General features: G+C 34.6%; 6 protein-coding genes and 14 non-coding genes across 24 annotated transcripts; 2 read left to right on the forward strand and 18 right to left on the reverse strand.

Moving 5' to 3' along the window:
- Positions 1-1,054: 1,054 nt before the first annotated feature.
- Positions 1,055-5,549, reverse strand: LOC123525389 (2'-5'-oligoadenylate synthase 1-like). Its single transcript, XM_045304405.2, has 6 exons — positions 5,426-5,549; positions 3,813-4,266; positions 3,377-3,638; positions 2,882-3,051; positions 1,953-2,191; positions 1,055-1,773 (listed from the first exon to the last, which is right to left on the reverse strand). The coding sequence occupies exons 2-6, from the start codon at positions 4,131-4,133 to the stop codon at positions 1,608-1,610; spliced, it is 1,158 nt and encodes a 385-aa protein (XP_045160340.2). The 5' UTR covers positions 4,134-4,266; positions 5,426-5,549; the 3' UTR covers positions 1,055-1,607.
- Positions 5,550-42,696: 37,147 nt separating this feature from the next.
- LOC123523644 (phospholipid phosphatase 2-like) lies at positions 42,697-55,967 on the reverse strand. 2 transcript variants are annotated; one of them, XM_045301302.2, is made up of 6 exons: positions 55,519-55,967; positions 47,561-47,712; positions 45,913-46,133; positions 45,572-45,692; positions 45,180-45,356; positions 42,697-45,038 (listed from the first exon to the last, which is right to left on the reverse strand). In XM_045301302.2, the coding sequence occupies exons 1-6, from the start codon at positions 55,607-55,609 to the stop codon at positions 44,766-44,768; spliced, it is 1,035 nt and encodes a 344-aa protein (XP_045157237.1). In that variant the 5' UTR covers positions 55,610-55,967; the 3' UTR covers positions 42,697-44,765. The 2 variants fall into 2 exon arrangements, with proteins under 2 accessions (XP_045157237.1, XP_053393876.1); XM_053537901.1 differs by lacking the exon at positions 55,519-55,967 and adding an exon at positions 51,517-52,132.
- A 9,926-nt stretch (positions 55,968-65,893) lies between these two features.
- Positions 65,894-92,571, forward strand: LOC123523643 (uncharacterized). 2 transcript variants are annotated; one of them, XM_053537904.1, is made up of 17 exons: positions 65,894-65,971; positions 68,840-68,966; positions 70,235-70,447; positions 71,040-71,185; positions 71,612-71,720; positions 72,458-72,606; positions 73,738-73,860; positions 74,684-74,795; positions 75,727-75,911; positions 76,268-76,375; positions 77,137-77,226; positions 79,926-80,049; positions 81,268-81,441; positions 82,816-82,925; positions 83,630-83,696; positions 87,591-87,680; positions 88,417-92,571. In XM_053537904.1, exons 1-17 carry the CDS (start codon positions 65,969-65,971, stop codon positions 88,545-88,547), a joined length of 2,061 nt encoding a protein of 686 aa, XP_053393879.1. In that variant the 5' UTR covers positions 65,894-65,968; the 3' UTR covers positions 88,548-92,571. The 2 variants fall into 2 exon arrangements, with proteins under 2 accessions (XP_053393879.1, XP_053393878.1); XM_053537903.1 differs by having other exon boundaries at positions 65,958-66,084.
- Positions 92,572-99,198: 6,627 nt separating this feature from the next.
- LOC123525908 (uncharacterized) lies at positions 99,199-103,317 on the reverse strand. The gene is made up of 4 exons (XM_053539608.1): positions 102,475-103,317; positions 101,749-102,358; positions 101,523-101,704; positions 99,199-99,831 (listed from the first exon to the last, which is right to left on the reverse strand). Exons 1-4 carry the CDS (start codon positions 103,315-103,317, stop codon positions 99,199-99,201), a joined length of 2,268 nt encoding a protein of 755 aa, XP_053395583.1.
- A 5,330-nt stretch (positions 103,318-108,647) lies between these two features.
- Positions 108,648-108,729, reverse strand: Trnas-uga (transfer RNA serine (anticodon UGA)). The gene has a single exon. It is a non-coding gene; the product is annotated as a tRNA-Ser (tRNA).
- A 2,316-nt stretch (positions 108,730-111,045) lies between these two features.
- Positions 111,046-111,118, reverse strand: Trnat-ugu (transfer RNA threonine (anticodon UGU)). Its single transcript has one exon. It is a non-coding gene; the product is annotated as a tRNA-Thr (tRNA).
- Positions 111,119-114,255: 3,137 nt separating this feature from the next.
- Trnaw-cca (transfer RNA tryptophan (anticodon CCA)) lies at positions 114,256-114,327 on the reverse strand. The gene has a single exon. It is a non-coding gene; the product is annotated as a tRNA-Trp (tRNA).
- A 739-nt stretch (positions 114,328-115,066) lies between these two features.
- Positions 115,067-115,148, reverse strand: Trnas-uga (transfer RNA serine (anticodon UGA)). Its single transcript has one exon. It is a non-coding gene; the product is annotated as a tRNA-Ser (tRNA).
- A 1,426-nt stretch (positions 115,149-116,574) lies between these two features.
- On the reverse strand, positions 116,575-116,647 carry Trnat-ugu (transfer RNA threonine (anticodon UGU)). The gene has a single exon. It is a non-coding gene; the product is annotated as a tRNA-Thr (tRNA).
- A 2,306-nt stretch (positions 116,648-118,953) lies between these two features.
- On the reverse strand, positions 118,954-119,026 carry Trnat-ugu (transfer RNA threonine (anticodon UGU)). Its single transcript has one exon. It is a non-coding gene; the product is annotated as a tRNA-Thr (tRNA).
- Positions 119,027-119,744: 718 nt separating this feature from the next.
- Positions 119,745-119,826, reverse strand: Trnas-uga (transfer RNA serine (anticodon UGA)). The gene has a single exon. It is a non-coding gene; the product is annotated as a tRNA-Ser (tRNA).
- Positions 119,827-120,191: 365 nt separating this feature from the next.
- On the reverse strand, positions 120,192-120,263 carry Trnaw-cca (transfer RNA tryptophan (anticodon CCA)). The gene has a single exon. It is a non-coding gene; the product is annotated as a tRNA-Trp (tRNA).
- Positions 120,264-121,263: 1,000 nt separating this feature from the next.
- Trnas-uga (transfer RNA serine (anticodon UGA)) lies at positions 121,264-121,345 on the reverse strand. The gene has a single exon. It is a non-coding gene; the product is annotated as a tRNA-Ser (tRNA).
- Positions 121,346-121,710: 365 nt separating this feature from the next.
- Positions 121,711-121,782, reverse strand: Trnaw-cca (transfer RNA tryptophan (anticodon CCA)). The gene has a single exon. It is a non-coding gene; the product is annotated as a tRNA-Trp (tRNA).
- An 8,247-nt stretch (positions 121,783-130,029) lies between these two features.
- Trnat-ugu (transfer RNA threonine (anticodon UGU)) lies at positions 130,030-130,102 on the reverse strand. Its single transcript has one exon. It is a non-coding gene; the product is annotated as a tRNA-Thr (tRNA).
- A 1,117-nt stretch (positions 130,103-131,219) lies between these two features.
- On the reverse strand, positions 131,220-131,301 carry Trnas-uga (transfer RNA serine (anticodon UGA)). Its single transcript has one exon. It is a non-coding gene; the product is annotated as a tRNA-Ser (tRNA).
- Positions 131,302-131,706: 405 nt separating this feature from the next.
- Positions 131,707-131,778, reverse strand: Trnaw-cca (transfer RNA tryptophan (anticodon CCA)). Its single transcript has one exon. It is a non-coding gene; the product is annotated as a tRNA-Trp (tRNA).
- A 1,068-nt stretch (positions 131,779-132,846) lies between these two features.
- Trnaw-cca (transfer RNA tryptophan (anticodon CCA)) lies at positions 132,847-132,918 on the forward strand. Its single transcript has one exon. It is a non-coding gene; the product is annotated as a tRNA-Trp (tRNA).
- A 4,972-nt stretch (positions 132,919-137,890) lies between these two features.
- LOC123525906 (uncharacterized) lies at positions 137,891-145,287 on the reverse strand. The gene is made up of 4 exons (XM_045305065.2): positions 145,223-145,287; positions 143,939-144,031; positions 138,933-139,132; positions 137,891-138,597 (listed from the first exon to the last, which is right to left on the reverse strand). Exons 1-4 carry the CDS (start codon positions 145,285-145,287, stop codon positions 138,116-138,118), a joined length of 840 nt encoding a protein of 279 aa, XP_045161000.2. The 3' UTR covers positions 137,891-138,115.
- A 1,894-nt stretch (positions 145,288-147,181) lies between these two features.
- On the reverse strand, positions 147,182-167,921 carry LOC123525388 (phospholipid phosphatase 1-like). Of its 3 annotated transcripts, none has more exons than XM_053537905.1 (6): positions 167,783-167,921; positions 150,569-150,720; positions 149,783-150,003; positions 149,348-149,462; positions 148,962-149,138; positions 147,182-148,007 (listed from the first exon to the last, which is right to left on the reverse strand). In XM_053537905.1, exons 1-6 carry the CDS (start codon positions 167,886-167,888, stop codon positions 147,732-147,734), a joined length of 1,047 nt encoding a protein of 348 aa, XP_053393880.1. In that variant the 5' UTR covers positions 167,889-167,921; the 3' UTR covers positions 147,182-147,731. The 3 variants fall into 3 exon arrangements, with proteins under 3 accessions (XP_053393880.1, XP_045160339.2, XP_045160338.2); XM_045304404.2 differs by lacking the exon at positions 167,783-167,921 and adding an exon at positions 163,056-163,696; XM_045304403.2 differs by lacking the exon at positions 167,783-167,921 and adding an exon at positions 153,074-153,444.
- Positions 167,922-216,630: the final 48,709 nt, after the last annotated feature.

The following is a 216,630-nucleotide window of genomic DNA, read 5'->3' on the forward strand; positions in this document are numbered from 1 at the left end:
ATTGTTGTTGTCGCAGTTAATAAAATTTATAAGATAAATGCAACTGCATGTAATTAACCTTTTAAAATTTATCGATTGCAGATCATGAACCCAGGGAGGTCGCAAAATGAAGAGGCAAGTGAAAAAACTCAGCAATTTGAATGCGGCATATGCGAGAAGAAATTTGCCAGAAAAAAAGTCTCTTAACAGATATTTAAAAGTCGGTTCGGATTTCTTTACATGTGCTGTTTGTGACAAACAATTCTACACAAAAGAGAATCTGAATGCACACATAGGTACACATATAAAGGTGACGAAACATTCACCTGGAATTTTTCGGCATGTAATAAATATTACATATCTCATGGCCTGCTTGCAGCTGGTAGAGCTATTTTTTGCCTTTTGCACCCTTATTAGCCCCAGCCGTATATCGTGGCAACAAATTTGTAACTGATTGTGTGGACGTGGGTTCCTTTTGGTTGGACAGGACACTAAAATCTGTAAAACAATGACCAAGATTTTACTTCAAAAGAAATATATTACAACAATGTGTATTGTAATCACTACGATATAGCGAAGACGAATGCAATGAATAATTATGATGAAAGTAGGCCTACATGTATATGATAATGAAACAATGATTCCTTTGAATATATTAATTACTGTTCAAGCTATGAAAACGTATTACTGTTACACATTTAGAATATAATGGATGAGCGAAATATCAAATTAATCTGTAAAACAAATCAAATTTCCAATAAATAACATATGCGTTCTTTCTTCATAATTTTTCGCATACACCTATGCTGGCTAGTTCAAACAGTACTATCACACCACTATCATTTTGAAATGTTTTGAAATTCAAATCTAAATTATAACTCCCTAGATACATAATTAATCGACATCATAAATCAAAATTCAAACAAATTATGGGGAATGCAGAAGAGTTTTCATTTAAGTGCAACAGCTGTACACTTTTTATCATTTAGTGTGACTAGTTAGTACTATATTCTTATTATTCTATCATCATTATTATTATTATTTGTAGTAGAAGTAGTAGTATTAAACATTTAGACACATTTTAAAGATTTTTTTATTATATGTTTCTTTTGATAATTTTTTTAAATCTACATATGTGTAAAATGGTACAACATATGTCAGCTTCGTCTGGAATTGCGAAGCCTATTTCTGTTTGAAAAAAATAAAATAAAATATTATAGTGTCAATCAAGCATAGATTCATATTCTTGCAAAGTAAATTTAAGTATGACAACTGCCAAAGGAATATACCCGCATTTGCTTATATACTTTTCAGTCAGTATGAATGGTAAAATGAAACATGTAATTGTTTTCTCCTTAGTTATATGAAATATAGAAAAATACATCTATAAAGATAGCAAAAAGTGTTTATGCTTACAATCAATTTAAAACAGTATTTACATTTCAGACTTCCAATAGTACATATAGTACTAACATCTTTGCGCATGTTTCAATTAAAAACAAAATATATGTGCACACGAAAATAGAAACTGCATAGAAAAACATTCTTCCGACCATTGGTAATCCAAAACACAAGTTATAAAAACTAGAATTACATTCTGGTTTAATTATACAGAATGTGGGGCTTTTCTATTTCCATCTATGCTTTGTGTTTGAAACGCCGTAAAAGAGCGGTCTATTGAGCCAAAGGCGAGCTTGTGGTACAACCATGTCCCAGTCAAATGCCTGACCATTCACAAGTCCGTGGTACATGTCGTTGTAAGGATTAGCAGGATCCATAATATACGGTGCCGGTCTGAAATATACAAAGATGTATCAACTTCCCATATGACTGTGAATGAGATATTTAATGTTCCGATTTTCTATCCAGGAACATTATTCAACATATTACATAAAAACATATTATTTTTATTTTGCTAGAACATAGGATAATTGAAAAAATGACATGTGAAAAAAACACAATTAACGCATTACCTTGAATGTACCAAAGACGTGCCGTATTTCATTTGTCGTCTAAGAATAATTTTGAGCTGTCTGTGGTTGACAAGAGATGTAAGAACAGCATGCAAAGCTCGAGTCATGTCAAAACTGACAGGTTCATTTGCTTCAGTCCAGGCATTCAGCACCACTAGTTCTAAGGCATACGAACTTGGCCAGTTTGGCTTCCTGTCTCGGTTTTCAGCAAAAATTGGCATTTCTGGCTCATCTTCTTTCTGAATTGTTACAATAAAATGATGTAAAGAATTCGATATGACACATGTGCAAACATATGAAAGTATTAAATGCTTTCTAACTGACAATCTGTTGAAGCAGTTATTGTAATAGCATTACTTATTACAGTAAATGCTATGCTTTACTCTAATCGAATTTCAGATAACTGTGTCTTCAAAATCATACCGAACTGTTGTATCTCTGGTTGTATTGGCGATGATCTAGACCTAAACAACACTGACACAAAGGGTATTTTCTGAATATCCTCTATATTCCTGTTAGACAGCCATATTAAATAAAGCACATGTGCGTTATCCCTTAGATATTAAAGAAGCAATGCAGCAGGTTGTATATATGAATATCTTACTTACAGTTTAATAAAAAATTATCTGGTACTCGACCTCTAGCGTATAATTATGTACTGGATAAGTGATCATTCTTTTTAAATATCGATATCAACCAAACATTGTATTGTCAATTAACTTTCATGGCCATGCTCCCGACGTACAGTGTTTGGTTCATATATACAATGACATGAATAAGGAAAGATGGACAGAAGTAAAAGACCATAAGCAACAGGTAAAACCAAAACGTATTTTAGTTTACTTTAATTTCCGTATCTGATGCATTGAATGGTTATGTTTGTAAGGGCTAGAACATTTATGATTTCGGTTTCAGTGTGCAGTACTTACCTTTAGCTTTTTGTCTTTCCAGTATTTAACAAGTTTGATTAGGCTTTTAACTTTGGTAGGCAAAGCAGAAATAATTTCTAATTGCAAAGGAGACAGACTAACGGAGTATTCGTGAATGGTACTGCTTGAAACGTCTCTCATTTTTCTATACACTTCCACTGGAGAGTAGCCTGAAAATAGAAGGACGGATGCTTGTATTTGTTTTTGATGATTTCTGCATTTAAAACAAAACTTTTTCTAATCTATCTCAAAGGAATCGAAATTATATTACACATTTTATATATGTTTTATTTTACCTTGTGGGCTGAGCTATATTTTAGATTTGAGGAAGTATACTTTTCTTACAGTCCCCATAACAATATTAAAATAAAATATAATTGCTAGAAATAGAAAAATGATATAAACAGCAACACATTCGCTACATTTGTAGTTATCCTACAATAGATCCACGTAGTATACCATACGGAAGCATTACTTAAGGAAATGTGTTCTTACCAAGTTCAAGCAGGTCAACAGCAGGAAGTATATCAACGTCATGTTTATGGCCTGAACGGCAGGTCAGCTCTACCTGTACTGAATATCGCGTCGTTCGTTGATGCTTTGCTGTAGTGTTAACCTTTAGATTTCTCTCTAGGCTCCTAAGAATATCACTCATGTCCATCATAAGGACGTCAACATCATCATACTTTGCAAGCATCAGTATGAGATCAATGTCAGACCTGTCTTTCACTGCTGTACCTTTTCCGAGGGAACCAGACTGCAGAGAAGTATATAGCATTGAGAAGTATATTGTAAATGTAGACTAGTCCTAGATAGAAAATAATTAAAATGTTCATGGACGTAAGCACTCTTCAAATAGATATGTTCTATGAATCAACAATGAGTATGCGCAAGGTCTTTATTTCCAGAAATATAGATAACATATAATTACCTTAATAATTCGTCTCGGGCGCAGTTTTGATGTCACCGAACTGGTGTCCTGTAATTTTCGAACTAGGCTATTAATGACATCTCCACAGCATCCCAGAAAAGATGAATCCGCTTGAATGTTTTCAGCGATAAAGATCTCTAAAGTGCCACCATTCAACGCGTATATGTCTGTTGATACAGTTGATACGCTTAAGCCTCCAAATGCGCCATATAATCCATTATGACCTGTATCTGCTTGATGCTGGGACAGGCTTTTATCTGCTAAGAAACGCCTTGAACAAACGGAGCACTGGTACTCTCCCGATTTGTACTTCCTATTCATATCTATGTGTTCATCTACAGGTTTTGTCTTCCCAAAGGGTATGCTGCACAAACATTCACAAACCAACGGGTCTTAATGGCCTCTTTTCAAGTTATCGGCAGAACACTTCTTCCTTTGCCTTGTTTTGTGTATTCTAAAAAGGTATCTATGGATTTTATCTGTACGTATTGTCCATGTATAAACAAAATGTAGGAAATCAAAATATATAAAAAAGTTAAATTATCTGTAAAATAATGTGTTACGAGCGCATGAATATTTATTTATATAGCCTGATCCTAAAGTAAAATTATCTTTGTTCGGGTTCATAATATATCTGCTATCACCCTCAAGAGCATGTGCTAATTTATATTGGCAATACAATTAAATCGATCACTTTCAGACCTTGAACAAGTTGTTTTAACCATTGAGCGGCATGCAATTCAATAAGCGTATACTAAAATGGTGAAAATTATACATGTGGTACATCTATAAACATGGTTCAGTTACCAAAACAATTAAACGATTCACTCGTTGTTCAATAATGTATAGTAAACTGTTTATTGATATGTTACGTGAGTGTGTGTGCGTGCGTGCGTGCGTGCGTGCGTGCGTGTGTGTGTGTGTGTGTGTGTTTAACGTCTTTCTCAACAATTTTTCAGTCATATGAACGACGGTGTCTACTTGTTAGCTATGAGAGTACAATTGCTAAATCAATATCGATCGTGAATTAAAATGTAATACAGAATTGAGGAAGTTGTAGTTGTTTTAATTTAAAATTGTAAAGACTATATTATCTTAAATTATATATGTATGTTATACGTACAAAAAAAATGTATATGATTAAGTTTCTACATTTATAAAACGTTAATGTTAGTTTTAGTGAATCAGTTAAGATTAGATGGTGTGTTTGTTTACGCATTTCTTTCTTGAAAATATCACGTATACCATAAAACATGTCGGTCAAGGGTCATCCTGAAGAAGGACGAATATCCAGTGCAATATGTCGGTCAAGCTAACGTCAATATAAGGACCAGGTCAATTTTAATCTTGCAATATATAGCTATAACAGTAGCTTGCGGTATATCTGACCTCACAGATTTATATCGGTATAATTCAATTTTGAATATAACATGTTCTATTCTACACTATTCTATTCTATTCGGTTTTATCTATCATGACAAAAAACACCTACATTTCTTTTACTGTCACGTTAATGAAGCACCTTATAACCACATAGAATGTTTATAACCTGTCACACTCTATACTTATTTCAAAATCAAATTATTTTGAAAATATATATAAAAGAACCTTACAATTTAGTTTTTGATAATTCCTTCTTTCGTTTTCGGAGTGCATATCAATGTAGTTAGTTGTGTGCATTATGCATGAGCTCAGCAACTGATATCGGTAACATGTGACATAAGTGATCAATTTTCCGAAAATCCATATATATTTACGGTAAAGAGAGGGTCGTTAAATAAATACCCTCACTCGTTCAACGGAGCATTTGTATATGTGTATGTTTTCAGTCGAAATATTTTTTAATGACCCGCTTTGTTTAGTTTGGATTTCAGTGATAATACAATTTAAATTTTACACAAACATGTTACGTGCTTTGTATGGGTTTAAAATTGGTAAAACATATAGGAGAAGTTGAAAGACGACGGATAAGCAAACCTACAACATTTTACCTGAGTATGTTAGGTCAGCAGTAGAACTGTAATAGAAGTATTGGGGAATGTGTTACGCAACATATCAGATAAGCGGACAAAGCCCGATCACAAATATGTGCGCCGTATGATTCAAGATCTAAGCTGTACTTTATAGCCTTTCACAATTCTTTTGACTGTATCATTTTCTGCATTATAGTACACGTTTATATAATATATAAAATCAAATACTTATTCGGAGTTATATATGCTAAATGAGCGACATAATATAACCGGCAAATTCATGAACTGCGCTGACGATTTATGCTTATTTTGACGGCCATTTTCTGTCATTCATTTTGCATGAATTCCCCAAAAAGATTCAATTTCTTATATCCTTTTCGCACCTGTAGCGCAAAAAAGTTGTAATAGCGAATGACGGCCCTTTCACGCTTCCGTAGAATCAACATTTATTACACGAAAGTCAGTTTGAACATATGGCTGAATTGTCTAGGTCAGCAGCTTCCAAATACAGAAAATCTTAGACCTGAGGAATATGCTGACACTTTTAAACAACACCAAAAGGGTCTTAAGAAAGAAAAATCTCAAAGCAGAAGCTCATTTTCAGTGTTGACAGAAAACATGCATATGCATTGCGCGAGTGTATAAAATGTATCCGGTGTCATTAGGATATTTATATCATATGTTCTTCCCTTTTGTTAACAAGTTCTTTTTTTCTAAATTGCACAAATTGTGTTGTATTTAAATCCGGTCATTCGGCTCACCAGACAGAGCAAATGTAATGTAAGTTAAGGAACGTTCTCCCTGACTACACGCGGGCGTAGTCAAAAATACGACACGTTATCATTAAGCGGCGTATCGTAACTTTGCACATTTTTGTTTCGTGCTAAATGAACTTCATAATTTTAATAAAATTGTTTTAGTGTGTTCGATGGTCGATATAAAAAGAAGAAGTGGAAACTCCACTTAACACGACGAAAATGAAAAGGTTGCAGGCTCGGTTTGATTGAGCCTGTTCATGGACGGTAGTTTAAATGCATGCTTTCGTCCACGCTCTCTAGCCCCGGGTTGAGCAGAACTCAACATTACACATGCTACAAGTACAAAAACAATCTAGAGACTTCCGCAGACGTGTTCATATGGCGGTGTACATGACTTAGATAATTGACTGCGACCTAGATGCTTCCATCTACTGTCCATTTAAATAAGTAAACCATAAGACTTTTATCTAGCAAAGTAATAGAATCAAACGTGTATAAAAACGTAACTCCTAATTTAATGGTCATCTTATTTATCAATACTTGTTCAGCAGACACAACACTTTATAATTATACAAAAAAAAAACATGGGGTCACCAGGCATCGAACACCTATTTGTAGATCGGATACCTTAAATAAAACATTGGATGTCCCTCGGCCGAAAAGACAATTCATGTTTGAATCTTTAACAAAAATCCATTTCTGAATTGGGGCATAAAAGATAAGAATTAAAACTGACGAAACTCACAGTGGACTTATTGATAGCACAAAAGATCCATTAACCTTCATATCTTTCAGCGTTATCTTTATGTTCTTAATAAAAAATTGTCAGCTTTCTGGAAAATGATAATGACAGTATCTCTAAATGGACCTGACGATGTCTGTTTTAACGTGAAGTTAGTTAATAATCTGAAGACACCAAAAACTGCAATGTAATTTGGTTTTTTGCATTTTACATAATTTTCTCTGAAAAATGTATATTTATCTCACCCATAACACTTAACTTATTGTAAAACCCACAGTGCTATGTTTATATCAGCTTTGTGGTATAAACGTTTTTTATGCGTGTGCGTGTGTGTTTGTGCATGCTTGCGGGCGTGTGTCAATGTACAAAGAACATAAGGTATTCGGTATTCAGTTCATAATAGAAAACCTCTTCAATTGCCATGCGAGTAGCATAGACCTTTTAATATCATTACCCTCCGTCCTCGTTTCTAAGGAATTTAGGAAATCGGTAAGTAGGAAATAAAATCTGCAAAAAGATCCTTTGGAAGCAAAGAATGCAACCAAGCAGAATAATAGCAGACCTTATGTTATGTTTTTTGTGAATGTATGATAAAAAAAGACAAAATTGGATCGGATGATGTCACAAGGTGTTGCAATGTGGACTAGCATTTAATTATTTTTTCTCTAAAGAAGAATGATTTTGACATATGACTTGTACATTCCCTTATCTACATTATATAGCAGTTTCATTGATTTTTGATGATATATGAAGCAAGAAAGCGACAGCACGTTTAAATCAAATTTTGATATTGGGTTTCGAATTATTGTTTGATGTTTGTCAATAAAACACGACGTTGTATTATGCACAGTTGCACTAGCAAGAAAGTGTGATTATTTATAAAATACCACACACGTGTAATTCTAATGCTGATGCAATGGATAGATATATACCTGGTAACATAAACAGTGCAACGAAATGTAAACTATAGTTACGTGCATTTAAATGTAACAAGATTTTTCCACTATGTGTTCATCAAACTGTTTTCAGTTAGTCTTAACACTGCAATAATTCTATAATGAAATCACGTAACTGGTAAAGATTCTTGCATTATGAGATGTTTGCATACATGTAGAGCAAATGTTGTCAATAAGTACTTTATTGTGATGAACATTTCGTACAGCTTAATTCTTGTAATACAATAATTCTAAGGAAGCAAGATGTAATGAATAGTATTATTATAAATAAGAAATTGTTCAAGGATGTACAAAATAGAGGATATTTGTTTGTCTTGGTGTAAGATCGAAATATATATTTTCAAACGGCAGTATGTCAATACAAAGAAGCTATGACAAATTATGTATATACGTCTACATCTTTCTGAAGTATATTTTGCAAGGAATTTACAATTATGTATAATTTATATTCATTCGCATTAAAGTGTAGTTCCGTAACAGTGAAAAATAAAAATGATATTTTCACGGTTTGAAGCAGTGAAAATATCAATTTTATTTCGCTGATAAATTTCCCTATTTCACTGAAAAGCATAAAATAAAAAAGCTTTTTCGCAGGAAATCGTAACAGGAAGGTTGCAACATATTTTCCAAATTTGAACCTCTATCGTTTGGCATTTCTCAAAAATAGTTTAACCCTTAGCCTGCTAAATTTCTTAAATGGACTGGTCTATCATTCAATTTGGGTAATACCATTTATTATTCCACGGCAGGCTAAAAGTTAATAAGTGGTGGCATACACTTGTTGCATAGAGCAACATAAAATTAAAAAACTTTACTGCGATAATCCACATTCCCAAAATTGCTGATAAAGAAATATTATGATTTCAATTACATTATATAGGTGATTACAGGAGCACCTTATCTGCATCCATTAAAATGCACCAATATTATGATAATTGCCATTTATCAGGCAGGTTTATATCTGAAATTCTTCAATACTGAAATTATAACGCGTTCTTATTTTCATTTTCTCAAATACAAACACAAATATCTTTATTTCACTCAGGTCAAGGTATTGACAACACATGAGGCAAACAGTTGTAAACAAGTTTCAAGGCCCATAGTGTACAAAGGCTTTTTGAACACAACTCCATACCAATAAAAAAAACAGACACGGGAGAGTACCGAAGAATCATATTCCAAAAAAATGAAACTTTACACATGGGCATACACACACATACACACATACATACATGCACATTAATACATGTACACATACATACACCTATACATCTAAAGGCATTTGGTCATTACATAAATTTCCTTAATAAACAAACATATTTTGTTATACTCTGGGATGGTGTGGCAGCTTTTGTTCATAACCATATCAATACAGTGAATATTTGGTTTTTTATAATATTTAGCTTTAAGATGTTTTTTTCCTTTGATGATCAGAAAACCTACATTTAAGAAGATACAGTCAACATCGTATTTGCGACCACCTCTATTAAGCGATTTTTTTATTAAACGACCGGTCAGAATCCCTCCCGAATGTTTTCAGTACATAAATTCATTCCATTAAACGACATTTTTATTAAACGACTAGCGACCACATTAATGTAGTCTCGACAGGTAAAATATTCGACAAAAGTATCTATTAAGCAACCGGGGACCAAATTCCTGCCGGGCATTTCTTCACCTGTGTACTAGGCGAGTACTTTTTGCACCTGACTGAATGCAATTAACATTGTTCACGACCTTAAAACAGATTTTGATATCATACATGCAGTTTTTCGCCAACATGGCATCCACATTGGCTAAACGCATAGTACATTAATTGTTTAAAATAACTTTTCTCTTCACCTGACTGAAATTCATTAAGAGACCATTCCATTAAGAGACCACTTTTTAGCAGTCCCTTGGGCGATCTCTTAATACTGTATTGAAATTCTCCGCCTTTTGAGGAACTACATAGCGTACATTTCTGAAACTAAGATCTACACCATGCTAAGATCAATTTATGGTATCGTGTTCTATACTTTATCATATATCTAAATAACTTGGACGGTGTGTTTATGATATACTTCTCAAACTCGAGTTTATGTTCAAACCATTTTTAATTCATACATTTCCTAGAAGTTTCTAAGCTTGAATACTATTGGTTTAAAACAGATCTGATAGTGTTTGCTTGACTGCTGCAATCAGCCATTTTTAATTTGAAAACATATGTGTATTTCAAACATTGTTCATTCCACATTTGAAAAGTATATCCTTAATACATTTGATCCATTGAAATATACTATATGGCTGTATCACTGCAAAGTTACAGCTATAAAATGCAAAATTATACATAACATGTGTCAATTTAAAACTCTTAGGTAACACTAAATCTACCCAAAATAAAATAAATCTTGTTTCAATGTCTAATGAGAGTGGCTTTACTCCAGTTTCATCATACACCATAGTTTTAGGAGATGTTTTTAATCCCAAAATTATTTCAAATATTTAAGCTGGACACTTTCAATTATATCTATGTTTCCATATACCCAAATTTCACACCCATATAAAAAAAGCTTTAGAGTTTTATTAAACAGATCTATCTGCATATCAATATGTAAATATAAAGACTTAGCCTTTTTAATTAAGGTAGACATTGCAATAATTCGTTGTTTGGCTATGTGCTTTTTTGCATTTAAAAAACCACTTATACTGAAAATTATACCAAGATATTTGTATTCATTTACAACTTCCAAATTTTCATTTTTAAAAGTTAAATTAAACTCTACATGTCTACCTTTTGCAAACACCATTATCTTTGTTTTTATAGAGTTTAATACTAATTTCCATTGATCACAATATGTTCCATATACATTTAAAGCTTCTTGTAAATCTTTGGCAAATTCAGCTAAAGTAACAGTATCATCTGCAATATTACAAAAGGTTTTTAAAAGTTCATATAATTTTTGTCAAGACCATCTAGGTTACAACTGATGTAGATCATTTAAAAACAGTGAAAATAGGAGAGGTGACATGTTTTCACATTGTCTTACACTGGCCGGCTGAACATTGGAAATAAATAGATTTACTACCATTTGTGCTTAAACAAGACTTCGCGTTTTCATAAATATTTTTCGCCCCTTGCCGGCGGGGGGATAGAAAATGCTGGCTGTATCTCCATGCAGAGGGGTACGACTCCCCCGAAAATGGAGCCACCTGTTTGCCGTGGGTGGCGGCCCGTAAGCCAGAGAGGAGGGTCCTGGATGTTGAGGTGCCCCATGGCATCCCGGGGAGATGATGCGTACTTGTTTGCATGTGCGCATCTTCTTCCCGGGATGTGGGTGCCAATACACATCTTTGGCCTCTAATTCGGTGTAGACGTTCTGGCGGTCGTATTGGCCCGATACGATCAATCGGCTAGTCATGCCAAGCCCTAGGAAATCTCACCTTTACGTTTACATTTTCTATTGCTTATTTCAAACTGCATCTTTATGTGATAATTTTTATATTTTCACAAACACAACTTTGGAACAAAATACGTTACACAAAACCTGTCTTTACTCTGCTGTATTGTCACATTTTACTGCGCTCAATAAACTTCATATTACGTTCACACAAATGTATTTAACAATATATTTTCATATGTACTTCAATCTATGTTTCCTAGAAGGCGGCGGCTTAGGGCCAATCGGTTGGGTAGAGTAACAATCCCTTGAATCCCATGTTTGCTTTTCTGCATTCAACTGGTGATATGAACAAGATTGAAAAATACCTGGCCGAGTATATCACTACAGTATCCCTAACATGTATGAGCTGGATATCCGCTCTGTTTTCATGTTCCCTTGTTGGACTCCGCGGCGGGTGGGGGCTGCGAGTGACGAATTTGAAACATTTAATATGGAAAACCAAAATAAAAAACGACCGCATACCGAAACAGATTCTGACGGCACGGAAGGTGAGAATCCTCACCGACCATACACTTCCAACATGGCATTTCCGCGATTTCTTTTGATCCAGTCAACAGACGAAACATTCAAAATGTCAAGCCTTTCGCCATTTATAATTGAAAAAACCATCGAAGGCATTGCTGGTGTACCGAAATCAGTCAAAAAACTGCGAACTGGTGATCTGCTTGTTGAAGTTGAGAAAGCCTCACATTCACGAAATTTACTTTCCGTAACTTCATTTTACAACCGGCCATGTAAGTGCATTGCACACCGTACTTTGAACACCTCAAGGGGGGTCATTCGTTGTCCTGACCTTGCGGGGGTTTCGGAGACGGAGATTGTGCAAGGCCTTTCAGATCAACATGTCACTGCTGCTAGACGTATAAAAATCAAGCGATTAGGAAAAGAAATTCACACAAATACTATTATTCTTACATCTGGCACTCCGTTTCTTCCTTCAGTCGTAAAAGTTGGATACCTCATCACAAAAGTTACAACATATATTCCTAATCCTCTTCAATGCTATTATTGCTTTAAGTTTGGGCACAATGAGAAAAACTGCAAAGGCGATTACACTTGCCCAAAATGGGGGACAGGATGGACATTCTCATGACCACGACACTTGTAGTCGTCCATTGCGTTGTGTGAACTGCAACGAGCCACATTCAGCCAAGTCTCGTGATTGCAAGACATGGAAAATCGAAAAGGAGGTTCTTCATGTCAAATTCACACAGGACATTGGATTTCCAGAAGTAAGACAAATTGCCAATGCCAAATTTACATCTCCAACACTCGTACAAACTTATTCATCAATAACTAAATCTGTCTCTAGCAAATCAACACAGTGCATTGATGCCTGTACTCAAACAGATTCAGTGACTGCTCAACAAAATCCAACTCAAACTTCTGTACCAAATGAAAAGCCTAAAGTACCAGCAAAACCTTCAGAGGCATCTCAACTTCAAAGGGCAGCTGCTAAACCAACACTGCCACCAGCTATACAAAATGTTCCTAAGTATTCAGGTACGCCGTCGTCACGACAAAACGTTTCATCAAACACTAATCAACGTGGGGTGAGTCAAACACCCAAACAAAAAATTGACTTGAGAACTGATGGGTTTGGAAAGGGATCAAATGATCCCATACAAACCCATAACCGGTTCCCTCATGATATGAACCGGTTAACAGGGGAAGATGATGACGATCCGCCATTATCTGCCCCGCCCAGTTTAACCAGCACAAAGGAGGGGAAAATCAAAAGGTTCCTCCTGAGTCAATGCAACACTAATAATTTAATTTTCCAGTCGTTTAATTTTTATTTGCCATTGTAAATGGAAAGTAAAATTATCCAGTGGAATTGCCGTGGACTTAAAGCAAATTATAATGAAATTCTCCTTCTCTTATCAAAATATAATCCTTCACTTATGTGCCTTAGTGAAACGTTTTTTAAAGGAAACGGACAAAATTAGCTTTCAAAAATTATTCAGTGTATAACTTCATAAACACTAACACTGATAGGGCGTCTGGGGGTACATCTATTATTATTAATAATGCATGTCCGCACAGACAAATTGTTCTAAATACAAGTATCCAATCAGTTGCAATAAACGTAACATTACATCGACCGATTACTATCTGTTCGATTTACATACCTCCCAAATATAAACTAAATCTTGAAGAACTTGATGATCTTATAAAACAATTACCACAACCATTTCTGCTTATGGGAGATTTTAATGATCATCATGAATTCTGGGGCTGTTCTGACAGCAACACTACAGGTCAAATTATTGAAACTTTTATTGAAAGAAATGCCCTCTGTTTATTAAATGATAAATCCAAAACGTATCTTCATCCTGCAACAGGTAACTTTTCTTCGCTTGATTTGACAATTTGTCAACCGAACATCTTTCTTGATTTTGAATGGAAAGTACTGGATGATTTGCATGGTAGTGACCATTTTCCAATTATTATTTCAAATACTTCTAATCTGCCATCAGACCACCCTTCATATTTCAAATTTAATAAAGCTGATTGGAAGCAATTTGAAACGCTATGTAAAAATGATTTGACTTTGGAGAATTTTACTAATTTTTATGATCCTATTGATCGGTTTTCAGTTCTTCTGTCCGATATTGCTGACAAGTCCATTCCTAAAACTTCAAGAAATGGTAAACATAAAAATAAGCCTTGGTATAATGATGATGTAAGACTGCTGTTCGAAAACGTAGAGCGGCCATTAAAAAGTTCAATATACGGCCGACGAAAGAAAACTTACAATCAGTTAGGATTCTGAGAGCAAAAGCTCGCAGAACTATAAAAACAAGCAAAGAAAAAATCATGGCATTCATACGTTTCAAAACTTAATTCTAGGTCATCGGTTAAAAAAGTCTGGGAAATGATTCGCAAAATAAGTGGAAAAGGAAAATCTTCAAATGTTTCCCATCTTACAAAGACAGACCAGTCTATTGCATCTAGCAAGGAGGACATTGCCAATACATTTGGTAAAACTTTTTCAAAAAACTCTTCATCAAACAATTATGATAAAAGGTTTCAAAACATAAAATCGACTAAAGAAAGCAAACCTTTAAATTTTGATTCAAATAATGATGAAGATTATAATAAATCTTTTTCACTCACAGAATTGCTTGACGCTTTAGATAAATGTCACGATACCGCAGCTGGTCCGGACCAAATTCATTATCAACTTTTAAAACATTTACCACAAGAATCATTAGACCTCCTAGTTGAAATTATATAATATTACATGGAAAACTGGCATTTTTCCAGATTCCTGGAGAGAAGCTATAGTTATCCAATACCAAAACCCGGGAAAGATAGCACTAACCCCAGTAATTATAGACCGATTGCACTTACCAGTTGTTTATGTAAAACGCTAGAACGTATGATCAACTCTAGACTAGTTTGGTATCTTGATTCAAGGCCTAATTACAAACTTTCAAAGCGGTTTTCGCAAGCAGCGCAGCACAACTGATCATCTTGTTCGGGCTGGAAAATTTTATTCGTGATGCATTTGTTAAAAAGAGCATTTAGTGTCTGTATTTTTCGATTTAGAAAAAGCCTATGACACTACATGGAAATATGGTATTATGAATGATCTTAACGACTTAGGTTTAAAAGGTCGTCTTCCAACATTTATATCGCAATTTTTATCAGATCGCAATTTTAAAGTACGTGTTGGTTCTACCTTTCTGACTCTTTTGAGCAAGAACAGGGAGTTCCACAAGGTTCTATTTTATCTGTCACACTTTTTAGCATCAAAATTAATAATATTGTGAAATGTTTGTCACCAGGGATAGATTGTTCATTATATGTTGATGACTTTCTAATATGTTATCGCTCAAAAAATATGCGTACGATTGAACGCCAATTACAGCAGTGTTTGAACAAAGTTCAAACTTGGGCCATGGAAAATGGTTTTAAATTTTCCCAATCAAAAACTCAGTGTGTCCACTTTTGTCAATTACGGAAACAACATTGTGACCCTGAGCTGTTTCTAAATGGTACAAAAATACCCGTTGTTGACGAAGCAAAATTTCTTGGTGTTATTTTTGATAAAAAGCTTTCTTTTATACCACACATAAATTACCTGAAAGCCAAATGTTTGAAATCGTTGAATCTTTTAAAGGTAATTTCAAATACTGATTGGGGAGCAGATCGCAAGGTTTTGTTAAGACTGTATAGAGCTTTGATTCGATCCAAGCTAGATTACGGTTTGGTTGTTTATGGTTCAGCCAGAAAATCGTATTTACAGATGCTGGATACTATTCATAATCAAGGTCTTCGTATTGCTCTTGGCGCATTTAGAACATCGCCTGTTGAAAGCTTGTATGTTGAAGCAAACGAACCCTCCCTTTATACGAGACGTGAAAAACTGTCATTGCAATATGCTCTGAGGGTAGCTGCCAACAAATCCAACCCTGCTCGTAAAATCATATTTAAACCCAAATACCACGATTCGTATGACAGAAAACCAAAACAAATTAAACCTTTTGGATTTCGCATTGATAATTCTATGAAGGAAACAGATTTTGAATTTCATGATGTAAAAGATAATTTAGTTCTGAATACACCACCATGGATTCTTAATTCTCCAACAGTTCTTTTTGATATGAAAACCGCATTGAAAAAGGCTGAAACAAACCCTGAAATATTCAAGTCCAAATATAACGAAATCAAATCGGCTTACAAAGATCATTTTCCTATTTATACAGATGGTTCAAAAGATGATTCAAAGGTTGGATGTGCCGCCGTTAGCCATCTGCATCAATCAAAATTACGTTTACCAAATAACGCTACAATTTTTTCAGCAGAAGCAAAAGCAATTGATTTGGCCCTTAATTTTATTTCAGAATATAATGAAGAAAAGTTTATCATCTTTTCCGACTCACTTTCTGTATTACAATCAATACACAACCGTAATACAGAAAATCCTCTCATTCAAAACATTCTTCTCAGGGTTCATGAACTATCTTTTAAAAAGTCCATCATATTCTGTTGGATTCCTAGTCATGTTGGTATTTATGGAAATGAAGATGCTGATACTGCAGCAAAGAAATCACTTTCATTAAATCAATCTAAATTGAAATTACCATATACTGATTTTAGGCCATAATCAACAAATACATTTTAACTAAATGGCAGTCCTCGTGGAACAATGCTTCGTTCAATAAACTTCGTGAAATTAAACCTACTTTAGGCGAATGGCACCAAGGAAATAGATCTGTTCGCAGGGAGGAAGTTGTTCTTTCTCGTTGTCGGATAGGTCATACTCGGTTGACTCATTCGTATTTGCTGAACAATGAAGATCAACCTGAATGTATACCATGTCAAACACCACTTACTATTAAACATATTTTAATCGACTGTATAGACTTCGATCCACAGCGCAACTCATACTTCAATGTTGAATCTCTAAAAGAGCTGTACGAGCAAATTTCAGCCGACAAAATTTTGCAGTTTTTGAAAGAAATAGGTATATATCATAAAATCTGAACCTTATTTGATTATTAATCACCGCTTTTATACTTTTTAATGTTTGCATTTGATTTTTTACACTATTTATGTATTTACGCTTTGACTTCAATGGTTTTATTTATGCTTTGCAATTAACGTAATCCATTTAACATTTTCTCGGCGATATATGACCTTTTTGTGTCGATTCGCCGTAAAACCCAACTCATTCATTCATTCATAAATATTTTTACAACATTCAAAATTTACCATTTATATTGTAAGCATATAATTTGCACCAAAGCTCTGACCGCCAGACGATGTCAAAAGTACTTTTGAGATCAATAAAGGCACAAAATAGTTTCTTTTTACTTTTACTCCACATCCCTTTTCTCTTTATATCTGCCTAAATTGCATGAGAAGTCACGGTTCTTAGACAGAAATATCTCTAAAAAATTGTGTCGAGATGACAAGCGTGTCCAACATCAATCGTTTGGAAGTAAACAACTTTTTTCGCATAATTCAATTATTATGCTGTTTTCTTGAGACGAATGTACGGAAATTTGAAGTTATACTAGACTGTTCGCAAATATTTACATTTAATTGGAGAAATCACTAAGGATTTAATGAAAAATAACAATAATCCTGATATTTATTTTTGATTAAAGAAATCACTATGGATTTAATGAAAAAAAATGACAACAATCCTGATATTTACTTCTTATAATGTGAACCGAATAGTACTATAAAATCACTTTATCCGGATCTATTTCAGTTACAAATCCTACACTTCATAAATAGGCTTTGTTCTAATTATAATATAATTCTATTTATCAGACAGCTCAAAATTTTCAAAGCTTTATTATCGGAATTATATCATGTGCTTATTTCTGTTTTATCCACACCCTTCTGTTTAACTGCGTAATTATTTGCTTAACTTACGTGAGAAATCACGGCATTTTACAAATGTAATATATTTATTGCATTTCAAAGCAAAGAAAAGTTATACAGTGTGAGATTCCAAACTGTTTTATAATCTCTACGATAATATGTGCCAAGATATAAAGCGGCTCTGAATACTGTTACTCAGGTTTTGTCTGAACACAATTATAAAGGTTCAGATACTCACCTGTATTATGATACGAAAAGCATATGCCACAAAAATATTGATGTTTAGTCATACTATATCATTCACATATGTTAGCATATCTCTGTATGAGGATGCTCTGTTTAAAATGTCGGGTGCCTAAGTGACTGAGTGGTTAAAACTTCGAATCACTTTTCACCTTACCAAATCCGATTTTGAAACCCGCAAGGGATGCTAAATACCTTCATGTGAGGACGCTGACCAGTGGAAAGTTGGTGGTTCTACATAAAATCTGCAACTGAATGAACAATGTCTAGATGGCCACAGATAGGATAGGACCTTAATTGTGTCGTTTAAGCAAACAAAAATCTAAAAAGTTATCTTGGCAGCATTCAGCACAACCAAGCCAAACTCTGTTTGATTGACGTTATGCACACGTGTTTTGATATCTATATACGTTGTATCAGGAAATCAAAAACGTCCTCCAAGAAAATACATATATAAGGAATTAGTGTCTGGAGCACAAAGACTTTGTATACGTGTCTTTATATGTGTAACGAAAAAAGTAACACGTCTTACAGGTGACAGATAGTCAATCTTTTTAACACTGTGAACGAAAAATAAACAGAAGTGAAACCCTTTTTTTCTTGATGAAATTAAGATAGAAATGTGGAAATCCATAGCTCGCCAAACACGACATAAATGAAATTGTTGCAGGGTCGGTTTGATTGAGCCTGTTCGTGGACGGTAGCGGAAATGCAAGCTTCCGTCCACGCCCTCTAATTAGGGTTGATCAGAACTCAACATATACACGTTTTCAGGAACGAAAGTGAAATTTAGAGTCGCCCACTGATGTACACGTCCTGCGGTGTACACAGAACCTTCAATGGTAAACAGAGTGCATTTTATGGAAAGCGGCATATGGTTCCCAGTTAAAATAATAGGTATGCTCAAAATAAGGAAACAATGGGCAGAACAAACCAAACTGGAATTTAGAGAGGTTATGGAGTCTACATATAACAGAAACTGCCAAAAGAAACAATTTAACAGCAGGGACCATATCCAAAGGGTGATTAAATACTACCCAAAGCTATAAACGCGGAAGTATTGGAACCAACCAAGCTGAAATGATCAAGTTGAAAACTTAAACAGTACTCTAACACAACATAAATGTCCTGCTGAATGATCCGAAGAGAGGTAAATATAACAGCTCTGATTAAAGAAACGGGGAGAGATTTAACGCCCGCAACACAGCACAAACAACAGTGCTGTGATAATAAAATGTAAAATGTGAGAACCCAGAGATCTCCCAACACGACATATCTGCTTTCTTTTATTGTGGCTTTTCGTTTTAAAAAACAGGCACCATATCCTGAAATACCGAAATCTATCAAAACGGGAGTACTGAAACCACCAAAACCGAAAACTTTAACAGTACACTAATACAACGTAAATATCCAGCTGAAGGATCTGAAGAAATCGAAATATAACATTTAAGATTGTAAGTCTCGTTCCCTCATATACATTTATATAGACAGTCCTATTTATACTGTAATAGTAATATGCACAGCCATTAGATACAATTATAGGATAATATCGCAATAAAACCCTGTAACATTTACAACAACGCTGCAGAATAAAACTAAAGTTTTTTTCTGAACACACGTGGCTTCTCACATTTTACATTTTATTATCATCACAGCACTCGATCTATTCTTGCTAACTCTGACTTAAATTAGCTTTAAATATGCCATAAGAGAAGTAGATATCTTAGGCAATATCAGCATGAAAAACTGAATGAACATATTTCATCTTTTTTTAAATCAATATAGATACTTTTGAGACAGAGGCACAATTCTTAACTAACTTGATTTAACATACATTGCTAGCCAATGCAGGTTGAATTCCAGTTACGTACATGTATAAAAAGTTCTATTATAGGGAGTGCCATGCAAGAGTCATAGACAAAATTCAACTGAAACACACAAAAATGAAACATAACGTCCTAAGGCTATTATAAGTTTGCCATAACAAATTTTCGTGTCTACATCTAAATTATTAGTCTAACACTACATATGTATACTTGTTCCACTTTACATTTGCTATTTACTTTCTATGCCAGTAGTTTATAGTTTATGCAGTCCAATATATCTGATATATAACGAAAATACTGTAAAGTAATTTTGGAGATTGCCTTGTGAACCACAACATTTCTTTTATGTACTTATAGAATTGACTTGCTTTGCACCTAGTACCTATGTATTGCATCAAATAAATGGTATAAAAGATGAACACCTAGATGTGCAATGCAACGTTATGATTAAGTTTTTTTTTGTTGTTGTTTATATATGAACGAATACCGCAGAAATCCTTGAATCGTTATCACATACTATCGACTAAAGTCAGTCACGATGTTTACCTAGAATGAAAACATTTCATAGAATAGTAATTCCACAGATGCCGAGGCAAGTGGGTTCACATTCTCGGCAAAAATTCTTAACTACTTCAAAAAGCAATAAGTCGTATTATTCATGTTAGATTATCAAAATTTATTATGGTTTCTCTGAATTTTTAAAATATTCTTATCATATCATATAGGAACTTATGAATATGCAAAAAGCAGTAAGTAAAATTGTAATAGCGACAACACTAGACAACATTCTTGTCGATAAATGTTTAAAAAGCAACACATGTATGACCTGAAACACCGAAGCCACGTACGCCATTGTTGGAGAAATGTTGCGATTGCGATCTTTTTTTTTTTCAAAATTTATGTAAACCCTTGGAAGGCGTGCATCACTCCGTACTTTATTAATGTCCTACAAATACCACTATCAAAGTGTTATATTATCAGGAACATTTGTCACACGTCATTTTATCAACAAACCATATCACCATATCTCTCAAATAATCATTTTCTACACCAGATGGTTATGCGTCAGAGACTGCACGAAATGTGCACAATTTATTGTCTGCGTTGCATGCATTTGTCAATCAACGCTTCCAGGTTTTGCAGTAAATCATTCGCATTCAGCAGCTGGTATGCACATGAATCGTTGTTTTATTGATAATTTATTCTCTGGCGGGTTTGTTTGTTAAGACTGAAGACCGTTTCTCCTGTTCGTGTTTGACATTTCTGGTGATATAAAATATATGCAAATAGAGTGCTTGTTAAAACAGACATTGATTATCACACTCATCATATTGTAGCTCTGTAGATAAAGGGTGTAAAGAAAGTTGAGATGTTATAGACACTACGATCCATACTATTCACTGAAAGACTACTTATGGTCTTGTTGTTGGTTTTATTATTGGATATTACCAGACGAATAAATGTTATTTTAAAAATGGCTTTTCTTTTAATTTCATGACAGTAGAGTGTGGAATGCAGCTTGCAGACTTAACAACAGAAACACATTGTAATATATTTAGAAGTCGTATGTTTACATTACGGCTGATTCTTTACATCGCACAAAAATACTAAAGAATTGTTTTAAGACTTTAGTGTAAGAATCAGAAAAGAAGTAGTGTATGTTGGTTGTCAAAAGAGCATATATTCCTGAAAATATTGTATTTTCTACAATAAGAATGTGTTAAATTAACAATTTTTCTGCAGAAGCAGGAACTTATTAGCATTCAATATGACTAAAATCTATACATGTTTTACTTTCCATGTTGCTGTTTTAGCATGAACACGAATCTTCTCTAAAACCATTCTTGTTACACAGTTACACATAAAAACTAATACAAAATGAAGTTGTGAAGAAGCAAATAATTCGATACATATCTTTGCTTTGATTTGATCCCATTTGCTTTTTCGAAACATTTCAAGTTTTTCATTATAGCTGAAATTGAGATAACTATTTGAGATATTTATGGTCATAGCACACGAACAGAGACAGACGACTACACATAGACAATGATGTTGAAGGATTTAATAAATTTAACAAACAAGTTTGAACGGTCGTCTCGTAATTTACCTTGCCAACAAAATTAAAACTGGATCTCATTCGAACTCATCAGGTTACGGTCTTTCTTAAGTTTATCCGACAAGTTGGAGAAAACATAATTATCCAGCGAGGTATATCTTATTCTTCTTATCTTGCAACCAATAAAACCTGCAATCACGAAAGTTACTGATAGAACAGGAGATGATAAAACGATACTGGTGTCTTTGTTGTAGACCCAAGGCAAACAGACAGTCTGATAGGGTTTCATGAATGTTTGAGAAAAACATTGCCTTTGTAGTGTGAGCAGGATTTTTATTCTTGTACAATCGATATTGTCAGTTGATATTTTGTATATATTTAGGGAAAATGATGTTAAAGAAATTTTTCATCTATTCATATAAACAATCATAATTGAAGTGTATTTGGTTCGAAAGAACATGGTGTTATTTCTTGGCAGTAGATTATGGTTCAAAACATTAAGCTAACTTTTCGTGTATGGATTCATCAGAACGGAAGTGCAAATCAATAGTATATTATTACTAAACATTCCGTTTTTATTGCTGTCTAATGTCAAAGTGATTTCATGGACCTACCCCAATCAAAATCCCGGGAAATATGCTGTTTAGTTAAGATAAAAGTCCATAACGAACATTAAAGAAACAAGATACACCGTAATGCGTTGCAATTGTACCCACCGCACACTGCGTTGGAGTCTTTTTTGGTCGATTATCTTATATGCCTGCAATGGAAATTCACCGATTACTAAGAAATAGTTTTTGCTTAACAGTGTCATACTTACGATTTGATGCAAACATGCTCAGGGGTCGCTTTGTTTAAGATTTTACCATTTCTGATGGAAATTCTACAAAAACGGCAGACCCTCGTCAAACTGTACAGAAATGTTTACATTAATGACAAAGAATTGCACCGAACTGGAATAGTACACATGTGGGCTCCTGTCTCACTGGTTGTTCTCATTCAAACGTGAAAAAGTATGTGGAAACTTATTAGAAAACTTACCGTAATGTTGTCAGCCGGCCATATTTATCCATCGCTTCTGCGACGAATCCTCCACCGCCGCGGCGTTGGAACCACCGCTTCTGCGAAAGCTATGGTCTGTGTGGGATATGCCTTCAAATACTACGTGTCATTCACATTTATATTGTATACAACGTAATGCTACTTATAATAGACATACCGGTCCTAAATATAAGAAATATGAGCTTATAAAATACATTTTTGTATAACAAAGTTCATCATAAAATTTGAATTCAATGTTTTCTGTTACAGTATATAATAATTATATACAATAATGATTATATTCAAAAAGTCCTGGTTCATAATACTGTACAATTTTGTTTCCGGAATTAAAAGACTAAGTTATAGTATGCTTAAATCAATATGTCTATCACATGTAGTGAGGGAGACAAATTGATTTAAGGCTGTCCGTCTCTTTGTCTGTCTGTCAATCAGTATGTCGTCCGTCCGTCCGTCCGTCCGTCTGTCTATAGAAAGTTTGGCCACGCAACTCCTCCAACACAACTAGACGGTATAACACTGAACTGCACATAGATGACCATTGCCAAGTCTAGTTTTGCATCAAACTACACAAAAGTGATAACTGTCAAGCCTAGTTGTGCATATTATAGGCATGTTCCGATGGTGCTTTTAACAGAGTTATGACCCTTGATTTGTCAAAGGGTATGATGTTTTAGCCACATCTCTTATATAACTGGTCGGATTCTATAAAATCTTACAGGAGTGATCAGTAACATGTCGTTATGCAAATTGCGGTTTACAGATTTTCAGGGAAGTTACGTTTCTTTTTTGTCAACTTTTATGATATTTTCACAACTTCCCTTACACCACTGCGTAGATTTCCACCAAACCTTAGAGGAGTTATCAGTGTCAAGTCTAGTTATACATATTGTCGGCATGTTCCGGTTCAGTGATTTTCAACAAAGTTAAGGCCTTTAATTTGTCATATTTTACAGTGTTTACACTACTTGCTGTATTCAGTCAAGCTGAATTTCACCAAACCTGTGAAGCGTAGTAGTGCATATTACGGTCATGGTCTGATTATTTTTTTCAGGAGGTCATGACCTTTGATTTGTCAACCTCTGGCTGTAATTCCATCAAACTTCACAAGAGCTACCACTGCAACGCCTTGTTATATAAATAGTTGAAATGGTTCAGTGATTTTCCCTGGTGTTATGGCCCTTAATTTGTGGAATTTTACAATTTCTGCGTGGTAAGATGTGAGAGACAAAAAACCGTGAACAACAAACTCTAGTGCTTGTATTAATGTTTACACAGACACCAGTTATTCATAGAAATAGTACAAAAATTAATTCGATAAAATATTTTGCTGATTTGCTCTTTATAAAGAGTATGACCGGTACAAGTATGTATTATGTGAAATTTTCACACCTACTTCTTTTTCAAGGTTCTCGCCTGACTTTATGCTTCCCTTTAAAACAAGTGACTGTACCGAGAAATTGGGATTGGTTGGTATCGGTTAGTCATTCCATTGCCACCAGCAGTGCTGAACAAAAATAAAAAAACAGCATAATTTTTCCAAATACTTTGGCTTGTTATAAATTTTGTTAAATGTCATTACATGTATATATTTCTGCGTAAAAATCACAAGTTAGTAAAGGCATTTTTTTTACAAAACACTAAACATATCAAACACATTTTAATTTACAGATATCGTATTTTCAACATTTGAATTAACATTCCTGAGAAACATTAAATCCTCTAAGCAACTGGAAAATGGTGATATGATACAAAATGCTCTAGCCTGGGGTTTAATTAGTTGAATCAATACAGATAAAAATAAACTTAATCTTTCCTTCTGGCGTTCAAATTTATTGACAACGTTGCGTTATTTCAAACGTTTATCGTTGTTGAGAATGTTAGCTTAATAGTTTCGTTTGGTCTTCTCACCCCTTGCCGGCGGGGGGATAGAAAATGCTGGCTGTATCTCCATGCAGAGGGGTACGACTCCCCCGAAAATGGAGCCACCTGTTTGCCGTGGGTGGCGGCCCGTAAGCCGGAGAGGAGGGTCCTGGATGTTGAGGTGCCCCATGGCATCCCGGGGAGATGATGCGTACTTGTTTGCATGTGCGCATCTTCTTCCCGGGATGTGGGTGCCAATACACATCTTTGGCCTCTAATTCGGTGTAGACGTTCTGGCGGTCGTATTGGCCCGATACGATCAATCGGCTAGGCATGCCAAGCCCTAGGAAATCTCACCTTTACGTTTACATTTACTATTGCTTATTTCAAACTGCATCTTTATGTGATAATTTTCATATTTTCACAAACACAACTTTGGAACAAAATACGTTACACAAAACCTGTTTTTACTCTGCTGTGTTGACACATTTTACTGCGCTCAATAAACTTCATATTACGTTCACACAAATGTATTTAACAATATATTTTCATATGTACTTCAATCTATGTTTCCTAGAAGGCGGTGGCTTAGGGCCAATCGGTTGGGTAGAGTAACAATCCCTTGAATCCCATGTTTGCTTTTCTGCATTCAACTGGTGATATGAACAAGATTGAAAAATACCTGGCCGAGTATATCACTACAGTATCCCTAACATGTATGAGCTGGATATCCGCTCTGTTTTCATGTTCCCTTGTTGGACTCCGCGGCGGGTGGGGGCTGCGAGTGACGAATTTTAAACATTTAATATGGAAAACCAAATAAAAAACGACCGCATACCGAAACAGATTCTGACGGCACGGAAGGTGAGAATCCTCACCGACCATACACTTCCAACATGGCATTTCCGCGATTTCTTTTGATCCAGTCAACAGACGAAACATTCAAAATGTCAAGCCTTTCGCCATTTATAATTGAAAAAAACCATCGAAGGTATTGCTGGTGTACCGAAATCAGTCAAAAAACTGCGAACTGGTGATCTGCTTGTTGAAGTTGAGAAAGCCTCACATTCACGAAATTTACTTTCCGTAACTTCATTTTACAACCGGCCATGTAAGTGCATTGCACACCGTACTTGAACACCTCAAGGGGGGTCATTCGTTGTCCTGACCTTGCAGGGGTTTCGGAGACGGAGATTGTGCAAGGCCTTTCAGATCAACATGTCACTGCTGCTAGACGTATAAAAATCAGCGATTAGGAAAAGAAATTCACACAAATACTATTAGTCTTACATTTGGCACTCCGTTTCTTCCTTCAGTCGTAAAGTTGGATACCTCATCACAAAAGTTACAACATATATTCCTAATCCTCTTCAATGCTATTATTGCTTTAAGTTTGGGCACAATGAGAAAAACTGCAAAGGCGATTACACTTGCCCAAAATGCGGACAGGATGGACATTCTCATGACCACGACACTTGTAGTCGTCCATTGCGTTGTGTGAACTGCAACGAGCCACATTCAGCCAAGTCTCGTGATTGCAAGACATGGAAAATCGAAAAGGAGGTTCTTCATGTCAAATTCACACAAGGCATTGGATTTCCAGTAAGCAAGACAAATTGCCAATGCCAAATTTACATCTCCAACACTGCACAAACTTTTCATCAATAACTAAATCTGTCTCTAGCAAATCAACACAGTGCATTGATGCCTGTACTCAAACAGATTCAGTGACTGCTCAACAAAATCCAACTCAAACACTCTGTACCAAATGAAAAGCCTAAAGTACCAGCAAACCTTCAGAGGCATCTCAACTTCAAAGGGCAGCTACTAAACCAACACTGCCACCAGCTATACAAAATGTTCCTAATTCAGGTACGCCGTCGTCACGACAAAACGTTTCATCAAACACTAATCAACGTGGGATGTCAAACACCCAACAAAAAATTGACTTGAGAACTGATTGGTTTGAAAGGGATCAAATGATCCCATACAAACCCATAACCGGTTCCCTCATGATATGAACCGGTTAACAGGGGAAGATGATGACGATCCGCCATTATCTGCCCCGCCCAGTTTAACCAGCACAAAGGAGGGGAAAATCAAAAGGTTCCCTCCTGAGTCAATGCAACACTAATATTTAATTTTCCAGTCGTTTTAATTTTTATTTGCCATTGTAAATGGAAAGTAAAAATATCCAGTGGAATTGCCGTGGACTTAAAGCAAATTATAATGAAATTCTCCTTCTCTTATCAAAATATAATCCTTCACTTATGTGCCTTAGTGAAACATTTTTAAAGGAAACGGACAAAATAGCTTTCAAAAATTATTCAGTGTATAACTTCATAAACACTAACACTGATAGGGCGTCTGGTGGTACATTCTATTATTATAATAATGCATGTCCGCACAGACAAATTGCTCTAAATACAAGTATCCAATCAGTTGCAATAAACGTAACATTACATCGACCGATTACTATCTGTTCGATTTACATACCTCCCAAATATAAACTAAATCTTGAAGAACTTGATGATCTTTATAAACAATTACCACAACCATTTTTGCTTATGGGAGATTTTAATGGTCATCATGAATTCTGGGGCTGTTCTGACAGCAACACTAGAGGTCAAATTATTGAAACTTTTATTGAAAGAATGCCCTCTGTTTATTAAATGATAAATCCAAAACTTATCTTCATCCTGCAACAGGTAACTTTTCTTCGCTTGATTTGACAATTTGTCAACCGAACATCTTTCTTGATTTTGAATGGAAAGTACTGGATGATTTGCATGGTAGTGACCATTTTCCAATTATTATTTCAAATACTTTTAATCTGCCCTCAGACCACCCTCATATTTCAATTTAATAAAGCTGATTGGAAGCAATTTGAAACGCTATGTAAAATGATTTGACTTTGGAGAATTTTACTAATTTTTATGATCCTATTGATCGGTTTTCAGTTCTTCTGTCCGATATTGCTGACAAGTCCATTCCTAAAACTTCAAGAAATGGTAAACATAAAAATAAGCCTTGGTATAATGATGATTGTAGACTGCTGTTCGAAAAACGTAGAGCGGCCATAAAAAGTTCAATATACGGCCGACGAAAGAAAACTTACAATCAGTTAGGATTCTGAGAGCAAAAGCTCGCAGAACTATAAAACAAGCAAAGAAAAATCATGGCATTCATACGTTTCAAAACTTAATTCTAGGTCATCGGTTAAAAAAGTCTGGGAAATGATTCGCAAAATAAGTGGAAAAGGAAAATCTTCAAATGTTTCCCATCTTACAAAGTCAGACCAGTCTATTGCATCTAGCAAGGAGGACATTTGCCATACACTTGGTAAAACTTTTTCAAAAAACTCTTCATCAAACAATTATGATAAAAAGGTTTCAAAACATAAAATCGACTAAAGAAAGCAAACCTTTAAATTTTGATTCAAATAATGATGAAGATTATAATAAATCTTTTTCACTCACAGAATTGCTTGACGCTTTAGATAATGTCACGATACCGCAGCTGGTCCGGACCAAATTCATTATCAAACTTTTAAAACATTTACCACAAGAATCATTAGACCTCCTACTTGAAATTTATAATATTACATGGAAAACTGGCATTTTTCCAGATTCCTGGAGAGAAGCTATAGTTATTCCAATACCAAAACCCGGGAAAGATAGCACTAACCCCAGTAATTATAGACCGATTGCACTTACCAGTTGTTTATGTAAAACGCTAGAGCGTATGATCAATTCTAGACTAGTTTGGTATCTTGAATCTCAAGGCCTAATTACAAACTTTCAAAGCGGTTTTCGCAAGCAGCGCAGCACAACTGATCATCTTGTTCGACTGGAAAATTTTATTCGTGATGCATTTGTTAAAAAAGAGCATTTAGTGTCTGTATTTTTCGATTTAGAAAAAGCCTATGACACTACATGGAAATATGGTATTATGAATGATCTTAACGACTTAGGTTTAAAAGGTCGTCTTCCAACATTTATATCGCAATTTTTATCAGATCGCAATTTTAAAGTACGTGTTGGTTCTACCCTTTCTGACTCTTTTGAGCAAGAACAGGGAGTTCCACAAGGTTCTATTTTATCTGTCACACTTTTTAGCATCAAAATTAATAATATTGTGAAATGTTTGTCACCAGGGATAGATTGTTCATTATACGTTGATGACTTTCTAATATGTTATCGTTCAAAAAATATGCGTACGATTGAACGCCAATTACAGCAGTGTTTGAACAAAGTTCAAACTTGGGCCATGGAAAATGGTTTTAAATTTTCCCAATCAAAAACTCAGTGTGTCCACTTTTGTCAATTACGGAAACAACATTGTGACCCTGAGCTGTTTCTAAATGGTACAAAAATACCCGTTGTTGACGAAGCAAAATTTCTTGGTGTTATTTTTGATAAAAAGCTTTCTTTTATACCACACATAAAATACCTGAAAGCAAAATGTTTGAAATCGTTGAATCTTTTAAAGGTAATTTCAAATACTGATTGGGGAGCAGATCGCAAGGTTTTGTTAAGACTGTATAGAGCTTTGATTCGATCCAAGCTAGATTACGGTTGTGTTGTTTATGGTTCAGCCAGAAAATCGTATTTACAGATGCTGGATACTATTCATAATCAAGGTCTTCGTATTGCTCTTGGCGCATTTAGAACATCGCCTGTTGAAAGCTTGTATGTTGAAGCAAACGAACCCTCCCTTTATACGAGACGTGAAAAACTGTCATTGCAATATGCTCTGAGGGTAGCTGCCAACAAATCCAACCCTGCTCATAAAATCATATTTAAACCCAAATACCACGATTCGTATGACAGAAAACCAAAACAAATTAAACCTTTTGGATTTCGCATTGATAATTCTATGAAGGAAACAGATTTTGAATTTCATGATGTAAAAGATAATTTAGTTCTGAATACACCACCATGGATTCTTAATTCTCCAACAGTTCTTTTTGATATGAAAACCGCATTGAAAAAGGCTGAAACAAACCCTGAAATATTCAAGTCCAAATATAACGAAATCAAATCGGCTTACAAAGATCATTTTGCTATTTATACAGATGGTTCAAAAGATGATTCAAAGGTTGGATGTGCCGCCGTTAACCATCTGCATCAATCAAAATTACGCTTACCAAATACGCTACAATTTTTTCAGCAGAAGCAAAAGCATTGATTTGGCCCTTAATTTTATTTCAGAATATAATGAAGAAAAGTTTATCATCTTTTCCGACTCACTTTCTGTATTACAATCAATACACAACCGTAATACAGAAAATCCTCTCATTCAAAACATTCTTTCTCAGGGTTCATGAACTATCTTTTAAAAGTCCATCATATTCTGTTGGATTCTAGTCATGTTGGTATTTATGGAAATGAAGATGCTGATACTGCAGCAAAGAAATCACTTTCATTAAATCAATCTAAATTGAAATTACCATATACTGATTTTAGGTCAAATATCAACAAATACATTTTAACTAAATGGCAGTCCTCGTGGAACAATGCTTCGTTCAATAAACTTCGTGAAATTAAACCTACTTTAGGTGAATGGCACCAAGGAAATAGATCTGTTCGCAGGGAGGAAGTTGTTCTTTCTCGTTGTCGAATAGGTCATACTCGGTTGACTCATTCGTATTTGCTCAACAATGAAGATCAACCTGAATGTATACCATGTCAAACACCACTTACTATTAAACATATTTTAATCGACTGTATAGACTTCGATCCACAGCGCAACTCATACTATAATGTTGAATCTCTAAAAGAGCTGTACGAGCAAATTTCAGCCGACAAAATTTTGCAGTTTTTGAAAGAAATAGGTATATATCATAAAATCTGAACCTTATTTGATTTTTATTCACCGCTTTTATACTTTTTAATGTTTGCATTTGATTTTTTACACTATTTATGTATTTACGCTTTTAATTCAATGGTTTTATTTATGCTTTGCAATTAACGTAATCTATTTAACATTTTCTCGGTGATATATGACCTTTTTGTGTCGATTCGCCGTAAAACCAAACTCATTCATTCATTCATTCGTTTGGTCTTCTGGATCCCAGTGTCCGCCTGTTTTTGTGCCATCAGTTTTATTCACTGCCCCCTCCCCCCCGCCCCACCCAGTCAATGACGCATCTGAGCAGATTATTAATGTCGGTGGCTCTCTTAATAATAACTTATAACTATGTGGAACATTGTCTATCCACCATTTAATCAATTCTTTTGTCACAAGTGTAATTCTCATGAATCTATCATAACTTCCTTTGTTTGTCTTCAAACAGTTTTCTTTTATCCTCGCTAATGGTTTATAATACAGTGGTGCATATTCAACTCCCGGTTCTGATGCCACCATTTTTCCTATTATACGTGAAAATTGTCTGATTGTGCATTTTGGTTTATCTATGATTGCTTGACAAAGTTCAATCAGTGCATTTTTCCTATCGAATGTTAATCGCACTGTCATTGTTTGGGAACACAGTAGAAATCCAAGAAATACTATTTGTTGTGTAGGGAATAACACTGATTTATCTGGATGAATTGTTAGACCTAGCGAATCCATCAGTGTAACAGTTTTGTTAATGTTTTGAAGGCATGAGGGGAATGTTTGACCTTGAATACAACTGTCATCAATGTAAGCTGTACTTACAAAACCTTGTGACCTGAGAGAGACATAGACTGGTTTTAGAAGTTTCGTGAAAACTCTAGGCGATGTTGTCAGACCCATAACTAAACATGTAAATTGGTATTTTTGGCCTCGGTGAAAAAAATCGAAAATATTTTCTGTCTTGTGGTCTAATTGATATAGAATAAAATGCTTCACTGAGATCAACCGAACTAAAATAGCAATCTTTCCTCATAGCTTCTACAGCTGATTTTAGTGTCTCCATCTTGAAGTGGATATGTTCTGTAAAGTGCTGATTAAATTTTTTCAGGTTTAGAATGACCCTCACTTTGTTGTCTTTCTTCGGTCTAATAAATATATTCGAAATATATTCAGAGTTATCAGTTGTATGCACGGGTTCTATAATTTCACACTCAATAAACCGATTTATTTCTTGGTCTATTTGTTCTTGTTCAGTTTTACTAAATTTCAATGGCTTTGGCACATGGAGCTGCACAGGGTTTTTAGTTAATTCTACCGCATAACCAGAGACTGTTTGTAATACCCATTTATCTTTTGTGATTTTGAACCAATTGTCAAAGTGATCTGCATTTTTTCCAGCTTTGAAATTATGTTTTGTGTTTTTCAATGTCAATGTGTTATAACTTACATTTATTTTCGAAACCCTGGGTTCTTGTGCCAAGGACCTTTCTTGAAGTGTGGTCGAGGGTTCTTTGGGTGCTGTCTCGGATGTTTTGTTTTGTTGTAGGGAGGCCCAATGTTCCCCCTCCCCACCTTCCGGCCTAAAAAAGGATTCCCGGGCTGGTATGATTTTGTTAGCGGCTGATCCTTGTCTGTGCGCTGTTTAATCTCCTCCTTAAGGTCTTTCCAAAGCAGCTTTGTAGCTGTTGTTGTTGCCTCACACAAATTCTTATATTTTTGAAGGAGTTCTTTTTTAATCCGTTCCTTTCTAGTTGTCTGTATCTCATTGATATACATGCATGTCAACTTGAAAGCACTAGCTATATGCTCCTTTGTTTTGCTGTGGGCTATTTTTGAGTCCTTTTCCTTTAGTGAGTCAAGCACCCTTATGATTGGCACTAGTACCATGTTGAGCTTTGATATCTGCTGCTGGCTCATGACATCTCTTACTTTGATGTCTCGTGGCAACTGCCGCCAAAGGTTTGGATCAATTGTTGGAATCTGTAGATTTTCGATATTTTCAGGACGCAAGTACTTCTCTTCAAGTTGTTTTAGTTTTTCGCCGTTGAAGTATGACCGAAGTCCTTCGTTGGCAACTCTTGCGAGATTTTCCGATGTCTTTTCTGACGTATCTGATTTCTTTTCGAAAAACTGACCTAATTCATCCAAGATATCATCTTCAGTTTCACAGTTATCTTCACTTTCGGTGTCATCATCGCCTTCCAGAAAACCGTCAACTAAAGTATTAGTATCTGTTCTACAAGAATTTGACGCCTGGTCCTTGCCATCAGCTGTATCCTCACTTTCTTTTTTCCGTTTCTTCGCATCTGACGATCCTTCTCCTTCCTCATCTGTATATTTCCTTTTTAGCCTTTGGAGCATTGTTTTTTCTCTTTCAGCCATCTTTTTACTTTGCTGTGACATAGAAGCCACCTGAGTCATTAAGCTTTGGAGCAGTTGCTCCCCTTTGTGCATAAAATCTTCCATTCTCTTTCCCCCCGTGGGCACCTCAAGGGAATTTTTTCCCAAAGATTCTGCACTTTTGCTCTGGTCACCTGCTGTGTTCTCATCAGCCATTTGGCTTATGTTTAATGAGTCTGTTTGACCAATTAGCCTGCAAAGGCAATAGTGTATTGATAAGTAAACTGATAATGACCAGTGTTTATTGATAAGAGATAATGCAAGTGCTAAATAAACATATGCTTGAAGATTATAAATAATACCAGGTTTCTCATCATGGGAACTTTATTAAGATTATATCCTGGCAAAAACATTGACTCCATGTAAGACCATATTATTGTCTACATATTGTAACATTTCATGAAATTTAGAGCATCTCATCCTTGTTGGATTACCATTTCGGCTTAAACAAAATTATATGATTAATACTTGCATTACATGCAATTGACTTCTTTATGCTGACCAAATTGCATTTTCCTCTATTTCAGTATAAACCTAAATTGCTGTTATGTAACCCTATTCAGTCAATGGCCGTGTAGGCAGTCGCCATGTCGGCAATGTCCTTTTTTGGAAACCCTGTCGGGATGTAAGCACCGTTCGCCATGTCAGCAACGTCCATTTTTGGACAACCCTGTCGGGCTGTAAGCACAGTTCGCCATGTCGGCAATGTCCATTTTTGGACAACCCTGTCGGGATTAAGCACAGTATTGCTAGCATGTCGCTTAAATATGTACAAGTGAATGCTTTTTCGGCAATTTTGATATTTCCCAACATTACCTGTCAGTGCAATGTCTGCATATTCCCATTAAAACTGATTAAGTTTCTAAGCAGCACAATGTATTAACATAATGAATGATGGTTTGAAACAAAATCTCTTACCTCTCTATATTCCTATTCCAATTTGAATTCTTTAATATTTCGTTTACAAGTTGGTTTTTAAAAGGTAATTATAACTGTTTGTTTCAATACTCTAATTATGCTGGCACTTCCTTGCTGTTCTTCCTCGCAATTGACTGGCATTTGCTGCTTCGCCACGCTATCTCTGTTGTAAGGCACCCAAGGAGGCTTCGATTAACGAAATCTCGATTGATTTCACCTTACCAAGGTAAAAAAACAAAGACAAATATCAAACAGGGAATGCCACGTACCAAAAACGCAGCCTCCCCAAAACGAAACCCACATTTAATCTCTCAATTAATCACACGTTTCGCTAGTGGCATACAATTGTGAACGCATATCTAGACGAGATGAAATTTCGCAGATTGTTGGACATATAATAATGCTATAATCTCCTCGTACTTGGACTCAGTGCTGTTATATTTTCTGATCCTTTTGGATCGTGAATAATATTATTCTTAAATGGCATATAAATATATATAGGGGGATAATTTGAACAATCTTGATAAAGGACTACTATACGATGCTACATACCAAATACCAAAGCTCTAGGACATGTTCTTTTGTACAAGAAGATGTTCAAAATTTTCCCTATAGAAGTCTATATAAACTATGTGACCCCCCAGGGCGGGCCCATATTTCATCATAGGGGGATAATTTGAACAAATTTGGTCAAAGACTATTTCACAATACTACATAAGAAATATCATAGCCCTAGGCTATGTGGTTTGTACGAGAAGATTTTCAACGTTTTCCCCATATAAGTCTGTATTAACCATGTGATACCCAGGGCGGGGCCATGTTTTACCCTAGTTTGAACAACCTTTGTAGAGGGCTTGCTGTGGGTTAATATTTACAGATACCCGCATGCGTTTGGTTTATAACCTATGAAAATATGACATAGCGCGACAGGTTGGAAGCCAGAAGATTGGAGTGATCGCGAATAAAAAGGTTCAGACCCAGCATATGCAAAAATGTAAAAAATACGATGACCATAGACCACCTTTTGAAATGATTTACAATTTATTTCTATATTAGAGCATGGTCTATGAAATACAAACATTCAGAATGAAAATGCACCTGTATGGATGCATCTGCACATCTTACTTGCATGTATTATAGTTAGAGATTAAAAGTATCCAATTAATGTGTTGTTTAAACTTTCAGTCGGTTTAAAATGTAATCATGTGTTACTGTTTTTGATATGCCTATAATTATGCGATAAATTCCAACATGGCACTAATGGTTTTTCTGATTTTTTTTTACCTTTATAAAGAATTATATTTGCATCATCGTATTTATTCACTGTGCACGGAGATAAAGTAAAGTATAGACAAACAATTTTATATTACTTTCAAATAACACTATGCATGTTCTCTGTAGTCATGCACATCTGTATTAACTATTCAAAGTACTCTCGAAATATTTCGAAACATGCACACCACAACCATTTGCTAAGAACAATAACATCACTACCGAACAAAGTAGATGGTTTTTCTTCCTTTATTTGTTTGTTTTGTCCTTGTGTGTTTACTTGGTGTGTGTGCGTGCGAGCATGTGAGTTGGTCGTGTGCGGGTCCACGTGCTGGGTTTACGTTTGGGGAAGCTGCGTTTAGAACGTGGCTTTCCCTGTTGGATAATCATCCTTGTTTAAATGCATTATTTATACAACAGTGATACAATACAGTTGTTTATCATTGCAATGTAAAAGTATAAGTTATGTTAATAAGGTATTAACGCTGGTGAAGAATATCCAGTTTTGATGACCGTAATAATTAGAATGTGTAGAATGCAACAAAGCAAACTAATAACAATCTCGGTTTGATTGCTCTTGTTCATGAGAGGTAATGGAAACTTCAACACCGCTCACGCGCTGGCTCAACGAACTCTTGGTAGGATGAACCAAAATATAACTGTATTACAAAAGATTATAACAAGATAAAAATATTGCATTTAAAGATAATAAGAGTACAAATGTCTGGCAAATATCTTATTCTTGCAATTTGTTTGCAAATATTTTGATATTCGTTAAATCTGATTCAATCTGGTGGTCCCTTTAAGTTATTTGAAGCCCGGTCATTGCCACATGTGGATTTGGAGCTTGTGTTGTCATTGGTATAGCATGAATTTATACATTCAAATGCTAATTACAGCATCCAACAATTCCTAAAAGGTGTTCGGCTTTTCATAAAGTTAACAGATATTTATCAAAATCGAATTTTATTTGATTCAAAACAGGAGTTTCTAAAAATGTTGAAGCGTTATCGCGTCACAACATCAATTACCATTCAATTATTTTGGAATGGTGGAGTCGCCGAAATTATACCAAGCATTCTGCGATATAGGAAACCTCGTATGACGTTTTTAGTTACAACAACTTCACATACGAAATTGTTTTGCAACATACAAATCAGTCTAAACGTTCCTGGTTAATTTATTTAACAAGTAATCAAGGCCTACGAGTGGTTTGTCGTCTTATTTATCAAGGTTCGGAGTTCAGTTGGGCAGGAATTGCGCCCAAGTGGTTAAATATTTAAGCATCCTGAAGATGAACCGTTGTAAATAAGTCGACAAAACCTCAAGATGACCTTGATTGTTTGTTTTCATTCTTACATGGTCATTGAAATTTTGCTGGGCTTCATTTATCCAAGTAGCAATATACTGGACGTCATGCGGCAATTTGACGTCATAATTCTCTTACCGGTCGGCGCGTCAACCCTTGTTTATTGCAGAATATGCAGAGCTTAAAATTCTTCTTTGTTTAAATGGCAATCAAATCCAGTTTTGCTAGAATTATCCTTCAACTATGTCGCGATTTTTATAGATATTCGATATTCCTTATCAACAATCGAATGTCTGTCTACTCGAACAAAACTAATTCGGATACTTGTTTCACAAGCGGAAGTAAAGCTTCTCCAAGTAGCACTGAAAAAAATTTCATTGATACCTACGTTTTTTTAAAAAGATGATACATATACACATTAGGAAAATCGTCTTTCAAAGATCCGATATAACATTTTAATGTTTCATGAGTTTATGCACATATTTTTAATATCGAAACTTAAAGTACTATTTTGACATGTTCGCCACAATCCCCAAACAAAAACATTATACATCCAACAGTGATGCTCTCTAAGAGATTTTGTTAATCAAGAAAATATTCAAGTAAAATGGAACAAAATAGAACGTCAATAAATTTGAATCTGTGCCATTTTATAAGGTATGTCAAAAGGTATGTCGAAATAAATATAAACAGGGTTGACCTACTTTAAAACGACATGTCCGTTACCTGCATTAACTACGACATGTGCATATTCATTGGGTGTTTACGGTTCTCAATACAACATCGACAGAAACGCTACAATTGAGTAAAGTAATGTAAACTTGAAAATTATCAACAAAATTACTGAATGATAAGAATCCGTTACTGAAACATTCGTTACCGAGTATTCACAACTAACACTCAAGCTTAAGATAGAAGTTTTAATCATTTTATTGTGTTTTTCGTTTTTGTTTTCATAAATAAACGTGCATTGAGAGCCATAAGACAAAAATGCGATGCAAATAGTTAGAAGGTAGAATGGCGCTTGTCATGGTTTATTAATAAGACTAAATGGATATGTAGAGTGTTAAAAAAGTAAAACACTGAAAACATCTAATGTACTTCTATGAACTGATATGTTGCGATAAATCTGAATCTCCTCCTTCAACAAGGTATACTACAGATGTGGACGCTTTTTTTCATTACCACTGAAAGCTTGCCTCTGCTAATCGTGTTTCAAACTCTAAAACCAAAAGAACTATACGAAAACATTGAGCTTAAATTAATTCATATGCAAGTCTTCAGCAAACATCCATTTCAAAGATGTAATATGAAGGTTAAGCCTTAGCACTGACAAACATATCAAAAATGCAAAACGATCCTATAATCATCACATCTTTCGACTTTATCTTGACCTTCTTAATAGAAATTTGACAATTTTCCGGAATATTATCACTATCTTCATCTAAAATTAGACTGAGATCTCTCAGTGTCATTACTTCGTAATGTTTGTTAACATTCCTTAGATATCCAAACACGAAATGTAATTATCTATATTTTTGCACAATTTATGCATTTTAGCTCTTAACTTTTGTCAGCAATAATAATGTTCTCAGAGAAAATTTATCGTATTATCTATTTCATTAAAGGGAAAGACAACAGTATTGCTGTCTGTGAGGTCTACTTAATTCATAAAAGGACGCGAAAAAAAAAAGATCAGATTTGCCTTCATTGTCAATCATTTCAATATTTGACTAAACAAAGGTAGGCATTTACTTTTCATAGCAACATAAAGCAACGTGGTGGTTCGTTTATTTTAGATGTTTATTTGAACTGTCATGATTATGTAAAATCGTTATTCTACCTTTTTCTAACTTGAAGGAAATTCAACAATATGTAAATGATGACATAAACACCTTTGAGATCAGCCATTAAATGCCATATCTATTTCAACAGCTGTCCGATTTTATAAATCATTTTAGCGTCAGCGTTATAAAAGGCTTGACGACGACTTGTATTTAAAATCAGCGTATAATTAGGCATAACTTCCCCTTTGATAACATTGATGTAACATCATCTGTGTCTTTAGTACTTTTATTTAAGAAAACCAACTTGTAAGTATCAAAACTTAGATATAGAATAATTGAGTGTAAATTGCATGTTGAGTGCAATCAGGTCATTCGTTGCCAATCTTACAAAACCAAGAAAGATTATAGTCTTTATTACCTGACACTGCATATGTCTTTATACTATTCTTAAGGGAAACAACAAACAAAGCAATATGGACCTGATCAGATTAAAGACACTCGTATCCGTTCAATGCAGCCTTTGTTGTCCGAATCCATCATTTTACAATCAGGGTTTTTGGTTTGATGTGCGTATTTAGGAATGTTGCTTTCCCTGTTGAATATTCATTCTTGCTCCACTTTCCTCCAGTACCCGACTCTTTTATGTACTCCTTACCTCCCCACTCCATCACACACTTTTTTCTGTATTTTGCATATAATTTTAAACAAGCAAATTTGATGAATTGGTATCCCCCGCCGAAAGGGTTTGTGGTGTGAGGAATGGCAAAAAAAAATATATCCGGCAAAAAGTCAAGGATGTTACTAAGAAGCAAATAATTTCCTTAGTCAAAATCAATTTAACAGAAAACAAATGTTTAATTTAACAGTACATAATAAATGTATGACACTTTGATCGTGACTAAAGAATTTATTTGGACGGAATATGCTTACTGTAATAAGCTCAGCTTTTAAAATTAAATGCAGTTAATTGAAATGTGAGCTTGAAGTTTGACTGGAACGAAATATTGTCTTTGAGTGGTTTGGTACCAAGTGTTTCTGTTTAACATGTACATTTGAACTTAAAGAACAGATGTCCTTAAGAGAACACAATCAAGTAAGATATCTTGAACATGGCTGGGGGCAAGGTTGGGGCAGTTACAACTTAACATGTTGAGGGTTTGAACATTTAACAAAAAACAGAAAGGAATGGAAATACATATATATGTATATATATAAATATATGTTTATATATTTTTAGGGGGACGGGGCTGTGTGAACAGGTGAGGAAACAAAAATTCACATGTTGATAATAAATATTGATGGAAAATCAAAAATGAAAAAAACAAAAAAAAATAAAGGGGGGGGGGGGAGGAAGGGGGGCAGGGGATGCATGATCGGTGGTTGGCATGACTGGGTGGAGGAGCGAGGTGGGGGAATGGTACAACTTGCATGTTGATAAATATTCATGAAAGGTTTGCAAAAGTCTCAAATAAGGAATTTCTTCTTTTTTTGGGGGGGGGGGGGGGGGGGGGGGGGGGGGGGGGGGGGGGGGTGACCAAGGCAAGGGGGTGACCAGGTGTGGGTGCACAACTTCACATGTTTATAATAAATGTTCATGGAAAAGAATGAAAGAAATTTAATGAAATTCCACATAAGGGTAAGTTTGTTATGTACAAATACGTGGATTTTTATACAATTAAAGGGCAATAACTTTAAAGTTACAAAAGAAATTTGAACGAAATTGTGTGTGCACAATTATATTATGATGATCTAAATTGTATTTAAGTTTCATAGTTCAAGGTCAATTATATCAAAAATTATGATGCAGAAATTGCCATATTTATAGTACTCTATAGAGTTACACTAGAAACTTCTAAGGGCCATAACTCTGGTGTTACTTGGGCAATCTGACTGAAACTTGACGGGCCCCATAACCTCATAGTGGTGGACATTTGTGAAGTTTGTTTGAAAAAAATCTAAAATAATTTTTTTTTCGTGGGGGGGGGGGGGGGGGGGGGGGGGGGATGGGGTGTGATCAAGGTAAGGGGTGACCAGGTGTGGGTACACAACTTCACATGTTTATAATAAATGTTCATGGAAAAGAATGAAAGGAATATAATGAAATTCTACCAAATGGTAAGTTTGTTATGTACAAATATGTGGATTTTTATACAATTAAAGGGCAATAACTCTGAAGTTACAAAAGAAATCTGAACGAAACTGTGTGTGCACAACCACATTATGGTGATCTAAATTCTGTTTAAGTTTCATAGTTCTAGGTCAAATATATCAAAAGTTATGATGCAGAAATTGCCATATTTATAGTACATGTACCTTATATAGTTAATACTAGAAAATTCAAAGGGCCATAACTCTGGTGTTACTTGGGCAATCTGACTGACACTTGACGGTCCGCATACTCATTGTGGTGAACATGTATATTGAGTTTAAGAAAAATATTCCCAACCACTTCCTAGATATGGCTCCAGACGGACGGACGGACGGACGGAAGGACGGACGGACAACGCCAAAACTATATCCCTCCGACTTTCATCGGGGGATAAAAATGTAGGTTGTTGGATTTTTAAAGCAACTCATCTACACTATTTCTTCCTTTACAGCTTCTTTTTGTTGCGGGCTTATTTTGCGATGCATGGCTCTATGCCTGTGTTTGTAGTGCTCTGTGCTTCCGGAAAATGTACCCTTACTTTTTATTAATTGCATACTTAGTCGTAAAAGCTACGTACTCACATTGACTGCAACTGGAATTTTGAATCTTTATCTCTTTTGATGTGATTGCTAAAAGCCCAAATTGGATTTTCCAAAACGAACTAATATATTGAAGTCATACCAGACATTTAACATTTATTCATCTATGATTGAATGCAGTTTTTCTACTCAACTGGTTGTGGATCTCTTAAGCCGAGTGATTAAGGCGTCAATGGTCCCTCGCTGCTGTATTTTTGGCCCCCGCAGAATTCCTTCTGGTAAAATTCGTTCTACTAAGATGCTCAAGGTCATACCTGATAATGTTCGGAGAATCATGCGTAACTTTCTTGACTTTCAACGCTAGGAAGTCTCCATAATACCTATATGGTGTTGGAATGACTTTCAAAATGCTGGGAAAACACCGGAATAAGCCACTGACGTTAATAAAATATGTGATTATCGTAAGTGAATAAAGTACGTTCAAATGCGAATAGAAGCGTTATTAAAAAGCATCAGCGTAGATGTATCAGTAACTTGGAGCTTAGTACATTTGTGACATTGCTGTTTTATCCTCTCATCATCTTTAATATGATTCAAGTACGTGGAACAAATTACAAAAAAAAGATATGTCCATCTTACGTATACATTCAAAAGTTAATATTTATGACAGCTGTTGACATTTGATAAAATTAAGGAGTCGATGAACTTCAGCTCCGTTTCACAAAGTGTATTTTGGAGTTTAAACTTTGCACAAGTAGCATGATACATAATGTTCATGTATTTTATCCGGTGACAAAATGACCATTTTAAAGTCAAGATATATGGTAATCGTTTATGGCCATTCAGTCGGTCCAAGGATTTTGTCCTACATGTTGGCAGTGCCAACACACTTATGATGAGACATTTGGTGTTAAAAAACCATTGTCATAATTCAGCAGTATTCTTTTGTCTGACGCATCTTTCATTGTTGTCAGAGCGCGCGACATCTTAACTTGAGAGCACGACACATTGTATTTTGTGCCCGACAAATTATCTCATGCGTGTGACATATTTGATTGTGGGTATGACCTTAATTAAAACATGGGACATACTACCTCAAGAGCGCGACATATTATTTCCAGTGTTCTACCTTTAATTTCGTACGCACTAATTCTTGATCGCACGACATATTATCTCTAGCGGTCGGCATTTTATCTTGAACATACGATATATTATCTCAAGCTTACGACATCTTTACTTAAGAGCATATTATCTGGTGCACAAGACGTCTATCTCGAGCGCTCAAAATAATTTGTTTTGAAAAAAAGTACGTGTCCTAAAGACACCATCGTTATGTTATAATAATAAAGTTTCATTTAATACAAGAAATTATAATTAATAAAATGGACGATAATAACATGAAAAATCAGTTATTCATACATGTATATACAAATGCAAATTATGGCACCATATATGTTATGTACAACCATTATATTAATTATCTTTTGAGAGAAACACGAGATGTTATCATTACAATTTGTGAGTCGACAACATGAAAACAATCTGATTATTAGACGTATGAAGCATAGTATAAGACGCAGTTTCTGGTCGGATGTTTTTACATATTCAATGCATCTTTACAAACTCTTTAACGTTTCGTTAGTCAGACACTGTCATTGACGGTCACAGTGACTTAAATTGTAACAAATGACTCACGAACTATTCTCAAGAAAATTTGTTGATTCACATGGTATTGTACGGTGGTATGTTTAGGACATGCATTTATATTTTTAAAGATTAAATTTTCTCGTGCGCACGACATCTTTTCTCGACTTAACCCCTGCGCTCGACATCTTATCTCGAGCTCTCGACATCTTATTTTGAGCGCTCGACATCTTATCTCGAGTGATCGACATTTTATCTCGTGCGCACGACATCTTATCTCGAGCGCTCGACATCTTATCCTTATCTCGAGCGTTCGACATCTTATCTCAAGCGATCGACATCTTATCTCGTGCGCACGACATCTTATCTCGAGCGCTTGACATATGAACTCGTGCGCACGACATCTTATCTCGTGAGCACGACATCTTATCTCGAGCGCACGACTTATAAAGCCCTTTGTGTGAATTCAGATCATCAGTAAAAACATACGACTGCCACCGTTTTTGCTTTCGTTTCGATTACACTTATAACTGTTTCACGTGTTTGCAGGGTTGTAATTTAAATATACAAACTGATAAAAAAAAGGCAGCAAAAATTCAGTGATAACGTGAAGGAATAAATTCAAGTCCTTTAAAAAAAGATTAAGTATGTAGACTTCACCCATATATCAAAGAATATCCCCGTTTCCCCTTAATTCATGCATGCAATTTTATAACTTTTCTGATAATGCGCGAATTTATATCAGTCGAACTGCGATTTGTTGCTTCTTTAACATGCAGTAAGCATCATTGATTATGTTCGTTTAATTTTGAAGATAGGATGACCAATTATGTGCACTGCTGTCCCAAATAATATGATACACTTGTACTTGTGGGAAGTTTAAATAACATTTGAATAGGCGGGACCCTAATTATCTACTTGTCCACATGTTTTACTGATTACCTAAAAACACACAAAGGGCCTTAATATATATAGATATGATGTCATGCGCTAGAGATAAGATGCCGTGCGCACGAGATAATATGTCCTGCGCACGAGTTAAGATGTCGTGCGATCGAGATAAGATGTCAAACGATCGAGATAAGATGTCGAGCGATCGAGATAAGATGTCGTGCGCACTAGATAATATGTCGAGCGCTCGAGATAAGGTGTTGTGCGCTCGAAATAAGATGTCTTCCGCACGAGATAATATGTCGAGCGCTCGAGATATGAAGCCGAGCGATCGAGATAAGATGTCGTGCACATGAGATAAGATGTCGTGCGATTGAGATAAGATGTCGTGCGCACGAGATAAGATGTCGAGCGCTCGAGATTAGATGTCGAGCGCTCGAGATAAGATGTCGTGCTCACGATATAATTTAATCTAAAAAAATAAATGCATGTCCTAAACATACCACTGTAGTATTGTGTTTTATTTACCCTAAACATTTTCTAAATCATAAAATACAATTTCACATAGGTATGACTGATCCATGTTTACAATGTTTCTTCAAACACACATACACCCTTTGATACATGACATTTAGAGACTAAACGCCTACTGGCATCTATTCTAAAGAGAAAATTTATAATTCATCTATTTACATGTACATAGACACTTGCAAAATATTCAAAATTTCACAGAACAAATCTTGTTTGCTTTTACCAAAATGTTTATGTTTGGTAACATAATCATTTTTTCATCCAGTAAGCAAATTATCCACCTATTTACAATAAAACCTAAGTCGCTCTTTAATAACGACATATGTCATAGTCTACTTCAATCTATGTTGTATATCTATAACAACATACTTTTGAATAATAATTCAATAACCATTATACTCAAGTGTTTCACACACCTTCAAATTGTCCGATAGGCTTCACTGGAATGGTCAAAGTCCTGGTGTTTTTATTTCGAACTGGCTTAAGTGTAGGTACAGATGTTTGTAATCCATCACTAACTTGGTGGAAATATTCATTTGGTAAGAGCGGAGATGGTGTCTGCGGCTCCCTGTCAGGTATCTGCCCGACAGAGCAACAACAATCACGTGGCTTGTTAGTGGTATTTGTAGAAAGAATGTCTACAGTCGGTGATTTAAATATATTCTGTCCAATGGTTTTGCACTGTAAAGGAAAACAAGCTTTCATTACAATGGTGTACGTATTAAATTAAGCAAAGGCTTCAAGAGTAAAGAGGATGTACTAAGTTGGCTTTGGACAGTTACTAATTTCCTACTGTTGCAAACGAATGACTACAATACTTACCACGAATATAGCGACAGTGATGCCTAAAATATTTCCTGCTATGACGTCAGAAGGATGATGCATGTTATCTTTTACGCGTCCTATGCCGCAGAGTATTGCAAGGAATAATAGTCCAGATTGCAGATAGAACTTCAGTATCCGTGAAAATTTTATTTGTAGCCGTTTTTGGATATATATCTGAAAATAATTAATACATTCAATTTCTTAAAGGTAATGGGTTCAAACACTACTCATCATATGTCAGATTTAAGCACGAACTATTCTCCCCATTACTTAATTTCATAGCGAAATGTTCGATTCATTTTCATTCATAAGATTTGTAAAATTTAATCTGCATGAACTATTGCCACATTTATTGACAAAAAAAAAACAACACAAAGATAAATACATACACAAAAGAAAGCTGCAATGTACATAGAGAATGCAGCATGACCGGAAGGGAATGATTTCCGACTTTCTCCTACGGTGTGTCCTCCATAGTCACTTCCTGTGCATGTATATTCAGCTATGTATCTACAATATAATACTATGATTCAAGTCGTAAAAATTTGAATTGGAAAATTAAGTCAAAACATCTAAAGATTTTCATCGAACCATACAAGTAAAATTAATCTTGCTTAAAAAAAGACTTACAACGGCGACAACATTGCTTTAAACTTTATATCATAACTAACCAATCATATGTTTCTCGTAAGACTGAAATCTATGAATGTAGCACACAAATGAAACCTACCCAGGACACAAAGTCCTGTTGAAGCTTGGCTTGCAAACATCAAAAAAGTTTGGTCGAAGCACTCCCATCTTATTTTTGACCACCTCTACAACTAGTTCCTGTATGACGAAGCCAACAAGAAATACGCAACAACTCTTTACACAAAATATAGTATCGCCGACAGGTTGACATGGTCGTCGGCATTTGCTGTCTACACTGTTCAGAACTTCCGTCAGCATGAACTGTATGGAAAATAATGAATGATATAGAGCGAATAAATTTATTTCATTATGTAAATGATAATACTGAAAGAAAAAATAGTGCTTTAATGGTATTTTCAACAGGCATCTTCAGGTATATTTGAACTGCTATGATTAAGGGTAACTGTTTATATCTAGAGAATTCATATTATCATTCTTTCCTGATTGCATTGTATGTTATTGCTATTGTTCATATTTCATCATTATTATATTTTATATATCTTCAGAATATCTACTTGATGCTTCTTGTTATTTTATTCTAATTATCTTAAATATAAGATAATCTTTTATTATAGTGACATGTGTATGGCATCGATATATACATATAAAATAATACAAATTCTAAACACCCGGCCCAACGGGCCTATATGTCACCTTTCATAAATATTTAACAATATTTCACGGATACACACACTAAAAGAATACAACAGTGAACATGGACATTTTAAATTTAAAGTGCTTAAATAAATGTTAAGCTATTTCGTTATTCATATATATTTGATATAATAATGTAATGATATCAGTTAAAGAAAGCATGGTACAAATGTTGTTGTTTGTATGTCTTTACATATGATTTACATAAAAATATTTAAGTATTTAGATCTAGTAACATGATATCATGCTATATCATCTTCTTAATATATAAAATAATAAACAAGGCAACACAAACAAGAATATGTAAATGCATTGCATAATTCTGTTAACTGAAATTTGTTGCGCTAATTTTACAGAATAAGCCTTATGTATATATCAAGGTAAGTTTGCACTACTAAAGGTTAATTGTTATTTCGTAAAATTCAGGTTAAAATTACAAGTATACAGTTGGTTATATACAAAACAGTTGTCCAATTAAGCGTCATTCATATTTAATTTTGTTAGATGTGACAACATCACTAACAATAAAGATAATTGTTATCACAGAGATATCATGTTAAAACGTTTCTATGGTTTCATTATTTATTTATTTATTTTGTTGGGTTTAACGTCGCACCGACACAATTATAAGCCATAATGTATGGCGACTTTCCAGCTTTTTTTATGGTGGAGGAAGACACCAGGTGCCCCTCCGTGCATTATTTCATCATGAGCGGGCACCTTGGTAGAACCACCGACCTTCCGTAAGCCAGCTGGATGGCTTCCTCACATGAAGAATTCAACGCCCCGAGTGAGGCTTGAATGCACATCGATGAGGGGCAAGTGATTTAAAGTCAGCGACTTCAACCACTCGGCCGCGGAGGCCCCCTTCTATGGTTTCATGTCACGGTATAAATAGTTATAGATGTACGTATTAACTTCTTTTATAACTGCTATGCTGTATGTTAAAATAAAATGAACATACTTTAAGATGATGTGTAAAATACAAGGTGTGTACTAATACACTTATAAAACTTGTAAATATTTGTACTTACTATCCCAAGGGAAATAACACAGCCTGCTACTATCAACACGGTTGTGGACACGGTATCTGGTTTGTAAGGATAGCTCAGACTTTTGTCGTCACAGAAAAATCCTGTCTTGTATGGTGTACCTTGTAGAAACAGGAACAGCGTGGGTAGTGCAACTGAAATTATATCAAACTTGCACTAATCAATTCCTGAAATAAACATAAACAAGAAACGCAAATATAGAAGCCACCACCATACTATACTGTTCTGATTTGCTAAACGTTAATGTGAGATTCTAGATCATAATACAATTTAAGTTTAAGGAACTATTTGTGATGTAGCAGCTACGCAATAAAACAATGTGTTTACAACTAAACTGTGGCGTTAAACAGAAACAGAATTTGAAATCTTTCCAAGGTATGCAACAAATACGAAAAATAGTTTATGGTATTGAAAAGTGACTGTACACGCTGTATTTTCAGACTGATTTTTCCATATATTTTACCACAGCAGGAAAGATGTATTTAGCTTTCAGTCTTGGTTGTAACCGTCTGATATTGTTCCTAACACGGCTTAGAGATTGTTTTGTAGCTCATTCGGTGCAAGTGCAATTACTTATAACACAGGGTTAAAACTTATGTCTTCAAAACTACCAAGCATAATGCAGAAACAATATTGCGAAGATATAGATCATTTCTAATAAAACACATTTTGAAATGCAAAGGAGAATCCCGATCCATTTCGCTATTTGATTGACTGATTAATTCATTCATTAAGTAAGTAAAAGTAATCTATTAAAATAAAACCAATATTATTTGCACTCTGACTCGGTGCAATTTCAGAATTATTGTCCGTATCAATATTCACTTTCTTTTGAAACGATGAAATGTTGATTACAAATACCATCCCAGCCATAAAACATTTAAATTATGTTTGAGGCAAACAAAAGGACTTAACCTGGTTAAGTTTAATGATACTATAATATTTAAATATTAAATTTAAAAAAGAAGTTCTGTGCAACAGCTTATGAAATGACAAATTAATCGATTTCGAAAATATACTACTCTCCATACAAATATTAAAAATAAGCAAAACTTGCACACAAGCGATCTCAACAGTGTTTAGGATTTATTTTCGGAAGCTATTAATTATCACACTAAATGATAGCTTTAAGCTATATTATTTATTTTATTTACTTTCATTAAACTATTCTTTCATTATAATATTATAGCCTTTTCTGTATATCACTTTGAAATTATTCTACAAAATTAACTGACTGTTTATTGTGTGTATTCTGTGATGACACACATAGATATAATTTCCTTATGTATCATATGTTTTAGTTTGTATTGACATTGACAAAGACCATTATGAAGGTAAAAGATAATGTCGTGTACATGATAGTCGTGTACATACATAAAAGGACAAATTAGGGACGAGCATCTTTAGAGTAAAAAGGTTCAACATCGTTCGATGCGATTCTCTGGCCTGGCCGTGTTTCTTATGTTCTGTAATTCCGGGGAATCTACCTTTGTCTTTCAATTTTTGCTAAGTCTAATGTAGTTGTAAGGAATAAGTAAACCATACGTTAGAGTTAAGGTGTTCTACGTAGGAGCTATTACGTAGTATGTATGAGTTAAATTACTATTTAGTGCTCAGGAGTTACTAAAGGACTACTTATCGCTCCGCTTCTCTATAAAAGGACTTTAAAATGCAAATGAAAAGTCATATTATGGGGGAAATGCAATATATACTGTTTACTATAAAATATGCGAATTATACAAACAGTTTACATTGAAACGTGCTACAGAAATTTTATTTATAATTAGCTAATCTACATTCTGAGTTAACTTTGAGGAAACTTCGGCATTTGATTTTTCATATTTATAATATAGTTATAGTATTAATAATATTAAATATTAATATATTTCATGCTGAAGGAAATAGATATTTCACTGTTAATGTAATAAATATTAAATGACAATATAAATCATTGTTAGGTTGAGTTAAAACGAGATAAAGCAATAAAAATGTCAAACCTTTAAACTTACCATTTGTTCAAATTACATTGACAATAGAATATCCTTCAAACATTGGCATACATTTTGTAGATCTGTCATTTAATTAAGTTATGTGTAACATTAGATTAGCAAATTTGATCATTATTTATCATTACAAGATGCTTTAGATTGACATTTCAGTAATTGAAGGGCTGGATGTCAACGTGATGGTGAACTTGTCAACATTTGTATCAAAGTGGCACACAACATTGACACTGTTCTACAATTTAAGTAGGTTTCATAGCTTTTAGTAAAGTATAGCTAGGTATTTCTGACACTCAAGTAGGTATATATGTAATATCGTGTATACTATTCTGTTTATAAACCAGTTTCTAGCATCTATTTATACAGCACAATCAAATGATAAGACTAGATATATCCTTGACTTCTACTTGTTTTTAAACAGCGTAATTTAACAGAGATTCATCTATTTTCGTTGTTGTTCGTATAAATGTGAACTTTTTTGCTTTGACAAGACTGTATATAAAATCAGACCCTCTATTTTGTCGGGCACCACCGTATCACAAGCGATTCTGAATATTCTAGGAGTTTTTGACACAACAATGTAATGATTATATTTACTTGGCGGAAACATTTTTTATGTACATTCGCTGTGTTTCTTTCGGACATGGTTGGAATTGACAGTGAGGTTTGTTGCACTTTTGAACGAGACCTTTCCTTTATTTTAGTTACGAAAGAAGCAACTCGTTCAACTGAGGCAAATCATGAATATTGCAGGTTATTTTTATAGGATATTAAAAATGCTTGATGACATATTGCATACATTATTTTATTACCCTTTTCATGTCTGAACGCTAATTAAAATCATTAAATATCACTAAAATACTCTTTTTTTTTTTGCAAATCTAGTACAGTGAAGCGCAACAACAGGTAATCAAACATTGTATAATTAATAGTAAAGAAGCCAGCAACTTGTCAGCAAGAGATATAATCATGACAATAATTATTCAGTTTTTTGTCGAATCATTTAACGGCAGACAGTTAAAAAGTCTGAGAGCTGCCAGGTGTTTATTGCGAATGACGGTATGTCAGGTTTGCACAAAATTACCTCCCCATTCTGCTGTAAATAAACAGAACTTCTTTCTTTCATTATGTTGCATCTAATGTGGTTGTTGTTTTACCTTCGTGTACATTGTATTTCTCACCGTTGCCAGCAATTAGTTCTATGGTTATACAAAAAAGTGGAATTGCATGACCGTTTTAATGTTAATCTATTAAATGCATTAGTTTATAACATTGGTAGCCGAACTATGCGAAGGTAATAGCATTATCCATATGTCTTAATGACAAGAACTGAATTTCATACAATATTTTATAGCGATTTTTCGGTAAGCTTGAAATGTTATCTACGAACATTTTGGACACATCAATCCTCTTTTAAATATATTTCTACATGTTAATTCATGACAGAATCATACAGTGATAAATAAGCCTTTTGAATAAAAGAAAAAAAATGAAAGCAGTTTAAGCTATCATCAAATGATGCTTTTTATATTTATTAAGCATGACAAAAGTTATATATTCAACAAATAATATGCCGTATGACTATTGTGTATCTCTGAAATTAATAAAATTCTAAAAGTAATGAAACATAATTGAAATTGTTCGGTCAATAATTTGTTATGAAAGAATGCTGTAGAAATAGAAAGATTTGGTTAGTTTTGATACTTTAAGTTTTGATATAAAAATACACAAAATTAGAACGCTTTAAGTCAAATAAAGAGGATGTCTTTACAAATTTAATGATATTCAAGATTTACGGCCTAATATGACTTGTAATTTTATTTCAATTATTTATGTATTATTTTGTTATGTAGCACTATATTACTACTTGATGACACTAAAATATGAATGAAGATAAGGCGGAAAAAAAGCAAATAAATAAAACAATAAAGTCACCTGAAAGCCATATAATTGTATCCAGTATTACTTGTGCTGCTATTTGGTGCCGTGTTGGCTGTACATCCTCAGAATTCTTTTCCATGTTAAATATCCGCTTGTTTTTTAACCACACTGTTTGGACGAACTCGTGTTTATAAATATTACAGAGCACAAATTCCTAACGCTCAGTTTACTTATAGCCTGAACGAATGAATAGATATATTTTACGTGTCGGTTAGAAGACACCAACCTACATTATTTCAAGCTGTGATACGTTTTATTCATACAAAACTCGAAGCAATAAACTGACAAGAGGAAGACTAATTTGATAACAATGAAAGCAATGTTTCCGATTGTTTGGAGAAAATTTCTACAGTTATTTAAATGTCTTTTAGCGAGAAAGATATTTAGAATTTAAAAACATTTTCACCTGAATTAATTTCCTGACATTTCAATTATTGTAACGTAGGAAATTATTTCAAAGTGTAATAAATCCTGTATTATTAAAATAAAATAGTAATATCCATAGCTTTCGTGTCAACAGACATGTTCACTTTTTTATAATGTGGTATTCAAATAGGTTACTAACTTCCTTATGAACATAGTCTGTATTATTTTTGAACAAACACAATAATTCTATGATAACCGATACACTTGTTCATAAAATGAAAAGAACACGCTAAGATCAACGTTTTGATAACAGTGATCGCCAGAGATACTTACAACAGATTAACTAACGGATGAGTGTCCTTAGTATGCCCTTTACCCTAGCAGGTCTATCAATGCTACATTTGTAAAGGTATTACGGTAAGTGGTCATCATGAAATATTATTAAAAGTTCAGCTATCGTAAGCAGTTCAGTCCTCGTGTTTCCTGCTTAATATCAACAATTTTCCTTCCGCATTACATTTACCTCTTGTATTAAACCCACAATAAGTTAAATCCCCTTCATTATTTTTCATTATTTCATCACTTACAGCTGCCCAAGTTGTTTTGCATTACGTTGAACTCCTATATCTCGGCATTGCATCAAACCATTTCCTTTTTTAATACATTCAACACTCCTCCTTCCTGCTTGAATTACTTTGTTTTATCAATAGACATGAGAGTTAATAGTTGTAATATATTATGATGAAACAACTACCTTATCGTAAAACAAGAAATATCTTTAAAAATGATGGTCGGCGAATTATAATAAGGAAAGAAGTTTGTGAATTTTTCATCTAACATTCATCTTTCATCTAACATTTTTCAAATTGCAAAACTAAACACCGCACTTTAACAATTTAAATGGTTCTCTTTTAATTTTTCGCAAAGGTTTCGTAGGGTTGCAATTTTGTTCCGTTTATCCTTAGACGAATAATTATAGCAGTAGTTTGATGAACATACATGAAGCGGTTCATGAGAAGAGGTCATTAAACGTGTTTATATTTTTAGCTAAATTGGTCCCTATCCCCATTTGTAACAAAATAGCAGGAGACCTTACGATATTGTTACACATCGAGTTTGATAAAAATCCATTACATTTTAGTGGTTAATGCGAAGAAAGGCATATCTACTTTTAGCTATAGTGGTCCCTAATAGGGCCCAAGTTCCTATAAAAATAAATTTGGAAGAGGACCTTATAATGATGCTCCAGACCAAGTATGACAAAGATCCACCAAGCTGTTCATGAGACGCTGTATTAAGGCATTTCTAGTTTTAGCTTTAGCAGGGGTCAAATGTCCCAGCTAAACAAAGTTGGTTGCGGACCTAATAAAGATGCTACAAATCAAGTTTGATTAGAATACATGAGAAAAAATCAATTAAAGGATTTTTTCATTTATTATTTTTATTTATTTCTAAAATAGGCCAACTGATCCCGTTTAACAAATGCATATTCGCTATTCATGAATCTTTGGACAATAACGTCACTCCTATAAAAAAGTGAAGGTCAAGCAAAACATACAATTGTAATTATTTCAATATTTTTGTTTCATAAGCAAAGTTTGACCATAGTCATATCACATAGATAAACTGTATGAAGCGTACCTTCATTTCAGTGTAATGAGATTCGATCATTATATAGCATATATCAGTTTAATAATTTATAACAAATATATTAAAGCAAACAAGTACTCATTTTAATATGCAATCTGAATAAGTCACAAAAGCAAGAAACCTTTTTATATACAGACGACAATTGTTACAAGGAAAATCTTTTAAAAAGCACTTCTCTACATAAAAGACTCTTATCACACCCTTATTCATGTGATACGCAGACCGTATCCAGCTCTTTCTTTAATTTGATATATGTTGGTATTTGAACAGGTTTTTATCATATTTATTAAACTTACTTATCATTTTGAGATATATCAATATTCTTGCTAAATATACTGAACCAAAGTTAGCTTTAAAACTGTGAACAGCGTCGTTTAGGATAAACGCTTTGTCTACATTTCACTCAGCGTAGCACAATCAACAGAGTGAAAGAAATTGACACTCTCGTCCAATCAGGCAAAGGGTTACATAAATCTTCCATTTTGATAAATTATCTATAATGCGTTATCAAGTAGTTTGATTTGCAAACTGAAGTCACGTGGCATAGGTAACGAAAACCAATTTAGACGGCGTTCGCCGAAAAATAAAGCAAGAATTTTTTTCAACCATGGATTTATTTGTAGTAGACATAACTTGTTTACTATTTGACTATACATTTTATTATGTATTTTATATATTAGCATTTAAGCTTTGCATGTTCCTTTAAAGGTAGTTCACTTAAAGTCTTGGTATTCAGTTCATACACAATACATACGATCAGTTGTATAGTGATTTTAAAAAAACATATTTACTTGACATTTTACACTTCAAATACATTTATTCAAATTTGGTGCACCAAATGACATTAGTATCTCTTGATTTATAGTATTTTCCCAGGGCCCACATAAAAAGCACGTGCTATAAAGCATTACAGCTGAGATATGGACGTAATTAAAGCCACAAGCTATTGACATCACGTTCAGTTTCACAGCTGCCTTACCAGTGGTGATTGAATTCAGTATAATTTGGTGAAAGGGCTTTTTCTCCTTTAAGAAGGTGTTTAATTGGTTTGAGTTCATGACTTAAATTCACACAGAATAATGTATCTTTTTCAAACAGACGGCGCATATTTTTTTGTGTATTTTTTTGTGTATAAGTGCAATACATTTCACCGTATGCACAAGAGTCAGTCATTTGTGTAATAGCAACACTGAAACTTCCATCTGGATACGAAATATATGGACGTGTTCAAAATATGCGAAGACCAGTTGTCTCTACCTATCCTAATTGTTCTGAACCGCGATTTATATTTAATATTTTCATATCTTCTCTTTCGTACACAATGTCATATTTTATTCAATGTTGCATACTTCTGAATTTATTGATCACTGAGAGAAAAACAAAACCGTCAACTAATAACGACAGGCGCAATAGCAAACGTTCTAACATCACATCATAACGCACGCTTTGAATGATGCCAGTATCTGATATGACGGTGTGTCGTACAATAAAGTATGTTAAAGATTACAGCTAATCCCTGAAGGAGGTAGGTTACCTTAATATTTGTATGTGCGCATGCCCAACCGGAAGCTAACGTAACGATTTACGACGACGTTTACGACAAACTAAATGTGTTTATATATCCATTCTACTGAAACAAATCATGAACCTGTCTCCGATCTGATGCTTCGTAGTTTAATAATGCAGAAATAATGAATAGATTGCCGGAGAAACGCTTCAAAACATTGTTCCAAGGTAACCTACCTCCTTTATCACTTAACTTGACGTCATAGCCATTTAGTTCCTAAGAAATTTGAAATAAAATGTTTCGCTTTTGCTACACTATATATTTACTGGATATCATTGATGCTTGTGTTTGATAATGTTGCGCCTGGCTAAAAACGAATTTTTATTTTTGTTATTTGGGTTATAAATGGGAGGAAGCTTGTGAAAAATGAAATTATCATAAATTATCAATCTAATTAGATGTTTAACGTTTACCTGAAATCCATAGGGCGACGTCAATTATTACTTGCACTGTTACCAGTTGCATCCTTGACCGCGACTGTCTGCTTTTAGAAGCACTATCCATATTTTACAGTGCCTTGAAATACTGTAGTGCAAAAATGCACAACTGTTTTATTTAATTAATTATGTCCTTTCTAAAATTGATAAACCATGAACCCTCCACACAACTGATAATATTGTTTCTCCCTCTTTAATTTAATCCGTGAGATTTTATAAATTATCAAGTGTCTAAACTTAATATCAAAGTTTGTTAAAACTTATAAATCATATCAAAATAACTATTAAAAATTAAGATGGTTAATGCTAGCTATATCAACACAGCAAACTATTTTTTTTTTCATAACGCACTATGTTACCTCCACTTTAAGTATTGAAAAGTTCATGACATTTTTAGTGATCAATCCCCAAAACACGGCAACTTTAAATGATAGTGATTAAAGATTCACATGCTCTTATGACTTTTTAATCATCAGCAATGTGTCAGGCTGCTAGAGATAAATCACTGTGTTAAAGTATGTGCTCTATTTCAAGAGTATACACTTCAATTAACTATCAGTTCAAAAGAGTGTGTTTCCGGTTACTCATTGTCTCACTAAAGACATCTTTCTCTAAGCTTTAACACTGCTGCTCCAATACAAGTTTTTCTTTGATGTCTTTTTATGAATTTTAGATATCTTTGATATTATACACCAGTCTAAAGAAATCCAATGTTGGTACATGTAAAGGGACTTGCTGTGTTTAGAAAGATCTCGTATAGTTTTGAAAATTATCCTCTTAACAATTTTAGTTAGGTATTTTAGTTACTTTGGGTCATTTGATTTCGAAAACTGATAATTTGTCGTGTTGGCGCCCGCGTCAGTACGACAGTATGAGGACACGACAGCACAAGAACACGATCTAAATATGACGACGACACGACAATGTTTTCTTCTGCCGTGTTTGTGCCCGATTGTGCGTCGCATTTACTTGGTAATGTTTCCAACAGTATCGGTCTAGACTGGATGCTGGGGAGATAAATATGACGCCTGCCGTGGGCTTGGCTGAAAATGGGCGTTACATTCTGCACCAAGGGTGCGTTTATTTCTGTACCAAAATACAAAAAAAAAATCTAAAATTTTGAAAAAGAACTATGTTGTTCTATACTGCCAAAAAATGTCAAGTAAGTATTTACGCTAGTTATTTAACATAAATTGTTAAATCCAACAACAAAGTAAATCCGTTACCACTTTCAGTTGAGTAAATACGGCAATAAGACATTGACCTGGTCAATCCTGTAAGTATTCCAAGGTCAAGGGGTTTGATTGAACAGCTTGAAATATTACATCAGCTTTCTATTGTAATATTACATCAGGTTTCTAGGTCAGCTGCTAAGTCAAGTGTAACTTACCAAATTAAAGAGTTCCTTCTCAAGAGAAGGAATAATAAGGATGGTATTTAGGCGTGCATGTCAACTGAAAGGCGAAACAACAACGTGATAATTTGTCGTGCCTCGAATTGAGTCTAATGCCCTAGCCTGCAAGACAGTAGGAAAACACAACAGGGCCCAGTTGTTCGAAACTTTAACAGACTGTTAAACTAATCGCCTGTTAAATTTTGATTCAAAATACTAGTCTTGGTGGGAAACACTAGTATGATGTTTTAATTTTACTGTAAAGACGTTTTATTGTTCATAATCCTTAAGTCATACATTTGTTTTTCTAAGTTTTCTAAAATGTTGAAATATTACTTTAAAAGTTATCCGACTGTTAGCTTAATCAACTGTTAAAGTTTCGAACAACTGGGCCTAGAATGCTACTTTGTCTGGTTCTCGTGTTGTTGCGTAGCGTTGCTGCTAATTTGAGGACACAATTGCTAGCGCAACAACTAGACAAAAATGTTTCGTTTTGTCGCCTTACTTTTTTCGTGTTCTCGTACTGGCGGGGCCACCAACACAACAAATTGATCTATTGCTGACTTGTTGTCGTTCTTGCTGGGACGCAAACACGATAGCACGGCATGGCAGACACGGGCCATCATAAAAAGCAGTCATTAAGTCTACGTTTGGATGGTATTGCAGAATATCATCAGAAAGGAAAAGTCGTCATTATATCAGTATATCTATTCCACATGTACTAGAGTGTCTATAAATAAATACTGCAAAGGATAGACTGAAGACAAAATCATCGTTAAAGTCGAGAAAACACTAAATGTGACTCGTTAACTGATAACAAAAAAGGAAAATTGCCAATTAGATAAGTTTATTTTAAAGAGTAACATAGTGCCTTATTCTTTATTCAAAAAGGATACTTTCTTCGAAGGAAAAGTTGTTTGGGTTGACCTGTTGGATAGTTTAACAATTCAATAGCATTACAAAGAAAAACAAAAGACAACATCGAATAGAACTGGGTTTTTTGTGTTGTTTTTTTCAAAACACAAATCTAGATGTGGGACATAAGTAGTCGTCCAGGACCCTCTAACGATGCTAGTTGTTACGCTTAGAGCGATCTTCAAAGCAGTGCGGTGGATTTTCCGATGCCGTCGTTAAATCCTGGAAGTTTTGCTGGAAATCAAACAGCAGACTGTGGCTCATCGTATTCATGCTATATGTTATAACTTGTGCATTAACGGATCAGACAAAATGCCTTTACCTTAATTATTGGAGCACGTTTTACGTTACTGTAATTCTCAAGCGACCCGACGTGAAGATTTGTGCCACTTGCTTCAACTCTAACAGGAATAGAAATTACATTGAAAAGGTTTAAACACAACTCTAGTCCAGTTAAATTGTTCATTCCAAACAACACGGAGAATACGATCTTATGTCCTGTTCATACGTTACGCATTTTCTTTTTTCAGTATTTCAAAACACTGAATGCCCACAGCGGAAAGATAGCAACATATGCCTTTTAAACAGGAGCTTGACTATTGTTATCAGATTTCTTGGATATGATTCCTCTAACTACAAAACACATTCTTTTAGACATACACTTCTGTTAGAGGTTTCTCTGATGATGCAATCATGAAAATGAGTCGTTGGAAATCGCACGCTGTTAAAAAGATATATACGAGTGCCGAAAATCGCCCTTGCGAGATGTTGACATTTATCTAGGTTGTAAATACTGTTTTTAAAAGCTTCTATGTTTTAAACTAATTATTCCAGTTTTTAAATTTTAGTCCACCGATTTAACTTATTTTGGGAGTTTCAGTAAATTTGTTGGTCAGTACAGGGCTGCAACATTAAAAATCAAAGCCTTGCGATGTCTGGTGGTTGCGGGTTTTGCTAGAGTTATTTTCATTTTAAATGCCAATCTATAAATATACATGTATAGGAAACAAATACTAATGTGCCTCATATCTAAGATAAACTCTGCCTGACCTTACATGAACAGCTGGAAGTCAGTGATGTAACCATGGACTGGAATACCTAATCATTGACAGATCTTATATAATCTAAATGGCCAGTGTGAATGGATAGAGAATGAATAAGAACTGCTTGATCATTGATAATTCATCCGCAATTTTCATGAATGGGACTACTTTGTGTAGCACATGAACAAATTCCTTTGGATGTGATTTGGAATCAAATAAAGATGCTACATGATTGTCAGAAATACACTTAACTTTGGTAGCGGGATAAACCCTCAACCAATAATCTGGTTCTTTGTAGTACTGCATGTTTATCAATAAAACAAATTGGACCATAGTTTAAAGTAGGTCAGCAAAAGGCTGCTACATCATTAATATGTTTGTAGATGTATTTTGTTTCTTTTCTCTTAGTCAGTTTTTGTGTTATTTAGACATTGTCTTGCTGTTAAACTATTTTTGCTGTTCTGTATTTCAGTGTCCTATTTAACTACCTTGTATGCTATATCAAACTTACAGTAGTTCAGCAAAAGGATGCTACATTATTAATAATAATAATAATTAATAATAGACAGTTCAGCATAAGACTGCTGTCTACTCTGTTGATCATGAATTTTAAGTGTTTGTATACATTTATTAGTTTTATTGCTCTAGTCATTTGTAAATTGTCACGTTAATCGTTTTTATAAAAGACAGTTCAGCATAAGACTGCTGTCTACTCTTTTGATTATGATTTCTATGTGTTGGTATATAACGATTAGTTTTATTGCTCTAGTCATTTGTAAGACTGCTGTCTACTCTGTTGATCATGAATTCTAAGTGTTGGTATACATTTATTTGTTTTATTGCTCTAGTCATTTGTAATGTGTCACGTTAATCATTATCCTAATAGACAGTTCAGCATAAGACTGCTGTCTACTCTGTTGATTATGAATTCTAAATAATGGTATATATCAAATTGTATTAGTTTTATTGCTCTATTCATTTGAAAATTGTGTGCCATTTAGTTTAACTAGTGTTGAATAGAATTTGAATTCCCTAGTCGTTCATGCTGCAAGGAGTCTGAGTGGGTCGATGCAATAATGTTGCATCTTTGGTGGTTTTTATTTACCCACCTTTGCTTTTAATTAATTTGCATTAGATAGACATCATTTAACTGTGAAAATTTGAATAACAGCTTCTTTTGTTGTCCGATATTAATGCACGTCATTTTAAGAAATTAAAAATGACAGTTTTCACTCACATTGTGTTACTCTGTTTTACTGCATCCAAAAAGCAAATGAACATACTCCTTGCAGCCATTGTTAGTAACTGCATATTGTTTTTGTTGAGAATATTTTATAAATATCTTGGTAATGCCCTGTCCAACTGGCTCAATTCAAAGGGTACTTTCTTCGAAGAAAAAGTTGTTTGGGTTGACCTGTTGGACAGTTTAAACATTCAGTCTACCCTCATGTGTCGTACTTGCTGAACATTCCTTTTAGTCGGGTGCTATTAATCACGGTGTGAAGATTGTATGGAACCGCTACGTGACCAGTGCATGATTCCTTTGATAAGTGACCTAATTACGGCGCGTGATAGGGCAGTAAAAGCTTGATTGTGTCAGTAACCATTTTGGATCTTAAGTGAACGGAGAAGTTACAAAGTGAAGCATAATAGTTATAGTTATACATGATAATAGTTATACATGATAGAAGAAAAAAAATGCGGAGCATTCAGTAACCAATACCTAGACATATAAGACCACATGGGTAGATATTAGAAGGCTTTTTTACCTTTTTACCTGACAGAAATCGCAAACATGAATTATAAAATTATTCAAGTCTCAAATAAGGAACCGGAACTTACGTGGAACAATCAAATAATGAATATATAGCGGACGAGCAAAATAATGAACCGGTCCTCCATTTCTTATTAAAAAGTTGAACAAGTCGAAAGATTTACTGCGGCCAGAAGTTATACAGACCAGAAATTGTTCTTGATGTTTGTGTGACCACTCAGTCTAAAAAGTAACTTATGGGTGAATAGCGTGCTTGTATTTTTATCATACCATTACGCTTTAATGTAGAAAATAGTACTCAATTCTACATGTTTTACAAATAGATCTATGAAATATGTATTTCCAAAGAGGTATAAAATATACAGAATCGCAACAGGAGATAATCTATTTTTAATCTAATCTAAATTTATTTTTATAGCTCTTTGGTTTTTCTTTATTCTGAAAGTCGTTGTTTTGAACAAAATAATTATATTTCTCTTTCATGTATAACACAGCTTTTAACTCAACTGGTCAAATTCCTTGACTATTGAAACACTTTACTAGAGCTATCACAAATGTGATTCATGCCTTCGACATATAGAGCAAAACAACACAGGACCATAATCTAGGAAATTAAAGAGCATTTTAATCCCTTACGCACAACTTTGATCATTGCTAAAAGTTTGAATGAATTATATGAAATCATGAATGAGGAATTCAGGTTATTTTTCTATATATCATATAGATTGCCAGGTATATTGCAAAAACGGCGTTCAATAAATGCGATGAGCCAATCATATAATCATCGGTAAAAAATCACGTGATATCGCCCATTCCCCGTGTGCTACACTTCTTGTTGCATTCCAATATACCTGCGGCCTCCAGGTATTAAAGAGAGAAGAGCTGGCTCCCCGTTCATTTCACAAATGTATAGTTAAAAACTAACAAACACAACATTGAAAATAGTTATTTTTAATGATTTTTAAAAAGTCTCAAATAGAAATATTTCTGTGACGGTATAAAGTTATTTAAAAGTAGAATTCGCTTGTTAAGGCTTGAATGCTGTTTTGTTCGTTCCATATTGAGACTTCTGGTAAATCCATGAATTGTGTTGTACCCGCCTGAACTTACAAAAAAGAATTTTCATCTACAAAAAATGTAGTTTCTTTCCACGAGTGTCAGAAAATTATAATAAACAGAACAGAAGAACATAGATTTATTTTTACTCAAGCATGTGCAGCTTATCATCAATAATACCTACAGATTACAATATTACACAAGTATGCAAATGGCAGGAATTGCATATTAATGAAAGGTGATATCTGCATGAGAGGATAGTCTTTATACCCTAATATATAACAAAGAAACGTAAATAATAAATGTTAGACTGTTGACATCTAGAAGCACCGAAAGGTTATATAGGTATATGTTAGGTATCAAGTATAAATACTGCGGAAAAAAACCCATGCATATTTCCATTAAAACACGCCCTTGGGAAATTACTCCGCAAGCGTATAACATAATCGTATTATTTCATATGTTTAAACATTAGAGAGTCTGCTATATATGTAATTTAAATATTGCATCAGATAGGTATCATAACCTGTGAATTAAAACAATAACCCATATATTTTAGGTAACAGTCTAAGGGAAATCAGTATTTGCAACTTCACCGATTTTGTCATAATATCAGTTATCTGTCACAAATCATACTTCACTGAGCTTATTTCCTGAAAAATAAAGCATCTAAAAACTTCAAAAATGAAATGACATATCACTCGGTTAGCCATGTAAACATGTCATTATTGCTTTGATCAAAATGCCAAATTCATAAACATCACATATAGTTTATCACTGGATGGATTAGAAAAGGTGTAATTATTTTGATCTGTTGTACTCTGTATAATAATACATCTATTTAGCTCTGTCTAAAGTTGCTATCAAAGGGTGCTCATAACTGCGAAAATAAAACTACGAAAAAAAAAACCTCTGATTTTGCCATATTTTATTGGTTTAAATTTACGAGAATGACTAGTTTTTTGGTGTTTTTTTATCTGAGTGTTTTTTCTTTCTTTCATTTTTTTGATAATTAGCTGTGAAACGTTTACAGTAACCCACACTGATGAAGAATACTCAATAATTCATTCTTTAGAATAAAAAGTAAGTTTTTTAAGTGTCTAAAAATCAATAGAATCTATAACATTTCATTCGCAAATCTTAGTAAGCATTTCACCTTGAAGCATGCCATGTAGTTCAATGCACTTTTCCAGATACCCGGTGTAACTAAACCATGTATAAATGTTACTATGCAAGGCTTTTATTTACCTACAGAGGAGTTTTGTTGCTTGTGTTCGGCCTTACAATGATTCTGGGTATATTTACACACGAATAAGTGGTAACTTGCACAACTCCCTAACTCCCCATTGTTACTCTATATTGATTTTAAGATGAAAAAAGGAAAGGTTAAAGGGGATATAACGTGTGTTTGTTCATAATATTTTGGCCAATGATGTATTTCAAATACCTGTGTCGAAGATGAGTACTTTATGATAAAATGACACTCGACCATGCCACTCCTGGAGTGGACGTTTAGACACATCCCATCAATACTGATCTTGTCTTACTTTGTCAATACTTATCATTTAAAAATTTACAACTTGACATTATTATCAGATACGACAGACCTATTTTATCTTCATTTTTCTCGGGGAGAATATTTGACCATGTTAACTCGTATCTAATAAAGGCTTTGCTTGTTTTTTGTTTCATGTTAAGTTCAGTGATTAAGAATGAATCGTTTTCGGAGTTCATGGGAAATGAACGACAAAATAGAATCGGCAAATCCATGAATCGCGCTAGATGATAATGGTATTATTGTATCTAAAATCAGCTTCCCGGCCATTCTGTTCACCAGGCGGAACAACTGCAACGTTCTCCCTGACTATGTGCGACAGCTGTCCGTTATCACTATAAGCAACGCTTTTTCTTTTACTGTTCACACAAAATGAACGTTATAATTTTCAATGGAAAAGAATAGGGCGAGTGTAAATGTTACTCCATGTTTAATCTTTTTACACAATAACATATTAAGTAAAACTACTTTGCCTAAACAATGATAGGGATAAAAACATGTCAATAACACTTCAGTACTGAGACAAATGACACTGCATGAGCATCTATTCACACCTCTCTCTTTGAGTAGCTCTATGTCATTCTTGTGAAAAGATAGCATGAAATCAAACGAAAGTTACGATTACTCACCCCACCCCCTCCCAATACACTTCTTGTCTTTCTATATGGAAAATGAGAGATCTATAGATATGTCAGTCCTAAAAATCCTTACAATCAAACAAAAATCTAATCTGAAACGAGGAATTATATTGAAACAAAAATACCCAGCATCACCACAAAGGAAGATAATTACAAAACTGATACGGTAAGATTAAATATTGATTTCTACCAAGGATCTAGCTGTGTGTCAACATACCTTTTCGTTCCTTAAACGTTGTTCGAATGCGCAGTATTTGCAATGGATTATATGCACTAACATACACCAGTGCGAAAATTGCGTAGAGCATATTCTCTACGTCCGGCTAACAAACAATAAAGAATTGACGGGAATATTCTCATTTTTTTTATTGTATGCATAAGATTTTAGAAAAAAATATATACATAGGAAAAAACGTGAATGTTAGAAATTTTAAAGACTAGTACACAATAATTGCTATTCTGAAGAAAAATTATTCTTCTGATACCTCGGTCTTGTGCAGTTCCAATACTAAGATCCATTTTATGACAATAAAACTTTTTTTCTAATTTTTAGTTTGATCAATTTATAACTAATGAATTTTATAAATCAAATCACTGGAGTATTATTTTTACATCAGGAAATATTTGAACATACGCAAATATTGTGCGGGTGCCAGTTTTATACACGACTAGAGATATTTCGTTTTCAAAAGTAACTTTAACACCTAACTAATTTCTCCTACATTTATTTAACAAATAATCAAGGCCTTCGAGTTGTTTATCGTCTGATTTACCACGGTTCAGAGATCAGATGCGTAGGAATTGAATAAATTGGTTAAATACTGAAGCATCTGAACGATGAACCGTGGTAAATTAGACGATAAATCACAAGAAGGCCTTGATTGTTTTCATTCTGACATGCTCATTGTACTATATTAATAAATATTATACTGGACTTCATTTACGCGAGGAATAATGTATCGCATGTCATGCGGCAATTTGACGTCATAATTGACGTCATAATGCTCTCTTACCGGTCCGCGCGTCAACCGTTGTTTATCGCAGAATATACAGAGCTTGATTTTCTTCTTTGTTTAACTGGAAATCAAATCGAGCCATGTTAGAAATATATTTAACATCTCAAAGAGTTGAAATCTTCCCGTTATGTATTTAATGTAGGATCTTCCCATGTATCAAAGGTGGAGGTGGGATCGAGATCAGTCTTAGACTTCAATTGTATTCAGTCAATCATCTCTGAAAACATATGATGAACTTCTTTCGGTTATCGTAGCCACGACCTTTAGTTTCGTTGCCCTGCCTACTAGTCTATGAGCTTATTGGGCGGATTATGAAGACTTGAAACACTGATTTTTATATTTTATTTAATTCGAAAAGATAAAATATAAGCATATCCAGCATACGCATAGATCATTAGCCACTAGAACAGAAATACGAAATGGTATAATTTACAAAATATGCGCATTATGCTTAATCACCTTGCTTTTAGCAGTTTATTTGCAATATTTATAACTGAAAAAATGCAGACATTTTACATTTGCAACAGTTTTTTAGAATGAATTTCAAAAAAGTAAATGACGTCTATATCCAAACCGGGACTAGGATATGACTGGTATGGACTATAACAGTGGTAAAATCGACTGTTCAGTATCTCACTTCAGAGACATTAAATATGTTGCGAGTACATGGCCGAAGTCGAAAAGAGTTAGTTAACGGTATGTGTGGAAATATTACATTAAGTCTAAACGAAATGTCATAAAGCTACGGTGGCATAGAGGTGATATTAATCATTTCTATTTTACTGCAGAAGCAATCGCGAAACTTACCAAAGTTGCTTCTGCATCTTTTTTTTGTTTTTCAAAAATAATATAAATTACATGCCACCTTTAGCCACCGTATAAAACCGTCAAAAGTTTGCTTTTCAATGTGACATTATCATTTCTTTCAAGTGCTGTCGAAGTATAATCATCATAGGCGCAGATAAAAACCACTTGCAGCCGCACTCATGCAACGTGTTTATCGTCGATTTTTATTCCTGTGTAAAATTGAAGCTGAATGGTACATTACTTTTTATATTCAGTACTGTTATTGGGAAAGTAAATTTTAAGTAAATTTTGTACAAGGCTCAAATAATGATGAATATAAAGCAATTTTTGTTCAGCGGAACTATGGTATGTCAAACGTTCATAATTCAATATTTAAAATATTTGCTAATTTGTATTTACAAAATTTTGATTAGCATTGTATATTGTTCATTTGAATTCAACATATTCTTATTTGTATTAAATAATTGGTTAATACTATGTGTTATCTGTTTATATTCCAGTTATAATATTTGAGATGTTGAGTTAACAAACTGAGCTGATCATCTTTTTTCAAATTTTCAAATTTTCGGTTTTTGTGGATTCTATTCTTTTTAAAAATATTATATTGTTTATTATCTCGCAGTAAGAACGAAATATGTATCTAATAAAGATAAATTATGACGCTAGTTGACAATTGTGTTTTAAGGTAATGGACCTGTTATAGTAATGTTAAAAATATTCTTATGCAAATAATTTCGTGTAAACTTAACAATGTAAGAAATTGCTCAATTAAATATAATTGCGTTCTGTTGGTCGCCCCGATTTTTTGGAAAATAAGTTTTAAATTTACCAGAAAAAGTCTCCATAAACAAATAAAATGTATACTCATCGACAAATTTAAACAGAGCTGGCACGAGTAACTTCACAGTCAAATAAGGGACATATTTACTCTAGCTTTAAAGAAATTCATCAGTTTGAGCCTTATTTTGTGAAACCGGAAGAAAAAGAATACACATATATTTTTGATTCCGAACCGCAAATCATTTGTTCCCAATTGAAACGGGAAGGTATGCTGGAACCCCAACTAATGAGAGAAAATGCTCTTTATGTAATAGAGATCAAATAGGTTCTTTAGAGAGATATACTAGATTGTGAATATTTCCAACGTGGAAGAGAAGAAATCTTAGAGCATGAAGCATTAAACAATACAAATCATAACTTAACGTTTAACAGTCTCATTTTTTAAGTATAGTACGGACCTCACTTTGGTCCCCGCTGCCTCTCCCTCCTCTCTGACAACATTAACCCCCACCTTGCATAATGAGTAACCTATTCTGTTGAGAATGACCTCCAATTTTTATTTATCATTTTAGTAAGAAGTGTCTGGGCGTTTATCAATTAACGGACTATGATATATAAAAGGCGTTCCGTGCAATAAAACCAATGTTTCCGTGTGAAGTCACGTGACTTCACGCTTCACTACAATAACGTTGAGACATTCGTTCTGCACTATACTGCGTAACGTGCAAAACTAGCAATTATAATTGCCGCCTTGTTTAAGTGGACCACCTTGCATGATAATGGATCCGTAATAGTGTACCTCCTTTTAAAGAGTATTCATTTCCTACCATAAAGCTACTTCGGCTAATTTTCCGGGAGGGCGTAGGTTCAAGCCGCACTACGACCAAACTTTTTTCTTTATATGTCTTCTATTTGTCTTTGAATGTAGAGAGCAAAATCTGAAACAGTCTCACCGGACTCGGCCATAAGTTTTCAATGTTGGAGTTAAATTTCTGTCCGATTAAATCCTTTCACTTCAGGCTCCCTAGAAAAAATGTTCTCAGCAGTCTTATTTTGTGTTTTATAATTGTTTACCAAAACTTTAAGGTTCCTTTTATCAAAATTATTGGCCTAATGAATTTTCTGGGAGCGTTTTTGTACAGTTTTGAAATTTCTCTCTATTTGGGCTTGAGGAAATAACATAAATTTTACAAAATTTAATTTAAAAAAAAACGACACAATAAAAGTTGTCTAAAACTTGTTACACAGTGCAAAACAATGTTAACTTTAAGACTGTATTAAGTTAATGCAATATACTTTACGTTGAAACTTTAACTCATCATGTTGAGCAAAACATTCAAAAATATATTAAATAAAATTATTACCTTTAACCGTCTGATCACGATACCGCATGCTTATAAAACAAGTTTGACCTAGTTTCTTGCAAATATTCCTTATCGGTACCGTATATTGTTTTGACAATACTCCCCGACAGAGATTGGATACTAGTATTTTAAGGCAAAATCGATGCAGTTGAAAGGTTTAGTAGAAAGGTTCTTTGAATAGAATTGTTATACATAAAATTTACTCTTTGAATACGTTAGAAAAATACTGTTCTTGGAATATGTTACCAAAAGTGTAGAGTTTATGTTGAGCGTAGAGCTAACAGGCATCTCTGAAATTCTAGAAGTCAACGCTCAATAAATATCAAACAATTGTTTTTATTTTATTACGAAATAAAGTCTGATGAAATGCAAATACATTTTGGTGGACATTATGCCGTTGGCAAGGGATAAAATTCACTTAATATTGTTTAGCAACAAACATCTTGTAGGCGATCAGGTACACGTGCAGTTGAACGAAAATGACGTCATTAAGTGGATATATCCATGACTTACGATATCTTGACTAACTAACAACACCTTAAGTTACGAGCATTTTACGAGCGTGTTAAGAAGTTAACGTGTACTATAAAATAATGAATTGTCTAAAATATATAAACTCATTAATATCATTGCAATTCTGGTAAGTATTCTTATGATAACCTTTTTCTGTAAAACGTTTCTTTCCCACGTGAAAATGCATGTGTGAGTTGTCATGTAAATAAGGGCTATTCGGTTGCATTTGTTGAAATTTAGATTTTTGAAGATTCTAAAAATACTGATTATTCTGTCTTTAAAAATAAATAGAGGTTAGCAAAAGTTTCCTAGAACTAATGAAATACGTATCCCAAAATGGTAAATCATGATAATACTGATATTAGTATGTCTTTATCAACGTGATGTAATCTAAGATAGACTGCAGTTTTTCACCAAGCAGCAATCCTAATATATATTTGCAGGCGTTGTCTGTTTGTATAGCGGTATCATGTCTGAGCGTTATTGTGTCTGTGCAAGGACAGACTCTACATCCATTTTGGTATCCATCAATCTGCGCACCACCGAACCAAACCATTCTCGATCCTGCCTGTAAGTATTTCTTCCTCCTTATAAGTCAAAATAAAGTGTACGTGTATCAGTACTTGATAAAAAGTAATACAAAGTCTAAGGTAGTACTTGTAAGATTTAAGGCTTTTGATCCGCTTCAAGTTAATAAACTAAACGCCATAGTCTGTTATATTTCGATCTTCTCAGATCGTTCAGCACGACCTTTATGTCGTGTTACTGGTACTGTTTAGTTTCTCACCATAAACATTTCGGCCTGGGTGGTTCCAATACTCCCGCTTTCATAGCTTTGGGTATTGTTTAATCACCCCTTGGATATGGTGCCTGCTTTTTAATTTTGTCTTTTGGCAGTTCCTGTGATATGCAGGCTCCATAACCTCAGATCCCCTTTCTAAATTCCAGTTTGTTTAGTTCTGCTCATTGTTTTCTCGTTTAGGGCAAAGCCATTATTTTAACTGGGGACCATACGCCGCTTTTCATGGAATTACACACTAGTGTAGCATTGAAGGTTCCATGTGCACCGCCGTATGAACACATCCGCGGATGTCTCTAAATTGTTTTTTTGTACTTTCAGCATGTGTAAATGTTGAGTTCTGCTCAACCCGGGGCTAGAGGGCGTGGACGGTAGCATGCATTTCCACTACCGTCCATGAACAGGCTCAATCAAACCGAGCCTACAACAGTTTCGTTTTTGTTGTGTTGAGCGACCTGTGGAGTTTCCACTTTTTCTATTTTAATTTCAGCAATAAGGTAATAGTAAAATCAAGAATTTGGCCCTGGAAGATACACTTCACAGTCTTTGGTTCTGAAAGTGGAGCTTGTCAGTAGACTAGGTAGAATAAGGCCAGTAACAAAAGTTATTTTTGAAAAACGGATCCGGCTAGCTGCCATGTTCAGTTCCGATTTTACATTTATGTATCGGTAATTGCAGATGCTGCAGGTGCTTTTTATACCGGACACGTTCCAGCTGCGTGTAGACGCCAACATCATTGACAAGCAAACAACATGGTCCGCGGAGGAATACTATGACGATATCAATAATCACTAAAAGTTTCAGAATTTCGACCGCTTCTAATTAATAAACAGCTACTATATACGTTATTGTCGGATTAGTTTTAGTAATAGTAAACGCCAGAATTTGGCTCTAGTAGCAATAATTCACACCTTTAGTTCTGACTGTGAATCTTGTCAGTAGACTAGATAGAATGGGGTGAATCACAAAAGTTATTTACCGAAGAACGGAACCCTCTGACTGCCATGTTCAGTTCTGTTCTGTTCTGTTTACATTTTAGTACCGGCAGCCACAAAAATGCCACAGTTACCCTATATACCAGACACGTTCCAACTGCGTGTAGAGGCCAACATCATTGACAAGCAGACGACATGGTCCGCGGAAGAATATTATGACGATAACAATAACCGCGCGGCATTAAGACTTTTAAGAAATAAATCTATGGACTACATGATATTCGACTACACTAACAATCAGATCATATACGATGTCAGTAAGTGTCTGTAAAGTCTGTTTTTATCGATGTTTTGTTAGGAATATACCTATTAATTATTTTGTAAATGACATTTGTATTGAAAATTACATTTCTCGCAAAACACACGAGCAGTCATTAGTGGCCTTTGTTTCTTAGGCTATATTGCCCTTAGCAGTAAAGTGTCCATTTGCAATAGGGCGGCTTTGATGTCCAAAGATATGAAATGAAGATTTAAACAACATCTAGATTACCTCACGTGCTCCCTCGACTATTTGACAGTAGACAATGTCTCTTAAGTTATTCGTGCTATACTTATTATTCACTTGGGGACGTTCAAATGTTACTTGTCAGTGCAGAGTACAACTAGGTACAGGTACAGAATTGCCACTGTTTAGCTTTAATTGGTCGCCATTACATAACTGAATTAGTATTGTTATATGGCAATAAAGCTAAAATAACCAAGCATTTAGATGTTGATTTCTTGTTTAAAAGAATTTCCTGAAATATGTAATTTTTGTATGTATCAAATAATTGGTTCACTACTGATCCATTTCCATAAATCAAAAATTGATTTAATGTGAAACAACACTGTGTTAAATGTGTTTTGCAGACGGCAACTGTTCTGTTACTACTTTGAATAGAGACCCGTATGGTAATGAGATTATCTCCGGTATGAAAGCTTCTGGAGGAGGCGGTGGGATACCCCATATATATACCACTAGTTCAGCGCTTCATTTTGCTAAGTCAAATGGTTTGGTAAGAAAATATACACAATTTTAGCTATTGGATTATTTCAAAGAACTAATAAATACTTGGCTGTATGACTTAAATTTGAGTCATTCTGTACCTTTCTCGGAATTTCTAGGCGGGTTATTTGACAGCAAACAACATGCCGGAGGCCATTCTGATTTTTATGCCGAAACATTCTGAAACTTTTAGAAAACATGTAAGTACTGGTACAGAATTCAGAAACACCTGTAAGTTTAACTGATTTACATTACATAACTTACATAACTTACATATAACCCTGAATACTGCTGAAAATGGCTATAAACTTAAGGCATAAATAGAATTTCTGTGATAGATTAGTAAATATATTTTGCAAACTGTGTGACATTATTCTTGCTCTTCCTGACATTTTCTTAGTGAATTACACTGCAAAATGTTTTTTCCTCCTTTCAGGTGTATAAGGGGACAAAAATTGTTCGAGGAATCAATTGTGACTGGTGGCAGTCATGTATGTACTGGCCTAACTTAGCGGCTAATTTTACCCTGGACTACTACTTTTCTGGTATGTACTGCCTAACATACCGTCAGTTTACGAATTTGACGTCAATCATTTAACTTGATTGTTTTTTTTTCTCTGCTATTAAGTTAGCATTTAATTTTAGATTGGAGTATTTTGTTTGATACGAGCGTTTAACTTTACTCGGGGCTACTGTTTTGTCTGGACTATATTGGTCTCCTTCGGCGTCTGACTTGATCCTTAATTACCATTTCTTGAATATATTTTTTTACTTATTTAACCTATTTGCTTAGCAACTAAAGGGTGTGAAGAAAGTTCCTTCTCATCAGGCAGAAGTCTATAATACCATTTTACTGAGACATAAAAGATAATATGAAAGGTCTATTTTATTCTTAGATCATGGTTTGGTTTTACTACTGGGTAAGTTCAGATGAATGTATGACACTCGGAGAAAATGCGCACTTATTATACATTTTTTGTAGAAAATGACATTTTTATATCTGTAATATGCATTGGTATAACATAATGTCTTATTTTACAATGGACTGCAATTTCAGTTATATGTATTAGCCTAATTTAGAGTCATATTTTATCTTGGACTGATATTTTGTTTTCTGTATAAACTTTGCACTTCATCTAACTTTTCTCCTCTGCTAAGTATTTCTTAGCGTCAAAGTTTTCCCAGAATATTCTTTTCAATGGGGATTGTTGGGAATGTAACATTACTAAAGGTTTCAAGGTATCAAATTTACTAATTACTAATGGTCTCACAAATCTTTCAGCATATAACTGGACAGCGCCTGATTTATCCAATCAAGTTCCCGTGTTAGCAGAAATACAGGGCGTTACATTAGGTGCTATACCTTTCCACCATACTTACGAGTATTTTGACTACAGAAGCCATATCTGGGACAGTGATTCCGTTTTCGATGTAAGTGTCACCAGAATTATTTTTTGAAATCAATTTTTTGTTTTCTATTGTTGATATTTGCTCAAATAAGTTTTTATGCCCCCGAAGGTGGGCATATTAAAATCGCACTGTCCGTGCGTGCGTGTGTCAGTGCGTCGGTGTGTCCGGTTAATTCTTGTCCGGGCTGTAACTCTTTCATCCATCAAGGGATTTTGAAATTACTTGGCATAAATGTTCACCATAATGAGACGACGTGTCATGCGCAAGACCCAGATCCGTAACTCCAAGGTCAAGGTCACACTTAGAGGTCAAAGGTTATCATGGTCTGTTTCGTGTCCGGTCTATAACTCTGCCATCCATGAAGGAATTTTCATATAACTTGGCAAAAATGTTTACCATAATAAGACGACGTGTCATGAGCAAGATCCAGACCCTCCCTTCAAGGTCAAGGTCACACTTAGAAGTCAAAAGTTAACAGGGTCTGTTTCGTGTCCGATCCATAACTCTGCCATTCATCAAGGGATTTTGAAATTACTTGGCATAATGTTCCTCATAATGAGACGACGTGTCATGCGCAAGATCCAGATCCATAGCTCTAAGGTCAAGGTCACACTTAGAGGTTAAAGGTTAACGGGGTCTGTTGCTTGTACGGTTCACAATTCTGCCATCGATGAAGGGATTCTGAAATTACTTGGCATAAATGTTCCCTATAATGAGATGAGATGGCATGCACAAGACCCAGACCACTAGCTCCAAGGTCAAGGTCACACTGAGAAGTCAACGGTTTTTCTTGTCTGGTTCATAACTCTGCCATTTATCAGGGGATTTGAAAATAATTTTAAATAAATGTTAACGATATTGAGAATGTCTGTCTCTTAGGTCAAGGTCAAGGTCACGAAATGATGTGTGATTTTTTACGCATACAGTTCTCGGGCATGCTTCGGGGGCATTTGTCACCAATAGTGACAGCTCTTGTTCTGTCTTTGTTTTTCTTTGCTTCTTTGCTTTTTCTGTTATTAATTGCTTCGATTTATCATTATATTATATTATATTCATTTCATCTAGACAACAACATTAGATTAAAATAATTTAATAATGTAAATGACATTCACAACTACCTGGATGTATATAGTTTCCCCCAATTTGATTCAGACTCCACAAGGTAAAGTGTGTCCAGACAGGAAGCAGACGAGAAAAGTTCCTGTTCTGTCAGGACAATATTCCTACAGAGAAGAAATTGTAGACACAATGAATCTTGCTGTATCGCAGGCGGCTGTAAGAATGTTTAAAACTTTGTATAAAGTTTCATTAGTATACATTTTCATACATAATACACCTTTCATTAATGTACCCACAAAATGCAACTGATTTTCGTTGTCAACTTGATACATGGCACAATGTTTAGTTTGCCCTGAATTTCTTCGATCCTTAATTTCTGTAATTTAGTTTCAAAAGTCCAATATTTCATATTATCAAAATACGAATACGTCTATGTTCAGACAATAGTCTGTAAGATATATAGAGGATATTTGTTTGTTTCAGTGAAATATCAATTTTACTTCACAAGTGAGCATCAGAAACTGATATTTTCACTAGTGGCGTAGCCACGAGTGAAAATGACTTTTTTTGGTGCTCACGAGTGAAATAAAATTGATATTTCACTGAAACTAACAAATTTTCTTTTTATTTCATGTGTTAAACTCTACTTTTGTTGCGTAATTTATAAAATGTCGAAAATCGCGGGAAAGATCAGCAGAAAGCAAAACACAAATGACGTCATTTTAACGACGTCATCGTCAATATGGTCCCCTGTATTGATAACGCTCGGTATACAATTTGACTTCAATCGCGACGGTGGACCGGAAACTAGTTCGGCAAAAACAGTGAAAAATAAAAAGTGATAATCTACTGTTTCAAAACTGTGGATTATCACTTTTATTTCACTGAGAAAACTCTTTAATTCACTGGAAAACATGAAATAAAACGTGTTATTATGAAACTGGAAATGAAGTTAATGATTAGAATTGAACAACATCACTTTTTGTATTTCCAATGATTCTATATGTCAACATAGTTTTTATATACATATACTTTCCAGGTTTACTATGATTATACATATAGTCTTGTAAGATTTGACTATACACCGCCTTTCTCAAGGTACCCGTACTATGCGACCAACCCTGTGAGCGAGATTCATGATTATTCCTCAGGTAAACTAATACAATTTTACACCATTCCATGGACACTCAGTAAATACCGGTCTCAGTACAGTACCATTGATCGTGTACGATTGACCAGCTCCTCTATTTAAACTTACCAAAATCCTTCAAGATAAGAGTTAAAGGAGAGGACAACCGTAAGCTGGTATAGCTTTCTGTCCAATTCCTAATGTTTTGTAAATGTTTTATGTATTACTGAAATAAAATATTTTTAAACTTAGATAAGAGTTTATTGATTGAAAGTTTCACATCTTTTACGCTATAGAAACGTCTAGAATTAGAGTAGCTTGCACTTTGATATTCCTAAACTTCTAAACAAGGTCTCATGTATAGTTTTCGCCGGCAATTATAAATAAACAGCTTCAGTGTCTTCTGTAACTCTTCTACACTTAGTCTAGCGGGTTTGAAAATCAGTCAGTAAATTTTCAGTGAACACCCCTTTGATAAACAAGTGGTACTGCCTAAATTTAATGATGGAACAATCCAGTTTAGAAATTTAGCAGGTTAAAGGTTAAATTAAAACCAAATGCACTGATAACAGTCGGTTCATTTTTACAGTTAAGTGAAAAAAATAATTAAAAAAACTTGAACACTCATATAATCGGTAAATAAAGTAATAAGTATGCGGTCTACCATGTTTATTTAGACGCCATTTGAAAATAAAAAGTGGTCCTGTTAATATGTGCTTGCATACTGTTTTCGATAAACGGTAAATGAGTATGGTCAACTTTAAAAACAGATAAATATACAGTTATGGTTTTATTCAGAAGGGATATTTAGTACAGGTTTATCTGTACTACGACTGGTGCCGACAAGTTACACTATGTCCCGATCTAACAGTTTTCAAAAAGAATTGATATCATGTTATTTCTCTACATTACATACCGAAGAAATGTCTTCTATAAATAATTTCATTAAACAGGTATTGCATACGCCATTGACAACTACCTTGGAAACTGCACCATGATTCCAATCCAAAATACGACATTCGATGGATCCATACAAATGTCTGTCAGTGCAAATCAAAGTGAACAGTTCTACGTCCACATGAAATCTCCTTCAAAGCTTTTCTACCTGGATAATACTACGTATTCTTATGAGGGAATGGTAAAAATAACTAAAACTATAGCTGTATTAAATGTGTTTTGGTTTCGATTGTTTTTAAATATGTGTTTAAAATCATTCATATAAAATATTGAAGCGCTTACACTGGCCAAATATTGTCCTAAGCCGTGACAGAAAATCAGCTTTGAAAACAATTGTCTTAAGGTAAGTTTGACATTTTAAATAAAGAATTCACGTTAAATCATAAATTGTCACAAAGGTTTAGAATAATTGTGCATAACTTTTATTTTTATTTTGATACAAAAAGTTCCCTGATCGGTGCTCGGCTACCTTACATTTGTTGTAAATCAAATTAAACAAAGCTATGTCTTACTGGCTGTAATCCCTTTCTTTTTTAGAGGGTGGTTAGAGGCATTCTTTGCGACGTTTTCATCTCCAAAAGAACTGATTTCCATCTACCAAATTACCCCAACTTCACATCAACATTTGAGTTTTACTTTATGAATGTAAGTTTGAAATGGACAGAAGTGTTTCTCTTCGCCGGCGAAAATGACTTAATTTCTTTCCAGTGTGATCATTTTGTGAAGAAGATATACTGCTGGCCAATGTCATTAATATTATATTTGTGCATGAAAAAATTCCGTTATCATTATCCTAACCAAACTTTTAACTGAATTTCGTCTTAATCTGTGAGAAACAGATGAAAGGTATACATAATTATACAAGTCTCTGAGGGTGATAGTGTGTACCCTTTGAGTTTTTTGAAATACAGTACAACCTGCATTAAGATGGGATGGGCAGAACGTAATCTCGTAACATAACTGAATACAACGCCTCTGTAATTTACTGCGCTTATCAACCGGAGAGTGAAACAACGACAAAATAGTTTGTCGTACCATCTTGCCGTCGCGTTGTGACTCCACTTGCACGACAGAACGACAGCATGATAGATCGTTATTTTGTTGCGCTCAGCCAGCATGAGGACGCAACAGAATAATTTGTCATGTTATCGCCGTTCTTTTATCGTCTGGTGAAGGCGCCATCACGACATGGCAGAGACGAATCATCAAAAAATGTCTTATGGTCACTTAGTAGTTAACAAAATGTCTTCCTTCAGTATATCGAAGTATTTATTTAGTTTTAGCTGATAAATGAGAATCTCCAGGAAAGACAGCATAATGAGGGTCAATTGTTACTGGAACCCGACAAAACCTTCGGATGGAACGGTCCAAGCCTCTTTGTTTCTCTTTTTTCTTTCTTTCTGCAGTCTGAATGGATAGCCAGCAACTCCCTTGGTGCTAAGTCAAAAGCAAACACTGATACTCCTGTTCAACTCAAAATTACAACTCCAAACTGGGTATGTATATGTTTATATTTTGAATAAGAACAATTAAAGGCTTAACTCTATTGTTTGCACAATGGGGAGCTGTTGTGTAAGCCCATCTATCATATATTTTGGTGGGGTTTCGTAATTCCAATGTAATATCAGTTGATATTTATTGCTTGCATTATAAATTATGACATCGAACAATTGGTTAAAACTGAATACACGCATACTTACGGTCTTATGTAAATATTGTCAAAGGAAGTCCATATACGCTCTGTTGTTCATTTTGCTAACAGATAGTCACTAGAAAATGTGGCAATGTTTTATTTAACAATGGCTTACTTCCTGTATAAATTGAGGGATGCCAAAATAACGTGTGAACCAGTGTTTTAATGTATGAAGCATTTAATAATAGCACGATATCCGTATAGCATTGAGTTGGTAATGGTTGGATCAATGAGAATAAACACGTACTTTTTCTGGTTGGATTTATTTTCTATTTTCATTTCTTCTACTTATTCACTATTTTTCTTGCTGTTACTAACACATGGTGTTTAGCTACGTTGATGATATTTCTAAATACATATACTTTACAGCGAGAACATATGAGCCGCACCATCAGAAAACCAACATAGTGCATTTGCGATCAGCATGGATCCAGACCAGCCTGCGCATCCGCACACGCTGGCCAGGATCCATGCTGTACGCTTTCAAAGCATATTGCAATCAGAGAAACCGTAAGCGAACAGCATAGATCCCGACCAGACTGCACGGATCATATATGCTTCCGTGTCTTTTTACAAATTTCAATTTTCGCTTTGAGCGACCTGTTGAGTTTCCACTTTTTCTATTTTATTATCACAGCAGCGTTGTTTGTGCCGTGTGGCGGCCGTAAAAAGTCTCCCCGTACATTTATCAAGGCTGTTATATTTCGATCTTCTCAGATCGGTCAGCACGACTTTTATGTCGTGTTATTGGTACTGTTTAGTTTCTCAGCTTGAACATTTCGGCCTGGGTGGTTCCAATACTCCCGCTTTCATAGCTTTGAGTATTGTATAATCACCCCTTGGATATGGTGCCTGCTTTTTAATTTTGTCTTTTGGCAGTTCCTATGATATGCAGATTCCATAACCTCAGATCCCCTTTCTAAATTCCTGTTTGTTTAGTTCTGTTCATTGTTTTTTCGTTAAAGGCAAACTCCTTACTTTAACTGGGGACCATACGCCGCTATTCATGGAATTACATGCAAGTGTATCATTGGAGGTTCCATGTGCACCGCCGTACAAACACATCTGCGGATGTCTCTAAATTACTTTTGTACTTGTAGCATGTGTGAATGTTGAGTTCTGCTAGAGGGCGTGGACGGTAGCATGCATTTCCACTACCGTCCATGAACAGGCTCAATTAAACCGAGCTTGCAACATTTTCGTTTCTGTCGTGTTTCCACTTTTTCTATTTTAATGAGAGTTTTCCAAAAATAGCTAATATTGATATACCCTTAGCATATCATATAGATTATTGTTTGTTGTTTTGTTCCCACATTGTACCTGCGGTGTATTCAAAGGGCATGTCACCCAAGATGTGCATAACAATATTAAAGACCTTGACACTGACGGTAGCAACGTTTATACAGTATAAAATTCGTGCATATCATTTCCGCCTGCCTAAAACGTCAAGATTGCATGGTTGACTAGTCGGATTTCGGCAAATGGCTTTGTTAATTAAAAGAGAAAAACAATGGTGGTCTCTTACATTGAGAATGACCTATTCTCTGACCAAATGGGGTGTATTTCAAGCCTAAATGGAGATCTAGTTTGAGATTTTATTAAAGTCAAGGTAACTAGTACTAAAGTATAAAAACTAAATCTGCTCAATGTCTTATAGTAAGTAAGAAACTTTATGTTGCAATAAAGCTTGCAATGTAGGTAGTTTACGAGTAGAAAATTGCTGGTGCAGCACTTAGTGCCCCCAAAGTAAAGGTCACTATATCTTAATTTGGAAGGTTGTTTTCCGACCAAACTTGTGCTTAGTAGGCTTCTCAAAGAGCATATTATCACCAAAGATGTTGTACAACAAGCATACAGTTATAAGAAAACTTACTGGATTGCTTTTGTGCCTCTTGGATCGAGGTTAAAGTTGTTCTTACTTAAAGTATAAAAGATGTAAGTTTCCTAAACTAAAACTGTTGTCTCCAATGAAAAACTGGTAAAAGATATTGGTATTGCAATGTTACTCGGTGTGTCGGTATTACAAATACAGAAAAGGTTTGTGGTTGCAAGGGATTGCACTACTTATAACTAAGAAAACACAGTTTTTACAATGCCTTAGAATTAAATCACCACCTTTCATGTATAGTTAGCATATAAGGAGACCTAGTCTGAATTCTGTTTCGAACCACTTGGCCAGGTCAATGAGGAAAAGCGATTCTATTCCAAAAATAGAACGGTGGTTTCCGAAGAACAACTAAAGTAAGAAATGAGGTTGTGATTGCAATTTTTTTTAAATTTGGATTAAATGGCACCGTTAATTACAAACACGTAAGTTTAAAACGACCGATTCTGACCATATTTGAGTAATGAAAAGATTTACGAAATCTGAAATAATAAGAGACACTTATTATTACAGACATTTCAACAGAAAATATATGTAGATGTAAGGAAATGCAAAGTCTTTACATTTTTATCTATTCATGTAAGTCTCCAATAATTATATGACTCGCTTTTGTTAAGGTTGGGTATCAGGCAATGTACAACATATACAGTTTTGATTCCGAAGACCAGTCGTACAACAGATTTTCAATTGCTCAATGCTTCAACGACTCTTCAAAGAAAACTTGTAAGATAGAGTTTCCAGGTACTTTACAATTCCTTTTTTGTTTTGACTCAGTTGAAATATACTCTGTTCATGAAATTAAATGTATTAATATCACATACTTTTGTTGGTTCAAAAGCTGCTTTAGTAGATATGAGTAAATGCCATCAGACTGGATTGCCGAAGATCTGCGGTTCTAGTCATTTGACCATCTGTGCTAGAAATAATGCCAGGTAGGGCACTTAGGGTCTTCTTCAACATTTATTCGCATAAGTTGCCACATGACCCAAGTGTATTTGAATTGCATAAATAACAAACTTTAACGTCCACTGTTACATTGGAAGTAAACCCGGAGGAGAAAATACCAAGGTTCCTATCAGGGATCAAAGCCTGGATCTCTAGATGCGTATGCGGACACTCTAGCTACGTTGCTAAAGGGTTAACCCAACAGCAAGGATATCTGAAGTGGTCTATAAATATGCTCTCACTACACCCTTCCCTTTTCAGAGCTCTCTAGCTCTCCAGAATGATCCTTTAAGCCAACCAAACGAGTCTGTTAAACAATTGTAACACCATTAAAGTTAACATGGAGGAGAAAATACCAAGATCCCTAACCAGAGATCGAACCCCGGACCTCGTTATCCGGAGACTGACACACTAAACACGTCAGTAAATGGTTAACCCAACAACAAGGCCGTTGAAAGTGGCCTTTAAACCTACTGTCACTACAACTATTGCACAACTGTAGTTTTTCAGTGTATGTCATATGACAAAATATTTTAGTAGCGTTTTCATTCACAATACATTAAGAGCTTGCGTGAAGATGAAAAAAGGATTCCGGATTACAAAGGTACGGTAAAAATAAGTCACACTGTACTGTCGATTCAGTTGTTTTGTTGTTTAAACCGTTTTTCAATAGTATTTCAGTTATGTAACGGCGGCAGTTGACCTAACCAGTGTTCCTGAAGTTCCAAACTTCCCCAGAGTTGGAATCCGAATGATTTTAGACCCAATGTCTTATATCAAATATAATACAATATGTTTGACAAAGCTGGTAGAGGGTCACCTAATAAACAATGCAGTGAAATTTAGTTTAAAATCGAAGTCTTGCCAATGGGTCAGACAAAGAACATTTGTTTGAAAAGTTTCAAACCTATAGTTTCTGATTAGAAAGAGAATATACGTTGGTACAATGGTATGCAGGTGTCATTATATTTTTAAACACCGCAAAGCAAAGTTTGTCATGTTTTTGTATTTAAGGGCAATCGAACGACAGTCTAGTAGGGTACCAAACACGATTTATCAGGCAGATAACTAACAGGATATCATCAATAGCTAATATTTCACATATACGTATTCAGAATGGACAGTTTCATGCAGATTTGGACAGGTTTCATTTTGTGGCTACGCTTCTAGAATTGCCGCCACCTATTGGTGAGTAAAAAGATCTTCCTGCTGTGATTTCCCTTCTTGAGATCATCAGTATAAAGTAATTTCAAATGAATAAAATTCATCCAATGTGCGAGCGAAAATGTTTCAGTTCTTAAACTTGTAAAGAAATGTTAATGTAATATTCATTAAGTTCAGCTTCTAACATGGCCATATTTTTCCAGTCGTGATACTGTAACCATCAAATTTAGTTTTTCTTTTGCGCGTGTAACGATCCACAGTGTAACAGTTTTGATTACTGTGCAAAGAAGAATCTATGTAGATAAAGTAAATGCCGAAGAGAAGATAGCTCTATTGTTGTCGATTGTAATGGATGGCGTGAACTGGCCACGAGCATGAAGATAAATAACTTAAAGGTGTTTCGTGGTTTCAGATGAAGGCACTGTATCCATTAAACTGAAAAGTAGGAAATGGTGATGTCAGAGGTTTTGTTTTAGTTAAGTTCATATGCTGAGATGTCCAAATTTATTTTGGTTATTATATTTTATCCATATTTTTCAGCCTTTGTTTTATACTAAGTCCCAGGTAGTTCAATATTGTTTCGAGTACTTCTCTGGAAAGTCTAAAATTAATCTTTGAATCTTCGTAGTAAGTTTCGTACTAAAGCCAATTTTGCACATTTTCGTTAAAGGGGGTTGCAGGGTTTTAATTTGTTGAATTGCATTATATTTTTTATAGGTTTTACAACTGAGTGATGTTTGGCGAACATATATACATAAGTAACTCCTGCGCAGACACCACACCTGAAATCTCTGAACACCAGCATTTCAATAATTTGAATGATATTTCATTAAATTGTGGTCCCTTAAATGCTAGTTTTTTAAGAAAGTGTGGCTTAATTACTTCTCCACTACTGATAGGACTTCAATGAAATTTCAAAGGAATTATCAGTACCCAATCTTATTTTGCTTATGTTATGAATGTCACATTTGAATGAATTTGGCACTAGAAGTACAGGGCCTTTGAAAAAACAAATTGATAAAGTAAGTTTTACGTACATTTCATCCTGCCGTCTTATCTGAAACTACTGAATACGTCAAACAAGACTAATCCTGACAGGTCAGTTTAAGTCTAGCTTCACAGTCAGTTTCGATTCGGAAAAATCGCGTCTTAACTTAGTCTCTGAAACTTATTTTGACCACACTGTGTATAAAGTTAGTATCTAGTCTACTTTAGCTTTACACTGATCCGAAATAGTCTAAATAATGTTAAAGGAATTAATGGTGATTCCATAAGAGACAGTTTGATACACTGTGATGAACCGGTAAAAAGTTGTAAAAAGTTGCATGTATCTTAAATCCTGATGTAGAATACATAGAGATATTAACAAACTCCTTTTACTGTTTCAATCACATTTAGGAACAAGACAGACAGCCAGTCTTGATCTTCCACTGGCTGATGCTTGGAAAAGTCTAAGAAAAGATGTCCAATCTGGAAATTTTAATATTACAGTCGTTATAAATGGAAAGGTATGTGATCATAAGTGGGTATTCCTATTTAATTTGCTATTGTTTTTATTGTTTGATGGTATCTTTCTATGCTTTTTTCGTATATGTTATTAAAAACAAAGGATATCAGGGACGCAAAATATTGTTTTTAAAAGTTATTAGAATTAGAGTTAGCACTCTCGTGTGTGTGGGAACAGAAATCACATAGCGGTTGGGATTTGTCCAAACATGAATCTATTTCATGACAGCAATATCTTCCTTCAGCTGAAAATGAATCTTTCTTATTTTCTATTTTTCTGGGCAGAAGAAAGATGTTAAGATTTGTTACTACATTTTAGGACAAGTTAGTTAACGGATGCTACGGTCGGTTATACAGTCCTTTCTGTCTGTCCCGTATTATCGCCACAAGATCGTAAGACAACAATTATGTTATCAGAAAAATATTACTTCATAATTCTATAGAAGGCATTTGAACTTAGTTACTGATAGATTATATGTTATGGAAACATGTGAGAATCAATTGGTGTTTTTATATAGCACTTTTTAAAATAGTTTGGAAACAAAAAACTCCTGTTTTAATGTTCATAATATGACCAAACTTCAATTTTAAAGGAAGACCATTTAAACAAAAATGGTCAGTCCTTTTCCACCTGATGTTTACAGATTGTTATTCGGATATTAAAGTACACATATTTGGTAATTAAAGTTCTTGAATTTCTTTGTAGCCAACTGCATTCAAGGCAGCGTCAATAGACGATTATGTCCTTCAGAATGCTGGATGCCCGACAACAGGTTTGTATAATATTTATGTTTACTTTGAATTCGTACCCGTTATGCTTAATACATGACTAATAACAAGTGAAATGATATTTGCCGAAGGCCTCCATGCATACTTTATACAGCACACTAAAATTTATGTCCAGATAATAAAGAACATTACCGCAATTTATTTCTTATATTTACTTTACATTTTCTTTAATGTAACAGTAAAAATAATTCCTTACAGATATTTAATAATGGTGTACATATTACGATCACTTGCTGCTCCTTCCTTTGACTGACGGAGACCGCCCGAAATGATATTTTTGTCGTGTCTAGTTAATTACTTCACGACCGTCAAAATCAGTTTCAAATGAAAACGCGTGTCTTGAAATGCAACCCTATGTTAACTAGATACTCAGACGAAGCATAAATTGGCTGGCATTCGTTTCGCTAAAAAGAAAATAATGATAGATGTTGAAACATGTAAAAAGATTGTGTCCCGACATAACTAATTTAGCTCGATTAGGTGTCACTGAGAAAGATAGAAAAGTTCATATTTTCAATAACTTTACTAAGTTTAAAAACATAAAAACTACATTGGACCGTTTCATGAGAAAACCTTTTTAGTAATATGATATATTTATTGCATAATGAATACATTTTGTACTTTCAAATACTGTAAAATCATTGTATTTCTTATGTTCCTGTAGAAAGTAGTATATGTTAATTCAGTAAATAAATTATAGGTTTTAAGTCAATTTAAAAAGAAACCATTGCGAAACCTCTTTAGGTGATGTTGATGTTTTTTTAACATTCACGTGATGTTATCAAAGTAGAGCCACAACATGTCTGGTGTAATGTCTGTGATATATCTAAATAACTGGATGGTGCTTGATATTGGCACTTTAAAAGGTATCAATAAGAGATTTTGACAAACACTAACTTTTAAGAAGAATAACAGTCTGTACAGATTTTAGATTTTTATGAATATATATTTAATTTAACACGACTTGCGAAGTTGTGCAAAAAGGGTTGATACGAGTTTCTTTTGAACTCAAACATTTGATTTTTGTAAATGCGGACAGTGAATTTTGTATTGCTATCGTATTACATTACGAGCTACACGAGCAAAGGTAACAACAGTTACGCTTCAGGTATCGCAAAATAAAACACCATATTGGATCACATTTAATGTGTGTATTTAAATACAAGTTGCCAGAATGAAATAATTGTCACATACGGATGAGACGTTTTTATAAGTCCTTTAGTTTATGTAGTACCGTTTTACTGTTAGTCACTATTTTGTGATTTCCTGAAGTTATTTGAGCCGCACCATGAGAAAACCAACATAGTGCGTTTGCGACCAGCATGGATCCAGACCAGCCTGCGCATCCGCGCAGTCTGGTCAGGATCCATGCTATTCGCTAATGGTTTCTCTAATTGCAAAAGGCTTTGAAAGCGAACAGCATAGATCCTGACCAGACTGTGCGGACGCACAGGCTGGTCTGGATCCATGCTGGTCGCAAACGCACTATGTTGGTTTTCCCATGGCGCGGCTCATTTATGGATATACTTAATTCATTTTCAGATATTCACTATTTATTATGTTCATGCAGAAACTAGAAATTATTATATTGCAATTCAGTTATCTTTAGTCAAATCTACGGTGGTATGTTTAGGACATGCAATTATTATTTTTAGGATTAAATTATCTTCAGCGATCAACATCTTCTCTCGTGCGCACGACATCTTATCTTCAGCGATCAACATCTTATCTCGAGCGATCAACATATTATCTTAAGCGATCAACATATTATCTCGAGCGATCAACATCTTATCTTGAGCGATCATTATCTTATCTTGAGCGATCAACATATTATCTTGAGCGATCAACATCTTATCTTGTGCGCACGACATCATTATCTCGAGCGATCAACATGTTATCTTGAGCGATCAACACCTTATCTCGAGCGATCAACATCTTATTTCGTGCGCACGACATCTTATCTTGAGCGATCAAAATCTTATCTCGAGCAATCAACATCTTATCTTGAGCGATCAACATCTTATCTTTAGCGATCAACATATTATCTTGAGTGATCAACATCTTGTCTCGAGCGATCAACATATTATCTAGAGCGATCAACATATTATCTTGAGCGATCAACATCTTATCTTGAGCGCTCAACATATTATCTTGAGCGATCAACATCTTATCTCGAGCGGTCAACATCTTATTTCGTGCGCACGACATCTTATCTTGAGCGATCAACATCTTATTTCGTGCGCACGACATCTTATCTTGAGAGATCAACATCTTATCTCGAGTGATCAACATATTATCTCGAGCGATCAAAATATTATCTTGAGCGATCAACATCTTATCTCGAGCGATCAACATATTATCTCGAGCGATCAACATATTATCTTGAGCGATCAACATCTTATCTCGAGCGATCAACATCTTATTTTGTGCGCACGACATCATTATCTCGAGCGATCAACATATTATCTTGAGCGATCAACATCTTATCTCGAGCGATCAACATATTATCTTGAGCGATCAACATCTTATCTTGAGCGATCAACATCTTATCTCGAGCGATCAACATATAATCTCGTGCGCACGACATCTTGTCTTGAGCAATCAACATCTTGTCTCGAGCGATCAACATCTTATCTTGAGCGATCATCATATTATCTTGAGCGATCAACATATTATCTTGAGCGATCAACATCTTATCTCGAGCGATCTTATGTGAGATAAGATGTTGATCGCTCAAGATAAGATGTCGTGCGCACGAAATAAGATGTTGATCGCTCGAGATAAGATGTTGTTCTAAGGTAAATTACTTAAATAAGTTAGCGGATAAAAGGAACTATGGGCATCTTTTATGACTTGTAAGAATTTAGGACAAAGTTTTCTTTATCAACAAAGTTATTTTGTGCATAAAGTCACAGCCAAGGCCTCGCAACCCTTCTGAATTGTATTTATGCGTTTAATTTTATTGAATTACACTCTCTTTGATTTTATTCTTCCCCTTCAAGCGGAAACGTTTATCAACAGGTACATGTAAATACATTTTTGTACTACATTGGTGATGTTCGTAAGGTGCGCACCTGTATTGCTGAGAGCACTTGTTCCAGCCCAGCCCTTGTGGCCAGATTTCTGACCGTGAAACAATTTCGTGGGATGAATGCGAAAGAGGTCTAAGTGCATATAAATAAAGCCTGGTGCACTCGGATTTCTTTCGCATTAACCAATCTATTTATGATTTTTGATAAGGAAGTGGGTGCTGTTTTGATTTCAAGTTCTTAAGCCTCCAAAGGCTTTCTTTGTGATTTTACAACGTTTTTAATTGTTTCAAATGTGTTAGTTCTAATTGACTATTTTTCGAGAAGAAACTTTCTTTATATTTTTCAAAAGGTACAAAAAATGTTACATTTCTTTTTATATCATTCTGCATATAAAATCTATTATAATGAAATAAAACTTTTCTATATACTGGATTTTTGTATTAATAATAATATCTTAAATCAAGATTTTTCCACAATGATGTGCTAAATGCCCGAATTCCACAGCACTGGACTAATGGCCATATCGTTCACGGAACATACCTCAGTTTACCGATAGCTTTTGTTTAGTGTTGTTAATATCTCAGTGTGATCAAAGGACACGTAGCTACCAAGTTTCAAAGGTAAATTACTTGATTAAGTTAGTAGAAGAGAAGAACATTGTATTTCGTTTCTGACATGTCAAAATTTGAGACGGCATTTTCTTTATCATCGTAGATGTCTTGTAAATGTAGCAAAGTCGCATTTTACTGGATATCTGGTCAGTAAACGGCTTCGCTGCCCTTGTAAAACGTTGTAAATTATTCAATTTTGAGTTATTCGTTACACTCTCTTCGATTTTGTTTTTAGAGTTGACATCTTCCAGTCCAAGTCCTTGTATAAGTAAACCCTTAAAGTCTGAAAATCCTTCTCCTTCAAGTGACAAACGTTTATCAACAGGTAAATGCAGTTTTATATAATACTGGTTATGCTATTAAGGTGCGTATCTGTATCGACGAGAGTTCTTGTTCGAGCCCTTGTGAGCAGATTGTGATTGTGAAACCATTTCGTGTGGTAAATGCAAAAGAGGTCTAAAGACATATCAATAAAGACTGACCCACTAAGACTTCTTTCGCATTCATCCCTCGATTAGGAAGGGATGTGGTTTTGATTCCCAAATTCTAAAGTTAAAAGTTTTCATAGTCTCTTTTTTGAAAGTTTTTAATTTTTTATTGTTCTATTTCTAATAAGAAAACTTTCTTTTTATGCAAGATTTTATATTTTTAAAAAAGTAAAAGATGTTACCAAACTCTGAGCTTTTCGTTACTTTTAATGTCGTTTGGTATAATAAATCTATTACAATGAAATAAATCTTTTGTTTAGACAAGATACTTTTATTATTTTTATTATTTTTATTCGATATTTATTCACAACGTTATGCTTAAATGCCTGAATACCTCTAAACTAATGATAATATCCCTGCAGATGAAATCAGCAATCTGCTTACCATTGCCTTTTATACTAAGCAATAGACGTTTATTTTACGGAGGATACAGACACAGCCGATCTTCCACGATTAATGAACTCTACTTTTATTTACTGGGAACTTGTCTGTAGAGAAACTTGAACTGTTTAATTTTGTCTCAGTTGATCTTAAATTATCCTTAACCAGTACAAATCCGTGTTTTTATTCTAGGTCAAGTTGTGGGCGTGGCATTTGGTACATTTGTGATGGGAATCCTTATCACTATTTTTGCATATGCTGGATTTGCGAAAATTCAAAGAAAACTAAAAGTGACAAAGGTACAAGACATGAAGTTGCATTGAGTGAATTAAAAATTGATAATCTGTAACAACACTTCAGAGTTGGCTTTGACCGTGTGTTATGTGTGATTTCAGTGTTGCATTTTCTACCAAATATTTTCTATAGAATATGTTATGTAACTTTAACATAGAGTGGCGATTACATGTGACCTACTAGACATTTGCGAATTAAATCTACGTGAATTGCGGACACCTATGACGATCGATTTTTCAAGGGGATTGTCTCAACATAATTTGAATATATTATGTAGGAAAAATAGTTTATAACGGCAATAGGGTTTCGATTATATTATATCATCACTATGTGGCAGGTGATATAAATTTGGATGTGCCTGTTTTTAGCTCGCCTTTTCGAAGAAAAAGTAGAGCTATTGCACTCGCTCCTGCGTTGGTCTCGCCGTTAGTTGAAGTTTTTGATAAAGTCAAATATCCCTGTAACTATCAAAGCTATTGACTTGAAACTTAAAATACTTATTTATTATCAACATCTGCACCAGGAGAAACAATCCCTAAAACTCTGATTTGAATTTTGACAGAATAATACCCTCTTTTAAATTAGAATTGGTGGTTAAAGTTTTTGATCAAGTCAAATATCTCTGTTACTATGAAAAGCTGTTGACTTGAAACTTAAAATAGTTAATTACTATCGAAGTCTACACCAGGAAAAACAATCGCCATAACTCTGATTTGAATTTTGACAGAATTATGTCTCTTCTTAACTTAGAATTTTTGGTTATAGTTTTTGATAAAGTCAAACATCAGAGGACGGGAGCAAAATTTAAAGAACTTTATTGTTGAAGCCCTAAGGAAAAGGACAACAAAGGGAAGAAATTCCCCGAAAAACTCCAAGTCCACCTAAATCATTACCAGGTACAGATATGTCAAAATACACCTTAACTTTGCAGGTACCCTCCATGTTGTACCAAAGAAAAGTGGTCTCAGTTTTTACCTACGGCCAATAATAAACAAGAGGACCATGATGGTCCTTTATCGCTCACCTGTCCCCGCATGAACTAAGTATGACGTCGTTTATTCTGACCAATTTTCATCAAGACCCATTGAAAAATATGACCTCTAGAGAGGTCACAAGGTATTTCTATTATTTGACATAATGACCTGGTTTTTGAAGGCATGTAACCCAGTTTTGTACTTGACCTAGATATCATCAAGGTGAACATTCTCACCAATTTTCATGAAGATCTCATGAAAAATATGGCCTCCAGAGAGGTCACAAGGTTTTTCTATTTTCAGACTTACTGACCTAGTTTTTGACCGCACAGGACCCAGTTTTGAAGCTGACCTAAATATTATCAAAGTGAACATTCTCACCAGCTTTCATGAAGATCCATTGAAAAATATGCCCTCTAGAGTGGTCAAAAGGTTTTTCTATGTTTAGATTTAGTGACCTAGTTTTTGACTGCAGTTGACCCGGTTTCAAACTTGACCTAGATATCATCAAGATGAACATTCAGACCAACTTTCATACAGATCCCATGAAAAATATGGCCTCTAGAGTGGTCCCAAGGTTTTTCTATTATTTGACCTACTGACCTAGCTTTTGACTGCACGTGACCCACTTCTGAACTTGACTTAGATATCATCAAGGTGAACATTCTGACCAATTTTCATGCAGATCCCATGAAAAATATGGCCTCTACAGAGGTCACAAGGTTTTTCTATTATTTGACCTAGTGACCTAGTTTTGGACCGCACGTGACCCAGTTTCAAATTTAATCTAAATATCATCAAGGTGAACATTCTGACCAATTTTCATGCAGATCCCATGAAAAATATGGCCACTACAGAGGTCACAAGGTTTTTCTATTATTTGACCTACTGACCTAGTTTTTGACCGCATGTGACCCAGTTTCAAACTTGACCTAAATATCATCAAGATGAACATTCAGACCAATTTTCATAAAAATCCCATGAAAAATATGGCCTCTAGAGAGGTCACAAGGTTTTTCTATTTTTAGACCTACTGACCTAGTTTTGGACCGCACATGACCCAGTTTCGAATTTTAACTAGATATCATCAAGATAAACATTTTGACCAAATTTCATGAAACTCTCATGAAAAATATGGCCTCTAGCGAGGTAACAAGGTTTTTCCATTATTCAACCTACTGACCTACTTTTTGATGACACGTGTCCCACTTTCGAACTTGACCTAGATATCATCAAAGTAAACATTCTGACCAATTTTTATGAAGATCCATTCAAAAGTATGGCCTCTACAGAGGTCACAAGGTTTTTCTATTTTTAGACCTACTAACCTAGTTTTTGACCACACGTGACCCAGTTTCGAACTTGACCTAGATATCATCAAGATAATCATTCAGACCAACTTTCATACAGATCCCATGAAAAATATGGCCTTTAGAGAGGTCACAAGGTTTTTCTATTATTTGACCTACTGACCTAGTTTTTGATGGCACGTGACCCAGTTTCAAACTTGACCTAGATATCATCAAGGTGAACATACATTCTGACCAATTTTCATGAAGATCTTGTGAAATAAATGGCCTCTAGAGAGGTCACAAGGTTTTTCTATCTTTAGACCTACTGACTTAGTTTTTGACCGCACGTGACCCGGTTTCAAACTTGACCTAGATATCATCAAGGTGAACATTCTGACCAATTTTCATAAAGATCCCATGAAAAATGTGACCTCTAGAGTGGTCACAAGCAAAAGTTTACGCACGGACGGACGGACGGACGCACGGACGGACGACGGACGCTGCGCGATCACCAAAAAAAGTTCTAAAAAGTTACAAAATAACCTACTTATAGTAACATAAAAGGGAAGTTATTCAATAAAACTTTTTGTAAGTGAACAAAAAAGGAATCTGTCAAATAAAAACAATAGCATCGCAATGCAAAGCAACATAAACACAAAATTAAGTCACGTGACTTTTTACCTCTAAGTGTGACCTTTACCTTGAAGCGAGTCATTTGCTGTGCACGTCGTCTCAATGTGGTGAACATTTGTGCCAAGTTTTTTTTTTTGAAATCCTTCAAGCAGTTCAAGAGTTACAGATCGCACTCGAAACAAAGTTATATGACCTTTGACCCATAAGTGTGACATTGACCTTGTAGCCAGCCATCCAAAACATGCGCTTTGATGGACATTTGTGCAATATTTCTGTAAAATCCTTCAAACAGATCAAGAGTTACAGAGCGGACACGAAACAAAGTAACACGACCTCGACCCCTTAGTGTTACCTTTACCTTAACGCAAACCACCTGATACAAGCGCTCTGCACGTCGTCTTGATGCGGAGAACATTTGTATCAAGTTTGTTTAAAATCCTTCAAGGGGTTCATGAGTTACAGAGCGGAGTCGAAGTTGCTAACGGACAGACGGACACACAGGCAGACAGACGGTCAGATGAGCACCTGGGGTATCTCAAAATACGTTCTTTCGGGCGTATAATAACAACAGAGGAATGGAGACGCAAAATGTAATGTTTTCTACAGTTTTCACACTGTTTTACCTGCTGACCTAAATTTTGATCCCAGCTGACCCAGTTTAGATTTTTTTCATTTCGGATGACGACGACGATGCAATACGGATACATTGCGATCAGATTAGCTCATCTTTTCAACTTTGCCTCAGATGCGCAACTTGTTATATTAAAGAACATTTTAGGAATGTGTTATGACGCTAGATCAAATACTTTTTGCGATATGCATAACAAAACATTTCTCTGGAGAACAGACGGACGGACAGACATTATAGGTAAGTTTTCCTACTACACATAACTTAAAATTATCATGTTGAGACAGTCCCCTTGAAACATCGATCGCCTTAGGTGTTCACAGTCCACGTAGACTTAATTCGCAAATGTCTACTAGGACTCCATGAGTCTTGTTTTTGCAATGAGATATAACAATTTATATTATATCAGAAACAGGTGTTTACCAGATCAATTGCTGTATTTGTAAATTATTTATAAACATATCTTACATTGCACTTATGATTGTAATAATTAGAAATATGTAATAAAGAAATAGTTTGTAACACAGTAATTGTATGCATCTGAAAATATATTGCAATGTGGTAAATACGCGTTACCATTCTAGCTGCTGGTGTAGAATTAAATGGAATATTGTTACGCTCCTGCCCCTTGGAGAAGCCTTCAGAATTATTTCTGTGTTTATGTGTATATATAGCCTATATGCTATGACAGCGGTCAGTCGCTGCCTAGCAAATATGCTAATAAATGCTACCTGACTGTAGCCCTTGTGCGTGATTGAACCTTAGGGTCAGGTTTTGAACATATAAGTATATGACTGGTAGACGTGTGTGTGACCGTTTAAATGTTCTTCTGGAGTTGACCACGGTGTGCTACTTCCCCTGTAGACCGCAACAGGCCGCTTAACGTGACCGGACTACGTTGACTGCTCGACGTGTCCGTATTTCCGTAGACTGCTATGTGTGATAGGACTTCAGTTGACTGCTCAACGTGACCGCACTTCTGTAGGCTGCTAGGTGTGACAGGGCTCCAGTTGACTGCCCAACGTGACTGCTATAGGCTGCTAGGTATAACAGGACTTCAATTGATAGCTCAGCGTGGCTGTACTTCTGTAGTCTGCTCTACGTGACACGGTTTCAGAAGTCTGCTTGTGTCTGAAGGATCGAGTGGTTCTAACCTTGATGCTCCAACATAGATACTCTTGGGAATTTAATTATAAATGTGAAATAAAGTGCAAGTCTGTTAAACGTTTCTAGAATTTATTAAACAAAACAAGCATTTTCAATGCAGAATTCACAAAATCTATACTGTATGCATGTAATCACACACAAAAAAACACGGATACGGAGGTAACAGTCGCGAAGCCGCCACAAGAATTCCACGAACTGTCAGTTTCCCAAGATAAACATACAATAAATTAAAATATTGCAAGAAAAATCTATTTTTACACAGTAATAAACTTTAAAATGACTTTCTTAGAAATCTAAAGTAAACTAGAATGTGTCTGTAGGACACAGAGTGTGCCCCCCATTGGTACATTTGTCACAAATAAGTGGCAATAATTCAAATGGTTGCAGTCTTAATGGGGTATAGCCTCAACAAACATTTTATGAAAAGGATTCATTATTCTAGGCGCTATACTTTTTGAGCTATGGGCATCACAAACAAAACATCCGCTATTTTGGCTATTTCAATGGCCCTAACTCTGTAATAAGAGCTAAGATTCTCAAGAAGAATGCCAAGTGTGCAAGGTCACATCACGATAAAGACTCCAGCAAGGTTTCCTGAATTTATATCAAATACTCCTTGAGCTAGGTATACAATTAGGTGAAAAGGTGCATTTTTTTACTATTTCAGGGGCCATAACCTTAAAAATAAGGGGTGGAGCCAGCCAAAAAATTAGAGGTGTGCAAGTTTATATTATGATAAAGACTTATGCGAGTTTTCAACCATTTATATTAAGTACATTTTGAGCTAGGTGTGTCACAAGGTGAAAATGTACATTTTTGACTATTTCAGGGGCCATATCTCTAAAAATAGGGGGCGGACCCTAATGAAAAATAGGAGGTGCACATGTTCATATCATGATTAAGACTCAGGCAAGGTTTCATGAATCTATATCAAATACTTTTTGAGCTAGGCATGTCAGAAGGTGAAAATGTGCATTTTGACTAATTCAGGGGCCATACTTCTAAAAATTGGGGGCAGACCCAAATGAAAAATAGGAGGTGCACAAGTTCATATCATGATTAAGACTCATGCAAGGTTTCATGAATCTATATCAAATACTTTTTTAGCTAGGCGTGACACAAGGTGATATTTACTTGACAGAATCACTTTATGAAGGTCGCTCCACCAAATGAAATTGGAATTTATCATGCAACTACTATGCAAAGTGCCTGATATCACTTGCCTGATATTTTTGTTTTGATATCAGGTCATTGACCTGATATCAAAATTAAGCTCCTCCCATATTGACGGACTAGTTTTTACATCAGAGTCCAGTTTCGATGTTGCAAAACTTTTTTCTGAATAGATTCTGTAATCTCAACAAATTTCCTTGAATATGGTTGTCTCTACATTTATCACACAGACAATAGACTGAATGACGTCATTTTTGTAACGTTCATCATGACCTCACAATGTTTACATGGATCGATTCTTGGAAAGGTTTACAACACACTTGATAATGTAAATTACTACTCTTTCTTGAGTTATGCCTAATTTAAGACATGCACATTTTATTAAGAAAGTATTTGTGTTAATTATTATTCTTGGATCAGTTTATTATAATTCTTGGATCAGTGTACATTTAGTGATTAAACTTTAAAGTATCTCTGACCTGAGTCTGGAACTGAAAATGAAATTTTCAGCGCTTGGACATGTAGTTGTCTGAGTCAAATGTTTAATAATGTGGAAATAAAGCATGTTCTGGTTTATTCAAGAGGATGATTTTTTATTTTTACGCAGGTGAGAATTTATTTCATTGTTATTTTCACAAAAATATCAGAAAGTCAAAAAACATTGTCGAAGTTGAATTCTGCCGTATTGTTTCGTTCAGATGTTTCAGGGGCGGATGAACTTTCAAATCCGTAAAAAATAAATCTATTAATTGTTTGCTTCAGAAATCATTGTTTATGAACTAAGAGATGAGGACATATGTTGTTCTAGGCAGTTTGTATGAGTTTCATGATAAATAGAATAACAGGCTACTGTATTTTGATATCGATGTTCGGTTCCCTTACCCCTTCCAGCCCATATCAACCTCGACCTGATAACATTGAGATCAAAAGTCAGTAGATGCTATTCTCTATTTAACAACTGGAACTTTAAATGAAGGAATAAGAAATTGTTGACATGAGTCGTGAAGATTGGATACATTTACAAACTTTAAAAAGTTCTGTCATGGAAACGGCTTCAAAAGTGAAGGATAGATCAAAATGCTGGTACAATACGTAATGTCTGGTTGTTTTCTTGTGAATATAACCTAAGACAACAGTCAGCTTCAAGCGTTGTCGCCATTTAAAGCTGCAAAACGAAAGTAAACAACCCAAGTGAAAGAAAGAAGGATAAATAAAAGGTAATATTTCTGGAGCATTCCATTACCCGCCGGTTTTCCATGGCAAAACTCCTGTTGCCATAAATATTTAAATTTTACTCTTCCAGAACTAAAATTGGTAGCATGTGAGTAACCTACTTAAACAAAACATATATGGAATTAACCACCTTAAATTGAAACAAATTTTCATCAAATGCCTTAACAGTCATCAATAGCAAAATTTAAAGAGTGTGTTACTATAAAAATTCATTTAACAAGATGCATATATTAAATTTCTGCATTTAAATTTAAATTGCAAACCCAAAGAAAAGAGTATCGAATGCGTATTTACACGTTAAAACACTTAGACTTTCAGCCTTGCTTTAAATAACAACTAGAACATCATTAAGAAAAACAATACTTAACAATAATATGTTATTTAACCCTAAAGGTATTTATCTAATAATATTAAGCAGGATGATTAAATTAAATCAAATTCTCCTAGAATATGACTAGTTTAACATTTCTGCACAATTAATCCCGGTTTATAAAATTCAAATGTTCATCTCCTATTAGATTTCTTATTAACTACGGATTTAAGAGTGCGATTATTCTCCTTGTTTTCCTCTTCTCTGGCCCTCTTGGCTGGAACTGTTTCAGCTGATTCATGTCTTCGTCCATTACGCTTCAACTCATCAACAATGCGGTCAGCTGTCCTTATGGTAACTAGGGAGTCAGTCATTGAATCCAGGCAGTTCTGCAGGTGCCTGTTTGCCCTCGCCACTGACTCGAACGCAAACGTTACTTTTCCCAGAGAAACTTCGATGGTTTTCTCGAAGTGCCCCAACACGGCATCAACGGGTCAAAGTCCTTGCTCGCTCGCCTGGGTTCAGCTCTCGTCTGGGTCTCCCGCTCTCTGGTGTCCTTGACCGGCTCGTTCGTTTCATGGGACGGCACAGGTGAGAAGGTAATTTGCTCTTGGGTTGCTTTCCCATCAACTAAGGTATGATGTTCTTGACACTAAGATTGTTGTCAAGTGTCGAGTCCAGAGGGTCTAAACTCTTTAGTCCTTTTGATCTCCGGCGTATTCAGGGTGGATAATGCGGAATTCCCTGATATTGATGGGGTGCTCATTCTACTGGTACCAGGTACAGCGGGCATGTGCAAAATGGGACTTGCACCTGCGATGATCTTTAGTGGTGTTGACTCGTACCCGATCGTGCCTGTTGGAGTCACTGCCATCTGGAGGTTGGTTTTCGACAATGTTTCCGTGCTAGAATTAGGGTTGGCGGTAGACACAGCATCCCCGAAGGAGTTAACGTTAGAGGACCTTGTCAGTCCTGGCATGCTGGGATCGTATTGCAATGCCGGCGGCAATGTTGGCGGTGCAAATGCTGGTGGTGTTGGTGGCGCTTTTGATGATACTGATGCTAGAGGGCAGCTAGAACAGACGGAGGCAGCTGTACGGTGATAAGCTCCTCACTCGACTTCGTGATTGGTGCCTGTGGGGAAGGAATTGCAGTGTTGAGCTGGCCACTAGATCTTTCAGACATCTGCTCCAACTGGGTATCTTCTGGCACTGCTCGAAAGTCTATACCTTCCTGGCATTAGGGTTCTGCACCAGATACTTCTGGTTATCCATGGTCTCCCCCAACGTGCTGACCATTACCATATGCCTGTCTAACTGTTCACGATTGATGTACCGGAACATACAAAGGTTGCAGTAGAACGACACACTATCTAGCGCCAGTTGGTGCTTCAAAACATGGTTAACCATCCGGTACTTCTCCCCTACGTGCTGCGACCCATTCTTCTCGCAGTGAAAACAGGTGAAGTACTTGCGCTTTACGGCTTTACCTTCCATCATTTCCTGGAATGAAAAATTGTTCTCCACTGAATTGACATTTAAAGTTATGGGTAGCTGACAGTTTCGTAGAGTGTGCGGCGGAACACTTCAACGTCGCGGAACACGGTGACGTGACAGAAAATGACCGCTTGACTAAAAACGTCACCCTTCGTCGTAGACGTTTTGCTTGTTACAACCGGCAGTGCAATATCCGCTTGACCTTGAGTACTGTTTGACAGCTTCTAAAATACGTAACATGAAATGAAAATAGAGACCAAATTTTATAGTGACAAAATATATCACTAGCATTTATTCACAATCTTTTTGACCACTTTACTGGCCCATTTTGGTACTTTTGACCCATTATAATGTTTTAACTTGTCGTGGTGTATTAACACAGTACGCCCATCGCGATCAGTCTGAACAACAAAGTTCACAGGTGATGTCTTCTTGGTAACAACAAAAGAACCATCAAACTTCTTTTCGGAACGCTGTCATCTTCCCTCACACCATATACAAGGTCAGCTGGAAGTCTCACCTCACGCCCAAAGCACATCAGATTTGGTGTAAGTTTCGTAGACTCATTGGGAAAGGAACGGTATGCCCCAGCTATGCATCCTAGGAAAAGGTCCCACTCATCCTGGTCAATGAGGAAAGCTTGTATCATTTTCAGGAGACTTTTATTGTAGCGCTCTACTTGGCCATTCCCTTTTGGGTTTCTCGGGCTTGTTCTGCTCTTCCTTATCTGAAACAGGGTACATAACTCTTTGAAAATATTACTTTCAAATGTATGGCCCTGATCACTATGGATCTTCAAGGGCGTCCCCCACCTAGAGATAAATTCGTTTGCTATTCGCAAAGCACAGTCTTCTGCTTGCTGATTCGGCACAGCTATGACTTCAACGTACTAAGTGAAATGGTCAGTAAGCACGAGTATGTATTTGTTCCCATTGGCCGTCACTGAAAGAGGACCAAGATAATCTATGGCTACGGTATCCCATTGGGCACTACTCTGCAAATGATCAGTTGGACCTCTTGGGGTTTTCTGCGGCGCTTTATCAGATTCGCAGACGTCACACGTCTTGACATAAAGATTAACATCACCCTTCAAACCATACCAATAGAAGTTTGCCAGGATTCTGTTTTGTCTTCTTAGTTCCCAGGTGGCCTGTAAGTACGCTGTCATGCATGTGGCTTAAAATTTCCCTTTGCAGGCTACGTGGCACTATAACCTGATTATACTCATCAGTCCCATTCTTTTTTTCGAAATCTTCTGCAAGAAAATTTTCCTTCATATATAGTGAATCCCAGAAAACATAGTACTGCCTTGTTGCTTGACTTTCTGTCTCCACGGCAGTGCTGCTTGGTTTTATGTTCTCTGCCAGTGTATTGATGAGCGTCACAATCTCTGGATCAGACCTCTGTTTTTCGGCCATCTTCTCGGGAGAATGCAGTTAAAGTTAAGGATGGACAGCTTTACCCTCCATGTCTTTTGAGGTGCTGGGACCCGAGTAATCGGTGTCCTTATCACTTTTCTCAGTGGCGCCCCTAACTTTGTCGGCTCTGGTTCCCAGTTTTTTACTTGCGCGCATTACTACTTGGTTGCTTGGAGTAGTCGTACACCCCATGTCTTCTGCGCGTTTCCTGCATTTTTACACGGTCCACATTTCAAGGCCTCATTCATATCTACTTCACTACATTGACAGTCCCTAGGTTGCTCACATCTCGAATGGGCGTCACAATGTAATTGCTTCTTTCCGGGCCTGTACTCTATTGCCAAGTCGTATGGTGCTTAGATCTCGATCCATCTTGCTATCTTACCGCTGGGCTCTTTGAGGCTGAACAACCAGACCAATGCCTGATGGTCTGTTCGGACTAAGAAACGCCGTCTCAGAAGATATTGGCGATAATACTGGATGAAAAAGACCACTGCTAGCAGCTCTTGCGCAGTTATGCAGTAGTTTTGCTCTGCCTTGTTTAATCCTCTGCTTGCGTATGCGATCACTCTTTCACGTCCACCTTGCTCTTGGGCCAAAACGGAACCGATTCCTATTCCCAAAGCATCCGCATCAAGAATGAACATGCCGCCATCATTCAGAGGGTAACCCATGACATCAGGACTGGTAAGTGCTTCTTTCAGTGCACAGAATACCTTTTCGCAGTAGATGCTCCAAATAAATTCCTTGCCCTTTTTCGTTAATTCTATTAACGGCCTGGCGGTTGTAGCGAACCCTCTGACGAATTTTCTGTAGTATGAGCCTGTCGCCACGAACTGCTTCACTTGTTTTGGAGTCTCTGGCCTTGACCACTGGAGTATCTTGGATGTGTTCGTTGGGTCTGGTCGGACACCATCTTTCGAAACACTACCTCCGTCTGCAACAGATGACATTTGTCTGGACGCAACTTCAAACGGGCAGATTGAATTCTAAAAAAAAACTTCATCAACACATCCAATATGCTGGCTGAAGGTCGCTTCGTATACAATAACGTCGTCAATGTAAACTAAACAAATTTCCCATTGAAGACCCTGCAGAGCGCGCTCCATCATTCTCTGAAATGTGCTGCTGCTATTATTCAGGCCAAAAGGCATTCTAGTAATCTCAAACTGACCAAATTTGCGTATAAAAGCGCTCTTGGGAATATCCTCTTTTTTAACAGGTATCTGAAAGTACCCACCGCTGAAATCAAAGCTGCTAAACAGGCTAGCACCGGCGACCGCATCGAGGCAATCTTGAACTCTGGGAAGCCATCTTGTTTGACGAGAGCATTGACTCTGCGATAGTCAACACAGGGCCTGATAGCTCCTGACTTCTTTTTGACAAGAACAATAGGACTCGCCCATGGCGAGGTGCTTTTCTGGATGACGCCCTTCCTTAAAGAGAATTCCTATAGTTTTTTTCCTTTCATAGAATTTTTTTATATTCACATATATGATAGAAAAATTCGTGCTAAAAACAATGAACAAATAAAAACAAAAGGTCACCAGGCTTGTTTTTGTGAAAAATTTATTTGAACACACCCACTGTTGCTGAAACTGCAAGCGATTTTTCAACATTTTCATAATTTTCTGCTTTTTTATAAATACCAACTAAAATATACATCAAGAAAGCACAATACGGTTTTTTTTTCTTTTTACAGATTTTATTATATATTTATTTGATATCATAGTCATACTTGTAATACTCTATCCTTACAATAATGGATACAGATGAAAAAAAAAATATTGTTTCATATTTACTTTTGTGAACTTTTGCAATGAAAAATACCCATAGTGTAGAATATATTTTTAAATTTTGAAAAAACTCTTTCATAGAATTTTTTCCTGTTTTTCCTGTGTATAGATAATTGTATTGTGAGCATAAAAAATGGCTAAAAATGTATGGGTCACCAGGCTAAATTTTCTGTTAAGACCGCTAGAATACAACAGCTGTTCGGACGGAAATGGCGCGAACCTGGACAAATTGATTACATGTATGTCTGCTAAAAGTTAAAAAAAAGTTTTAAAAATTCTTTATTTTTCTATAATTGAATACTTAATAATCCGAAAGGTGACATTGTCGTATCAGAACTAAGTCAATTATCTTACATTATATGAACAACACTGTCTTTGTACTAAAATGCGATGCGAAAACACAACCAAAAAAAATAGCAAGATATCTGTCAGGCATGATGCTTGTCAATACAACATAAACCAGTATCAACATTTGATTACTGATAAAACTTATCAACAATGTTATTTCATTCAAGATTCATCATATTTAAGATTGTCTGTAACATGTTTCAACATATGTTGACTTCAGTTCAGTTTTCCATAGAAAGTGTCGGCTGCGCAGAAAGATGCGCATAAAAAACTATAGGAATTCCCTTTAAAAGATCTTCAATAGCCTTCTTCTCCTCGTCTGCATACGCTAGAGGTACTCTTCTTGGACGTTGCTTTGCCGGTGCAGCATCCTCTGTGTTAATCGGGTGTTCAACTAGATCTGTCATACCAAGGTCCCACTCATCTTTTGAAAATGTGTCTGAATGTTTCACTAGAAGACATGCAATAAGTTCAGCTTCCTGAGTTGTGCGACCCTTCACAGCTCAATTGAAAAGTTCCTTTAGATGGTCAGGTACCTCTTCTTTTGACCTTGGCAACTCGGGCATTGACTCCACTTGCTTCTTCTCTACAACATCAACTCGCCTTATCCTGTTCAGATTGTCTACCTCACTTTCATGTTCTTTCTCTGACACAATGCTCACTATCTTCTGTACCTTTTCGGCCTTGCCTATCACTGCATCCTGTCTGAGTTTAATATCTGTATGGAAAGGATTCAAAATCCGCACCTTTGAAGTCGCTGACCTGTTATATCAACCAACGTTGATGCTAACTCTAACTGGTATTTCTCTTTGAAACCCTCTGTAGGTTCCACTAGGTAATCTGCCTGCATATTACTACCATCAGTTTCACTTCTTTCTATAAATACATCTACCAATGTTTCTGTTCTTCCCGTAATCTCTACATCACCGGCAACTATGACTTTCCTTGTCTTTAAGTGACTCACTCTGCGGCGGCAAGGTTTCTCCTTACCCTCTAACATGATCATGTTTTTGGACAGCAGTAGATCAGCAGCATTCAATATATCGTAACCCAGTAGAGCATCATCCTCGATATCTGCGACAATGATCTCTCTGTTCAGATGTAGTTCACCTAACTTCATCCCGAATACCGCCTTTCCAAGTATCTTGATAGGGGTCCCTTCGGCACCCTTCAGGCGTGCTGAACTTTTTAAGGGTGGTCTCTCTGCGTCACCCAACTTGTGATACACCCTAGATGATAGGATATTTCTCGAGGCACTAGTGTCCGCCGTGAACACTACCGGCTTCCCTTCAACAGTGCCCTCAATATATACACCATCGATGGTCTCCCCTTCCCTACCAAATATTTCTTCTACTGTTCCCAGTCCGTTATCCTGTTTCTCATATAGTTCAGTGGCCTTGACATCAAATACTACTGGGACCCCCCTTTGGCCGCAAGGGTCGGTACGTTGAAGTTTAAAGAGTGACCATCATCCTTCCTTTGTCTAACCCTGGCATCTGTTCTTCTATCTTCAGTTTTCTTCAAAGGGTAGTTTCTTGCAAAGTGGCCATTTTTGCGGCAGTGAAAGCACTCCATGTTTTTTATGTCCGCCCTTTTATTCTGGTCTGTCTGTTTGTGAGGCTGAGGCTCATGTGCTTTCTCCAGTTTAGAAAGCCTTTCTAAAATCTGATCAAGTACCTTCATTTGATCATTTGTTTCTTCTTTCTTTTTCTTCTCGGCATTCTTCCACTCCGGTACTCTCTTAGCTCGCTCATATCTGGGGCTGTCATGATACAACCTATCATCAGTATCTTCTGCTCGGAATCGCCTTACTCCCTGTTTATTTCTTCTATCAGTTCTACCATAGCTTCTTGTTTGTATTAGGTTCACTACGTGAAACACTGCCTCGTCAATATTTGCCGGCTTTTTATGGTATTCTATTTCGAACCGTATTTCTTCATCCTTTAAACCATCTAAAAACCTCCTGACTAAGTCTTCATCACGTGTCCTTCTATCCCTATACCCGTGCGCTTTGTCATACAACCTCTTCAAGTCAGCTACATATTCCTCAGCAATCTCCCCTTGTCGTTGGGTCCTAGCACTGAACTTGGTCGCAAAGAAACGTGTTGTTTCAATCTTTCTATGTCTGTTATTCAGCTCAGTGATCAGATCACCATAGTTCTGTAAATTTGAAGGGGGAAGATGCGTGAAAACACACTCACTCGCTTGGCCCTCTATTCCTGGTAGCAGCTGATCAAGTCTCTCTTCTCGTCCCCTTCTATACCTACGAGCAACCGCTTCAAAGCGGGCTTTCCAAGTTGCCCAGTCTTCTTTACCTGTAAAAGAAGGCATTTTTACATTGAAAGACTTAAAATTCATGTGCTCAAAATTATTTTGGTTGACGTTAGCCGTATTATCACGTATGCCGTACCGGTGACTTTCAGTTACCCTTTATGGACTCATAGATGCACATTCAAAGTTGTTTTGGTTGACGTATGCCAAGTCATCCCGTATGCCGTACCCATGACTTTCAGCTACCCTTTGTGGTTGCATAGATACACCATACAATCCTCCCTGATCTTCATAATATCTTCTTGCATGGTCTACACCATTCATGCGTGGTGAAAAATTAACAGAATTTGATTGCCTAGCTGGGGTCTGCTTCAACTCCTTCAACTCTTTGACAACGTCCTTCAATACATCGGTCAAACCGTTCATCATTGCAGATATCTAAACGACTGCATTCTCATTTGTGTTGCCGCTGCTTGCGTCCTGTGTTAGTACAGCAGAGTGATCACTCATAATATAAGCCACCTCAGACATTTCATTGACTGTTTCAAAATCTGCAGACCTTGTGTGCAATTCATCCAGAGGTTGCTTACCACCCCATCACTGTCAAAAGGTGAAGTACTTCTCATAGTTGCTGCTGCTTATTTAAAGGGTATCTAAAATTCAGGTGTCTGTTAATTAAGAATCACTGGTCACCGGTAGCTTCAAGTTCAGGTTCGAATCTCTGGATCTACCTATGGAAAACAGTAGATCCCACCGCTGCCACCACAAAATGTTACGCTCCTGCCCCTTGGAGGAGCCTTCTGAATTATTTCTGTGTTTATGTGTATATATAGCCTATATGCTATGACAATGGTCAGTCGCTGCCTAGCAAATATGCTAATAACTGCTACCTGACAGTAGCCCTTGGGCGTGATATTGGGTATGGTTCTGGATTACGTTGACTTGGGCCGGATTGAACCTTAGGGTCAGGTTTTGAGCATATAAGTATATGACTGGTAGACGTGTGTGTGGCCGTTCAAATGTTCTTCTGGAGTTGACCACTGTGTGTTTCTTCCCCTGTAGGCCGCAACAGGCCGCTTAACTGACCGGACTACGTTGACTGCTCGACGTGTCCGTATTTCTGTAGGCTGCTAGGTATGATCTTTTTACACAGTAATAAACTTTAAAATGACTTTCTAAGAAATCTAAAGTAAAAAAAATAATGCACACCTTTCTAATTTTGAATCTGGTCAAATATTTTAAAAATTCTAAGCAAATGCCAAAATGCAGTGTGCAGCCGAAATTTTGGTGTTGGAACTCCAGAATGACGGTGAGCAGCCCTACATAGCTTTACATGATATCAGTTGTAATGTGTTCTTTATCGAATGTTTATCCTTATGAAACGATTTTTGAGTAAGCTTAAACTAATAGCAAGCGAGCGGCAGTTACTTTTGAATAACATTCCTTGCTTCCTCTTATTATTCTTTATAATGTTAGCTTATATCTGGCATTCAAGAGAAATATGAACGCGTATGGAAGGTGTTTAAAAGAAATATTTATTTTTTCCAAAACCGCCCATACGTTGGAGTCGTAATTGGTGCCGGCTATAATTCAATCCAGACGCACGCATGTTCATACACTATTGTATATTACAGTTCCATCGGTCGCTCTTTAGAACTTTTGTTAACGTATAAACGAATGTGATCATTCAGTATGTTGAAAACTAATGCTTATACGAGTGGTTGAGATTTCAAGAAGCTTACATGCATGCACCCCAATACGTTAACATTTTCAAAACGTTTCAAAGAGTTCCTCAGTATACTTACATATACACATTGAAAGATTTAGATCAGGTAAATTCTGGAGATTTACGGAAAAACTGAATGAAAATTCTAGCACTTAGTGCGCAATGATTAATAGACTGGACTCTTACACGAACCAATATACATAGAAGTATAAATCCTGTCTATAGGTAAACAAAACAGTTTATGCAAAAAGCCAAATTTCACCAGAAATGACTACAAATCATTGACAGATAAGGCATGTCTACGGTTTACGAACTCGTCTTTAAAGTCATTAATTTCTGTACAGTCGTTGGTCGCAGTATACATTGTACCCGAAATTTTCACTGGCAGTCATAGAAAATTGTTGTAGAATATCCTGTATAAATGGAACAAGTATTTCCCAGTGTAATATATGCTTTAAGAGTAAACTTTAAATTGATAAACTATTTCGTTGTAGCTATAGGTAAAATACTGTACATTATTAGCGAAACATTTCCACAACACTGTGCTGGGCCTTCTTTTTCTTAAAGAAAAATGTCTCAGGTTGGTCCTTCGACCATTATTCTCTTTAATGTATGTGAATCATAATACTGATGACTTACTGAATATAACTTGTCTCTTTGCTGGTGATAATTCATTAGCTGTCTCACCTTCAGACATAGATTTCATGCAACACATGTTAAATACTGATCTTCAGGAAAATAGTGACTGGTCTCGGCAATGGCTCGTTTAGTTCAATCCTAATAACATAGACGTAGTATTACACTGGGATCCGAACGTTAACCTACACTGACATTAAATAACGTTAGTCATCTACTTTTCAGATTATAATTGACTTTAGCAAAAATTAAAAATTAATCGTAAGTCTTTGAATCAGATATGTACAAATATAATATGTATAACTATAAAATGGCGAAATATTTAGACCTTGAGTAATAATCCTAATAACGATAAATAAACATTACTTGGTTTAGCAAAGATACTGTCCAAATAGCGAGGCTTTATCCTCAATGCCGTAAGTCCTCCATCTCTAGTTAAAATGATAAAGTATACAAGATGTTGATACTGGGAAGGAATCTAGAAACACCGGTTAAGTTGCATACCTTCATGTATCTCTGAAATAGTATTTAGGAATTTGTTCAGTCACCAATCAAAATACTTATGTATGTATACTTTTTAAGCGGCGAAACATTTAGACCTTGAATAATTATACTTAAAGCGATGAACAAACATCACTCGATTTATCAAAGATACTCTCCAGAGGTTCGAATCTTGAGCGAGGCTATATCCTCCATACCATTGGTACCCGCTCTCTGGTAAAAATGGTCAAGTATACAAGAGGTTGATTTTATATAAGGAATCTAGAAACACCGGTTAGGTTGTCTTACTTTCATGTATCACTGAAATAGTATTTAGAAACTCGTTCAGCTCAACAAACAAAGGCACATATAACAAATACTTATGTACTGACTAAAAAGAATATTTGTTGCGAGCAGGGTTCGAACCTACGCGGGTAATGCCCTTTGGATTTCAAGTTCAACGCCTTATAAAAAGTATTTATATGAGCCGTGTCATGAGAAAACTAACATAGTGGGTTTGCGACCAGCATGGATCCAGACCAGTCTGTGCATCCGCGCAGTCTAATAAGGATCTATGCTGTTCGCTTTCAAAGCCTATTGCAATTGGAGAAACTGTTAGCGAACAGCATGGATCCTGACCAGACTGCGCAAATGCGCAGGCTGGTCTGGATCCATGCTGGTCGCAAAGCCACTATGTTGATTTTCTCATGGCGCGGCTCATATATGTATATTTTTAAGCGGCGAAATATTTAGACCTTGAATAATTATACTTTAAACGATGTAAACCATTACTTGGTTAATCAAAGATACTCTTCAAATGCCAAGTGTTTGAATCTGCAGTGACGCTATATCCTACATTCAATAATTTTAATGGTTCTTCGTCCATCTGTGGTTAAAATGGTTTAAAATCTTGATATTGGAAAGGAATCTAGTACCATTAGTTATATTGTCTTACCTTTACATTTGATTGAAATACTATTTAGAAATATTCTTTCGATCCTACAATTAAAGGTCCACTATTAAAACCCGAACGAGTATTATATGAAAACCAGAGTTTGTAGCTGAGACTTCCTATTTACTTAAAATATGGCCCACTGCATCGGATCTGACCAAATAGTCATGAATATGTTCAAGAATAACTAACAAATAAACAAAACATGTTGCCTATGTCAAACTGAAAGTATGTTTTCCGACTGCTTACGAAAGAATCCTCCGAAACGAGGCTATAATTTATAAATAGATGCAAAATATATTATATGCCCAAACGATAACTTGATGTTTACAAACTTAGCACATGGAATTCAACAATTTTGTGACTCACAAAAACTTCATGAAAATCATTCTTATAATACAGGTAATAAACAGCTTACTACAAGTTTTCGGGAGGACAATTCAGGCCCTTCCCGAATAAAAGTGTTTTTACAACTTCGTCTGCAAACTTTTTCTCTTTTCAGTATAGTTTTATGAATAACTGTCTTACACTGCAGAAACAAAATGTGATTGAAATTTACCTAAATACACTGATTTATGTACATATGGCTACATTAATTTAATAAGATTTTAGACATTAAACACATTGTCTTGGCCTAATATATGTCACTGTCATTTTTAAACTTAAAACCCTGCTCCGCGGCTATTCAGATTTTATTGCGTGTATGCAACCTATGTTTACAATAGGTAGCAGTTAACGGCCACGCGCTGCACTTTAGCACGCAAAACCACAGGTTTTGTATACAGAATTTTATATAAAATAAACTCTATTTTGACAGGCGTCACTGTTCATAGTCAGAATTTTCATGCTTTTTCAGTGACATTTTAAGGTTAAAAAGTAGGACTGGAACAGGTCTTTAAATTTTGTACATTTCACATTTTTCGTGCAAGTCGTGTATAATTACCATTTTGGAAATACAGTTATTTTGTCGCGCGTTTTTAACGGATATTCGTTTGAAACAATTTTAAAATCACATGATCCCGAAGAATTTCCGACCGATTACGGAAAAACGATAAACATGAAAGTAGGACAAAATGACCACCCATGTATGTCTATGAAAATACAGAAACAATCGTGTGTTTCTCTGTATAGTAGTCGCAACTTGACCGCAATGGTTGACCTTTGCATTATAATACATAATAAGGCACATATATAAAGGAGTGTACTTAAAACACGAGCTGCACGAGAAAAAGGAAATATAAATTTGTGTAAATTGAAAAGTTTTAACTGATCAAATGTAAGTATATATACTTTGATACTGCACTGTATACAAACTAATTCCATATAGATGTACACGGCTACCCTACGCACCCTTTATTTCTACAAAGAAATAATCGATATGAATAATCAGCCGTAGGTTAACCATCGCGGTCAAGTTGCTACTACTATACATGTGTTGATTTCTAGGGAATATTGCACGGCTATCGTAATGTTTAGTACTATATTTCAAAATGTGTAGTCTTTTTTTAAGATTTATGTCTATTCATTTGTCTTTATTTTGCACCTTTAAAGGCACGTACGATAAGTACTTATATATCACTTATTAAAATGTATATTCGCTGCGAGCAGGGTTCGAAACTGCGAAGGCAATGCCCATTGGATTTCAAGTCCAACGCCTTAACCACTCGGCCATCACAGCTATGTCTATGTCTTTTTCTATTTGACTTAGAATAATATTATATACATGTTACTTTGTTTGTCCAACTCATGTTGGGATTATTCATTCTGTTTCGCCATTCCATGTCAATAAATCCATCATCCATCACCACATTATTCATTTAGTAAGCGGTTTGTAGTTCAAAAGTTGAAGATACAGAATACATTTGTTTAAAGACGATAATATGTACATAGCACAAATTATTATCGGTGTATCGGTATTGGAAAACAAACGTTTATTAACAAGTTTTTCATCAAAATGTTTATTCTGCAAGGAATTTCTATGAGCAAAAAATATTGTAAAATATATGACCTCGACGTGATTCGAACACGCAACCTTCTGATCTAGAGTCAGACGCGCTACCGTTGCGCCACGAAGCCTGTAGATATATAATCTACTTATTATATAAAATTTAGGTATAAATCATTTTTCATTGAACACATTTATAATCAGTACGCGCTACCAATTGCACCAGCGAGATAATCAAGTCCGTGTATCAACTTATTCTACAGAGATTTTTCAGCCGGGTGTTGTGGACGCAACTTGACCCCGATGGTTGACCTTTGTATTATAATACATAATTAGATACAACCTATTATTGAAAAGGAGGGTACGTTAAACGCTTCGGCTCTTTGCATTCATAAATTTAAAATTGACGGCTACTCTAAGTACCCCATATTTCTACAATGAAATAATCGATATGAATAATCAGCCTCAGGTCAACCATCGCGGTCAAGTTGCGACTACTATATGGACCGAATATCGATATAACCCGATTGAAAAAGCGTATCATTCCGTCACGGCTTTAAAACACGCGGCCGTACTGTATAAAAGTGGATGCAACTTGACCCCAATGGTGACCTTTGTATTGTAGTACATAATTAGATACAACCTATTATTGAAAAGGAGTGTACATAAAACTCTTCAGCTCTTTGCATTCATAAATTTAAAATTGACTGCCCCATATTTCTACAATGAAATAATCGATATGAATAATCAGCCTAAGGTCAACCATCGCGGTCAGGTTGCGACTAATATATAGTGGACGCAACTTGACCCCGATAGTTGACCTTTGCATTATAATACATAATGAGGCACGACCTATTATTGAAAAGGTGTGTACGTAAAAACGAGCTGCACGAGAAAAAAGAAATATAAGTTTGTGAATATAAATTAGTGTATTTGAAGGTTTTAACTGATCAAATGTAAGTATATATACTTTATACTGCACTGTATACGAACTAATTCCATATAAATATACACGACTAACCTAAGCACCCTTGATTTCTATAATGAAATAATCGATATGAATAATCAGCCTAAGGTCAACCATCGCGGTCAAGTTGCGACTACTAATAAGCTTTGATAATGTGGCAGTTGAGTCCAATAAGTCCAGGGGTGTTCAATGATAATCCGTCATAAACTATTGTAAAACAAATATTGGATTTACCTGTATTGGAAAATAAACGGTGTCGATTGTATTTAGGTCAACTGCCACATTATCGAAGTTTATTAGTACTACACGCCTCATAAAATAAACAAACGTGTTTGTAAACATGGCCGTTTCCAAACTAAATGGGGGTCCATGCTCAAAATAATGACAAAATATAATTCATATCGCATATCCGTAGCCTTGACCAACCTATAAACCGGGCCAGTCTATTTTGTTGACCCATTTAAACGAGGAGTATGTTAACTGACTTATGTCATTTTTTATTTAGATCAGAATAATGTATTTTATGTACTTGTTGAAAATTTGTCTGACACAATCGCATCCAAATGAATCGATCTCTCGTTTAGATTCATGAACAAATTAACATACCACACTGATAACCTTAGTATAATGATATCGGAATTTGAGAAAAGGTGAAACTTGAATTGTTTATAGAGTAATATATAAATTCTTTCCAACTATCATTAGCAATCAACTAAATTTCTTTTTTTTTTTGCTATAATTTATGATTGGCAGTAAATGTCTTTAGGTCATTTAATTATTGGACAGGTCATTCTTCTTGATCACAAATTTAAAATAAATTGTCTATAATTAAATAAAGACAGTACCTACTTTTTAACAAATATGTATGAAGTGAAAAAGAATTGAAATGCATGCATGTGTCCTCATATTTCTCAAAAAAGAGAAAAGAATATACGTAAATATTGTCATTAGACTTTCCAAGGTAAATAAAAACCAACTACTTAAAACTCTTTCAAAGTCAAATGCGTTTCAAGATTAGCGACCTCTCGTTGTTGTTCCTGTGGGGCCGATGTTATTATATATCACAATTATAAAACAAAAAAAGCCCCCAGTGAGGATCGAACTCACGACCCCTGGTTTACAAGACCAGTGCTCTAACCACTGAGCTATGGAGGCGGTCGATATTACTCGATAAATATACTACCGTTTCCTATTACAGTTAGGGAAGGTTACGACTCGTTGCCTTATCTCTGTGATCGTTCATACCAATATGTTACTGGTCAATTTACAAAAGTTCTGTTTACATTTAGATAAAAGTATATAAGCCGTGCCATGAGAAAACCAACATAGTGGGTGTGCGACCAGCATGGATCCAGACCAGCCTGCGCATCCGCGCAGTCTGGTCAGGATCCATGCTGTTCGCTAACAGTTTCTTTAATTCCAATAGGCTTTAAAAGCGAACAGCATGGAGCCTGACCAGACTGCGCGGATGCGCAGGCTGGTCTGGATCCATGCTGGTCGCAAACCCACTATGTTGATTTTCTCATGGCACGGCTCATATTATTATGTTTGATATCTTTTAAATTAAAAGCAGTGTGAGGGACAATAACGTAACGGTTATCGATTCCTTTTATCTTGGGTTTATTAAGAAAATGTCAAATTGAAACTAATAGAAATTAATAATATGTATAACTTTAAAGTGGCAAAATATTTAGACCTTGAGTATAAATCCTAATAACAATGAATAAACATTACTTGGTTTATAAGAGATACTGTCCAATTGCGAGGCTATATCCTCAATGCCGTAAGACCTCAATCTCTGGTTGAAATGATAAAGTATACGAGATGTTGATACTGGGAAGGAATCTAGAAACACCGGTTAAGTTCTCTTACGTTCATCTATCTCTGAAATAGTATTTAGGAATTCGTTCAGTCCAACCGAATCAAAGGCACTTACAAGTTAAAACATAGCAAAAGTTCCTTCTATTGCACATCTATATAAATATATAATGATCATCTGGTAAAAGTTTGGTTGCAATGTCTGTTTTGAATATTGGTCATCAGTGTGTAGAACCCCAGGATCGGACACAAGGATAAGACAATTCTACCTTATTGACATTCCATATCCCCTCGTCAGTGGCGCAGTGGTTAGCAGGTTGGACTACAACGCCAGCGATCCGAGTTCGATTTCCGGTTGCGGCTGATATCCCGACTAGTGTTCAATGCTGGGCGATTTACTTTAATTGGTACTGTTTCCAGCAGTATCGGTCTAGACTGGACTACCCACGTTAAACAAGAAACTTTACCTTTATTTTTAAGCGCCCCCGGGGGCGTTACATTTTGCACCAAAAGTTCGTTTATTTCTGTACCAAAATACAAAAAAAAACTATATAAATTTTGAAAAAGAACTATGTTGTTTTCTACTGGCTTAAACAGGTCAAGTAAGTATTTACACTAACATAAATTGTTAAATCCAACAACAAAGTAAATTCGTAATCACTTTCAGTTAAGTAAATACGGCAATTAAGAATACACTGGCTATACACATAGATCATTTCCACATGCAGTGTACCATTCCACGCGTGAATTTGTTGCTCATAATTAGAGGGTCACCACGTCGGTTTGTTTTACATATTGACCATGCATTCGAAGGTAATGACGTATGTAAACTTTTGTGACAAATAAGATGTTTGACATATTTCAACGAAGCCACTTTTCCATCCTCGGTTTTAGTATATGTAATCTGCAGAGCGCGTTAAATCAGAGAGACGCCTCAATTAGGAAAGAATAATTTTAACGTCAGAGGTTATTTTTAAGGTCACAGAGTTTGATTGGCCAGCTTATAATGACAACAGCTTTCAAATACAGTTGCTCAGTCAAGTGTGACTTACCAACCCGAAGTGTTCCTTCTCAGGATAAGTAACAATAAAAAGTACTTATATATGTATACTTTATAAGCGGCGAAACAATTATACTTAAAACGATAAACAAACATTACTCGATTTATACTCTCCAGAGGTTCGAATCCGGAACGAGGCTATATCCTCCATACCATTGGTCCCCACTCTGGTTAAAATGGTAAAGTATACAAGAGGTTGATATTATATAAGGAGTCTAGAAACTTCGGTTAGTTTGTCTTACCTTCATGTATCACTGAAAGAGTATTTAGAAAATCCTTCAACTCAACAATCAAATGCACGTATGTCAATGACTAAAATGAATATTTATTGCGAGAGGGTTCGAACCTGCGCGGGCAATGCCCTTTGGATTTCAAGTTCAACACCTTAATAAAAGTATTTATATATGTATACTTTTTAAGCGGCGAAATATTTAGACCTTGAATAATTATACTTTAAACGATGTAAAACATTACTTGGTTTATCAAAGTTCAAATCTGCAGCGACGCTATATCCTCCATTCCATAGTTTTAATGGTTCTCCGTCCATCTCTGGTTAAAATGGTTCAAAATCTTGATATTGTTAAGGAGTCTAGTAGCATTTGCTAGGTTGTCTTACCTTCACATTTCATTGAAATACTATTTAAAAATATTCTTTAGATCCGACAATTAAAGGCACGTACGATAAGTACTTACATGTCACTTATTAAAAAGTATTATTCGCTGCAAGCAGGGTCCAAATCATGTTGGGTTTATTCATTGCGTTTCACCATTCCATGTCAGTTAATCCATCATCCATCATCACATTATTTATTTAGCAAATGGTGTGTACTTCAAAAGTTCAAGATAAAGAATACAGAATACATTTTTGGTTGCGGGTTTATCCCGCTACCAAAGTTAAGTGTATTTCTGACAATCATGTAGCAATCTCTATTTGATCCCAAATCACATCCAAAGGAACTTGTTCATGTGCTACACAAAGTAGTTCCATTCATGAACAATGCGGATGAATTATCAATGATCAAGCAGCTCTTATTCATCCTCTTTCCATTCACACTGGCCATTTAGATTATATAAGATCTGTCAATGATTAGGTATTCCAGCCCGTGGTTACATCACTGACTTCAAGCTGTTCATGTAAGGTCAGGCAGAGTTTATCTTAGATATGAGGCACATTAGTATTTGTTTCTTATACATGTATATTTATAGATTGGCATTTAAAATGAAAATAACTCTAGCAAAACCCGCAACCACCAGACATCTCAAGGCTTTGATTTTAAAGACGGTAGTATGTACATAACACAAATCATAATCGGTGTATCGGTTTTTGAAAACAAAAGCTTTTTTAATAAGTTTTTCATTAAATATTCATTCTGTAAGGACTTTCCGTAAGCGCAAAAAATATTGTAAAAATATATGACCTCGACGTGATTCGAACACGCAACCTTCTGATCTGGAGTCAGACGCGCTACCGTTGCGCCACGAAGCCTGTTGATATAAACTTTACTTATTTACCTATATAACATTTAGATATAATTCGTTTATTGAACACATTTATAAAATAACCAGGATGTATGTTAACTGATTTATGTCATTTTCTTATTTAAATCAGATGTATTTTATGTACTTGATGAAAAAATGTCTGACGCAATCGCACCGAAATGAATCGATCTCTCATTTAGATTCATGGAAATGCTATCGAAATTGGGAAAAGGTGAAATTGAATTGTTTATAAAGAGATATGTAACATTCTTTTCAACTATCATTTGCAATCAACTAAACTTCAATTATTTCTATAATTTTCGATTGGCAATAAATGACGACTTTAGTTCATTTTATTGTTTGACAGGTCATTCTTTCTTGATCACAAATTTAAAGTACATTGTCTGTAATAAACTGAGACAGTACCTACGTTTTAAAAATATGTATGAAGTGAAATAGAATTGAAATGTACGAATGTGTCCTCGTATTTCTCAAAAAAGAAATATGTTAATAATATTTTAACCAAGAGTGCATACATAAGAGCATTCAGTATTTTTATATACAAGAAATTTTTGTGATAAAGGATTTTTTTTCAAGAATTGAATGCTATTTTATAAAATAAAAACCATCTACTTTGTTGTCTTACCTTCACATTTCATTTAATAGTATTTAGAAATATTCTTTCTATCCTACAATGAAAGGCACGCATGATAAGTACTTATATATCACTTATCAAAAAGTATATTCGCTGCGAGCAGGGTTCGAACCTGCGCGGGCAATGCCCATTGGATTTCAAGTCTAACGCCTTAACCACTCGGCCATCACAGCCTTGTCTACATTTCCGATAGTTTTCTTTCTAAATTTTATCTCTAAAATAGTATCTTTCAATATTGATTAACTTAGAAAAATATTATATACAATAATACATGTCACTTTATTTATCCCAGTCAGGTAGGGATAATTCTTTCCGTTTCTCCATTATCATCCATCATCACATTATTATTTTTAGTAGGTGGTTTGTATTTCAAAATTTCAAGATACAGAACACAGAATGTTTTTGTTGAAAGACGGTAATAATTATATTATATCGGTTTATCGCTATTGAAAAACAAATGCTAGATATTTGATCAAATGTTTATTCTGTTTAAATAATTTTCATAAGCAAAATTATTTAATTCTTTCACTAGACAAAATTTATAAAATATATGACCTCGACGTGATTCGAACAGGCAACCTTCTGGTCTGGAGTAAGACGCACGCGCTACCGTTGTGCCACGAAGCCTGTTGAATAATATTTATTTATTTATCTATATACAGTACAGATATAACTCATTTATTGAACACATTTATAAAATAACCAGGATCATGAGGATGTATGTCAACTGATTTATATACTTTCCTTATTTATATCAGATTTTTTTATGTACTTTATGAAAAATCTCTGAGGCAATTACATCGAAATGAATTGATCTTTCATTTAAACAAACTGACAAACTTAGCAAAAGGCTATTGGAATTTTGAAAAAAAAGTGAAAATTAATTGTTGCTAGAGAGATATTTATCTTTTTATCAGTCATCATTTGCAATCAACTAAACTGCTATTATTGCTATAAGTTTTAATTTGCAAAAAAAGCATATGATATTAAAGCGATAAACTGAGGATTTGATATCAAAACTCAATGAGAAATACAAATCTTTTGGTCGTTTTACTATTCGACACGTCATTCTACTTGATCACAAAAATTAATTATCTGTAATTAATTAGTGACAGTGCCTATATTGTACAAAATGTGTATGAAGTGAATATATATGGTGTGAAAAGGCTTTGAAATGCATGCATGTGTCAATAAAGGTAAATAAAACCAGCCACTTAAAAATCTTCTTAAGTCAAACGCGTTTCAAGATTAGCGACCGCCCATTGTTGTTCCTGTTGGACAGATGTTATTACATGTCACAATACAATTATAAAACACAAGGAACTTCCGTGGCCGTGTGGTTAAGGTCTCTGACTCAAAACACTTGCCCCGATGTGTGTCCGAGCCTCACTCGGGGCGTTGAATCCTTCATGTGAGGAAGCAATTCAGCTGGTTTACGGAAGGTCGGTGGTTCTACTAAAGCGCCTGCTCGTGATGAAATAATGCACGGAGATGCATCTGGGATCTTCCTCCTCCATCAAAGTTGGAAAGTCTCCATATGACCTATAATTGTGACGTTGAGACGAAAACCAAAAAGGAAAAACAATTATAAAACAAACCAGCCCCCAGTGAGGATCGAACTCACGACCCCTGGTTTACAAGACCAGTGCTCTAACCACTGAGCTATGGAGGCGGTTGATTCTACGCGGAACCATGTATTGGACTTATTTATATAAATATATATACATGTATAATTAGTGTACTTACTATCATTTCCTAATACAGTGGGGATAAGGTCACGACCCGTTATCTTATCTCTCTTGTCGTTCATAACAATATTATATTCCTGGTAAATTTGCAAGAGTTCTCATTTATGTTTAGATATGAGCGTAATGTGCGTGACACAATAAGGCTACGGTTATCAATGGGATATTTAACAGATGTTTCAAATAAACTCAAACTAACAGAAGTCGATAAAACATATAACATTTAAGCGGCGAAATATCTAGACCTTGAGTAATAATACTAATAACGATATACAAACATTACTAGGTTTATCAAAGTTACACTCCAAATGTTCAAATCCAGAGCGATGCTATAGTCTCCATGCTATATTGTAATGGTTCTCTGTCCATCTCTGGTTAAAGCAGCATGCCTCCAGATCGTTCGACAACAAAAAAATAATATTTTTTAGACATCTTGAAATAAATGCTATATTTCTTAAGAAGGCTTTAAAACTTAATTACTGACACACTTTCTGTTACGGAAACACTTGAGAATTTGCTGGTTTTTTTTTTTTTTTTTTTTTTTTTTTTTTCGTTAGTTTCGTTAGTCATTGATTTGACTTAAAATAATTTATTATATGCATGTCTCTTTGTTTGTCCAAGTCATGTTGGGATTATTCATTTCGTTCCGCCATTCCATGTCAATAAATCCATCATTCATCATCACGTTATTTATTTAGTAAGTGGTTTGTAGTTCAAAAGTTCAAGATACAGAGTACAGAATGTTTTTGTTTAAAGACGGCAATATTAGCACCAATCATTATCGGTGTATCATATTGGAAAACAAACGCCTATTAATAAGTTTTTCCTCAAATGTTTATTCTGTAAGGAATTTCCATAATCAAAGAATATTTTAACATATATGACGACCTCGACGTAACCGTCTGATCTGGAGTCAGTGCATACAATATTTTTATATATAAGAACTTTTTGTCATGAAGGAAATTTATTTAAGAATTGAACACACTATGTACCCGGATAATCCTAACTCTGTTCAGCGAACCTAACTCAGGGACAACATGGCTGACAGAAAGACCATTTATGTAGTTAATTTCCCTGTCTTTTTTCATGTTTTTATGTTGGTATGCAATGTTAGCGTAAAACTTTTGATAGCCATAATATCTTGTATTGATAACATGTTTTGTGTACTAAATATTTAATCGACAATGCACATTATGTGGCTGGAATTTATTAAAATGTACTCAAAGAAGTCTTCAAAATGAACATGTTTTATGTTTCTAACTGTTTTAAAGTACCAGAAATTGCAATAAGACCTTACTTATCAACTGTATTAGTTCAATAAACATCTCTTTGACAATGTTTAACAGTATCAACGTTTGAAATTCATTTTTCTAGCTTAAAAACTTGATTATGAGGTGGGTTTAGATTTGCGGATAATTCCTGACTGGTATATGAAACAGTGTTGGATAAATACGAACTTAGAATGGATAAACACCTAACCAACGAAAACCTAGCTGTTCGTCTGTGCTTTATGTATGAATTGTAGATGCTCATAGTTCTTTGACCCACCCATCCATGCAGGGAAGTGGATTTTTCATTCTGTGTGTCCACAGACAAGCAGAATTTGTCAGGTATAAAATGACTGTATATGTATCTGGTGTATATAATATTATATATATGTTTGTTTGTTTGTTTGTTTGTTTTGGGTTTAACGCCGTTTTTCAACAGTATTTCAGTTATATAACGGCGGGCAGTTAACCTAACCAGTGTTCCTGGATTCTGTACCAGTACAAACCTGTTCTCCGCAAGTAACTGCCAGCTTCCCCACATGAATCAGAGGTGGAGGACTAATGATTTCAGACACATTGTCGTTTATCAAATTGTCACGGAGAACATACGCCCCGCCCGAGGATCGAACTCGCGACCCCGCGATCCGTAGACCAACGCTCTTACCTACTGAGCTAAGCGGGCGGGCTATCTATATATATATATATATATATATATATATATATATATATATATATATATATATATATCACATTGAGACTTTGTTACAGGATGACGATATGTTTTAGATTTGTCATTTAACAAACAAAAAAACATTTTACGTAAATATTTTCATTAGACTTTCCAAGGTAAATAAAAACCAACTACTTAAACCTCTTTCAAAGTCAAATGCATTTCAAGATTAGCGACCTCCGGTTGTTGTTCCTGTGGGAAGATGTTATTATATGTCACAATTATAAAACAAACAAGCCCCCAGTGAGGATCGAACTCACGACCCCTGGTTTACAAGACCAGTGCTCTAACCACTGAGCTATGGAGGCGGGCGACAGTAGTCGATAAATATACTATCGTTTCCTATTTCAATTAGGAGACGGTTACGACTCGTTACCTTATCTCTATGATCGTTCATAACAATATGTTCCTGGTCAATTTGCGAAAGTTCTCATTTATATTTAGATAAAAGTATATTATGCTTGACATCTATTAATTTTAAAGAAGTGTGAGGGACAATAAAAGGTACTTATATATATATATATACTTTATAAGCGGCGAAACATTTAGACCTTGAATAATTATACTTCGTTCAGCTCAACAATCAAAGGTACGTATGAAAAATACTTATTATGTCAATGTCTAAAAAGAATATTTGTTGCGAGCAGGAATCGAACCTGGGCGGGCAATGCCCTTTGGATTTCAAGTTTAACGCTTCATTAAAAGTATTTATATATGTAAACTTTTTAAGCGGCGAAATTTTTAGACCTTGAATAATTATACTTTAAACGATGTAAAACATTACTTGGTTTATCAAAGATACTCTTCAAATGTTCGAATCTGCAGCGACGCTATATTCTCCATTTCATAGTTTAAACGGTTCTCTGTCTATCGCTGGTTAAAATGGTACAAAATGTTGATATTGGTAAGGAATCTAGTAGCAGTGGTCAGGTTGTCTTAACTTCACATTTCATTTAATAGTATTTAAAAATATTCTTTCAATCACGTATGATAAGTACTTATATATCACTTATTGAAAAGTATATTCGCTGCGAGCAGGGTTCGAACCTGCGCGGGCAATGCCCATTGGATTTCAAGTCCAACGCCTTAACCACTCGGCCATCACAGCTATATCTTAAAATTCGATAGTTTTCTTTCTAAATTTATCTATAAAATAGTATATTTCGATTTTGATTTAACTTAGAAAAATATTATACACACGTCCCTATGTTTATGGATAATTATTCCGTTTCGTCATTATCATCCATCATCACATTATTTATTTAGTAAGTGGTTTGCACTTCAAAAGTTAAAGATACAGAACACAGAATGCTTTTGTTGAAAGACGATTATATGTATATTTCAGAAATCTTATCGGTTTATCGCTATTGAAAAAACAAATGCAAGATATTTAATCAAATGTTTATTCTGTTTAAATAGTTTCCATAAGCAAAATTATTTAATTTTTCTACTAGACAAAGTTCATAAAATATATGACCTCGACGTGATTCGAACACGCAACCTTCTGATCTGGAGTCAGACGCGCTACCGTTGCGCCACGAAGCCTGTTAATATACACTCTTCTTATTTATTTATATACAATAAAGATAACTGATTAATTTAACACTTTCATAAAATCATAAAATAACCAGGATGTATGTTAACTGATATATGCTCTTTCTTATTTAGATCAGATGTATTTTATGTACTTAATGAAAAAAATGTCTGACACAATCGCATCGAAATAAATCGATCTCTCATTTAGATACATTGACAAATAATTACATTGATAAGGCTATCGGAATTTGGAAAAAAGGTGAAAGTTAAATTGTATATATAGAGATATTTGACGTTCTTTCCAACAATCATTTGCAATCAACTAAACTTCAATTATTTCGATAATTTTCAATTTGCAATATATAGCTTTACGTCGTTTTATTATTCGACAGGTCATTCTTCTTGATAACATATCTAAAGTAAATTGTTTATAATTAAATAGAGATTAACAAGTTGACTTGCACCCCATGTCTATAATACTCGAGAGAGGAGTTCAAAGATGGATGAATGCATTGATGGATGGATGGGATGGGATGGGATGGATAGATAGATAGATAGATAGATAATCAAAGGTACGTATGAAAAATACTTATTATGTCAATGTCTAAAAAGAATATTTGTTGCGAGCAGGAATCGAACCTGGGCGGGCAATGCCCTTGGGATTTCAAGTTTAACGCTTCATTAAAAGTATTTATATATGTAAACTTTTTAAGCGGCGAAATTTTTAGACCTTGAATAATTATACTTTAAACGATGTAAAACATTACTTGGTTTATCAAAGATACTCTTCAAATGTTCGAATCTGCAGCGACGCTATATTCTCCATTTCATAGTTTAAACGGTTCTCTGTCTATCGCTGGTTAAAATGGTACAAAATGTTGATATTGGTAAGGAATCTAGTAGCAGTGGTCAGGTTGTCTTAACTTCACATTTCATTTAATAGTATTTAAAAATATTCTTTCAATCACGTATGATAAGTACTTATATATCACTTATTGAAAAGTATAGTCGCTGCGAGCAGGGTTCGAACCTGCTCGGGCAATGCCCATTGGATTTCAAGTCCAACGCCTTAACCACTCGGCCATCACAGCTATATCTTGATATTCGATAGTTTTCTTTCTAAATTTATCTCTAAAATAGTATATTTCGATTTTGATTTAACTTAGAAAAATATTATACACACGTCCCTATGTTTATGGATAATTATTCCGTTTCGTCATTAACATCCATCATCACATTATTTATTTAGTAAGTGGTTTGCACTTCAAAAGTTAAAGATACAGAACACAGAATGCTTTTGTTGAAAGACGATTATATGTATATTTCAGAAATCTTATCGGTTTATCCTATTGAAAAAACAAATGCAAGATATTTGATCAAATGTTTATTCTGTTTAAATAGTTTCCATAAGCAAAATTATTTAATTTTTCTACTAGACAAAGTTCATAAAAATATATGACCTCGACGTGATTCGAACACGCAACCTTCTGATCTGGAGTCAGACGCGCTACCGTTGCGCCACGAAGCCTGTTAATATACACTCTTCTTATTTATTTATATACAATAAAGATAACTGATTAATTTAACACTTTCATAAAATCATAAAATAACCAGAATGTATGTTAACTGATTTATGCTCTTTCTTATTTAGATCAGATGTATTTTATGTACTTAATGAAAAAAATGTCTGACACAATCGCATCGAAATAAATCGATCTCTCATTTAGATACATTGACAAATAATTACATTGATAAGGCTATCGGAATTTGGAAAAAAGGTGAAAGTTAAATTGTTCATAGAGAGATATTTAACGTTCTTTCCAACAATCATTTGCAATCAACTAAACTTCAATTATTTCGATAATTTTCAATTTGCAATATATAGCTTTACGTCGTTTTATTATTCGACAGGTCATTCTTCTTGATAACATATCTAAAGTAAATTGTTTATAATTAAATAGAGACTAACAAGTTGACTTGCACCCCATGTCTATAATACTCGAGAGAGGAGTTCAAAGATGGATGAATGCATTGATGGAGGGATGGGATGGGATGGATAGATAGATAGATAGATAGATAGATAGGTAGGTAGGGTAGGTAGGTAGATAGATAGATAGATAGATATGTATGAAGTTAAACAACTTTGAAATGCATGCATTTTTCCTTATATTTCTCAAATCGAAATATGTTTATAATATTTAACCAAACTTGCATACATATGTGCATTCAATATTTTTATATAGATAGATAGATAGTTTATTAACAAAAGGTTACAAACCCATGAGTTCACATATAACATATAATCATATAACATTTAAATAGTAATGTCAATGGCGGTGTGAAAATTAGTGATTTTACAAATACACATAAGATCAGATGTATACCTATGCAATTTGACATATCTTTAAGCAATTGTCTTGGTCATAAACAGTTCTGTCAATTAACACCAATTCCTGGACATATTAACTACATACTAAACTCGTTATAATTAAGTTGGAATCTACTACTTAAACCTGTAATTATCTAGATATACTATCATTTGTCTTGATCATAAACATTTCTGTCAGTTAACACAAATCTCTGAACATATTAACTACATACTAAACTCGTTATAATTAAATGAGAACCTACATAAACATGTAATTATCTGCATATAATATCAGAGAGGAGAAAAGTGTGTTAAGGGTAATAGATAGTTTTACGAATTTCAAAAGCCCTGTATACAAAAGTGGACAATTTTTTCAGGGTAGAAATGTTTTCAGTTGATAACAGTTCTGTAAATTTAGGTATGTTTGGGTTTTTCCAGTAATATTTATGTATATACTTCGCTCTGAGGTCTTTATATAGTTTACATTCTAGTAAAAAGTGAAATTCGTCCGCTAGGTTATTACATATCACACATTTCCTTTCATTTCTTTCGATTTTGTTCGGCTTGTGCCATCTGCCTGTTTCTATCAATAATTTATGTGCTGACAATCTCAGTCGTGTTAATGCTATTCTAAATTTCATTACATAAACATTATCTAAGTAAGACTTAAAACCGAAGGTTGAAAACAGTTTGTAAGAAGAAGCCCTTGAAGAATTCTCTAAAGATTCATTCCAATGTTGCATGAAATTGTCTCTTATTCTTTGTTTGAAGATAAATAAGAATAAAGTTTCATTTCCTACTCCTTGATTTAACCAAACATAGTGAAATCCCAATTGTTCTAATAATGATTTGACTGATTTTGCCCAACAATTATTATTTGGTTTAAGCTCCAACTGATGTATCATCATGTCATAAACTTTTCTAATATATCGGTTTCTTTCTGATTTCAATATTTTAAACCAAAATTTTATTATCTGATACAGTCTATTATTTATTAAAGGTTCTCGTCCTAACTCTCCATATATAAACGAATTTTGTGTTTGTAACCGTACGCCTAATAAATTTTTGCAAAACTGCAAATGAATATTTTCTAACTTCTTTGATTCTTTAAAGCCCCATACCTCACAACCATAGTTTAAAATTGGTATAATTAGCTTATCGAAAAGATCTAGTGTGTGTGTTACTGAAAAATTGTTGAAATTTTGTATATACATTTTAAGTTTGAAAATTGCCTTTAGTGCCTGACCTGCTAGAGCTTCATAAGTTTTTGAAAATGACCCGCCTGTGGTAAAAACTACTCCTAAATATGTGAATTTACTAACTATTTCAATTTCTGCATCTCCATATACAAATCTAAGATTTCTTCTATTTCTTCCCCCTTTTCTAAAAACCATTACTTTTGTTTTATTTGCATTTACGGTAAGTTTCCATTTGTCGCAATATTCCTTTAATACCTCTAGCCCATATTGAAGTTCCTCTGCTGTTTCGGAAATAATAGCGATATCATCGGCGTACAATAGTAAAAATAGTTTGAGCATTCCTAAATCGATGCCATGAAAACCTTTGAGCATAAAAGTATCTTCTAGATCGTTTATGTACATAGAAAAAAGAAAAGGCGACAGACAGTCCCCTTGACGAACCCCTAGCATACATATAAAGCTTTCGCTCAGCGAATTTTGTACCTTAATTCTTGACTTAACGGCTGAATACATAGATTTTAGAACTGACATTATTTTCCCTCTTACGCCTATTTGGATTAGTTTCAGCCAAAGATTATCCCTCACAATAAAATCGAAAGCCTTCGTGTAATCTACAAAGCAGACAAACAAATGTTTATTTTCGTTAAGTATGTGATTTATTACACTTTGCAGGACAAAAATGTTGTCAACTGTTCCCATTTGCGATCTAAACCCTGCTTGCGCTTCAATATATACGTGATAGTATTCAGCCCATTTATTTAGTCGTGTATTCAAGATCCTGGTAAAAAGTTTTCCTAGTGTGCTTAACAATGTGACCCCCCTATAATTTTCTGGTGAGGCTGGATCTCCTTTTTTAAATATAGGTATTATAAAACCTTCTGCCCATGTATATGGAAAGTACCCTTCATTCAATAGCTTATTAAAAAGTTTATGCAGATACGGTAGTAAAGATGTTGTACCATATTTGAAAAACTCATTTATAAAAAAATCTGGCCCTCCGGATTTCCCGTTACTCAGCTCTGTACACGAGCGTAAAATTTCGCTTTCGCTTATTTCTAGATCTAGTTCCTCAAACATACTTTGAAATTCCCCTTTTACAAACCGCTCGTTAAAATAAATTGCATCTTCATCTGGTTGAAAAAATACTGAATCCGGATTGTTAATGGCTTTAAAATACTGGGCAAAAGTTTTATTCGATACGTTCTGTTTGTTATCACGTACACTTGTATTTTTTAACAATTTCCAGTATTCTTTTGCGTTTTTGTACCGTAAGTCTTCTAACTTTTTAGTTTGCTTACCATCATAATCTGTTTTCTTTTTTCTCAAAATTGTTTTATATTCAGTTCTAGACTGGACCATATTTTTTCTGTTTTCGGAGCTTTTATCTTCTCTGTATATATTCAAATTTGTATAAAAATCTTTCTGCTTTGTTTTGCATTCAGTATCATACCAAGGCTTTTTATTTTTTTCAGGCTTTGAGAAATGAGTATTTCTTTTGAAAAGTGGGTCACAGACGCCTGTCAAAAAGTCGTTAAATTGTTGTAAATTTTCCTCAATGCCCTGTTCATCTGTAATAGATTCTAGCTCTAAAATTAAAGGTTCTAGTTTTATATATGCATTTGTATTTAACGACTCTAAAAATGCTTGTTTTTTGTCTTGGTTCCAGATATATTTATAATTTACATATTCCATATTCTCATCGGCCATATTTTCATCATTGTTTTGCTTACCTACGTTATTACCTTGAATAGAAAAAAATATTGTGCAATGATCTGACAAAATATTTGGGTCCTCAACATCGAAAGAAGTTAATACTGACATAATATCTGGCTTACAAAGAACATAATCTACAGTGCTACTGCCCGCATTCTTAACACAAGTAAATTTGCCCGTATATTTGTCGTTACCCACCCTTCCATTCATAATTCTTAGACCTGTCATTTTACAGAAATCTATCAATAATCTTCCATTTTCGTTAACGACCGTGTCCTGGTAATTTCGAGGCAAAACTAAATCCTCTAAATATTCTTCTGGCATAAGGTCAACATTAAAAAGATACTCATTTTCAACATAATCACTTAAATGTCCTACTCTACTATTTAGGTCGCCTGTTACCAAAAACTGGCAATTTTCGCCATATATATTTATAAAATCTAACATATCTTCCGCTATAAAATCAAAAATACATTTATCATTTAGTACCTCTCTAGAACTGCCTCTCGGTATATTGTAACATAAGCAACATATAATATCTGAAGTATGATTTAACAAATGCTTATCTAATTTGATCCATATAATACAGTCATCTGTCGTTTTCAGAAATTCAACATGATTTTTTATTTGGTCTTTAATATATATAATAATGCCTCCACTATCTCTCCGTGCATTTTTGTGAGTTAAACCGCGATCAAGTTTATAGTAAATGAAGCCGTCCATATGGCAATCAAATTTGTCACTGAGCCATGTCTCGGTCAGTAAAATAATTTCACTATTCATAAATAGTTTTGAAAGTTCCGGAGATTCAAGTTTGTTGTATCGTTTTCCTCTCAAACCCTGAATATTTAATAAAGAAAAACGCAATTCACTTTTCTCCTCATTTTCCTATGTTGTAGCGTTTCCCCTTTGGTGCCCCTCCTCGTCTGATTTTGAGTTCAATAGTGGGTTTTTACTGATTCTATTTTTAGACGCCGACCTACTTCTCTGTGCTCGTGCAGTGGACAATGTCCGCGTTGTGTTTTTCACTTTCTGTGGATTTTCAGTTTTGTTTGTGGTTTTATTCTGGATTTGTGGGACAGAATTTATTGTTTGTGACTTCGTAGTACTTCTGCTACGATGTGGAGTTTTAAACACTTCCTTACGCGTCGTCTCGTTACTTTCAGGTAAGTTATTTTCACTTTCATTGATGCATGTATTGATGTCACGTGGGGGAGATTTATATTTAGCTGAACTTGACATTGACCTACACCTGTCATTTTTGTTTACATTTTTGGGGTAGGTGAGATCACTCTGATTTCTTGGTCTTGTTTTGTCGTTTCTTTTGATTATATTGTCAAATTCGAAAACTTCATCACGAACCAAGTGTTGGGGAGTCTGGCTGCTTTCGTGTTCACGTACGTGATGATCTGTCTGTTTGTCCTGTTGATAATCGGATGGCTCAAAACAGTCAACCCGTGATTCATTCAGGATATCAAACCAGTTGGGGAACTTATCGTCACATAAGCGATCGTTTATGTATAGCTTGGCTGGATACTTTATGACTACTTTCTCTCGTTTAGTTCGAGCTATTCTTGCTTCTTTGGAGTTATATAATGCTCTCCGGGCGTTAACTATCTCCCGAGGGTAGTCTCTATCAATACTGAAGGGAGTTCCCTTTAATCTATATGCATTATCTAAGATGATATCTGTGTCGACATAGTCCCGAAATTTGACGATCAGAGGCCTCTTGAGGTCTTCCATATCTCTATACTTTGGATTGCGCAGCGAGCCAAGCCGATGTGCCCTTTCTATAACCACATTTTGATGGTCTTTTGGTGGGTCAAGGTTGAGTTCATCTTTGAGAAAATTTATTATCATTTCAGTATGTGGGATGTTTAGATTTTCTGTCAAGCCCCAAAATATCAGATTATTTCGACGACTTCTTGCTTCTATATCTAGCGATCTGTAAGACAACATCTTTAGTTTTTTGTTTTGCACATCGATGCATCTTTCTACCCATGAAACTCTTTCATGTGCAAGGGACACTTTTTCATTCACCTGTGTAATGCTTTCAATATATTTTGATTGTTTCATGTCTAAGGACTCTAACTTGTCAAAGTTTCTGTTCATACCTTCAAATAGTGCATTTAGTTTATCATCTGTGGAAAGTCTCAAAAAATCATCACAATCTACACTACTGTTCTTTTTCTTTCTCTTTCTGTCCTGTGTCTTCCACGTATCGTCTCCCCACCCATCAGTGCTCAATGACCGCTCAAACCGGTTCTTTGTGCTGACCATTATCTCTTCATGAACGCTTGTATCGTTACTCATATCTCACTCTATCAATTTCCAATACTTTACCAATGTCAGAAACAATATTATGTTTTTAATCGTGTTCGTACTTTTACGATTTCTTATTTTTTCATCTCTCTCTTTGTTTACACGACTGACCGCCATTGACCGGAAGTCCGATTATATACAAGAAATGTTTGTGATGAAGGAAATTTATTTAAGTATTGAATGTTATATTTGCGCGTGTATATGGGTATAAACCACATTTGGACATTTTTTGCAGGATGAAGATGTGTTTTTAGATTTGCCATTTAACAAACAAAAAGATTTTTTTCCAATAAACTCAAATATTACCCATTCTTTCAATTTTTTTACCGTTTCAATTGTGATAAACAGTGTATTTTGCCAAAGTATGTCATTTTACGGACAAAAACATTGATCAAACTTGATGAAATGAGGTATTTCAATTTAAATTTGTAAGGAATTGGCAAATATATGGGGTTTTGTAAAACTGCAAAAGTGTATGGCCAATTCAGTGTTCATCTTAAATTTCTCGTAGGGCACCATGATTTTAGACTATCAACCTCGAGTTATATAACCACCTACTCAATTATTAAAAAATGTATTAGGGGACCTCTCATGCACACAGAACCACCCGCCCCATCCCGCAAATATATTATTTAACTACATAGGGGCATACGTGTTTTACAAACAGCTAATGTTTCAATCAATTCTGTAATTATCCCCCGCCGATGAAATCGGGAGGGGGTATTAAAATGGCGTTGTCGGTCCGTGCGTCCGTCCGCAGCCATTTCTCAGTAACTAGCAGCTAGAATTTCCTTAAACTTGAAATAAACATGAATCAGCATACTGCGATGATGCCCGTCAAGTTTTTATCTGGGTCCGCCCCTTTTTTGCAGAGTTATGGCCCCTCAAATAGTCAAAAAATGCACATTTTCGTCCATCCGCAGTCATTTCTCAGTAAGTAGCAGGTAGAATTTCATAAAACTTGAAATAAACATGAACCAACATACTGCGATGAATTTACATGAAGTAACAGGGTTTGCGGCATTTATTAACCTCTGACATTGTAAGTATTGACCTGGTAGTTGTGAACATTCCATGTTTCTTAAAAAAAATAATTTAGGTGACCGAACCTAAATAATGATATAACTATTGCAAGACAAATTATATACAATTCTTAATTAACATCATCATGTCGTATGTGCAGAAACAGCTTTCAGCTATAAATCTCGGGGTTGCGGGTTTGAGTCATCTGTCTGGCCATATCATTATTTTCATTACAACTGTAAACTTAACAGACGGGTATTTTGTCACAGTTTTCATGATTTATCCTTCATATCTTGAAAGAAATACTTTGCTTTTCAGCATTCTTCTACATACATGTCATTAAACTGTTCTACCAAATGTAGATTAAAATCTTCAGGATGAGATAAGTGATCGTTCATTCGACGGGCATTTGAAGAAACTGGTGACAGTACACGAGTAAAATGATATTTGTTACATAAAATAATGTAAGACAAAGTGTAATATCGATTTAGTTGCATTACAGTGAAGTAAGAAAAATGGACTGACCTGAATTCGAATCCATGGCAACGTGCGCAGAAATTGGAGGAATACCACTGAGGCACCGTGCCATATGTTTACATCCGTTATTTTAATTAATGTAGATATTTTCACGATACAAATATCGCTAAAAAAAAACGAAACCGCCCGCAAATGTTGGCGAAGATTAATGAGTATCAGGTCAATACTATGTCTGTAAATAATTTCATTACGTAAATATTTCCATTAGACTTACCAAGGTAAATAAAAACCAGCCACTTAAAAATATTCTTAAGTCAAATGCGTTTCAAGATTAGCGACCGCCCATTGTTGTTCCTGTGGAACAGATGTTATTACATATCTAATTATAAAACAAAAGGGGCCCCCGTGGCCGAGTGGTTAAGGTCTCTGACTCAAAACACTTGCCCCTCACAGATGTGGGTCGAGCCTCACTCGGGGCGTTGAATTCTTCATGTGAGATACCCATCCAGCTGGCTTACGGAAGGTAGGTCGTTCTACCCAGGTGTCTGCTCGAGATGAAATAATGCACGGAGAGGCATCTGAGGTCTTCCTCCACCACCTAAGCTGGACAGTCCCCATATGACCTATAACGTTAAACCCAGCAAAAAAACCCAAAACAATTATAAAACAAAAAAGCCCCCAGTGAGGATCGAACTCACGACCCCTGGTTTACAAGACCAGTGCTCTAACCACTGAGCTATGGAGGCGGGTGAGTACAGGCGGAACAATGTATCGGACATATTTATATAAATATATAAATATATAAACACACGTGTGTAAAATCGTTTCCTATTACAGTGAGGATAAGGTTACATAAAATTATTCACGTTTTTCATCGTTTGCTAACCCTTGCTTTTTGTGTTCCTTTCTTTATACGCTCCTGTATAATTTTTTTACCGCCTTAAATTCTTCTTTTCACGGTAATTTCGTGCTTTTCAGTGTTTTATTTAAGCTGTGTTTTGTGTATATTGTCACTCGAGGTTCTACATTTGACAGCACAAGATTGAAATTATTTAGTTTAGATATATCCCACCCACCCGGCCTTTTGAAGAAGGAAGGCGTATATAGGTCCAAGTAAGCGGACAATAATATTATTTTCTCTTTTCAGCAGCTGGTATTTTTTTAGAAAAAGACAGTAAGATTCTAACATAATGTATTTTATAACATTCGCTTTCAATACGAACAGTATTTTTCAGGAAGAGCATTTAACTCTGACGATCCTCGCTGGACTACAATACAGATACATACTGAGCAATACGACAGATGACGCTAACAATAAAAGAAATTTATACGATTTTACTGTTCATTGAAATGCTGTCAAATAGTAAAAACCTATATCCTATATTATTCTTTGTCTTTTCTGTAGTTAGGAACATGGAATTAGTGAATAATTGATTTACTCACGACTTAAGAGTGAGTAAGACCCGTTTTCTTATCTCTGTGTATCTCTGAAATAGTATTTAGAAATTCGTTCAAAACAACAATCAAAGGCACGTATGAAAATTAATTATATATGTAGAAAATTTAGACATTAAATAATGATACGATGAACATACATTATTTAGTTTATCAAAGATACTCGTCAAATGTTTGATCCAGGGCGATGCTGTATTTTCCATGCCATAACTTTAACGGTCCTCCGTCCATCTCTGGTTAAAATGGAAAAATTGTTGATAATTTGCATACAAGATGTCGATACTGGTAAAACATCTAGAAGCACAGTTCTTGTTGTTCTACTTTCATTGAAATAGTATTTAGAAATCATTCAATTCGACCATCGGGCATGTATGAAAAATATTAAATATCACTTACTAAAATAATATTCGCTGCGAGCAGGGTTCGAACCTGCGCGGGCAATGCCCATTGGATTTCAAGTCCAACGCCTTAACCACTCGGCCATCACAGCTATGTGTTATCACAGCTATGTGTTAAATTCCATAGTATTCTTACTTAATTTTATCTCTAAAATAGTATCGTTAAATTACACACTGATTTGACATAAGAAATTAATATCACTACCAATAAATTATATGAATGTCACTTTGTTTGTTCAAGTCACGTTGTGATATCTTATTCCGTTTAACCATGTCATGTCAATTTATTTATCATCCATCATCACATTATTAATTATGTAAATGGTTTGTACTTTAAAATTTCAACAAAATACAGAATACAGAATACATTTGTTTGAAGACAGTAATGCATACATCGGTGTATTGGTATTAGAAAACTAAAGCTAAGTCTTTTAGTAAATGTTATATCTTTTAAGTAATTTCATAAGCAAAAATATTGAAAAGGTATATAAAATATATGACCTCGACGTGATTCGAACACGCAACCTTCTGATCTGGAGTCAGACGCGCTACCGTTGCGCCACGAAGCCTATTACACACTAACCTATATAACATTTAAATATAACTGATTTACTGAACACATTTATAAAATAACCAGGATGTATGTTAATTGATTTATTTTGTTTTTTATTTAGATCAGATGTATTTTATGTACTTTATGAAAAATGTCTGACGCAATCGCATCGAAATGAATCGATCTCTCATTAAATTAGAGAGATATTATTTAACATTTTTTACAACTATCAACTATGCAATCAACTAAACTTCAATTATTTTTATAATTTTCAATTTGCAATAGATATCTTTATTGTCCTTTTTATCATTCGACAGGTCATTCTTCTTTTTCACAAATTTAAATTAAAGTTTCTGTAATTAAATGGAGACAAAACCAAAGTATGTGTGAAGTGAAAAGGCTTTGAAATGCATGCATTTGTCCTTATATTTCTCACAGCGGAATGTCATTTTAGTACGTTTCTAAAGCCGTAAAATAGCTCGTGTTTACGTATGATTTACTTTTGTGGTCACATAGAATGACTACGAACTGAAGAAATGTATTTCTCTTTAATTTTAGATCAATATCAAATCATGAATTTATTGTTTGATATTAAATGTTTTCTTGCATTTCCATAATGACAAATATGAAAAAATATCCATCACCAGAAAACACTTTAAAGAATAATTATGTACACACAAAATAACAATTAAATGACATGATTTAACTTGTGAAAACGAGAGATCTTATTTAACTAACATTATTAATTTGGCCTTCCTGGCAGTTAAAAACAAGAAATTAATTATACAGTTATGAAAATACAATACGTGCCTTGGAATTGGATGAAGAATTATATATGTCAAGGCTATTATTATTAATATAAGTCTGGAATGAAGCACATGATCGTGCTACTGTTTGGCCACACAAAATGTACGGTTTATATAGGAACAGTTGTGTATGTACTTAATCTTATGTATTTCTTTTGTTTGTTACACGATACCTATATTATAATCTTGCAAAATGTTCGACAAAATTGGGTCAGTGTATAGTTTAATCCATTGTAATGTATATAAATATAGAAGTGTACAAATTTCTGAGTCTAAGTGGCTTCGTGGCGCAACGGTAGCGCGTCTGACTCCAGATCAGAAGGTTGCGTGTTCGAATCACGTCGAGGTCAAACACTTTTATCAAATGTTTTTTTATGAAAATGGTAATTGCAACATCCTCTAATTTAATCGATCTAGAACGATTTCGATCACGGGCCAGATTAGAAGAATAAATCAAACAAGATCCATCAGCATATCTTCAATTTACATACAAAGTAATAAATATGATATATATGGCAAGATAGCTCAGATATGTAAATTCAAGTTGAACAATTGTTTCAGTAGTTCATATTTTGTTTTGTTGGGTTTAACGTCGCACCGACACAATTTTAGGTCATATGGCGACTTTCCAGCTTTAATGGTGGAGGAAGACCCCAGGTGCCCCTCCGTGCACTATTTCATCACGAGCGGGCACCTGGGTAGAACCACCGACCTTCCGTAAGCAAGCTGGATGGCTTCCTCACGTGAAGAATTCTACGCCCCAAATGAGGTTTCGAACCCACATCGATGAGGGGCAAATTGTTTGAAGTCAACGACTCTAACTACTCGGCCACGGAGGCCCCTCAGTAGTTAATAGGTATCAGTTATAACACAGCTTCGGGAGAGACAATTTAGATATCCCAAACATGTATATTAGCTATTTAAACGAACATATAATTGCAGTTAGAGTTTATCTATTTAGGTACTTCCATTTTTTAAAAGCTTTAAAGATATACATTGCGAGATTACGGGTATCTTTACTATTTTCATTAATAAATAATTGCAAAAAATTAAAATAATTTGGATGATGCCAGAAATACTTGCTGATACACTGTTTTCTTAAATTTACAAACTCTTGACATTCAATGACAAAATGATACTCATCCTCTAATATGTGACAGTTAGTACAAATTCTGTTTTCATAAGGTATAATATTATTTTGACGACTCCATCTACCAGTCTGAACAACCAATTTATGCGATGACAACCTCAGTCTTGTTAATGCTATTCTGAACTTTCTTATATTTATAACTGTTATGTAATTACTGAAAGTGAACTCGTATATATTCTTGTAAAATAGTACTTAGACTAGTATTCCAGATTTAATGCCCTTGAGTTAATAAAAATGCTATAGTTTACCTTGTTTACAGTGTGTAAGCAATATTCAATGACTAGTCATAACCAAAAACTGAACAGAATAGGTATTACTGTATGATGGATCTCGGCCGAGTTTGATAACAGGCTCAATCGATTTTGAACCACACTGTTTGAAGGCCTACAATATAATGCTATATTCACAATATAGCTTCTTCATTTTTGCATGAATCCTTATCATATTTAAGAAAAATCTGTGTAGTTTATTTCTACGCTGCAAGTTATTTGGTCTCCGTGCAGCCGACGAGCGCGCCGACCTTACTGTGACTTAATTTACATCCGGTAGAGATGATGTTGGCCAACTCATACGGCATATTGGTGGTAGATCTAAATCTGTTCAAGGAGGAAAGTACTTGCTAAGGACATTAAGCAATACATCGGCGACAGTAACGCAAGATATGACGTGTGCCTCTTCCGAAAATACTTATCTTTCGTTCCTGAAGATGGTCCGTTCTATCGGCGATCTTTGGCAGCTAAATCGGCTGACGGGAGACCAGAATACTCCGCACAGAAGGTTAGTGTCCATACCATACAGAAATTCATGTCGAGAATGTGCGAAAGGGCAAGGATTGAGGGTTTCAAGACTGGACACGCTGGTAAAGTAAGTGTATATCAAAATCATATCGTTATGTAGAAAAAAGTGCAGTTATATGTAATTATTGCTTGCATCGCGATCAATATGTCGTATTATGATTCTATAGAGTTTAAACATAATTTTATAAGTAGGTTATCCGTTATTTATAAGTAGGTTATCCGTTAAGGCCAGCGCCTGCTCCCTATGAACGCGAACCGCAAAGGTACGACAGAGCGATGGCGAAGCGCGACAGTACGATGGCGAAGCGCGACAGTACGATGTCCATAACGCGACAGTACGATGGTGATAGTCCATCGTACTGTCGCGCTTCACCAGCGTACTGTCACCATCGTACTGTCACGCTTTACCATCGTAGTGTCACCATCATACTGTCGCGCGTCGCGCTTCGTCATCATTTCTCTGTTTAAATATGAACCGACTTTAATTAAAATTTTATTGTAGAGTATTGTCTACTTTGACATATGATCAAATAATTAGAACGCTTTTCGGCAGTGTATATTGAAATGATTTCAGACGGTATTTGAACATATCACCGAGTGTATTAACGATATCCGGTCTATCAATGAAATCACGCGTTTTCAAGAATATCATTGATATTAAAGTTTACACCATAATATTGTTTGAAATGTAGTATTCAAAAATAATCTCCGTAGGTCTATGGTTATTTTACATTGTAATAAAAATGATAATCAACCGGCAGGGTGTTGTTCAAACGAACATTACCAGACAGAGTGTTATATACAAACAAAATGTCATAGTATTAAAAAATAACCTCTTTTTGGAAAAAATAAATAATAGTGTATTTACATGATGTATATTGTTTTGTAAGAAAATGTTGTTTACTCAGCTGTAATATTTCAAGCCATGAAAAGTTAAAAATATTTATTGTCAGCTTAAAATAATAAAACAATACACCCTTGTTTATCAAAGTTTTTGTTTAAATTTCACATAAAAGTGTTAATTAGGTCTAGAGGCTGAAAACCACAAAATCCAGCTGTTCTTTATTTCATATAAAATCCACATACTTTATAAAGGTTTTCCGACATTTTGTAGCATATCAGATTTTCAATGTTTTATATTCACAGAAAGAACTATATCGCTACTTTAGAAAAACAAGGAGAAAAGGGGTGTTGCTTTTCTGCACGATAGTGGTTTCATATATGATATGATTTTAACCAAACTTGCACACAACTTGTATTACCATAAGATATTGGTTCCTTTCTTGAACTAGTCATACTTCTTTATGGGTTCTAGAGTTAGGGCCCCTGAAAGGGCCAGAAATTGGCTATTTTTTGTCTTGTCTGTACAATAGCAGTTTCATTTATGATTGGATTTTAACTAAACTTGCACACAACTCGTTTCACCATAAGATCTCGGTTCCTTTGCTGAACCAGCATATTCCGCCATGAGCTTCAGGGATACGGCCCCTGTAAGGCCAGAAATTGGCTATTTTGGTCTTTTCTGTACAATAGCAGTTTCATTTATGATTGGATTTTAACCAAACTTGCACACAAATTGTATCACCATAAGATCTCAGTTCATTTGTTTAACTAGCCATATTCCACAATGGGTTACAGAGTTAGGACCTGAAAGGGCCAGAAATTGGCTATTTTGGTATTGTCTGCACAAATGATTGGATTTTAACAAAACGTGCATACAATTTGTATCACCATAAGATCGCGGATCCTTTCTTGCACCAGTCCAGTCATGTTCCACCATGGGTTCCAGAGTTAATGGCCCCTGAAAGGGTAAAACTGTGGCAATTTTGGTGATCTCTATATTCAAGGACAGCATAGCTTTCTATAGAATGGAAAGTTCTGAACATCACACAAAATGCATAAAATTATATATCTACTTTCTTTATTGATGACATGTAGGCAAGAAGATAAGACATAAAGAATTAAAAAAGGAAACGATTCATCTAGCATTATTTTCAAAATGGATCATTCAAAATGGATCATTTTTTCTCTGTTACCATTTATTACGAAAAATCACATATTCCTCAGAATATTTCTACAAAGCACCATTTCAAACGACATACTTAAATACCTACAGGTTTATTCGTGAGTGGGATAGGGAATACAGTGCAATAACTACAACATCTCGTCTTGTATTTTCAAGAAGTCAGTAAAAATGCCAGAATTATATGTTTTTAAATGGTATAAGATGATTAAAATATATTAATAATGCATCATAAAGTATTTGTATCTTTTGAAACTGTTTTATTAACAGAGCAATCTGAGTGTTTTGTCAAATAATTCATAAACGAAATATAGAATTTTGCCATGAAAAGTTCTGAAACATTTAATTGATATTATCGCATGACTGTTCCAATTAAAACATTTTGTAATATATATCTCTCTTTCAACGACAAAAGACGAAACTAGTTTTGGGATCACAGAAAGCATTCAATTTCACTGTAATAGAATCCCGCTTGGAGTGTAAGGGGTGTAGACCATTTCATTACCTCTCATGAATAGACTCAGTCAATCAAGGTCTGCTATTATGTTTCAAAGGATCTCTTCACATACTTTCTACCTATTGCAACAACAGTCTTTAAGTGCCGTGTTACGGCTATGAAGAGTCTTCCCGAAATATTTGGCGTTATATCTTCTGGTCCTTCGGGGTCATGGAGACAATTTAAGTCGATGCTGGGGGCGTGTGGGATGTTGCACTGTTCGTTATCTCTCATGAACAGACTCAATCAAACCGAATCTGCTGTTAAGTTGCTTGGTTGTGTTTCTGTTTCCAAATGATCTTTTCACATTTTAATTTTTAATTCTGGATTTTTTAACTTTTTCTTTTCAGTTTATTAGCTAATTCATAAATCGATGTTCACATGACAAACGTTGAAATTTAAACACTGTGTTCTTTGTCACTGAATGTTAACTTTATGGTTATTGTATCAACAATTTATTATTTCCTTGTAAAATAAGGTTACAGTTTGTCTAAGGAGTGACAAAGACCTTCCCAAAATGTAAATGTATAGTTATTGAAACGCGCCTATATATATATATATATATATATATATATATATATATATATATATATATATATATTTAAAAAATGGGTTTTAAGGAAATAGGCAAATCCTTTTGAGCTTGTATATTTGATTTATTTCTCAGCCGATTTCAAACATTACCATCAGTAGGGTTCCTTTGACGTCATCAATAGAAACAAGGGGCATCACTGTTAAATAAATGACGACTAATTTACTAACGAATAAAAATGACGTGACGTCGTTGTAAAACATCACTGTGAGGTAATTTTAGTAGTTTGATAATTATAACTATTATTCTAATACACTCTGAATACAGATCTTGGCATTTTCGTTTAACAACAATTATGGTAGTCGAAATTGTGTCGCTTTAAACTCAATAGTTCTACGCTGTTTCAAATACACATATTGTTTTCAGCCTTCGAAGAAAATGAAATTGTTTTATTTGTTTACTTCCGTTTATCGCATAAAGCAGATTTACTAACCTGGTATAGGTGATCATCAATCTAGCTCCAAGACATTGAAATATTTTACGAATTTGTTACACTGCAAAAATCAAACATCCCGTGAAGCTTGTAAGACCACCTCCATAAAGAGCGCAATCATCATGAACCACATGTTTAACCCAAACATGGTCACCAACTTCCAGTAACATTGCTATGGTAACAGAGCCCTGTTCGGGGGGGCCGCCAATATCATCTACAAAAGCCCCAGCCTGGTATGCCCTATTCTTCATAATGCCAACTTGTAACTCTCCTTTGTCATTCCAGTAGCTTGAAATGGATGTTGAGAAAATATACAACCCAGCCTGCGGAGTTACAAACATACTTGATGAATTTTGATATCCTCCTCTAATGTTCAGCTTCACATTTGGGAAGGGGATTGTCGAGCCGACCCGGATATGTTCTAAACCTGAATTTTGGTCAAGGGTAGCATGGAAAGCGACTGTTTCTATGTCGTCGACAAGAAACCGTTTTCTGGTTTCCTCTGCCAACTTTTTGACTTTTGTACTGGTTACTCGGCCTGTGAGAGTATAACCAAAATGTTTATTATTACTTCCTTACTTCTCAGTTTGCATCAATAGTAAACGTGTCTTGTCTATTTATTAATATAGTCGTAAAAATATAAATAGGTTTTAAACGAAAGAGAAACATGTAAAGTACAATGACAATTTTCAGTAAACTGTTAACATTGCAAAAGGATAGTTATTATATCAATATAGTGTTTATATATTATTATTATTCAACCTCCGATCTATGTGATATTAAATGTTCATATGACAAAGTACTAGGTTTCTTTTTGAACTGTTTTGGGCTTTTTTAAAATTTTATTCCCTATATATAAAGGCGATAACTTACTGCTTAATTCTGCAATAAGCTTGGTTTGTCCTGCAATATTTATGTCTTGGTCATTCATACGACGTTCTAGATAATAATTTCTCTGTGTTTGCTGGTTGATCTGTTCCTCCAGTTCTAAACGCTTCTTCCGTTCTTGGATCAGTTCAAGCTGAAGCCGGCGTATATGTTTTTCTTGATTTTCAACGACAATATTTCTTTCCCTGTTGTAAAAACAGTTTCTTGAGGAGTGTAGCATAAATTAATATAACAGTAGGTAAATGATATGGAGCATCATTCAAGCTTGTATAACTAGTAATTGTAGTCTTTTTCAGGTTACTCGACATTAAAACTATTTTTACATGATTATATACATTACAATGTTGTTAATATTATACAGTTCGGATACTTGCATTCTCAGTTTTGTTGCTGAAAGTATGCTGAACATATCTTTGTACACCAAGCTGGATCTTGGTGAGGAACATCTATTTTATGAAAGAGTGAACTTGTACAAGATTCAGATGAAAACATTGACCAAGACAACTATTATTATCAATTAATTTTAAATATTTATTTTAAGGTAAAAGTTTTTTGTTAACAAATTCCTTACCGGTATTTTCTAGCTTTTCAACTCGCGATAACAACTTCGATATTCCATCAGACAAGTATTCAAAGCGCTACATATAACCAGCGCTAATAAAGTCTACATTTTGACTGTCATACAGTTTCGGTAAGGTTATCTATAAATTACTATTAAATCCTTATATAATAATTTTCTTAACTATGTCATTAAATGTCTTTGCTTATATACCAGCAGTCACAGACACAGGCAAATTAACAATTAGATACAAACCTGGTTTTAAAGCTACCAGCTTACAGCAGGGGTTAACTTTTTCAACATGTTAATTTCCACCAAATCTGGAACAGAATATATATATGATACAGTAAAACACCGCTCGCTCGAGGTCGCAAGGGGATGAGCAAAATGCTCGAGTTATCCATGGTTTCGAGCGACCCAAACATTGACCAACATACGAAGAATTTTTTTTTACCAATTGTCATAGGGAGCATTTGCAAGTTTGAAGTTTCAATTTTTATTTAAAATTTCGGCCCTTTCAGGTCATCAGCATTACAGAGTAAACGGTGATAATAATAACATACTTGTGACATTTAAAAAAAAAAACATATTACAAACGTTTCAATATGGAATTTGTAAATGGCACATGTGAAGGAACGACTAAGACTTTTTATGCCCCCGAAGGGAGGCATATAGTTTTTGAACCGTCTGTCTGTCTGTCGGTCTGTCAGTCTGTCGGTCTGTCCGCAATTTTCGTGTCCGGTCCATATCTTTGTCATCGATGGATGGATTTTCAAATAACTTGGCATGAATGTGTACCACAGTAAGACGACGTGCAGTGCGAAAGACCCAGGTCCGTAGCTCAAAGGTCAAGGTCACACTTAGACGTTAAAGGATAGTGCATTGATGGGCGTGTCCGGTCCATATCTTTGTCATCGATGGATTGATTTTCAAATAACTTGGCATGAATGTGTACCACAGTAAGACAACATGCAGTGCGCAAGACCCAGGTCCGTAGCTCAAAGGTCAAGGTCACACTTAGACGTTAAAGGATAGTGCATTGATGGGCGTGTCCGGTCCATATCTTTGTCATCGATGGATGGATTTTCAAATAACTTGGCATGAATGTGTACCACAGTAAGACGACGTGTCACACGCAAGACCCAGGTCCGTAGCTCAAAGGTCAAGGTCACACTTAGACGTTAAAGATCATTTTTCATGATAGTGAATTGATGGGCATGTCCGGTCCATATCTTTGTCATTCATGCATGGATTTTAAAATAACTATGCATGAATGTGTGACACAGTAAGCAATGTGTCGCGCGCATGACCAAGCTCCGTAGGTCAAAGGTCCTAAACTCTAACATCGGCCATAACTATTCATTCAAAGTGCCATCGGGGGCATGTGTCATCCTACGGAGACAGCTCTTGTTGATTTTTATTTATCAACAAGTGCATATCAGAATTATCATCTCAGTTTTATGAAAGGGCTTTATTATTTCATTCATTTGCATGCAAACAACTGCTGATTAAAATACTACGATCTCATAACTATCTTCTCGATCCCGATGAAAAAATGTTTTTAGTGATCAGTAATTGATCGAAATTTGATCAATAAAACTTTTCTTCAGCCTGTTATCAATAATTAATCTGTTTATAAGATGAAATATACCGACAAACATACATCTAAGACAGTTGGGGAGTAGACCACGCAATTCTCACGGTGTGTGAAAATGTTTAACCGATACATTCTGACCGCCGAAGGTGTGAAAAATTTTGAGACCTCTGCTCGAGTTTGCCAGAGGAAACGAAGAATAAATTAATACACAGGGACCAGGTGCCATGCTCGAGCGATCGAGTTACCCAGCCATGGTAATTTCACATAGAAAATAGAAGGAAATCGGCCGGGACCACATGAAATGCTCGAGCGAGCCCGGGTGCTCGAGTCATCGATGCTCGAGCGAGCGATGTTTCACTGTATTACAAATAATAAAGTTGGTAAAGGAATGTGTTAAAAATTGGCAAAAAAAAACCAAGACGAACGTTGATTTTCACCATTATTTCGAAAGCGTTTATGTGTCGATACGTTTGCACTGCTGTTCACTTTTACAGCATACACATTCTATCGATATTTGAAAGCAAGTTATTTTCGCCCAACAAGAGGGCTGTTATGGCTAACCTGACTAAAATAGGTACATGATTTTTGGTAAAAGACCGCTACACGATGCGACATGCTAAATATTTAAGCTTTTGGCCTTGGGGTTTAGACAAGAAGACAAGTGATCTGCTGGGTCCTTGCTTCAAGGTTAAGACAAGCATATTATTTAAAAGATTTTTCCTATAAACGTCTATATAAAACAAGTGCACCCCTGTGTGGGGCTAACTTTGATCCTAGGGACATATTTTAAAACGGAAAACCTTGGAAGAGAACTACTACACAATGCAATATGCCAGATATCTAAGTTCTGGGCTTTACGGTTTTAGAAAAGAAGACATTTAAATAGTTATTATATAAGTCTATATAAAACAAGTGAACCCTGTGGCGGGGCCAATTTAAAACCAGGGACATGATTTAAATAACCTTGATAGAGGAATTCTACACAATTTCTACACAATGCTATAAACCAAATATATAAGCTCTTACGATTCTAGAGAAGAAATGTTTTGAAAAGTGTTTCTTACATTACATACAACTGATTCCTTGAGTGGGGCTAGTTTTTACCCCAGGTGCATGATTTGAATAATTTCGGAGAAGGAGGACGAAGCTACAGGGTAAATATCTAAGGCCTTGTGTTTTCGCAGAAGAAGATTGTTATTTTTTCTTTTAACAACTTTGGTAAGGGATCATGTAAGGAATTTTCTGGCGCAGTTTCATCAACTTCTACCAAACGGCGTCAGAGAAGAAATCGCTTGAAGAAAAATGTGGACGGACGGGCAGACGATGGACATTGAGTGATCAGCATGGCTCATCCTGAGCATTTTGTGCTAAGGTGAGCTAAAACGTTTAAACAAGTCACTTTAAAAGGGATTCATTGCTTCCACTTGCACTCTTTGATGTTTCTTTATAAAACAAAAATAAACAGTAAGAGCCAGAGAAAGAAATTATCAAAAGCTTTACATTTATTTAAAAAAAAACATCTGAAAAGTATTGATTTAGTTGCAAGAAAGTACTTTAATTATCTTCATGATGAATAATATTCCTTATAAATAAACTTGCAGAGCAATAGCTGACGCGGAACGTAGAATATCATATAGATAATACGCAAATCGCGGTTAACATGATGAAAGATAATACTAATGACAATACTTATTGAAATGCTAATTATTCTGTTGCTGTAAATAACGATTATGATAAACAAAAATCTTATCATCATCATTATAAACCACAAACGGTTAGTAAGGAATTTTATAATAACATGTTAAAAACTTTTGTTTAATAAACTGACCCTAAACTGTATTGGCAGGCGAATTTGATTGTATATTCAAAATTTCCATCGATAAAAAGTCTAATTTTCATGGACTGAAATATATTGAGTCAATCAACTAATACTGTATGTAGTAGAATTCACATTTGATCAAAAGCTACGAATATATATCCAAACGACATAGAGTATTATTAGTATATGATTTATCACTATAAGAATGTGGTGTAATAACATGGAATAAAATTTATGTACTTTCTTTCGAAAACTTAACAGAGACGTTACATGACATTATGTTACTTCGATGTTTACTAAACACAAGTCATAAGTCAGTGTATCAAATATTCGATGGTCCTTGCAGCGCGGTGGTATCGATCATACCTGTCATTTTGAAAGCTTATCAAAACTATTGCTGGAAATGAGAGGAAAGGGAGCCGAGAGAAGGTCACAAAAGAAACCTACAACCATCAATCGGCCTCGAACAAAGATTACATGGATGGATGAAGGGATATAGACAGATGACGATATTGTGGAGTGTGACTAGGTTATCGGCTCAGACGAGTCGCCGGATAGACCTAAATGTAATATTTAAATTTCTCCTCCTTATTGAGTAAATCAAATGATAAAAGGCGATTGCTCACAAAACGGGGCCTGGTAACAATACTATCCTGTTTCTTCAGTCGGGTATCGAATCCATGAAGTCAAATGTCGATGACAACGGTATGCATATCCCGCAAAATATAAAAATAAGATTTTGTAGTGTGCGTACGTGCACTTTGCTTCCGGTCAAGTAAGCTCTAGAACTGTCTAAACTCTCGAGTGATCACACTTTGTACAGTTCGTTAAGTGGGCTCCATTAATGTTAAATAATGTGTTACTACTAGATCACCAGGACACCTATATCATCTCGCATGCCCTACGTCTTCAGCTTTAGCGGATTTCTTATAGACAATACTGAATGATCTCCATGGTATTAAAAACAGAAACATTAACAATTCCAAGTTCGCAATGCCTTTTTACGTCACACGAACCAAATCCATTCATCAGTGGTAATGGCAAGTATCACACCTCTCACGCCTCCTCCCCACCTTCCTTCCCCAGCTGGCACCAGCTTAAGCAAAGATCTATTATAACAACATTGAATGGACTCTATAATCCTTAAGAAAAAGAATTATCAATAACAAGGCGACTTTGCATGGAAATCAAACCGAGCAGATAGAACACAAGAATAGATTGAATTTTAAATACCTTCTATTCAATTTGTTTATAATCATTGCATACCATTTGTAACAAAGTTTCCGCATTTTCGTCTTATGGACATGGTAATAACTGTGTAAATGAATCTTGTTCCAGTTCCCAGTTTAATTATTCACTAAATAACATAAAATTTCTTATTGAATTGATTTGATACCATTAACATACTGAGTTACTCACTTTCACAAAATTTCTCAAGTACATGTAGTTTCGTCCCTTGATTAAAGTCTTGCTGAATATGCATTGAAACGACATTTTCATTTTTTTATTTTCCTCTTGTTCACGTACGATAAACTGCACCAACTGACTTAAAAATTCTAGGATTAATCACAAAACAGCGTGCTAAAATTTGATCATCGTTTCATATTTGTAAATCGAAATCGTCATTGCATGTGCTCGTCTTGATAAGATCAATTCTCTCCGGAGCTATGCACAGCTAAAACATATCATTTGATTAGAATATGTTTAATTGGCAGCATTATGCTTTGCAGACTATAGATAAGTTAATTCAATGAAATCCGTACAAAACTCATCAAAAAATGATCATAGAAGAATCTCTGTTGGCTGCATAATGGAAAATAGAATGCACGTGTATATGTATATTGCTTTTATCACAGTCATGGTTCTAGTCAAAAATATAATTTATAAATATCGTTTCAAGAAACTTCGTATTCCTCAATATTATCCTCATTTCCAACACACCCCTGTTCTTAGACGCTGTCACGCCGTGCTACTGGGACGCCAGAAAGTCTCATAACGTTAAACTGTGTCTGTGGAAGAAACATTTGAACCGCGCCATGAGAAAACCAACATAGTGCGCATCCGCGCAGTCTGGTCAGGATCCATGCTGTTCGCTGACGGTTTCTCTAATTGCAATTGGCTTTGAGATCCTGACCTGACTGCGCGGATGCAGCGCACTATGTTGGTTTTCTCATGCGCGGCTCATTTATATAATGAAACTGTATAAAACATCGATTCTGACGTAGAATGATTCATTATTTTATATTATAAGCGGAGACTTCCGCGGCCGAGTTGTTAAGTGCTGACTTTGAATTACTTACCCTCGCCACTGTGAGTGTTCGAAACCTCGCTTTAGGTGTAAAATTATTTCTTGTGAGGAAGTCATGCAGCTGATTTACGGAAGATGGTCGATTCTACCCGAGTGACCGCCCTTAGTAATGCACGGGGGTACTTTCGGTTTTCCATAAGCATCAGAAGCTTGAAAGTTGCATTGGCCTAATATTGTGACGTAAAACCCGGCAAAATAAATAAACATATAGTGTTGGTAGATTCTGTTTCAATAATTAATATATTGAAGTCTACGGATAGACATGTTTTGTAATGCAATTAAACAATGGCGCGTTAACTCGAATATTCGTAAAATTTTAGGTTATCAATACTTAATGACTTTGACTAGCCTCAGAGTCCTATCAAAATCTAATTTGTTATTTTTTAAAATGTTATTCCTTTCTATTCCACTACTGCCATTAAACAGTTTTCGCAAAAATATTTTTTATTCTTGTCAAGTTATCGTTCTTAGAAAATGGTTGAGGAATGCAATTCATTTCGAAATAATACAGTGGTATATAAAAGGTAACGGGGCTGTTATTCGACATGATACAAAATAAATTTTGTCGCTCACGTGACACAGACTGAACATATACATTGGCCAATTCTGTCACTCTCAAATAAATACCAAGGCCAATTTGAAATTATTTTAAGTATAGCATTATCATATAAAATAAACTGAATTACAGAGTATGTGAAGCAGACTTGACTTAATCGTATCTAATTACAGTAATCAGCTCTATTAATTACAATTTTTTAAAGTCATCAGATTTAATTATTTCTTTTATGAATTTGCTTTACAATCGCTGTATCACTGTAATGTAATGTTATTAATCAAACGATAGTTCATACTGGCCTTGTTATTTGTCCGAGGGTAGCCGTATTTGCCCAAGGCCGCAGCCAAGTATCAATACGATTTTGAGAAGACAAAAATAAGACAAAAATATAAATCAATTGACAGTCTAACGAACCAAAATGCTTGAATTCTGTATTGGTCAGTTGTTCTCATACTGGCCTTGATGTGTTCGGATTGTCCCTGATTTTCACATATTGGCTCAGATGAATTTGGTGTTGGTTCAGTCTGTTTCATGTGATATGCACAATTTATCAAATATCGTGTCCAATAATATATTAATAATATTAATTCATGGAGAAGACTTCATCATTATGATTAAATATACCTTTTCAAAGGTGTATGAAACAGAGAGACGAATAAAATACCCAAGTTAATTTGATAACTTTAGTTATAGTAATCAATAGAAAAATGTTAAAAGTCTACTAACAACATAACCCGAACTGATAAAATGTTAAATTAGAAATGAAGTAAACAGTTATCTCAGTATGATTAACTTTAATAAAAAAATTATTTCACTTTGAGATCATTCAAATTAGCACGACACTTTAAGCTATTGGCAACCAAGAAGAAACAAATACATGTAACCAGTACAAAATAATTCTCACGTGTGTACGTAGTGTATTCCGAAAATTATCATACAAGCCTCATAACTTTGTTATTCTAGCAACTGATCGGAATCATGCACACAATACATTATACAGTCATTATGACTACCAGTGCCAGACAGAACATTTTATATATGTGTGAACATATTGAGTAAAATTCATTAATAGTTAGATACCTCTCCGCTATTAATTGTTATTATCATTTTGATAAATTAACTTCGTCAAGTAATTCGCAATCGCTGCATCTTCTGTGCCTGTAAAAGGGTTGTTCAGGCCTGATCGATGTTCATTAAAGTAACCAACCTTTTGAGCCCCTGCAGAAGATAAAGTGCAACTCGCTGTAAATGATAGATGGTGACTCGTGGACTGTTGAAAATAAAATTTACTTGCTTAATCATTACGACCAACAGAAGTAAAGGAAACTTAGATATTTGCATATCTACTATCTAACTTGTTGTGTATCAGCATCATGGCTGCCGGAGTAAATCAAATGTTTTATAAACTTTATTTCTGATTATGAATTGCCTATAAATATCTTACATTTGACATGTAATCTCAGTTATAATAAATTATAACACGATTTTCATTGCTAAGTGTTATGTAATGATAACAATTGAAAGCAAAAGAAACTCCAACTCATTTGTACATCTGCCAGTTTTTATTGCTTTCGCAAATCATGTTAGTAAATGAAATTAGTTTTATGCAAATTTCAGCAAAATATGAAAGTCATCCGTCTTATGTCCGGAATTTGCACAAATTGGAAATTCAGATTGCCTTGGAAATCTCTTAATAATGTGACACTAATCCATCTATCTCACCAATATAAGAAATATCATACGTATTTCCACTCCATGTTTTCCATGGTACAGATGTTTGTTGTTCACGAAATTGTGGCACGTAATTCTCATTCCTTAACACTTTTCAAAGGAAATGTATATGCGTTCATTTCGTAAAAACATCATTCTGAAGTAAGTTTTATCATTTCCTACATTCAGACGGTCTGTGAAATGCATCGCACTATCCTTTGCATGTGACATTAGGTCAGACTACGTCTTCTGTTTTGTATGTAGGTGTTATTGGTGTTGACAAATGACGTCGAGCTTTAAAAGGTGTGTCTAATAATATGTGCGTTTTTACTTCTGTGCTGCTCTGGCAACCGAAACCATTCAAATCTTCATTTTGTAAGAGCGGCATGGGTGTTTGTGGTTCCACTTCCGGCGTCTGTCCACATGTGCAACAGTCACATGATTTGTTACTGATTTGCATTTCTGCAGTAGCACAGGGCGATATTAAAACACTCTTCCCGACTTTATAATACTGCAAAACAAAAAAAAAACAATGTAAAAATGTACACATCACAAGAGTTTCTTTAGCATAATGAATTTTCTCTTGCTTAAACGTCATTAAATCATATAGATCTAGTTCTAAAAATTCAGTGTAGTTCTGCACGTTCGGGTCAAACTTTTTCTACAATTTCTAATTTGATTCAACCCTGATTCTTCAAAATATTAGAACATACTTTGGAAATTAGCCAAATTAAAAATAAGTACGTGCGTTTTATTTATTTATTCCTTTTTATTTATTTATCTATATTTTTTTGCTCGATCTATTTGAGAAATTTGGACCTCTCACAATTTTAATATTAGGACACAATTGTGATAACATTTTTCGCTCATAGAATATTTTCAACTCTGCAAATTTCAATGACAATTCTCACAATGATTAACTAACATATGTTCTATAATATGGAGAAAAATATATATGTCCGTATATTTGTTTTAAGGTTTAACAGATCCACATATTTCAAGCCTATTTTGAACCATAACGTGTCAAGCATTTCGATGTCATATCTATCTTTTGAATTCCGTTTTGATTATACAATTTTCGCTTTCGTATGCAGAGCCATGACCTTATGTTCTACTTTATCCAAATGTGAGTATGCTGTCAGTTAAATCTATTTCTAAGTTAATGATCATGGTTTTGAGTGGAATATGATGAAAGGTCGTTTTTTGTATTTTTGTGTCGAGAGCAAAATCGATTAAAATTTAAAATTCTGTGCAAAAATAGGTAATTCTGGAACTGCATAATTTATGTTACGATTCACATAGCAGAGATAACTACATTGATTTGACTTCATTTTTTTTTTTTTTTTTTTTTTTTTTTTTTTTTTGTATAATTGCTGCTGTATTCAATGTAAATGTAACCTGTGACAACTTACGAATACGGGGTTAAAAGTGAATGATACATTTATAGACTACAACTGATATTTACCACAAACACCGCGACAACAACTCCTAACAGAAATCCTGAAACGACATCTGATGGATGGTGCTTATTGTCTATGATCCGGTCAACACCACAAAGAATGGCTATAAAAATAAGAGCTGCTTGCAGAAACAGCTTTAATATGCGGGAGAAACTTATCTTCAAACGATCTTCAATGTACATCTGAAATGTTATACATAAATTCATTCATTTACCTGCCAATGACTAGCTTATGAAGTTAATTAGAATTGCCCTTTTCCAAACGTTTATGTTTTATTTTCAACAAAAATCCATACCATTGGACATTCGTAACAAAGAGTAGACATTATTTGTTATGTTATAAATTACATGTCATTTTTTTTAAAAAGAGAGAGTAAAGAAAACATACTTACACAAAAGTAAACTGCTATATACATTGATAAGGAAGAGTGACCGGACGGGAATGATAGTCGACTGTCCCGTATCTCCTTAGTATCATCGCCTGTACATGTGTAGTTCGTAATGTAGCTGAAATTATACACATTTTCTTGCTTTTTTATTTTGTTTTTAGAATAGGTGTGCGCTTTTAAGTGGATATCAAATAGACATATAGGTATTTTAGTTAATTATTTTAATGTTATCTCTTTGAATACCATTGTTATATGAATTCTATACTTTCTTTCACGATGAAAACAATGTTTTATGTAAATCAGAAAAAAAAATCTTTAAATGAGAGACATTCTAACAATATAGAAAGATAGCGTGTATAGTGCAAATATAATCTACGTGATAGCAGAAACTTTATGTCTGGAAACTTCTTATAGTTCGAAATATATAAGACAGCATACCCTGGACATACTGACATGTTAAACTGTGGTTTACACACGTCAAAAAAATTGGGTCTCAATACGCCCATCTTGCTTTTCACGACTTCTACCACAAACTGTTGTAAAATGAAACCAGCTAGGAAAATAGCATAGTTCTTGACACAATGCACTATTACATCGGATGAAAGACATTGTCGACGACATTTTATATCGATACTGTTCAATACCTCTGTTATCACAATCTGTAATCATATAAAGAATACACAAAACTATCAGTAGAAAGCATTTTGACAATGTTTTAAGTTTAATGTTACTATGATCACAATCTTCAAGCATAAGAGAACATAGTATAGAGTACATATAAAGTATGCAAAGTACATATTAATTTTGACTGTAAGACATTATGGTCTGCATATTTCTCACACATTTACAATCTATAAGTTAAGACAGCCAAGCAAAGTAACTTTACACGCAGAACAGTTAACATTTTATGTCCACAAGCAAAGTAAAATAACACAGCTCATCTTCATACAGTGCTAAACGTCCCGCTTGTGCATTGTTGTTACTAACATAATATGCCTAAACAGTTAACCAGAGTGAATGGCAACCTTTTAGCCATTCCGAACCGTCTTACCGGCAAAGATTGCTTCATTTCAATGAAATGTAAAAATACGTTGAAAACTCTCTCTTTTGTCGATAAAATGTAAGGACTTCAAGTAGCAGCATGCCCGCCTCAGAATTCAGTTTATTAGTTTCAGACACATTGTTTAATGATATAAGAGTATAAAAGTCTGTTATGATACAAACCACTAAAACAGATACAATGACGCCAGCTACCAGCAGCAAAGATGTAGATAGTTTGTCTTGTTTGTACGGAAAACTTAAGGTTGCATCATCGCAGAAAAACCCTCTATCATACGGTGTGCCGTGTAGAAATAAGAATAACACAGGCACTGCAACTGTAAAGAAAAGATATGCCATATTAGTAGTATGGTAATCGTATCTTAGATGACAATGCCCACTCTTGTTATGCATCCGAAGCGAAAATCGTATGTACTCATAACTAGACCTTATCGAAACTTAATCATATGCATGTATTTTTTTTTTTTTTTTTTTTTTTTTTTTGGAAAAAAATCACATTAAATAATTGAAACTTATATATGTTTTTCAAGACATTTCAAACATTTTTAGGTAATGAAAATCTGCAATTTACGTGCGATTGTGTATTTTCCACATTCGATTTCGGCATCCTTTAGTCATAACGGAAACATATTTTTCATAACCAGCGGAAAATGCCGAAATCACGTTCGGAAAATATGTATATGAACGGAAATTATCGATTGTCATTACGGATCCACTACCTAATTAAAAGCATTAGATTGTATTTCAGAAGGGGTTAGCAATAAACTAACTGTGATTCTCTTCTCTCATAGATAATTTACACGTCATCACAGAAAGCATATTAGATAAAGATAATTCGATTAAAAATGAAATAATTAAGTGCAATAAAGCGCATAATTTCCCTGTTATATGGAATACTTAAAAACTAGTGTCTTGTCACTACTGCTTAATTATTCACGATATTTTACATCTTCAAGGCATTCCTTAGATTAACAGTTACCGGTAATTTTAATACGACACAAATTGTTTCCTTATTTGCATCTAAACTCCAGACAATGATTTTATTTAACGAAAAATCACTGTTTGGGATATATTTTTTTTCCTTTTTTAGTCATCTTACTAAATATTAGGTTTTAGAATATGTAAATGTGTATAGATCAAATTGTCTCTTATATTTCTGTATAGAAAGGCATACGTATTTTTGAAATATTGTAATGTTGTTTTATTATGCGATACGTATGAAGAGACATAAATAAACTATTTGACTTGACTTGACTTGACTACTTGAGACGAATAAATTCATTTCCATTTTATACTTCAAAATACTCACTTATTGCACGCAAAAGAAATATGGTTATCGGTTTATAAAAGACCATTTCCGTATTTTGTTTGTAACAAAGGGTTAGTAAAATATTTAATTTACCGATTCAATTATTTTACCATATTATCTCATTTTATATATGTAATAAATATAGGTGAACATTAACTTTATTAGTTTTATTATCTTAAAGTTGGCGAAGTAAATATGATTAACTATTTCTATGTCACCGCCAGTTGTTGAAATGATTTATTGCCTGACTTTTGTGAGATCTTTAAATATATTTAGATCAATGCCCAAACAGCAAAATTGTTTTGCCCTGCAAATTTGAAACGATAATACACTGAAATCATATTTCGCACAATTTTGTTTAACTTCTAAGTCTCTTTTGCTTCGTAACTGTGCAGTATTTATTCCATGCTTAAGTTTGGAACAAAAAGGCATAATTAATATGAAGATAACATTAACAGAACATTTAAGCTTATGTTTCACTGAAAAGAGCACAGTTTACACGAAAAGTCACTTAGTCTTAAAATGAACTAGGTCAGTGTTGTTCCAACTATGAATATTCAAGATTTAATTGGTATTAGATGATTGTACTACTGAAATGAAACTGGGAAAATGTATATTTTGTTTTTATTTCTTGATTTAAGAAATAGCTTAAATAATATATGAGCCGTGCCATGAGAAAACCAACATAGTGGCTTTGCGACCAGCATGGATCCAGACCAGCCTGCGCATCGCAGTCTGGTCAGGATCCATGCTGTTCGCTTTCAAAGCCTATAGCAATTAGAGAAACCGTTAGCGAACAGCATGGATCCTGACCAGACTGCGCGGATGCGCAGGCTGGTCTGGATCCATGCTGGTCGCAAAGCCACTATGTTGGTTTTCCCATGGCGCGGCTCATATCGAACCAAGACGAAGAGGTTATACACTTGCGGAATAATTTCACAAGATTGCAGAATGAATTGTACACGCAGCGAATAACTGGATATATTAAAATATGTTTTTCTGCTATATATTATTTCGATTGTTATATGTCTTTTATGAAAAGAAGTTAAAGAACATAGGGACGTACTATTTCATAGCGTATTGATGCTACCAAATATAGTAAGATGGCTTGACTTCAACACTTGAGATCAAAGGTGCATGGTAATACAATAATATACCGGCGTGACGTAATTAACGAAAATATTCATGGATTTTTCATATTAGAATGCATTACAATTTGTATAATTTTGCATGACAGAATTCTGTACAAGTCTCGAGAATACAATCAAAATGCCATTTAATAAGTTTTCCGGATGTATTAGAACTTTCAGATAACTTCAAAACGGAGGCAAAATATGATCTGCATAAAAACAATAACTTACCAGCAAACCAAATAAAAACATCCACTGATATTTGAGCTATAATCAGATGACGCAACCAAATAGTACCTTTTGGCATAGTTTCCATTTTGATTCAGTAAATATTTCCATATAATAATACCTTAGTTGTCTATCTTACATATATTTATGTGACACCTCAATTCTATCTTAAAACAACACTTTGATATTAGTAATATTCACGTGATATTCCGAAGTTACACATAGACACAAATAATATTGATAAAATGTCCTTAAGCAACACATTAATAAAAGTAATATTAATCCATTATTCTGAAACAAAACACAGACACAAGTAATATTAATAGTTTGTAAATAAAATATAATGGAGCAACAAAAAGACGCAAATATTTATGATAAAATGTTATACGCAACACATCCAACCTTGAAAACTGACATCGTTTGAAACGCGTTATTTTTTGTAATTTTTCACAAACACAACAGGTAAAAGCGTGCAAATTACATTATTCATTAACCGCGTTAGTTTTTCTACAGATATGTTTGGCTCTATTTTCAATCAATACGTCAAACTACACGGAAACTTGCTCTACTTTAGACACGGGAATGATCATTATACACCTTATACTCTGAAATGTGACGCTAATGTTTTTACCAAACATAATGCGTTATAAGAAATCTGAGCACGTAAATATATTATATATCATACTTTTCGATATATCTTAAAACTATTAAACTATATCCAACATTTAAGTAGATGTCCCCTTGGCAAAGTACCCCTAAGATTTGGTTTCCTGAATGTGATTAAACTATTATTATGTCGAAGATAGATGTACAGCCGATAATCTTCCAATCCAATTCAATTAAAGCGCTTCTGCTGATTTGTCTTTAAACTTAGCAGAAATATATATACAATATATACAAGTTGACTGCTTTTGGTGTTTTGATGTCCCGTAAATGCAATATAGGTATAACTACAATATTCATGACGATAAATGTGAATATCTTAGCTAGACTTGTAATGATTGAAAGTGGTTCAGTTTATTTTCATATTTTCTGTTAATCCCAACTGTAGTAGGTACTGAATTGATCCATTTTTAAATGGTGACTGATTTTAAAGTGATAAACAACAGAATGCGTAGGTCAAAGTTACACTACACTCTATAATTCAAAATTTCAAGTATATTCTAATTATATGAGAGATGCTAAAGTTGCAAATAAGGTAGAGAAAAGGGTAGGGGTGTTGTGGGAAGGGAAAAAAGCAAGAATGAACCGCAACAGGGAAAACTACGCTAGAAGATATATCATAATTTATGTAATGTAGCAACTTTTTCTTGGTTTTAAGGCGCTATATTATGTATGTACATTTCACTCACAAATCAAATCAAAATGTACAAAATAATATAATCACGATGAGCAATGATGGAATAATCATTTGTTAAATGATGGAATAATCATTTGTTAAATGATGTAATCAATCTGTATCTGTTCCAAATTAGAAATACTAGTAGGTTGAGCTATGAAAACAAATTATACATTTAGCCTTGATATTAGGTGTACAACATCATATGTATCATACACACTGACTTTTCAAAATGTATATAAATGTTCGTTTTAACATTAAATGAACATGGACATGTAACCAGTTAGAAAAAACAACAATAGACAACTTCTTGTCTCACTGAATTATAGATATATCTTATTGTAAACTCTTGATTTATGACATTTTATCTCCATTCACACAAGTGCAGATTGAAGTCCAAAGTAAATGTTTTTGCTGTCAGAAAATTCACAAATCTTGTAACTTGTTGTATGTTTTGCATTAACTTGTCAATTGGCGCGTCAACCTTTCGCTCAATTTACTTAAATATAGCAGAATGTTGGTATATTTGTGTATCTAAATGAAGCGTAAATATAACATACAGTATTTGTTTCATTTTGTAATATAAGATCACTATTGTTTTGAATTACTTGCCCAACTTAAACCCCGTTTTTGATGTAAATGTGTGTTCCATGTGTGGAAGTTATCCAGCTGGTTGGCGGTAAATTGGTAATTATGCACTATAGTCTGTCCCACCTAATTTTGGACCTCCGATAATTTATTTATACTGTATATAAAATTGTGTAAAATGACATCGTTAATACCAGACGGTTAATATCTCTAGGCACCTTTTTCATTTTTTTTTGAAAAAATGTAAAATGAAGTAAAAAATCAAGATTTTATGTTTTTCCCCATAGACTTGCATTGTAAAATGACGCGACGTCCATTTCAATATGGCGGCTTCCATACAAACGTCATTTGGGGATTTACTCACAGTTAGCGACGTCTAATATATTTATTGTTGAATAACAGCCATGGCTTTGTTCAAAACTTGTAGGATTTTCTTGCACAGAAGCCCCTGAATTAACATTTTACTTCAAATTAATCAGTTATTTCCGTTTCAGGGTTTCAGCTTTTTTTTCTGGATACTGCATTGACGTAAAATAAATACATGTCTCAAGTCAAGTGCGTATCCATGGTATCATTGTTTCAGCCGTTAGATATCATAACAGAGGTGGGGACAGCGGAGATGCGCGCAACCCATTTAACTAATTTTCATTATGTGTTACTGTTGTTTATAATCGTATCAAAAGTTCGGTTGATAACAGTTTGTTAAAAGGTTGTTTTTAAATATCATGAATACATGTTTGTGTACTGACTGGTGCTTTCTGATATCTTTGTGTTCACTATTTTAGTGACCGTTCGATCTAGGTAAAACATTATTCCTCAATGCAATTAATGAATTAAAATATACATATTTCAATTTGAGACAACCGCCTAGTATAAGGGACTACGGTAAACAAATTAATAATTGCCATCATTCTTTATAATAACATAATACCAATTATTCAATTCCATCCTCGCATCTTTATTTCTCATGCTCGGCCGTTCAGAGAAATCCAAAGTAGACTAAGAGTGGCGGCATGTTAAACATTTTTATGCTATTGATAGGCATGGTAGATCTATAGACAAAATAAAAATATGAGCCGCGCCATGAGAAAACCAACATAGTGCATTTGCGGCCAGCATCCGCGCAATCTGGTCAGGATCCATGCTGTTCGCTTTCAAAGCCTATTGCAATTAGAGAAACCGTTAGCGAACAGCATGGATCCTGACCAGATTGCGCGGATACTGGTCGCAAATGCCCTATGTTGGTTTTCTTATGGCGCGACTCATATGACCTTTTGAAGGGGTATTTTGTTCTTCAGCTAGATAAAAGATGCATGTTCAAGCGCGTCAGTTACTTTCATTTTCTATGATATAAAACACAAGTTTTTGTTGTTGTTGTTTTTTCGCCAAAAGTTACGTATACGAAACATTAAATTCTATTACAAACGGGGCAGTACATAGCTTAATTGTAAATTCAACCAAAAAAACACGTTGAACGCACCCCCTACCCCCCCCCCCCCCCCCCCCCCCCCCCCCCCAAAAAAAAAAAAACAAAAAAAAAACAAACAAACAAACAAAACAGGGTTTCCGTAAAAAATGATTTGTAACAATTCAAACTTTATATAGATATTCAGTCGAAAATTTCGTAGTTGCACTGAGAAAATTGAGAACATTAGGAATGATATTATTTCGCATAGCCAAACTGATCGTGATTCAGTAGACTTGCATTGTCCAGAACACCAAGAAGTAGCAAACTGTCTTATTGATTTGGCTCCTACAACGATAGAAGAGGTAGAACAAGTTATACAAAAATCTCCAAACAAGTCCTGCGAACTTGACCCTTTACCAACATGGCTTCTGAAGAAATGTCTCGATGAGCTCTTGCCGCTGATAACAAACATCATAAATACATCAATGGAATTAGGTTATGTACCAAAAGAGTTTAAAAGTGCTAGGATAAGACCCCTGCTTAAGAAACCAGGTCTTGAACCAAACATTCTCAAAAACTACAGGCCTGTATCTAACCTCCCTTTCATTTCAAAAATCTTAGAAAAGGTAGTAGATGCGCGTCTTGAGCGGCACTTGAGTAAAAATGAGCTACATGAGGGACTGCAGTCTGCTTACAGAAAGTTTCATTCAACTGAGTCGGCTTTGATAAAGGTACAGAATGACATCCTCTCATCTCTCGATCAAAATTCTGTAACAGTCCTCGTGCTACTCGATCTTTCTGCGGCTTTCGACACGATTGATCACCAAACACTGTTACACCGGCTCGAACATCATTTTGGAGTCACAGACAAAGCACTTGCATGGATGTCATCATATCTTAGTGACCGCTATCAAACTGTATGCGTTGATGGTGAGTTGTCGACGCCTACGTTGATGAAATACAGTGTGCCCAAGGGATCAGTGCTTGGTCCAAAGAACTATATCATGTACACTAAACCCGTGGGTGCCATATGCAGACGTCATGGACTTCTTCATCATTTCTACGCTGATGACTCTCAATTATACCTATCTTTTAAGCCGATAGAGGCTGTGGCCAGAAGTGAAGCTTTGCGCCGCATTGAGAGCTGTCTGACTGAAATTGTCTCGTGGATGAATTCCAACATGCTGAAGCTCAATGCTGACAAAACTGAGGTAATGCTATTGACATCAAAGCGTAACTCCAAGTACATTGATGACGTTTCTGTGAAGGTCGGTGATTCTGTGATAAAATCCACGAAATGTGTTAGGAATCTTGGAACAGTATTTGACAGCGGTATGGATATGGAACAACAAGTCAACTCGGTATGCCGGGCTGGATATGCACAACTTCGCAGAATAGGTCACATCAGACGGTATCTTACCAGTGATGCCACAAAAACCCTTATAAACAGCCTGGTTACTTCACGGTTAGACTACTGTAATGCCTTGTTAAGTGGTATACCAAACAGCACACTTAACAAGTTGCAACATGTCCAGAACACTGCAGCTCGCGTAATCACTAAGACGCCCCGTCGCAATCATATAACACCGGTTCTGAAGGAGCTTCACTGGTTGCCAGTGAAATACAGGGTGCAGTACAAGGTTCTGACCCACACCTTTAAGGCGTTACACAATCAGTCCCCTGCCTATATTAGGGATATGCTAGAAGTGTATAAACCGGTCAGGACCCTAAGATCGCAAGACACGCTGTCACTGGTTATGCCAAAATCTAATACCATGATGTATGGCAATCGCAGCTTTTCGTGCTCTGCTCCAAAGCTTTGGAACTCTCTTCCTGTCAAGATCAGGGAAGCTGACACGCTAGCTGCTTTCAAAAGCCTGCTCAAAACCCACTTCTTTGTACAATATTTTGTTAACTGACCGATACATTTATTTTTTTTTTATTTATTTTTCTTTTATCTTGTTTTTTTTTTTTTTTTTTTTTTTTAATTATACTTGTTTTCATTCATGATTTTTGTTAATGTGGAATGCATTATCTTTGTATACGTATTTGTTTGTATTTTTGCAATTTATTCTGTAAAGCACTTTTGAACGTGTACAAGTGCATGAAAAGAGTGCTATATAAATGTGGTATAATATATAATATATATATATATAACTAGCTTCAACATGATCAACAATTAGGTAAAATTTGTCGTCTTATCGGTAAAATTATCCCCCCTTGAAATCACCTGGTAGTGCGATATCGATTTTCATCTGGTTGATATTTTCCAATAGAAACAAAGAAGGAAAAAAAGTTTGAACAAATATTGTTTTAATTAGAATGAACACACAATATTTATTATCCTATTGAAGTATTCGTCATTCTTTTCTCTTTACAAAGATATAAAAATTATTTATCTAAAATGAAGAATTAATGCTTCCCTTGGCGATTATAAAACATCACTATCAGTCTCTGTTTACGGCATATAGTTACTGAATAAAATAAGCAAAAACCTGTGATACGTATCTTATTCTTTTCCCTGTAGCCACTTTATTCATATTTTGAGAATATTTATTATCCTATTGAAGTATTCTACAGACAATAAACTTTTTATATATGTTTTTATTTTGAAATTATTTTAATGTCTTCTTGCTTCCCTAGACGTTTAAAAGTTGGTGATTTTTGTATTATTCTTTATTTGCCGTGTCCGTGGTATTTCCGGACGCGCGCGGAAACGCACGAACTCGCCCGAAGTTTAGCTGCCGATGATACAGAAAATATGATTGTTACAATATAGTATTAAGTGATAATAACAGTGCGGGAATAATTTCAGTTATATTAAGGCGAACCATAGTTTTGGGGAATTACAAGCTTTCCGCAAAATAAATGTTACAGAGAAAGATGCTGACGTATCATATGTTAATATATAAAAAAATATAAGACATGATGCACGTTCTCCAAAATAGAGAATATTTGGCAATGGCGACCAGAAATAAACAACAGCGAATTCCAATAGAGAAATGAAAATTTAGCCGCATGGAAAAACCAGACGATTCTTGCAAAAATCCTTGAAATTGTCAAGGGTGACTTTTTTTATTCACAAAAACAAGTTTTATGATCTTTGATCCCGTTTCATTTCTTCATATCAGCCCAAAGTTGAGGTCCAAAATTAGGTGGGACAGACTTTAGTACATAGAATGACGTCCGGAAGGGGCACATTGCGTCTTTCTCTGTCAAAAAGGCTCGAAAGTTGCCATGTGGCTTGTGCATTTCATAAACCCAGGAAGAGGCACTTCCTTAACATAAAGTTAAACTTTTATTCACGTGTTTATTAAATATTAAATGAGAAAAGCTTCATTTATCCTTTACAAAATTTCAAATAATTTTAAAAACTGGTAGGGTGTCTTAATATGAATAAACTCGCATTATGATTATGACTGGATAATTTTTTGTTTAAGTTTTATGTATTGCTCTAAGGGTATGCAAATTTTCAAGTGTCATTTATGTTGCCGTTAAAAATAAATTATTAGGATATGAATAGCTCAATGTAAATAAAGTAAATCACATGTATTAACATTATATTGACAGAAGAAAATCTGAGTAAATCATTGTATAACTCGATTCTGCAGCGGATTCCATGTTTATGTTGGTATTATTGTAGCCGGCTTAAACAGACAAAAGTATAAATGTGCTAATCTTAAATATTAGCCCGACGTTGAATTAAATCTACTGTATAACACAAAGCATTTAAGGGTGGGGGGATGGTCTCAGAGGCTTGGATCTAGAATGTATATCATATGCAAGTCTTACTGTGTTTTCTTCGTAAATGATTTAGACATCACCGAAGGCAATTAAATAAAGGTTTTTGCAAATCTGGATGTGCAAGCAAGTGCATATTATGATAAGATTGATTTCTTTTCTTTAGAACGAAATTTTCCTATAATTTTGGCATAATTATTTCCGATATTTTGAACGATGTAGACATTCCTAAGATTAACACAATATTTGTACATTCAGCTATCTAAATAATTCTGAATATTTCTGTTTTTTTTACTTATTATGATTGTTCAACACGTGGAAAAGACGGAAGAAACCGCATGCACAAATAATGAACTAAAACATTTGTCGAATTCCAAGGAGATAGAAAAGAATTATATAAATATTTAGAAAGCTCATTTGAAAACTGGTGATATTTCATTAAACTGATCATCTTAAGCTTCAAAATTAAATGTCAAACTAGCTGTCATATTCACATAACGAACGTATGTTAACCTTTTTTAAATGGTATCACCAATAAACAGAAACATTCAATAAGACAAATGAGGGAATAAATCATTCTTTTTATATAAGTCTAGAGATAGAACGTTACATTTTCAAAGTTAGGAAAACATAATAAAAAAGGCTCACAAAAGTTCTTCGAGTTACCAAAATTTATTTTACTAACATGTATAATCGATATATTATGTGATGTTATTTTTTTTAGGTAAATGAAATTTTGAGATACATATGATCATAAATAACGACAACTCTTGCCGCAGTTATTATTAGTCGCCGGTAGAAACTGGCGACTATATTTGATCTAGAACAACTGATACGTATTAGACTTTCCTGATTTGATGCGCTTTAAGATTCTGCAGCTGGTAGGAGAAGTTATTAAAATGTGACAATGAAAAAAATCATATTGTAAATAAAAGAAAAATAAGGCAGTTAATGAAAGGCTTACATAAAGGAATTAGGAGCTGAAAATTGCATAAGATTTTTTTTTTTATTTTCAAAAGATAGCTTTTTTGGAAAATAGGAAGAATGTATTAAGAACTTATCCCTATATTCCGTATCAATAGCCCTATCACGTGATCTGAAACAGGTAAACATTCTCACTACACTGCAGAGAGAATGCCTTTACAGATTAAATGTCAGTAATTCAAATCCTTCTTTGTTTCATATAAAAAACAACAACTTCATGTCGTCTTTACGTATCTTTAGAGAACATCACTTTTTCCTACACCAATTTTTCATGAAAGTTCTATCACAAATTAACGAAAAAATGAAAAGAAAATAGGGGATTGAATAGTTCCTAGTGAAATGCCAGTCAGTTGCGGTCTGCTACCCTAAAAATGGCGCATATTTGCTCTCCTCCGCGCAATAAACACCTACTTCCGGTTTCGATCAGCAAAACTTGCCATGTGGGTTGTATGAACATGAAAACCGTCTCATTTCATGCAGAATGTATTCTAGTAGCGAAAAAGTGTGATTAAAGCACTCGTTCTACACGAATTTGCGCAGAAAATGGGAAAATTAGGATCTATTTGTTATGGACTTCTTTCGACTACACCACGGAACTACACCACGGAAGCACATTTTCGACCAAATTACTGACCTTATTCCTAAAACGGGTGTACAACCATGTCAGATTAATTACCACTGTTCATCTATTTCTTATCACTTGCTAATAAATAAACAATTAGACCCTTAACCTACACAGAATCCAGTCTTTACAACATTCTACACATAATTTCAGTTCTTTGAATTGGAGTAAAAAGTAAATGGAATACTAAAATATTGCTTATTACATAAAAGAAAGGGCAAATAAAACAGGGTCTTTGAAAAAGGATACATTTTTTATTGAAAGTTACGTACACGATGCGTTTGTTTGTAAAACAGACAATGAGTTCCTTCGAAAAGCAAAATGCTGTCGAAGTCAGAGGAAAAATGCCACATACATTGTCTAAAAGAATCAAACGTTTTAACGGACAATGCAGCTGTATTGCTGGGTAAATAAAAAATGTGTGCTTTCAAAAACAACTGAAACTTAATTAAATTTGTGTATGTTGTTTTTTCAAGATGATACTAGTTAATTAATCTTTGCAATGTGTACATGTGGTATGTATGTATAAAGACACTGGCTGGGAAACTCTCTGTTTACCTGTTTCGGATCACGTAATAAATTTTGTCGATATGGAGTATATGTATATCATTAAATTTCGTGATCTTTTAACCTGATTGTTAATTCAGTTTTCCGGCGATTTGATGCTCTACATCAAAATTTTAATTGTTATTATTATTATCAGTTTGTAATATAACCTATCTTTCATTGTGCGATGGCCAGATGGCTCCCGCCATATGATTAATATGATTAACTCGTCTCTGAGCTACATTAAGAAGTAACGTTATTGTTTGATTTATGTTTTAAAATAATTACCTCAGTGTCCAGTTAGCAAAGAAGTTTTTGACATGTTTTTGACCTGCTAGGGTATTTGAAATTTATTGCAATCATCACTCTGGCAATATTGTCAAACTTTGCCAGTAAGTATGCATTGTTTTCAACATTCTTACGGGTCGTCCGTTATGTAAAAAAATAGGATTTTAGTATCATTTTCAGTGCTTATGACTCAAAGCGAGAACAGTTTACTCTTAAATACACTTAACTAAATTAGGCTAAAAAGGTATCATAATTGTTCTTAAATACTTGGAATGTCCATTTAAATAGACGGTTATATAGCGAAACTAGAACATTTGTTCTATTTTTCTTAATTTCAAAATTGTTGGAGCCAGTATATGAACTCGATTATTCTTAATATTAGCAACGGGTGTAAATATCCATAATATACAGAAATAAAATATAACATACTTGCGATCAATGAGCAAGTAAAGATACCCATTTAACTTACCGGAAAACCAAATAACAATATCCACTGATACTTGAACTGCAACCTGGCGATGTATCCGTATACCTCTATTTGACATAGTTTCCAATTTGGTTCATTCAATGTTACATCATTATATTATTGTTAATGTTAAACTTACACATAGTAAGTTTCATATATTCATCCTTTTCACATGAATGGTAAATATGAATAAATCATTCTGAAGCAACACATCGTATTAATACCATATTAAAATGTAATATCAACATAATAGTTTGAAGCAATATATAGACACAATTGAAATTGAACGTGACACATAGACACAAAGTATAAAAGGTAGGTGCAAATATAATGATCCGAGTCGTACGCACCTACTATCCGACCTTTGTAGCTGACATGATTTCAAACACGTTTCCTACCTATGTGTCCCTTTTCACCAACACAACATGCAAAAGCGTACAAATTGTATTATTCATTAACCGCTTTTTACAAGAAGAAAATCTCTACAGGTCTTTGGCTCAATTTCCAGTCAATATGTCAAAATAAACATTGGGTGGAATATTCATTAATATATACTTTATCTCCTAGATGTAACGCTAATGTGTTTAACAAACTCTACGATCATAAATCGTAGAAAAATTAATTCATCATATACATTTGTATTTGCAATATAATGTTTAAAACCCCATGTCGAACGATTTGTATACATTAGCAATATCTTCAAGTAGATATGAGAACAACAAAGTATCATTAAGACTTTACTTCCTATTGTGCGTTTAAATTAGTAATACGACTGATGATACTCGATCATTAGCCACTTCCTTTATGTTGTTCTTTAACCTGAGCAAAACAGTTAGGGTACTGTACATACATAATTCGTCCAAAGCAATGATATTGGTATCTGCAATCTGAAAAATATTCTGGCAATATCCGTCTAAATTGCAGAGTGATTTACTGCTATAAAATCTATAAGAAGATCCTTTGGAAACATAGAATGCAACCAAGCAAAATAATAGCAGACTCGGTTTAAATTGAGTCTATTCATTAGAGGTAATGGAAAGTGCAACACCCTTCAAGCCCCCTAGCACCGTCTTAACGGAACTCTATTACACAGATATTGAATGGACTCCGGGATCCCAATGGACCCAAAAGTATAACAAAACTGAAGTTTCCGGTGAACGGCAAATTTATTATTTATAGTGAGGCTTTAGTAGCAAATTTTCAACAGATTGAAAATTCATAGTTTCCTATGCATAGTTTCCTAGCATAATTTCCTATGCTTTGACTATTAGTCAATTACTGATCACTTGGCTGTTCTTATCTAGTCCGAACACTACTAACTTGAAGTAGATTAGTTTAATATATGGTTATTATTTGTATTTTGATATCACGGGTTTTAAGAGAGAAAAAAATACCAGTAACAACCACCATGGTTCACAAAAAAGCATATATTTACATGTATGTATGTTTACAGTACATATTTTGTGAGACTCCAACATTCCAGTCAAAGCATTAGTTTCTATTTATAACGATTTCGCCACACACAAGGCAACTGAATAAAGACGACTTGCAAAAAATGAAACATATAATTGGAGTTGCATGCACTTTTGTTTTGATTATATTGTTTTATATAAAATAAAACTGTTGCATACCCAATCACGATATCTTCTCTCGGCGAATGATTATGTCTCCCACATAAAGTGAGGGAGACATATTGATTAAGTGTTGTTCGTCTGGCTGTCAATTCCGTCTGTCCGTCTGCCTATCACAAAGTAAGTCCACGCAACTTCTCCACATCTCTGAATGGATTTACTTCAAGCTTCACACAAGAATGATCATTGCCAAGCCTAGTTGTGAATGTTCAATGACTTTCAGCGGAGTTATGGCCCTTTATTCATCAAACTTACCGATGTGGCCACGTCTCTCATATTATCAGGCGGATTTCCGCCAAACCGTACAATAGTAATCAGTGCCATACTTCATTGTGCATATCATCGCCATTTTTCAGTTTGATGATTTTCAGCGGAGTTATGACCCTTGTTTCATCCACTTTCATTATGTTTTGGCCTCTTCTCCTATATCACTGGGCGGATTTCAACCAAACCTTACAGGAGTTATCAGTACCATCCCTAATAATACATATCATCAACATGTTTTGGTTCAGTGATTTTCAGCGAAGTTAAGGTCTTTTATTTGTTACAAAATATTGATTTGTAATCAAAATGGAAGATGCATGAAAAATATTAGGCTATTTTAAGTAGCTTCAAATAAAAAAATCCTCAAAGTCACGTACTTTCAAGACAAAAGCTATTCATTTTGCACGGTCAGTGACTCGTAACGGCATGACGTCTATGACGTCGTTATTTTTCTACAACAATGTTTTGTAGCGTTTCTGACGTAATTTATTTATTATTTCGTTATTACTAAACCATTTAGTATCAAATGAAACGAATCGAGACGACTGATAATTGTACAGAAGAATGAATGTACAAAAACTTTAGTTGTCGTAAATGTTTTCCTTCTGATCACATAGTACTTCCGGTTGGACATGCGCACATTCAAGTTTATGGTATAAGATTTCCTTAACTAAACACAAGTTACATATCAACTAAACCATTAAGCATCAAATCGGAAACAGATTTATGTAATTGTCAAGAAGAATGAATATACGAAAAACTTCTATTTTGTCGTAAATGTTCTCGTAATGATCACATTCTACTTCCGATTGGACATGTCCACATTCAAATTTCATGGTAACTGAATAAAAGCCATATATAAACTAAGCCATTTAGCATCAAATCGAATAGATTTATCTGGTTGTCCATAAGAATGAATATACAAAAGCATTTTATTTGTCGCAAATGTTGTCGTAATGATCACATTCTGCTTCCGGTTGGACGTGCGCACATTCAAATTTGATGGTATACTACTTCCTTAACTGAACGTAAGTTATATGCTTGTCTATCTGCAATCATAAATGTCAAAAAATCGTTTGTTTGAAAATCACTTTCTTTTTTATATTACTTTTACTGTATTAACTAGTATGTTGGTTTTAAAACCTAACACTCAATACTTTTAATACATATAAACATGAAAATATATGTTTATGTATACTGTTTTGTAAGTGTCCATATTTCCAAATAGGAAAACGGAAAACTGAGCATAGCACGTCTTACATTTTATTTTTGAAATAAAATGTATTAAATCGCCAAAAATTGAAAAGGAAAGCTATGTTGCTGTTTCATTCATTCCATTATTGGTTTTACATATCATTTCAATAAATACTTTATCTAATATTCATCGATTATTTCAAATAGATCTACAAGAAAGTAGAAAATAAATGAACTGATTTGTTTGTTTCATGCTATTAACATTCAGATAAATGAATATTTGCACACTGAAAGATATTTCAAAATCTTTCGGAAATTAGCACTGTCAAGACAGAGCAAATGAGTTGTCTTACATAAGTCATCTTTTTGACGCTAATTATATAAAGTACTCTAAAACTTGAAAACAATAAAACATTTCTATATTTTTGTAAATAAATAAGTGTGGTAATTGTAAATGCTATTTCATATCTAACATATAAGACCATCAGAATGGGAAAACGTGTATACAGCTGCAGTGCATACTGCCAAAAAATCAAAGTGCGGCTAAATATTGATACCTTCGTATGTACCGGATGTATACGAAAAAAAACAATAATAAAATATGTAGTTAAAACATGCATTTCGTTTAATGTATTTGATGATTTAACCCTATGCCTTCTTTGTATTTTAAGTTAACATTATATTCGCAGATGCAAGTAAGTTTTCAAATTCAGTAAATTTTAAATTTTAACAAGTAACTTTGCAGTAAAAATAGAACAGTTTAAGAACTCGATTTTTAATTATTACGAAGAACTTTCTCCGTGTGATTTGAAATTTCGAGTATGATAACGCAGAGCAATTTTTTTATTGATTTCAGCCCCAAGTTCTTGCAAAAATCTCAAGAAGACAAAAGTTATGTTCTTGCAAACAATTTTTTGTTCAAAAAAATATTACAAGTGTCACAGTAAAGCTTATGTTATGATGCATATTTCTGTTTCATTTGCATATCAATGTTCATGCTTATCTTTCACTAACTTACTTTTTCATTACATATTAACTTTAAATGTAGAAAATCCTCATCAACTGTATTCAAATTTGCAAAATATATAAATGAACATTGTACTTAGAGCTTTATTTACAATTAAATGTCATTTGTTAAACGCTTCTTTACCTGGCACATCTATCTATATATCTATTTATCGATTTTTGTTGGCAATTTGTGCATAATTTTAAATATCTGCATGCTTGCAACTATATGTACAAATGTATTTTAGATATAGATAAATACTTTATTTAACGATCATTTTATTTTTATTTTTTTCTAATCTACCATATTTGTTTTTCTTGATATCTTATCTAACTGAATGATTTAATCATTTAAAATGGGGTTGGTTAATTTAGCATGTTATAATATTGTTTGGTTATCTTTATTCATGTAACAGAAACACTTAAATTATCCATGAAATCAGAAGTTTTTTTCTTATACAAGTGATCCATTACGCATTAGATTTACTTTCATGTATAATAGATATGAACCAGTTTGTTTTGTAACAATTTGAAATAAAATGCAGTTTAAAAGAATATAAAGAACATCAGAAATAAACATTAATTAAACGTTTTAAAACATATAGCATAAGAATTTTGAAAAGTAAAATAACGTACCTGAGTGGTATATTAAAACATCCAATATTATTTGCGCTTTAGTCTTTCGCATTTTTAAAAGAGCGTCTTTCAACATTGTGCAAAATAATATTTGTGGAAACTTCATACGTTAAACCAGAACAGACGTAAAGATGTGCAACCACCTTCTTTATTTACACCTGCCTGTAAGATATTTCATAACCAAATAAATGTTAGAAGTTTATTTCACTGGCGCATTATCAAAGAATTACTAGTTTATCAAATAATTTTCACAAACGTTTGAAACCAATTTGCATCCATACTGCTCTGAATAATTTTGTTATCCTTACAAATGATGTGTTTAAAGTAATATATTATTATCTAAATATATATTAAAACTCCTGTCTAATGTCCTTGCAATATTCAGTATTTGTTGGGCGTTATGTGAAATGGTACCATGTTATGTATGTTTCAACTTTAAGAAAACGTTTGGTTTTATTCCATTTGAAATTATGAAATAATAACCTTTGCGGAAAAGAAATTAACCAAAATGTTAAACAAATAATGTACAGTGACGTAACAGTGATATTAACAGTGACGTAAGCGAGTTATGGTGGTAAAGCCTCGGTAAAACCCCACTAAAATATTGGATTTAAAGTGTTTAAAATCAACATTTTGGATATATTTTTGTGTAATAACAGTATGAATGTTACAAGAATCGGATAGTATACATGGGTCGTGGAAAAAAGCACAGAGATAGACAAAAACGAAAGAAAAGCAGCGAATCAGACAGTGAGAAAAGGTCAAGTAAACAATTCAAATATGGCGGTCTTTTGACCAGCGATGTTTTAGGTGCTGCTAACACTGTGTTATATGATAGTGACATTGAAAGTGATTTGGATTATAACCAATACGAAGATACAGGTAATATTTCTGTGTTTTCACCCCCTCCCCTGTTGATAAACAACCAGATACTCATTGTGACACTCATCCCGACGTGCAGGTAGTGGACTCAAGTCAAGATAAAATGCCGTTAGACCCGATCAAAGAATTAGCAGGTCAAGTTGGAGAGATTTTAAAGACAGTGTCTGATATTAAAAAGTCTCAAGAGGCGATACAGACTTCATTGGAACTTAAAATTGACAATATTCGAGACGACATGAAAAACCATATTGACAGTCAGGTGAACACATTGCGTGATCAGCTGACCTCTAACCTTGCTAAAGAGAGCAGTCGCATAGATGGACTTTTGAAAAGTGTTCACACCTTGCAGTCGAGATTAGATACCCTAGAGCAGTCGAATGTCATGTCTCATGAAAGTAACGGTACTGCCGGTGATCAACCCCCGAGACAGCCGTCTAATCCCTTAAACGACCCGGATTTAACCGTTATAGCTAGCGGTTTACCGTTCCACGATGGAGAGGATGTTCTTACGAAGGCGAAAGATCTCATAAAAACGCTTGGGGAGGAAATCAACTCAAGTGTATCTGTTGTAGCGGCGAAGAGACTATCATCTCGGTTTGCGGATAAGCCGGGCTGGGTGAAAATAAGTTTTCGCTCGATTCAAGAGAAAATAGCTGTACTCCGAAAGAAAATGCAACTACGAAATCACCCTTCTTATAGTACAGTGTACTTGAAAAGCAGTAAATCTCATGCTGAGAGAATCATTGAAATGAATGCTAGAACGCTTCTTCGCACGATGCCACAAGGGAAGAACTTTCGCATAGATGCTAGTGGTCGAATTAAAGAACGTACCCCTGAACATCCGTCCCCGTCCGGCGGGACCGCCGCTATGGGAACCAGCTAGGATGGATCCCGTCCCCATGACACGTTGAAACTTGCGCATCTAAACGTCAGTGGTTGGACTGCAAATAATCATGATTTGAGATGTGCTATTATAAACTCAATTGATGCAGATATATTTTCTATATGTGAAACCCATTTGACCGAGAATAACGTAATCGATGTAGAAGGCTATGTGTGGTACGGAAATAACCGTAAAAACATTCATGTTAACGCAGTTCGAGGATCAGGTGGGGTAGGAATTTTAGTGAAATCTTGGGTAATTGAAATGTTTGATATCACCATTGTTGGAAATGCCATTGAAGGGATTCTAGCTTTGCAACTTAAATGTCACTCTACTGACTATTGTTCATTGATTGTTTCCGCTTATTTGCCCCCAGAAAATTCCGTTTGGGGAAGGGATGCGCAGACGTTTTTCGCACATATCCTATCGCTTATATATATAAATAGTGAATGCGATACCATATTCTTAGCAGCAGATTTTAACGCCAGAATTGGGTCATTGTCCGATATATTGCAAGATGTTGATTCTTTGCCAGCACGTGTACCAATTGACAATGTTGTAAATCAGCACGGTAGAGAACTCATAGACTTTTTGATAGATTCTAAGCTTTGTACCTTGAACTCGCGCTTCCAAAATGACAATTTTACAAGTATCAGTATGAAAGGTAAATCCGTGGTTGACTACATATGCGTTCCACATGATGTATTTCAACAGTGTCAATCTTTCAATGTGATAACAATACAGTCTATTGTCGATGAAAACGATTTGCACGGATTAATTGGCCAACGATCATGTTTACCTGATCATTCGGTACTACTGGCACGCGTCTCGTTGAATATTGACATTTCACGTGCAGACCGATTTACGGATAATCCGAGTACGCCTACATCATTTAAGTACAAGCTTAATCACATTCCAACGGATTTTATGAACAGAGACATTGCTAGACTTGCCATATTAGAGGTGATAGGACGCATTGAGTCAGCGAGAGACACGCAATTTGAAATAGACTCAATTTACTGTAAACTTTGCGATACAATTTTGAATGAAATGAACCATAGTATCCCTCGTTATAATGCCTCTAATCGTACGAAAAAAACGTAATAAGAATGCTAAACCGTATTGGAATGAGGAACTTACAGACCTGTGGAATGCTATGAGAATGACTGAAAATGAGTTCCTTAAATGTAATGGCCCAAGGCGTATCAAATCCCAAAAAAGACTCGATTATGTGTTGGCGCGGAATAGATTTAACAAATTACTACGGAAGACTGAACGGGAATTTAAGCGGAGCATTTCAGTTGATATCGAGGACATGTCGACATCGAACCCAAATGAATTTTGGGATAAAATAAAACACCTCGGACCAAAGCGCGATTCGTCGATTCCAATTGAAATAATTGATGAACAAGGGCATGTTGTGACTGATGAAAATGTGGTTTCGACAGATGGAAGTGTGATTTTGCTAATCTGTATAATGGCGCTGATAATGAAGAATTTGACAATAGGTTCTATGACAGAGCAAAAATACACAAACAGTTATTAGAGCTAAACATAGTTGATCCGTTGTACACTCCAAATGAGCAACTTAATAATAATATTACCCTGGAGGAAATCGTTAAGATCGTCATGAGTGCAAAATCTAAATCGGCATGCGGTATTGATAATATCCCATATGCAGTCTTGAAATTTCCCCGGTCATTGCTGCTCTTCATAAGCTGTTCCAGCTGGTATTTGATACGAGCATTATTCCTAGTGAATGGAGAAAGTCAGTTATATTCCCAATTCTGAAGGATAAAAATTCCGACAAAAGACTTCCTCTAAATTATAGAGGTGTAAGCCTACTCTCATGTATCAGTAAACTTTACAGCTCATTTATTAATAAGCGAATATCATATTACCTTGAAGAAAGTGACCTTTTAGCGGACGAACAGAACGGATTTAGGAGGGGCAGATCATGCGAGGACCATGTATTCACGTTAAGCAGTCTCGTGCGTAACCATGACAACCTACACACGGCTTTCATTGACCTTAAAAAGGCATTTGACTTTGTCGACCGTGATATGTTATTATACAAGCTACTCTTAAATGGCATTGACGGAAAAGTTTATAATGCAGTGAAAAGTATGTACGACCATACCACCTCATGTATCAAAATAAACAATAAGTTAACAACTTGGTTCGATTGTAAGTCCGGCGTTGTTCAAGGAAATAATCTTTCGCCGACGCTCTTCGCCATATTTATTAACGATTTAGTGGGTGAAATAAACGATCTTGGGCTTGGTGTTGACATGAACGGTTCTTCTATTTCGATGTTGCTTTATGCGGATGACATTGTTTTAATAGCGAATTCAGAAAAGGACTTACAACAAATGCTAGATAAGCTGCACGAGTGGTGTAAGAAATGGCGCGTGTTAATCAATACAGACAAATCAAAGTGTATGCACTTCCGAAAAGGGCGCCAATCACGCACAGAGTTTAACTATAGAATCGGTAACAATACTCTAGAAACTGTTTCTGAATATAAGTATTTGGGTGTGATCTTTGATGAAAAACTATCATTTAACAGTCACTGTGAAGCCCTTGGTAAAGGTGCAGGTAGAGCACTCGGAGGCTTGATAAACAAAGTTCACGGATTACCTGATTTCGGTTTTAAATCCTACGAAAAATTAGTATATAACTGTGTTGTTCCTGTAATGGATTATTGTTCTACTATTTGGGGATACAAACAATTTCAACAGACTGATAATGTTCAAAACAGGTCAATGAGATTCTTTTTAGGTGTACACAGATTTGCTCCTACAGCTGCATTAACAGGTAATCTAGGCTGGCTTCCAAGTCGATATAGACGATGGCTTAACATGTTAAGGTATTGGAACAAGCTAATTTCTTTTGATAATGATAGAATCACTAAACGTGCGTTCGAATTTGACTATGGAAGGTGCAATAATAATTGGTGCAGTGAGATTAAGGCTATAATGACCTATCTCGATCTCTTGACTGTTTACAATAACAAAGAAATAATTGACCTTCGAGTGGCAGAACAGAAACTAATTGATCTACATAGCCGTCAATGGAAGAACACCGTCGAAAATACCCCCAAGCTGAGAACTTATAAATTGTTAAAAGAGGTATTCAAAACTGAAGATTATGTTACATTAAACCTGTCAAAATATGAACGTTCAATTGTAGCACAATTCAGATGTGGAATACTCCCACTTCGTATTGAGACAGGAAGGTATATAGGTGAAGCCATCAATGACCGACTTTGCAAATTTTGTTCAAGCAATACTGTTGAAAATGAGACGCATTTTTTATTACACTGTTCAAAATACAGTGACTTACGAACTCAACTATTTGGTGATGTAATATATGATTCTGCTTTTAGAGACTTGCCAGACATTGAAAAGATGTCTTTTCTGACAAAACATCATGTGAGAAAGTTTGCAAAATATCTAGTTCAAGCATATTTGCATAGACGTAAATCTATTTATCTAAATGTATAAATGATCACACAGGGTTTTAGTGTATGACTTACCACTATATAATCTTAGTTAAGTTGTTCATAAATATATATATATATGCTTACGTTATAGTTAATTTAAATTTACACTGTATTATTACTATTATATTTCGATAGTGACTTATAGGTCCATGGGGCCGGGTGATTCTTGTTTTGTTATTTATATATTTTGCTATATTGTATATATCACATGTCACTTTAATAAACAAATTTTCTTCTTCTTCTTCTTCTGTACGTGCATTCAAATGTTTTACACATAATGCTTACAACTGCGACATAAAGGTATACGTAACTTAAAATGATATCGCGTTTTACATTCTGTCTGGTTAGTAATATTGGAACATTACTTTCAAAACATGTATTGTATGACATTCTATCATAACACCTACCTAGATTTTATTCAAAATTAAATGATATTTTACTGTAAGAAAATGCACAAAACATGCAGTTCTTATCTTGTATTGCATTAATGCGTCAAATGTCGCAAACAGTTTTTGCCTTCAATGAAGCAGTTGAAGCAACCTGTATGACATTCGGTTTGATACATTCATGCATTTATAATACGCTTTTTCTTACCGTTTTTCCTCTTTAGGATGTTCTAACTATTTTAGGAGTCTTAATTGCATGCCATTTTTTGACGGAAATTCATGCTTTTACTTTACCTTCTCTTTAACATATTTACAAAGATAAGAAGTTATTTTCTTCAGAACCATCACAACAAAATCTAAAATAGTGGGTCATTTAAGTTTGACGGCATGAAGAGAAAAGGAAAATGTCTGAAGTCTATTTCACGATGCATAGTTTTACAATTTAAAAATCTGGTATCTAATTACTTATTTCAACGAAACGATCCAGCATTTTTTTCTTCTAATTGGATAGTTTTACTGGCGGGCTGAGAGTTCTTTCCAATTAATCATTTTAACTAACTCTGAATAATCTGTAAAATAATCAGCAAAATTGCTAGAATTCTTCGACAAAGTCTACAGTTGATTATATTCTGTCTGTGGCGTGTAAAATAACAACTTTTCGTGATGCTAATTCAGAGTTAAAAGTTAGATTAATTTGGGTTTTAATTAAGTTAATGAAAAATATTGACGTTCATATTTCTCTCTTTTTAAATTGTATTAGCATTATATTGCCTGCACAATCTGAAACAATTAATTCAAATATACGACTGCTGACAAATGTGAATAGTACGCTTCCTACTAGAGTGTTTCTCGTCTGATTTATTTTGTTATTTTTTTTTAAACAGGATTATTGTTTTGTTCTTAGTAATCTCGTTTGTTTTATGAAAAAGATTTTTACAAAATGGCTTTTGTTAATTGATTTGGTAAGGTGTCTATAAGAAGGTGTGACAAAAACGTTTTGCATATAAGAGAAATTCTCCGATTCATGCTTCGTATACAGTGCGTTTAATTCTACGCATTGTTGTTAATTACTGTCAACGGTTAATCTGCCAATGTTGTCACAGGTGAGCAAAAGGTCAGTAATTACAAAACACAATTTAAGTGCAAAGAAGAATTTCTATGCCATATTCTTCTCTAGCGAAGACATAACAGACACTAGTAACAAGGCGCCGAAGTGTGCCTTGAAGGTACTACCGTCATATTTATTGAAAAAGGAAGTACTACGAGAAATGTCGCTTAGTCACAAGATTCAAAAATGTTCGACTATAGTATGATAATGTTCCAGAGCACACATATAGATTAGTAATAACAATTTGAAGTTGGAGAAAGATACCACGTTCTCCTTATTTCTAGCCTGGCACCGTGTGACTCCTATCTCTTTCCAAACTGTAAAACTTATTTTCTGACCGTAGATATTTCGATCGTAACTTGCTCTAGGTTCTGCAGTACTTCCAAAGTTACCAAAGTTTGCCTGTCATGATGCTTTCCGGAAATGAATCCGTTGAGTTAAATTATACATTTATGACCATGGGGAACATTTTGAGGGTATAAATGAAGACTGCACATTTCGATTACCTTTTAAGGTACGAACGACAGAACGCAGTACATTGGAAGTAGTCCTTGTGTTTTTAATATCTTAACACATAACAAGATCAATCAAACCGAGCTTGCAATAATTTCATTTTTGTCCTGTTGAGCGACATGTAGGGGTTCAAGTTTTTCTATTTTATATCAACAAAAAGATTTAGGTCGCTAAAGGGAATAAAATACCTTACTCATTATCAAAGTTCTTTCTACAAATTTATAGGTTTATTTACGTTTTATGAAAAATAAACGAGAGAGAGAGACGGCGTGCTGTACTAATTCGATGCAGAGTATTTAGAGAGGGCATGTCTGAGCAAACACTCTATTCATGTTTTCAGAGAAGAAACAGAACACTCCGTCAGTGAAGTTTCTTAATTGACAAGATAAATTACAAAATGTGAAGAAAATGGGGAGAGGCGGGGTATGGATGCGTCCGACTCCCATCTCCATCCACCCATAACAATGGCTTGACAATTACCATAAATGCTGTGTGCGCTGATTTGGAACAACTTCTGTAAGTTTGAATTAAATCCATTCAGTATTAACAGATATAGAGTGAAACTGCATAACAAATTTACTTGAAAGTCTAAGCAAAAGACATACTAAAAGTGTAAGAGCTATGACCCTTGTGTCGTATGATGTTGGCGATAATATGGAACACCTGTTTTAATATTAAATCAAATCCATTATGAAGTATCAAAAACAGAATGAAAATGTATCAATACGTTAACCATTTTGTAAGTAAAACGAGGCATGATTCATGACGCTATGACCCATGATGTGGGTGAGAATGTTGAACAAATATGTCCAGTTAAAGCAAATCATCAAGAGATAACACAGATAAAGTGATGGTATATCAAAATTTCAACCAGACTCTGGAAGCTGACAACGGCGCCGATGTGAGGGCGAGTAGGATAATTCTCCATATACTTCGTGTAATCAAAATAAAATACAACCCTTTGATAAAATTTTGTAAATCATTATACTCCACTTTATGTAATCTATAAGAAGATCTGTAAGCAAAGGTAAACTATATAACTTTTCGATTTCAAACGAATTTTCCATTTCTATTCTCAGCTTGCAAGTTGAATGAATTTTTCAACAATCTGGATTTTTAATTTCTAACTGCCTGCAGATCTATATCCAATTTAATTTCAATTTAAACTGTTGACAAAACAATAATAGACAGAAGGGAAATAGTCGTAGTTTCTAAAAAGTCAGGTTTAAATGATTCAGTTTAACAAAATATCAGTTAATTTTAACAAAATATCAGTTAATATCTAACTTCCGTGAATAGGAAAACGTTTCCGACGAATGCATTACAATACCAAAACGCGATTAACCATCATAATATTTTTTGTATTTTTTTAACCTCTATAAAGTCTTCTGGCCCGTTTCATTTCAACTGATTTTTATTTATATGAATACAAGGTAAATTGTAATACTAACCAACACATGTCTATAATACTCATAAAGCAAGTGAACATTTTAATCTCATTCAAATGTTGGTATATTATTTATATTATTTTATTAAATCGGTAAAATCAATCATAAATACCTTACACATCCTACAAAAGTTTTCCATGTTAGATAAACGCCCGTCTAACATACAAAGTACTAGTATTCCTTTGATTACTGTTATATGTGTAAGGGATTCATTTGGCGGCGGATGATACAAGAACATGGTAGGGGCTAGATTGTGGTTTGACCCCAGTAAATTAGTTTAAACTCCCAAGTGGTGTTTTGCCACCCAGCGTCTCAAGGCGGTACCCTGTTGTGCTCCTTCTTCGTGTATGGTTGTGTCTGTTTGTTACTTCTACTTTATTGTTATTGCTAATGCGTACATAGGCTCAGTGTACATTTACAAGCAAGTGCATACTGTGATAGGAATAATTTCCTGTTTGTATTATGAAAATACGAAAAACTGTCTATAACCATTTAATAATATTAATATTCCCCTGTAAAATATACAATTGGACCATACAATGCGTTGTTTTACCATATGAAATGCATTAAAAGATAGATATAACTACTAGTATTTCAGATTGACACATGCAGTTAAGTTATATCTTTTACTTCCGTCTGGCGGTGTTGAACTGAATCCAGGACCAGTAAGATTTCCCTGTGGGAGCTGCACAAGAGCAGCTGCGAAGAAACATAAAGCCTTCCATTCTTGGCTTCACATGGTTTCACATAAAGTGTACATCAGTGACCTGCGAAGAATATTAACTCTTTTAAACTCTGAGGAACAGTGGTACTGTTAAACCTGTAGGGCAGCTAAATGCCAAATATTTAACATCTCTGACTCTCTCTTTTATATAAAACTAGAAGATGAAAACCATCCAGTCTAGGACACACGGGACATCTCTACATCTGACCAGGCTGAAGAAAGTGCGCATACAATTGCCGGTGAAAAGTGAAAACGACAACTATGACTGTTCTGAAGATTTTTTTTGTTGGATTTAACGTCGCACCGACACATGATAGGTCATATGGCGACTTTCCAGCTTTAATGGTGGAGGAAGACCCCAGGTGCCACTCCGTGCAATATTAAGAAATCTTGACGATTCCTTATATAGTAACTTATTTACTTTCAGTGGTTATAAAATGGAATGAAAGGAAGGACCGTAACAGATACGGCGGAGGTCTCCTGGTGTACGTCCGAGATGATTTTCCATTCCGGCGAAGGAAAGGGGTCGAATGTGATGGACTAGAATCTTTGTTTTGAACTCTCTTATGACTGAAAAATTGTTGAAAAACACGTTAAACCAGAACACAAAAAGACGTTAAACCCGAACACACACACACTTGATCAGGAGAAACTGGGGTTATTTTAGCCTTACATAAACCACCAAATATAAACAATAAACAATTTACATAGTCTGTGATTGTTTTATTAGATAAGCTTTTCTTTAATTTTGACTATGTGTTAACCTTAGACCTAAGTTTTGATTTTATAACCTGAAATATCAGGACCCATACAGAATCTGTGTGGAGAAGAATTCTATAAGACATGTCTTTCATTCTTATCCTTTCTTTAGTATCATGTTAACTTGTTGTTGTAAATATACAAATCTATGTTATGTACTCTTGGGAATAAATATGTTTAAACTAATCTGTGTGATACATACAATCTTACAAATTTACATGTCATATGAAAAGGTGCTGCACCATCTTGTTTAGATATAATATTAACAAATTCTACTGCACTCATTTGCAATACCGTAAATTTTGATTTGCTGACATAGTATGATAGCTTTTACAATAAAAAAAAACAAAGTCACATAATTAAAGCAGGTGCAGAATCGCTGGTTGGTCTATTATGTAATGTCATAAATAAAAGTTTGAACTGTCCCGCTTTTAACATAGACTAAAATGGTGTTTGTATTAAAGCAGCAAGACAGTTAAATGTCTGATACAGATTAAGCATATATCTCTCTACTAAAAACAAATTACGTATCTATAAATGTTTTGTTAGATCAAACTTCAATTATTGTCCTGTTTTTTGACATTTTTGTAGCAAAGAGAACACAGGTAAAGTTGAAAAACTACAGTACTGATCACTTGAATGATTGAATCAGACTATGAGACAGCTAACACTACATATCAACAGACTACGACAAATAGCCATAGAATTTTTTATAAATCATATATCATTTGTTTTACATACAAGAACTGATATTTTTCTACAGCATAGATTTTTATGAAACTTTTCAAAGTCGTAAATAAACATGGTAAAATAAGATGTATACTTCCATAAGCTTGTTTTTTAAATATTTGCCCATGATTAAAAAGGTATATAATAATATATCATTTTAAAAGATAGTAACGTTGCTGTTTTAATGAATTTACTCACAGATTGCCATAAATTCATAAAATGATTTTCATTTCCGTATGCCGAGTCCAGGCTTTATTCTTCTTTATCAAAATAAATGATGTAACACTATGACTTCCGGTTTATGAAACTCGCAGAACTACCTTAAGACAGAAAATGAGCAAGAATCTTTTAAGTGCATTTATTTGCTTATTTTCATAATGCATCGCACCCATTTTGGCGCGCACAAAATTTGGTTCTCCGTCAAGATCGTTTTAGTTTTCTCTATCTATTTTAATCTAGTTTTGTGTGCGTTAGACACGTTGAAGTGTCAATAAATAAAAGGTTAGTTTACAGATTCACTTATTTTCATTATTTATGAAATACCCTTATCGCATTTTATATATGTAATAAATATAAGTGAAGGACAGATTTATTTGTTTTATCATTTTAACGTTTGAAAGTAAATATTAACTTTCTCTCTCAAGGACGGCAAGCTGTTAAATTCATTTAATGTTTTATTCATGTTATAAATTTACTTTAGTACTTAATTAGGAAAAAATTCTCTAATATTGTATTTACCCTGAAACAATGAAAAGATAATTTATTGCAGCCATCTTTCTGACAATATTGTCTACTTTAAATCCCTCTTCTCCTTTTTAACTGTGTATTATTTAAAACGCTTTAAAATAAGGCAAACATGTCTATGTAGAAAACATGTAAATGACATTTTAACTCTTGTGTTTTACTACAATTTTAGCAAAGTTTACACGGAAAGTCACTTATGTCTAAAACAAAACAAAAAAACTATGTTTCAAATAAAAAGGATGTTTCTGTGCTACGGATGAATAATAACTTGTTTCTTCGACTCGACGCAAGTATTTTCCTGGTGTTGGTGGGTATGAACATCAGAAGGTTTATCCAGCGTCCTCATGAATGAATATGTTCCGCCATCAGGAATCAGGTTACACATAAGAATAACAAAACAAATAAAATAAAAGCAATATAGGGGGTAATTTACTACATTTGATGTGAGGACTATATGAAAATAGAAGGATCCTAGAAACCAGAGTGAAAGAACAGATGACCAAAAACTCATCTGCAATACGTGAACATTGTGAGAACGCAAGTCACACCATATAAACTGAAAAAGAATCTGACTAGTGAAAGCTCTCTCATCAAACGAAAAGATCAGGAAAACATCGAAATCCGAAAGCGTAGGCAATTCCTGAACAGAGGCCAGGGAATGGTGTTACCTCCCGTACACACTCCAATTATGTGACCTGACCAGGTCACATGACCAGTAGTCACAGTTCAGTGGTGAAGAAGACAGTGTGATGCCGTCGAAAATTGTACAATGTAATAAGAAACAAATATAAATATGAATTTCAATGTAGTTCTTTCGTGTTACAGTTTTATATATTTAATGTGTGATGGTCGTACTATTCTAATGAAGCTTGAAAAAAATATAGTGTTTCATATTAAGTTAATTATATACTAGCATAATATGGACAAATAAATTTTAGTGTACACATAAACTGTGTACCTTATTGTGTAAATTTATGTACATACAAATTGGTGTGACACCAAATCAAACAATATTATTTATTTAGCGGACAGATCTAACAGGTAAATATGACTGCTCTTAATATGGCTAAGGTGACAATAATATAAAACATTGAATAAACAATGAACAATACATCTAGTTAACTTACCAGTAAACCAAATACTAATATCCACTATTACTTGTACTGTTTTTAGGCGATATGACAACACAACACATCTAAGAATAACGTCTTCTTTGATTTCTTCATCATTCCATTAAAATGTTAATGTAGTTGTCTAAATTTCTAAATTACAACGATTCGTTTTAGGTATATAAGTCCTTTTTCGTATAAATTATATGATTGCAATATTCCAAAGCAACACATAGACACCAAGTTAATTTAACAAAATATATTTAAGCAACACTAGATATAGTTTTTCAGTAATAAAGGTTAAAAGTGAAAACCTTTTCTAAAGCAACAAATGAACGCAGATGAAATTAACAGAATATTCTGGAGCAACACAAAGATACAAGTAATATTACTTAATCTTTTTGAAGAAATACATTAACAATCGTAGCCGGTTATATACAATTCCATCGAAGAAAACTATTCACTTTAGTGGCTGACACAACTTAAAACACGTTACTTTTTCACAATAGTCAAAAGAATGCAAAATACATTATTCATTATCCGCGTTAGTTTTACAAAATGTTTTCTACAGTTCTTTCGCTCAACTTTCAATCAATACGTTATATATTATCCTTAACTTCACATAAAAAATGTTTTTACTTTAGACACCGGGAGATATAATTTGTATGGAAGGCCGATGCGCCATGCTAAATGTCAAATGCTAATTGACAACAAAATTAATGCTAAATGCTAATTACTTTATAATGTCAAATAATAAAAGCTTAATGCCACATGCCAAATAAACAATGCTTATAGTCCAATTTATGAGCTGCATTTTTCTAACTAATGAAATCTGTAAGTGCATAGTGTTCTGCAAGATGCAATAACATCTACCTATCAAGGAAAAATGGAACCGAAAGATTTTACTCTAAAATGTTTTGATAAAGTTTTTTACAGAAACAAAGTTATATAAAGATGATCAACAACTACTTAGAGGGTGCATTTATCCACCGAAACATTCAGCATTTTGTTTGAATAAGCATTAAGCAGTAAGCATTTTGGCATAAATATTCTTTCGCATTTAACAATTACGGGTTGACAATCAATATTTAGCATTCAGTATTTGGCAAATAACATTTTACATAGAATATTTGAGATTTAGCATTTGGTTATTCACATGATGCACCAGCCTTTTATAACTTTGTACAAGTACCTATATCATGTTTATATAACACTTTGATTCGTTAAGTCAGGTTGCACTGAGCAACTGACCTCGAAAGCTGTTGTCATTACAAGCTGGCCAATCAAACTCCATGACCTTAGAAATAACCTCTGACGTTAAAATTATTCTTTCCTAATTAAGGCGACTCTCTGACTGAACGCGCTCCGCAGATTACATATTACTAAACCAGAGGATGGTTGATTTATTCTTTTATTTCCTCCATTATTGAAGTGCATATCATATGTACAAACAGATAGACATATATCAGCAAATTTACATTTAAACAAATACCTTCGAATGCATAGTTAATAGTTTTATTGTTTATTCAAGTCTCATTCATATACATTGTACATATATCACATTTACATATTAATTGTACAAATACATGTATATGACCATTCTAAAATAGAATTATAAAAGACTACTATTTAATACATTTAAGACTTGCTATTCAAACACATATACATATGTTAAAAACCATAAAACTAAGAAATACAGGGACATTATTTACACATTATAAGAGATCGCTTACGTAAAATATTAAAACAGGTTTTGGCAGTAATCCTTATCAATTGTGGGTTTGAAAATAAATAAACCAGTTTGTCAATATCTATATATTGTTTGAGAAAGCAGGACATACATGCTCTGCTTTCATGTAAAGTTCTTGCCTATATTCTCCGTATATATGACAATTAAATAAGACATGACATTCATCTTCTATAGCATTGCAAAAAGTGCACTTTCTGTCTATAACATTAAGATTTTCATATCGACCAGTTTCAATTCTTAGCGGTGCCACTCCACACCGAAATTTACTGAAAGCTGACCGATGTTGGCGGGGTAATATCATTTTACAATATTGTTCAACATCAAAATTTGATTTAAACAGAGAATATGTGCGTAATTTATTACGGCCTACATTACGTATACCATTTACTCTGTTAATAGATAATTTCCACTCGTTAATGAATTCGTCCATTAACTTGGGCTTTACTATATCAAATAACATGTGTTTACCTATATGTTGATTGATAGTACTGTATACGTGACAGTTCAAACTAGTAAGCCTATTCATTACAGTATAGAACCAATTTCTACATCTAGAACTAGCTTTAGACTGAGCCCAGAGTGCAACACGTCTATTTATTCTACGGAATGGAAGAGAAGACATACGGCACCACAAGTTACATATAGTCTTCCATTGTCGGACTATTGGAGGATCCCATCCCATTTCACCAACAACTGCTGCATTTTGTGTATATTTCCCCACGCCAAGGAAGAAACGCATGGCTCTATTATGTATAGCATTAATACATGAGAAAGATTTCAGGCCCAAAATAGCTGATCCATAGTCAATAACAGGCCAAACCAATGAGTTGTATAATTTCGTATATACATCATATGTAAAACCACCTATTGCTTTGCATTTCGCTATGAAAAGTCCAAGGGCTCGACTTGCACTCTGGGCTACAACTTTAGCAGTAACATTATAGTCACGGTGTTCATGCAAAACAAGGCCAAGATAGGTATATCTGTCGACAATATCTAAGGTAAAATCACCACACTTGAAGACAATGTCAACTCTAGTAATAGAATTAGGTCTAAAATGGACAATTTTGCTTTTAATAGGATAATATGTGAAAACAAACCCAATTGCGACCCTCTAATTATGCGCAACAAATTCACGCATCGAATCGTACAGGATTGAGCGGGTCACTGTATTATTGCCGTATTCGGGATCATTGATTTCAACTCATTTAGATTTGAAGATTGAATACTGCTTAAGCCGGTGCTAGGGGGCGTGGGCAGTGTTGCTTTTTCCATTACTGCCCATGAACAGACTCAATCAAACCGAGTCTGCAATTTTCACTATTTGCCTTGTTCTCGGTGCTTCCGAGGGATCTACTTTCCAGATTTTATTTACTTAACCGAAAGTGGTAGCGGATTTACTTTGTTGTTGGATTTAACAATTCATGTTAAATAACTAGCGTAAATACTTACTTGACATTTTTTGGCAGTAAAAAACAACATAGTTCTTTTTCAAAATTTTTAATGTCTCTTTTTATTTTGGTACAGAAATAAACGCACCCTTGGTGCAAAGTGTAACGCCCCCAAGATAACATGAGTAATCGACGATAGTCCCCACCTGGAATGGATGGAACAACTTATTTCCAGCCGAGCCCATGACAGACGTCTTATTTACCTCCCCAGCATCCAGTCTAGACCGATACTGTTGGAAATAGTGCCAAGTAAAGTAAATCACACAGCACTGAACACTAGTCTGGATATTAGCCGCAACCGGGAATCGATCCGGGTCCGGGAATCGAACCAGAATCGCTGTCGTTGTAGTCAAAACTGCTAACCACTGCGCCACTGACTCCCTGATTAAACAGGGGATACGGAATGTCAAAAAGGTAGAATGGTCTTGTCTTTGTGTCCGATCCTGGGGTTCCACACACTGATGACCAACAGACATTGCAACCAATATTTTACAAGATAATCATAATATATTTATATAGATGTGCCATAGAAGGAAATTTTCTTATGCCTTAACTTGTACTACTATGATTTATACAGAACGCTTCATGAATTGAATAAGAAATCGTGTGAAGTGCGGGATTCACGTATCAGTTGACTCAACTGCGGATATGCATATGACAAGTTCTTATATCGCGTACCTATACACTATTTTGTTAGATTTCCATTTGTTCAAGCCCCAGTTAAGCATGTAAAAGAATGGAACAATTTGATTTAATTTAATGGCAACTATTTACCGAATCCTTGCTGTCTAATTTTTGTGTGTAAAGGATATGAAGGGAAAATAATTCTTTTACGGCTGGTTCATTATTTTGATTGGCTTTATAAATGCGCTCCTTTGTACCATTGAAGGTTCCATGTACACCGCCATATGAACACCTCTGCGGACATCTGTGGAATCGAATTTTAGTATTTGTAACATGTGCATTTGAAGAGATGTGTTCAAACTAGGGCTAGAGAACGTGGATGGTAGCATGCATATCCACTACCGGCCATCAAAAGGCTGCAACATTTTCATTTGTGTCATGTTGTGCAACCAGTGGGGTTTCCATGGGGAACTGGAGCCAAAATGCATCTTTTAAGGGTAACTACCACCACCGACTTACATTCCCTAGTAACTATACCGTCTCCTATTTTCTTTCAATTTGTGATAGTACATTCATGAAAAGTAGTTGTATGCGAAAGTGATGTTCTCTAAAGATGCATTAATCAGATCTGAAGCGGTCGTAGGTTATACGAAGCAAGGATGGTTTGAATTAGTGCTCATTAATCTGTCAGAGATCAAATAAGACATGTTCAGCTAGTCTTACTTGTCATGGCGTTTTCAATGCAAAATAAGCACGAAATTTGAAAATCGTTTGACTTTTGTTTAATTTTGGATAGGTATGCCCTTTTGTCTTGATTTCTGGTCCCTTAGAGCCATTTTGTCTCTCGAATATCATTAACTGGGCCTAAGACTAGAACCGTGATGTAGGACAATACGAGCTTTTTTGTATGTTGCCCCCTTTTCCCGTCAAAACTAGGGAAGCTGATACGTGGACCGTTAAAAACCCTTTCCGTGTACTGACTGTTCATCTTCTCATATAAAAACTAATCCTATAAGTATTTTGATGATTTACATTTATATATGTTTATCTTTTTATGTATTGGCCTGCATTTTTATAGTCATGTTTGGTTAAGATCATCTGTTAATGATAGATAAAAAAGTAACACTAGATGATCATTATTTTAACCGTTTACATTGGTGGTTTTATGCGAAAATGAACATCTTCAAATCTAATAAGGAAAGTTTTTTATCAGCATGTACAGCAGGTATGCCCTTATGCAAAACACAGTCACCTACTTGCCATGTCATTTGTCTCCTAAAATAAGGACGGACCTAAAAAGGATCTACACTGCCGAACAGTCGAACACCTTCACTACACAACCATAACAGAACAACTTTTACTCGTCTTTTTGTACTTGCAATAACGTGCGAATGCTAGAATTTTACAGAACGGAGTTTATCATACCATTCAGCCAATTTGACATTCTGTAAATTTGTCTTTAAAAGCCGACATTTGAAAAGTGCAGTCCCTTTAAATATCCATATTCTACAACCGATGCATAAAGATGAACTTCTTTAGAGGAAAGATATTCATTTACATTGTGTTGTCTAACTTGTTGGAAATAGGGTAAGTGCTAGGTTGGCATGCCCTGAACGCGTTTAAACCCCCAGTTTCTTTTATATAGGTTACAGACCGTTCCAAATCGGTGCCCCTATTTTCAACTTGTTTTCTGTCTGTCTCGTATTTTGTGTTGCGTATATTGTCTTGTTTGTTGTTAGCGTTTCTTTCCTATTTCTCCTCACTCCCCCTATCGCCCCCTTTCTTTCCCCTTGCAATTGCGCTCCCTTGCTTTGTAATCCCCTACCCTTTTTGGCTGCCGGAATCCGAAGGCGGTGCACGATTGTTTTTTTTCCTACTTATGTGTGCTTTTGTGTGCGTGTGCGTCTGTGTGTCATGGGCGGTGCCCTATAGTGTTGTTATATCTTACTTGTCTGTTTTCTATGTAAGTTAGTTGTGTGTGTGGGGGGGGGGATGTGTGTGTGTGTGTGTGTGTGCGCGCGCGCGCGTATACGTGCGTGCGTCTTTTGTACGTGAGTGTCTGCGCTGTTGTGGTTTGCGTTTTAGGGCAACTGTGATTAAGGAACGTAGCATTCCATTTTGAATATTCATCCTTGTTCCACATTCCCCTTCAACTCCTCACCAACCACCTTTCTACCCCTTACCCCTTCCTCCCCCTCTTTCTATTTATTGCATAAAATTAAAATGTACTTGTTGGATTTTTAAGCAACCCGTCTGTAATTTTTTTCCGTTACAGCTTTTTGTTGTTGGCCTACTTTGCAAATGCGCGGATCTGAGGCTGTGTTTGTGTTTCTCTGTGCTTCCGAGAAATCTACCCTTACCTATTATCTTTAGCATGCTGTTTATTTTTTTATTATTTTTTTTTTTAACTGGAACAAAAGAATGTTCTTTATATGTTTTAACAGGAAACGTTTTTCCATTATGGCTACCGATATACAGATCTGTGACATTGTACCTTCATGGCGGTTATAAATAAATAAAAAGATATCTTCCTTTTTGTGCTTAATCTCCATTTTGTCAAGAAAAGCTACGACAATTTTAAACAAAAACGTATATTTAAAAAACAAAAAGCAACAAAGATTAAAAGTTTTTATTAAACATCAGATTACAACCAGTGAGTTCACATAATATATAATATACAATATAAGTAGTTAACAAATGTGATATGTTTACATTTTTAAAGTAATTTCTGACATAGAAATTGAACAAGAGCTCGTAGAACATGAAATGCCCCCATTGATGCATTTAGTAATTGCACAAGGAACAGAAATTATTCTGTCACTGTACACAAAAGTTCTACTGTTCTGGATCAATGTGACCTTGGCCTTTGACCTATTGACCTCAAAACTAATAGGGTCACCTGCTGGTCATGATCAACCTCCCTATTAAGTTTAATGATCCTAGGCCCAAGCGTTCCCAAGTTATCGTCAAGAAACGGTTTAACTGTTCCGGGTCAATTTGACCTTGACCTTTGGCCTACTGACCTCAAAATCATCTGCTGGTCATGACCAACCTCCCTATTAACTTTCATGATCCTAGACCCAAGAGTTCTTGAGTTATCATTCGGAAACCGTTTGACTGTTCCGGATAACTGTGACATTGACCTTCGACCTATTGACTTCAAAATCAATTTGAATCATTTGCTGATCATGATCAACCTCTCTATCAAGTTTCGTGATCCTAGGTCCAAGCCTTCTCAAGTTATCGTCCGGAAACGGTTTAAATGTTCCGGGTCACTGTAACCTTGACCTTCCACCTACTGATCTCAAAATCAATAGGAGATATCCGCCTGTTATGATCAATCTCTTTATCAACTGTCATGATCCTAGGCCCAAGCATTCTTGAGTTATCATCCGGAAACCGTTTAACTGTTCCGCGTCTTTGTGATCTTGACCTTGACCTTTGACCTGCTGACCTCAAAATCAATAGCGGTTATCTGCTGGTTATGACCAACCTTCCTATCAACTTTCATGATCCTAAGCACAAGCGTTCTTGAGTTATCATCCAGAAACGGATTGGTCTACATACAGACCGACCCACCGACATCTGCAAAACAATATACCCCTCCTTCTTCGAAGGGGGGTGGGGGCATAATAAAATTGTAGGGAAGCTGTACACGTATTACAAGTCTTATTACATAACTAAAATTTCTTTCAAAATTTTAAGGAGAAATGTTGTGCCTGAAAATATACAAAATTATTTTCTAACATAAACTATGCCAGCAATCCTCAGTTGAAAAGCTACAAAAGTGTATTCAATATAAAAAGGGAAATTAAACAACATTCGCTTTTATTTTGATCAGAAGAGATTCAAAATTTGTGTAATGGTATATGACGAAACTAACATTGTTTTAGATATTCTTATTTATATTTTTTCCATATTTGCCTACTGGTACATAAAAAGGGTAGCAGGTACTACAGCTAGGCACTTATACACAACAGTATGACATACAAGCTGTAATGATATATTTGGGCCGCACCATGAGAAAACCAACATAGTGCATTTGCGACCAGCATGGATCCAGACCAGCCTGCGCATCTGCGCTGTCTAGTCAGGATCCATGCTGTTCGCTAACAGTTTCTCTAATTGCAATAGGGTTTGAAAGCGAACAGTATGGATCCAGACCAGCCTGCGCATCCGCGAAGTCTGGTCAGAATCCACGCTGTTCGCTTTCGCTGGTCGCAAATGCACTATGTTGGTTTTCTCGTGGTGCGGCTCATTTCTGTTTCTGAAGACGGCTTAAAGCCGAACTATCATAAAAGGGCGTGTGTTTTTACAAAAGCACCAATAACAACACTATTACATGAAACATGAACCTGAAAATCATTCGCAAGAGACATTGTTTATATTGATAAAAGAGTAATATCATAAAAAAACATTTAGATCAACCTAATTACATATTTACTAACCCATCATGTGGTGTCCTATAATGCATATTTATAAATCAAACTATTAACGTCCTATCTGAATGGTTAAACATTGGTTGAGATATGTCACTCTGTTTTTACAGTTTCTAACAAACACATCTGTCAGGAGCTGCAAAGGAAATTTATAATAAAAAAATAAAAATCTACTTGTCTTAATTGTGATAATTTTATATTATTGCGACAAAGTCAGTTTTCATTTATGTTCTCAATTATGTGTTTCGATTAACTGTAACCTCAAAGAAATGCATTTTAGAAACCTTATAAAAACCTACGTGATGCAAGAATTGTCTTCGTGGCCACAGATATATCAATTATTTCAATAAAAATTTCTTAGTAAAAAGCACTTCAATAAAATACACGTTTGAGAAAATATTTTTGGTCCATGTTTTATCAAGAATTATTTGTACATAAGGAAATAGACCTTTTGTATGAAAAATAATGCAATACAATTGACATTACATTCGTTCTTATAAAGAATGAATGTCAAAAAAGTGACAAAAATTGTATAAAGAAAAAATGTGATGAAGATGACATAACATTCATATGTATAATCAAATCTAATCTACAAAACATATTCATTTGTGAAAAGAATCAAAGCAACAATGTTGACATAATATTCAATCGTTTACGACGAATCAATGTAACAAAGACTAATAATATTCCTTTGTTACAAAGTTGACATAATAATTTAATTTTTATATGTGTACCTTATGTAAAAGGGGTGACAAAATATTCATTTGCACAAAGAACTTATGCAATAAACGTGATATTATGACAATATGATCATTATGACCCATGTAAAAACAAAAAATACTGCCCACACAATTTTCACGTTTCTGTTTCAAAGAAATAACTGTACATGAATATGTATTGTATTGCAATTAGTCAAGTAAAGCTAATTACCCAAAGAATAGAGCATTTCTTATAATAAGTTCAAGGCAGGCGTCGGGGTCGAGGAGGGGCTATGCTCAACAAACTTCTCTACAAAGTGTAAACAATAAAAAACATTCTGGTGGTAGAGTAGTTAAATGGTTACCTATATTTTTGCTATAGGGCTGGTTTAGCCCTAGATCTCTCTAAACCCTGATCTTATACAATTGAGATGACATAGTTTAGTAATCAACAATCTACAATAATTTGAAATGTTACGTAAATTTGAAACTGCTAGTATTCTTAAGTTATAAACTATATTTCACAGGACAGGTTATGAAAACTTTAGATATACAAGGGCTATGCTTTTTGAAGGGATTAATTGTCATTGTCCACCTTCATTATAGTATTTATATTTTGTTGGTGGGAAACTGAGCATGAAAAATCATTATTCATTCCTTGATGCTTTAGACTTGGCGAAACAGACCTAAGGGCAAAGAAATACGAAGTAGCATGTAAATGACAATTTCCGGGCCTTGTATTGTATGCTATACATATTCATAGCAAACAAAAGTACTTGCATTTAACAAACAACGGGTAAAATAGTGTAGGCACAGATACGGTTTTAAGTGCCTCTGCATACAGTAGCTTATTAAACACGAAGTAGGTTTATGCAAATTTACCAATATCATAACCCAGCATAGAGCGTGACGCTACAACTTTCGGCTGCGTTGTGTACCGTCTTTCTGAACAAACCGACTGGGACTGCATCACAGGGAAAGTGGGTACCAAGTCGACTGTGTTTCACAGAAAGATCAGCAGGAGCATTTCCATTGAGAGTACTGCACTGACCTTACGACTGGGATAGGCAGTGCGTAATTCCACCAATTTTGGAAAATAATACCTGTGTTCAATTTATACAAGCACTGGAAAGATTATTTGGGATGTTAAAACTTGTATAATTTATACTAAAATATCACGGTTTCATTTTTATATTTTCTTCAGCAGCACGATGCTGTTGGACACGACTTACACCTTCGGCAGAAACAATTCTTGGCCTCCTTTCTGAATGCAGATCCGCTGAGGAAATATAAGATAAAGTTTACTGTGCTATTCGTGTAAAACAATACATTTACAATTGCCCACATCAGTTCCAGAAAATCGTTGCATTGGCCGTCACCATGTGATAGAACCCAATCAGAATACATTATCAGGAAACCTAACAGTGGTGTGACGAAAATCATATAACTTATATTTATTGTTATCAGCATTGCGGTAACCTGGTAAGATTTAGCTTTTCTGGCTCGACTTCCCATTTGCATCTTTAAGATTCGAATAATGATTGCTATGTTTAATATCAGCAAAACTACTACTGGTGCAAATGAAAATAAAAACAATTGTAGTATTGACCATATGTTAAAGACGAAATGTTCGTAACGTTCGTCTATTGGGTAGCATACGTCCCCCTGTGTACTATTTGTACTATTTGTATTTGTACCTTTTGTATGCCCTATGCCATAGAAAAAGTGAGAGTTTAACAGTGCAAGGCCGGTCGCCATGCTTATTATAATGATATTTGCATTTCCCGGCGTGCATATTCCTTTTACTTTTATAGGTAGCCATGTACTTATAAATCGCTCAATGGTTACTATAACAACCAAGGAAGCAGAGCTATGACAACCAAAATAGAGGAGAAAGAACTGCACTTTGCATATAATTTCAGAAAATGATCTTAAATCTACACCATACCCGTAGTATAGCCAGTTTCTCGGGAGCGCTACCCATAGAACAGTTAAATCTGATATAGCAAGCGCTGTCAGATATCTTGCTATACTAGAGTCGCGGTTTCTGCGTTGCATCAGAACAACAATTGTCATAAAATTTCCTATTGTTCCCAAAAGAAGCCATATGGGTGGATATGTTCTCCATATATCCAAAGCAATTTTATTAACCATTTCTCTTTAGTATATCTTTAAAGACCTACATCAAGAGCGTGTTGACCTTTAAGCAAAATAATTATTCTAAAGCTTATTCAACGTATACTGTACTTGGATAGAATTACATTCAATTACCCTAAGAATACATTCAACGTAAAGTTTAATAAACATTAAAATATATGGACCTGAAAAAAATGCGTTACATGTAACGAAAAGAAATTGAAAATTATTCCATGTCAACTATCTTCATTTCATACAATCATATTGATTTTTTTGTAATATTTTCAGATATACATATATGTAAAACTAAGTCCAAAATTATGTAAAATGTTGCAATCATATCATGCTTCTCAATCCTTTTTGCCGATAGAATCGTCTGAAATAGATATAAAAAAGCATTTTATAATAAATATATATTACTGCACAGTTGTTCTGAATTCATAGTGAGTATCTTTCATTAAAATTTTATCTGTTTGAATACCTTTATTTAGTTAACCACACTAAACTAGATTTGTTTAAAAAGATAACATGTAAAAGCTCCCTGCAGTATGTTTGCTTTTCCTCCTCGAATATAAACTATGTAATCAGAACTTGCAATCAAAGTGAACAAAATTAATCATCAGTCCCTACTGTTTTATACAATTACCCGCATTTGAAAGGTTCTTTTTCTAAACAGGAAGATATTATAGTGGCACAAAGTCGCTAATCTGACCTTGCCTATTTGACTTTGAATATATGTGTGAAACACTGAATCATGATGGCTTTCATTTGAACAAATTTGAGAGAGGTCTTTACAAGGATGCTACACACATAGATTAATGAAGCTCCCCAAAGCATATCAAGGGGAATAGTAAGTTATATGTTTTTATTATTTTTCGGCGACGCCGTCTAAATTCGTTTTCGTTACCTATGCCACGTGACTTCAGTTTGCAAATCAAACTACTTGATAACGCATTATAGATAATTTATCAAAATGAAAGATTTATGCAACACTCTGCCTGATTGGACGAGAGTGTCAATTTCTTTCACTCTGTTGATTGTGCTACGCTGAGTGAAATGTAGACAAAGCGTTTATCCTAAACGACGCTGTTCACAGTTTTAAAGCTAACTTTGGCTCAGTATATTTAGCAAGAATATTGATATATCTCAAAATGATAAGTCAGTTTAATAAATATGATAAAAATCTGTTCAATACCAACAAATATCAAATTAAAGAAAGAGCTGAATACGGTCTGCGTATCACATGAATAAGGGTGTGATAAGAGTCTTTTATGTAGAGAAGTGCTTTTTAAAAGATTTTCCTTGTTACAATTGTCGTCTGTATATGAAAAGGTTTCTTGCTTTTGTGACTTATTCAGGTTGCATATTATAATGACTACTTGTTTGCTTTGATATATTTGTTATAAATTATTTAACTGATTTATTATATATGAATATTTTTCTTTAGTATGGTATGCAAATATTGAACTCAGTTGAAATCTGTTTTATTATATATATGCTATATAATGACTGAATCTCGTTACACTGAAATGAAGGGACGCTGCAAACAGTTTATCTATGTGATATGATTATGGTAAAACTTTGCTTATGAAACAGAAATATTGAAATAATTACAATTGTATGTTTTGCTTGACCTTCCCTTTTTTTTTAGGTGTGACGTCATTGTCCAAAGATTCATGAATAGCGAATATGCTATTTGTTATAGCGGGATCAGTTGGCCTATTTTAGAAATAAATAAAAATAATAAATAAAAAAATCCTTTAATTGATTTTTTCTCATGTATTCTAATCAAACTTGATTTGTAGCATCTTTATTAGGCCCGCAGCCAACTTTTTCAGCTGGGACATTTGACCCCTTTTAGGGGCTGCTAGATCTATAACTAGAATTGCCTTTATACAGCGTCTCATGAACAGCTTGGTGGATCTTTGTCATACTTGGTCTGGAGCATCATTATAAGGTCCTCTTCCAAATTTATTTATATAGGAACTTGGGCCCTATTAGGGACCACTATAGCTAAAAGTAGATAGCCTTTCTTCGCATTAACCACTAAAATGTAATGGAATTTTATAAAACACGATGTGTAACAATATCGTAAGGTCTCCCTGCTATTTTGTTACAAATGGGGATAGGGACCAATTTAGCTAAAAATATAAACACGTTTAATGACCTCTTCTCATGAACCGCTTCATGAATCTTCATCAAACTACTGCTGTAATTATTCGTCTAAGGATAAACGAAACAAAATTGCAACCATACGAAACCTTTGCGAAAAATTAAAAGAGAACCATTTAAATTGTTAAAGTGCGGTGTTTAGTTTTGCAATTTGAAAACTGTTAGATGAAAGATGAATGTTAGATGAAAAATTCATAAACTTCTTTCCTTATTACAATTCGCCGACCATCATTTTTAAAGATATTTCTTGTTAGCTCTAGTGTCCCCTTAAATGGTTCAAGTGCCTCATTGAAGACATTTAACAGGGGACTTTATGAGAATGCATCCGGTCAAGTTTGATCAAGGCCCTTCAGGCGTTTCATGAGAAGTATTTTTAAGTTAGTTCTGTTTTTAGTCACATTAACCTCAAAAAGTTTTTAGAAGAAAGAGGATCTGAATTTGAAAGAAAATTTTAGAGTGATGCTTCAGACTAAATTTGACGGAGATTGACCAAGAGCTTCATGAGAAGAACTCGTTTTCAGTTTGTTTTATTTCTATTTTTAGCTCTGGTGGCCACTAAAGGGGGTCGAGCTGAAAAAGTAAAATAAAATCCCACTCAGTATGAGTCTGTTCAAATCAAGCCCCCAAAAAGTAATCTGCCTTGAGGTTCACTTGTTTTACATAGACTTATACAGGAATTCTTTTTTTACAAATTATTCTTGTCTAAATTTTAAGATCCAATATTAAGATCTGTTTAGCATGTAGCATTGTGTAATCCTCTACCAGGTTTGTTCAAATCATGCCCCCTGGGATCAACATTTGCCCCGCCCTGAGATTCACTGGTTTTACCTAGACAGAAGTCAAACTGTTTGATTAGTCTTAGTTTATTTTGGATGTCGCCATTTGAAAGAAATCATGATTATAAATCAAACATATAATACATGACGTCGTTTGATCTGTTTTGGTAGATTGAAAGCAAAGTTCAAATGAGTAGGTAGTTTGAAAAGGTCAAGTTGAAGAAATTAAATGAAATACATATTAGAAAAATATGATTATGCATTTATATTTTACATACAAACGAGAGCATAAAGCTCTTCAGCAGACATTAAGTGTTTATTTGCATCCCTCTTTGTGTAAGTTGTTAAAGAACAAACATGGTTCCTTTTAAGTATGAGTAACAAACTGAAATACAAACTTGACCTATCACCTGTGTTTCTGGTTATGTAACCAAATGGGCCCGATATTTAATGTCCAGTTGACTACTACCCTCATCGTTTGACCATTAACTTCATGATCCGCAATTTTTGTCTTTATAATAAACGCATCCGATGACTCTGTAAAAATCATTAAAAGATATTTAGGATAAAAGTATCGAAACTGCTGTGGCGAATATTTAACTCTTGTAAAATATGTAATAGAAACACATAACAATGATTGTAGAGATAGTACTTAAAATTTTAGATTATGAAAAACAATTAAAAAGATAATGCTGCTTGCTGATATGAGAACTTATCTCACTCCAAAAGTGTTGTCAAATACAAGAATATTGTGTGACATCAGAAAATGTTTTAAGTCTAATAAAATAAATTCAGATCCACTATTTAAGCTGAAATTTAGATATACACTGTAATTAACTTGTGTCATGCAGGTGTACAGGTAAATGCAGGAAATGATTAATATTTGTGTCATTGATTGATCTCTAGTACTATGTCTAATTTACAATGCTATTGTACCACTAACTGTTAAGATTGCTTACACTGCCTTGTAACTCTGGAACATGGTAGGTTATACATGGTAGGTATACAGTGTCCCGCTATGTTTTTTTGTGTGTTTGTTTTCTCCTCTTGTCATATATTTGTTTTACTTAATTGTATGTGTACATTTGAATGTGTCTGTCGTTTGCAAATACATACACACATACATGTTTAAGTATATTCTGCAAGGCCGAATTACCATAGCACTGTGTGACTACTCGTGATTCAAAAGTTATACAATAAGTTAAGTCTGCTTAAACCTGTATCAATTTGGTAATGCAGTTATAGTTATGTAACGCGAATATAAACTTTATATTATAAAATCACCCTGCAGTAACTTATGTTCAATGTCGTTTACTATGCTTTCCTCGAGATTTTAACGCCAGCTCCTCGGTATATCGAGTGATATAGGTATATTAATGGTTGTGTAGTAACGACTTGCATGTTTTATACATTTTTATAACTTTATAAATGTTTTAAAATTGTAATTTTATGACATAATAATTTTAAAAAGCATACCCAGAATAGTAGTGACATGAAAAAAATCAAATTGATTTTCACATGCAAAATTACGTGGACGGGGTAAATTAATATGAAAAATAGAATGCCTCATATGTGTAGAAAATATGTACTTCTGCTATTTATAGTAACTATAGGGACTTCTTATGGCTATAATACATCCATACACTTGTACATAACTAAAAAGAAGAATAGAAACATGGTTATTATGTACTAGTATTCAGATACTTAAAGATAATCGTATGCTTTCTTATAAAAAAAAAACCGCACGTTTTCTTAAATGTACGTTTGTACAACGTAAAAAATCGGTTCTTTTTATACACCATATTAAGTTAAATTTATGTTAAAATATTATCTCTGTTAAATTTTAACAATTAATTGCATTCAAATACTCCCCGTCAACCTCATAAAATTACTTTTTTGTAAATAGCATAGCCGCAAAATGTATCAAAATCCCCAAATTAGCGCATTTCATATTCATAATGTAAGTGGATTTCTTTTCCTATGTCTTATTTGGGTGAAAGCCGAATAAAAGTATTATATCGTAATTAGAAGACAATTTTCTCGTACTTACGAGAAAATATTTCGTCATTACGAGAAAATAATCTCTGACCCCAAAGGCTTGTCAGGGATAAACAAACATCTGCTAGGAGACAGTCAAGATACTGCTCATCCCTCAAACTCATCCTCAAAGGATCTTGCACAGACGTTTAGTGATTTTTGTATCGATAAAATTGAAAACATCGGGAATGACATAATTTTCACAGCCAAACTTATTGTGATTCAGCAGACTTATCAGGAAATACCAAACTGTCTTGGGATTTACTGTCTTAAAAATGAGAAACAATAATCTGGTCAGTTAATGTCGTGACAATGCTCCACCACCCTCCATATTGTCTTTACAGTTCATGACGTAGGAAAGGTGTTTATTTTCCTAAAACTATTCAACCTGTAACGTAATTCAAGTAAATGTGTTTTAATATTTCCTAACAAAATAAGTTTGAATACAATGCCATTTTGTTTTTCGTTCCAAAACCCATCTCCAAAATTCCGCTTCAATACTCCACTCCAACACTCCACTCCTCTCCGCAATTCACTCAAGTTTTATGATATGTCAGCAATAAAACTATTAAAACTGAGCTGCACAAGAAATGCCAGAAAATGTTTTTAATTTTACATTCAAAGTGAGATTTTAGCTGCAAAAAATTACTGACAACTATACTACATGTAATATATGTATATCTAGCTTAAACAAAACTCTGTTCTCTTCTTTAGGACGTATGCTAGAATTTGGTGCGAAAATTTTCCCAATAACAGAATTTCTCCAAATTTTGGGTATTGAAGGACAATCACCTAAGAAACAAAAAATGCAATAAAAATCATAGGTCACCGGTATCGAAAAAGAGTTATCTGCCCTTGAAAACGGCATTTCCCCCAAAAATGACGTTTTCAAGGGCAGATTACTCTTTTTCGAATCCGGTGACCTATGATTTTTATTGCATTTTTTTGTTTCTTAGATGATTGTCCTTCAATATCCAAAGTTTAAAGAAATTCTATTATTGGGAAAATTTTCGCCCATCTCATATACAGGGAATTCTAGCGTACGCCTTTAAAGCTTGAGCACTAATAACTGTAGGTAGAAGTTTTATTTTAATAGGTTGTAGTATCTCGTTGAACATTTCTTATTTTGATATTTATTGCATAAACTGTATGTATGTGTTATCAATGTGATTTGAACATGTGCTGAATATTGTTAATTTAAAAATAGTGGATGACACTAGTGATGAGTATGAAATTATGTAAATAAAATGAACTTATACTTATGTAGTTTTTGAATGTTATAATTTTCTCGATTAAAAACAGACAGAAGTAAATTGTATTTACAGTTGGCAATTATATTTATGTTTGTGTCCAATGCTTTATAAGTGCATATACGAGGGTCCTGCAAAAAGTTCTGTCATTGGGTTCGGATTTCTTAAGTGCTTCGTTTTATTAAAAAGAAATATTACAAAACTTCAAAGTATTTCCCCTTACCGAAACACATTTTTGTATCGCGAAAAGCAGATAAATAGTCTTCTTTTGGTATCTGTTGGAGACACTGATAAATGGCGCTGCCAAGAGAACTTTTGGACATATTTCTTTTCTTTCCAGAAAGCATTTTCTTAAGCCTTGGAAATAAAAAAAGTCACAGGGAAAAAAGACTTAACAACCTCGCACTTGTGAGAGGAGGAGTTCTCGTGTATATAATTAGATGGACTCCTGACATCCTTGCTTGGACGTTTATTGTAAAACTCTTTCACTTTCTTCAGTACAGAGTTCTTGTAGAATCGTCCGGTGACTGTATGATCAGATGGACAAGGCACTTGAATGACTGGCCCACTAGAACTGAAGAAAATTGCGTATAACATCTTTTTCGAACTTATGGTTTTCTTGGCAACAGAGTTTTTGATCTTTTCGCTTCCATTGCTTATTATCAGCCCTTCTCTGTGACTCAAACATGTGCACCCTGGTTTCTTCATCTGTTAGCAAGTTAGAAATAACCCGACTATCACAGCCTTTGTATGTTTTCAAAAGTTCCCAGGCACATTTAAGGCGTTGTTTCTTTTGCTACTCAGTGAGCAAATGAGGTACCCACCTAGCGCAATCCTTCCTCAGGTCCAATTGTCTGCACACTGCCTTCTGATATGCCAGTACAAATGGCTACATGTATATCTTTCACCGACAATCGCGAATCCTGTTTGACCACAACTTTTACTGCAGCAATGTTTGCCTTAGTAACAGAGGTTTTAGGCCTACCAGAACGGGTATCATCTTCGACAGATGATTGCCCAGCTTTAAAAGCTTTAACCTAAGCATTGAAATGGTCTGAGGTCCATATATATCACATAATTCATCAAATATCTGCTTTGAATCTATTTGAATATGAGTCTTTTCGTCCATTCTACAATTTGACAAGTAAATTGGCCAGTGAATATCACTGCATTCTTTTCATTTTGAAATAACTTGGTCATTTGAAAAGCGATTTGCACGAGGTAGACGGATATCGTTAGCTATTGGTCACACAATTATATCTATGTAGTTATTATAATCCATTCTATGTATATAGTATAATTAACATTGTGAAATTCGACAAATTTTATTCATCAGGGTGTTGTGCATGGAGCGTCCATCAGTGAAAGAGAAAAAAGTAACACACATGAATTGATAATGGACAGGAAGTAACCAGACAGAACTTGAAGAAAGGTACTTACAGATATATAATCATTTAAAATGTAAAACAGTAATTCATTTTTCAATAAGACTGAATCCTTGATTGAAAACAAAAAGTGACAGAATCTTTTATTTTTAATAAGATTATAAGTCTGTAATTAATGGTTGACATGTTGTCGTGTTGAAATGTTCTATTATTTTTCTTAAAGTAACTTTTTTGCTAACAAAATAGACTTCTTAATGTTAAAAAATGAAATAAACCACAATACTAATTTTCTAGATGAAATATGTATTTAAGGTAATATGCGCCACCTACCGATTTTCAACGGACTATTATGAGCTTTTCACAAATTAAAGTTGACGATATTTCAGAAAGACTGGTATTTTTTCAGTTCTCTCTTTTTTTGCATCTGTAAATCTTCAAACATGACCACTAACGTCATTTTTTCAGCAGAGCGCAAAACGACATACGTGACAGATTTTCTAAGAAGTGTTTTTATATACATCTCTCTCCAATGATATATAATTTGTCAAGTTTATTTCGACATCACATCGGAGGCAAACGATTTATGAATGCAAAACACGTAAAACTGACGTCGATTTTCACCCAAACTTTTGCGTAAAGACGCCTATATTTAAGAAACTGCCTGATAGTTTTTTGAATAAATCTGAACAAGCGTACAAAATTTCAACTGTTATCGATTCCGTAAAAGAAAAACGGGGGTCACCGTTTTAGATTTCGCTCTATTTACCGTAGTGATTCCCCTACCCCCAGTAAAAATAACGACGTTTTTATTCTTATTTCGTCCATTAAGTCAAATTCAGTTTCTGTTTCTGTTGGTAAATATAATGAGATAATTTCATAATAATGTTAAAATGAAGATGTTATTTCATGATATTCTTCAAACAGATGAATGTTTTCGAGAAAATGTTCTATACATGATAAACAAATACAAACAGGCAAAGTGCACAAACAGTTCTTTTTGAAATGAATAAAGTATTAATATGACCTACATTAAAACTGCATTCATTTATCGAAATAACTGCATTTTTATTTAGAACATGTACCGTCTTTTGCGTTTTTTTTCGGCGACGCCGTCTAAATTCGTTTTCGTTACCTATGCCACGTGACTTCAGTTTCCGAATCAAACTACTTGACTAACGCATTATAGATAATTTATCAAAATGGAAGATTTATGCAACACTCTGCCTGATTGGACGAGTGTCAATTTCTTTCACTCTGTTGATTGTGCTACGCTGAGTGAAATGTAGACAAAGCGTTTATCCTAAACGACGCTGTTCACAGTGCTAACTTTGGCTCATGTATTTAGCAAGAATAGTGATATATCTCAAAATGATAAGTAAGTTTGATAAATATGATAAAAACCTGTTCAAATACCAACATATATCAAATTAAAGAAAGAGCTGAATACAGTCTGCGTATCACATGAATAAGGGTGTGATTTATGTAGAGAAGTGCTTTTTAAAAGATTTTCCTTGTTACAATTGTCGTCTGTATATGAAAATGTTTCTTGCTTTTGTGACTTATTCAGATTGCTTATTAAAATGAGTACTTGTTTGCTTTGATATATTTGTTATAAATTATTTAACTGATTTATTATATATGAATATTTTTCTTCAGTATGGTATGCAAATATTGAACTCAGTTGAAATCTGTTTTATTATATATATGCTATATAATGACTGAATCTCATTACACTGAAATGAAGGTACGCTGCATACAGTTTATCTATGTGGTATGACTACGGTCAAACTTTGCTTATGAAACAGAAATATTGAAATAATTACAATTGTATGTTTTGCTTGACCTTCACTTTTTTATAGGTGTGACGTCATTGTCCAAAGATTCATGAATAGCGAATATGCTATTTGTTAAAGCGGGATCAGTTGGCCTATTTTAGAAATAAATAAAAATAATAAATAAAAAAATCCTTTAATTGATTTTTTCTCATGTATTCTAATCAAACTTGATTTGTAGCATCTTTATTAGGCCCGCAGCCAACTTTGTTCAGCTGGGACATTTGACCCCTTTTAGGGGCTGCTAGATCTATAACTAGAATTGCCTTTATACAGCGTCTCATGAACAGCTTGGTGGATCTTTGTCATACTTGGTCTGGAGCATCATTATAAGGTCCTCTTCCAAATTTATTTATATAGGAACTTGGGCCCTATTAGGGACCACTATAGCTAAAAGTAGATATGCCTTTCTTCGCATTAACCACTAAAATGTAATGGATTTTTATCAAACTCGATGTGTAACAATATCGTAAGGTCTCCTGCTATTTTGTTACAAATGGGGATAGGGACCAATTTAGCTAAAAATATAAACACGTTTAATGACCTCTTCTCATGAACCGCTTCATGAATCTTCATCAAACTACTGCTGTAATTGTTCGTCTAAGGATACACGAAACAAAATTGCAACCCTACGAAACCTTTGCGAAAAATTAAAAGAGAACCATTTAAATTGTTAAAGTGCGGTGTTTAGTTTTGCAATTTGAAAAATGTTAGATGAAAGATGAATGTTAGATGAAAAATTCATAAACTTCTTTCCTTATTACAATTCGCCGAGCATCATTTTTAAAGATATTTCTTGTTAGTATATCAATTGCATTGGTCCACACCGCAACTGGCCAACTGCACTTCCGGTGAGGAAGTTCGAACTTTTGCCTGTTTCCTCTCCGCACACAAGTCACGTGCAGTATTTTTTATAACGGCTCCTTTTGTCTCAATCATACGTTTCAACGGAATACCAAAGGAAGATAGAAATACACTGACATGTGAATATCCAGTATCGGCATGAATCAAACTGGTAATTATCAGTTCCGTGAACATAAATTTAAAATGAAGTCTTAGTTGAACACCAAAATACTAGTATCAGGTAATAAAACCTCATAAAGATTGACTATAACCATTTTGTTTAGAACTAACTTTTGATTTGTGTATCAAATTGTGCTTGTCTGTAAAATTGTATTCACTTTTCTGCTAATGTATTAGCATTTCGAAAAATATTGTTAATGTCCTTAATTTAAACAAAGTTTGTTTAAGAATTGAATATGTAACTACAAATAAAATAGACTTTTGTCTAGAGTGCACTTTACCGATAACGCATTTCCTGTTGTCAAAAAAGGACTGTTTGTATTTCTGTGTCATGTATAGGATTGCATTTTCACGAAAACATTAATTTATATCAAGTAATTCATGAAATAACATGTTTGTTCTATCATAATTAGGATTAATATCCTGATACCCACCATTAGAAACAGAAACTGAATTTAAATTATTTACAATTTACGAAAAAAGAATAAAAACGTCGTTAGTTTTACAGGGGGTAGGGGAAGCGCCACGGTAAATAGAGCGAAATCTAAAACGGTGACCCCCATTTTTCTTTTACGGAATCGATAGCGATTTAAATTTTGTACGCTTGTTCAAATTTATTCAATAACCTATCAGGTAGTTTCTTAAATATAGGCGTCTTTCCGCAAAATTTTGGGTGAAACTCGACGTCAGTTTTACGTGTTTTGCATTCATAAATCGTTTGCTTCCGATGTGACGTCGAAATAAACTTGACAAATTATACATGTATATCATTGGAGAGATAATTTTAACACAAACTTGAAAATAAAGAATTTTTGCCGTATTTTTGTTGTATACAAAAACGCTTCTTAGAAAACCTGTCGTCAAGTACGTCATTTTGCGCTCTGCTGAAAAAATGACGTTATTGGTTTCGTTTGAAAATTTACAGTTGCAAAATGGAGAATAACAGAGAACTGAAAAAATACCAGTCTATCGGAAATATCGTCAACTTTAATTTGTGAAAATTTCATAATAGTCCGTTGAAAATGGGTAGCTGGCGCATAATATCTTAATAATACTAGTTCAAATATTTTTTTCGAATTCATCTCATATGGCCAACGGCCTAAGGTTTTGCCAAGAATGATAGATGTACAAATGGTTGTTGACTCAATACTAGTCATAGTACCAAGTGTCCAACATACAATTGGGCCAACGTGGAAAATCTTTGTTTGGCCATCGGAAAATCTGCCTAAGGTTAGGCCATTGTCTATTTGCTAATTGGGTAGTGAGACCCTGGTATTTTTCATTTATTTTGCAATTAAATGACCAGTTTCTCTATAATGTTCGATTTACTGCAGTAGATAATATATACCTTGACATGTTTATAATATTTCATATTATACTGTGCGAAATATCGACTATGAATTATCGCTGTAAGTGCTACAAGTGAAACTGTCTTGGACATTTTCGTGTTGGATGTAAACGACTATGTAAACTACATGTACTTTATTGTACAGAGAATATCGAAACTGGTGCGTGATTCTGAAAATATTTAATATTATAACGCGGCTAATTTAACGAGAGTATCTTAATGTTTCCCGTTTAGCAGGTACGGGTGGCGTAAGGACTTAATTACACGAATAAGTCTGTTGTCAATAAAATCGTAAAATAAAAATAAAGCGAAAAAAATCTTAAGTACGTTTCTGACGTGAAAAGTCTGAAATTATTTCATGCAGCTATTGTCCATTTAAAAAGTATCATTTTATATTCATGAAAAAGCTGAAATTCTCTACAAAATGCAAAAATAAAGTTCAAAACAATATTTTCAATATATGATTAAAGATGATTAGTTCACAAAACTAAGGTAGAATTTCCTCTCAGTTGTAATGTTTAGTGTGTGCTCGGAAAAAAATGATAAACGAAAATGTGAAAAAAAATATGCCTTACCTCTCTATGGATATCGAAGAGCAAGATCTTTTCCGCACAGAATAAAACAAACTGTACATCTCGCATTTGGAATTCATTATATATACTGACTGAAATTGACGCCTAGCAACGCCTTAAACAATCCTACCCCTCGATTATTTACTTTAACTTATAGACTATTCATTGTAACAAATTGTTGATTTTTTGGAACAGTTCTACGCTTCCATAGAGTTTTCTTATATACTTTCTTTAGTGAATGAGACTTTTTGATTATCTGCATTTCATATTCTTCCTCTCTATGATTGTGGGATTATGCTTTATAATTTCACTTTGTAATTATCAGAAAGAATCCCCCGTATATTTCCTTAATAAAATATATCATATATAAACTATTCATACTAGGCTTAAATAAGAAATCAAATTACATTTCCTTTACTATCTTTTTGATCATTTTGTTTTCTTTACCAGTATTATTAAAAGGATAAATATCAAAAGGGTATGTTAATTCAAAACCAAATTGCATTTGTACTTTGGTAATGGCTTTAATCTATATAAGGATAACTGAACTTTAAAGACGGATCGCTACAGAAAATAGTAATTATATCCGTAATTAGCTTTTGTATGCCTGTTATCCAGATGATGCTTTTTCTATATTTTTTTTTGAAATAAGACTATAATGTACATTTTATTACAAAAGCTTTACACGGTTCACACAAAAACAAAAAAATGATTAGTATCTAAACCTATATCTAAAAGTTATTATCAAATCCATGAATTTACGCGCACTCCTCCAAAGTTGTAATAAACTTAATACAAAAAGTAAGATCTTACATTTTCGTAGCATCACTATCAATATTAACACGTTTAACGACAGTTTCAGTTATCATCGTAAGTTAATTATATTTTAGTAGCGCCCATGTGGAAAAAATCTGTTTGGTCTGTAAGTGAACCAATTAATATAACTTTATCAAAACTTAGCTACATCGTAATCCGATAACAATCTCCTCTCTAAATATTATCTCGAATCAAAAGTTTGCATCCAAATATAATTCCTATGTAAGACTTAAATCGCTGAAACAGCACAAGAAAAACATACGGGGACCAAAAATGAACTCGTTAGCTCTATAAACACTGGGGCTGTTTCCGTGGCAGTCGCTCTTTTCAAGCGATTTCAACTTGTATAAGCAATATTTCCCAAATTGAGCTAAGACACTACCCTTTATTTTGCAATATCTTAATGTTCATAAGCTTATTACCATACTCTTGGATCTTAATTAGAACATAACAAAATGACAAATTAAAAAAAAGTGAAAGTTTGAAACCAAACATCAATGTATCAAATAATTGAAATCTAGTCTAAAAGTCCATTATTATTTTAGATATATTGTGATCAATAAACATACCTATAGCAGCTGCATTGCTTATAAATGTAGAGTTAACACAGAATTAATGGAGAAATCAGTATCTACAATGTAACACCATGTACACATGTTACGTTACCGTTTTAAATTGGCTTAACTGTATTAGTTTATTTAGAAAAAAAGTTATTATGTGCTGTAACATTACAACATTTTACATACTTTGAATCCGTTGCCGTTATACTTGGTTGAAAACAATGGTAAATTTCCAACAGGGAAAGCCAAGTTCCAAAACCGCCGCCTCTCCAAACGTCAACCCAGCACGCGGACGTGGACACGACCAACACACACACTCTCACACAAAGCAAACAGACTTTAGACATCTTATGCAAGTATACTGGATAATTTTGAAAATGCTGTAAAATAAATGCTGCTCGGAGTAGACAATACAGTCAAGTTATAGAAATTGATCCGGCACAACACATATTACACATATTCCAACTCCAAGTTCCTGTACATTAAATATGCTAATCATTGTATATAAAACGTTGAAAAATTCTAAACTTGCATATTTCTTTCAATGAATCGTGCTTGTATTCTTCATAGAAACGATTTCTTTATCATATAACCATATAATCCCATTTCATTTTACATCTCAAACATGTTTGTATGACGTCATTAATTTTATATTTGATCCGGTCAGTCTACGTCTTCAGATTTGTATGTTGGTGTTATTGGTGTCGAAAAGAGACGTTGGACTGTAAAAGATGAATCAAATAATATCTCCGTTTTCACTTTTGTGCTGTTTTTGAAATCAAAGCCTTTGTAAGAGCGGCATGGGCGTTTGTTGTTCCACTTCCGGTGTTTGTCGGCATGTGCAACACTGACATGACTTGTTAATGATTTGCAATGTTTTGGTGTCGTTGAACTACATTAAAACGCTCCTCACAATGATACTGCAAAGTACACGCCACAGGATTTATTTATTTTGTTGGGTTTTACGTCGCACCGACACAATTATAGGTCACTTGGCGACTTTCTCGCTTTAATGGTGGATGAAGACCGCAGGTGCCCCTCCATGCATTATTTCATCACGAGCGGGCACCTGGGTAGAACCACCGGTTTTCAGTAAGCCATTTGGATGGCTTCCTCAAATGAAGAATTCAACGCCCCGAGTGTGGCTCGAACCCACACCGATGAGGGGCAAGTGCCCTTGTCATTTTCCCTAGCTGCGAATCATATAGTTTTACATAACAAATAAGAAAAATCAACAACAACACGTGTAGCGTTTGTTCATAGATAATTATTAACTTCCAACGTTTCGGCGTTAAGCCTTCCTCAGGGAAGAATAACAATAAAAACAACGGACGTGACGTCGTTAAACAACGTCGCGTAAAAAGGCGGTAAAATGTATACAAAGTTTAGATCTACATTATTTACAATGTTAAATAAATTAAAAAATAACGTTCCTTTAAACGGATTTAACAAACATACCGAGTAAATTGTCGGATAGTGTTTATACAAAATTTCCTATACTTATGTATATAAAAAACAGAAATAGGAAAAAACAACGATATACTCGGCATTAAATATCTATATATGTAGCTCAATACAATTAGTTGATTGGTCAATTAATATCAAATAAAACTTTAGAATTTAAACCATCTGGATAGAGCGTTTTCAGTTTATGTATCCACACTGTTTCTTTGCAGAGACGATCAATGTCATTTCTTACAACATCAATAGGCATAAAAGAAAAGTCCTTTAAGCAATGATCTCGTAAATTGAAATGTGATGCAACCATTGAGGAAAAAGTAGGGTCAGTAAAACTATTAATATCAAATCGGTGACTGTTCATGCGTTTTGATACAGGTTGCTTAGTTTGTCCCACATACTGTTTGTCACATTTTTTGCAAGTAATCAAATAAATTACACAGTTACTTTTACAGTTTACGTTATGATGTAAACTGTATGCTTGACCAGTCATTTGACTGGTAAATTCTGAACCTGTTTCGATATTGGTACAATGCGAACATCGGCTACCATTACATCTCTGTGAGAGATAAAGTTTATCACTTTGCTTATTGAACTCTGAACTTATCAAATAGTCTTGTAAATTTTTCGGACGTCTATAGGCAACAACAGGTTTACAGTTCTCATAAACGGATTTAGTTGTAAAGCTTTTTGATAGGTTCAAAATACTCCAGTATTTATTAATAGTGTTACCAATACGTGGAAGCGCTGGATCATACACAATAGTAAAAGGAATTACACTATTTTTGTCCCCAACTTGAGTCTGTAAAGCTTCTTGCTGAGATATATTGACTACTTTTTGGAAGGCACGGTCTAACACATCATGTGGGTAACCTCTGTCAACGAAGAATTCACGAAGCTGTGATAATGAATGTTTGAACTTGTCATCATCTGATATTATACGTCTATAGCGTTTTGCTTGACTATACGGAATACCGTTCTTACATTGTTTGGGATGACATGATGTATAGTCCAGGTACTGGTGGTTATTAGTTTCTTTCACATATATGTTAGTTTCGACACATAAATTCTCTCCCTTGGATATGTTTACATCTAGAAACGAGAGCGAATCTTGTGAAATAGTATGCGTAAACTTTATGTCAGGATGAAAACTGTTTAACTCTCTGATGAAAAGTTCTAGTTCTTCCAAGGAATGATCCCACACCATAAAAATATCACCCAGGAAACGCAGCCAAAGTGTCGGTTGTAGATCTCGATTTCTAAGGAAGTCTTGTTCAAATTTTCCCATAAATAACGATGCGTATGATGGTGCCATTGAGCTGCCCATCGCAGTACCCATTTTTTGGAGATAAAAATCTTCATCAAATTTGAAATAATTATTTTGCAGAACAAGTTTAATGAGGTTTGCGACATCGTCACTTTTCAATCTTCCATGGCAATGCTCGTCCAAAAAATATTTACATGCGTCTATTCCGTCGCTGTGCGGTATGTTTGTGTATAGAGAAGAAACATCTAGTGTCACTAAATAAGTAGCCTTACTTTTGAATTTGAAACTTTTAATCTTTTCAATAAAGTCAGTTGTGTCTTTAATATAAGACGGTAAGTTTATCATGTGCGGTTTGAGTATATAATCAAGATATTTTGAAATGTTCTCCGTGGGCGAGCTGCATGCCGACACAATGGGTCGACCGGGATAATTTAGCGGTAGATTGCTGTCGGGAGTTTTATGTATTTTCGGCAGCACGTAAAATACCGGAGTTCTAACAGACTCTGGAAACATGTCAAATTCCTTAGTTACATTACTATTTGTCTCTTCTATACTTTCAATACATGTAGATATATTCTTAAGAACATTATCTTTAGGATCTTGTTTAAGTTTTTCATAATATTTACCATCACTAAGTTGCCTCAGAATCTCTTTCTTGTAATCCTCCGTGTTCATTATAACAATTGTATTAGATTTGTCAGCTTTCTTGATAACAATCGATTCATCTTGAGATAATTTTCTGAGTGAATCTAGTTCAGTTTTTGAAATATTACTATATCGTCTTTTCTTGTTACAATTCTGTAATATTTCTTCAGTAACAGCTGTTATATAAAAGTCTAAGTACATATCGCGACCAGCTGGAGGAGTAAAAGATGACTGAGATTTATTGTAGAATGGAAGACCATGATAATTATCTGTATATGCATTGTTATCATCGCTCTCGCATTCGCTGTCATTTATTATTTTTGAAGCAAAATATTCCTTTAGACGAAGCCTGCGATTGAATTTAAAAATGTTTTCTGCTAATTTAAGCTTATCATGCGAGTTAGTTTTCGGGCAAAATTTTAACCCCTTACCTAGAAGTATGTAGTCATCGTCTGTAAGTTATTTACTCGATAAGTTTAATACTGTCTCCTTTCCTTTCCGTATTTTCTGTAACCGCCGTTTCGTTTTTCTCCAGGATTTTTTGTCCGGAGCCCGGATGAAGCGCCTTTGTCGTTTTCTGCCGTGTCGGCCCTTCCCTCCAGCAGTACTGCCACACTCGTAACTGCCTTCACTAGGTTCTGCACTGTCTCCTGCAGTGTTGTCCCGGTCTTCATGTCCTCCTGCAGTGTTGCCCCGGTTTTCACGGCTTCTGCGTAGGTTTTCTGTGGGCCCGGGTTTTTCATGTTTTTTGACATTTGATGAGTAGATTCATCATTAGCTTTCGAAATCCGCTTGCTAGTTCTTCTGCCGAAAGTATTTTGTTGGTTTTTGGTGATTTTGTTTCGGTCTTCTTTCCATTGCGTCTCCGTTTTGATGTGTTATTAGATTGTGGTTCAACACGAATCTCATCTTTATCGTTATTAGACGTGCGATTTTTGCTTCTATTGTCAATCAGATGAGACAGTTTCTTTTCATGTTGACTGACGATAACGTCTTTTTTCTGTTCTATCCGGTGGTGGATTTTTTCATCAACGTTAAAAAGTTTATCAGCGCTCATCTTATTTTTAACTCACTTCTCAGAGTTTCCATCTGCCTGCCAATCTCCTGAGCTCGCTGCTGTTGACAGTCACGTACCCTGTCACAAATTTCTCCGCTTACCTTCACCAAGAGGCTTTTAATTGCTTCTTGAAGCTCGGCACTACATCTATCGTTTCCCACATTCACTTTCAGCTTCAGGCGTAGACCTTTAGGTATGACATTCTCCGCCCTGCAGTTTTCCAAAAAACGTGCGTGTAAAACGCTCTTCATTTGCTTTTCCGCCAGTTGTTCTATCTGTTGTACACGTGGATCTCCAGATGCCATGTTGTTGTATGTAGAAAGTTATTAACAAATAAGAAAAATCAACAACAACACGTGTAGCGTTTGTTCATAGATAATAGAGAGTTTGAGATTTCAAACTTCGCCTTCCCCTTCAACGTCTCTCATATATATTTTGGGTAAAACGTCACCGATATGCGTGTAGTTTATTTATATCACACGTTGCTACTAAAGTTTTCCATGTAATATCACGTAAGCCTAAGACTTCTCTTTATTACTATGCGAAATATAAAGCTTAGTTTCAGGATTTGTGCTTATTAAGTTATTTGATTATTCATATATATAATTAGACTAAATTTGATGCGAAACACTATCAATAGGTATAAGAATAATGAATTTTGTATGACTAATGATTTTAACTAAATACATTGAATTGAACCTGGAAGTATGAAGTTATCAACTGATTTTGAGAAACTTTGAGATTTTGTTCAAACTTTAACTTCTACGGCATATTTGTGTCCCCAGGCGATACCGATTATACCAGATGGGCCTTTTTGTCGTATGAAGTGAAGTTTTGAACGTCTGAATATGTGATATCACGAAAGACGAAACTTCATTCTTTTTATATCTACTCTGTCCACATACTCGGTAGATCTATCAAAGTCTAAAATCTTGATGGAAGCACATGGCATGACAGTCATTTTACTTGAAAAATAAATAATTACGCGTGATTATCATTTGGTGGAATATTTTATTTTCACATCCAAATAAAATCAATCTGTTTCTGTCGGACACTTAATACGACAATTGCGTTTTAATTATGAACATAAAATGGTACTAGTAAGACGGAAAATTCTTCTGAAGCATCAGACAATTTCAGATCTATGATATCATGATGAGAGACGTTTCCTGTTAGTCGTATGGGATAACTCCATTCTTGAAATGCACGGAACCAGAGCCTGGCAGAAGAAAATTGTGGGTTAATTCCCCATTTGATTCTTACATTTTACAAAGAAAGTCGGTCTTGAAACTCGGTGTGACCCTACCCTACCCCTACCCACCCCCACCCCCTGTAGTATATTAAAATCATATTGTGCTGTCTGAGAGTTTGGCATTATACAGAGTCATACAAAGTGTCATTATCACGTCGATATGATGATTATAGGTTATTAACTTTGTATGTGGATATATGCACGAGTTCTTCAGCGGTAATATTGCGCGACTTTAGGAGCGCAATATTGTCCGTGAAAGAACGATGATAACCTTTTTATTACATATCCACTATCAAATGATTAATTTATATCTAAATTATCGTTGTGTCACGAAAAACAGGAAAAATACGGAAAAATTCTCCGAAAACGCAATAAACAAATCAAACTGACGCGCATTAATATTTTCCGCGAAAATGACGTCAACTTGTTGTCGCAACGTGCGCTCGGACGTTACGGACGTCACGCGATTCTTTCCATTACAACGTTAAGAAAACACTCCATGTCGTATATTAGTCCAACTCATTTCAGTCTGATAAATTACTACGTGCCAGTATCTAATAGGTCAGATTAATCAAAGTCTAAAAGTAAACAAAATGTTGCATAAATTACAAATTAAACAAACACACAATAGCAACAAAAATCTAAAGAAACGAGATCCGCAATGGACGGACCGTCAGGGGAGGTAAATAGAGTCACGGATTGGGACTAGTCCGATATGAAAGCGTTTCAACGTCATGATATGGAAAAATATTGCACGATCGCGGTCCATTGAAACCCAATGGAAAATAATTTTAGGTATGTAATAATCATTTTTAATTCCTCTCATGTATGATTTACAATCGTGCATTGTATACTGACTATACTGACATAATTTTATATAAAACCTAAATGTTTGGAGCAACACTAACGAGTTTTTACATTGTTCACATTGTTTTATCGTTTTATTTATTTATTTATTTGAGTTTGGTTGTTTGTCTGTTGTTTTTTTTTTTTTGTTTTTTTTTTTGCTTTTTTTTTGGTAATCGCTCTAATATAATATCCATGCGATGATTATATTAATTGAAATGTTTTTAATTTTTTCATTTTTAAAACCACTTGTAAAATTCCTGCCATTTCGGACAATTGGTATCAAAATGCACGAAAAACACGATCATAATTACAAATAAATTGAATGGGCGGATTAAAAGAAGTAAGGTTCATTCTAAAGTTTGAAATCTCAAGGAATTTTAATCGAACTTCAACTTCATACGTTAACTTCGCAAGAGACGTTGAAGGGGAAGGCGAAGGCTGAAATCTCAAACTCTCTAATTATTAACTTCCAACGTTTCGGCGTTAAGCCTTCCTCAGGGAAGAATAACAATAAAAACAACGGACGTGACGTCGTTAAACAACGTCGCGTAAAAAGGCGGTAAAATGTATACAAAGTTTAGATCTACATTATGTACAATGTTAAATAAATTAAAAATAACGTTCCTTTAAACGGATTTAACAAACATACCGAGTAAATTGTCGGATAGTGTTTATACAAAATTTCCTATACTTATGTATATAAAAAACAGAAATAGGAAAAAACAACGATATACTCGGCATTACATATCTATATATGTAGCTCAATACAATTAGTTGATTGGTCAATTAATATCAAATAAAACTTTAGAATTTAAACCATCTGGATAGAGCGTTTTCAGTTTATGTATCCACACTGTTTCTTTTTTTTTATAGTTTTACATAGTAATAATTACGTCAGTAAAATAAACATTGTTTCTTACCGAAAATAGAGTATTTATTCATTCAGCCCTCAAATTAACAAGAAGATAGTAGCCGCACATTTTATTCAAATAAATATTCATAATCATAAAGTGATAAGACTTGTGGGTAAAGTTGTAGCATTGTTAAACATTATACCATGTGGACCTGTGGCGAAGTACGTAGGCTCACTCTGGTTTATAGAATAACATTTACGTCCAGCTTTGTATTGCAGTTGCCCTACAGGTAATCGGGTTTCCCCTGTGAGCTTATTGTGCACCAATTGTCGCAGATTTGCCTGTATTATTAAAAACTGACTTTACTTTTTGCCTTTCTCCAGATAGTTCAGTCAGACGTTATCGCTACATTTAACAAAACTTCATGCTGTCTAAATGATGTTCTTAACATAATACGGTTTATTTATTATTGTCAATTAAATAAACAAATACACTGGCTAGTATCTTTTCCAGATTTACATCTCTTTATACCCAGATGCGAATGCGGATGTACCCCATGCGATATCTTATGTAATATGATAAAATCTGCACGGGTGTGTATCAGTAAACACAACCAATATACATGTATTACCAATAAACACCTGTGAAAAGATTTAAACTAATTTAACCTAATTTTGATATATACTATCATTCAGATTTGGTTTGAAATCTAATAGTATTTTAAAGACAATTTGGCGACTTTTACTCGCATGGTGTTTACAAATTTCGTAAAAAGAACAACACCTTTTTTTATTCTATGCTTTTTTTCTTGGTGAAAAAAGGGCGTTCAACGACTTAAAGATCCATGTGATCGACAAGGCTCATAACATAAATAGTGCTTCAGGACGTTCTGCTAGATAGTAAAATTTCTATCTGTCAGATGAGACCAACTTGTGGTAGAGAGCCTATTTCGAGTGCGGGAGGTCGTGGGTTCCCTACTTGGCCGTGCCATAACAAAGACGTGAAAAAATTATACAGTAGCTCCCTCTTTTGGTGCTAAGCATTTATGATAGTTTTAGTATGGAAGGCCGGTGCTCCATACTTATTGCAAATTTCGTAAGTTTCTTGATCATGGTTATTTGGTAAAATTATGAAACATTATATAAAAAGAGATTGCTATGCTTTCCTGTTTCACTGTGTTTGACGAAAGATGTTGAAGTCTCCTTGATTTTGGTCTGATGTGATCTAGCCTTGAGCAAGGTTCGCTAATGTCACTTTTATATTTGTTTACACGAGCCTTTTGATGTTGTACATATCGCAATTTTTTAACATGTTTGTTAGGGAATCACCTAGAGGTTATAGTTCTATTTATCCTTAAAAGAAAACTTTAAGTTGCATCATCACAGATGCATGGTGTCCCTTGTGGAAATAGGTATAGCACATCACATAAAAAGTTTAGAATTAAAGTTAACAAAACAAGTTCTGGTAGTCAACATATTGGAAACTTTTAACGGTTTATAACGAATGTTGAGAAACTTTAATTGGTATCTAGATTTAAAAAGTCAGACATGCAGTATCGTTAGATATTATATAATTTAGATTTAGCTGAAAATATGATCGGAAGCATATGAGGCAAATTCAATATAATATTACTCTCGGTTAGCGATGCCTTTACTTATGTGTTTGGATGATATAATTAAGATTTCTTAAGATATATTTTTACGTTTTTGTCACACTGTCACTGTCGAGTTTGGTAAACAATAATGCAGTATGAATAGTGCAGTATTTGAATTATTCACTGCACATCGTAACCAAAATTAAAATATGTATAAAAATGTGTAAGAACAATCAAGTGTAGATATCTACTTTTTTATCAAAACATGATCTAATGTCAGAAAAATAAAATGCTCTTTTTAGATACTGCACAACTAAAACGTATTTCAATAGTTCCACTGAAAGATGCTACCATTTTCAAAATTTCAAAACTGATGCCATTGTCTAGTTTCATTAAGCCCTTGAAAATGTAATTAAACTTTGCATTAAAAGTAAATATACATCATTCAAGATTAAAGATCTATATTAAGAAATATAAACAACTGCTAAATATTACATACAAACATGACAGATGTATACCAAGACATGAAAAGTGGAACTAACTTTTTTAAAAACAAACATGCACAAGAGGATGGCCTGAGTACACCTCATTAACATATACATGAAAAAAAGGAAAACATTTAATGTATAATGTAAAGTGCTATATGCACAATACAATTTGGAAATTATATTCTGTATTTAAGACCGTATTTATTCTGCCAATAACAGTGTATCCATTTCTTTTTAATGATTTCACGATGTGATAAGATAAGATAGTTTATTAGAGTCTCACTTTCCATGATACATATACTATACATTATTAACATATCGAGGGCTTGGCGCAAAACTATTGTATTTTGTTCTTTATTTATATACACTTACAATAGTTTTGCACCAAGCCCTCGATATGATTTATGAAGGAAACTTTTCTTACCATAGAAATACGAGAGACTGTTATTAAATTTGTACACTTGTTTAAAACCCAGTAAAACATATACTGATGTAATAGAAACACATTTTGCATCCTAAAATAGTAAAATGTATTAGTAATGAAGTATCTACATGTTCAGGATTAACCTGTTTACTTACTTTAAAATTTAAGAGTATAAAAAGCTCCTTCCTATAACTAAAATTTCATAGCAGATTCTGGCACATAATCTTATCACCTTAAAATTGTTAGACCCTAAGAGTGCAGAAAGTTTTTTCAACATCATTATATGAGCCGTGCCATGGGAAAACCAACATAGTGGGTTTGCGACCAGCATGGATCCAGACCAGCCTGCGCATCCGCGCAGTCTGGTCGGGATCCATGCTGTTCGCTAACGGTTTCTCTTATTGCAGTAGGCTTTAAAAGCGAACAGCATGGAGCCTGACCAGACTGCGCGGATGCGCAGGCTGGTCTGGATCCATGCTGGTCGCAAACCCACTATGTTGGTTTTCTCATGGCGCGGCTCATATAATGCAAATTCTTCACTGTGTTTGAGAATATACTGAAACATTTCATAACGTATACTTCATGATAGATGGCCCTAATATATCATGCTGTGCAACTGACTTCGGTGAAAACATTTCTCGATAATAGATCTTATAACTTTTATTTTGTATTTAAACAAACAATACATACAGTCAGAAAACATCTGAAGCATGTTAATTAATAGGAGACCTTTTACTACCTCTCCATTTGAATTATATACGAGATATCTGATTTTGCTTCATTAAAATAGATCATGTGTGATTTTGTTATTGCACTGGAGGATACCAAGGAAAACAATGTTAAACATACATACGAGTTGTTTTTTTTTTTTGTATATTTTAACTGACTTCTGAACAGATTAGTTTCAAATAAAAGTAGCTGGCTTTTTATATATATAGTATTATGTACATACACTGTATATGCATTGTATTATGTACATGAACATGAAATCATAATGTTTCTCACGAAATATAGTTATATGCACTTTAACATCTATTAGTGCAAGTTGTGCCATTAAAAATGCATAGATATTTTATAAAACGTTTTTTCTATAGATTTACAAAATAGTAGATTACATGTAAAAATCAGATTTGCTCGTTACGCAGGTTGTGCCAGTAGTACTAACTGAAATATGTTCATGCAAATAACAAATTTTATTTTGACTCGGTTAAAATATTATTTGAAAATCAATAGATAAGAATGTACTATTGGTTTTACCTGATCTTCTATTATTGATCATGGAGTCCATTCAATATTTTTGT

This window comes from Mercenaria mercenaria, chromosome 3 (genome assembly GCF_021730395.1).
Source record: "Mercenaria mercenaria strain notata chromosome 3, MADL_Memer_1, whole genome shotgun sequence".
NCBI classification, from domain to species: Eukaryota; Metazoa; Mollusca; class Bivalvia; order Venerida; family Veneridae; genus Mercenaria; species Mercenaria mercenaria.

Bases quoted from the DNA above. Each gene is read 5' to 3' on its own strand.
- LOC123525389 (XM_045304405.2), bottom strand. From the start codon at position 4,133: ATGAATAGGAAGTACAAATCGGGAGAGTACCAGTGCTCCGTTTGTTCA. The intron at 3,052-3,376 runs GTAAGAACACAT...TTCTATTTTCAG, and splicing joins TGTTGACCTGCTTGAACTTG to GCTACTCTCCAGTGGAAGTG. The intron at 2,192-2,881 runs GTAAGTACTGCA...GTAACAATTCAG, and splicing joins GGAAAGACAAAAAGCTAAAG to AAAGAAGATGAGCCAGAAAT.
- LOC123523644 (XM_045301302.2), bottom strand. From the start codon at position 55,609: ATGGATAGTGCTTCTAAAAGCAGACAGTCGCGGTCAAGGATGCAACTG. The intron at 47,713-55,518 runs GTAAACGTTAAA...ATATAATTTCAG, and splicing joins CGTCGCCCTATGGATTTCAG to TTGCACTACCCACGCTGTTC. The intron at 45,357-45,571 runs GTATGTATTTAT...AATTATTTTCAG, and splicing joins ACATTGCAGCTTTCTTTTGT to ATATATATCCAAAAACGGCT.
- LOC123523643 (XM_053537903.1), top strand. From the start codon at position 66,046: ATGATGAATATAAAGCAATTTTTGTTCAGCGGAACTATG. The intron at 68,967-70,234 runs GTAAGTATTTCT...TTTACATTTTAG, and splicing joins AACCATTCTCGATCCTGCCT to TACCGGCAGCCACAAAAATG. The intron at 83,697-87,590 runs GTTTGTATAATA...TTTTGTTTTTAG, and splicing joins TGCTGGATGCCCGACAACAG to AGTTGACATCTTCCAGTCCA.
- LOC123525908 (XM_053539608.1), bottom strand. From the start codon at position 103,317: ATGCCTTCTTTTACAGGTAAAGAAGACTGGGCAACTTGGAAAGCCCGC. The intron at 101,705-101,748 runs GTCAGCGACTTC...CTTTCCATACAG, and splicing joins AACGTTGGTTGATATAACAG to ATATTAAACTCAGACAGGAT. The intron at 99,832-101,522 runs GTACCTGACCAT...GTTTTTTTTTAG, and splicing joins TGCCAAGGTCAAAAGAAGAG to AATTCAATCTGCCCGTTTGA.
- LOC123525906 (XM_045305065.2), bottom strand. From the start codon at position 145,287: ATGACTTCCTCACAAGAAATAATTTTACACCTAAAGCGAGGTTTCGAA. The intron at 144,032-145,222 runs GTAAGTAATTCA...TTGTTATAATAG, and splicing joins GAACACTCACAGTGGCGAGG to ATCTTTGCTTAAGCTGGTGC. The intron at 138,598-138,932 runs GTAAGTTATCGC...ATACTCTCACAG, and splicing joins GCTTATTGCAGAATTAAGCA to GCCGAGTAACCAGTACAAAA.
- LOC123525388 (XM_053537905.1), bottom strand. From the start codon at position 167,888: ATGAAGTTTCCACAAATATTATTTTGCACAATGTTGAAAGACGCTCTT. The intron at 150,721-167,782 runs GTACGTTATTTT...TTTTCTTTACAG, and splicing joins TGTTTTAATATACCACTCAG to TTGCAGTGCCTGTGTTATTC. The intron at 150,004-150,568 runs GTTTGTATCATA...ATATGATTACAG, and splicing joins TCATTGTATCTGTTTTAGTG to ATTGTGATAACAGAGGTATT.